General features: G+C 45.2%; 2 protein-coding genes across 3 annotated transcripts; both read right to left on the minus strand.

Moving 5' to 3' along the window:
- Positions 1 to 52,797: 52,797 nt before the first annotated feature.
- Positions 52,798 to 58,900, minus strand: LOC130127684 (cytochrome P450 26A1). Its single transcript, XM_056297398.1, has 7 exons — positions 58,651 to 58,900; positions 57,989 to 58,213; positions 56,931 to 57,212; positions 56,004 to 56,153; positions 55,385 to 55,519; positions 54,885 to 55,031; positions 52,798 to 53,696 (listed from the first exon to the last, which is right to left on the minus strand). Exons 1-7 carry the CDS (start codon positions 58,837 to 58,839, stop codon positions 53,355 to 53,357), a joined length of 1,470 nt encoding a protein of 489 aa, XP_056153373.1. The 5' UTR covers positions 58,840 to 58,900; the 3' UTR covers positions 52,798 to 53,354.
- A 21,559-nt stretch (positions 58,901 to 80,459) lies between these two features.
- Positions 80,460 to 230,245, minus strand: exoc6 (exocyst complex component 6). 2 transcript variants are annotated; one of them, XR_008811869.1, is made up of 24 exons: positions 229,723 to 230,245; positions 213,541 to 213,712; positions 202,319 to 202,366; positions 201,838 to 201,928; positions 200,777 to 200,822; positions 190,811 to 190,864; positions 188,936 to 189,086; positions 187,222 to 187,380; positions 178,397 to 178,465; positions 167,197 to 167,280; positions 160,130 to 160,176; positions 159,764 to 159,884; positions 153,703 to 153,774; positions 142,663 to 142,760; positions 141,746 to 141,851; positions 138,431 to 138,540; positions 119,992 to 120,103; positions 116,189 to 116,323; positions 114,264 to 114,443; positions 100,744 to 100,885; positions 99,217 to 99,290; positions 89,368 to 89,480; positions 81,673 to 81,986; positions 80,460 to 81,601 (listed from the first exon to the last, which is right to left on the minus strand). XR_008811869.1 is itself a non-coding variant. In XM_056297792.1 (24 exons), the coding sequence occupies exons 1-23, from the start codon at positions 229,818 to 229,820 to the stop codon at positions 81,854 to 81,856; spliced, it is 2,415 nt and encodes an 804-aa protein (XP_056153767.1). In that variant the 5' UTR covers positions 229,821 to 230,245; the 3' UTR covers positions 80,460 to 81,358; positions 81,846 to 81,853. The 2 variants fall into 2 exon arrangements, 1 of the variants encoding a protein (XP_056153767.1); XM_056297792.1 differs by having other exon boundaries at positions 80,460 to 81,358; positions 81,846 to 81,986.
- Positions 230,246 to 243,934: the final 13,689 nt, after the last annotated feature.

A 243,934-nucleotide genomic window follows, 5' to 3' on the forward strand; every position in this document is an offset into this window, starting at 1 on the left:
GGAGGCTAAGGAGCGCCAACTTCCCCCAAAAACTGCTTGTACACTTTTATAGCTACTCCATCGAGAGCATCCTGACAAACTGCATGACAGCCTGGTACAGCAGCTGCAGCAAAGCTGACAAAAAAGCCCTCCAACGTGTTGTGGAAACAGCAGAGGACATTGTTGGCATTGAGCTGCCTTCACTAGAACATCTTCACAGTACTTGCTGTGTGAGGAGGGCTAAGGACATTAAGATATTCGACACCCGGGTGGCGTGGTAGTCTATTCAGTTGCTTACCAACACGGGGTTCGCCGGTTAAAATCCTCGTGTTACCTCCGGCTTGGCGGCCCTAAAGACACAATTGGCCATGTCTGCGGGTCGAAAGCTGGATGTGGGTATGTGTCCTGGTCGCTGCACTAGCGCCTCCTCCGGTCAGGGCGCCTGTTTGGGGGGAGGGGGAACGGTGTGAATAGCGTGATCCTCCAACATGCTACGTCCCCCTGACGAAACTCCTCACTGTCAGGTGAAAAGAAGCGGCTGACAACTCCACATGTATCGGAGGAGGCACGTGGTAGTATGCAGTTCTCCCCGACTCGGCAGAGGGGGTGGAGCAGCGACAGGGACGGCTCACAACAGTGAAGTAATTGGCCAGATACAATTGGGGAGAAAAGGTGGAGGGGGTCCTAAAAACAAATAAAAAAATCACATTAAGATATTACACAGCCTGCATACCATCTGTTTCAGACCCTCCCATCAGGTAGGCGCTTGAGATTGATTCGCACACGCACAAAGAGACTGAAAAACAGCTTGTTTCCAAAAGCTGTGGCATTAATGAACTCAGACGTCTCCTCAATCCGACGAGACTGATGTGCTGCCACCATTGGTCATGTGCAGTATGTGCATATATTTACTCACATGTCATTCTAAGCCACTTCATATCTGGCCACCGCACCTTTATTGCATTTTTGCTGATGATGTTTTTGCCCCTCATAAATTCTATTTTATCGTTACCTGTATTGTATTTCATACCTCATATCATATCATCAGCCGCTTCTCCGGGATCGGGTCGCAGTGGCAGCAAGCTAAGTAGGACATTCCAGATGTCCCTCTCTCCAGCAATGCCCTCCAGCTCCTCCTGGGAGATCCCAAGCTGTTCCCAGGCCAGATTGGATATGTAGTCCCTCCAGCGAGTTCTGGCTGTACCCTGCCCGGGTTCTCCTCCCAGCTGGACGTGCCCAGAAAACCTCAAAAAGGAAGGCGTCCAGGAGGCATCCTAATCAGATGCCCGAACCACCTCAACTGGCTCCTTTCGACGAGAAGGAGCAGCGGCTCCACTCTGAGCTCCCTCCGGATGTCCAAGCTCCTCATCCTATTTCTAAGGCTGAGTCCAGAAACTCATTTCAGTCATTTGTATCCGCGATCTCGGGCGGCATGGTGGCGCAGTGGTTAGCGCGGTCGCCTCATAGCAAGAAGATCCTGGGTTCGAGCAGTGGTGGAAAAAACCCGGTCCAGAAAGTAAAAACTCTAACCGTGTCTTTACTCCATCCATGTATTAAACCAGCTGATTTGGGAAACGAGTCAGTGCAATCTGATGGTTTAGTGCATGGGTGGAGTAAAGACACAGTTAGGAATTTTACTTTCTGGACCGAGTTTTTCCACCTCTGGATTCGAGCCCCGAGGTAGTCCAACCTTGGGGGTCGTCCCGGGTCATCCTCTGTGTGGAGTTTGCATGTTCTCCCCGTGTCTGCGTAGGTTTTCTCCGGGGGCTTCGGTTCTCTCCCACAGTCCAAAGACATGCAGGTCAGGTGAATCAGCCATACTAAATTGTCCCTGGGTATGAATGTGTTGTGTGTGTATGTGTGTGTGTGTGTGTGTGTGTAAGTTGACCCTGTGTGATGGCCTGGCGGCCTGTCCAGGGTGTCTCCCCGCCTGCCGCCCAGTGACTGCTGGGATAGGCTCCAGCATCCCCTAGACCCTGACAGCAAGATAAGTGATTCGGATGATGGATGGATGGATGGTATCCGCAATCTCACCCTTTCGGTCACTACCCAAAGGTTGTGACCATAGGTGAGGGTTGGAACGAAGATTGACTGGTAAATTGAGAGCTTTGCCTCCCGGCTCAGCTCCCTCTTAACCACAATGGTCCGGTGCAACGTCCGCATTACTGCTGATGCTGCACCAATTTGCCTGTCAATCTCCCGCTCCATCCTACCCTCACTTGAAAACAAGACCCCGAGATACTTGAACTCCTTCACTTAAGGCAACAACTGATCCCCAACACGAAGGGAACAATCCACCATTTTCCAGTAGAGAACCATGGCCTCAGACTTGGAGGTGCTGACTCTCATCATGGCCATTTCACACTCAGCTGCAAACCGCCCCAGTGCGCACTGGAGGTCGCGTTCCGATGAGGCCAACAAAACCACATCATCTGCGAAGAGCACAGATGCAATTCTGAGGTTAACCAAAGTGGACACACTCCTCCCTTTGGCTGCGCCTTGAGATCCTGTCCATGAATATCACAAACACAATCAGAGAAAAGGGACAACATTGGCGGAGTCCAACACCCACCGAAACGTGTTTGACTTTGCGGCAAGAATGCGGACCCAGCTCTCACTTTGCTTATACAAGAACCGGATGGCTTGTACCAACTGCCCCGGTACCCCATACTCCCGCAGTACCCCCCACAGAGTATTCCGGGGTACACAGTCGTAAGCCTTCTCCAAGTCCATAAAACACATGTAGACTGGCTAGTCAAACTCTCACACCTCCTTCAGCACTTCCGCAAGGGTAAAGATTTAGTCCATTGTTCCCCAGCCAGGACGGAATCCGCATTGTTCCTCCCGGGTCCGAGGTTCTACAGCCTCCTTTCCAGCACCATAGAGTAGACTTTCCCAAGGAGGCTGAGCAGTGTGATGCCCCGATAATTGGAAGACACCCTCGGGTCCCCCTTTTTAAATATGGGAACTACCACCCCAGTCTGCCACTCCACAGGTACTGTCCCCAAACTTCACGCGACACTGAAGTGTCGTGTGAGCCAAGAAAGCCCAACAATGTCCAGAGCCTTCAGCATCTCAGGGCGAATCTCATCCATATCTGGCGCCTTGCCACCAAGGAGCTTCTTAACTACCTCAGAGACCTCTGCCAGGGATTAGTCTTCAGACTCTACCTCCTCCACTGAGGACATGTTAGCCAGGTTAAGGAGCTCCTCAAAGTGTTCTTTCCACCACTCGACAACATCCCCAGTCTGGATCAACAGTTCCCCTCCTTGGCTGAGCACAGCCTGAGTCAAGCCCTGCTTCCCTTTCCTGAGTCGCCGGATGGTTTGCCACAACTTCCTTGAGGCCAACCAAAAGTCCTCCTCCATAGCCTCGCAGAACTCCTCCCACACCCGTTTTTGCTTCCACGACCGCCGAAGTCGCAGCCCTTCTGGCCTTCCGGATAGCTATCTGCCTCTTAAGGAGACTCCTGGGCCAACCAAGCCTGAAAGGCCTCCTTCTCCAGCCTGTCCACCAGCGGGTTCTTAGGTTGCCAACTCGACAGGCACCGATGACCTTATGATCACAGCTCCTGCCTGCTACATCTGCAATAGAGGCTTTGAACATGGCCCACTCAGACTCCATGTCCCCAGTCTCCCTCGGGATATACGAGAACTTCCGGAGGTGGGAGTAGAAGACCTTATGGCCAGGGGCCTCGGCCAGATGTTCCCAGTTCACCCTCACTACACGTTTGGGTTTGCCAGGTCTGTCCAGCAGAACCAGGTGGTGATGAGTTGACAGCTCTGCTCCTCTCTTCACCCAACTACTACTACTACTACTACTACTACTACTACTACTACTACTACTACCACTTTCGGCTGCTCCCGTTAGGTGTCGCCACAGCGGATCATCTGTTTCCATTTCTTCCTGTCTTCTGCATCTTCCTGTGTCACACCAGCCACCTGCATGTCTTCCCTCACCATGTCCATAAACCTCCTCTTTGGCCTTCTTCTTTTCCTCTTCCCTGGCAGCACCATATTCAGGATCCTTCTCCCAATATACCCAGCATCTCTCCTCCACGCATGTCCAAACCATCTCAATCTTGCCTCTCTTGCTTTGTCTCCAAACCGTCCAACCTGAGCTGTCCCTCTAATATACTCATTCCTAATCCTGTCCTTCTTCATCACTCCCAATGAAAATCTTATCATCTTCAACTCTGCCACCTCCAGCTCCACCTCCTGTCCTTTCATCAGTGCGACTGTCTCCAAACCATATAACATAGCTGGTCTCACAACTATCTTGTAAACTTTTCCTTTAACTCTTGAGGGTACCCTTCTGTCACAAATCACTCCTGACACTCTTCTCCACCCACTCCACCCTGCCTGCACTCTCTTCTTCACTCCCCGTTACTTTGGACAGTTGACCCCAAGTATTTAAGCTCATATGCCTTCGTCACCTCCACTCCTTGCATCCTGACCATTCCGCTGTCCTCCCTCTCATTCACGCATAGGTATTCCGTCTTGCTCCTACTGACTTTCATTCATCTTCTCTCCAGTGCATACCTCCACCTCTCCAGGCTCTCCCCCACCTGCACCCTACTCTCGCTACAGATCACAATGTCATCCGCAAACATCATCATCCACGGAGACTGCTGCCTGATCTAATCCGTCAACCTGTCCATCACCACTGCAAACAAGAAAGGGCTCAGAGACAATTATTGATGTAATCCCACCTCCACCTTGAACCCATCTGTCAGCCAACCGCACACCTCACCATTGTCACACTTCCCTCATACATATCCTGCACCACTCCTACATACTTCGTTGCAACTCCCGACTTCCTCACACAATAGCACACCTCCTCTCTCGGCACCCTGTCGTATGCTTTCTCTAAATCAACAAAGACTCAATGTAACTCCTTCTGGCCTTCTCTATAATTCTTCATCAACATTCTCAAAGCAAACATCACATCTGTGGTGCTCTTTCGTGGCATGAAACCATTCTGCTGCTCGCTAATCATCACCTGTCCTCTTAACCTAGCTTCTATTACTCTTTCCCATATCTTCATGCTGTGGCTGATCAACTTTATACCTCTGTAGTTGCTACAGTTCTTCACATCACCCTGGTTCTTGAAAATCTGTACCAGTATGCTTCTTCTCCACTCCTCAGGTATCCTCTCGCTTTCCAAGCCTGTGTTAAACAATCTAGTTAAAAAAAACCACTCCCATCTCTCTTAAACATCTACGTGTCTCCACGAGTATGTCATCAGGACCATCTGCCTTTCCTCTCTTCATCCTCTTCAAAGTTTCCCTCACTTAATTCTTGCTAATCCACTGCACTTCCTGATTCACTATCCCCACATCATCCAACCTTCTCTCTCTCTCATTTTCTTCATTCGTCAACCCCTCAAAGTACTCCTTCCACCTTCTCAGCACACCCTCCTCGCTTGTCAGCACATTTCCATCTCTATCCTTGATCGCCCTAACTTGCTGCACATCCTTCCCAGCTCGGTCCCTCTGTCTAGCCAATTGGTACAAGTCTTTTTCTCCTTCCTTAGTGTCTGACCTGTCATACAACTCACCATACGCCTTTTCCTTTGCCTTTGCCACCTCTCTCTTCACTTTACATTGCATCTCCTTGTACTCCTGTCTACTTTCTTCATCTCTATGACTATCCCACTTCTTCTATCTATCCCACTGCCTCTGGACATGCCTTCCCCCTCTCCTTCTCCTTCACCCAACAGTAGCATAGTTTCCGCCGGCACCCTGCTGGTTAACAGTACCGGTGGCGGTCGTTGGTAACCTAGGCCTCGAAATCTTATTTATGATCCACATATTTGATTTGGCAAACATTTTACGCCGGATGCTCTTCCTGACGCAACCCTCTCCATTTATCCGGGTCGGGACCGACACTAAAATATGCACTGGCTTGTGCATCCTCAGTAGCTGGGTTTGCTCCTCTCTTCACCTGAGTGTCCAAAACATACAGCCGCAGATCTGATGATACGACCATAAAGTTTATCATCGATCTTCAAGTGGCTGAAATTAGTTTCCTCCATAGGGTGTCTGGGCTCAGCCTTAGCGATAGGGTGAGGAGCTCGGACATCCGGAGGGAGCTCGGAGTAGAGCTGCTGCTCCTTCGTATCGAAAAGTGCCAGTTGAGGTGGTTCGAGCATCTGATTGGGATGCCTCCTGGGCGCCTTCCTTTGGAGGTTTACCGGGCACGGACAACTGGGAGGAGACCCCGGGGTAGATCCAGAACTCACTGGAGGGACTACATGTCCAATCTGGCCTGGGAACGTCTTAGGATTCCCCAAGAGCAGCTGGAGGGCGTTGCTAGGAAGGAGAACGTCTGGAGTCCCCTACTTAGCTTGCTGCCACCGTGGCCTGACCCCGGAGAAGCGGCTGAAGCGCGTCAGCATGTCACCAATGTAGCGAATTCGGCGGGCAGCCCGGGAACCGCCACAGCTGGGACGCGAACCCGGGTCTCCCGCACCACGGGCGACTACATTAACGAGTCGACAAAAAGGTCCGACCCATTAGCCAAGGGCTAGAGAGTCTAGTCATTCTTGGTCATTACAATATGATTGGCTAAGACAACTGTCAAAATCAAATTCATGCCCACATTGACTTGAAATACACAGGCATTCGTTTACAGCTACCGAAGATCCTGGCACGCGGGAGCTGCTGATTCACTCAGATACCATCGGAAGAAAAATTGTGATTGGTTCATTTCTCGTTCCATTATATTAACCCACTGTTTGCCAAGACATATTAGTCCACGTTTATAACGGTGATCTAGAAATTATTACTGTTATTTCAGTAAATAAAAGTAATAAAAAAAATTATTAGGAGTAGAAAAATTATTTCATTATTATAGCGAATTCGGGGGCAACCACAGGAACTGCCGCAGCCGGGACGCGAACCTGTATCTCCCGTGCGGGGGGAGACATCGTTAACCGCGCGACTGAAGGCTCCGAGCCGCTAGTTAACGTGTCTACTTATCCATGCACGTTACACTACCCCCCTCCTTCTAGAAAGCGCGTTCGCTCGTATCCCACTTCTGGCACCAATGTAGCGAATTCGGCGGCAACCACAGGAACCGCCGCAGCCGGGACTTAAACCTGTATCTCCCGCATCGCGGGAGACATCGTTAACCGCTCGACTAAAGGCTCTGACCCGCTAGCCAACGTGTCTACTTATCCATGCACGTTACAATATGTTTTCTTCAGTATTGACTGAATATCTTTAGGGTCCAGAGCAGGCCCGTGCCGTGAGCTATGAGATTGGGTAAGCATAAAATATTTTAGCACACTTAATTACACATTGTGACAAGCACAAATGTTATAGGTGGGTGCAGTGTCAAGGAAATGCCATTCAAGTAAATTGATGCCCTAGAACCCGCTAATAAACAGTAAGCGGAGTGTTACAGTGGCGAACTTTATGATCAAATGACCATAAACAAAAAAACAAAACAAAAAATGCCAGTCGCGATGTAAAGTTTCAAATCTAGGGCCATACACGTCGCCCTTCGCTCATCGATTGATTCAGAACCAACGGGATGGACAGCGACAATTAGCCAAACTCGGAGCCATTGACAGACAATCTGCTCCGGCCTAACTAATCTCTCTGCAAACACAACGTTCTCAACGTCAATGCACAACGCATAGGCCTACATTCAAAAGGTAAAGAAGGCGGCGCTCTTAAATAAGGTCTAACCAGTGCAGCACAGCAGTCAACTCAGATCGCCATCAGCTCATCAGGCTAGCAAACCGTATTGCAGCGGTCTCAGGACTATTCTTTATTTTATCTTATTGATCCAATACGTTTTTGCATAAAACTAAATAAAATGTTTAAAAATAATATGTTGTTTAACATAACATGTGAACTTTTAATTTGTTGAGTTGGGGTCATGTGACCGGGAATGGCAGCTGAGCTTAGAAACGTAGACGGCAGAGGGCGGAGTAACTGGCGCTGTGCAGAGGAAAGGTTGGAAAGGAAATAACTCTGCAATATTTTGATGAAAAGAAGGTTGTGGCTGCTGCCAGGTTCTTGGACAGAGGGCGACACGGTACGGGAAAGTTCTGATTATTGTGTATTTACGTTCTAGGGTCTATAATACTGTATATTTTAAGAGTAAATAAATGTTGTACCGTAGCTAGCATGGTCAGTTCATACAGGAAACATGGCTGCCGAGAGAGTTGTTTCATGTTTGATTGTGATTTTGTATGTGGAGTTGAGAATAAGATCAATAGCATTTCTATTGCAGTTTTTCACGGTGTCAATAAGTGTTTGGAGTAAGAAGAAGTGAATGAATAAATGGCTAAACATCAGTTGAAGCGTCAAGACTATCTGTCCAGAAGAAACAGCAGGGAGCAGTTGCAAGTATGAACCAGCAGCCATAACATAAAGTTATTATCTTACTTTACTTGAACACGAAATCCATGCATCTCTCCTTGCGAATGAACACCTCCTCGACTTTACTGTAAAAGTCTCCCGCTTGTTGGAGTTTGGAAAGTCTCTCCTTCTCAGTTGAAATCAGGGCCAGCGATGAAAGGCGCCCTTGTCCGGTGCCATTTCTGCTGAGGGTCTTCACTCTCTTCATCATTGAAAATGACCTCTCAACAGATACCGTTGTTGCTGCTATAGTTAAGACTAATTTTAGCAACTTTGTTGCCTCGGGAACGGTTTCAACCAAAGCATGCTGAATGAGCCACCCAAGCTTCTCCCCAGGTGTCTTCTCTCTCACCTCCTGTATTTGGTAAAGTCCAACTAAGTCTGAGGAAATCGAAGTGTTTAGCACAACACCGCCAGGCTCTCAAATTTGTCATCGTCAACATTTTTGACATTTGGTTAAATTGCTTGTTGTCAACGAGACCAATGAAATTCAAACTGTCGAAGTTGCTAAATCTAGCCCTCATTTGTGTCAGCGTGTCATTCAAAATCCTGTGAAAAGGCGTCTTTCTCTCGTCTTTGACGGATTGGTTGGGTTTTGCTCGCCCCTCTGTGAGGTTGAGCCGGCTGCATTTCTGGTCAAATTGCACATAGTGCGCACCAAAGCCCTGCCGTTTGTTTTCCAAAGCTGCCATTGTGTCTTGTATTCTAGAACAACAATAACTGATGTCCATTCCCTTTTTTGCAGCACATTAAACAGCGCACCAGTGACCCTGAAAATGTCCTCATGAGTCAAGGAGAAAGCATGTTGAGGCCTTTGCCAGCCAGGCATCATAGGCTGGAGCCATCATTAGGCTTTCATTATCCCAGTCAGTAGGATTATCGATCATCGACTGAAACATGGCCCGAAAACCCAGTAGTGGTGGCTAACTGTCTGAACGAGGCGTGAGTGTGAAGACCACCGTGTCGGTGCGAAGACCACCGTGTCGGTGCAGCTCTTGGTATAGCCGTCGTTTGATGACCTCATCTAGGAGTTTCGTACGCTTTGTCGATTTGTTGAAGAATGATGAAAGCCCTTCCACTGTTTTGAAAAAGACCTGGCATGCTGAAATAGACCTCGCCGGCTGTGATGGTACGAGCTCTGATTCAGGAGCGTAACAGTGCGTGAGAGCAGCTTCTGGTATGTTCTGTCTGAACTCCATTAAACTAGATGCCATGACGGCGGCCCCGTCGTTTGTTTGTGCAACTAATTTTTCAAAGCAGTTAAATTTCCCCAAAGTGCTCAAAACATCATCAGCGGTACCTCAGCAGTCCCATCACTGCCACGTCATCAAACCCCAAAAACGCTCCTTCCGCCTCTTGATTCAGCACATAGCGCAGCATGACTGATGTCTGTGCTTTACTGGTTACGTCTGTTGATTCATCAACTTCTACAGCAACAAAGGGGCTTCAGAAATCTCATGTTTAATGTTGCTGATGATGACGTCTCCGACTGCCTCAACCAGATTGTTTTGGATGTTATTGGAAAGGCCAGAGGAAACAGTAGACGAGCTTACATGGGTGGAGGAAACAGTAGACGAGCTTACATGGGTGGAGGAAACAGTAGACGAGCTTAAATGGGTGGAGGAAACAGGAGACCAGCTTAAATGGGTGGAGGAAACAGTAGACGGGCTTAAATGGGTGGAGGAAACAGGAGACCAGCTTAAATGGGTGGAGGAAACAGTAGACGGGCTTAAATGGGTGGAGGAAACAGTAGACGGGCTTAAATGGGTGGAGGAAACAGTAGACGGGCTTAAATGGGTGGAGGAAACAGTAGACGAGCTTAAATGGGTGGCTAAATTCACATCATACTTTGCAATGAGATGAATGAGGTCCACGTAGTCGCCACGGTTCAAAGAGTCCTCGCCTTCCTCATCGCCCCGAGATGCTAGTTCTTGCTCAGCTACATAGCAGCTGGCAGCAGCCAGCTTGTTTAGGATATCTCTATTCTGCCGAACCTTTCGACTGTGAAGATCGATTGATAATCTGGTTTGCTCATCGAGAGCTAAATCGATACGGCGGGTGCCACATGTTTTCAATGCTACCTGGCTTCTGGTGTGTCCTGGTGTCCTCTGGTGTTTACTGAGCGCCTGTGTCAGGTTATTAAGGTGTCCGTGGCCCGCCTGAGTCCACACACGGTAGTCACCCGCTGAAAACGACGGACAGGAGCAGCAGGAGAGGCGGCTAGTCGCTGCACAGCCACACGGCCATTTCTGACGTCCGTACCAGGCTTGCTGGAATCCCTCACCATCCTTCCCTCTTTACTCTGAGGGTCTTTCAGCGCTGCTTCCGGGCGGCCTTTAGAAACTGACTCAGTTTTTCCAGTGAAATCCAATTTGCGAAACCCCCGAAGGTCGCTGGTGTTTACAGTTCTACTGTCTGTCCATGTTCACCGTAACGTTAAAAGTAGCCGACAATGGTGAGCTACGAGCTAGCGTACAGGCCCGCTGCGTGACGTGACGTGACGTGATGACGTTGATAAGGAAAGAGCTGCTGATTGGTTTGTAAGCACGCTCACCGTGGGCATGTTAGTAGTGGGCCGAGGGAACAAGTTCAAGGCCCGTGGTGGATCATGCATTCTTCTAATGCATTCGAGTCGACGCTAGAGAAAGCACACACACACACACACACACACACACACACACACACACACACACACACACACTGTGTGAGAGAGAGAGAGAGAGAGAGAGAGAGAGAGAGAGAGAGAGAGAGAGAGAGAGAGAGAGAGGAGAGAGAGAGAGAGAGAGAGAGAGAGAGAGAGAGAGAGAGAGAGAGAGAGAGAGAGAGAGAGAGAGAGAGAGAGAGAGAGAGAGAGCGAGAGAGAGAGAGATTGATTGATTGATTGATTACACCTGCGGGTGGCGCCAAAAACCTAAGACAAAATTAATGACTGCACTGCTTACCTTGCTTATATGTGTATAGTCCAGAGGGTTCCCCTCTGCTGAGATGAGTGATGAAACGTTTCTCCGTCGTGTCCAGATGAACTGATTACATTTTCTGGGATTTCCTTACCTGGATTATTGCGCATGCATCAAGCAGTGGAGGCTGGTGCTAACAAATTTGGGGGTGGGGGGGCAGTTTACCTTGGCGCAGCACACCTGACACCTGCTTTAGTGTCCACACAGTCACAGAGGTATTCAGAAGGACATTGTAGCCTATAGATTCTATCAGGGCGCATAGACGGTGGATGATTGACAGTCGAGACGAGGCGTGGTGGTGGGTGCGAACATGATTGACAGCCACGAGAATTGTCCAATCACATTAGATCAAAAAACATTAAAACAATACCAATTCGCTGCCAATACAAGTGGGAGTGTCCCGTGGAAAAGCTGAAGAAACCAATCAGACAGCAGCCTCAGGTCACCTGCTCGCCACAAGTTTGAGGGCTTACATAAGGTCTGGTCTGGCCGGCGGTGCCCCTCAACCAGGAAGTATATGTATTCACACAGGAAGTATATGTATTCAGACAGGAAGTATATGTATTCACACAGGAAGTATATGTGTTCACACAGGAAGTATATGTATTCACACAGGAAGTATATGTGTTCACACAGGAATTATATGTATTCAGACAGGAAGTATATGTGTTCACACAGGAAGTATATGTATTCAGACAGGAAGTATATGTATTCAGACAGGAAGTATATGTATTCAGACAGAAATCAACCAAATACCATTTGAACCAACACTTAATGCTGCTGACAGGCGCTCACAGACTGAAAACACCTTTATTATTTCATCATTATTTGCATCATACAACTAAATTATATTTAACATGTTTAAGTAGATTTCCATCTCTTGATATTTGAAGGCGGTGGCGCCCCAGCGCCCTGTATTGGCCAACCGCCACTGGCATCAAGACAAAACACAGGGTTGTGTGTTCTGTTCCAAAAGTCAAAGTCAAAGTGTCTTAAATGTCCCTTACAGGGAAATTAGTTTGCAGCCAGTTTAATAAAGCTCTCACACAAAAACAACACATACAAACACCAAGGCAGAACTGACAACAGGACACAGTGGGCAAGGAGAACCAAAGGAGTCCAAACACACAGACCAATGTATCTGCAGACAACAGATGAATACTATCTACTGGATGGCAGTGGGGACAAAGGAAGCCCTGCATCTCTTAGTCCTAATACAGGGCATCCTCACCCGACCACCTGAGGGTAACAGCTCCAACTCTGGCCGAAGGGGGTGACCTTGGCACTCCAGAAGGGAAGTCACCTTTCTGAACACCTTCTTCTTATAAAGGTCAGTAAGCTGGGCTTGGCTTCTCCCTGAAATCTTGCTAGCCCATTTGACGAGTCTATCAAGCCGTTTTTAATTGGCCAGAGTCAAGTTACCAAACCAAGCCACAAACAGTATGTTAGAACTGTTTCAGTAAAACTTGTATAAAAGAGAGTCATCATCTGGGAGGAGACACTACATGGCCACATCTTCCTCAGATCTTTGTTGGACCTTCTGTGATGTGGAAGCAACATGAGTTTCAAAGCACAACGTGTTGTGGAGAACAACCCCCAGATGTTTGTAGCTGTCCACAAGCTCAATGTCTGCACCTTTAATGCTGGTTGGTACAGGTCTAGGAGGAGTCTTTCTAAAGCGGATCATCATGTATTTAGTTTTACACACATTTAAGTGGAGAAAGGTCTCGTCACACCAAGACACAAAATCATCCACCACAGGTCCATGTTGTCCCTCCTCCCCTTCAAGAAGACTTACAATCACTGAATCATCCGCAAATGTGAATATGTGTCTGTTGGTATGGTTGCTATAGCGACAGTCATTAGTGTACAAGATGTAGAGTATTGGGGAGAGGCAACAGCCCTGTGTAAGAAATACCCTGTTTTACCATTGCCCAATAAGGTACTTCTGGGCACATTCTCACCTGTGTGTGCAGTCCTGTTTGCATGTTTTTCTGTGTGTGTGTGTGTGTGTGTGTGTGTGTGTGTGTGTGTGTGTGTGTGTGTGTGTGTGTGGTTGTTTGAGGTGGGGGTACGTCTGATTACTGCAGTTTTATTGGGGGTCAGTTTGGCGTTTGGGACAATGGCCATTCTTTATTTCTACTACTCTCATCAAAGGAGTGATGTAGCATGGACCTGTGAAATCCTCTGGTCTCACCACGGCCTGCAGCCAGACCAGGAAGCAGCCTGACGTGTGTGTGTGTGTGGTGGGGGGGGGGGGGGTCTTTGATAGGAGACATCAGGACTCTTGGTTGGCTCATCATGTAATGTTGGTTATTTTGATGTAAATGATGATATGAAAACCTTCTGCTGCTGCTGGGGAGGGAGGAAGAGTCGGTTGTGTCTTTGTTCTCCGTTAGATCTTACATTGCTGTCTCACCGGTGAGAGCAGGGAATCCTTGGAAAAGTTCCAGTGATGTGACCCGTTGTGACCCCTGCACACTGTTTGCCTCAATTTCCAACACCCAGTCTGTCTTCAGGCTTTTCTCACCTCTCCCGGTCTCTCTTTCTTGCCATGTCTTCTTCTTCTTATTCTTCTAGCACTTCTCTTACTTCTTCCTAACCAGTGCCTCCTGCAGCTCTTCTACGTTCTTCGTCCCTACATGTGTTCTCTAAATTATGTAAACACAGACAGATGAGAAAATAAAGGAAAACCCAACATAAAGTGTGTTAGTAAGGTGTTGGTCCACCACGAGCCTCCAGAACATCTTCAGTGCTCCTTGTCATAGCTTCTACAAGTCTCTGAACTCTACTGCAGGCATGGAACTCCATTCTTCCAGAAGATATTCCCTCATTTGGTGTTGTGATGATGGTGGTGGAGAGTCTCTAACACGTTGGTCCAGAATCTGCCATAGGTGTTCAGTTGTGTTGAGGTCTGGTGACTGTTTGACAATATTTTCATAGTCATCAAACCATTCAGTGACCTCTCGGGCCCTGTGGAAGGGGGCATTGTCATCCTGGAAGAGACCACTCTCATCAGGATAGAGATGTCTCATCATAGGATGAAGGTGATCACCCAGAATAACTTTGTACTGATTTGCAGTGACCCTTCCCTCTAAGGGGACAAGGGGACCCAGACCATGCCAGGAAAATGCCCCCTCGCCACCACATAACGGAGCCCCCGGACCCCCTCACTGTAGGGGGCAAGCACTCAGTTTTGTTTTTATTTTTATTTGTCATCTGCGTGTGTGTGTGTGTGTGTGTGTGTGTGTGTGTGTGTGTGTGTGTGTGTGTGTGTGTGTGTGTGTGTGTGTGTGTGAAGTCAAGTCAATTGTATATGTATGGCCCAATATCACAGATTGCAAATTAGCCTCAGGGGGCTTTACAGCAACACAACATCCTGTCCTTACACCAGTGGCCCTCAAACTTGTTCTGTCATGCCCCCCTTCGGAGGAAGAACATTTTTCATGCCCTGCCCCAACAAAATGGTGACAAAATGGGCCAAGTTTAACTTTGTTTAAATAACATCGAGATCAGGAACATTCCTTTCACGTTTCTTTCAGCAATTTCTGTTGTGCAAATAACAAACGCAAGTTCCCCTTCAACTTTATAAAACCTCTTGTTGTGACATGTGTCACTAGATTGCTCCATCAGTCTGTGTGTTTTTTCACAGAGAAAAACGAAATAAATTTAAAAATCACTTTGCCAGAATAATAACAATAAAGTTCAATCTATGCAAAAAAGAACAAACGCAGATGTTATGTATTGGCCGTCTAAGTGTGTCCCTTCGAAGATCCCGTCCCGCTTCCCGCGTGTACCTTGTGTGTTATTGTTATGCTGATTCCGGGGTTCTGCCATGACTATATATGCCCACATGAAATACTCCTCCGTCTCATGCCTCTTCATTAGAAGTTATACTCAAGTAAAAGTAGGAGTATACAACAAAACTGGCGACGAGGTAATACGTTCCCACGTTTTGTTTATTATTTTTGGTAGAAAGTCCGACTTAAATAAGTTTTTCTCGCGGATGTAAAGCGCAAGGTTGCGGCCAACTTAGCTACAAGCTAACAAGCTAGCTACCATATTGTAGAGAAGATGGCACTCGAACAGAGGACGGCGCTGTTGCGTGAGTAGGAGGGATCTCCGCGGTGGAAAGGAGACTGGAAGAAAACGGAGAAAAGTAGGGCAGTAAGTCAAACGAAACAACAAAAAAGAGATAGACAAAGTGGACTGGCTAAAAAGGAAAATTAGCATAAGGGTAAGGCTAATTGCTGAAATCAGTGGAAAACAACCGATACTGCATGAAAATGGCGGCACTAATAGGAAACGTAGGACCAATTGAAGAAAACACAGAGCAGTGGAGCGCATACACTGAAAGGTTTGAGTATTAATTAATGGAGAGGTTGTAGTGCCAACCATGTTGAGTGTTATGGGAGGACAAACATTCAACTTACTGCGCAGTTTAGTGCAACCTGAGAAGCCAGGGGACAAATCATATGATGAGATAGTCCAAATACTGGGAACTCACTACTCTCCTAAGCCACCGATCACTGCAGAGCGGTTCAGATTCCATAAAAGGGACCAGGAAGAGGGGGAATCTGTTTCATAGTTCATAGCTGCACTGAAACGGTTATCTGAACATTGTGAATTCGGACGTGTGCTCAATGACACCATATGTGACATTGGTGTGTGGCCTACGTTGTGAGCCCATCCAGAAACGGCTACTTTCTAAAGCTGATTTGACACTGAAAAAGGCCATAACGATAAGCCTGTCAATGGAGATGGCTGCTAGTGAAGCACAGCAACTAAGTGCATCAACAGAACTGCATCAGTTGTCTTATGAGTCCAAGAATAAGGCAGCAGCTGGCAAGCCATGCTACCGTTGTGGTAAAACAGGGCACCAGGAATCAGAATGCTGGTGTATACACTTAGACTGAAGACACTGTGATAAGAAAGGCCATATTGAACACGCCTGTAAAACAAAAAAAAGGCCCAAACACACAAACAACACATTGAAAAGAAGAAAAGTGGCTTCCACAGAAACAAAAAGAAACATGTGAATAAGACGGAGCATGACCAGGATGAGCAGAGCAGCTGTGAGTCTGACGATGACACAGTGTGGGTTCTATCTGTGAGGGACAGTGATGATGGATACTGGGTCACACCACTGTTGGAGAACCAAGCAGTGCGGATGCAAGTAGACACCGGTACATGTGTATCCATGGTTTCAGAAGCTGTCTATAAGGAGAAGCTGCAGCACCTTGCTCTACAAATGACAAAGTTGAGATTAAGGACGTACACGAGTGAGGCTGTTCCATTGTTAGGAGTTGTGGACGTGACAGTGGAACACAACAAACAGAAAATGATTCTTCCCCTCTACATCATTAAAGGAAACAGTCCAGCTCTGCTAGGCCGGCACAGATGGCTGGAAAAGCTCAGACTGAACTAGCAGGATGTGTTCCTGGTTAATGACTGGGACAGACTTCTTATGCGGCTCATGAGGTTTAAACCCATAGCTGAGTATGCACCTGAAAAGACACTGGTTGTGGCAGACACACTGTCAAGGAGCCCTGTGCGCCACATGGAGAACGAGCGGGAAAGAGACTCAGATGTGGACTGCTACATCGCAGCTGTCACTGAGAACATGCCTGCTACGCCACAGAAGCTGGCCAGCATCAGAGCAGCCACAGCAGCGGATGAGACGCTACAGACGGCGATCAGACACATCAGGTCAGGGTGGCATGAAAACGTGAGTAAAGTCCCGGGTAACATAAGAGAGTATTTTCCAATGAAAAGTGAACTTTCACAGTATAAGGGAATGGTTACTAGGGGATGTCGAATAGTGATACCTGAGACACTGAGGACAGACATTCTTGATAGGATTCATGATGGATATCAGGGCCTCACAAAATGTCGTGAGAGGGCAAATGCCTCTGTCTGGTGGCCGGGCATTTCCTCACAGATAAAACACAAGGTCTCGTCATGTCAGTTTTGCTGTGAGTCAAGAAGAGCACAGAAAAAGGAGCCATTGATTTCTACTCCGCTCCCTGACAGGCCATGGAAGCGTATAGCTCTGGACCTGTGTGAGTATAACAAACACAACTGTTTAGTTATCTCAGACCACTACTCTAGATACATAGAGATTCTACACATGACAACAACAACCAGTGCTCAAGTCGCTCTGAAGCTAAAAGCAACATGTGCCCGGTACGGCATACCGGGTGTGGGCATGAGGGACAATGGGCCACAGTTCTCGAGCGCCGAGTTTCAAGACCTAGCCCGTGAGCTCGATTTTAAACATATCACCTCAAGTCCGCACAACGCACAAGGAAATGGTCACGCTGAAAGGGCCGTGCAGACTGCAAAGAGAATCCTGAAACAGAAGGACCCTCTCATTGCACTCATGTGCTACAGGTTGACTCCATGCAGCACCACGGGAACCAGCCCAGCTGAGCTCCTAATGGGCCGGAAGATCAGGACGACGCTTCCTACCCTCGAGAGAAACCAGCAACCTAGATGGCCTAATTTTCAACGGATCAAGCAGAAGGACAAGGCCGAAAAGAAGAAGCAAGCCTTCTATTACAACCAACGTCATGGGGGGAGATCCCTACCTCCACTGCAGCCAGGTGGTCATGTTCTCACCAAGCTGGACCACCAGAAATCCTGGACAACTCCTGCAGTAGTGACCAGCGAGAGTGTCACACCACGCTCTTACCTCATCGAGACACAGCAAGGTGGAACGTTCCGGCGTAACTGTCGCCATCTCCAGGTGATGCCTGCTCCAGAGTCAGCTGGGAGCATAGCGCCTGTCTCGCCTGTTTGCAAGGATGCCAGTCAAGAGCCTTACGACACAGTTGGACAGGGGACTGGTCCACACACCCCCAGTGTCAGCATACATGCTGGTACAGAGAAACTGTCACAGACCAGGTCTGGATGGGTCATTAAACCAGTTGTTAGACTGGACTTGTGAGTGACTGTGTTCTCACATCTCATGGCCTTTGGGGGGATATACATTTATGAAAATAGGGGGGAAGAAAAGGGTGAACAAAAGAAAACAAGTTTCAGATGGTAAACTATATAACTAAGGAGTTATTTGGAAATGTCAAAAGAGTTCCAGAGTGTAATAGGTTGTGAAATGTTAAGCTGAATGTTGAAGCCTTCTTGTTGCTCTCAGTGTGGTAAGATTTTTATTGATGTTACAGAGGAATAGCACTGTTTACATAATGTTTAAGATAATGTTATATCTGTTTACTTTAAAAGGTGAAAGAAAAACTAAAAGGGGGATATGTCATAGTATTACAGTTAATACTGTAATGTGCATGACGGTGACGGAAACTGTGAGATGTGGCTGTACATGAAAGGGGTTTTACAACAGTAGACTATGCATGAAGGTCATGTTGCATACATGTGAGCTGACCTGTTAGCTGAATAAAGTAGACAGTTAACCTGCTCTGTTTGACTGGACATTCCGTGATTTATTACAGATAGTATTCCAACTCTCCCAGTCCAGACCTGTATACCAAAAGGGTTAAACTATAATCTGAATTTGATTTGCTCTCTACAAGCAAAGCAGAATACCTCTTAAGATGTACTAAAGGGACATATTACAAATATGGTGACAAGGCTAGCCGCTTTTAGTTCTCCAACTTAAACAACAGTCATCCTCCTGCTTCATATCTCAAGTCTATGACTCTTCCCACTCCCTAACTGCCAATCCAACTGAAATAAACTGTCTTGACTTCGTTTTACTCCAATCTCTGTAAATCGGAACCCCTTTAAATAAGACTATAATGGATAATTTTTTAGATAATTTTTAGATGTCTTCGATTAATGCAAAATAAAAAAGCACCAGGTCCAGATGCATTTCCAATTGACTTTTACAAGACGTTTTCCCACCTTATTGCCCCTTTACTATTAGACATATTTACTGATTCGATGGAAAGAAGATCCTTCCCACATAACTTAAACCAAGCTTCAGTTTCGCTTATTCTTAAGAAAGACAAGAACCCTGAAGAATGTAGCAGCAGGAGAACAATAAGTTTGTTAAATTCGGATGTAAAGCTTCTAGCCAAGGTCTTGGCATGCCGGTTGGAGCCTTGCTTGCCAGACATAATTTCTGAAGATCAAACCAGGTTTGTTAGACGTCAGCAACTTTCGTCTCACAGTAGAAGACTTTTAAATATTGTGCTTTCTCCTGGCGCTTCTCAAGCTGCTGAAATGGTTATATCGTTGGATGCAGAGAAGACCTTTGATCAGGTTGAGTGGGCCTAGTTGTTTTTTGTTCTGGGAAAATTTGGCTTGGGGCTTAAATTTATTTCTTAGATATGGCTTTTATACTCTGTCCTTACTGCTTGAGTGATGACTAACTCTCAAAGGTCTGACTACTTCCAACTAACAAGAGATACCCATCAAGTTTGCCCTATCTCTACCCTGCTCTTTGCAGTAGCTATAGAGATGGAAGAGAAAGAAGAATCCTGGAGTGAATTGGATGAAGTGGTGAAGAGGGTACCTAAGGAGGAGAGAGTGGTGATTGGAGCGGACTTCAGTGGGCATGTTGGTGAAGGGAACAGAGGTGATGAGGAGGTGATGAGTAGGTATGGTGTCAAGAAGAGTAATGTGGAAGGAGAGGTGGTGGTGGATTTTGTGAAAAGGATGGCAATGGCTGTAGTGAATACATATTCAAAGAAGAGGGAGGAACACGGGGTGAAGTACAAGAGTGGAGGAAATTGCACACAGATGGACTATATCTGAAAGCGATTGGAGACTACAAGGTGGTGATAGGGGAGAACGTAGCTACGCAGCATCGGATAGTGGTCTGTAGGATGACTTTAGAGACCAATAAGAGTAAGCAAGTGAAGGCAGAGCCGATGATCAAATGGTGGAAGTTGAAGAAGGAAGAATGTTGTGTGGAGTTCAGGGAGGAATTAAGACAGGCACTGGGTGGTAGTGAGGATAGCTGGACAAGCACTGCAAAAATAGTGAGGGAGACAGCTAGGAAGGTTATTGGTGTGTCATCAGAACAGAGGAAGGAAGACAAGGTGACTTGGTGGTGGAATGAAGAAGTACAGCAAAGTATACAGACGAAGAGGTTGGCAAAGAAGAAGTGGGATAGTCAGAGAGATGAAGAAAGTAGACAAGAGTATAAGGAGATGCAGCGTAAAGTGAAGAGAGAGGTGGCAAAGGAAAACGAAAGGAAAGGCAAAGGAAAACGCACATCGTGAGTTGTATAGGTTAGACACTAAGGAAGGAGAAAATGACTTGTACCGATTGCCTAGACAGAGAGACCAAGCTGGGAAGGATGTGTAGCAAGTTAGGGCGATCAAGGATAGAGATGGAAATGCACTGATAAGCGAGGAGTGTGCTGAGAAGGTGTAAGGAGAACTTTGATGGGCTGATGAATGAAGAAAATGAAAGAGAGAAGATTGGATGATGTGGGAATAGTGAATCAGGTAGTGTGGTGGATAAGCAAGGAGGACATGAGAGCAGCTATGAAGCGGATGAAGAGTGGAGAGGCAGTTGGTCCTGATGACATATAGTGCATCCAGAAAGTCTTCACACCCTTTCACTTTACCCACATTTTGTTATGTTACAGCCTTATTCCAAAATAGATTAAATTCCTTTTTTTCTCATCAATCTACATACAATACCCCATAATGACAAAGCAAAAAAGGTTTTGTAGAATGTTTTGCAAATTTATTACAAATAAAGAACTAAAATATTGCATGTACATAAGTATTCACACCCTTTACTCAGTACTTGGTTGAGGCACCCTTGGCAGTGATTACAGCCTCAAGTCTTCTTGGGTATCAAGCTACAAGCTTGGCACACCTATATTTGGGATATTTCTCCCATACTTCTCTGCAGATCCTCTCGAGCTCTGTAAGGTTAGATGGGGAGCGTCGCTGCACAGCTATTTTCAGGTCTTTCCAGAGATGTTCAATGGGGTTCAAGTCTGAGCCACTCAAGGACATTCACAGACTTGTCCCGAAGCCACTCCTTCGTTGTCTTGGCTGTGTGCTTAGGGTCGTTGTCATGTTGAAAGGTAAACCTTCGCCCCAGTCTGAGGTCCTTAGCGCTCTGGAGCAGGTTTTCATCAAGGATCTCTCTGTACTTTGCTTCATTCATCTTTCCCTCGATCCTGAATAGTCTCCCAGTTCCTGCCGCTGAAGAACATCCCCACAGCATAATGCTGCTACCACAATGCTTCATTGTAGGGATGGTATTAGCAAGGTGATGAGAGGTGCCTGGTTTCCTCCAGACGTGACATTTGGCATTCAGGCCAAAGCGTTCAATCTTGGTTTCATCAGACCAGAGAATCTTGTTTCTCATGGTCTGAGAGTCCTTTAGGTGCTTTCTGACAAACTCCAAGCGGGCTGTCATGTGCTTTTTACTGAGCAGAGGCTTCCGTCTGGCCAATCTACCATAAAGGCCTGATTGGTGGAGTGCTGCAGAGATGGTTGTCCTTCTGGAAGGTTCTCCCATCTCCACAGAGGAACACTGGAGCTCTGTCAGAGTGACCATCGGGTTATTGGTCACCTCCCTGACCAAGGCCCTTCTCCCCCTATTGCTCAGTTTGGCTGGGCGGCCAGCTCCAGGAAGAGTCCTGGTGGATCCAAACTTCTTCCATTTACGAATGATGGAGACCACTGTGCTCTTTGGGACCTTGAAAGCTGTAGAATTTTTTTGTACCCTTCCCCAGATCTGTGCCTCGATACAATCCTGTCTCTGAGGTCCACAGACAATTCCTTTGACTTCATGGCTTGGTTTGTGCTCTGACATGCACTGTCAACAGTGGGACCTTATATAGACAGGTGTGTGCCTTTCCAAATCATGTCCAATCAATTGAATTTACTACGGGTAGACTCCAGTCAAGATGTAGAAACATCTCAAGGATGGTCAGTGGAAACAGGATGAACCTGAGCTCAATTTTGAGTGTCATAGCAAAGGGTGTGAATACTTATGTACATGCAATATTTCAGTTTTTTATTTTTAATAAATTTGCAAAAATTTCTACAAAACCTTTTTCACTTTGTCATTTTGAGGTATTGTGTGTAGATTGATGAGAAAAAAGGAATTTAATCCATTTTGGAATAAGGCTGTAACATAACAAAATGTGGAGAAAGTGAAGGGGTGTGAATACTTTCCGGATGCACTGTATCTTTGGAGGAAAGGCCATGTTTAGGAGTGATGGTAGTGGAGTTTTAACTCTGTTTTCTCTCTGTATATACTTTCTTTAATGTCTCTGTTTCAAATAAACTCTATTACTATGTCATAGTCTCTATTGTTTGGTATTCTTCCCTTTCTAATTACTTTTAACAAATTAACATGTGCTTCAAAACTTGTTTTGACAATATAGAACTTTTGCCTGAACTAGGGAAAGAGGGTAGACTACCTCATTCCCAGACTGAACCCTGGGGATTATTATGCCCCAACGCTGTGTGTTAGTCTCTAGACTACAGTGTCAGTCTATCCGGAGGTCGCCTGTCTCTTCTGGGGTAAGTATGACCTGTGGGTAAGTCAGTCACTGTGTCTCTGGGTGGGGCCTATATGGCCCTGGTCTGGGCGAAGTGATGCCTGGCGTAGGCACCTCAGTAGGTGTAGGGGTGTCTGGAACTGTTCATTCCGGACGCTGGTGTCTGGGGATCTTTTGGTGATGAAGGTGGTTCCTGGTAGGCCTCCAGCTCTGGATCAAAGGATAATGGCTGAGGTGAGTCATCACAGGAACCAGAAGCGTGGAGTAGTTGATCAATGTGTCTTCTCCAGATTAGATGACTACTGGTTTCTACTGTGTAAGACACTGGGCCTGTTTTTGCTAAAACTGTCGCTGGTGTCCACTTTTCCCCCTTGGCATTGGTTTCGGGTGAGAACTCTGTAACCAGCTGCGAAGCTCCGCAGCCTTGCTTTCCCTCATCTCTCTACCTGAGCTCGCTGTTGACAGTGCACAACCTCTCTTGTCTTTTGTGGTCTCAGGAGGTCCAGACGAGTGCGGAGTTGTCTCTTGAGCAGAGCCGTGGCCGAAGACACCTTTGTGGTAGCATGAGGTGTGTTTTGGTAAGACAACAGGAAGGCATCGAGGTGCCGGTTGAGGGACTGCATACTACAGGACTTGAGAGCTTACTTCATGGTCTGTACAAATCTTTTAGTGAGCCCATTTGTAGCTGGGTGATACAGCGCAGACTTGATGTGTTGGATTCCGTTCTCTTCCATGAATGTCTTGAACTCTTCAGACACTAGTTCTGGGACGTTATCACTAACAAGCTGCTGTGGTAAACCAAAACGGCTGAAGGTAAACCTTAGCTCTTCAATGGTTCTCTCTGAGGAGGTGCTCTTCATGATAGCAACCTCAGGCCATTTGCTACCACCACTAAAAACATGTAGTTCTCCAGTGGTCCAGCAGAGTCTATATGGACTCTTTGCCACGGTTCTTCAGGCCAGTCCCATGGGTGTAATGGAGCCAGCTGTTGGAAGTTTCTCAATTTCTGGGAGGCGGAACATGACTTTGCTTTCTCCTCTATAGCTGCATCCAGGCCCGGCCACCAGAAATAGCTGCGTGCAATCTCTTTCATTCACACCACACCACAGTGTCCAGAGTGGAGCTCATCAAGCATTTTCTCTCTTAGTGGCGGAGGAATGATGACAAGATAGCCCCACAATAAGCATTCAGACTGGACTGAAAGCTTATTCCTTCTCACCAGGTAAGGCTTCAAACTCTGTCATCCCTCCTCTCCTTCCACAGGTGATGATGTCCATAACCTCAGACAGGACTGGATCAGCGCATGTGTGTTTCTTCATATGAGTCGAGGTGACAGGAGCAGCAGGCACTTCCTTGAAGTAGAAGATCTCGGCTTGCCTTGGCTCAGCGTGTGTGACAGGAAAAGGGAGCCTGGAGAGCTCATCTGCGTTCCCGTGCCAGTCTGCTTTCCTATATATTATGTCATACTGGTGAGCAGACAATAACAGAGCCCATCTCTGCATGCGACTGGCTGCAAGTGATGGTATGCCAGCGTGGGGACCAAAGATAGAGGTGAGTGGTCGATGGTCAGTCAATAGCGTAAATTTCCTGCCAAGAAGATACTGATGGAATTTCTGCACCTCAAATATTATAGACAATGCTTCACGTTCAATCTGTGTGTACCTGCTTTCTGCCAGGCTCAAGGTCCTTGATGCAAAGGCAGTTGGTCTCTCTTCCCTGATGGTAAGATGTGTGACACTACTGCACCCACACCATATGACGAGGCGTCACATGCCAACTGAAGTGGTAGTTTGGGGTCAAAATGAGTGAGGGCCTCTGATTCAGAGAGGTCAAACTTGACTTCTCTGAAAGCTGCCTCACTTCTGCCCCAAACTGCCTCAAGTCCGTCCACTTCCATATCTTGCTTTTGTTTAAAAGCTCATGCACTGGCTTCAGCTTATTGGCTAGGTACGAACTTTGCATAGTATGTCAGCGGGCCAAGGAATGATCACAGTTGACTCACATTCTTCGGGGATGGCGCATCCACAATAGCCTTCACCTTTGACAGTGACTTGTGGAGTCCGTTACTGTCAATTATGTGGCCCAGGTACTCAACAGAAGATCTGAAAAACTCACATTTATTCTTCCTTACTCTCCAAGACCGAGTACATGTACAGGCACAGCAAGGCAGCAGCATACCTGCACTGGAAGATCTGCAGGAGTTACAAGATCAAGACGACTGAGAAGTGGTACGAACATCAGCCAAAAACGGTCACTGAAAACAATGACGTCACCATCCTCTGGGACACACCCATCCACACTGACAGAGAGATAACAGCCAACAAGCCCGACATCGCTATCGAAGACAGGAAGCAAAAGAGGTGCATGCTCATCAACATGGCAACATCATCCGGAAAAAAAAACACCTCAGTGAAAGTCAGAGAGAAATGAATGAAGACTGAAACAACACCAGTGGTCATCGGAGCTCTAGGACTCATGAAGAAGGGAATGGAAAAGTTCACCAGCCATATCCCAGGCAACATCAACATCAACATCAGTGCAGTCCAGAAGATCGCCCTACTCAGAACAGCCCACATATTACGACGAGTACTGTCAATCAAGTGACATCTGCCCTATAGTGCCTCAAGTCCATAGTTTGGACCCGGCTCTACAGGATGTAAAATGGGAAACGTGGAAGAAATAATAATAATAATAAGAATAATAACAAACTTTATTTATATAGCACTTTTCTTAACAATGTTACATACAGAGTGCTTTACAAAAGGAGTAAAACCAGACAAAGCAAAAATGAGAATAAGTCTTTCTTTCTTTCTTTCTTTCTTTCTTTCTTTCTTTCTTTCTTTCTTTCTTTCTTTCTTTCTTTCTTTCTTTCTGTATTTGGTCTTATTATTTATAAATCTGTCCCGACATTAACAGGACAGGCCAATAACGCCTCAAATTTAAGGAGAAAATTATCTGACACAGCAGATGTGGTTGCCAATACAGTCGAATCAGAAACATCTATTCCTGTAGATAAAACCAAATCAACGGTGTTACTACTGCTCTTTCTATATTCTCATTCACTCCAGTACCGCGCGGGGAAACAAAACCTGGATGCCGATGGTCTATCGAGACGTTCTCATGGGGACCTGATGAATGATCTTGTGTCACAAAAGGACCATGAACTGATTCACCAATTCACCTCACGCCATTCTCTTGACAGTGAGAATCTCACCCTGGTGGAACCAGAAGTGGTCCAAGCAGTCTGTGGATGTCATGTACTTCATCATGATCCAGAGAATGAATCCCATGACCCTCGCTTCACACTAGTCAAATCCCTTGCTATGCATGCAGACGCCATTCCTACTATCTTCGAGCAAGTAGAAGATGCTGAGGGAACACCCTCTATCCGGCACCTGCCCAGGGCAGAGTTAAAGGAAAAGCAGAGAGCTGACCCTAGCATCAGGGAGGAAATATTACAAGTACAGACTGGACAGAAACTCTCACCAACTGTGTGACAAGAGCTCCCCGAACTTCCGTTGCTAAGGGAACGACCTCGTTTTGGAGGTAAAAGAGAAAATTCTCTATTGAAAGAGAAAAGAAGGAGGACATGCTACCTTCCAACTAGTTCTACCCGGAGAGCTGAGGGCAACGGCCATGAAGAGTTTGCATGATGTCATGGGTAATTTAGGGATAGAGCGCAGCACTGATCTCCTGCGATCCCGGTTTTACTGGCCTAAGATGGCTGCTGAAGTAGAAGCGAAGGCGAAGACATGCATATGGAGGAAGGCCCTACCTCAAAAGGCTGCACAACTTGTCAACATTCAAGTTGCTCGCCCATTAGAATTGCTCTGTATGGATTTTCTCTCAATCGAACCTGACAGAAGAAATACAAGCAACATCCTGGTGATCAGACCACTACACCAAATATGCAGTAGCAGTACCCACGCCCAACCAGAAGGCTTGTACCGTGACCAAGTGCCTTTGGGAGAACGTCATCATCCACTACGGTATCCCCAAGCGCTTACACAGTGATCAAGGGCCTGACTTCGAATAAAAGACTATAAAGAGGTGTGTGAAGTGGCAGGAATTCAGAAAGTCAGGACAGCACCATATCCTCCCAGGGAAACCCTGTCGAAAGGTTCAGTTGGACACTTGTGAGCATGTTGGGAACCTTGAAAGACCAAGACAAAGCGCATTGGCGCGCTTTTGTACGGCCATTGGTGCATGCCTACAGTTGCACCAAGAACGAAGTCACTGGATTCAGCTCATACGAGTTGATGTTTGGGAGGCAACGTAGGTTACCCATTGACTTGACATTTGGCGTCCTACTCCGTGAGCGTCCCCAAACAGCTCGCTCAGAATATGTACACAACTGGCGGTCTCATTTTGAGGAGAGCTACACCTGGGTTCCCCATTTCTCCCTCTGTGATGCCTGCACCCTAAGATTATCTCTCTGTGTGAGAGACTCTGGCCCCAGGTAAACAGTGAACCAAGGCTGGCGAAGCTAATCTAATATCACGGGTAATCAGTAGTGGATCTAGAGATTTTTTCCTGGGGTGGCAAAGGGGTGGCAAGACTGTGTCCCAGAGGTGGCAGCTGCCACCCCTTGCCACCCTGTAGATCCGTGCCTGTGAGGGGGAGGGGGATTCTGAATCGGTGACTTCTGTTTGAGATGAGTTTGGTGCGGGTCTCATTGACCTTCACCATGCATTTACATAAAATATACTTTAAAAACATATTATCTGATTTATAAATGGGGTGGCAACAGGGGTGGCAAGACTGTGTCCCAGAGGTGGCAGCTGCCACCCCTTGCCACCCTGTAGATCCGCCCCTGCGGGTAATGGAGTCTCCTATCACTAGCGTGCGTTACTTTACTCTGTCAACAGGAGCGGCAGAGGTACGCTGGCCGGTAGGACTACCAACAGGGCTGGTGAGCGGTGAAAACCGGTCGGGTGAGGTGACTGCAGACCAGGCCACAAGACCGGTGGCTTGCTGTTGCGAGACTTCCCACGCCGGTAAACAGAGACAAACTCTGCCCCATTGTGTGTGTATATGTGGTTGTGTGTGTGGGCGGGGAGCAAGCCTTGTGTAAGTTGTTCATCAGGGCTCATCTCTCTACACACTGTAAAAAGAGACATGATCAATAAGTTAATGCGACTTATTTTTATAATTTACTTCCCCTTCACATAACGAGTTATGGAATTCTAACTGAATTATGTGTGTTTTCAGCGATTCAGCTCAGGTATGTAAGCCAGTTTAGAGAAGCGCCCGTTCCGCTGAGTCAACTGAACGCAACAGTGAGAACCAACCGTGACCTCTGCTGTAGCGGCAACATCACTGCGCGGTGCGAGTAGTCCTGGAAGGAGGTTCGGTTCTTGTCGAACAGTGCACTCAAGACCAAGACCGGAGGTTGTTACATTACTTAAACTTAAACGGCCGCTCCACTTGACTTCATGTTCCCACCAACAGAAGAGTAGCAGCACCGAATGAGCAGACCGACGACCATGAAACGAGGGGCGGCGGATGACTACTTTATGTCAGCCAGAGGAGATGAGGCCTACCGGGTCAAGGGCGGGTCTAGATTGGGGCGCGGAGGAGAGAAGGCGGTAAGCGGCTGCGTTTATTAAACATGTACGGCCAAGGCGAAGTGTACATTAGTTATAACGGTATTCATTACGGTCCGCGGGCTTTCTAAAAGCCTCGCGGCTTAGCACGGCTTGCTCATGCGGGCGGGCGGGCGGGGGAGGTTAGCCCAGCGTTGCTTTGTTAAGGCTTCCTTCTTACTGACGTTGAGAAGTGGGTAGCTAGTATTCTTACTTCTAGAGTTGTGACCAACGGTCTGTGTGTGTGTGTGTGTGTGTGTGTGTGTGTGTGTGTGTGTGTGTGTGTGTGTGGTAGCGTTCCCTTAGTTGTGTGTAACCGAGACCCGAGTTAGCGGTTTGTAGGACACTCGGTATGTCGACTGTCGGTAATTAGTCATGGGCCCATGATTACGTGTGGGTGGCGCCGTCGTATCAGCAATTAGCCGTAGCCCAGACTGTGTTGCTCGTTAGCTGCTGGAGAAAACTTGAGAGGATTTGGGGATGCTTAAGTTAATAATATAACCGTGCAAAGGTTTGGGGGGTTTTTTTCTTTCTGTTAGGCAAAGTTATCCTCGTTGAGGTGTCTGTGTCCAGCCCGAGATTTACCTGTTGGTTTTAAAGAGAGAGGGAGAAGGTGATTGGCGCCATGTTGGCTCCGTCTCTCACTGGGGGAGACCGTGTGGGTCCTGAGGCAGGGGCGGATCTACAGGGTGGCAAGGGGTGGCAGCTGCCACCTCTGGGACACAGTCTTGCCACCCCATTTATAAATCAGATAATATGTTTTTAAAGTATATTTTATGTACATGCATGGTGAAGGTCAATGAGACCCGCACCAAACTCATCTCAAACAGAAGTCGCCGATTTAGAATCCCCCTCCCCCTCACAGGCGCGGATCTACAGGGTGGCAAGGGGTGGCAGCTGCCACCTCTGGGACACAGTCTTGCCACCCCAGGAAAAAATCTCTACATCCACCACTGTCCTGAGGTGGTAATAAACAAAAGAAAAGAAGGAGATGTGAAGGGAAAACGTGTAAAGAAGTCAACGAAGGGTGAGGTGAACTACTGTCCAGATCCACCGGAAGTCCTGAAAACATGGAGGAGAAACGCAAGATGATGGAGCTTGAAATACTGAAAACAGACCCCGGTCACCGGCTGGTAGAAGATTTGATGGCTGCTACGTTTTGCCAGCGCAGAGAAGAGATTATTGGAGACCAGCCTCTCATCACAGAAGTCATGTCCACATGGCCAGCTCTGTTCCATGAGAGACAGGTAATCAGTAACACGACTGTGAATTAACTCCACAAAGAGATTGAAGCATGTTATGTCAGATGATGTATACAGTGTCCTGTTCAAAAATATGTTGGACTAAAATTTTTGTATCTGTCTTGTTTCCTCAGATCAGGGCGGAGTTCAAGAGGATTGTCACCACAGACCTTCTGGAGTCTTTTCTTGAAGGACTTGATGGCCTGGTCCCAAGGCTGCTTGAATTGCACAGAGCAGCAACCAAATCTGGAAAGAAGAAGTCACTGAAAGACATTTTGGACTGCCTTGAAAAAGACGTAAGTGAGGGAGCAGATGACCATAAAATTAGGCAGAATTTGTTATGTTTGCTATATTATGTTCATTTCATGTACTCACAAATTAGAGGAGAAGGACTGCTGCTCTGATTGGTTTGCCTCACTATATAACAGGCGAAGATCCATCAGATGTCATCAGGATGTGTGATGTAAGACCCAAAATGTTTCTATATTGGAAAACTGCAGATGTGTATATATATTTTACTTGATTTTTAAAACGTTTTAGCTGTGTAAGTACTGAATTTGGCAGGCATGTTTTCCCCTCTGCATTACTAGAGAGACAGCATTTAAAGAGTGGAAATTCTGATAATGAATTAATGTTTTGAGTTACCAGGACTGATGCTAGTTCAGACTGGCGACAACTAATGGGGGTGTGACTTCACTGTATTTTTAGGGCTGAATTTTGAGCTAGCATTGTAAAGCTTATGTACTTAAAGATGAAAAAAGTCACACACACTGTTGTCTGCCTTTCAAGGCGTATGCTGATACTCTGGATCAAGCCATGAAGGGGATGCAGCTTGGCCTGCTGATAGGCTACAAATGTTCAGAACGGGATGCTTTTCCACATGAGATCTTCCAAGTGGCAGTTGTGGTCGAGGAGAGCATTGTCCTTCACAACATTAAAGATGTGGCATGCGGCTTTGCCATGCTTATGGGTGTCATCTATTGTGTCAATCTTGAGTATCCAGGAGCAATGAAGTACACCTTCGAGTTTCCTCAAAGAGTGAAGATAACACCAGACAGAGCCTCTGCCCGAGTACACAGGCTAAGAAACAGAATCCTTAGGTATGATCTGTAACTTCTGTCCTCTTGTCTCCTTTCCTCAGTCTCCCAGAATTTAAAGCAGTTCAGTTTTAATATTACCCCACTTTATTTTGTTGGACTCACTGTAAGAGCCGATGATCTTTACTGTCCAATACAGACTTGTGAAGTTAAAAGTGGGGAACTTACTAATTCTCAGCTAACCCAAGCCAACCTCAGAAAGTTCTACTTTTCAATGGAATATGACTTAAATTTTATGATTTAAAACGCTGTTGTTGACCTAGTTCATTTTGTTGGAGTCATTGTAAGAGGTGAAAGTCTCAGTTGTTCTCTATGTTAACACTGTTTTATGAATGTTAAATGCACTTGGGTAAACTTTCAGCGGTCTTTAAAGCACTGTTGCCGACGGACTTGATTTTGGACTGAGTAGACTTAATGTCTAAACTGTTCTCTGCTCAGGCAGATGTTTTACTGTCACTGTATGAATAAGAGTTGATGGGTTGACATTGTTCTGCGTATAGACGAGTATTTTGTTCTTGTTTAATTGTGAACATTTTCATTTTGTGGCTTGTAAACTTATGTCATCTGTCAAATGTGTATTTTTAGGAGATGGAGGCTGTAAATTCAGAAATTTGTTAAAGTAAATTTTTTTGAACAGATGTGTCTTAAGTTTATTCGTTGTGCTCTTCTGCAAAACCAAACTTGCCATTATTAGTTTTAAAAATTGATAAAAATAAAAACATGAGTCTGCTTAATTTGGAAACTTAAGTTCAATTGCTGCCTTAAAAACATGAGTTAATTTAACTTGAAAAGACAATTGGTATGAATATTTTAACCCAGGAGTATGAGTTAATACAGCCTAGAATTATACGTTTATTTGACACGGCAAAGCATATTTTCTTTAATAGGTAATGCAATGTAAACAGTTGTTTGAACTCATCGTATCAAGTTCAAACAATGAATGATCATTAATTAAACAACTTACGTACTTAACTATGTGAGTTGAAATAGCATAGAATTGTATGTTTCTTTAACAAAGGAAAGCATGTTTTCTTTAATGGCTGAGTTAACATAGGAACTTGTTTCAGCTCAGCATTAAGTCCAAACAATAAATGATCATTTAATAAGAAAATTCTATGGCTTAACGTCATGAGTTAAAGCAAAACTTTTCTTGAGGTTGAGTTTAGTCTTGTTTTTAAGGCAGCTCTTGAACCTACATTTTTAAGTTCAACCACCTTAAAAGTGTTTACAGTGTACGTCTATATTTATTCCTGTTTGGTAGAATTGCTGTGTGTTTCTATGAGTGTGTTTGTAAAAACTTGAATATTTGGTTTTCCTCTCATTGTTATATTGCTTTTATAAAACGTTACCCACCTTTGAAATGACATTCAAATATTGCCTTTTTAAGGTGCATAGTTTTGCCAATAGTGCCCCAATCTCTTTGTTCATCAATGTTTGGAAGTTGCTGCAACTGATTCCTATAATCTCCATGGTCTCCAGTCCAGCAGCATAAAGTTCTTCACCATAGAACATTGCAAATAGTGTTTTTATCAGACAGGTTAAACCAAATCTTGGCAAATTGGAGCTGCAATTGTTCACCTCTATGTTCCCGTTCAGGTGAACCTTAGGGAAAAAACACACAATAATCAAACTTCTTGGTTACAACTAGCTTTATTGTCGAAACTTAAGATGATAGTCAGTCATACTGCATGAAGCAGGGAGAATCCAGACCATAACCCCAACAATGCATTGCCAGAATCAAGAGTTTAATCAAGAGAAATTGAAAAATGAAAGCTGGAAAATATTTTGGAGACTTTATGCTTCGTTAACGAGGACAGTGAAAAGTGATGAGAAGGACGGGCTGACATGCAACACAAGGTCATGAGGCAGATTTTACATTTTGGTCAGAACCTAACACTTCAATGAATACAAGTCACAATGGCCTCAGACCAAACTAAGAACAGCGCTAAGAACAAAACTAACAGTAGTTAGCACCAGTCCGCTTTTTAACTTACATTGTTCCTACATTATTGAGAGCCTGAGATCTGCTCCATGGCTAACTGTCTGTCTCTCTATTGATCTATCTAGCTGCACACACACACACACACACACACACACACACACACACACACACAAATGCAGATACGTATGCGTTTATCTGTGTGTAATTGTTGTCTTCTAGATTATCTGTATGCGAAGTCATCAAATTCACTTCTACCTCAACCGTTAGCTATAATCCCTTAGCCTTCACGTTACCAGGACAACACATCATAACTAGAGGAGTTGTTGTTACCAGGACAACAGAGGAGTTCTTGTTACCAGAAAAACACATCATAACTAGAGGAGTTGTTGTTACTGGGACAACACATCATAACTGGAGGAGTTCTTGTTACTAGGAAAACATCATAACTAGAGGAGTTCTTGTTACTGTGACAACACATCTTAAGTAGAGGAGTTCTTGTTACCAGGACAACACATCTTAAGTAGAGGAGTTCTTGTTATCAAGACAACACATAACCAGAGGAGTTCTTGTTACTGGGACAACACATCATAACTAGAGGAGTTCTTGTTACCAGGACAACACATAACTAGAGGAGTTCTTGTTACTGGGACAACACATCATAACTAGAGGAGTTCTTGTTATCAGGACAACACATAACCAGAGGAGCTCTTGTTACTGGGACAACACATCATAACTAGAGGAGTTCTGGTAACTGGGACAACACACCGTAACTAGAGGAGTTCTTGTTCTTGGGACAATACATCATAACTAGAGGAGTTCTTGTCACTGGGACAACACAGAGGTGTTCTTGTTACCACGACAACCATTAGAGGTGTTCTTGTTACCAGGACAACACATCATAACTAGAGGAGTTCTTGTTACTGGGACATCATAACTAGAGGAGTTCTTGTTACCAGGACAACACATCACTAGAGGAGTTCTTGTTACCAGGACAACACGTCATAACTAGAGGAGTTCTTGTTACTGGGACAACACATCATAACTAGAGCAGTTCTTGTTACTGGGACAACACATCATAACTAGAGGAGTTCTTGTTACCGGGACAACACATCATAACTGGAGGAGTTCTTGTTACTGGGAAAACACATCATAACTAGAGGAGTTCTTGTTACTGGGACAACACATAACTAGAGGAGTTCTTGTTACTTGGACAACACATCATAACTAGAGGAGTTCTTGTTACTGGGACAACACATAACTAGAGGAGTTCTTGTTACTTGGACAACACATCATAACTAGAGGAGTTCTTGTTACCGGGACAACACATCATAACTAGAGGAGCTCTTGTTATCAGGACAACACATAACCAGAGGAGCTCTTGTTACTGGGACAACACATCATAACTAGAGGAGTTCTGGTAACTGGGACAACACACCGTAACTAGCGGAGTTCTTGTTCTTGGGACAATACATCATAACTAGAGGAGTTTTTGTCACTGGGACAACACAGAGGTGTTCTTGTTACCACGACAACCATTAGAGATGTTCTTGTTACCAGGACAACACATCATAACTAGAGGAGTTCTTGTTACTGGGACATCATAACTAGAGGAGTTCTTGTTACCAGGACAACACATAACTAGAAGAGTTCTTGTTACCAGGACAACACGTCATAACTAGAGGAGTTCTTGTTACTGGGACAACACATCATAACTAGAGTAGTTCTTGTTACTGGGACAACACATCATAACTAGAGGAGTTCTGGTTACCGGGACAACACATCATAACTGGAGGAGTTCTTGTTACTGGGACAACACATAACTAGAGGAGTTCTTGTTATTTGGACAACACATCATAACTAGAGGAGTTCTTGTTACTGGGACAACACATAACTAGAGGAGTTCTTGTTACTTGGACAACACATCATAACTAGAGGAGTTCTTGTTACCGGGACAACACATCATAACTAGAGGAGTTCTTGTTACCGGGACAACACATCATAACTAGAGGAGTTCTTGTTACCGGGACAACACATCATAACTAGAGGAGTTCTTGTTACTGAGAAAACACATCATAACTAGAGGAGTTCTTGTTACCGGGACAACACATCATAACTAGAGGAGTTCTTGTTACTGGGAAAACACATCATAACTAGAAGAGTTCTTGTTACTGGGAAAACACACCGTAACTAGAGGAGTTCTTGTTCTTGGGACAATACATCATAACTAGAGGAGTTCTTGTCACTGGGACAACACAGAGGTGTTCTTGTTACCACGACAACCATTAGAGGTGTTCTTGTTACCAGGACAACACATCATAACTAGAGGAGTTCTTGTTACTGGGACATCATAACTAGAGGAGTTCTTGTTACCAGGACAACACATCACTAGAGGAGTTCTTGTTACCAGGACAACACGTCATAACTAGAGGAGTTCTTGTTACTGGGACAACACATCATAACTAGAGCAGTTCTTGTTACTGGGACAACACATCATAACTAGAGGAGTTCTTGTTACCGGGACAACACATCATAACTGGAGGAGTTCTTGTTACTGGGAAAACACATCATAACTAGAGGAGTTCTTGTTACTGGGACAACACATAACTAGAGGAGTTCTTGTTACTTGGACAACACATCATAACTAGAGGAGTTCTTGTTACTGGGACAACACATAACTAGAGGAGTTCTTGTTACTTGGACAACACATCATAACTAGAGGAGTTCTTGTTACCGGGACAACACATCATAACTAGAGGAGTTCTTGTTATCAGGACAACACATAACCAGAGGAGCTCTTGTTACTGGGACAACACATCATAACTAGAGGAGTTCTGGTAACTGGGACAACACACCGTAACTAGCGGAGTTCTTGTTCTTGGGACAATACATCATAACTAGAGGAGTTTTTGTCACTGGGACAACACAGAGGTGTTCTTGTTACCACGACAACCATTAGAGATGTTCTTGTTACCAGGACAACACATCATAACTAGAGGAGTTCTTGTTACTGGGACATCATAACTAGAGGAGTTCTTGTTACCAGGACAACACATAACTAGAAGAGTTCTTGTTACCAGGACAACACGTCATAACTAGAGGAGTTCTTGTTACTGGGACAACACATCATAACTAGAGTAGTTCTTGTTACTGGGACAACACATCATAACTAGAGGAGTTCTTGTTACTGGGACATCATAACTAGAGGAGTTCTTGTTACCAGGACAACATGTCATAACTAGAGGAGTTCTTGTTACTGGGACAACACATCATAACTAGAGGAGTTCTGGTTACCGGGACAACACATCATAACTGGAGGAGTTCTTGTTACTGGGACAACACATAACTAGAGGAGTTCTTGTTATTTGGACAACACATCATAACTAGAGGAGTTCTTGTTACTGGGACAACACATAACTAGAGGAGTTCTTGTTACTTGGACAACACATCATAACTAGAGGAGTTCTTGTTACCGGGACAACACATCATAACTAGAGGAGTTCTTGTTACCGGGACAACACATCATAACTAGAGGAGTTCTTGTTACCGGGACAACACATCATAACTAGAGGAGTTCTTGTTACTGAGAAAACACATCATAACTAGAGGAGTTCTTGTTACCGGGACAACACATCATAACTAGAGGAGTTCTTGTTACTGGGAAAACACATCATAACTAGAAGAGTTCTTGTTACTGGGAAAACACATCATAACTAGAGGAGTTCTTGTTACTGGCAAAACACATCATAACTAGAAGAGTTCTTGTCACTGGGACAACACATAACTAGAAGAGTTCTTGTTACACATCATAACTAGAAGAGTTCTTTTTACTGGGACAACACATCTTAATTAGAAGAGTTCTTGTTACCATGACAACACATCATAACTAGAGGAGTTCTTGTCATCGGGACAACACATAACTAGAAGAGTTCTTGTTACACATCATAACTAGAAGAGTTCTTGTTACTGGGACAACACATCTTAATTAGAAGAGTTCTTGTTACCATGACAACACATCATAACTAGAGGAGTTCTTGTTACTGGGACAACACATCATAACTAGAGGAGTTCTTGTTACTGGGACATCATAACTAGAGGAGTTCTTGTTACCAGGACAACATGTCATAACTAGAGGAGTTCTTGTTACTGGGACAACACATCATAACTAGAGGAGTTCTGGTTACCGGGACAACACATCATAACTGGAGGAGTTCTTGTTACTGGGACAACACATAACTAGAGGAGTTCTTGTTATTTGGACAACACATCATAACTAGAGGAGTTCTTGTTACTGGGACAACACATAACTAGAGGAGTTCTTGTTACTTGGACAACACATCATAACTAGAGGAGTTCTTGTTACCGGGACAACACATCATAACTAGAGGAGTTCTTGTTACCGGGACAACACATCATAACTAGAGGAGTTCTTGTTACCGGGACAACACATCATAACTAGAGGAGTTCTTGTTACTGAGAAAACACATCATAACTAGAGGAGTTCTTGTTACCGGGACAACACATCATAACTAGAGGAGTTCTTGTTACTGGGAAAACACATCATAACTAGAAGAGTTCTTGTTACTGGGAAAACACATCATAACTAGAGGAGTTCTTGTTACTGGCAAAACACATCATAACTAGAAGAGTTCTTGTCACTGGGACAACACATAACTAGAAGAGTTCTTGTTACACATCATAACTAGAAGAGTTCTTTTTACTGGGACAACACATCTTAATTAGAAGAGTTCTTGTTACCATGACAACACATCATAACTAGAGGAGTTCTTGTCACCGGGACAACACATAACTAGAAGAGTTCTTGTTACACATCATAACTAGAAGAGTTCTTGTTACTGGGACAACACATCTTAATTAGAAGAGTTCTTGTTACCATGACAACACATCATAACTAGAGGAGTTCTTGTTACTGGGACAACACATCATAACTAGAGGAGTTCTTGTTACTGGGACATCATAACTAGAGGAGTTCTTGTTACCAGGACAACATGTCATAACTAGAGGAGTTCTTGTTACTGGGACAACACATCATAACTAGAGGAGTTCTGGTTACCGGGACAACACATCATAACTGGAGGAGTTCTTGTTACTGGGACAACACATAACTAGAGGAGTTCTTGTTATTTGGACAACACATCATAACTAGAGGAGTTCTTGTTACTGGGACAACACATAACTAGAGGAGTTCTTGTTACTTGGACAACACATCATAACTAGAGGAGTTCTTGTTACCGGGACAACACATCATAACTAGAGGAGTTCTTGTTACCGGGACAACACATCATAACTAGAGGAGTTCTTGTTACCGGGACAACACATCATAACTAGAGGAGTTCTTGTTACTGACAAAACACATCATAACTAGAGGAGTTCTTGTTACCGGGACAACACATCATAACTAGAGGAGTTCTTGTTACTGGGAAAACACATCATAACTAGAAGAGTTCTTGTTACTGGGAAAACACATCATAACTAGAGGAGTTCTTGTTACTGGCAAAACACATCATAACTAGAAGAGTTCTTGTCACTGGGACAACACATAACTAGAAGAGTTCTTGTTACACATCATAACTAGAAGAGTTCTTTTTACTGGGACAACACATCTTAATTAGAAGAGTTCTTGTTACCATGACAACACATCATAACTAGAGGAGTTCTTGTCACCGGGACAACACATAACTAGAAGAGTTCTTGTTACACATCATAACTAGAAGAGTTCTTGTTACTGGGACAACACATCTTAATTAGAAGAGTTCTTGTTACCATGACAACACATCATAACTAGAGGAGTTCTTGTTACTGGGAAAACACATCATAACTAGAGGTGCAGCTGCCTGCTTGCTTGGCTATCATCAGAGTCATGGACAGAGTTCATGGTTGTGCTGAACTTTTGAACCTGGCGAGGTATGTGACAGAGCAACAAGTAGCCAGGCAAATATCCAGGCTGTAATCCCTTTGGACATAAACAGCACTGAAATGGAGAGGGTTTCCCTCGGCTGGGACAAAGAAAACTGGCCCTTCTCTTTCAGACAACTAAACTTAGAAAACTTGACTCTGGGCTGAGACAGCAATGAAACACAGAGCATTTTTCTAACTTGATTCAAACCAGTGAACTTGTAAAAGTATCAAATGGTGACAGGTAAATGTATATATGATATTATATATGTATTCGTGAAAGACACGTATGGAATCAAATGGAATCAAAAGTGAAATTTATATTCCATTGAAAATATATTGGCAATGGGCTGGGACAATGGAAATAATGAAGAATTTAAAGGATGAAAAAGTTTCTGCTCCTTTGAATTAGATGATGAAAGCATAGCTTCAGTAACCTTGTTGCACTCATAACTGTGATAATTCTCACGCTCATATGACGGACTCTGTCGTAGGACGTGAACAATACACATTTACAGGTGTCGTTTAGTTTAATGCCAAGTCATGATATCTATGCTATTAGTTCTAATATCTCTGTGGTAACATAATCCAGTCCTTTAAGGCACGAAGTGTGATAAACATAAAGGAAGAATGGTTTTGGTGATGGTTTGCACAGTCATTGGCCAGGTCATTGCACTGCATTGCTCATACTGACACACACCATTATGACAGCAGTGTGACAAAGAGGCACTGCAAGACTGATGTGCAAACAGAATGTATATAAACAATCAAAATCCCATAGTTGCACTTAATCTGTTGCATTCACTATGTGACAGTATTGACGTTACTGTGCAAACCTAACATAACGTCAGTGTAATGACGGGAATGAGGCGGTATTTCAACGTGCTGACAGTGTACACTTTAATGGGCAGACAGGAACAGGAATGCAACAAAAAGAAAACATAAAAATAACACTGTCGTCCACCCACCGCCGACGTATTTAGATTGCAGTCCCCGCGACAGAGACAAGACTCACTAACTAACTGGTGGGGAGAGTGCCCCTTACCTAAGGTCCATTAAAAGCTAAAGCAGTCGGGGGGTTTGATAATCCACGAAGGGTACCTTCTATCAGTCTCTGGAGGAGCATCTGCCTTCACTGATAATTCTGTTGGACCTAGGCTGAATGCCTCTATTTGGGTGACTGGGTGACATTTCTGGGGGGGATCCTGCCCACCCACCGAGGGAATACCCAATTACCCAATTTCTGATTCTGATTCTGAATAGTCACTGGGTCTTTCGTGAGGACGTTTGATCCAATAAGGCAAGTTGTGGTGGCTCTCTGAGCACACGTATTTCACAGGCTTTTATCTGGTCTGTGTGACATTTCAAGTGTAGGGCTGAGCCCACATTAACCGATAAGACACTGGCCCTGCCTGAGACACCACCACACCCGGCATCCACTTCTCCTCCTGCCTATGATCACGAGCCAGCCCAGAGTCCCCAAAGCTCAGAGTCCCCATGCCAAAGCCATTTTCCTTGGTGAATGGAGCACTGCGACCCTGCTGACCTGCCTGCGCCTGACCCACCACAGCCGCCACACTTGGTTTTGAGGAGTTTGAAGCAGGAGTGGAGCCGATGGCAGAGGAAGAACATTGCAGGAGAATCATTTGCTTTGATTTGAGCATGGCAGGAGAATCAGTTGTCGCATGAGACGTATTTCTATAGGCGGGCAGGAACGAATCCAGTCTATGTTGCACTGTGTGTTGACCCCTTGGAAGCTTTCAATGAACGCTTCATTGTCTGCACAAAACTTTCCACCTGACTATTTCTGGCTGGATGAAAGGGTGCACATGTGTTTCACGCCATTCGCTTTGAGAAAAGCTGCAAAATCACTCGAAGTGAACTGCGAACCGTTATCACTGACCAAAACTTCACGCAAACCATGATGGTTGAACAAAGTCCTCAGAGCTTGAATAGTCTTAAAGGTTGTGGTGGATTCCATCAGTTGCCTTTCCAGCCACTTAGAGTGGGTAACCACCACAACCAGAAACATGCTATGTTCCTCCACAGGACCTGCAAAATCCACATATATTCTTTGCCATGGCGTCCCAGGCCATGAGTGCAGCAGGGAGAGACTGGGAGACTTCTGGTTGCATTGACCTGACTGACTTACTTTGGCCTGCTGTTCAATCTGAGCATCAATCCCCAGCCAGCAGATGTGACTACGACCAATGGCTTTCATTTTAACCAAACCCAGGTGCCCTGCATGCAGCTCTTTCAGTAATTGTGGTCTCAAGTTTGGGGGCACAATCACCCGGTTGCCCGACAGAATCCACCCATGGACCACGGTGAGCTCATCTTTCCTTAAGTAATAGGATGTCAGGGCATTGTCCTGCCCTTTTGCCACAGGAAACTACCCTGACAAAACCATGCCCATCACTTGAGAGAGCAGTGGGTCATACCTTGTTTCTTTGCGCATGTCTGTACTACATACAGGCAGGGAGTCCAGGTGATGTATCAGCACTGTCCACTGAACCTGGTTTGTCCTCGCATGCTACCTGCAGTCGCAGGCGTGAGAGGCTGTCTGCATTGCCATGTTCAGCTGCACTTCTGTACTGAATCATGTAGTCGTGCAGCTGTTAATATAAGGGCCCATCGCTGAAGCCTAGCAGCTGCCATAGCCTTGGAATAGCCTTGCTGGGGCTTAACATTGATGTCAGTGGTCTGTGGTCAGTGAGCAGGGTGAATCAGCGACTGTACAGATAGCCATGAAATTTGTGTACGCCAAATATTCTTTCCAGGCCTTCCCATTCAATGTGAACATACTTTTGCCCTAGTTCTGGAGGCAAATGCTGTGGTTCACTCTTGACCATCAGGCATCGCATGAGAAATCTCCACACCCACGCCATATGGTGAGGCATCACATGCCAATCTGATCGGCAGCTGGGGGTCATAATAATGAGTCAATACTCGCTCTGACAGGAGCTGTTCATTTGTCTTTCAGAATGTTTTTTTTTCACACTCCAGAGACCATTTCCACTGTGCCCCCTTGTGTAGCAATGCATGCAAGGGGCTGAGTGTTGTTGCCATGTTTGGTACAAATCTGCCATAATAGTTTATTTATCCCAGAAAAGAGCGGCGCTGGCTTACCTTCATTGGGACAGGGGCCTCTGCAATAGCCCTGAGTTTTTCTGGGGATTTGTGGAGGCCTGTGGCGTTGATGATATGTCGGAGGTATTCCAGTGAGCTTTTGAAAAAGTCAAATTTTTCAAGCTGCACGCAGAGGCCAAATTTTTCCAAGTGACAGCACTGTCTGCGGGTTTTTCAGGCGATCGGTGTCATCACATCCAGACCAATTACTAGGACGTCATCCAGAAAACAATGCACACTGGGGAGCCCCTGGTGAATTTGGTCCATGACTCACTGGAAAATAGAGGGTGCTGATGTTTTTCCAAAAGGCAGCCGGTTGTAACAGAACGTTCCCTTGTGTGTTGTCATGGTGAGATATTTGCGGGAGTTCTCCTTCACTGGTACCTGCAGGTAAGCATGTGAGAGATCAAGTTTGCTGAAACCCCCGCTAGAGAAGCAAACAAGTCTCTTCTATCCGGGGGATGGGATATTGTTCAGCACAGAGGGTGGGGTTGATGGTTACATTAAAATCCCTGCAGATGTGTACACCCTCCTCTTTCTTTGTGATTGGCAATATGGGAGTGGCCCATTCATTGAACTGAACTGGGGAAATTACCCCTAGTTGTTGTAGGCACTGCAGCTGTGCCTCCACCTTGGGCTTTAGTGCATGAGTCAACCATATCATGGGCTCTCATAAATCTGGCCTGTATGGGAGGGTGGCAAGAAAGAAGCCATTGCTCTGCATAAAAAAGCATGCTTGGAGATTGCTACCAAGCATGAGAGAGACCCAGTTAGGATGTGGGTAAAGGTTTTGTGGTCAGATGAGATGAAAGTTGAGCTTTTTGGCTAAAACTCAAAGCGTAATGTGTGGTACAAACCTAACACTGCTCATGCCCTAAAAAACACCCTCCCTACAGTGAAGCATGGCAGCAGCAGCATAATGCTATGGAGTTGCTTTTAATCTGCAGATACTGGGAACGTTGTGCAAATTGAGGGAAGAATGGGTGGAGCTAAATACAGGGAAATATTGGAAGAAAACCTGTTGCAGTCTGCCATAAAACTGAAGCTTGGGAGAAGGTTCACCTTCCAGCAGGACAATGATCCTAAGCACAAGGCTAAAGCAACAATGGCATGGCTCAGCAACAAAAAGGTAAACGTTTTGGCATGGCCAAGTCAAAATTCGGACCTCAACCCCATTGAAAATCTGTGGCACAGATTGAAAATCGCAGTCCAGAGGCACCATCCCACCAACCTGCAAGACCTGTACAAGTTCTGCCAAGAGGAATGGGCAAAAATTACTCCAGAAGAATGTGCAAAGCTTTTACATACTTACCCCAAGAGAATCATGGCTGTTACTGCAGCAAAATGGTACTCTACAAAGTATTGATGTGTGGGGGTTGAATACTGATGCAGGCACTATATTTTAGTTTTTAATTTATTTTTTTAAAAAGTCAGCGAAACATAACTTATTTTGGCTTTGGGAACATGCTGTTAGAGCTTATGGGTTCACAAAAATAATATCGTTCAGGAACAGATGTGTGAGTATCTTTTATAATCCAGAAATTAGTGATGACTGTCAAGGGGGTTGAAAACTTTTGCAAGGCACTATACCTATCCTCTTTGCTGTTCAGGCCAAACTACATGACCTGCAAGGTTCAAACCTGCGGCACTTGAAAAAAAGGTTCAGTAGCTTCTTACCGCTGAAGACTGATGTCAATGAAGCCATCCTGGCTCCAGCAACAACACCCGTTTTTTCAAGATGAGGTGGTGCCTCCCAAAGTAGCTGCAGAGAAGAAGAGGAGGGTACATCACCTGTTTCTGCACTCAAGCTGAAGAGCTTGGCCTTGTGTCAGAAAGTGAGGCTGCCTCATCAAACACCGCTGAAGAGAATGAAGACGATTTCTTCATCCTCTCTGACCAGGGTACGAATAACTACTCTCACTTCAGAGTCTTAAGGTTAAACTGCGATTTCATGAATTAATAATCAAAAAATAAATATTCATCAATTAAAATAAAAACGAGTAGCTAGTTTCATGTCACGTTTTTAAATATTTTTGTGATATTAAAAATCTCTGAATTTAATGTAAATTCATAACAACCTTGTTTGCCTCTACTGTTTCTAATCCAACAACAGGAACTGATAGCCAGTTGGGCGGAGAGATGTTGCCCAGCCACAGCAAAGCAGAGTTGGAGACCCCTCACTTTCTGGAGGACCCCCGAAGGACCTTTCCTTGCTGGATTCATATCCACTGATCACGTTGCTCTTTGCGAGATTCAACACCACTTTGCCATCATCAGCACCAGCTGAGTGTCTCTTCTTCTGTGCAGGCATGGTTCACCACCCTCACAGAAGGCGACTAACAGCTGAACTGATGGAGAAATGAGTTGTGCTGAAAAACAACTAAAACTGAAATGTAAAAAAAAATGTTAGATATTAGTTGTGCAGAAAAACAACTAACACGGAAATGGAAGGACTGCAGTGTTAGGGGGTACACAGAGGGGCATACTCTTTTGAGGTTGTTGTTGGCATGGGGGGGGGTCCTTCTCTTTCTTTTCTACTATTTTGTACTGTATCATACTCTGCTGTGATGGTACTGTTATGTGTCTTTAGCACTCATTCAGTTGGTTGCTTGTAAAGTTGGAGATCTCAGAGATGTATCTACTCCACTGCGTCTTATATTTATCGCTCTCGAGGAAGGTGTCTGCTGAATGGCCAGTCTTATTGTCTTCTGAAAGAACTAGTGCATCACTGCGGCCTAACTGTTGCATTTCCGTTGGCTTTTCACACAGTCAATGGTTGCTTTGACTGACAGAAACCACCCAGCATGCCCCCCCTGACTATGCAGCCTCCCACCTCCAAGATATCCTGATTGGCCATTTCAAATCTATGATGTGGAGAAATTAGCAGAGCTCATCTTTTCATTGTAGGGGGGTAAAGGTCAGACCCATTTTGAGGCTACTAAATGCCTAAAATGTGATATCAGCTTGTATAGAATGAGTTTTCGTATTTACAAATTACTTGTATTTTTTGGATGGGGGGGGGGTTCCCCCCCACCTTCTTTGTTCCCAATTGTACTTGGCCAATTACATTATTTTTGTGAGCCACCCTGGTTGCCACTCCACCACCTCTGCCGAGCCGGGGAGGGCTGCAGACTACCTCACGCCTCCTCCGATACATGTGGAGTCGCCAGCCGTTTCTTTTCACCTGACAGTGAGAAGTTTTGCCAGGGGGACGTAGCGCGAGGGAGGATCACGCTATTCCCCCCAGTTCCCCCCCCCACCCCCGAGCAGGCGCCCTGACCTAGTGCAGCGACCAGGACACATACCCACATCTGGCTTCCCACCCGCAGACACGGCCAGTTGTATCTGTAGGGACGCCCAACCAAGCTGGAGGTAACACGGGGATTCGAACTGGCGATCCCCGTGTTGGTAGACAACAGAATAGACCACTATGCTACCTGGACGCCCCCCGGTGTCAGGGTCTGTCATGTGTCAGTTTCCTGTTTTATTTTAATAGTCTTGTCTCTGTGTTCACGCCCTGTTCCCCATGTGATTACCTGTCCCCGCCCTTATGTGTTTCACCTGTGCCTCGTTATCCCTTCCCTCCTGTGTGTATTTAACCAGTGCTCCCCTGATTGTCTTGTCTCCTAGAGCAGCATTCCAGCGTTTCATGTAAGAGAGTTTCCCCCTGTCTGACTGTTTTGTTCCTGGTTTCCGAGTCTCAGTCTCCTGTTTTGGTACCGTCGCCTGTTTGTTAGTCCGCCTGGTTCTTGAAGTCTTCTGCCTGCCGATTTTGTACCTCTGCCTGTCTGATTGCCTTTCTGGATTTTGACCCTTGGACCGAATAAAAGACCCTGAGAACTGATTACTGTCTGCCTGCCTGCATTTGTGTCCGCCAGTCTCTGTGTTCCTGACAGAACAATATGGCCACCATGGACACAGCAGAGCAGGACTCCGTGCTCACTACCCTCGAAGTGCAGGAGCGTCGGCTCCGACAACAGGAGGAGAAGATTGAACAGGTGCATCGGGCTGTGGCAGAAGCTTCCTAGCGCAGTGAAGCGGTGTGCGGCACAGTTACCGCTCAACTTAACTACGTCATCGGACAGCTTCAAGCCATGGGCTCAGCCACTCACCCCTCTCAGTCAGCTGAAACCCCTGCGCCGGCCTCATCGTCAGCTCCGGCACCAGAACCGCCTCTGGCTCCTGCTCCTCCCTCAGAAGTCAGATTCGTCCGGCTCTCCAGTCCGGAAAGATTCTCTGGGGAATCTGATGACTGCCGCCCCTTCCTCTCTCAGTGCGAGCTCCATTTTGAGTTCCAGCCCGCCGCCTTCCCCTCAGATCGAGCCAAAATAGCCTTCATTATCTCCTACCTATCGGGAAGAGCCAGGGCGTGGGCCGCCGCGGAATGGAGCCTGGCGGTCTGCAGTATGTAACTCTCTTTCTCTCTTCGTCGACACATTTAAACAAATTTGTCACTCTACTCTTCCTGCTAGAGAAGCTGCTAGAGCTCTACAGTCCCTGAGACAAGGAAGACGATCTGTAATGGACTATGCCATAGAGTTCCGCACGCTAGCCGCCGACAGCGGTTGGAATCAACCTGCCTTGGTGGATGCCTTCTTTAATGGCCTCTCCGAGACCCTGAAGGATCATCTCACTCCTCTGGACCTGCCTGTGAAGCTGGATGCCCTCGTCGCCTTAGCCTCCCGCATCGACAAAAGACTGAGGGATAGACCGAGAGGTCACTCCATCAGGGAACCTGACCAGCTCCGCACCCCCCCCCCCCCAAGCTTCTGTCTCCATGAGCAGCTCACCTCCCAACGCTGTTCCGGAGCCAATGGAGATTGGGCGTACCCGCCTCACCCCAGCTGAACATCACCGTCGGATGATGGAGGGTCGGTGCATATACTGTGCGGTTGTACTCTCTGTCCGCAGCTGAGAGAAAGGCTATGGAGGACTACATTAATGACTCCTCGCAGCAGGGTTAATTCGGCCATCATCCTCTCCAGCTGGAGCAGGGTTCTTCTTCATAGAGAAGAAAGACAAGAGTCTAAGACCATGCGTAGACTATTCCCCACTCAACAACATTACAACCAAGAACCGTTACCCCCTCCCACTAATTTCTTCTGTCTTTGACGTCCTCAAGGGCGCCAAGGTATTCACAAAATTGGATTTGCGGAATGCGTATCACCTAATACGCATCCGAGAGGGGGATGAATGGAAAACGGCTTTTAATACGCCCATTGGCCACTACGAGTACTTGGTCATGCCCTTTGGATTGACTAACGCCCCCGCAGTTTTCCAAGCCCTAGAGAACGATGTCCTGAGGGACCTCCTGAATCAAACTGTTTTTGTATTTCTTGATGATGTCCTTTTTTTTTTTCCCCCGACGAAGAGTCTCATGTCCGGATGGTACAGGAAGTTTTGAAAAGACTGTTAAAAAATGAACTGTTTGTCAAAGCAAAAAAGTGTGAATTCCACAGGAAACAAGTGACCTTTCTGGGGTACGTGATATCCCACGATCACTTGGAGATGGACCCAGAAAAGGTCCAGGCTGTGGCAGAGTGGCCGACCCCCACCTCCCGAAAGGAGGTACAACGTTTTCTTGGCTTCGCAAACTTCTACCGCAAGTTCATTAGAAACTTTAGCTCAGTGGCCGCCCCTTTAGGTGCCTTAACCTCTCCCAAGGTTTCGTTTCAGTGGTCTCAATCCTCCGAGGATGCGTTCCAGCGCCTGAAGAACCTCTTCACCACAGCTCCGGTCCTCACCCTGCCCTCAGTCGATCAACAGTTCATCGTGGAAGTGGACGCCTCCAGCTCTGGAGTTGGGGCCGTCTTGTCCCAGAGATCAGGTACGGATAATAAGATCCACCCCTTGGGCTTTTCTTTCCCGGAGATTATCTCAGGCGGAGAGAAACTACTCTGGGGGACCGGGAGCTGTTGGCTGTAAAAGTGGCGCTGGAAGAGTGGAGGCACTGGCTAGAGGGGGCGGTCCAACCATTCCTCATGTGGACAGACCACCAGAATCTTGAATACCTCAAGAGGCTCAACGCCGCCATGCCAGGTAGGGACTTTTCTTTTCACGGTTTAATTTCACTCTGTCATATCGTCCAGGAAGCAAGAACACAAAGCCAGACGCCTTGTCACGCATTCATGCACCCGAAACAGACTCCTCAGATCCAGAACCCATCCTCCCTGAAACCTACATCGTGGGAGCCTTCACCTGGAGTGTGGAAAGCAAGGTAATAGAGGCTCTCAGGGCAATTCCAGCACCCCCTGAGACCCCCATGAACAGGTTGTTTGTTCCCCCTTCCCTCCGGGGGGAGGTTATTAAGTGGGCTCATGAAAGGAAGTTCTCCTGGCATCCGCCGAACCCTCTTCAGAGTGTTGGAGCGTTTCTGGTGGGCTAATGCCAAGGATGACGTGTCAGAGTACGTCGCTGCCTGTCCTGTCTGTTCCCAGCAGAAAAGCTCCAATGCCCCACCAGCTGGCCTCCTTCACCCTCTGCCCGTGCCACAGCGCCCCTGCTCAGACCTCTCAGTGGACTTTGTCACTGGCCTCCCTCCATGCTGTTATGGTCCGCCGGTGTTGAGGCATGTGGTCTCGCGCCCGCCGGACTCTTCTCCAGACCTCCGCCGCCTACAAGAAAGTGGCTGACCGCCGTCGCCGCCCATCCCCAGCATACCGCCGCGGACAAAGAGTGTGGTTCTCCACCAAAGATCTGCCCATCCACCATCCATCCCGCAAGCTAGGTCCTAGGTACGTTGGCCCTTATCCAATCTCAAAAATCATTAATGACTCTGCTGTTAAATTGAAGCTTCCCAGGTTCACCCACATACACTCCACCTTCCACGTCAGCCGGATTAAACCAGTCAAGGAGAGCCCCCCCCCCTCTCATTGATGGTGGGACTGTCTACATTGTTAGGAAACTGCTGGATGTTCGGCGGCGGTGCCGGGGCCTGCAGTACCTGGTGGACTGGAAGGGCTACGGGCCGGAGGAACACTCATGGGTCCCCTCCCGGGACATGGACCCTCGCCTCATTGCCGAGTTCCACCGCCGCAATCCTCAGGGTACTGGGCCGCCAGGAGTCGGCCGTTAGGGGGGGGGGGGTACTGTCAGGGTCTGTCTCAGTCTCCTGTTTTGGTACCGTCGCCTGTTTGTTAGTCTGCCTGGTTCTTGAAGTCTTCTGCCTGCCGATTTTGTACCTTTTGCCTTTCTGGATTTTGACCCTTGGACCGAATAAAAGACCCTGAGAACTGATTACTGTCTGCCTGCCTGCATTTGTGTCCGCCAATCTCTGTGTTCTTGACACCCGGAAGTAAGCTTTGACCAGTATTGTGATGCCCTCTGGAACTTGGAAGAGTTGAAAGCTGTCCACAGAGTCTCGTGAGGCACTGACCCAAAGGCATTGACAAGATCTAGGAAAAAGACATGCAAGTTTCTGTTTTCCTTCTTGGTAGTTTGTATTTGGTGCCAGATGACATTTGCATGTTCCGGACATCCTGATAATCCAAGTATCCCTGCTTTTTTCACTGATGTGTCGACAAAGTTGTTGCCCTGCAAAAATACAGAGTCTTTGAGCCACAACACCAAAATCTATCTTTCCATATTCAGAAGACTGATCGGTTGGAACTGACTGATAGTTCACGAGTTATTTTCTTTTCTTTGGGTATTAGGATCCCGCCATGCTTTAGGTATGATTCCTTTCCCCCGTGCCTCTTGCATTAGCTTCAAGAGGTATTTCAGGACGCTGCGGGTGTTCATATAGATCCTGAATGAAACACCATTGGGCCCTGGGGCTGATTCTGTTCTTGCCTATTTTACTGTGTTCTCTACATCGTTCTATATAGGGTGCCTGTGTCCATCTGATGCTCAGATGGGGGAATTGGTGGCATGTAATCCGGAATGATGACTAGCTCATGCCTCTGATTGTCAGAGTAGGCCTCCTCGGGGAGGGCTGCAGGCTGCCATACACCTCCTCCGATCCATGTGGAGTTGCCAGCCGCTTCTTTTCACCTGACAGGAGTTTCGCCAGGGTGATGTAGCACGAGGGAGGATCACGCTATTCCCTCCAGTTCCCCCTCCCCCAAACAGGCGCCCTGACTGACCAGATATGGCCAATTGTGTCTGTAGGGACACCTGACCAAGCTGGAGTAACACAGGGATTCGAACCGGTGATCCCAGTGTTGGTAGACAACAGAATAGACCGCTATGCTACCTGGATGCCCCATGAATTGAAATTTAAGATAAAGGTTTAATGTTCGTACCAGCTGCCAAATCTTTCCAGTTCAAAGAGTATGTTTACCTAAAATCCACACATCGTTGAATGACCCACCCCTGAGGCCTTTTCCTAGCATGACCTTCATGTAGATTATATTTTGACTAAACAAAGCAAGTTGTTATGAAAATGCATTTTCTCTTTGGAAACCAGTATCATCTTGAGGTCAAAGGTTGCGCTATAGTTATACCTCTAGCTCATTATTATAGGCCAGTATATTCATAGGTAACTTATTTGAGTTGGGTTACATGTATAACAGGGGTGCCCAACTCCAGGCCTCGAGGGCCGCAGTGTCTGCAGGTATTTGTTGCAACCATATACTCCACCACCTAATTTAACTAATTATTTTCCCTCCTTGGTCCAAGAAGTGAGCTAATTAGTTAAATCAGGTGGTGTAGTGCATGGTTGGAACAAATACCCGCAGACACTGCAGCCCTCGAGGCCTGGAGTTGGATACCCCTGATGTATAACCTAGGTGTGGAGTTCATCTGAGGAATCACTTCATGAGTTCCCTGTTTCCACTCCTATAGGAACACATCCTGTTTCATTCACTGTTAAGAGGAGTCAACAGAGCATCAAATTGTGTAAGTGAGTAAAGTCAACAATGAGCTGAGAGACATAGATCTTAGAAAAGTTAACACAGTACTGTCAGATGACAGTAGCCATCTGCCTACATTGAAGAAAGGTTTGTTTTCTGTTAGTCAGTTGTATAGATTAAAACATTTGTGTAACATAGGCAGACTAGAGTTTGAGAAGCAAGGCAACTCCCGTCTGCATGTTCGGGGTTACCCTCACAGCGGCCGTCGGGAAGCATACAGTTGAGTAGAAGAGCAGGATAGGGAAGACCTTTAGGAATCAGTAAAATACACCTTTCTCCATTAAATATTCATGGCTGTTATGGATAGTAGAATCATAAAATCCATAGAATACTGGTTTACTCTGAAATCTCATACGACTAACCAAAACTTGTCAGATAGGCTTGTAAGATCTGATTGTTATGAAAGAAAGGAGACATTTATCAGAAAAAAAATTCCCTGCAGATATTGTAAGACATGAAGCAGCATTCCTGTTCAAACTTTGGTGAGAAGTTTATGAAGTCATGCATAACATGCTATGCTGAAAATATCAGTAATAAATATCAATAATCACACTACCCATGCTCAAGAATTCGTGTAAAGAGTTCTTTTTAGGATAAGGATAACTGAATGGGTGATTAGATGCCAGGACATCATTTCCCTTGTTGTCAACCATTTGACACAGTATAAACAGAAGTTGTCCAAACTTGAATGGCTTTGAGAGGGTCACTCAGTCAGATAGGGATCCATCCATCCATCCATCCATTATCTGAACCGCTTATCCTGCTCTCAGGGTCGCGGGGATGCTGGAGCCTATTCCAGCAGTCATTGGGCAGCAGGCAGAGAGACACCCTGGACAGGCCACCAGGTGATAATTCAGAGAAATAATTTCTCAAGGGCGAGGCATTTTGGATTTTCCAACTGAAAACCAAGTCTCCTGGTGATCTTAGATGATCTTTTCTGGAATCACCGGTGCTATGAATACATTTATTTTTTTTATTTATTATTCTTTGTTACTCCACATTACTTTATAATGGGTGTCCTGACTCTTGCAGTATGGAACACCCCAGAGACATGTATATGTAGCCCTAGGTTTTACATGTTTGATTGTTTTGTTATAGGCACAGGTTCACAAGACATGTTGCAACGAGTCACGATAGACTCCTTTAGGGAACTGTATTGTTAGATTGTGCTGATTTTATTTTGTGTAAAACAATTGCACTTTTTTCTGTGTACATGTGATCATGTTCGATCAAGATGAATATCTGTGCATTTAAACACACTGTGTTGATTTTGTTGATTAGTGGACAAAATGGAAGTGATGTTCTCTTCGGGCTTGAGCACACCTGATGAAGACTTGCTACCCACTGTTTGTACAAAAAAGACAGAGGATTGTGGCAATTTATTGTTGCCCACTCCTGATTAAAAAAAGAAAAAGAGATGGATTACAAAGTCCTTGAATATTTTTCTTACTCTTCATTGGGTGTACAGATTAAAAAATATTTTTCATTTGAGGACTGTTGACAGGAACTAAGAATTTTTAAATATTCTTTTCAAAAACTTTTTTTTCAATTTTTAAATGTTTTAAAACTTACATTTTTAAATACATTTCGTCAAAAAAGTTTCGTTTGAAAAAAATACGACTCCAATTTTTTTTTCTTCCCATTGGCGAGTAAAGTCCTGGAGCGAATTCGGGGGGCAGCCGGTGTGAGTACTTGATCTACTCGCCCTACCGGATGTGCTCGGGGTCCTGCGACTACAGATGACATCACTACTTCACGCATGATGATTGGGTAGGGGCTTGGGTAGGGGCTAGTTCAGTTTAGGAACAGCGGGAAACAGTAGATTGACGTTAGACGCAGCTCGGGCCTCGCACCTTTACTAACCAACTCTGTGTCAGCGTGGATTGTAAAAACACACAGCTAAATAACTATAAAGCTAGCGCAACATAATCCGTGACGTCATATGTAGTCGAAGGACCCCGAGTCGGTATTGTACCGGGGCGCCCGCACCAAGGGCGCCTGCATTAACCAGTCAACTAAAGGGTCCGACCCGTTAGCCAAGGGCTAGTGAGTCTAGTCATCCGTGGTCGTTACACTACATTAAACAAATCCATAGACCTGCAAAGAGGATTTAATTTTCTTGTGAAAACCTACTGACTCTCATATGAGACAGACCAACGAACAAGTTCAAATATCAGTAACTGACATATAAAATAAACCATATTAAGTAGACAAACTCAGCACTCCACAAAAACATTTATTAAATAAAAGGCCTGTACAATAAACATGTCATTTAAATAAGCTGGGTGAGATATAAACGCCGCATGAACAAAGTAAATCCTTCTGTAAATGTAGTGTTACGCTGTAGTGGTACGGTTTTCCACGTCGATGTGTAGTGCCTCTCGTTTTGTTGTGTTTCCTCGTAATAAAAAAAGAATAGATACAAATTTGGTGTATTAAAATTAAATATAAAATGTAATATACATGTTTTAGTTGGGTCATCTACAGCTGATGTTGAAGCGGATTCGGAGAGCCGGTCGGGACGCCACATCCGGGACGCGAACCCGCGGCTCCCACACCGCAAGCGACAACGTTAACCAGTCGTCTAAAGGGTTCGACTACTCATCCATGCACGTTACACTATGTACGGTTCATTCCGTGCCAACAATAACACCTTGACCAGTTTGAGGCTCTGCTTTTCTTAGTCATACCTTAGTGCTGCCCAACACCAAGGTAATCATCTTCCAACCCACAATAGAAAAATAAAAACTTAACAGCAACACACATTTCTACTACAAAACTTTCAGCTGCACTTTCAGAGGGCAACCCCTCGTCTGTTGTAAAGAACAAGGCTTCACTTGTGGACGTAGCTTGTGAACTTAGTTGGCAGATTGTCTACGGGATAGACTGTAGGTCCCGTTTTCATGGTGGGGGGTCCATTTAGAAGAGTCCAGTTACTGTGTCGAGCCACCTCCACCAGGAAAATCTTCAACAGGACTTTTGCAAACTCTTTCCCCACGCACATCCTAGAACCCCCGCCAAACGGGATGTACTGGAACCTGGAGGAGGAGTGTTTGGAGAGTTTGGACATGAAGCGCTCCGGCTGGAATTCTTCCTTGTTGGGGAAGACCTCAGCCACCTCATGAGTGTCACAGATACTGTAGATGACGTTCCACCCTTTGGGAATCTGGAAGCCCTGAGGGGGGAGGGGGGATCATCAGTTAAGTTGAAATAAAGCTTTCTTCATCGTTTCCCCTTTTCAAGAAAATGCCTTTTCACCGACTTCTTTACGAGAGAAACTGATTCCACAGGATTTTACTGACATGATTAGCGGCATTATTTTTTTCCTCTCTCAACAACAGTTTACATGTCTCTAATATTATTTCGCCCTCTTGCTTTAAACCAAGGAACAGCGTATATTTAAACAAGGAACAGCGTATAATATCTTGAAGGCATGTTTCATGAAAATAAGAAGCTGACCTACAGCATTTTGACTCAGGAAGAAATCTCATGAATGAAACAGTTTGAAGGGTTAATGGCCCTCTTGATTTCAGGCCCAGGCTTTGAAAACACTGGGTAGATAAAGTTAACTGGCAAGAAGTCAGGTGGGCTGAAAAGCCGCACCACAGTTCTGACATTCTATTTTATTTTATTTTTTGGGGGTGGGGAGGTTCCGCATTTTCTCACCAGTTGTACTTGGCCAATTACCCCACTTGGGGTAATCGCTGCTCCACCCCCTCTGCTGATCCGGGGAGGGCTGCAGACTACCACATGCCTCCTCCCATACATGTGGAGTCACCAGCCGCTTCTTTTCACCTGACAGTGAGGAATTTCACCAGGGGGACGTAGTGCGTGGGAGGATCATGCTGTTCCCCCCCAAACAGGCGCCCTGACCGACCGACCAGAGGAGGCGCTAGTGCAGTGACCAGGACACATACCCACATCTGGCTTCCCACCCACAGACACGGCCAATTGTGTCTGTAGGGACATCCGACCAAGCCGGAGGTAACACGGGATTCGAACCGGCAATCTCCGTATTGGTCGGCAATGGAATAGACCGCCACGCTGCCCAGATGCCCCCTAACATCCTATTTCTATGTTATTAGGTGATGTTGCCAGCTGTGTAACAATTCATCTGATTCATGTCCTACAAAGACTAATGCTAATGCTAATGACAGTGTGTAGGATGGAATGTGTTAGTCTCTTGCTCTTCTCCTGTGCAACCTACCGAGTCGAGGTGGATCAGGGGCACGTAGGCACTTACCTAATACCTTACCGAAACAAACAGCTATCCAAAATGCACATGCCTTTCTAGACATCAAACCTGTGACCGGCCGCAATGTCAACCCATATAAGTTCCATAGAGACTTTTTTGGAAACTTACATTAAGTTCGAAGGTCTTGACGGCCACTCTGAATCCACCGGGGACTGGAGGGTTGAGCCTCAGAGTCTCTTTAATGACACAGCCAGCATACTTCAACTGCTCCAAGGACTCAATATTCAGACTCTGAAGGTCTACACCCTGTTCTTGCTGACAACAGAGCCAGACATAGAAAGGGAGCAAGGGATGGAGAGGTCAGTATTTACTAGACTGAGGGTTTGAAGGTGGAATACGAAATGTTGCTTTATTTTCCTGTGGCTATGCAAGAGATACTGCCATTTGCTCCTTTACCCTTACTACATTTTCACTGCCAACCTGGTATAGAACAAGTGGATTTCTGGTTTGAGTACAAACTGCCTGACCCTGTACATGGAGCGGAGGTGCTAGTAATGCTATAGCTAGCATTACTGGTCCGTAGAACCACTAGTAGCTCATTCGAATATAAGTGTTACAACTATTACTGCAAGTAGTCACATCTACTACATCTGGATTCACTCTGGTACCTTTTCCATCAGTTCCTGCCTCAGTCTGTCCACTACTTCCGGGTTCAGTCCCAGGAACATGATCAGAGAGGTTGCTGTGCTGGCTGTGGTCTCATGGCCTCCAAACAGCAGCTCTGTAGCAGACTCCTTAATGGCCTAGGAGGAGACAGAAAGTTCAACCACCCACACTACGTTAACGGGCCCTTAACTCCCTGACACTACTACTACTACTACTACTACTAATGATAATAATAATAATAACAACAATGATGGTGATGATAGTAATGATGATGATGATAATGATGATATAATAATAATAATAATTAGTCAAGTATGACACTACACGAGGAAGGAGGTATGACAGCTAATTTTTCCTAAACAACACAAGAGAAAGTGCCTCCACACCAAATGTCATGAATCTTTCCCTGAGGTAATTGTAGACATGTTGCCACTGTATTATATGTAAACAAAAGAAGGTTGGGTCACCCACGCATCCATCATCCAGACCGCTTATCCTGCTCTCAGGGATGCTGGAGCCTGTATTTTGTTTGTCCTTGACTCACAATCCTGGGAACAAGTATTTTACCTGTAAATGTCCTTGTGATACTGCAAACAACAGCGCAGGTGTAGGAGAAGATACCTGCATGCTGAAGGCCTCTCCGTTCTTCTTGCTGCTGTCTATGAGCTGCTGCAGCGCATCTCTGTGTTTCACCTCCCTGTCACATTCTTGCACCTTCTTCCGGATGTTCTCCTCTATCTTTGAGTGGATGAAGTTCCTCGCCTTCAGACCCTGTGTGTGTGTGTGTGGGGTAGGGAGGGAGGGGAGGAGTGGAATATACATAGGGCAGAAGAATTAAGACGAGAGGAGTAGACGGGGGTGGGAAGGGAGAATTAGAAAGGGGAAAACAGGAAAGGAGAGAAATTGAAATGAGTGAGCCAAGTAAAACTACACACTACCCTTCCTTCAGACCTGTTCATGAGGTGTCCAGGGACACAGCTGGATGCAACAGACAGCATACACAACTCAAACAACCTTCTGATTCTGGTCCACACAGCTATCGTTTCGACATTATATATTGACATATGGACTTTCCAAAACCTGTTTGATGCAATTCAAGATTCATTAATTCATTTGTCCATTCATTTACCCGTCCATCTAATTAAGCTTATGCCAAGCTGCTGCTCAGGAGTCGTCTAAAAGCTTTTAAAATCCCTTCAGCCACCCACCAGGGAACAGCTTTAAGTGGCTACAGGTTCAGCTGGACCCTTCAGTTGACTGGTTAGAGCAGTCGCCCGTGGTGCGGGCTGCCCGGGTTCGCGTCCCGGCTGCGGCGGTCCCCAGCTGCCCCCGAATTCTCTACATTGGTAGCAAGTTCACAGCTGTTGTGTTCTACTTCACATGGATTTTGACATATGTCCATCTAGTCAACCCTCTATCCTCCTGTACACCATCATGGTTCATCCTCAGTGTCCAGCCATGCCGTTATTTGTCCCGCATTATAGTTTACAAACCCAAGAAGAGAGGAGGAACGTACTGTCCCTTCCTCCGCTGCGCCCTGCATCTTACCCTGTACAGCCCGCTGAAGGGCACGTCAATGGGCAGCGAGAACAGATTCTTGATCATTTCCTCGAAGGCCTCCACCAGCTGCTGCTCGTCTGTCCTTATCTGCTCCGGGGCAAACCCCAGCAAAATCCGCATGGCTATGCGGAACATCAGGCGTTTCATCTCAGGGTAGACCATTACGCACGTGTCCCTCTCAAGCCACTCCCTCATGGCCCCCCGGACCTCTTCCTGGATGACGGGAATGTAGTGCTGCAGAGCGTCCCAGGAGAACGCTTGCATGATGGCCTGGAGACAGACAAAGAGAGCTTTGGATCTGCGCCCTGCAAGTTCTCTCCTCGTCATGGATGGATGATTTTGGTTCGATTGAGACACTTTGACTAAGCACCGTTCATTACAACAGAGTTCCTCTTCAACGTACCAAGAAAGAAAGAAGGGAAGAAAGAAAGAAAGAAAGAAAGAAAGAAAGCCACTTTATTTGTCACTGTATTCTTACAACGAACGTGTCTCTGCATGTCACCATCCTACTGTACAGCAGCGGTGGGCGGCTGCAGCACCCGGGGACCAACTGCAGTTCTCCTTTCCACTGCCTTGCTCAGGGACACAGGCAGGAGTATTAACCCCAACATGCACGTGTCTTTGCTCAGCCAAGAAGTGCTGTCCAATGCTCATTTTACTGCAGTCTGACTCACTATTTGATGACTAGCGAGCAAAATGAAAAAGCAGTATAACAACACCAAGCTCCGAGGCAGTCATGGTAACTTACTAGTAAGGCTGTTTTGGAGTTGTGCTTGGCAACAGGGGGCTCGTTAGGGTTGTTGTTGTTTATTTGTCAGATTCTGAGTATATTTTTATCCAAGACTAAGCCAGATTTTAAAGACAATCATTTGGATCAAGTTAAAGGTGCGCATAACAGCGCGCACATTTACCATAAGATAAAGGGCAGCGAGCCCAAGTGGCAGCATGCTGTCCTCCCTGGACGGAAACAACCAGCAGCCGATCCCAAGCTGAGCCGACATCATGTTTACACATCCGCAAACGGAATCAACACAAACTCAACAAACCTTCCTCTTGGTCTTATGCTGGGCGCCGTGCAGGTTGGAGAGCGTGTCCGAGCCCAGAATCGTGCGCACGGACGCGGGCCACTGCGCCGTCACCAGCTTGTGCTCGCCGAGCAGAATGTGCCGCACGTTGTCCGCCCCCGTCACGCGCACGGTGGGGCTACCGAAGAGGTGCGTCCGGTAGATGAAGCCGTACTTCTGCCGCTTCATCCGCAGGAACCGCCTCCTCTGCAAGAAGAGGTGACGAGGACGGGGAGTTACAGACACGCTGAAACGGAGCGCAGAGCGGGAATCGCTTGTCGTCCCAGTCAAGGTCTGGCTTTTAAAGGGCTTCCGCGTCGCCAGAGCTGGATCACACGAGCCCCACATGGCCAAAATCCTGCGACAAACCCGTTTATTTGGAACACTGAAAACACGTTTTATCGACCACACACGTGTGTAGATCGCGTCTAAGCAGAAGTGAACACGTCAGGGAGGAGATAGCTGCGGCACGCGCACTTTAAAGCCGCACTTTCTGCGTCTGCCCATTCATTCGTACTCAGGTAGGCATCGCCACCACGTGACTTACAGTTCTGATCCAGATCAGGCCACAGACCCTTTCCCAGGTGGCATTTGATAAATAATCTTACCTGGTGCACAGCAAGACGGGTGCGGTGTGGGTTTACCTGGAGGACGAGCTGCAGCGTCTCGCCGATGAAGGGCAGGCCCATGGACCCGGGCGGCAGCGGGCTGCGGCAGCTCGGGTCTCTGCCGCGGATCTGGTAGATGGACCACAGTTTCACCGCCGCCAGAAACAACAGCATGGGAAGGACCAGTGTGCACAAACACGTCGCTAACAATGTGTTCAATGCCATTTTTAAAGAGAAGGATTCGTCCAGGTCGGCAGTGGAGCGGTTGGGCCGGTCCCGGTGCGTCTCCAGGTGCGGCGACTGAGCGTCAAACGGAGTTGATGCGCCTCTTTTATCTGCGCCCGGGTCTGTCCCCGGCCTGCTGCCCTCTATAATTTAGTTCAAACAAAGTTCATCTTTAATTGTGGTGTCACGTCGCTCCGCCCACGGGGCTGCCGCCGTCCGGCCGGGAGGCTCGTCAGAGCCCCCTCGGCTTCACGTCGCCATTTGTCACAAGGGGAGCGCCTTAAATCCCCGTGGCACCCCGACACCCCGGCGCATTTCACTGTGAAAAGGTGGCGGTTCCGTCGGAACAATGCCGCGCGCCCCGAGGCTCCTTTGTGGGGAGCTGAGCCGGTTTACACGCTCATGCATGGCTTAAGCCCCGGCTGCAGGGCGGACTGCGTGGAGGAGCAGCGCTTCAGAAACAAGTCCCAGCTGCTGCTCTGCAACCACGCAGGAAACCCCACACGGATTCCTTTCCTCTTTGCCGCGCTTCTGTCGTCTTTTTCCAGGCCCCCTGCGGGTTCGGCCCTTTCATGCAAGCGCCTTGGCCAGTCCTGGCCGAATATATAAAAACACATCGGTGCATTTGAGGTGGTGGGCCCTTCCTTCCTGTCTGCGTGTCACTCATTTAGCTGTTGGCTTACGGACTGCGCCGGATGAAGCGCTGATTCACGCCCACGTCTACAGCGCTCGTACCCTCGCCGTCACCCCGCGGCCGCCATGGCAGAACAGCAGCTCGCTGATTGGCCCTCCTTCTTATCAGCGAAGACGCCTTGAACCTACAACCACTCACGACGCCGCGCGCCGCCGACGGCCCGTGAACACCACATCCGCTGCTGTGCGCCGGGTTCAAACCCGGGTCAGAGGGAGTGGAGAGCACGGTGCCCCCGTCACGCGCGCAGTGACTGAGCTGTAAACGGCGAACACGCTCTCAGTCTTGTCACCTTCCCATGATGCCTTTACGCTCTTGTTGTGCATTAAAGGTGGTTTGTGACTGGACTGAAAACCAGTCAGCCAGCCAAATCCAGTCGGCCAGACAAAAGCAGTCGGCCAGTCAACGCAGTCGGCCAGTCAAAACCAGTCGGCCAGTCAAACCAGTCGGCCAGTCAAAAGCAGTCGGCCAGTCAACCCAGTCAGTCAGTCAAAAGCAGTCGGCCAGACAAAAGCAGTCGGCCAGTCAAACCAGTCGGCCAGTCAAAACCAGTCGGCCAGTCAAACCAGTCGGCCAGTCAAAACCAGTCGGCCAGTCAACCCAGTCAGCCAGTCAAAAGCAGTCGGCCAGACAAAAGCAGTCGGCCAGTCAACCCAGTCAGCCAGTCAAAACCAGTCGGCCAGAAAAAAAACAGTCGGCCAGTCAAACCAGTCAGCCAGTCAAACTGGGAAGCTCGCCCCGTGTGTTCACTATGACTGGAGTGTGTTTCACTTCCGCTTCCCACTTTATTGAACGGTATTGTTGAGGACCGCGGTCGACGTCCACGCATGCATTAACACAATAATAATAACAACTTTATTACCACTGTATTAACTGTCATCAGCAGGGTCGACGTCCACGCATGCATTAATACAATAATAATAACAACTTTATTACCACTGTATTAACTGTCGTCAGCAGGGTCGACGTCCACACATGCACTAATACAATAATATTAACAACGTTATTACCACTGTATTAACTGTCGTCAGCAGGGTCGACGTCCACGCATGCATTAATACAATAATAATAACAACTTTATTACCACTGTATTAACTGTCATCAGCAGGGTCGACGTCCACGCATGCATTAATACAATAATAATAACAACTTTATTACCACTGTATTAACTGTCATCAGCAGGGTCGACGTCAATGCATGAATTATCTAGGTTCTATATCCTGACTCACCTCTAGGGTCTATATGCTGACTCACATCTAGAGTTTATATCCTGACTCACATCTAGGGTTTATATCCTGACTCACATCTAGGGTTTATATCCTGACTCACATCTAGGGACTATATCCTGACTCACATCTAGGGTTTATGTCCTGACTCACATCTAGGGTCTATATCCTGACTCACATCTAGGGTTTATATCTTGACTCACATCTAGGGTTTGTATCCTGACTTACAGCTAGGGTTTATATCCTGACTCACATCTAGGGTTTATATCCTGACTCACCTCTAGGGTCTATATCCTGACTCACATCTTGGGTCTATATCCTGACTCACATCTAGGGTTTATATCCTGACTCACATCTAGGGTCTATATCCTGACTCACATCTAGGGTTTATATCCTGACTTAAATCTAAGGTCTATATCCTGACTCACATCTAGGGTTTATATCCTGACTCACATCTAGGGTTTATATCTTGACTCACATCTAAGGTTTATATCCTGACTCAAATCTAGGGTCTATATCCTGACTCACATCTTGGGTCTATATCCTGACTCACATCTAGGGTTTGTATCCTGACTCACATCTAGGGTCTATATCCTGACTCAAATCTAGGGTTGCCAACCATTCCTTAAAATAAGGAATAGCTCCTTATTATATATAAAATATTATATTTATGTATGTATATACACTCACTGGCCACTTTATTAGGTACACCTTGCTAGTACCGGGTTGGACCCCCTTTTGCCTTCAGAACTGCCTTAATCCTTCGTGGCATAGATTCAACAAGGTACTGGAAACATTCCTCAGAGAGTTTGGTCCATATTGACATGATAGCATCACGCAGTTGCTGCAGATTTGTAGGCTGCACATCCATGATGCGAATCTCCCGGTCCACCACATCCCAGAGGTGCTCTACTGGATTGAGATCTGGTGACTGTGGAGGCCATTTGAGTACAGTGAACTCATTGTCATGTTCAAGAAACCAGTCTGAGATGATTCGAGCTTTATGACATGGCGCGTTATCCTGCTGGAAGTAACCATCAGAAGATGGGAACACTGTGGTCATAAAGGGATGGACATGGTCAGCAACAATACTCAGGTAGGCTGTGGCGTTGACACGATGCTCAATTGGTACTAAGGGGCCCAAAGTGTGCCAAGAAAATATCCCCCACACCATTACACCACCACCACCAGCCTGAACCGTTGATACAAGGCATGATGGATCCATGCTTTCATGTTGTTGACGCCAAATTCTGACCCTACCATCCGAATGTCGCAGCAGAAATCGAGACTCATCAGACCAGGCAACGTTTTTCCAATCTTCTATTGTCCAATTTTGGTGAGCCTGTGCGAATTGTAGCCTCAGTTTCCTGTTCTTAGCTGACAGGAGTGGCACCCGGTGTGGTCTTCTGCTGCTGTAGCCCATCTGCCTCAAGGTTCGACGTGTTGTGTGTTCAGAGATGCTCTTCCGCATACCTCGGTTGTAATGAGTGGTTATTTGAGTTACTGTTGCCTTTCTATCAGCTCGAACCAGTCTGGCCATTCTCCTCTGACCTCTGGCATCAACAAGGCATTTTCGCCCACAGAACTGCCGCTCACTGGATATTTTCTCTTTTTCGGACCATTCTCTGTAAACCCTAGAGATGGTTGTGCGTGAAAATCCCAGTAGATCGGCAGTTTCTGAAATACTCAGACCAGCCCGTCTGGCACCAACAACCATGCCACGTTCAAAGTCACTTAAATCACCTTTCTTCCCCATTCTGATGCTCGGTTTGAACTGCAGCAGATCGTCTTGACCATGTCTACATGCCTAAATGCATTGAGTTGCTGCCATGTTATTGGCTGATTAGAAAATTGCGTTAACGAGCAGTTGGACGGGTGTGCCTAATAAAGTGGCCGGTGAGTGTATATATATATATATATGTGTGTGTGTGTGTGTGTGTGTGTGTGTGTGTGTGTGTGTGTGTGTGTGTGTGTGTGTGTGTATACTGTAAGGCACATTATATTTGTTATGCCCGCGCCACCCTGTCCATCCAACCCCTCCCCTGTCCCGTTCCTTATTTCCATTTCAAGGAGTTGGCAACCCTACTCTCATCTGTCAACATGTGCAGGCCTGCTGATGGACTTTACATCCGGGGAACCTGACTCATTAGTCATTCATTCATTAGTCGGCTCGGCCTCTGTATCAACTGTATGATCTGTGACGTCACAATTTGTCGTGTAGGTAGGTGTGTGTCCTTCACATCATGACAGACATGATAAGTTCACCCTCACTTCAATCAGTCAGAATCCTTTCATCTGCCCAACATCAAAGACTCACAGCTTTATTAGTTACACACTTCCTGAACAAGTAAACACAGTAACATCGTTATTCTGGCAACTCCAAAACCGCAACAAGAGAAACAAACAACAGCAACAACAACAACAACAGTAACAAAATGACAATAAAATAAAAAATACAAAAAAAAGAAAAAGAATCCAATACGAATAAATAAATAAACAATATCTGGAGAGTATACAGAAGATAAATACAAACATACATCTGTGGAACGTGTGTGAGGCAGAGGTAAAAGATATTTACACACACAAGCAATTTAGCTTAGTGGCTGCTTAAAGACACAAGACAAAGTAATGACAACACAATATAAAGACAAACTACGCACACACACACACTTTCATATCGCTCCGTGCATCACTTTCCTCGACAGTCGCGGCAGGGAAGAGTGACGTCACAGCGGAGCGCTAACGGCTTTCTGGAGGCTCAGGGAGGCGGACAGCACGCGGCCGGATGTGTCAGAAAGAGGGACTCAAAGTTGAGCGAGGGTACTGTGTGTGTGTGTGTGTGTGTGTGTGTGTGTGTGTGTGTGTGTGTGTGTGTGTGTGTGTGTGTGTGTGTGTGTGTGTGTGTGTATTTCATTTGCCTCAGCCCCATGCGCGCGCACTGACCCGTGTGTGACCTGCTCCACGCGGACTCTGACATCTCGGTGAACTCTGGCGCGCGAGCACACCAAGTTCACTGTCCGTCAAACACGGAGCAGCGCTGTGTGTATGTGTGTGTGTGTGTGTGGGGGGGGGTGGGGGGATGGGGGATGGGGGGGGATGGGACGGTAATTACATTGGACAATTTGGAAAAGTAACTGATCAACCACAGTATTGTGTGCAATGTTAACTCTCCAAAGAGGACACAAAGAGCCGCGCCACGTCTGTTGTAAGACCCTGAATCTGATCCGTGTTGAGAGAGACTGTATGATGGTGGAGGTTTACATGACGTGTGCTGTAAGAACCTGAATCTGATCCGTGTTGAGAGAGACTGTATGATGGTGGAGGTTTACATGAAGTCTGCTGGAAGAACCTGAATCTGATCCGTGTTGAGAGAGAGACTGTATGATGGTGGAGGTTTACATGACGTCTGTTGGAAGAACCTGAATCTGATCCGTGTTGAGAGAGACTGTATGATGGCGGAGGCTTACATGATCCATGATGGTGGAGGTTTACATGACATCTGCTGAAGAACCTGAATCTGATCCGTGTTGAGAGAGAGACTGTATGATGGTGGAGGTTTACATGATCCATGATGGTGGAGGTTTACATGACATTTGCTGAAGAACCTGACTCTGATCCGTGTTGAGAGACTGTATGATGGCGGAGGTTTATATGATCTATGATGGTGGAGGTTTACATGACATATGATGAAGAACCCGAATCTGATACGTGGTGAGAGAGACTGTATGATGGCGGAGGTTTACATGACGTCTGCTGTAAGAACCTGAATCTGATCCGTGTTGAGAGGGAGACCGTATGATGGTGGAGGTTTACATGATCCATGATGGTGGAGGTTTACATGACGTCTGCTGTAAGAACCTGAATCTGATCCGTGTTGAGAGAGGGATTGTATGATGGTGGAAGTTTACTTGACGTCTGCTGGAAGAACCTGAATCTGATCCGTGTTGAGAGAGACTGTATGATGGTGGAGGTTTACATGACGGCTGATGGATGAACCTGAATCTGATCCGTGTTGAGAGGGAGACTGTATGATTGTGGAGGTTCACATGACGTCTGCTGGAAGAACCTGAATCTGATCCGTGTTGAGAAAGAGACTGTATAATGGTGGAGGTTTACATGATCCATGATGGTGAAGGCTTACATGACGTCTGCTGGACGAACCTGAATCTGATCCGTGTTGAGAAAGAGACTGTATGATGGTGGAGGTTTACATGATACATGATGGTGGAGGTTTACATGACATCTGGTGAAGAACCTGAATCTGATCCGTGGTGAGAGAGACTGGATGATGGTGGAGGTTTACATGACGTCTGCTGTACGAACCTGAATCTGATCCGTGTTGAGAAACTGTATGATGGCGGAGGTTTATATGATCTATGATGGTGGAGGTTTACATGACATCTGATGAAGAACCCGAATCTGATCCGTGGGGAGAGACTGTATGATGGCGGAGGTTTACATGACATGTGCTGGAAGAACCTGAATCTGATCCGTGTTGAGAGGGAGACTGTATGAAGGTGGAGGTTTACATGAAGTCTGCTGTACGAAGCTGAATCTGATCCGTGGTGAGAGAGACTGTATGATGGTGGAGGTTTACATGATCCATGATGGTGGAGGTTTACATGATGGTGGATCTGTTGAAGAACCTGAATCTCATCCGTGGTGAGAGAGACTGTATGATGGTGGAGGTTTACATGACGTCTGCTGTACGAAGCTGAATCCGATCCGTGTTGAGAGGGAGACTGTATGATGGTGGAAGTTTACATGACGTCTGCTGGAAGAACCTGAATCTGATCCGTGTTGAGAGAGACTGTATGATGGTGGAGGTTTACAAGACGTCTGATGGAAGAACCTGAATCTGATCCGTGTTGAGAGGGAGACTGTATGATTGTGGAGGTTCACATGACGTCTGCTGGAAGAACCTGAATCTGATCCGTGTTGAGAGAGGGACTGTATGATGGTGGAGGTTTACATGATACATGATGGTGGAGGTTTACATGACATCTGGTGAAGAACCTGAATCTGATCCGTGGTGAGAGAGACTGTATGATGGTGGAGGTTTACATGATACATGATGGTGGAGGTTTACATGACATCTGATGAAGAACCCGAATCTGATACGAGGTGAGAGACTGTATGATGGCGGAGGTTTACATGACGTGTTCTGTAAGAACCTGAATCTGATCCGTGTTGAGAGGGAGACTGTATGAAGGTGGAGGTTTACATGAAGTCTGCTGTACGAAGCTGAATCTGATCCGTGTTGAGAGAGACTGTATGATGGCGGGGGTTTACATGATCTATGATGGTGGAGGTTTACATGACATCTGCGGAAGAACCCGAATCTGATCCGAGGTGAGAGACTGTATGATGGCGGGGGTTTACATGACGTCTGCTGGAAGAACCTGAATCTGATCCGTGTTTAGAGGGAGACTGTATGATGGTGGAGGTTTACATGATGTCTGCTGAAAGAACCTGAATCTGATCCTTGTTGAGAGGGAGACTGTATGATGGTGGAGGTTTAAATGAGCCATGATGGTGGAGGTTTACATGACATCTGCTGAAGAACCCGAATCTGATCCGAGGTGAGAGACTGTATGATGGCGGGGGTTTACATTACGTCTGCTGGAAGAACCTGAATCTGATCCGCGTTTAGAGGGAGACTGTATGATGGTGGAGGTTTACATGATGTCTGCTGGAAGAACCTGAATCTGATCCTTGTTGAGAGGGAGACTGTATGATGGTGGAGGTTTACATGAGCCATGATGGTGGAGGTTTACATGACTTCTGCTGGAAGAACCTGAATCTGATCCGTGTTGAGAGGGAGACTGTATGAAGGTGGAGGTTTACATGACGTCTGCTGTACGAAGCTGAATCTGATCCGTGTTGAGAGAGACTGTATGATGGTGGAGGTTTACATGATCCATGATGGTGGAGTTTTACATGATGGTGGATCTGTTGAAGAACCTGAATCTCATCCGTGGTGAGAGAGACTGTATGATGGTGGAGGTTTACATGACGTCTGCTGTACGAAGCTGATCCGATCCGCGTTGAGAGAGGGACTGTATGATGGTGGAGGTTTACATGATCCATGATGGTGGAGGTTTACATGACGTCTGCTGGAAGAACCTGAATCTGATCCGTGTTGAGTGAGACTGTATGATGGTGGAGGTTTACATGACGTCTGCTGGAATATCCTGAATCTGATCCGTGTTGAGAGAGGGACTGTATGATGGTGGAGGTTTAGATGATCCATGATGGTGGAGGTTTACGTGACATCTGATGAAGAACCTGAATCTGATCCGTAGTGAGAGAGACTGTATGATTGTGGAGGTTTACATGACGTCTGCTGTACGAACCTGAATCTGATCCGTATTGAGAGACTGTATGATGGTGGAGGTTTACATGATGTCTGCTGTACGAACCTGAATCTGATCCGTGTTGAGAGAGGGACTGTATGATGGCGGAGGTTTATATGATCTATGATGGTGGAGGTTTACATGACTTCTGCTGAAGAACCTGAATCTGATCCGTGGTGAGAGAGACTGTATGATGGCGGAGATTTACATGACGTCTGCTGGAAGAAGCTGAATCTGATCCGTGTTGAGAGGGAGACTGTATGATGGCGGAGGTTTACATGAGCCATGATGGTGGAGGTTTACATGACTTCTGCTGGAAGAACCTGAATCTGATCCGTGTTGAGAGGGAGATTGTATAAAGGTGGGGATTTACATGAAGTCTGCTGGAAGAACCTGAATCCGATCCTTGTTGAGAGGGAGACTGTTTGATGGTGGAGGTTTACATGAGCCATGATGGTGGAGGTTTACATGACTTCTGCTGGAAGAACCTGAATCTGATCCGTGTTGAGAGGGAGATTGTATAAAGGTGGGGATTTACATGAAGTCTGCTGGAAGAACCTGAATCTGATCCTTGTTGAGAGGGAGACTGTTTGATGGTGGAGGTTTACATGAGCCATGATGGTGGAGGTTTACATGACTTCTGCTGGAAGAACCTGAATCTGGTCTGTGTTGAGAGGGAGACTGTATGATGGTGGAGGTTTACATGAGCCATGATGGTGGAGGTTTACATGACTCCTGCTGGAAGAACCTGAATCTGATCCGTGTTGAGAGGGAGACTGTATGATGGTGTTGCCAGTTCAGTAGGTAAAGCACTGCTCCAAAACTACCCGGGTAAGGTGTTCTGGTCCCTCTGAAAGTGCATGCAGTTATTTCATCCAAGACTGCATAACAGCCCTCTTCAAATGGCGTCATCAGATTAACTGTATATATTCAAGCTTGAGGAGAGGCTTTTCTCACTGATGTATCTGTAAAATCAGCGATGAAGGCTTTCAGCAAATGTGTCATGAGGTGAACCACGTCACTAAAATAAGACTGCTGCAGTGCACTTCCCTCTCGGTTGTTTGTTTATGTGTATACTATGCTTGTGTGTGTATATATAGTTCTTCTTTCTCTATGTTTTACACTCGTGCACCTCATTATTGTTATTATTATTATTATTATTATTATTATTATTATTATTATTAACAGTAACGTATTTTTGTTATTATTGTCATATTTCCTTGACCTAAGAGCTCATCTCATCATCAGCCGCTTCTCCGGGGTCGGGTCACGGTGGCAGCAAGTTAAGTAGGCCACTCCAGACGTCCAGGGATCACCCAGCAACGCCCTCCAGCTCCTCCTGGGGGATCTCAAGACGTTCTCAGGCCAGACTGGACATGTAGTCCCTCCAGCGAGTTCTGGGTCTACCCCGGGGTCTCCTCCCAGTTGTCCGTGCCCGGAAAACTTCCAAAGGAAGGCGCCCAGGAGGCATCCTAATCAGATGCCTGAACCACCTCAACTGGCTCCTTTTAACGCGAAGGAGGAGCGGCTCTACTCCGAGCTCCCTCCGGATGTCCGAGCTCCTCACCCTATCTCTAAGGCTGAGCCCAGACACCCTACGGAGGAAACTCATTTCGCAATCTCACCCTTTCGGTCACTACCCAAACCTCATGACCATAGGTGAGGGTTGGAACGAAGATTGACTGGTAAATTGAGAGCTTTGCCTTCCGGCTCAGCTCCCTCTTCACCACAACGGTCCGGTACAACGTCCCCATTACTGCTGATGCTGCACCAATCCACCTGTCAATCTCCCGCTCCATCCTACCCTCACTCGTGAACAAGACCCCGAGATACTTGAACTCCTTCACTTGAGGCAACAACTCATCCCCAACCCAGAGGGAGCAATCCACCATTTTCCGGTAGACAACCACGGCCTCAGACTTGGAGGTGCTGACTCTCATCCCGCCGGAGGTCGCATTCTGATGAAGCCAACAAAACCACATCATCTGTGAAGAGCAGAGATGCAATTCTGAGGTTCCCCAAACGGACACACTCCTCACCTTGGCTGCACCTTGAGATCCTGTCCATGAATATCACAAACTGAATCGGAGACTAGGGACAACCTTGGCGGAGTCCGACACCCACCGAAACGTGTTTGACTTTGTGCTGAGAATGCGGACACAGCTCTCACATTGGTTATACAAGGACCGGGTGGCTTGTATCAACTGCCCCGGTACCCCATACTCCCGCAGTACCCCCTACAGAGTACCCCGGGGTACACGGTCGTAAGCCTTCTCCAAGTCCACAAAACACATGTAGACTGGCTGGTCAAACTCCCAGGCCCCCGTCAGCACTTCTGCGAGGGTAAAGAGGTGGTCTGTTGTTCCACAGCCAGGACAGAATAATCCGCATTGTTCCTCCTGGATCCGCGGTCCGACAGTCGGTTGCAGCCTCCTTTCGAGCACCCTAGAGTAGACTGTCCCAGGGAGGCTGAGCACTGTGAGCACACTCTGCGGCCCCCCTAAGGTAAACAATAGCCAGCTAATTATTCGTTGGGGTTATTTGATGTTCTGTGTGTGGGTTTGTAAAGCTAACAGGAGCTGGAGTGGATGACTGCATTGATGCCATGCGGGACAGTGAGGTGAAGGGATGGGCAGAGGGAGGACAGCCAGACGACCACTTTCAGGAAAATGCAGATTGAGTTTGACCTGGAGAAGAAGACCTGCACATGGAGTTGAACCAGTGCATGTGTCCACATGTTCTGAAGAACTGACATGATACAGAGAGCCAAGTCAGCTTCCACAGGCAGATGTGTGTGTGTGTGTGTGTGTGTGTGTGTGTGTGTGTGTGTGTGTGTGTGTGTGTGTGTGTGTGTGTGTGTGTGTCTAAATGTATGCGCCTGTGGCGTCAGCAGCAGGATGGTGAAGAGCTCCAGGCTGGTGCCCAGTGATAATAGAGTTCTCTCCAAATCTCTCGCCTCATTACATCCCCGGCGACTGAGATCCTCGTGTGATCAAACATTCAAACATTGACCTGGGTCAAAGTTCACCGTGTGTTTGTATGAGGGGCGAGAGAGGCAGAAAGGCAGAACAAGATGCAAGGTCACAAAGGGGCCTGCTTTGTGGACCTTCACATTTAGTGACGTGATGACCTTGTTTGTGAAAAGTCCTTTATGTCCTCTGACAGTAGAGAGAGGGGGGATTCTGTGGGCAGCGGCGACCTCTGAAGTGATGATGTGGGGCACATGGCTGAAGTGATGATGTGGGGCACATGGCTCAAGTGATGATGTGGGGTACGTGGTTGAAGTGATGATGTGGGGTACGTGGTTGAAGTGATGATGTGGGGCACATGGCTGAAGTGATGATGTGGGGCACATGGTTGAAGTGATGATGTGGGGTACGTGGTTGAAGTGATGATGTGGGGCACATGGCTGAAGTGATGATGTGGGGCACATGGTTGAAGTGATGTTGTGGGGCACATGGTTGAAGTGATGTTGTGGGGCACATGGTTGAAGTGATGATGTGGGGCACATGGCTGAAGTGATGATGTGGGGCACATGGTTGAAGTGATGTTGTGGGGCACATGGTTGAAGTGATGATGTGGGGCACATGGCTGAAGTGATGATGTGGGGCACATGGCTGAAGTGATGATGTGGGGCACATGGTTGAAGTGATGATGTGGGGTATGTGGCTGAAGTGATGATGTGGGGCACATAGTACTGCCTCTACTTCCTCATGTGTGTATGGAAGCAGAGGAAGGGGGCACCAATGGTCTTCTTTAGATTGGGACCTTCGCCACAGTTTATGGCAGGGTGATCACCTGTGTGTGAAGGGAGAATGAGAAGGATGAAGATCGTCTTACCTCGTTTACAGAAACACAGTTCATGTTGTACACCAACCCTCCCTCTGTGGACTCCACCCATGGCACTCTCACAAATGTACAACACACTTTTGTCTTACAGCCATAATATGTCTTTCTTTTCAGGCAATGTTCAGGTGGTGCTAAAAATCCAGCGTCTCAAGTGAACTGCATCATATATATTTTTCAAAACATATTTTGTTAGCATTTTAGGAATCATAAAACACTGCACTAACATAAATTGTTCCATTATTGAACCCATCCACCCCCCCTCCCTCTGCCCTCCCCCCACTTAGTCTTTTGAGCACCTCATCTTAGTTCAAGTCCTCGCCTTTGTCTGCCGCCCGGCCTGCATTGCACCCTACCCAAATGCTCATCCCGTGTGTGGTGGGTCCATGGGGTGGTGGCTCCATGTTGTGTTTTTGGGCTGGGCCCCACCAGGCCCCACGGGCCAACGTATGACCACCAGATGCTCACCGGCGAGCTCCCTTCCCAGGTCTGGCTCCAGGAGGGGGCTCCGGTTTCCCTTTTCCGGGCGAGGTGCTGTAGCTCTGCTGGTGTTTGTTCATTGGGTTCCTTGGGAATCTTAGTCTGGCTCCTCCCCTGGGACCAATTTCGAGATTCAAGATTAAAGAGATTTATTTGTCGTGTATACACAAGTACAAGTCCCGAGTGCAGTGAAATGAAAAAAGGTACGAGCTCCGCAATGTGCAAACAACAAAGTGCATTTGCCTTGGGAGACCCTACCAGGATCTATTGCCCATGACAACACAGGTCCTAGGATCACTGGGACACTCAAACCCCTCCACCAAGTTAAGGTGGTGATTCTCCAAGGTCCTTGTATAACCAAAGTGAGAGCTGTGTCCATATTCTCGGCACAAAGTCAAACACGTTTTCGGTGGATGTCGGACTCTGCCGAGGTTGTCCCTTGTCTCCGAGAGTCAGCACCTCCAAGTCTGAGGCCATGGTTCTCTACCGGAAAATGGTGGATTGCTCCCTCTGGGTTGGGGATGAGTTGCTGCCTCAAGTGAAGGAGTTCAAGTATCTCGGGGTCTTGTTCACGAGTGAGGGTAGGATGGAGCGGGAGATTGACAGGCGGATTGGTGTAGCATCAGCAGTAATGGGGACGTTGTACCGGACCATTGTGGTGAAGAGGGAGCTGAGCCGGAAGGCAAAGCTCTCAATTTACCAGTCAATCTTCGTTCCAACCCTCACCTATGGTCATGAGCTTTGGGTAGTGACCGAAAGGGTGAGATTGCAAAATGAGTTCCCTCCGTAGGGTGTCTGGGCTCAGCCTTAGAGATAGGGTGAGGAGCTCGGACATCCGGAGGGAGCTCGGAGTAGAGCCGCTCCTCCTTCACGTTAAAAGGAGCCAGTTGAGGTGGTTCAGGCATCTGATTAGGATGCCTCCTGGGCGCCTTCCTTTGGAAGTTTTCCGGGCACGGACAACTGGGAGGAGACCCCGGGATAGACCCAGAACTCGCTGGAGGGACTACATGTCCAGTCTGGCCTGAGAACGTCTTGAGATCCCCCAGGAGGAGCTGGAGGGCGTTGCTGGGTGATCCCTGGACGTCTGGAGTGGCCTACTTAACTTGCTGCCACCGTGACCCGACCCTGGAGAAGCGGCTGATGATGAGATGAGCTCTTAGGTCAAGGAAATATGACAATAATAACAAAAATACATTACTGTTAATAATAATAATAATAATAATCACAATAATGAGGTGCACGAGTGTAAAACATAGAGAAAGAAGAACTATATATACACACACAAGCATAGTATACACATAAACAAACAAACGAGAGGGAAGTGCACTGCAGCAGTCTTATTTTAGTGACGTGGTTCACCTCATGACACATTTGCTGAAAGCCTTCATCGCTGATTTTACAGATACATCAGTGAGAAAAGCCTCTCCTCAAGCTTGAATATATACAGTTAATCTGATGACGCCATTTGAAGAGTGCTGTTATGCAGTCTTGGATGAAATAACTGCATGCACTTTCAGAGGGACCAGAACACCTTACCCGGGTAGTTTTGGTGCAGTGCTTTACCTACTGAACTGGCAACACCACATTTTCTGTATTGAATGAACTTTTTTTTATTATTACACTAAACAAAAGCAAAGAACAGACAAAACCGTGTAAGCAGAGAGGTGCATTTATTGAGGGGAATTCAGCCAATTGCTGATTAGCAATGCTGGAAGTTTGGGGCTGCCATTTTCTCTGAGATCACTTCTGTTTTGAGTAATTTCTTGGGTTTTACAAGGTGGTTTCTAGGGTGTGCCTGTGGTGGTTGTTAGGTGTACTAGTTGGCTGCTCGGGAGTTACAGGGTAGTTGCTCTGGTCTTCAAGGCAATCTCAAGGTCCTCGTTGACACTATCAGTAACAATGTAAGCCCTGCCTCACCACCTGGGCCAACTGGGCCAACTGGGCCTGTAGTTTCAACTGACGGCTGTAAGGTTTTCTTTCTCCTTTTGTGAATAAGGTTAAGGATGCCGGGTTAAACATCTCCCCTTCATCTACCCCGCTGAATATATCTGCATTCTGCCTGTCTCTCATGGATACTTACTCACCAATCTCTTTCACAGACCTCACTGACATTATGGGTAATATGAAACCTGCCTCACCCTCCTACATATCTTACCATCATTCTTGTTTAAGAATGTTCTTGTGTCTGTTGGTATTCATGTGGTTTCAGTTACAAATTGCTCCCCTACGTCAAGCCGGGTCCCAAGTTATTATTACTAGTTATTATTACTATTATTACTCTAATCTGTCAGATAGGCGTTTTCTGAGTCTGTGGTTAGTTTGTGTCTGCTCCTTCTGCCCTGTGCTGTCGTGTGCCCCAAGGTTCAGTCCTGAGTCCCATTTTATTTGCCCTATACAAACACACACACACACACACACATATATATATGCTTGCTCTTGGGCATATTATTAGTAGTTTTGATGGCACTCATATCACTGCTATGCAGATGATATGCAACTGTATTTATCATTCGACCCTCACAAACCCTGATGAACTGCTGGTTCTTCATGACAGCCATCAAGGACAACTGTTTTACAGCTAAATACTGGTAAGAAGAAGTCCTTATGATCGCCCCAGATAGTGTGATTTCTAAGGTCAGACTTAGTTTGGATCCCCTTTCCTCTTCCGTCCGCTCCAGTCTTCGGAGCCGTGGTGTTATTTTTTCATAGCATGTCCTTTACTTCTCGTGTCAGGACGCTGACTCATTCCTGCTTTCGTAATGTGAGAAACCCTGACAGGCTTAGGCCTGTTGGGTCCACCGCCAGGCTTAGGCCTGTTGGGTCGAGTGCCGAACTGGAAATTAATATTTGTGCATTAATCTCTACGTGCCTAGACTCTTGTAACTCACTTTTTACTTGGCTCGGCAAATCCTCTCTGGATCAGCTACAGGTGACCAGGAACACTGCTGCAGGAGTTCTAACCAGAACTACAAATGCTCTCACATTCATCTCATTCTGGTGTCCTTACACTGGCTTCCAGTTTAATATTGGGTCACGTTTAAGGTTTTAGTGATTGAATGGTCAGGCACCCCTTAGATTGCCGGTCTAATTTGCCCCTACGCGACATCATCATCACTTAGCTCCTCTGACAAATGTTGACTGCCTGTACCTTACACCAGGCTCAAAACCAAGGGTGATCAAGCTTTCACAGTTGCCCCTAAACTGTGGAATGATCTGCCCTTGGCTTTGCAGTCTGTTGACTCAATGGACAGTTTTAAAAAGCAGCTGAAAACTCACCTGTTTAGCCTGGCTTTTGTTTAGTCTTCATTTAATATGCACTTTGCTTATTATTGTTTGGCGTATGGATTTTTGTTTATCTTTTATACCTTTGTATTATTTTCCTTTTCCTTCATTGTGAAGCACTTCATGACTGTGAAGAAGTGCTATATAAATAAAAATTACTTCAAGGTGGATGCAGAATCTCCTAGGCTAGCGTTTCTCAACGGAGGTGGCTAAGAGTACATCTGTCACCATCTTACAGTGCTGTGATTATGATTGCGAAGGTTTACAAGATGGTAGTGAGACCAGCTATGTTGTATGGTTTGGAGACAGTGGCACTGATGAAAAGACAGGAGGAGGAGCTGGAGGTGGCAGAGATGAAGATGATAAGATTTTCATTGGGAGTGATGAAGAAGGACAGGATTAGGAACGAGTATATTAGAGGGACAGCTCAGGTTGGACGGTTTGGAGACAAAGCAAGAGAGACAAGATTGAGATGGCTTGGACATGTGTGGAGGAGAGATGCTGGGTATACTGGGAGAAGGATGCTGAATATGGAGCTGCCAGGGAAGAGGAGAAGAGGAAGGCCAAAGAGGAGGTTTATGGATGCGGTGAGGGAGGACATGCAGGTGGCTGGTGTGACAGAGGAAGATGCAGAGGACAGGAAGAGATGGAAACGGATTCGCTGTGGCGCCCCCTAATGGGAGCAGCCGAAAGTAGTAGTAGTAGCAGTAGTAGTAGATATAGCATGGTATATGGGCAAGATGGGTTGTGGAGTTGTGGTATGGTTTGTGGTATAGTGTATGGGCAGTATCGTGTATAAGTGACATGGCGTAACATATGGGCATACATAAGTTGTTGATTACTCAACCACAGCAAGACTCTCCATAATGGTGACATACCTGCTGTGCATACGTACATGCTTGCCTCCGATGTCTGGCTGTTGATCTAACTATTTCTTCTGCTTTGTTTTGTTTTTTGTGTGAATGCCGTCTGTAAGTGCTAGAATTCCTTGTATGCATTGGCACACTGGACCAGTAAAGCTGATTCTGAGTCTGAAAAAGTCCAAGTGTTATACAAAGCCCACCCTTATTGTTTATAAGGGTGGGACACCTGCAGTCACTGTATTGTTTATAAGGGTGGGGGTACATGCAGTCAGTTGAGAGTGAAGAGGTCACTTAGATGATGATGAAACAATTCTGTGAAACTCACAGAAGGTTTAATCAGTCCATCTGGACACGTTTATTGATAGACATTTTTCTCTCAGTATGTCTTGATGCATGCTCAGGAGTCCAGGTAAGGGAATCACAGACAGGTGAATCAGTCCATCTGGACACGTTTATTTGGAGAAACGTTGTGTTCAGATGAACTGATTCACCTGTCTGTGATTTCCTTACCTGGAGTACTGAGCATGCATCAAGACAAAAAGGACAGAGTTGATAGTATAAGTGGAAGAAGTCGTACTTTAGTGAGTTCCCTTGCTCGCTGAACCGTTCTGGAACCCGTCTAGAGGTGTGAACACTGAAGAGTTGTAAATGTGCTAAGTAAAACTTTGCTTCGTCAGGTCATCCCATGCTTTCTGTGACTATCACAAGTCTCATTGCCCTGGCAGTGGCCCAGAGCCAACTTGATCTTTCAGATTTACCCCCCCCCCCAACTTGACTGACTAACATAAACAGAAAGAAATGGTCTTTTATCATAGGTGGCATCTTCCTTGACTGGTGAAACTGAAATCTTTCAAACAATTCCTGCAGCAGGAAGCTTATACTGGAATGTTTACAAGGTCTTGAGCATTCCCGTTTCAACTGTGCAAGAGGATGTAAGGTAACACAACTCAGCAGTTCTTACTCCTTACATTAAAACGTGTCCGCTAAATAAGAGACAAACGGGAAATCAAAGCTGTCGATCACATTTATTTTGGGTGTCAGAGGAGATGCATATCAAAGTGTCAACCTCCTGTTTTATTCAGAGCAGACAACCGCAGTTTCGTTTCCTTTACAAAATATGCATTATGTACAATGGCATTTACAAGCAACTATTAAAAAGATCAGAAATAAAAACTTAAATAACTTTCTTCAGTGCAAAATGCCTGCTGAAGGTAAAGCACAGACAACTCCCCGAGAAATAAATAAGAGAATAAAAACACATCCAGATGGTTAAACGTTTCTCAGCAGGAGTCGTCCACTAACGGTACAGGTGCTAATGAAACCTCAGTCTGCAAGCAAAGTTGTACATGGACTGCTTTATTATTGCTGTTTTGTGGAAAACATCTTGAGTTTTATTTTAGAGCTATGAAAAAAATACAAACTTCAGGATGCAGTTAGGTAACTGTTATGAGTGACAACATAACACTCTTCGTTTTGGGGGTTGCTTCCTTGTAAGGTGAAATATTTCTACAGTTTATACAAGTCTTAGCTAGCATTCAGGCAGTAATGTGCTTACCCTATTCACAACAGGATTTACAGGAGGGGAATGAGGATAATTTCATGCATGGTCCATATTGTGACAAATCTCCGGAGTCAAGCCTGCGTCTGGTCGATTGTGAAATCCTCTCCATTACTTGGGTGCTTTGTTTGATATCATGCACACAAAGCCAAAGCCAAGTTCTTAGAAAAGGATGTGCCGCTGTCGTCAGCAAATCCCCGACAGATTGCTGACACTTCATGATGCATCAGTCTGTAAACTTCTGTTGCTGCCAAACAACATACGATTTACATCTGGCACGTCAGGATGTACTTCTGCACTAAAGTGATTGTACTGCTTCCCAAAGGGAAACGTTCTCTATTCTCTCTGGTTGGGAAGACGGGTCACCCAGCTCGTGTGGTGTCCCTGGAGCTAGAAGGGGTCAAGTATTTTCCTAAAGGATACTCTGACAAATATGGCAGTATGGGGAATAAAATTTGGGCCCTCAATTAAAATTACACCATCTTGTTCCCCAGTATCAAGTCCCTCAATGGTTCCCCACAGGGCTCGATAGTGGTTTTGGTTCTTCAGTTCAACAAATAACATGACAAACTACCAGTGACTGGATACCTCAGTATAGCCAAACGCAACTGCCAAACTGCAAGCTAGTAAGAACACGTGGCCTAATTTAGGAAAACTGACAGTGCTGACAGTTCTAGGGGTGTTCTAAATACAGAAATGTAGAAAAATCTTGTTCCATTAAAAACCATGAGGAAGAAAAAGAATACTCATAATGTGACTAGAACCTAAAATGTACACTGCCAAGCTGTCCTTTCCTTCTTGGCTAAAAGAGGAGAATTTGGACTGATTACCCAAAACAGCCCCTCGGTTCAGCCCCTCCAGAGTGTTGAGCCGAGACATAGCCGACATATGACTCGATTTATCTTTCTAATTCAAATGTTCCTGCGCAACACATCAGGAGGCATCTATTCTACAGGATTTAAAGTTAGGAGACCAGACTTTCCCATTTAACACCCGAACGACAAGGCCGTCAATTTGACGGATTTGGATTTTCAAAGTTTAATAACTTTGTGAAAAAAAAGATACAGACCTGCCGCCCCGTGAATGCTCCTAAAACTGCATATATTTGCATGAAAATGAATTTTAGATCAATTGTACAAAAAAAGTTATGATAAGACCTACCTAAAACCAGCATGAGCGGTCAACATGACTGCCTCGTAACACACGTGTGCGTCATGTCAGTATTTATGACGTGTGTTGGTCGCATCATTTCCTTCGTGAAGTTCATTGCTCTGCCCTAGAAACACACTAGCGCCCTCCAGTGCAGAGAAATAGTCTAAACTTGATCTTTGATTATGTCCAACATGTCTGGTTACAGACGCCGTTACAGACGCACCATGACTACCACCGAGGTGTTGCAGTATTTACAGACGTTGGACAGCCGCCATTTTAAATTGTTTGAAAAATAGTATTAAAGTTGTTAAAATTATCATTTTGGTTTCAGTTAGTTTCATAACAGACACCCTAACATATTTAATGCATTAATATCTCAGTTGGGTATTTATCTTGACACAATATAGAGTTTAAAAACCGGCGGTCTTTTGACCGCCCATGGTCGTTTTAGGTAGGAGTAAAATCCCAGTCGTTCTAGTGCTAAACCTTACCCTGGCAAGGAGAAATGTTGTATATTATATATATAAAGTACTGTCAGGTTTTGTTTGTGCTGTTGTTGTGTGCTGCAGTAGTGCAGTATAGATAGGGTGCTATGTGCACCGTGCTTGTTGATATATTTTGCTGTTATTTCTATTTCTTATTTTATCTTTATTTCTAATCCAGCCACTGAGGATGCACACACCAGTGCATTCTTAGTGCCGGTTCCAAGCCCGGATAAATGGGGAGGGTTGCGTCAGGAAGGGCAGAATACCTATGCATGAATGAGAGGGAGGACAGTGGAATGGTGAGGATGCAAGGAGTGGAGGTGATGATGAAATATGAGCTTAAATACTTGGGGTCAACTGTCCAAAGTAACGGGGAGTGCAGGAGAGAGGTGAAGAAGAGAGTGCAGGCAGGGTGGAGTGGGTGGAGAAGAGTGTCAGGAGTGATGTGTGACAGAAGGGTACCAGCAAGAGTTAAAGGGAAGGTTTACAAGATGGTTGTGAGACCAGCTATGTTGTATGGTTTGGAGACAGTGGCACTGATGAAAAGACAGGAGGTGGAGCTGGAGGTGGCAGAGATGAAGATGATAAGATTTTCACTGGGAGTGATGAAGAAGGACAGGATTAGGAACGAGTATATTAGAGGGACAGCTCAGGGTGGACGGTTTGGAGACAAAGCAAGAGATGCAAGATTGAGATGGCTTGAACATGTGTGGAGGAGAGATGCTGGGTATACTGGGAGAAGGATGCTGAATATGGAGCTGCCAGGGAAGAGGAGAAGAGGAAGGCCAAAGAGGAGGGTTATGGATGTGGTGAGGGAGGACATGCAGGTGGCTGGTGTGACAGGGGAAGATGCAGAGGACAGGAAGAGATGGAAATGGATGATCTGCTGTGGCGCCCCCTAACGGGAGCAGCCAGAAGTAGCAGTAGTAGTGTATTTTATCTTTATTTCTATTTGTTTATGTTTCTATTTTCTTATCTTGTTAGTTTTTAGTTATTAGAGAGTGTCTGCAATAGAACCCAATTTCCACTCGGGGATGAATAAAGTATTCTGATTCTGATTCTAAATCAGCTCCAGCCAGTACTGCACTGGATGAATTTCCTGAAGGGCAGTTTCTTCCCAGAAGCTGTGGATGGTAAATCCTCCTGGCTTTATGTTGTCTCACAACACAGCACATTAACCGATCCCACCATTAGATAAGGAAACACCTTTGTCAGAAGAAATCAAATACAGCTGCATGTACACACTGTACAGGAGGTGTGTGGAATTTGTGTATTTAAGTCATACAGATTCATTCTTTTCCAATACTGAGTTCCATCAGTCGATACAATATTCCCAACTGAACTTCACAAAGACGGCACACTTTGTGGAGTCCAGAATGTCCTGAGTGGGGAATGTCCTCTACTGGCTTGAGAGACTGGGTTCCTTTAGTTTCTACAACAGCTACTGTGTCTGTAGTAAAACACTGAAGCCCGTCTCTCTTACCGTCTGTCAGTATAATGTCAGTATAATGAAACCCGGGGGAAAAACCCAACCAAGCCACTCAGTAGTTGGATGATAACTTCATCTTCTTTCATGAACATCAGTCTTTCCAGACGTCATCCATCCATCATTCCTCACTTTAACTCTGAGTATACGTGAGCCTAAATACCATGCATACACACGTACAAGTACACACTGAAGTACTGCGGCAGCAAGAGCTGACTGATTCTTTTAATGGTAGAAGATGGAACTCAACTAAAACCTTCAATCAAAACATGACTGTCCTACGTATGTACACTTTAATGTCAAATCCAGGTAAAATGTACACGTTCACCTCAGAGTCGCAGTACTTCCACGGTGGAGTGTGCATTTCCTTTCCCTTACATTCTGTACCGACCCTCACCCTGCGGGACCACGGTCACTTCACTCTGACATATGTACAAAACATAGTTTTGTCTCATTGTAGTAATTAAAAATACATTACAAACATTTTACTGTTAATTTGAAGAACTAAGTATCTTATTTACATCGACTAGTATCCACACAGAGCGCTGAGGCAGCAGAAATCAGTGAAAAGTGTTGCATCGATATGCCGCCACAGTTCGCTGCTTTGTTTTGGATGATGAAGGATGGCTGATATTTTGCTTGTAGAGAAGAGGTTGACAACCTGCAGCTGTGAGTACGGCCAGCAGGAAGCCAGTTCCTCATCCAGTCAAAGTACGGCCAGCAGGAAGCCAGTTCCTTGTCCAGTCAAAGTACGGCCAGCAGGAAGCCAGTTCCTTGTCCAGTCAAAGTACAGCCAGCAGGAAGCCAGTTCCCTCATCCAGTCAGTGTGGTCTGGTCAAGATGAAGGATAAACTCATGTGTTCCTTCCCAGACTTGTACGATATACTTCAGACACATCATGACTGAAACTCAACAGATGCGGAAGAGGGGCGGCGGAGTGCTTCTTGCGTTGAACATGTGGTCTGGCTGCTGCTTGACCGTTTCCATGGTATTGTCCTCTTTTCACCTTCACGGGGCTTGTGTTGGATGCATGAGTAGAGTGACACCAGGTGTGGCATGCGGTCCTGTGTGTGTGAGCGGGGCTGCAGGATCCTCTGCAGAGTGTGGGAAGCAGTGCATGTCAGGGTGCATCTGTGTGAGGGCACCTATAATACGTGTTGGTAAGAGTGTGTTTAGTTGGCTGTGTGCACTGTACACTGTGCAGGTTGTGTTGCCTATTCATGTGATGTGCATGTGTAAGTGTGCATGTGTCTAGCTGTCCCCTAATTATGTAATCTACCTGTGTGCTCCATTTGTGTTTTTATTGTGTACGTATTTGTGAGTGTGTGTATGCACACCTGCATTCTATGTGTGTGTGTGTGTGTGTGTGTGTGTGTGTGTGTGTGTGTGTGTGTGTATGTATGCACACCTGCATTCTATGTGTGTGTGTGTGTGTGTGTGTAGGTCATCCATCTCTTGTGCAATGATGATATGCTGATGATATCGTCCTTCCATACGTCCTTTAATGCATGTGTTTACATTCTGTTTGTGACTTGTGTGTGTGTGTCTTACATGAGTCTTATGTGTGTGTCTTTGTCTTACATGTGTGTCTAGGAATGCTGTGACATGCCATTGACCAGGCTCCTCAGCTGTTTGACCACCGTCTCGATCAGCTTCTGTTTGTCCCTGTCATTTTTCCTAAACTGACAGAAGATGTTGTTCTTCTTGCTTGTATCCTTCATTCTACAGAGAGAGAGAGAGAGAGAGAGAGAGAGAGAGAGAGACTTTTGACTTTCAACAATACTTTAATAAGAATCGCAAAAAAATTACAACACAAAGACCAACATGGTCAGTAACACAAGATTCACAGAATCTAAATCATCTCAGGACACTCCCCGAGAGAGAGAGCGAGAGAGACAGAGAGAAAAGGACAGAAATAAGTGGAAAAGACATGAGTTTGTCTCAGCCTTTCCTGTTTGACTTGCAGTTGTACTGTTTAGTACACCGTTTAAGTGAGAGAGGAGAAAGATAAGTCGTAAGTCTGGTAGGTCTGGTAAGGGTGCAGGTCCACCTAGCTCCTGGTTCTGGTAGAGAAACAGTGGCAGGATGCTGACATGTGTTGGGAGGAAGTACCCCGCCGGCATCCTAAATAAGAGCTTGGCTGTGTTCATGCTAGTGTAGTTCATCTGTCCATTACTGCATACTGTTTATTGTTTATTTATTTAAGGCCGAGTACTGACTTTCTGTTTCATAACCGTTCGATAACCCTAACAATTAACAGTGTTGTACTCCCACAAGTTATCTTTCCTTTGTAATGATAACTTGTAATCACTCACGCCATACAGCTCCTGACACCCCGACGCCACAACCACAAGCTCTTCCTCCATCATTTCTGTAAACAATGATGACATGCCGCCTTTTTTCGGGCATCATGGGTGCTTCCCAAAAATGTTCAAGACTGCTCCTCTTCTCCCTTCCTACGCTGCCACTGATCTCCGACCCAGAGGCCACGTGGAGGAGGGGAGGAGGGAGAAAAGAAAGAGTGGAGCCCATTGGGACATCTACAGTGCCACTCCATCAAAACTACACATAGGCTGTCGATTACATGGTCTATTTACTACTTCTACTGATCCCGAGCCCACAATAGAAGCCTAAGTGCTTTTATTCACAACAGACTAGCTACTGTTTGTTCTTTATTGAGAGGGTAATTCCAATATGATCTTAATGACTCAAAAGATTAACCTGAGCAAAGCTGAAACCAAAACCAGGCCATAAACCAGACGTGCTGCATATACAGTGCATCCGGAGAGTATTCACACCCCTTCACTTTCCCCACATTTTGTTATGTTACAGCCTTATTCCAAAATGGATTAAATTACTTTTTTTCTCTCATCAATCTACACACAATACCCCATAATGACAAAGTAAAAAAGGTTTTGTAGAAATTTTTGCAAATTTATTAAGAATAAAAAACGGAAATATTGCATGTACATAAGTATTCACACCCTTTGCTATGACACTCAAAATTGAGCTCAGGTTCATCCTGTTTCCACTGATCATCCTTGAGATGTTTCTACATCTTGATTGGAGTCCACCTGTAGTAAATTCACTTGATCGGACATGATTTGGAAAGGCACACACCTGTCTATATAAGGTCCCACTGTTGACAGTGCATGTCAGAACAGAAACCAAGCCATGAAGTCAAAAGAATTGTCTGTGGACCTTCGAGACAGGATTGTATCGAGGCACAGATCTGGGGAAGGGTACACATTAATTTCTACAGCTTTGAAGGTCCCGAAGAGCACAGTGGTCTCCATCATTCGTAAATGGAAGAAGTTTGGATCCACCAGGACTCTTCCTAGAGCTGGCCGCCCAGCCAAACTGAGCAATCAGGGGAGAAGGGCCTTGGTCAGGGAGGTGACCAAGAACCCGATGGTCACTCTGACAGAGCTCCAGCGTTCCTCTGTGGAGATGGGAGAACCTTCCAGAAGGACAACCATCTCTGCAGCACTCCACCAATCAGGCCTTTATGGTAGAGTGGCCAGACGGAAGCCTCTGCTTGATCATAGGTCTTCTGAGATCTTTTTTTGTGAGGCATGGTTCACATCAGCAGATGCTTCTCATGAACAGCAAACTCACAATGTTGGATTGTTTTCTGCAAGTCAAAGTAGCTCTAACCCACACCTCCAATCTCGTTTCAATGATAGGACTCCAGGTTTGCTAACTCCTGACTCCAATTAGCTTTTGTTGAAGTCATTAGCCTAGGGGTTCACATACTTTTTCCAACCTACACTGTGAATGTTTGAATGATGTATTCAATATGGGGCGGAATGGCTGAGGAGGTAGAGCGAGTCATCTAGTAATTGGAAGGTTCCTGGATCGATCCCCGGCTCCTCCAGAGAGCATATCCAAGTGTCCTTGAGCAACACACTGAATCCCTTACTGCTCCAGATGAGCAGGTTGGCACCTTGCATAGTAGCCTCCGCCATCGGTGTATGAATGTGTGATTGTGCGGCATATACCGTAAAGCACTTTGAGTGGTCAGTAGACTGGAAAAGAGCTATATAAATGCAGTCCATTTAGCATTTATGGACAAAAACAATACAATAATTTGTGTCAGTTAAAAGATTGTGTTTGTTCATTATTCTAACATAGATGAAGAACAGACCATATTTAAGACAAAATTGTGCATAAATGCAGGTAATTTGGACTCCGGCGTTGCGATCAATCAAGTAGGACGCGCCTTTCGGGGCTCCCGCAATAATCTTTGAAAAAAATCCTTTCCAAGGCACACGTATTGTACTTTTTTGGTGTAAGTTTTACCCAATACTTTACCTTCTCTTCCCTTCGCAACGAGATGGCGATTGTTTTCAAGACCGAGCTCCAGGTGGCCTTGAGCGAGAACCTATCACCCATCAAGATGGAGCTACAGGTAGTAGAATCAGCATTATTTGAAGACTCGTCTCGGTAAGTTAGTTAGCTAGTTAATTAGCTAGTTAATGTTAAAAGCCATGTTACTTCACGTTATGAGCTGTAACGTTTTCTATTTTAAAATGCATTTTCTCTTGATCAATGAATTGCTAATGGCATTGAACATACATAGTAGCTAGCAAATAATAACGTATTAGTCACAACGATCCTGTTCACATTCCAAATGTGGCCTAACCATATTAAAGGGTAAAGACTCGCGCACTCGCTTAACGATACTCCAAAAATATAACGGCAAGCCATTCAGTCATAAGCTCGGTTAACGTTTCGACCACACATATTGATTGTTAAAAAGATCGGATAGCCAATTGTGGTTGGAACCAAAGCCAACATACGCAGGGAGCCCCCAGGTCCGAGTCTGAGATCCACTGACTTAATGGGTCTTGTCTGTCTCTTAAATGCTGAAAACGTGTTCCTTCCTAAATGCCAGTCTTACAATGGTTCGTTTCGTTAAATTCAGTGTGTGATTTCACCGCGTGTTGTATGTTATCCAGGAACAATGAAGTCGAAACTAACACCCCCAACGACCGTCGCTGCTAAACAAATGCAAATCAATAGCTCAGATGGCGACGGGCGCGGCCAAACATCGGTACACAAAAGAGCCACTCATATCTATGGCTCTGTTAGCGAAGGGCGTTGGTAAACATCGGGACACAAAGAGCCATGGACATCTATAGCTCTGACAACGACTCCTAGAGGATAAATATCTGAGTCTCATCAGCAGCCAGTCAGACTAGCTTGGTCTAGTCACAAAGACACGAACTGAGGAAGCCTCTTGGATGAGAGGCGGAACGTCTTCACGGATATATACCAAGTCCAGTTGCACTTGATTCAACTCCTTTGGATGGTTATCCAGCTAATTAAATCATAAACCTAAAGACTCTTAATTCGTTTCTTCAAACTGAGAATTCTGCCGTTTATCCCAAAATCGGGATTATAGTAGCTTTATCATATCCATGATGAAGCATGGCCCAGGTAGACATTTACGCCCTCTTGTTTATTTCTTTTAAATATAGATGGATTGTTTGATTTGTTTGATTAAGGGAAAACTGCTGTAGTTTTGTTGTATTTTATTGCTGCTACTTTGCTTATCCTTGGTTTTAAATTTTGACAGAAAAAATGGATATTGGAAATTAATTTTTATTTATCTTTTGTATCAGCAGGAAATTTCATTAAATGATGTATTTTTGAATGAAGTATTCATCTTTATTGTCTTTATTGTTAGTTATCACATGCCTAAAACAACCTCAAGCTAAATTTAAAAGCTGATAGCTAAATAAGAGCCATTGAGTAATTGTGCGATTCATAATCCGAATAGTCGATTATTCGTTTCAATAATCGATAGATTCTTCGACTATCAAAATAGTCGTTAGTTGCAGCCCTATTGGTGATATGGAAACCTCACTTTCCACGTGCGCTGACGACATCGCCACACTACAGGTTTAAGTGGAATGACTGTCAGCCAAACTGGGAAGAGTGGAAAATAAATGCGAAGATCTTGAGGTGAGATCACGGCGCAACAATATAAGGATAGTGGGTATTCCCAAGGACTCAACCAACTCCTCCGCTGCAGTGGCTATCTCCATTCTGCTAAAGCAGGCGTTTAAGCTGGAGAAAGAACCCTTCTTGGACTGCATTCATCAGAACTCTCCAGCTGAAGCCGAAATCCGGTGAGCGCCCTCGCCCAATAATCACTTGACTACATTATCATATGGATTGTTATTATTCTGCGGCGAGCCAGAGCCCAACAACGGATCAAGACTCGAGACATGGTCATCTCTGTCTTTCCCGACTATACGGGGAAGAGAGCCCGTGCCCGAGCCGCCTTCAATGACACCCGGCACCAGCTCCATGCAATAACGGGGATACGATTTGGTTTGCTGTACCCGGCGTGTCTCCGTGTTATGGCTAACAGTGCCAAGAAGGAGTTTAAATCACCATAAGATGCCAGGGCATTCATTAAAACACTGGGCCCGCAGGAGAACTGAGAAAAATCATATACTGTTCATGATGTACCTCTCAATTAGTATGGACACTTACTAACTGTGTACTCCACACACCAAGTTATATGATGTCGAAGTGAATGCGTTTATTGATGCCTTGTTGTTTATCTTTAAGTTTGCAAGAGCCCAAACCTAAATCTGCCTGCTACTGTTAGGTCAAAAGCTGTAAGCATGTCTGTTAAGGATGTGACTCCTTGTGGAGTTGGCCCTGGGTTCTCCATGGTTTGGGAATGGGGTCGTTATAAAAGCTACGGCAGAGGGGCTGTTTGGTATTTGGCCTGTTCTGTCCGATTGCGGTTTGTGTTGCTTTTTTTTTGCTTTCGTTTTCTTTTCTTCATCTTTTTTTCTTCTTTTCTCCTTTTCCGGGTGATGGGGGTAGGCTTCATGCTCACTTTCTTTCTAAGTACTTGATAAATGGCCACTAATACTAGCAATTCAGGAATCCCACACAGTGGCTCTTCTGTGAGGTTTGTGAGCTGGAATATTAAGGGTAGGGGGAGCCCTGTTAAGAGATCGAGGGTATTTGCTCATTTGAAACGACTTAAAGCTGACCTAGTGTTTCTGCAGAAGACCCAAGGACCAGGTCAGACTAAAATGCCCAGGGGTATCTGAGGTGTTTCACTCAAATTTCATCTCTCAAGCCAGGGAGAGGTGTTGCTATTTTAACTAGCAAGCCAATTCAATTGTCATCCTCCAAAGTTATATCTGATAAAAAAACAGCAGATATTTAATTGTCTCGGGCACACTGTTCCCATTTTATCAGTTAATATTTATGCCCCTAATTGTGACAACGCACACTTTATGAATAAGCTGTTTGAATATCTCCCTTCATTAAATAACAACCTCATTATTTTGAGGGGACATGACATGTATAATTGATTCCAATCTAGACTGATCTAGTCCCCAAACCTGACCCATCATTAATGTTGAGATCAGTTTCTGGTTTCATGTCCAAGAATGGTTGCATTGGTCCTTGGAGATTCTACAACTCCCACATCAAGGAATATTCCTTTCTTTCACACAGGCATCAGTCTTTCTCTCAGACCGATTATTATTTCACTGATGCCAAACTAATTTCCAATGTGTGGATGGTTAAATACTATTGTTATCTCTGACCACACCCCCCTTTCTCTGGATATTCAGTTTTCCCCAAGACCCCAGTACACAGCATTATGGAGGTTCAATACTTATGGAGGGTTGATGTCCACTGATCTACAGACCACCTCCTCTTCCAGTGTAATTTTCTCAGCTCAAAAATGCCAACAAAGGTAGCTCTTGCTGATCATCTAGCAAAGCAATTTCTTTGCCGTCATTGTTACCAGTCAACTGAAGGGTCTGACCATTGAATGTGAGAGAATGTCAACACAATTACGTCGGTGCCCGATATGTCGTGCATACTACGGCACAGAATACATGACACTGCCATCTAATTTTGTGGTGTCGCTAACAGTTTTGGGGTTGTAGTGACGCAGTAGTATGAATCAAATGTTATGCTGCAGGCACCTGTGACTGCCCTCCCCATGGTCACCTCAATGCAGAACCATAAATCAGGTGTTAGAGTACGCAAAAGCTAGTTGTTCCCAGCATACCAACGTACTTTCCAGGGGTCTCTCCCAGCACTTGCCAGCATCCTACCAGCATTTCCCTGCTACAAAAAGGTGCTTCGTGCACACACACCTTTAAACTATAATTGTTATGCACACAGTGTGACAAGCAGCTATAGGAAGAGTCAGAAAGCAGCACATACCCCCTGTAGACTCTGTGTTGTAGCCATTCGCAGTGCATATTGGCAGGCAGAAAAACAGAACAAAAACAGAGGGGAAAGTGAAGAAGAGGAGCAGAGGTGAACAGTAAACAAAGTGGGAAAACAGCTCAAACAGCCAAACACTTTTTTTCATAGTCATCTATGAAACTACCATTGGATGTTCTATGCAGGATTTTGTCATGACGTCACTAAAAAAAAAAAAGTTTGTGACAACTGATGTACAGCTCCTGAGTTTTCAAGTTGCTAAAAGGCATGTGGATTGTTATATTTGCCATTTGTCTCTTTGTTAATACAATTATGATGACATTGTTTGGTTAGGTAATGCAAAACAAAAAAAATACAGCAAAGTTACAAAAATGAGTCCAATTGAAAGATGTCATCTCTTTGGGCCAGAAAGGGGTTGCAAACATCCAATCTAACTATAATGGAAGGAATCTGTCTGTATGTCTGTCCCTCGATTTTTTCAACAACCGTTCATCCAATCGACTTAACACTATGCGGGTGTATTGCCGAGGACCCAAGGAAGTGTAGTGTCGAGTGTGAAGTTGTTTGAACGAGCTGTTATCGAGAAAACTGAAAGACAGACATACATATATACAGACAGAGAAGGTCTTCCCGTGGCTACCGGACGAACAGCGCCACCCTGGCACATGGTGTTCAGAGGGGGGATTACACCCGAATGGGCACTGCAGCAGTACAAGATAATTTCCCAATAAGAAGGAATATATCATTAATTACCTCATGGAAACCGTTGAGTGACAAGACTGACCTGTCGGTTTGTGGAGTTGTTAATTGGAAAATAAAAATTTCTGTTGCAACGTAATTAAATATGGCTTCATCTAACTGCACATACAGCAAGTTTACTTACTTCTCCAGCAGAGCCAAGGCAGTGGCAGGGTTGACTCTCAGGTATTTGGACGTGGACTGCCCGTAATCTGCCAGGTAGGTGGACCAGTCCCACACCATGAACAGGTCCAGGAGCTTCTCACAGACAGAAAAATAAATATGAAATACTCCATTACAACGGAAATTGTCTACCGAGCGAGACATGCCAGACATTAAGAGTGAGACGTGTGTGTGTGTGTGTGTGGGGGGGTAAAGACATGATAGAGATGCGAGGGGGAGAGGGAGAGAGAGCGAGAGAGAGAGAGAGAATTTGAATTTTAAAAACAAGTCTTTCTTACACAAGAAACAGACTTTAACATGACATCTTTTTAACAATATGAACAAAAAGTCACTCCTTCACATTAACCTGCCCAATAAAGACTTCATCATCCATCACAGAACCGATCCACACACCAATTGAGAGGGAGAAAGAGAGAGTGAGAGAGAGAGAGAGAGAGAGAGAGAGAGAGAGAGAGAGAGAGAGAGAAAGATTTACAAAACCTCAATTTAATAGTCAGGTTAAGTCAACTCTACTTGCACAGCCCAACATAACACAAACTCTCCTCAGGGGGCTTTACAGCAACACAACATCCTGTCCTTAGACCCTCGCACTGGCTGAGGAACAACTCCCTAAAAACCTTTAACAGGGAGAAAAAATAGGAAGAAACCTCAGGGGGAGCAACACAGGAGGATCTCTCTCCCAAGATGGACAACGTGCAATGATGTTTTGTTACACAATTTACATAACAAATAAAACCTAAGCCAACAATACAGCCAGGACTTTCCCTCGTTACACAAATTAGAAAAAGAAAACCAGATCTTCATCATCTCCCACTAAGCACAATACTCCCCCAAATTCTGGAAAAAGGTTATTTCTGTGTGGATGCTCTAATCCCGTCGTAGTGTCCCAGCATCTTCAGCTCCTCTTCAGACAGTTTTTAATCCATAGACTTAAAATGTCTCTTGTGCGGCATGTAGACCTCATGTTGTGTAGCTGAGCTACCGCCTTGGTGTTGTTGAGTTCTGATCCTGCTGTGGCCACTAAGCGCTGTAGGGTGATGTTCCTAGTGGAAACCAGTTTCTGGGAAAGTCCTGCAGTGCACTGTTCTTAGACATCCAGCCTGCCTCCATGAATCAGAGGCTCCTGCCACAGCCAGTGTAAAGAAGCTGCAGGCTACAACCTTTCACACACACGTTATTTGGGTAGCAATTTCTGTAGAAACTCAGCCTACTGCATGACAGCCTTGACAATGTACTCATCATCCTTGGTCAGACAGAAAACTGACCTGCTTGCTCCTGGGTTGGACAGCTCGATCAGGGGCTCATTACACAACGAGTACAGGTAGTCATCCAATCTGATGCTGAAGCTGTTCTCTGAAATAGCGGAAAGCCACAGGAATGTAGGTTTTTAAGCGCAAGTCTGAAATATGGTGGGCTGGGGACAAATTGCTGCACTTGCTTGGGGAGAAGATACTCTCTACAATGTAGAAGACGCCGCTCTCCAGCCTAGAACCAGCTAGATGGCACCTTTCAGGGCGGAGGATGTGGTCTTCTTGCAGGTGGTCTCTCCTGAGGCATCCACGCCTCTATGGGCAATCTTCTTCCCCTGACCGGGCTGGCCTGAGGAAGACTGCATCTCTGTGATGAAGGCCTTCCTTGTAGCAGCATGAGGAAGATCGCCCAGTGCAACATATTCATCATGACCTTACTTACTTAGTCTTTAACCTTTTAGAACCTTTTCCTTTATTGGTATTCAGCATCTTTCTGAGAGCTGTTATGCATTTTCTCAAACAGAAACATTTTTTTCATCCAGCAAATCATAACCAACTACTTTCTGCAAAGTCAACACACTTTCAATAAATTTTCCTGTATCTGGATAATACTCAGACACTTTCACAGATTTTCCAAAGGTGCCATCTAAGAAAGCATTAATGTTCTCTAGTGAGTATAGATGTCCACTGTGTGACCGTGAGTCTGTAACAGACATACAGGCAGAGTCAGTGTCATGCCCTATTTCCTCCACCTTATCCTCACCAGCAACACTCTCCATAACGCATGACTCACCCTTACTCCCCATTGAAACCACCAGCCTGACTTTGGCCAGGTGCAGCTGCTGGCCCTTTTCCACTGCTTTCTCCTGCTGCCGGTATTTCCTCTACTCCTTTCCTTTCTTCTGTTGTGCCACTCGGGACAGCCGAGCTGTCATCAATTACATTCTCACTGCCTGAATCAACTCACTTTTCCCCTGCCTAATTATCTGCCTGCCCGCTGTATCCCTCTCCTGCCTCGGGCTCAGTTGGCGAAAGCGCTGTCCCCCCAAGGAGCAGCAGCATCCGCTGGCTCCTCATCTGGCAGAGCACCGGTGTTAGTGCGCTCCTTGGCCGATCCGGCTCATGGCACCCCGCTGTCGGTCTGTGAGGGCAAGCGTTCTGCTTGTGCCTTACATCCCCACACCCAAAGCATTTAATGCTGCCTGTGCTGGCGTACACCATGTAATGTTCCTCCCCATGTTTCACTCTGAAGGAAACCTCCTGCGTCTGTGATGGCCAATCCAGATGCATGAACACCTGTCTCCAGAGGGATTGGACATATTTGAGTTTATCCTTCGTACAGCCCAACCCCACGGTCCTAAAACTGCTCGACAGCTTCCTGAAGTGCTGCAGCTGCTGCTCCAACAGCTCACTGAAAATGAACGAGGGAACTATAGAGACGGTGACCAGGGTGGAAGGCACGGTGAGTGGGGAAACCTGCAGATAGACGCCATTCAGAGAGATGCCGCTCGCTATTAACTCAGCCACAAAACGCTCCTCTTTCAGGAAAACAACCACACTTTTGTTCATCCTGGAGGCATAGGACAGGTTGGCGTGTCCCACACGGTCTCCCACAGCCAGGAGAACTGCCTGTATTGGAACAGATGGATCGGGCTAAACCAGCACTCCATGTCGTATAGAGAGAGAAAGCGTCTCTGAGGACACCATCGCTCTCACACTGGAAAAAAAAACCCCAAAACAAAACTACAACAAACAAAGCACAGACTACAGCAAATTTAGTCCACGAACAAAAAGACAAACTCAATATGAAACCATCAGACCTAAAGACAAAAATAACCTACTATGAATTGGATAATTACATCGAACTCACTGACAGCAGGTCACTCTCACCAAACACACCCACTCACACACCGACTCCCAGCATGCACCGAGAGGGGGGGGCAGTGTATACTAATGCCAAGGGGGTAAAGCTGGATGTGTGGGTAGTGTTTCGTAGTGAAGAATGGAGTAGAGTTAATACCATTACTTGGTTGAGTGAGATAGGAAGAAAAAGAGGGACACTGGCAGAAAGGTAGGAAAGGCTACATGCAAAAGTAATTGTACACACAGCATGAAGAGGGACATGGAAGATGCCCACATTCAGTTTGCCCAGTTTGTTAACATGCCAACATTCACAGCATAAGTGAGAGAAGACTGTTTAAACATGTTTGTGTGTAGCTCACATAATGTAGGGTTAACAAAAAGGCAAACCAACAACATTTTACAAAAGGAACTGCTTAGTGTATGCAGTGATATTTTGGGGTTTATGAGTTCAGCTACCATGGTATACAACATTACACTGCCGCTTTACACTACTCTTCTGTCAACACCTTTAATGGAGACACATACAAGCACAATCTGTGATGCTGCTCATGAGTACTGTCCTCCACCAATCTGCCATACTTACTACAGCTAGTTCCACCTCTAGCTCCACCTCTAGTTCAACTAGAAACTTGTATCTGGTAGCATACTGTAATAATAATAATCATTGATTATTATTAGTAAATATTATTACCCATCCATCCATTATACAAGCCACTTATCCCAAATGGGGTCACGGGATGCTGGAGCCTATCCCAGCAGTCACTGGGCGGCAGGCGGGGCGACACCCTGGACAGGCCGCCAGACCATCACAGGGTATTTGGCAGCATATTGTAATAATAATAATAATTATTATTTCGAACCAGTAATTCTGAATCTGTACAAAATGTGTCCTGTCTGTAAGGTAGGAAGCAAACCACAGTGTCCCCAACTCCAACACCAGCCAGACGATCCATGAGGAGCTGATGGGATATGGTATCAAAGGCTGCGGGGAGGTCAAGGAGGATGAGGATAGAGAGTAGACTGGAATCAGCTGCATGAAGCAAGTCATTGGTGATCTTAACCAGGGCTGTTTCTGTGCCATGTTTGGGGTGAAAGCCAGATTGGAATTTTTCAAAGAGATTATTGTTATCAGGTAGATCAGGAGTTGAGATGCAACTACCTTCTCAAGGATTTTGGAGATGAATGGTAAATTAGAAATAGACCAGTAGTTGTTTTGGTCATTAGAACTAAACCAGGTTTTTTCAGAGTTGGTCTGATTATTGCAACCATCAGTGAAGGGGGAACTGTACCAGTGGACAGAGAGGAGTTGATGATGGAGATTATCAGGGAGATGGTAAGACGGCAAGCATGCTTTAGCTAGGGTTGTGGGAATTGGATCTAGGTGACATGTGGAGGTGCTAGACTCAGTCGTCTACTACTACTACTACTACTACTACTTTTGGCTGCTCCTGTTAGGGATCGCCACAGCGGATCATCCATTTCCATCTCTTCCTGTCCTCTGCATCTTTCTCTGTCACACCAGACACCTGCATGTCCCCCCTCACTATATCCATAAACCTCCTCTTTGGCCCTCCTCTTTTCCTCTTCCCTGCTAGACTCAGTAATACGTTCAGAAGTGTGATATTCAGTTAGAGGACTGAAGTCCCATAGGACAGTGGATGGGGACAGTTTCATGGTGCTTGCTGAGGGTAAGTCAGTCTGCATGGTGTTAACAGAGGCCAGCTTCTCATGAATGGTACTAATTTTGAAGTTGAAAAACTTCAAAAGAGCAGAGCGTTGTTCACTAGAGAGGTTACTGTTCATGTTGGTTTCAGGTGGGTTGAGTAACCTTTCCACTGTGGAGAAGAGAGTTCTAGTATTCCCTTCACCAATGATATCTGCATAACAGGATGCTGTAGCGGTTGAAAGAACATTTTTGTAATGGAGTATATGATCCGAATATGTCTGTGTATGAACATCGAGTGCAAAGCCTCTCAAGGCGCCGACCTATACATACACTGTGAGATGGTACTATCTGAGTACTTGGACCCATTAGAGAACCGTGTTACTGATAATGGAAACACTATCTGAGCCTGTAAGCATGGTAAATCATTGTGGGGCACAACAGCAGGGAATGACAAAGGAGAGGGGTCTAAAGGGTCCCGAGCTGCTGCAGTGAAATGTCACCCTACAAAGGATGAAGAGGTTTATAAATGAAAAAAAAAAAATGAAGAAAAAAAAGACAGCAAATGTCACTTACTAAAACAGTTGTCCACAATCCTTCACTTTCACGATGGTGGCACACACTACTTTTTCTTGGACGTTAACTACACGTCATGTGTCTGCAGCATTACACAATCTGCAGCACTACACAATCCAGTCATCCTTTATAAAAGGAACTTCATCCTTTGAGTTTGTCATGACATGCTCTTAAGGTTAGAGCCACACTGGAAGTGAAAGTGCCGCTAAGCACCACGATTTTAGCACGCTTCCTCTCAACGCCCATGCTAATGAATGTGCCTACACACACCAGGAAGTGCCTTGAAAGTGAACTACTGATTTTGGTGATGAGTCCATTTCTGGCACTTGCAAATTCCTACACAGAACAGTCAAAATACACCACTACAGATAGGCCCTCACATCGGATAAGGAACGTGTGATGATGTTATGATACAGGACTAAGGACAGGATGTTGTGTAGCGGTAAAGCCCCCTGAGGCACATATGTGATGCGTGATATGGGCTATACAAATAAAACTGACTTGACTAGACATCACCATGGCAGAACATCCTTTATACTCGCATTCAGTCACTATTCTACCACTAGAGTTGTTATTTATTATAATGGCTGAAAAACATCCTTTACGGTTTCTTTTTGTGGGTTGATTTTGTGCCACAAAAACAATACATTTACTGCCTTCGCCCCTTGGCAGGGCAATACATGAATCCAGGGAAGTACTGGAAGTAAAGAAGTCACCATACTGCGGTGGCATCTCCTTACAATTTATGTGCTTGTGAATGCAAACCGTCAGTGTACAATTTTCTATTTTTACCTTTACTTTTTATGAAACATTACTTTTGACAAGGATGTCTGGGAATGTTTGGGAAGAACCGTTGCAGTTCTCCGCTGCTCCAACAATAGTGGCAAACTTCAACTTTGGAAAAAACTGAATGCAAAACGCACAAGCCTTTACGTCATGAAGAGTGCCCCTGTGCGAGACCATGCTCTACGTGTATTCCCTGGGCGTGCAGAGGACCAGGACAGTCACCAGAAGTACATGAAGAATACTAACAGAAAGGACTTTGTTCTCAACAACAACAGCACGGCAGCTTTTGGTTAACAGTAGTCCATCTCTATTCATCTCAGGGTGACTAGCATGCAGCTGCCTAGCCTCTACTACCAGTACTACTACTACTACTACTACTGCTACTACTACTACTGCTACTACTACTACTACGACTACTACTGCTAGTACAACTACTATGACTACTACTACTTTCAGTTGCTCCCGTTAGGGGTCGTCACAGCGGATCATCCGTTTCCATCTCGTCCTGTCCTCTGCATCCTCCTCCGTCACACCAGCCACCTGCATGTCCTCCCTCACCACATCCATAAAACTCCTCTTTGGCCTTCCTCTTCTCCTCTTCCTTGGCAGCTCCCTATTCAGAATCCTTCTCCCAAATACCCAGCATCTCTCCTCCACACATGTCCAAACCATCTCAGTCTTGCTTCCCAGTGAAAATCTTATCATCTTCAACTCTGCCACCTCCAGCTCCACCTCCTGTCTTTTCATCAGTGCCACTGTCTCCACACCATATAACATAGCTGGTCTCACTACCATCTTGTAAACCTTCACTTTAACTCTTGCTGGTACCCTTCCGTCACAAATCACTCCTGACACTCTTCTCCACCCACTCCACCCTGCCTGCACTCTCTTCTTCACCTCTCTCCTGCACTCCCCGTTACTTTGGCAGTTGACCCCAAGTATTTAAACTCATACACTTTCACCACCTCTACTCCTTGCATCTTCATCATTCCACTGTCCTCTCTCTCATTCACGCATAGGTATTCCGTCTTGCTCCTACTGACTTCCATTCCTCTTCTCTCCAGTGCATACCTCCACCTCTCCAGGCTCTCCTCCACCTGCACCCTACTCTCACTACAGATCACAATGTCATCCGCAAACATCATAGTCCACGGAGACTCCTGCTCCTAGCACGCAGCTGCCTAGCCTAACATGGTGAAGCAATTAAGGTCAGCTAAATAAAGACTGCTTAGCTAGCTAACGTAAGTGGGCTCATAAGATGTCTAGAGACTGAGGTGGTCGCACAGAATAAATTAACTCAATATACCAACTGTGGCAACAATGTGAAATATACCTGTAGCTGCTCTAACTAGGGCAACCTAATGACCACTAAGTAAGCATCACAAACAGAACATGTAACATGGTGACCGGCAGCCTGTGTTAGTAGGAGTGATTTTTTTTTTAACCATAGAAACTTAACTGTTATTGGAAGGCAGTCAATAATGTCAAAGTTTTTCATCAGTTAGCTGATGAAAATTAACGTTTACAAAGTTATTTCTATACTCGTTCAGAATTAAGTCTCATATTGCTGTGTGATAGCAAGAAGATTTGGGTGATGTTTTCAAGTGTGGGTTTAAAGTTGATTGGTGCAAAGCAATTTGCATGACATGACACCAAGAAGCCCCCCACCAAGAACCCCCCCACCCTGTACTGCATACGGGACATGAACATCATGTAAGTTTGATTCCATTCTTCCTTAGGGTTAGCACTGGTTTAATTCATTGCCTCCATGACATTTACAATTTAGCAAGAGATTCCAATTAAAACACTTTCCGAATGGTCCGTTTCATATGACTGTTTTTGTTTTAAATATGTTGTATCATCCTGTTGGAAAAAGGTGAGTGTATTTTTTTCTGTTTTTCTCTTTGCAGATGATATTATTCCCTTGTTCAAAAAATAAATAAATAAATAAATAAATAAATAAATAAATACATTTATTTTATTTTTTCGTTATTTTAAGACAAAATATTTTTTCAGTTTCACTTTTACAAAGAAGAAATGCATTGTTTTTTATAGTTTATACCCTACCTCAGAAATTAAAAAAAAAATCTTTAATCTGATAAAAAAAAGATAACAGAAATTATATTTTATAAATTTTTGTCAGAGAAATAAAGGATTTATTTCAGTTATAATTTGTCTTCAGTCTCATTTTGTTATAAAAAAAATCAAGAGGAAATCGTATCGTGAACCGCATCGTGAACCGTACCATGAACCGTATCACGAACCATATCATGAACCACATCGTGAACCGTACCATGAACCGTATCACGAACCATATCATGAACCACATCGTGAACCGTACCATGAACCGTATCACGAACCATATCACGAACCACATCGTGAACCGTACCATGAACCATATCATGAACCCTATCATGAACCACATCGTGAACCATATCATGAACCATATCATGAACCACATCGTGAACTGTATCATGAACCATATCATGAACCCTATCACGAACCACATCGTGAACCGTACCATGAACCATATCATGAACCCTATCATGAACCACATCGTGAACCGTACCATGAACCATATCATGAACCCTATCATGAACCATATCATGAACCGTACCATGAACCATATCATGAACCACATCGTGAACCGTACCATGAACCATATCATGAACCCTATCATGAACCACATCGTGAACCGTACCATGAACCATATCATGAACCATATCATGAACCACATCGTGAACCGTACCATGAACCATATCATGAACCCTATCATGAACCATATCATGAACCATATCATGAACCACATCGTGAACCGTACCATGAACCCTATCATGAACCACATCGTGAACCGTACCATGAACCATATCATGAACCCTATCATGAACCATATCATGAACCACATCGTGAACGTACCATGAACCATATCATGAACCACATAGGGAACCGTACCATGAACCATATCATGAACCATATCATGAACCACATCGTGAACCGTATCATGAACCATATCATGAACCCTATCATGAACCACATCGTGAACCGTACCATGAACCATATCATGAACCCTATCATGAACCATATCATGAACCACATCGTGAACCGTACCATGAACCCTATCATGAACCACATCGTGAACCGTACCATGAACCATATCATGAACCCTATCATGAACCATATCATGAACCACATCGTGAACCGTACCATGAACCATATCATGAACCACATAGGGAACCGTATCATGAACCATATCATGAACCACATCGTGAACCGTACCATGAACCATATCATGAACCACATAGGGAACCGTATCATGAACCATATCATGAACCCTATCATGAACCACATCGTGAACCGTACCATGAACCATATCAAGAACCATATCATGAACCACATCGTGAACCGTACCATGAACCATATCATGAACCCTATCATGAACCACATCGTGAACCGTACCATGAACCATATCAAGAACCATATCATGAACCACATCATGAACCGTACCATGAACCATATCATGAACCATATCATGAACCACATCGTGAACCACATCGTGAACCGTTGTGAGTTGAGTGTATGGTTGCAGCCCTGCTGCACACCCCTCTGGAACATATCACAACAGTGTGAGATGGGATGGGACGAGACAGCTGAATTTGCCAGGTAAGAAAATTACCTGCCGCAGGTCGATAAAGGCCAGCTGTAGTGTGTCTCCTTGGAAACCCGGAACTGGCTCTGAGCTGGCAAACACTGTCGGGGTAGAGGCAGACAAATGTAATTATTAGCAAAAAATAATGAACACCCCCCCCCCTCCCTTTTTTTTCCAAATTGTATTTGACCAATTACCCCACTCTTCCGAGCCGTCCTGGTCTTCATGAAATATGAATTGATGTTATTAATAAATGTTCCATTTATTTACGTTCAATGCATGTCTGCTGACTCACTGCCAGCTAGGCAGTAACGCTCCTGTGGGGCAGTTTGTAGTTTTCATGGGGGACTGTGGGAGGAAACCGGAGCACCCGGAGGAAACCCATGCAGACCCGGGGAGAACATGCAGAGGACGACCCGGGACGACCCCCAAGGTTGGACAACCCCGGGGTTTGAACCCAGGACCTACTTGCTGTGAGGCGGCCGTGCTAACCACTGCGCCACTGTGCCGCCCACGATCATTCAGTACTACCAAAAATATGCTTCTTGTTCAAAGTTTTCTGAAACTCTTATGTCTATCACCAGAGCAAGCAGGCTTGTGTTTAAGTGCAGCTATTGTTATCAAACAGTCAACAATCAATTCAAACAGTCAACAATCAATTCAAACAGTCAATCAATCAATTCAAACAGTCAACAATCAATTCAAACAGTCAATCAATCAATTCAACCAGTCAACAATCAATTCAAACAATCAATCAATTCAACCAGTCAACAGTCAAGTTGGTAACCACATCAGTCTACTCAACGTCAGATCTCATTAGGCCATCACGTGCCATTTACTTATCCTGACTATTACCCTTTCACACCTACGCCACATACCCAGTTGTGCATATTAGTTTTACTTACACCTTGCTAATGTGCATATCTGGTGCAGCATTCAGTCTATTTCTGGCGGACACTTTGAGTGTAGTAGAAATACCATCAAGCTCACTCAAGTGGCTCAAAGGTATACTGCAGATATAAACCTTAAATAAAAGATGAGGAAATTCTGCAAATTCATTTGCCGAACTAAATAAAATCTGTGACCCACCTTTGGGTTCCAACCCATTCTCTGACCAGTTCATCCAACTACCTGGACACCACCCGCCCTGCCCATTACTCGCCTTTAGATAGAATTACTGGAAAAACATGACTTGATGTATGGTCTCAATGTTTATCTATATCAATTCTTACCTCTTCTGTTTATATGCATCTTGTGTCTCGAACCATTACTCTACTTTCTTTCCCTTCTATGTATGTACAAATCTGCACCTATTAGTCCTTTATTTCCTTTATATTTTTACTGCTATCATAAGGAGGAGGTGATCAGCCAAGTCAAATCAGCTGAATGGTGGGGCCCAGGAGAACAGGGAATTTGAAATGCTAAATTGGGGAGGAAAAACAGGGAAAAAGAGAAAAAATACCCACCTGCATCCTTTCCAGGTCTGTATGGGAACCCTGACCGTCAAGAGAAGTTAACAGTTTTGAAAGTAATCTCATATTAATGGATACTTACATTCACACTGAATGACATCCAGGTTGAACTGCTGAATGGCTCCCATGCTGATCTGTTTGAGCTCAGTGTCCAGCAGCATCTGCATCAGCGATGTGGAAAGATGCTTACAGGCTGACATACATGCAGTCTGGGCCACTTTCCCCTGGAGAAACAAGAGTTGTGGAAAGGAGGGCAGGAGATGATGGGGGGTCAGAGAAAGAAATGGAGGGATGGAATAATAGAGTTTAGAAAAAGGATACAGAGGGGAGTAGGTTTGGAAAGACAAAGAAGGAATGGGGTAAGAAGATGTGTTAGGTGAGTAGAGGAAGAGGTAAAGAAAGGGAATGAGGTGGGGAGTGTAGTAGTAAAGATTCAAGCAAAGAGAACAGAGAGGGAAACTTGGAGGGGCAGAGGGGGAGAGAGGGGAGGCAATATAGGAGTAGAAATAGAAACAGGGATGCATAACAAGAGGGGAAGATATTAAATATTAGTATTAGAAATTTGGATACAGGGTAAACAAAACATCATATTGCTATCATGTGTCAGTCAAGGCGTCCAGCAGACCAATCTAGATCACTGCTGATCAATACCCCCGGATTGGGTCATGATTACCCAAGACTGGGTCATGATTCCCCAGGACTAGGTCATGATTCCCCAGGACTGGGTCATGATTCCCCAGGACTAGGTCATGATTCCTCAGGACTGGGTCATGATTCCCCAGGACTAGGTCATGTTCCCCAGGACTGGGTCATGATTCCCCAAGAGTAACCTGGATTTAAATGCCTTCCAAATCCTCACAAATACAAGCAATCATTTACAATACTGTAAATTCTTACAAATATGTCTACATCCTTAAAATAGCAGAAAAATAAAATAAAATAATAGCTATTATAATTAAATGATATAATAAAATGAAATATAATGAAATATAATATTAAATTAAATTAAAATGGCAAAATAAAATATAATCAAATAATAATAATGTAATTAAATAATAAAACATAATTAAATATTATATAAATACAATTAAAATATCAAAATAAAATAAAAATGAAAAACAAAATAAAATAACAAAACAGCAAAGCTTAAAATAAAATATTAAATAAAATATTAGTAGAAAAAAATAGCAAGCCTTTACACTACTGTCACTGTCTGCTGTACACTGCCTTGACTGCCATAATCAAGTAAGTTTTCTTTAACTTTTCAATGGATTGGAGCAAGTACAGTACATCACTGAAAGTATTGTGGAGGCTTTAGAACACCATTATTTCCAAGCTGTGTTTCCTGTACATTACATGACAAATTGAACAGAGGGTCAAATACATGCAAGCATGGCAAAATACAGGACCCACAAATATTTCTCCATCAAGTTTCATAGCGTGTTTAGAACTCCCACATCTGAACATTTCAGAAATGTTGGGGTGCACTTCAGTTTTCTTTGTGTCCTAGTTATTTATTTGAATTATGGTGAATCCATTGGTTCCACAATGGGTTCATAGTTTAATAGGAGTTCACCTCAAGCTTAAAATGCGCAGAAAGACTGTGAATGGTCTGTGAGGTCGTAGTTAGTGTTTATTTCACACAGAAACAGCAGCAAACAAACACTGACAACACACTGTCACAGTCATGCAACATCTCATACTCCAGGGATGATGTGGTTGAGCCAAGTGGTCCAGCAGAAACACTTTGTTCATATGCAAATGTAAAACAATTGCTATAAAATCACTGCTAAAGATATGAACTGCATTTCTTGTAGTTAGAAGTGGGCTTGTATTTCAAAAGCAAGATAAATTACAGGCGAAATGTCTTAAAACACACCTTTATGAAAGAAGCTAGATAATTTCAGTTCGTGCTTATCTCACATCATAGAAATCAACAGTTTGGGTTCCCACAGCATCCCTGGCAGTGCCCAGCTTCATGCTGCCAGCTGACTGGTGGGCACACAGCAGTGATCACGTGGCACAGCAGCTGCTCATCGACTCCAAACAGGCTGCCATCTACACAAGCAGCCTGTCGACTCTTCATCAGTTTGCAAGAGTCAGGCTACTCACTGACTCCAGCGTAGCTTGGCAGCAAACACAGGGTTGCATATCATTCCCAAACAAATAACACCAGGGAGGCCCTGTTGTGCCATGTTCCTCCCCACATGGAACGCTTACCCATGAGCATGGCTGCCATTATAAAGTAACAGGTGTACCTTGAGTCATCACGTGTAATCAAATCATAATTCACTCAAATTAATATGCATGACTACAAAACTGATTCAGTGAAGGTTCCTGGCATGCAAGTCAGTAGACAGTTTTATTGAAAACTAATTTTAAGCCCAGTTAAAAGGCTGGAAACAGGAACGTATAAAAAGCACAACTGGACAAAAAAGGAGGGAAGAATAGGATCGTGTTTGGAAAGTGGCATAAATAACTAGGCTTTACTGAGCTGTTTGAGAAAGCACCATGTTGTGGTGCTGGAAAGCCCCTGGAGGCAAATCCGTAATCTGTGATGTTGGGCTTCACAAATAAAATGGACTTGAGTTGGCTTGACGATAGAGAGAGGTGGGGGAGCTGTGCAGAACAGAAGTTCATGGGGGTATTCTATTATGATGGTGGAGAGGTAATACCACGCTTGTTGTACATTCATGGAGTGGTATGACTTTGTTTTGAGGAACACTATTGTAATACAGCCCCCCCCCCCAAAAAAGAAACTAATTCTGTCATACACATGGGTTCAACAGAACCGCACATGTGTAGTAAAACTAATTCTTTCACACACATGGGTTCAACAGAACCCAACATGCATAGTAAAATAAAATGGGAGATGAGGGAGAATTCCACGTTACATCTCAATGCAAAACACCAATAAGGTTTCTCACATGAGGCCAGCAGGTCATACATGAAGTGACGTATGCATGTTCGACTACCAGATCATTCTAGGTAATAAACACTGTGTAAAAGGGACCACACTATATCTATAATATACTCTCACACATTTCTGGGAAGACTCCATGCCTTCCCATAGCTTCGAATTCAAGACAGCAAAATAAATTTCCAAGATATTTAATTCAAAAAAGCAAGTTATTTGGACAATACAAAATTCAAAGTGGCAAGTACCTACCCGGGCCGGCAGAAAAGAAAGCGTTATTAAGGTATTTACAGACCACCCAGGACTACAGACACACTAGTGCTGCTTGAACTCAAAGTGAATCTGAACCCAGCACAGTAAATTATCAATCAATAAAAAAAAAGCACCTTTAAACTCAAGATATTGTTCAAATTTCATAGATAAAGTTGAGTAAAACAACAAACTGAAAAATGGTAAAGTATATATATCTACTATATATATTATCAGCTAGTAAATAACTTCTTTGGAGAACTTCTGGACTGAATGTGAATATGAGGTTGAGACTGATCATTCCTGCTGATGGTGGAGTTTTGGTTTCCAGGCTGGCAGGTAAAAGGTGCTGCAGCACTGCTGTAGTGTCGCTGCAGTGGTGAGATACTGAACTACAACCTGCAGGCCAAAGGTTTGATCCTTTACCACCACAACGACCAAGACGGTCATCATGGCTGTTCTGGATTTTCAGAGTTTGATAACTTTGTGAAAAAAAAGATACAGACCTGCCGCCCCCTGACTGCTCCTCCTCCTATTGCATATATTTACATTACAATGAGTTTTAGATCAACTGCATACAAATATAAAAGTTATGATAAGATCTGCCTAAAACAACCATGAGCGGTCAAAACAGCCGCTCATAATTTGCGTGTGATGGTGTGCGTCATGTCCATATTTATGACGTGTTATGGTGTGCGTCATGTCAGTATCTATGACGTGTGATGGTGGCATCATGTCAGTATTTATGACGTGTGATGGTGGCATCATGTCAGTATTTATGAGGTGTGATGGTGGCGTCATGTCAGTATTTATGAGGTGTGATGGTGGCATCATGTCAGTATTTATGAGGTGTGATGGTGGCGTCATGTCAGTATTTATGACGTGTTATGGTGGCATCATGTCAGTATTTATGACATGTGTTGGTGGTGTCATGTCAGTATTTATGAGGTGTGATGGTGGCGTCATGTCAGTATTTATGAGGTGTGATGGTGGCGTCATGTCAGTATTTATGACATATGATGGTGGCGTCATGTCAGTATTTATGAGGTGTGTTGGTGGTGTCATGTCAGTATTTATGAGGTGTGTTGGTGGCATCATGTCAGTATTTATGACGTGTGTTGGTGGCATCATGTCAGTATTTATGACGTGTGTTGGTGGCATCATGTCAGTATCTATGACACGTGATGGTGGCATCATGTCAGTATCTATGACGTATGATGGTGGCATCATGTCAGTATTTATGAGGTGTGATGGTGGCATCATGTCAGTATTTATGAGGTGTGATGGTGGCGTCATGTCAGTATTTATGACGTGTGTTGGTGGCATCATGTCAGTATTTATGAGGTGTGATGGTGGCGTCATGTCAGTATTTATGAGGTGTGATGGTGTGCATCATGTCAGTATTTATGACGTGTGATGGTGGCATCATGTCAGTATCTATGACACGTGATGGTGGCATCATGTCAGTATTTATGACGTGTGTTGGTGGTGTCATGTCAGTATTTATGAGGTGTGATGGTGGCGTCATGTCAGTATTTATGAGGTGTGATGGTGGCGTCATGTCAGTATTTATGACATATGATGGTGGCGTCATGTCAGTATTTATGAGGTGTGTTGGTGGCGTCATGTCAGTATTTATGAGGTGTGATGGTGGCGTCATGTCAGTATTTATGAGGTGTGATGGTGGTGTCATGTCAGTATTTATGAGGTGTGATGGTGTGCATAATGTCAGTATTTATGAGGTGTGATGGTGTGCATAATGTCAGTATCTATGACACGTGATGGTGGCGTCATGTCAGTATTTATGAGGTGTGATGGTGGCGTCATGTCAGTATTTATGACGTATGATGGTGTGCATCATGTCAGTATTTATGAGGTGTGATGGTGTGCATAATGTCAGTATCTATGACACGTGATGGTGGCATCATGTCAGTATTTATGACGTATGATGGTGGCATCATGTCAGTATCTATGACACGTGATGGTGGCATCATGTCAGTATTTATGACGTATGATGGTGGCATCATGTCAGTATTTATGAGGTGTGATGGTGTGCATCATGTCAGTATCTATGACACGTGATGGTGGCATCATGTCAGTATTTATGACGTATGATGGTGGCATCATGTCAGTATTTATGAGGTGTGATGGTGGCATCATGTCAGTATTTATGAGGTGTGATGGTGGCATCATGTCAGTATTTATGACGTATGATGGTGGCATCATGTCAGTATCTATGACACGTGATGGTGGCATCATGTCAGTATTTATGACGTATGATGGTGGCATCATGTCAGTATTTATGAGGTGTGATGGTGGCGTCATGTCAGTATTTATGACATATGATGGTGGCGTCATGTCAGTATTTATGAGGTGTGATGGTGGCGTCATGTCAGTATTTATGACGTGTGTTGGTGGCATCATGTCAGTATTTATGAGGTGTGATGGTGGCGTCATGTCAGTATTTATGACGTATGATGGTGGCATCATGTCAGTATTTATGAGGTGTGATGGTGTGCATCATGTCAGTATCTATGACACGTGATGGTGGCATCATGTCAGTATTTATGAGGTGTGATGGTGGCATCATGTCAGTATCTATGACACGTGATGGTGGCATCATGTCAGTATTTATGACGTATGATGGTGGCATCATGTCAGTATTTATGAGGTGTGATGGTGTGCATCATGTCAGTATCTATGACACGTGATGGTGGCATCATGTCAGTATTTATGACGTGTGATGGTGGCATCATGTCAGTATTTATGACGTGTGATGGTGGCATCATGTCAGTATTTATGACGTATGATGGTGGCGTCATGTCAGTATTTATAACGTGTGGTGGTGTGCGTCATGTCAGTATTTATGAGGTGTGATGGTGGCGTCATGTCAGTATTTATGACGTGTGATGGTGGCGTCATGTCAGTATTTATGACGTGTGATGGTGTGCATCATGTCAGTATTTATGACGTGTGATGGTGGCGTCATGTCAGTATTTATGACACGTGATGGTGGCATCATGTCAGTATTTATGAAGTGTGTTGGTCGCATCATTTCCTGCATGAAGTTCGTTGCTGTGTCCTAGAAACACCCTAGTGTCCTCCAGTGCAGACAAATAGTCTACACTTGATGTGTGATTATGTCCAACATATCTGGGTACAGACGCTGCTACAGACGCACCATGACTACCACCGAGGCATTACAGTATTAACAGGCATTGAACAGCAGCCATTTTAAATTGTTTAAAAATAGTATTAAAGCTGTTAGAATGATAATTGTGGTGTCAGTTAGTGTCATAACAGACACACTAACATGTAATGCATTAATATCTCAACTAGGTATTTATCTTGACACGATATAGAGTTTAAAAACCGGAGGTCATTTTGACTGCCCAAGGTCGTTCTAGTAGGTTTTAAGTTCTGGTCGTTGTTTGGGACTGTTTCAATATCTATTTTCAGTTATTTTTTTACATATCACGTTTGTTAGATTGGTGACATGTGTTTTCCGTTTTGTTTTTCAGGTCATATTTTAACTTTTTCAATTTTGCTATTCAAGTTTGACCATGTCTCTCTGAAGTTTAAACTGTTTAAAAATAGTATTATGGTTGTTAAAATATTAATTTTGGTGTCAAGTTGTTTCATAACAGACATACTAACATATGTAATGGATTAATATCTCAGTTGGGTATCTATCTTAACACAATATAGAGTTTAAAAACCGGCCATCAAATTTGACCACCCATGGTGGTTTCAGGTAGGAGTGAGATCCCGGTGGTTCTGGTGTTAAGGGCAACCAAGTGACAGCAAGCAGTCTGATTAAAGCATGCTGAATAATGCAGGTGAGGACATCACATGAAGTTGACTCAGGTCATCTGGACACAACGTTTATGAAGAGACCTGTCTATGAACGCTGTGTCCTGATGAACTGATTCAACTTTCTGTGACTGACACAAGCAGCTTGTGCATTCTGTTATGATGCTCATGTGGCTGGACAGCACATGAGCCTACCTGCTACCTGACTCTGAGAAAATTTGCTGAATAACCTTAAAACAACAATCCCAAGGAGTCACATGAAAACAATATACTTCATGCCTGACACTTTCCCTGGCATATTTAACACTATAGCTAATCCACAAATCACAGACGCCATCATTCTTGTTCATTATAACATCTGCTGCTAGGCAGACAAGTGATGGAGCAAACAGAACTGTACACCTTCACCATAGCAGCCAAATGATGGAGACTCAGGGAGGCAGTGGTGAGTTTGGAGAAGCAGCAAGGTTATTATAAGGCAGACCAAGCTCATGGAACATCTTTATGAACAAATACAACAACATCCATCCCTGCGACCCTGAGAGCAGGACAAGCTCTTCGGATAATGGATGGATGAAGAACAACATCCATGGATCAAACTCAGGTTCAACAGTATTTTTTGTGTAGCTGTGTGGAGGTTGCTGATATAACACTAGCTACCCCGTCTCATGTTGAACTGACCTCTGGCACGTGGAGTGGTCCAACAGCTATGCAGCGACCAGTAACACCACAGTGCTCCAGATACAAGTGTAGAAAAGGTACTTGACAAAGACTTGTAGCACGAGTGAAAGAAGTGGTGAGGAGCGTGTACTAGGGTAGTAGTGTATTGGTGTACTGGTGTAGGTGTGGTGAGACATGAGCATGCTATTCATTCCCTCTCTGGACACTGCAGCAGCACAGCCAGGCAGGAATACTTACCGACATCGACGCATGGTCATTGTTGTTATTCTGAGCAGAGACGCCACCAAACCAAGACGGAAAATAAACAAATTGAAAATAAAAATTGGTAGAGGGGGAGGAGAAAGTGAAGGAAAAGAGGAGGAGAAAAGAAGTATGGCAATAATAAATGAATAGGAGGAGGTACATTTCAGTGCATGCTTTGCATAGGTCAAATTACTCCAAAACCAAACTGTAAATAAAAAACTGAATGTGCTTAAGAAGTAATCATTACACAGTGTTACTGATGGAGAGCATGGGGACATTTCTGAAGGGTCTAAAGAAATCATAAGAAGAGCCATGGAGGAAGTGGGACTCGTTGAAGACAGGACAGACAGGAAGTTCAACACAAAGTGGAGGAAAACAGCCACTGAACAAAATTAAATTAAAGGGTCTGGGATCGTCAGCTAGGCCGCCCAAATCACACACATCTGAATTATTTCTTTTGACTTGGAAGTGGATGTATTGTAAAAATATAGTTGTCTGAATATTTTTTTTGGGGGGCATAAAGCCAACTCATTATGGACACGTTTAAATGAGCAGGTCCTCTGCACATGACTGACTTCTAATGCCTTAAAACCAACTGCTCTGAAAACCAGTGTAGAGAAACACCTGGGGTAACTTCTTTCTAATACCAGCCCCCTCAGTTCAGTAACTGTAGTCCAGTTACACCAGGGGTGGGGAATGATCTGGCGTTTTGCAGATTACGTGTATCACATTTTGCCAGTGTTCATGTTAACATTGCTAAAATGCTTCCTTCATGTGTAATAACAGTGTAATTGTAGTCAAGCCTCCTACAGACTGGGATTTTAGCAGTCCTATAAGTTTACTGCATGCCACACTGTGTGATGGACCTAATAAACTTGGGTACGACATCAAGTGTGATGTGTGTAGACTGTATGATGACAACACTACTGAATCACATCAAGTGTGATGTGTGTAGACTGTACCATGATAACACTACTGAATCACATCAAGTGTGATGTGTGTAGACTGTATGATGACAACACTACTGAACCACATTAAGTGTGATGTGTGTAGACTGTAACATGACAACACTACTGAATCACATCAAGTGTGATGTGTGTAGACTGTACGATGACAACACTACTGAACCACATTAAGTGTGATGTGTGTAGACTGTACCATGATAACACTACTGAATCACATTAAGTGTGATGTGTGTAGACTGTACGATGACAACACTACTGAATTGCAGGCTACGCCGCTGGTAGAGCAACATGACACCAAGCAGGAATCGAGTCCTTTCAATAGTCGCCGCAGCTCGTGTTGCTGTTTTTGTTGAATCCATGCTGTTTGGGTCACAGATGCTAACAGTGCGTTTGTCTGTGTTTAGCGCCAGCAAAGATTGTGCGTGGCGTTGATCAGTGGGTCATGTCGTGCTGCATTTCTATTGGTTTTTAGCAGACATACACTACCGTTCAAAAGTTTGGGATCACCCAAACAATTTTGTGTTTTCCATGAAAAGTCACACTTATTCACCACCATATGTTGTGAAATGAATAGAAAATAGAGTCAAGACATTGACAAGGTTAGAAATAATGATTTGTATTTGAAATAAGATTTTTTTTACATCAAACTTTGCTTTCGTCAAAGAATCCTCCATTTGCAGCAATTACAGCATTGCAGACCTTTGGCATTCTAGCTGTTAATTTGTTGAGGTAATCTGGAGAAATTGCACCCCAAGCTTCCAGAAGCAGCTCCCACAAGTTGGATTGGTTGGATGGGCACTTCTTTGAGCAGATTGAGTTTCTGGAGCATCACATTTGTGGGGTCAATTAAACGCTCAAAATGGCCAGAAAAAGAGAACTTTCATCTGAAACTCGACAGTCTATTCTTGTTCTTAGAAATGAAGGCTATTCCATGCGAGAAATTGCTAAGAAATTGAAGATTTCCTACACCGGTGTGTACTACTCCCTTCAGAGGACAGCACAAACAGGCTCTAACCAGAGTAGAAAAAGAAGTGGGAGGCCGCGTTGCACAACTGAGTAAGAAGATAAGTACATTAGAGTCTCTAGTTTGAGAAACAGACGCCTCACAGGTCCCCAACTGGCATCTTCATTAAATAGTACCTGTTAGAGCCTGTTTGTGCTGTCCTCTGAAGGGAGTAGTACACACCGGTGTAGGAAATCTTCAATTTCTTAGCAATTTCTCGCATGGAATAGCCTTCATTTCTAAGAACAAGAATAGACTGTCGAGTTTCAGATGAAAGTTCTCTTTTTCTGGCCATTTTGAGCGTTTAATTGACCCCACAAATGTGATGCTCCAGAAACTCAATCTGCTCAAAGAAGTGCCCATCCAACCAATCCAACTTGTGGGAGCTGCTTCTGGAAGCGTGGGGTGCAATTTCTCCAGATTACCTCAACAAATTAACAGCTAGAATGCCAAAGGTCTGCAATGCTGTAATTGCTGCAAATGGAGGATTCTTTGACGAAAGCAAAGTTTGATGTAAAAAAAATCTTATTTCAAATACAAATCATTATTTCTAACCTTGTCAATGTCTTGACTCTATTTTCTATTCATTTCACAACATATGGTGGTGAATAAGTGTGACTTTTCATGGAAAACACGAAATTGTTTGGGTGATCCCAAACTTTTGAACGGTAGTGTAGGTCGTAGCAGCAGTCACACTGTGAAATGGTCATCCTACATTTCTGACACTGTCACACTTTTGTCCCAGGTTATCTTCGGTCACAAGACCAGAATAACGGCCGTCTTTGAACCTGTCTCACAGTGTGACGTAGGACCACCGTTTTGGAGCCACAACCGAAGATATCGCCACGTTTAGTCACCTTTCATCTGAGACGGCCCACATCACAGAGTGTGCAGGAGGCTTGAGAGGAAGCTGTGTTCTAAGTTGTTGGTAAAGCTGTCTGAAGACCTGTGCAGTGTGTAGCACCCGTATACAGAAAGCTTTAAATGAACCACGCATTGTTTGTCGAGTTTCATTTTATGATGCAGTAGCATTACAAAGCGGCAGCATCAGGCTTATTAACCACTAAAACAACAACCAGAATCAAACTTTACCGGGTCACCTACCAAATCAAGAAAGAAAAAAAAGGCAACCCTTTAAATAACAAGCTGTTTATTACACAGAAATAACCAAGTAATATAGTACAAGTAAAGCGAGCTAACTGAACTTTGATTACTGAGTTACACAATTAGTTTTCCTTGTAATTTTAATGTGCTCTTAACTATAACCTACATCCAACACTGTACTGGATAAACTAACTTGTCACATTACACCCAACAAAAGTATTTTTGTTTGTTTGTGTTTCAGGGGTGAAAAAATAAGCTGTAAACCTGAATACAAGGTGATGTCACGCTGGGTAACATAACATCAAAGTAAATGTAGCATGAAATCTAATATTTACCCTGTATTAATACTTAGCAGGTCATTATTTCATCCCTACAGCACAGTGTTTCCCAACACTTTTTATCCCACAGCAGAAAAAGTTAGGGACTTACGGAGTGTAACACCGAAAATCTCCACTAAAGCAAATAGAGTTTTGTTTTGACAAAAATTACATTGATAAGAATAATAAAAAAGAAAATAACTTGCATTCAAAGAGATGATCATTCACATCCCCATTTTCATAAAAAAGACAAATTAACAAATATATAGAAATCTGGAACAACACCAGAAGGTCAAAGCATCAGCTACTGGCTGATAGAGCAGTCACCCAAGGCTCTAAGACCAGACAGACCAACCTGAGCACAGCCTGGATTCACTACAAGAAAGCCTACGATTCAATGCCCCACACCTGGGTACTGGAGTGTGTGGCACTATACAAAGCCAACAGGGCACTAATAGCCTTCGTGAAGAAATCAATGTGGTAGCAGAAAACAACACTGGAGGCCAACTCAAAGACAATCACACAGGTAACCATCAAATGTGACAAATGCCAGGGTGATGCACTATCCCTGCTGCTGTTCTGCATAGGCCTGAACCCCCTCAGACAGATCATCACAAAGAGTGGAAAAGGATACAGGTTCAGAAGTGGAATTACCATCAGCCACCTCCTATAGATGGATGACATCAAGCTGTATGCCAGGAATGAGCAAGACATTGACTCGCTGATCCACCGCACAAGGATCTACAGCGACGACATCGGGATGTCATTCAGACTGGACAAATGTGATCAAATGGTGGCAAAAAGAGGAAAGGTGGTGAGCACTGAAGGGGTTGAACTACCAGATGGCAGGATAACAGACATACAGGACAGTTACAAATACCTGGGTATTCCACAAGCAAATGGAAACCATGAGGAGGCAGCACGGCTGTCAGCTACAGCCAAATACCTCCAGAGAGTGAGGCAGGTCCTGAGGAGCCAGCTCAATGGGAAGAATAAGATCCAATCCACCAACACATATGCCCTACCAGTCATCACATACTCAGCTAGAATAATAAGCTGGCCAAAGGAGGACGTAAAGGCCACAGATATCAAGACACGGAAACTCCTCACAAAGCACTGAGGGTTCCACCCAAAGTCCGGCAGCCTGAGACTGTATGTTGAGCAAAAAGATGGGGGCTGAGGCTTAGTGAGTATCAGGGCCACTATCCAGGATGAAACAAGGAACTTCCATGTGTACACCAGAAAGAGGCCCCCCAGTATGAAATGCCGAGTGAGTATCTCAGGCAGCAGAAGACAGAGAGTAGGGAGGAAGAAGAAGAGGCAGTATCATGGAAGACTAAGCCCTTCCATGGGATGTACCATCGACAGATAGAAAACTTCACTGATTGAGAAATTCTACTGGTAGCTAGAAAAGGCTGGATTGAAGGACACCACAGAGGCTGTGATCATAGTAGCGCAAGAAAAGGCACTCAGCACCAGATTGGTTGAGGCAGGGATCTACCACACCAGACAAGACCCAAGATGCAGCCTGTGCAAAGACGCCCCAGAGACAGTCCAGCACTTAGTAGCAGGGTGTAAAATGCTAGCTGGGAACGAGTACACTCAAAGGCATAACCAAGTGGCTGGGATAGTATACAGAAATGTCTGTACTGAATACGGACTGCAAGTCCCCAAATCCAAATTGAAGACACTGCCAAAGGTGGTTGAGAATGGCAGAGCTAAGATCCTGTGGGACATGAAGTTCCAGACTGATAAGCAGGTGCTGGCTAACCAAAGAGACATTGTGATGGCCGTCAAGGAACAGAAGACAGCTGTAGTGATCGATGTAGCAACCCGAGTGATGGCAACATCAGGAAGAAAGAGCATGAGAAGCTAGAGAAATACCAAGGGCTGAGGAAAGAACTAGATCAGCTGTGGAAGGGTAGTCCACAGTAGTCCCAGTGGTAATAGGAGCACTAGGGGCTGTGACCCCCAAACTGGGAGTGGCTCCAGCAGATTCCAGAAACAACATCTGAGTTCTCTGTCTAGAATAGTGCAGTCCTAGGGACAGCTAAGATAATGTGCAGAACCCTCAAACTCCCAGGCCCCTGATAAAAAAGGGTGAGAGGAATATCTTTATATGTAAGTATGTATGTATGTATGTATGTATGTATGTATGTACAGTGGTGTGTGTGTGTGTGTGTGTGTGTGTGTGTATAACGAATTTATGAAAAACAACACTGAAAATAATCAAAAGAACACAACGGCCCACTGAAAATGATAATGGAGGGTTTATGGATGGTGAAGGATTTGAGAATGTGTACCACTCACCGGCAGATGAGTAAAGACCTGGAAAGTGGAGCGCAAGAAGTTGATCAGGTCCATGAGGTATCCAGAGGCACGGCCATCCGACTCAGCCATTCCCCATTCATAGTCTGCTAGCTGGATGAATTCATCAATTTTCTGGTTCAACTTGGTGTAGATCTCCCCTTCTGCAGCATGACGAGCATCCTATAAATAAATGTTGTAATTAGCCCATTCTTTTCTGTTTTCCTGTTTGATCGAGACCTAATAAATCAATAAGAATAAAATTACTGAATAGTTGACACTATTTTGAAGCAAGTACGGCAAACTCTGGTATCTTATTTTTTTGGTCTTGGTCTTAGTCATGTCTTGTTCTGCATTTCATGGATAAGTCTTTGAGGTGATGTCTGCCGTTGATTAAAGGGTTATAACTATAGGTAAAAGGTAACAAAAGATATTTTTGGAGTAAATGTACTAAATATATATTTTAAATATGCACTCACTGAACACTTTATTAGGAACACTAAACTAATAGTGGGTAGGGGCCTTCCTTTGCTCTCAAAACAGCACCAATTCTTCATAGCATGAATTCCACAAGATGTTGGAAACAATCCTTTGAGATTCTGGTCCATTTTGACATGACTGCATCGTGCAAGTTCTGCACGATGCTACAGATCGGGTGACTGGGAAGGCCACCAATGAACACTGACCTCATTGTCATGTTCATGGAACCAGTTTGAGATTACTTTTGCTTAGTGACATGGTGCATTATAAAGCTGGAAGTAGCCATTAAAAGATGGAGAAATTGTGGCCATGAAGGGATGCACACAGTCAGCATCAATACTCAAATAGGCTATGACATCCAAGAGATGATTGATTGGTATTAACGAGCCCAAAGTGTGCCAAGAAAACATTCCCCACATCATTACACCACCACCAAAAGCCCGGGCTGTTGACACAACGCAGGTTGAGTCCATGGTTTTATGCTATGGGTGCCTAATTCTGACACTATCATCTGTGTGCCTCAGCAGAAATCAAGATTCATCAGACCATCCTACATTTTTCCAGTCTTGAACTGTCCAGTTTTGGTAAGCCTGTGCGCACCACAGCGTCAGCTTTCTGTTCTTGGCTAACAGATGTGGAACCCGGCATGGTCTTTTGCTGAGGTAGCCCATCCGACTCAAGGTTCGACGTATTGTGCATTCTGAGATGCTTTTCTGCTCACCACAATTGTACAGAGTGGTTATCTGCGTTACCATAGCCTTTCTGTAAGCTGGAACCAGTCTGCCCATTCTCCATTGATCTCTCTCATAAACAAGACATTCCCATCCACAGAAGTGCCACTCATTGGATTTTTTTTCCCATTTTTCACACTTTTCTGAGTAAACTCTAGAGACTTGTGGGTGACAATCTCCAAGAGATGAGCAGTTACAGAAATTCTCAAACCAGCCCGTCTGGTACCAACAATCATGCCATGGTCAAAATCACTGAGATCACATTTTCCCCAGTCTGATAGTTGACGTGAACAATAACAGAAGCTCCTGACCCGTATCAGCATGATTTTATGTACTGCACTGCTGGCACATGATTGGTTAATTAGATAATTGCATGAATAAGCAGGTTTATATGTGTTCCTAATAAAGTGGTCAGTGAGTATAAAAATAATCAGATACATTGGGGCACACCTAGGTATACAGTATTTGCATGCAGATGCATTCATATGCATACAAAAACAATACATTTACAGAGGAATTCAGGGGCATCCACATGCAGGTATAGCAAGTATTAACTGCTAGCATTAACACACAAATATGCACTAATCAACTAATGTGGTGTAGCACTGATATGTTCAATATTAACAATATCAAATATACTGCCAATATCATTATACTGGAAATATAGTATGTGCTTCTCTTTGTGCTGCTGTTTTTGTGCCTGTGTGTGATTCATACCTTGAAAGTTGACAAACCATAGAGTCTTGTGGTGTGTACGGTCTCTGGGGAGACATTGGTGATGTTTGTTATGAATTCCTCCAGGTACCTGCAGGCCTGCTCCAAGTGGGTGGTGTTAATGATGATCTGTACCAGCTAGAGAAATAGATTAAAGTGCACATTATTATCAGGTATCAATCTAGGGAGAGGTTTTAGGGTAACTTTTTTAGCTGGACTGGCAGGTCCTGCTTCTGTATCTGGCAATTTTATCGCAGTCAAATGGAATGCATAAGAAGCTTCTACCATCAGTGCCTTAATAAGGCATCTTATTATTTCAAGTTGGGGCCTTGAGCACCGCACATTCAAGAAGATTGGAATGTGTAAGTTGTGAACCACCTCACTATGGACATTGCTGTTGTCAGTTCTCATTTTAATGCTGAAATACAGTGAAGTTCACACAGAGTTTAATTATCAAAAAGTTTGACAAGTGCTACCACTGCAGTCATTGATTCCCATTACTAAACTGGACAACTACTTTTGGGTTCTTTCTTTTTTAATAATTTTTTTGGGTCTTTGAGCAACAATTTCAGTGTTAGAGAGCACAGTCTACAATATGAACTCCTCCTTCTGCATCTTAGACATCATTACCACTAAATACCCTTTTCCCACTGGCCAAAAAACCCGTTAACATTCACCTTTTTTCATTGACCAAAGGTGGACATTAGCTGTTTTTTTGCAAGTTTTTTGGCGAGTGGGAATAAGCTGCTCAATGAGGTATTTTCAACTATCAGCCCCATTATTCTGCAAATTCTTAATAATTCTCTGGCCTCTGGTTCTTTTCCAGACAGTTTTAAGCATCACCCATTGCCCAAGAAACCTAATTTAGATCTCCTGTCCCTAAGTAACTGCAGACCAATCTCCAAATTTTCTTTTCTATCTAGGGTTATGGAAAGAGTAATTTCATCTCAATTGATTTCTTTCGTGAGCACTAATAGTGTTTTTAACAGTTTCCAGTCTGGTTTTGGAGCACGTCATAGTACTGACACAGCTCTAATTAAGGTCACTAATGACCTACTGTTGACTGCAGACAGAGGTGACTGCTCGATTTTAGTTCTTTTAGACTTAAGTGCTGCCTTTGACACAGTCAATCACAAAATCCTTTTACATCGCTTAGAGACTTCAGTTGGCATCAAGAGCTCGGCTCTTAGCTCTTACCTCACCAACAGAACTTTTTCTATTGTTCTGGGTAACTACTTCCTCGATGGCTCAGTTGAGTTGTGGTGTCCCTCAAGGCTCAGTTCTTGGCTCTCTACTCTTTTCTATATACATGTTGCCCCTTGCCCAGGTCATTCAAAATCATGATGTGCTTTACCATTTTTATGCTGACGACACTCAGTCATACATGCTACTAAAACCCATAGATCCTAGTGCCCTAGCAAATTTCACACAACTTGCCTCTCCGACATTAAATCATGGATGTCCAAACATTTCCTTAAATGTTATGATGATGAGTCTGAGGTCATTCTGTTTGGTCCCGGGAATTCCATCAGCCCTTTTGTTACTAATCTTGGTGGTCTGTCAGGTAGTCTTAAGCAGGCTGCTAGGAATCTTGGGGTAATATTTGATGTTAACCTCGGTTTTGTTAATCAAATCAAACATGTTGTTTAGTCATACTTTCTCCAGCTCAAGCTAATCTCCAAAATTAGATAATTGTTATCAATTAACGATCTGCAAAAAGTTGTACATGCTTTTATCTATTCTCAGCTTGACTTTTGTAATGCACTTTATTCTGGTATCAGCAAGGGCTCCCTCCACCGCCTGCAGTTGGTACAAAATGCTGCTGCTCGGCTCATTACAAGGACAAAGAGGCATGAATATTTCACTTCTGTGCATGCCTCCCTACTGGCTCCCTGTTATATTTTGAATTCATTTTAAAATCTTATTGGTCACTTTTAAGGCTTTAAATGGTCTTCCTCCTACATATAGTTCTGATTTATTGACCTGATATACACCCTCTCGACCACTAAGATCCACAGATGGAGCCCTGCTGGTTATTCCCAGGTCTTGGTTTGTTACAAAGGGTGATTGGGCTTTTGCTGTTAGAGCCCCGACACAATGGAGCGCTCTTTCTGTTGAACTAAGACTCAACCTAGTCTAGCTTCTTTTAAATCTTGTCTTAAAACATTGCTTTTTATGGAAGCTTTTACAAATGTTTGATATTTGTTTTTATTTATTTATACTGTTTTTATTTTTACTCTTACTTATTTGGTCTTACTCTTATTTTTGCCTTGTCTGGTTTTGTTTCTTTGTAAAGCACTTTTTTTTTCCAGCAATGGTGCTGTTGTGTACACAATATGCCCATGAATATGTCTTCATGTCCATCGGATTAGCTTAAAATTTCAGTGTTTCTGTCGGATTGTGGAAGATTGAGGTGTACATACTTTGTGGGGGTTTTGGGGTCCTCTGCCAAGAAAATTGTAAATTTTTCAATTAAAAAAAAAAATAAAAAAATGCTATTTCACATAATTTTGGACAATTATTATTACCGTTAGAGGTTGGAAAAGCTAGAGCAGATAATAAATAAACAACACCCAAAAAGCTTAAAGACAAAACTTTGTAAAAAGGTCCACTGGGGATCAACTATAACCATTAGATCTGGGAAAAGTCATGAAGTTAATTTTGATGCTCTCCACATTACATTTATTGAGCTGAGGTGGTGCCCAAAACGGCGTGGGTGCTGTACCTAATGCCAGGATCAGACTATACGATTTCAGCCAGATTTTGACATAATTTTGTTGTTGCCAACAAATTTCCAGCGTTGGGCTCAATGTTGGGAATGACTAACGGGTGTCGTTATCTCGTGTAGTGATATTATTGAAGAACAGCGATGAGGTGTCTTGGACGCCCCACGACGAAAAGTCTAGCAAGTCAGAATTTTTTGTATTTTCCTGCCTAGTCTGACATCTCCTAAAATGTGTTCCTTGATGTTGACCAATAGGATGACAGAGTGCTCGCTGGTACACATATGTAAACATCCATCCATTATTCGAACTGCTCATCCTGCTCTCAGGGTCGCGGGGATGTTGGAGCCTATCCCAGCAGTCATTGGGTGGCAGGCAGGGAGACACCCTTGACAGGCCGCCAGGCCATCACAGGGTTATTATAGTTGTTATTATCATCACTATTATTTTCTTTGAACATTCTTTTTGCACAGCATTAATAGGTCTATGGCATTACCCAAGTTATGACTGAAGGCCTCTAGAGATACTTTATTATGCTAAAACTGTAGCCAGTCCAAATAAGGATCCCAACTCAGTTAATCCTGTGCATAGTTTCTTGATAAGGTCCAGCAAAGCACAATTAGTACAAGTAGTAAACTTAATAACAGAATTGTTCTGATGTTAATTTTATAAAGCGTTCTTATTAGGATATGGTCACACATGCGCAAAATTAACATTGGTGAATATTTGCCTTCCGTTCACTTCCATTCTATGTGAATGAAGAGGTGAGCACAATATTTGCTTCCGGTGGCGAAGGAAGTTCGCATCTTTTGCTTTGCGTGGAGTTCAACTTTGGTGAACTTTGACCGGCCAATCCTAGCCTAACAACCAATATAACAGAAGTGTGTATAGTTGGCGCCACCTGACGTCACATCCTGCACTGCCCACATTCAGCACGACAAGATACGAATTTCGCCTCTGCAGGCCATGGTCATTCACCTGCATTTGCGCATGTGTGACTGTAGCCGTATGGTTTTAATTATTAGTATGGTTAATGGTAACTAGTTTTTAAAACTGTTACAATAATGGTAGAAATGTTCCTACCTCAGTCAAACCTATATGTGGTTTCTTGATGAGATTTTGCAGACAGCCACTAAGTGTTCTGGTCAGAAGCAGGTTGGTTGACTTTCGTAGCATATCATCAATTTCTGTTGAACTGCATAAACAAACAAGCAAACAAACAATATCTATGAACAGATATATTAAAGTGTTCCATGTCTTGATGCATGCTCAGTAATCCAGGTAAGGAAATCCCAGAAGGTTAAATCAGTTCATCTGGACACAACGTTTAGCGGGAGAAACATTTCATCCCTCATTTAAGTGACTTCATCAGTCTCAGCTGACTGCAGGTATTCCCAGCCTTATAAACAGTACAGCTGCATAATGACCAAAACAGGCACACAGTTGGGTCACAACCGAAACCAGCGATCAGTTTCAAATGCAAGTTGCCGTGACCATTAACTAGAGTTACAATGGTCATGTGTACTATTCACAGAGGACTGGGTAATAGTTGCAATCACAGCATTATAAGATGGCAACAGATGTACTTTTAGCCCCCCCCCCCCCCCCCCCGTTCAGGGATGGTCGTTCCCTCTTCACATAGATGGCCTCTTTGACTCCCCGTTCAAACCAGCATTCCTCCCTATCAAGGCTGTGTACATACAACATCATCCTTGAAAGAGTGGCCGCTGGCCTGTATATGGGTATAGACTGTGGAGTCCTGGCCTGACGTGTTAGCTCTTCTGTGTTGTACCATCCTCTTGGCCAGAGTCTGTTTGGTTTCCCTGATGTACAATTCATGGCAATCCTCCTGGCACTTAACAGCTACACTATATTGCTCTGTTTGTGCCAGGGGACCCGATCCTTCGGGTGGACCAATTTCTGGCACAGCGTGTTTTTGGGTTTGAAAGCAACTGTCTCAACTGTTCCGACACTCCCACCAGATACGGAATCACCGCTGGTTTTCGCTTAGGCAACTGTTGTCCTTCTCTTCTCTTCGATTGGCTGGTGCACTGTTTGGGCGTCTTCCTGTCTTTGACAAACGCCCAGTTAGGTTAACCACACTTAACCAGGGCCTGTTTAATGTGGGATTTCTCCCCTTCTCTGGCTGCTGTAAATGGGGACGCTGCACCACCGAGTTGACAACATCCCCACTGGCACAGTGGCCTGGGAAGGGGCGATATCCCACATTAAACAGGCCCTGAGTAAGTGTGATTATCCTAACTGGGCATTTGTCAAAGCCAAACATTGGGTCTAGATGGCTTTCAAACCCCAAAACATGCTGCACCAGAAGTTGGTTCACCTCAAGGATCGGGTCCCCTGGCACAAACAGCGCAATATAGTGTACACTGTTAAGTGCTGGGAGGATTGCCATGAATTGTACACTGGAGAAACCAAACAGACACTGGTGTAGTAGATGGCTCAACACTGAAGAGCTACCTTGTCAGGCCGCGACTCTGTGTGGTCTACACCCATCTACAGGCCAGTGGCTACTCTTTACAGGATTAGGATGTGCACATCCTTGATAGGGAAGAATGCTAGATTGAAATGGAAGTCAAATAGGCCATCTATGTGAAGAGGGAATGACCATCTCTGAACAAGGGGGAGTACATCTGTCACCATCTTACAATGCTGTGATTCCAAATCTTCCACAATCCTCTGTGAATAGTACACATGGCCATGTAACTCTAATAAAATGGTCATGGCAATTTGCATATGAAACCAGTTTCAGTTGTTATGCAATTGTGCCGTTATAAGATTGGGGATATCTGCAGTCAGCTGAGACTGACGATGTCACTTAGAAGATGAAACATTTCTCTCAGTAAACATTGTGTCCAGATGAACTGATCCAACATTCTGGGATTAAAATGTTACACTTAGCATATGACCTTATCCAAAGCTACTTCCAATCAGTGACCAGATAAGTTTTTTGTTTAAGGATACCCAACTACTGCTGGATCCATACCAGGCTGAATAGTAAAATATCAACACAATCATAACTGAATAGAATTAACAGAGATCCCATAGCGAATAAAGTGTAAAGCAACAGTACACAATTAAAACTGCAATAGAAACAGTCTTAGAAAAAATACACAAATCTCTGAAATGGAGCTGTCTCAGATGGTAAAATGACAATATAGTGAAGAGGTGGACATTTGGTTGGTTGGTTGTTTGTCTCTTTATGGTTAGGATTCATAGAAAAACGAAAAATGTCCCAGGATGAAGAAATTCTTTAGGTTACATCCATAACTCCGTTTCTCTGAGTAGCATGAGTGAGATGTCTCACTATGGGATATGCCCCTTCGTGTATTCACAGAAGCACTTGTACCATTATGCCAGCCCTGATTGGCTGGCAGTCAAGACGTCTGTGTCTGGGCCCTGCGCCTTATACATGACTGATGCAGCGTCACTCATCATTCAATCACCTCTCACTTCAGAAGCAAGCTACTCTCACAAGTAGCTAAACTGACTAGCTAAACTGTCTTCAGACTGGAGCAGACACCTCCATCGCTGGGCGCCAGCCGCTAAGATACCGGTATGACTGCCTTCACCATAGGCTAGTTTTTAACTCTGGCCTGTCCGCAAACAGTGGAGTGTTTCTGCTTCTACAAGCTAGCTAGCACGTTAACTTAATAGTGAGACGTCGAAACAAATGCTATGAAAGACAACAGGTACTGTATATTTTCTGACAGCTGATCCTCAAATTTCCATTTCTGTAAGGAGCAAACAGGTTCAACAATATGACGCATGTTCTGACAAAAACATAGCTTCCACGTTCAGTGTTAAAGCATTATTTCCTGTTAAGAACATAGTACCTGGTCATAGAACCTGTGACCTTTTCATTTACAAGAGTTCCTTTGACCTGAAGGAAAGAATACTTGTAACTGAAAGCGTGCGAGTGCCATTACATGTGTGCAGAAGGAAAGGAGGGGGAAGGTGAAAAGTACAAGAATGTATTTATACGTTTATGGTTATCATACACACTGCATCATACACAAGCTTTGATGATGTATTTGAACAACATGTTACCAGATCCACACCAGCTTTTAGCTGATGTCTAATATAGAGATAGCCAGCACTGACTCAACAGCTTGTAAATCAAAACTGAAGACATATGCAGAAGGAAATAGAGTGAGACAGAAATGCCAACAAAATGAAAATGAATAAATACATAAATAAGGGAAACAGAGACAGAAATGCCCCCCCCCCCCAAAAAAAAAGACATCAGTGAACAGCTAAATAGAAGTAAGTGTAAAGACTGTAGCTAGTCTAGCTATAGTCTTTGTACTTCTGTCAATGGGCAACATCTTCAAGACTTTCCTATACTACTGCATACTGAACTCAGATACTACAATAATAACAATAATGAATAATAATAATAACAATAATATATCAGAGGCAAACAGACAAGCAAAACAAAACTGTAATAAAGTTAAGAATGGTAATAAAGTTACGGGGGTACAAAATATTCATAACTCATTAAGGTGAAAGATATGGGTAGATTTAATAGAATCACTAAGGGATCATAGCTCTCACATTGATTTGGTTAGTTTATTTACTGTAATTCTTGTTTCATTTATATTGGTTGGTACAGAATATTTCCTCAAGGAAGCACTGTTTAAGTGTCCTCAAATGTCAACACATTGTGTCTCTTTGTGTCTCTGAAACAACACTGACATTTTGTCCCCAGGCAATCCTGAATGTGAAAACTACAGCTTTCTTCCTGGCTTGCCATTACCTTTGGAAGGAAACATCGATGTAGGCTATATTGGTTATAATGTATCAAATGAATGTCGTCAAGACAATATTAAGACTAAGCCAATTATGTGTCGTTCATGTCTTTATAATTTCATGAATTATCCGCTGTAACTGTTTGTTCTCCTGTTTTAAAACACTACCAGGTAAATTTTCTGTTTTAACATATTATAATTAAGCTCATCTTGGTTGCACTATGTGATGTTTATGATGGTTTTTGCTATAGATTTTGTCTGCCACCGGGCATGAAACCTGCCAAGAAATAAGGGGATTGCTTTATGGTGCAAGTATGGCAGTTTTACTTTATCTTGTATTTGAAAATAGCTAATCTGCATCCACAATAGCCTTTCCAGCTACGGTTTGTAAATAAATGTGCATATCTTGTTGCTAAGGCGACGAAGAAGAAAAAAAGTCCCTTGGTTGTCTTTGTGATAGTTGATGTTAAAGATGTCAAAATCCAAAAACTGACCTGGTGCCGCTTTGACTAGAAAACTGTTTCATCTGCAGGTAGTCCAGAAAGCATCAGCTAGGCCTTGTTGGCCCAGGAATCTAGTAAAGATCATTTAACTCTGCCACAGTCCATAAACTTACTGTTCAACACATAATTAATTTTACAGTCTTCCATATTACTTTTACAGCAATTATATGATATGGTCCATCTTAAAACATGGAGCTTTCACCTCAACATGTAACATGCTGTAACAGGTATGGTCTAAGATTTAACAAGTAACATGCATGGCCTAAGAGTCAACATGTAACATGCATGGTCTGAGATTCAACATGTAACATATATGGTATAAGAGTCAACATGTAACATGCATGGTCTGAGATACAACATGTAACAGGTATGTATGGTCTAACATTCAACATGTAACATGCATGGTCTGAGATTCAACATGTAACAGGTATGTATGGTCTAACATTCAACATGTAACACACGTATATGGTCTAAGATTCAACATGTGACAGGCATGTATGGTCTAACATTCAACATGTAACATATGTATATGGTCTAAGATTCAACATGTGACAGGTATGATCTAACATTCAACATGTAACATGCATGTCATAAGAGTCAACATGTAACATGCACAGTATAAGATTCAACATGTAACATGCATGGCTTAAGAGTCAACATGCAACATACTTGGTCTAAGATTCAATATGTAACATGCATGGTCCAAGAGTCAACATGTAACATGCATGGTCAGATACAACATGTAACATGTATGGTCTAACATTCAACATGTAACATATATGGTATAAGATTCAACATGTGACAGGTATGATCTAACATTCAACATGTAACATGCATGTTATAAGATTCAACATGTAACATGCATGTCTTAAGAGTCAACATGTAACATGTATGGTCGAAGATTTAAAATGTAGCATGCATGGCCTAAGACAGGGGTTTTCAACCTTTTGTAACTCAAGGCCCACTTGGGTATGTGTCAAGACAGTCAGGGCCCATATACCGAAATGTAAAACCTTATAAAATAAATAAATAAATAAAGGGGTATTCTGACCTGTAAACGACTGCTATGTCACTGTCAGCTGCAATGATTGAATTAAATATTCTACTTGCCCTCCCTCAGTGAGATACTTGGGGTTGCTTCTGAGAAATGATCAGATCAAGCCGGGGTGGGGTGGGTGAGAGGCTGATTCGCAGAGTAGCATTCAAAGTTTGTTCCTAGCCTTTGATTTTGTGACAGTCACAATAGAAAGCCCTGACTCACACAGGTATGTGGTGGTGAAAGGCAACATAAGTTTGATTGCCCGTTGTGACAGAGAAGGATATTCACCGGCAGCCAATATCCAGAACTTGTGCGAGTTGAAGCTTCAGGCTGCTGTCAGCTGATAGTACCATCAGCTGGTTTTCCAACACAGTGGAAAAGGGCCATGTCTTCAGATGCAGGATCCACTGAGAACGGGTCTAAAACCCAAAGATTTCCATTCCGGGGGTCTTCTGGGAAGTAATCTGAAAATTTATTTGACAACTGAGTTAAATGCTGGGTGAAAACATTGGAAATGTTAACAGGAGGAGAACCTTCCAAAGTTTCACTCAGGTGTGGGAACATATCCATTCGTCCCTCTTTGACTCTCCTGCTCCAAAGGATGAGTTTTTTCTTGAACCTCCCAATTTTGTCTGAAACCAAAAACACGGTGCTGTTTCTTCCTTGCATTGACATATTCGGCTGATCCAACTGATCAGACATGTCTGATAAAGAGGCTAGTTTTGCACAAAAGGCATCATCGCTGTAATGCTCTGTCAGAGGGGACTGCTTCTCATCAAGAAATACATGCACTTCTTCCCTCAGTTGGAACAGACGATTAAGCACATGTCCTCTTGAAAGCCACCCTACTTCACTGTGATACAAGAGCTGCAGGTGATCTGCATCCGTCCTCTCACACAGCAGCAAAACATCTCGAGCTGACTGCATCTTTTTTAACATAGTTGACAGTTTTCACAGCCACATTCATGACGTCATGCAGCTCTGCTGACATCTTCTTCGAAGCCAGATTTTCTTGATGTAAGAAACAACGCGTCCACTTTGCCTCCAGTGCCCTCTCCTGGATTTGCTTGGTAACACCACGATGCATTCCTGTCATCGATGCAGCGCCGTCCGTGCAGACACCGATACAATGTTTCCAATCTAGTCCTTTTCCAGTGAAGTATAATTATCAAGGCAGCGGAAGCATTCATCTGCCGCGGTTCTGGTGGGAAGCTCTTTGCAAAAAAGTAGATCTTCGTAAAAATTACCATCCCAGCTGTATCTCACAAAAACCAGCAATAAAGCTCTGCTGCCAACGTCAGTGGACTCATCCAGCTGTATGGCAAAATGTGGGCTTGCCTTTATTCTCTCCAGAAGTTGGCTTTCGATGTCATTGCTCATATCAACAATTATCCTACTCACTGTGTCATTTGATAGCGGCACGGTCTGGATTTTCGTGGCCGCTGCCTCCCCAGTAACTCTTGGTACATATCCACGGCACTAGGCCAGATGAGATCCTCTGTGATTGTAAATGCTGCCTTGCTACGAGCAGCCACCAGGTAACTCGCTTTCAGAACAGCTTTTGGTTGCGTTGTTAGCGTACTTATGGCTTTCTGTTGTGCTTGAAGCCCGTCTTGCTTCCTTTTGAAATATTATTTTGGTTTTCCAACACATCCAGGGTGTTTTGTGTTTAAGTGTCTCCGCAGCTTTGATGGTTTTCATGATTCATTTGAGAGGACTTCACCACATTCGACATATTGTGCTTTCGGCTCTCCATCCCTACCTGCCATTGTGAATCCAAACCTAATGTATTCAGGGTCGTATTTTCTGACCACATGCTTCGGTATCTTAGCTGTTGCAGAAGTCTCGCCTCCATCACCTGTTCTCTTTAAAAACCGATCCATCGTTTTACTGTAGTCGAAATACAATATAAATGCTTGCTTGTGCTCTCCTTCAGACACTGGAACTAACAGCGACAAAACGTTTGTCTCTAACTGCCACATTCTAGTACTAGAAGTCTTCAGATGGTTCAGAATGCTGCAGCTAGAATCCTAACTAAATCTAAGAAATTTGACCATATTACACCAATTCTTGCCTCCCTTCATTGGCTTCCTATCCATGTTAGATCAGAATACAAGGTGCTTCTGCTGACTTATAAAATCCTAAATGGGCTTGCCCCATCCTACCTGTCTGATCTCCTTAAACCTTACATGCCATCTCGAGCTCTTCGCTGTCAAAATACAGGGCTCCTGCGTGTACCCAAAGTTAAAAAGAAGTCAGCTGGTGGCAGCAGGGCCTTTTCCTATTGGGCTCCATTGTTGTGGAATAACCTGCCTGCTGTCATCAGACCATCAGAGCCTGTTTTTAAATCCAAACTTAAAACTCATCTTTTTGCCTTAGCTTACAATCAGTTGCCTTTAAGCTGAGTGCTTCACAACCTTTACTGGATGGTGGGTTGGTTTTCTGTCTCAATGAATTCACCAACCACTGTTCTGCCGATGAGATTATACAGTATAGATTATGACTAATTGATGAATTAATTGATTATGACTAATGACTATTGCAAACTGTTCTCTTCTCTCACATGGTTTTTCTCTCTCTCTGAATGATGTCTTCTCCTTTCTCTTTTTCTGTGTTTGAATGGTGTCATGAGAGTCTCCCTTGTGTTGCACTTGCAGTCGGTTCTCCTCCCAGGTCTCCATGGTGATGATGGTGGTCGCCACTTGGACGCCGTCTACCATTCCGCCCCTCACATAATTTTTTTTTACATGATGATGCTGGTCGCGTGGCTTGGGTCCTGGGCTGTTCCGGTGGTGTCTGGACACTGCTTGGCATCCTGTGCATCATATTCTTCATAAATGTTATAAGTCACATGTAGCACCCAATAATGTAATAATTTCCCAATAATGTAATAACGCCTGATAATGTAATAAAAATTTCACTTAACTTGATCGAAAATGTAATAAAACCCAATAATGTAATAACTTGACCAATAATGTAATAAAATGTCCTGACTGATATTGTAATAAAATTTTACCGATAATGTAATAACTTATTACATTATTGGGAATTTATTACATTTTCAGGTGGGTCATTTTTCCCCCCAAAACTGATGATACTTTTTACACATCTGGTGATTTATTTCCTGTTAGCCCCACTTTGCATTGAGAATAGTACTGTCAAATGTCTGTGAGCTCACAGCCTAATTGTTTTGGCAAGCGTGGGAAAATAATACAACTGCTGAGCGCCTGTCAAGGCAATAAGGCCGATTTAAAAAAAATAATAATTGTGGAATAGGCTACTGCAATTCGTTCAATTATGCCACCTACTGGTGCAGAATTGCAATAGCCTATATCACAATTATTATTTTCTTAAACATGATATGGTAGAGATAGGAATGGATTTAATTATATAAATATGCTATGTTGAGTAAGTAACCAGACTTAACCGTACTTGTTTTTTATATGTTTATTTTGTTATAATAGCCCACAGAACAGAATGTTGAACTCAACATGGCATGACAGGGCGAGCCAATCTAATCAAAACAGCCATTTAGGCTACAGTAACATCTCCTCAACAACGATCGTAAATGTAACCTGTACAGTGTAAAGTGTCTGTGAATGTCCTCATTCATCCAGGTCATGGTTATCCAAAGGAGTTGAATCAAGTGCAACTGGACTTGGTATATATCCGTGAAGACGTTTCGCCTCTCATCCAAGAGGCTTCCTCAGTTCGTGCCTTTCTGACTAGACCAAGCTAGTCTGACTGGCTGCAGATGAGACTCAGATATTTATCCTCTTTGGAGGCGTTATCAGAGCTACTGATGTTAAGCAGCGACGGTCGTTGGGGTGTTAGTTTCGACTTCGTTAGTGCTCCATTCAGTGGTCATGAGAGTCGTTGGAGCCGTCAGTGACCGACTGTTGTTCTTGAAGGCTAAGCTTCTGGAGTCTCCTGGCTAGAGATGAAAGGACACATTGTAAGTGGGAGATAGGTGGTGTCGCAGACCTCCTCCTCTGTTGAGGGATGGTTTTTCTAGTTTCGCATAGATGGCTTTCTTCACCCTTCTTTCAAACCATCTATCTTCCCTGTCCAAAATGTGTACGTTGCTGTCCTCGAACACCTGAAGGGAGCTTTAAAAACCATCTCTACCCAGGAGACTCCAGAAGCTTAGCCTCCAAGAACAAGTCGGTCACTAACGGCTCCAACGAGTCATGACCACTGAATGGAGCACTAACGAAGTCGAATTAACACCCCCAACGACCATCACTGCTTAACACTGGATCACAAAGAGCCATGCACATCAATAGCTCTGATAACGATGGGCGTGGCTTAACATCGGAACACAAAAGAGCCACGCATATCAATACCTCTGATAACGACGGGCGTTGCTAAACATCGGAACACAAAGCGGCATGGACATCAATAGCTCTGATAATGACTCCAAAGAGGATAAATATCTGAGTTTCATCACCAGCCAATCAGACTAGCTTGGTCTAGTCAGAAAGGCACAAACTGATGAAGCCTCTTGGATGAGAGGCGAAACGTCTTCACGGATATATACCAAGTCCAGTTGCACTCGATTCAATTCCTTTGGATGTACAGTGTAACATGACTTTAAACATTAATTTTATACCTTTAACAGTGAATGACATTAAACAGTAATTTTTATACCTTTAACAGTGAATGACTTTAAACAGTCATTTTATACCTTTAACAGTGAATGACCTTAAACAGTTATTTAACAGTGAATGACTTTAAACAGTATCCATATTCATCACTCTCGCTTTGTCCCTTCTCTATATGAGCCTTCCATACTCTATAATAGAATAGAAAACTCACCCATTTGAACCATTTCCAGTATATATCTTTCACTTGATATATACCAAATTCGAGATTTTTAAGCACAAGCCACACTTTCATCCATTCTGAGTGTTAGAGAAGAACTGTTTGAGTCAAAGTGCCAAGCCGCTATTTTGACCAGAAGCTTTGTATAGTTTCATCATACTGATGGTAGGTTCATTTTCCTGGTTCAATTTCAGACTGGTAGCCAATGCATCTCGCACAAAGATCCAAGTTAGAAAAGATCTGGATAGATGTCTGAAAAGACGAGAAACCCTATTGAATGTTCCTAACATGCTCATGTCCATCTCAAGGGTGAGCTTGATGATTAGTTCCAGAATTTCCTCAGGTAGGGTGACTGAGGATTCTATGTCAGAATTGGACACATTGACAGGAGATTCAGGGGCACTAACCAAAGGAATGTCAAGAATAGAATCACCATTAACTTCTAATTCACATGCTGGCCTTGGTGCAGTGCGTCTATTTGCTGGGATCCTTTGCAATTCCGCCTCATGAATACTCTCTATCTAGGAACTGACAGGACCACTAAGGCTGACATAGTGATCCCCATGCCCTTCTGCAATATGGCCAAGAACTAATATGGGTACGTCGTCACGGTATCCTTCAGTGGGTGAAACAACTGAGGTAGCATCCATGCCAAGAGCTGAAACAATCAGAAACTGAATGATGAACATTTGAGCAGCTCGATGGAGAGTGATGTGATCTCCAAAGGCCCCGACCTCACCCATATGGCTTGTATAGCCATTCCAATTACCATCTACAAAGCAAGATAATGATGTACCATCAACAGCAAAAGGATTTGCAACCAAATCTGATACAATCTCTTCTCTTAGAGTTGCAGGTGACTGAAAGATTCCCAGGTCTGCTAACTGGTCAGCCATAGCTGCAAACTGGCAGTTCCCATCTGGGAGAGGATCAAGCTTCACGGTCATTCCAGAATAAATTAATGATTGGACATGCTCTGTGTGGGTATTGGCAAAGAGAAAGGTTTTTCTTGTAGGTATGGTCAACTGATGAAATGTTTTCATTCTGCTTTTTTCCTCACCACGTGTGATACTGGTGATGTCAGCCACTGAAAACCATCTCTGCTTGGAGCCATTTTGTGTTTGATATTGTACATTGTATTTGGACAACCTCAGATTTCTTTTGAAAATGGTGCCAGGCATAACTGTGTACTTCTTGGTGACATGATGCTTAGTGTCCTTTACTTTTACCAAAATCTCTTCACCGACACTGTATATTGGCACTGGTGTGGATCCTGAGGCTTTGAGGATTAGTCTATTCATGCATTTCTCGTTTGCGCGACGTGCTCTTTGCCTAATCATTGATCTTCTCCTGTTAAATGATTGTCATTGTCTCTTGGTAGGTAAAGCGCTACTGAAATCACCTGGATGGGTCTTTCTTTCCACCTCTGTAAGATCACAGTCCAGAGGTTGCATGACATTGTCACTCTTTCTGCCATAGTAGATCTCAAAAGGTGAAGCCCAGTGCAGGGTCTTCTTTGGGTCCTCATCCAGTACTTTGGCATAAACTGGCAAATGACTTACCCAGTTTACTCCTTCTCGCTGTAGGTTTAGCAGGTCATACAATTTTTTTTACGCAATGATCGATGAATGCGCTCTACTTTTCCCTGACTCTGTGGATGATAAGCGGCACTTTGAATGATCTTCACTTTGAGGGACTGCATAAGTTCCCTCACAGCACCATGGAACTGTTTACCTTGGTCATAATATATTATTTTAGGAGCACCGTGTTCACTGTAGATCGAAGACAAGTGTTTGGCTATTTCACTGCTACATTTCTGTTTCAAAGGCTTAAGCCAGATATATCTACTGAAGATGTCTTGCACCTTAGGATATATATACAGTGCATCCAGAAAGTTTTCACACTCCTTCACTTTCCCCACATTTTGTTATGTTACAGCCTTATTCCAAAATGGATTAAATTCCTTTTTTTTCTCATCAATCTACACACAATACCCCATAATGGTAAACTGAAAAAGATTTTGTAGAAATTTTTGCAAACTTATTAAAAATAAAAAACTGAAATATTGCATGTACATAAGTATTCACACCCTTTACTCAGTACTTGGTTGAGGCACCCTGGGCAGCGATTACAGCCTCAAGTCCTCTTGGGTATGAAGCTACAAGCTTGGCACACCTATATTTGGGGTATTTTTCCTATTCTTCTCTGCAGATCCTCTCGAGCTCTATAAGGTTAGATGGGGAGCGTCGCTGCACAGCTATTTTCAGGTCTTTCCAGAAATGTTCAATGGGGTTCAAGTCTGGGCTCTGGCTGGGCCACTCAAGGACATTCACAGACTTGTCCCGAAGCCACTCCTTTGTTGTCTTGGCTGTGTGCTTAGGGTCGTTGTCATGTTGAAAGGTAAACCTTCGCCCCAGTCTGAGGTCCTGAGCGCTCTGGAGCAGGTTTTCATCAAGGATCTCTCTGTACTTTGCTCCATTCATCTTTCCCTCGATGCTGGCTAGTCTCCCAGTTCCTGCTGCTGCAAAACATCCCCACAGCATGATGCTGCCACCACTATGCTTCACTGTAGGGATGGTATTAGCAAGGTGATGAGAGGTGCCTGGTTTCCTCCAGACGTGACGTTTGGCATTCGGGCCAAAGAGTTCAATCTTGGTTTCATCAGACCAGAGAATCTTGTTTCTCATGGCCTGAGAGTCCTTTAGATGATTTCTGGCAAACTCCAAGCAGGCTGTCATGTGCCTTTTACTGAGCAGAGGCTTCCGTCTGGCCACTCTACCATAAAGGCCTGATTGGTGGAGTGCTGCAGAGATGGTTGTCCTTCTGGAAGGTTCTCCCATCTCCACAGAGGAACGCTGGAGCTCTGTCAGAGTGACCATCGGGTTCTTGGTCACCTCCCTGACCAAGGCCCTTCTCCCCCGATTGCTCAGTTTGGCTGGGTGGCCAGCTCTAGGAAGAATCCTGGTGGATCAAAACTTCTTCCATTTACAAATGATGGAGACCACTGTGCTCTTCGGGACCTTGAAAGCTGTAGAAATTTTTGTGTACCCTTCCCCAGATATGTGCCTCCATACAATCCTGTCTCGGAGGTCCACAGACAATTCCTTTGTCTTCATGGCTTGGTTTCTGCTCTGACATGCACTGTCAACAGTGGGACCTTATATAGACAGGTGTGTGCCTTTCCAAATCATGTCCAATCAATTGAATTTACTACAGGTGGACTCCAATCAAGATGTAGAAACATCTCAATGATGGTCAGTGGAAACAGGATGAACCTGAGCTCAATTTTGAGTGTCATAGCAAAGGGTGTGAATACTTATGTACATGCAATATTTCAGCTTTTTATTTTTAATAAATTTGCAAAATTTCTTCAAAACGTTTTTTACTTTGTCATTATGGGGTATTGTGTGTAGATTGATCAGAAAAAAAAAGGAATTTAATCCATTTTGGAATAAGGCTGTAACATAACAAAATGTGGGCAAAGTGAAAGGGTGTGAATACTTTCCGGATGCACTGTATATGCTGGCTAACTACATGCTTAATTAACTGGTCACGGACCATCTCATCCATTTTTATCAGCAAAGTCACATTTAGTAGCCAGTTCACACAAAGCACTAACGTATTGCAGAATAGTCCCATGCGGTGCCTGTGTCCGCTTCCTGAAAATATGCCGTTCAACAACGACGTTGGTCTTAGGTGTAAAGTAAGCCTGTAAGGCAGTAACAGCAGAAGAAAATGTCTCACCCGTATCTGGTAATGTGTAAAAATCCAGTTGTCCTTCAGAGCCCAGAAAATGTAGCAGAACAGCTCTCTTGCAAGCCTCAGGCCAAGCATTTCCAGTTGCATTGATCACCAGTAAATAATTGTTGAATATCCGTAGCCAATTAATTGAATGCTATTGCAGTTTTGCCCAGGCAAGACAGGAACATCGCGGGAGAAGGCACATTCACAGCCATTTTCAGAATTATCAACCAAAAGAATAAAAACAATCTTTGGGTTCACTCGTCGCCAGTTGGTAGTGTTGGATGGTGCACAATCACGAGGAGGCAGGTCGGATTAGAACGGACATTTACTTAACTCAAGGATCATGTAGGCAGCCATCATTACATGTGACATTTCATACTACACCTTGCCAAGTGAAAAGCAAACTTCACTGAAAAGAACACCAATGCTTTGATGTAGCTAACTTCAATGCAACTTCAAACTTCAATGTAGCTACTAGCTAGCTAGTGCTGGGGGTATTTTCAGTTTAGCCCATGGATGTATTAAAGAGGTTTAGCTCAATTAGAGCTCCACCTAGTGGCCAAGATGATTGACTGTTCATTATAATATTCGTTATCTCAGTGGGACTTTCCTGGTTAAATAAAAGTTAAATTAAAAAAATATATATATATTTACACACACACACACACACACACACAATTAGCAGCTGATGAATGAGCGATGCATGAAACAGGCCTGTACTGCTATGTATTAAAACTTTTTTCCCCTTTATCAGCATTGATATTCCGCTCATTAGTTGAGCACTTGTAACAACACCATTGATGGTTTCGGAAAAAAAATGCTTTACATATATATATATATACGTGTATATATATATATATATATATATATATACATACACACACACACATACACACACACACACATATATATATATATATATATATATATATATATATAGTGTGTGTGCGTGTGTGTGTGCATTGCCCGTCGAAACGTGTATCTCCTCATCTCATGCATGGATGTGGCTTGCCCGATCCCGAGGAACACATGCATCTCGTGCGGGCATGGTCACATATGCGCAAAGTTAACACAGACAGACAGACAGAGATTCCTGCCTTTATACGTAGTTAGATGAGGAACAGATAGAACGACAATTGTCACAAGTACTATGTCATTTTGATACTGAAAGTGTCATAACATATCAGTATGACAGGATATATCAGCTGACCACTGTGTCACTTGAAATGAATGAAGTGTTGCTGAAAGTTGTTTTCTTGGATTGTGGATGTAGTTGCATGTCCCTGAATTTCTGCCCATGTGCAGAAATTATGTATGCTCAAAGTCTGCACTATGGTGCTCAAAGTCTGCACTTTAACCTAATCATTTTAAATCCAATGTATATAACTCTTAATCTCTTAAAACACAAAATGTAGAACTCTGGACTGAAAATGAACATAGCATTACATATCGGTCAAAAGTATTACATTATCAGTTTTGGAAAAAAAAAATGACCCACCCGATAATGTAATAAATTCCCTATAATGTAATAAAGAATTACATTATCGGTAAAAATGTTATTACAATATCAGTTGGGACATTTTATTACATTATTGGTCAAGTTTTTACATTATTGGGTTTTATTACATTTTCGATCAAGTTAAGTGCAGATTTTATTACATTATCAGGTGTTATTACATTATCAGGAAATTATTACTTTATTGGGTGCTACAGACTATTATAATTCTGTTATCCTCTTTCAATGTTGTATTATGTAAATTGCGTAAACACAACATCTATTGCACGCTGTGCGTCTTGGGAGAGAGATCCCTCCTCTGTTGCTCTCCCTGAGGTCTCTTCCAATTTTTTGTCCCAGTTAAAGGGTTTTTTTAGGGAGTTGTTCCTTATCCGATGAGAGGGTCTAAGGACAGAATGTTGTGTTGCTGTTAAGCCCACTGAGGCAAATTTGTAATTTGTGATATTGGGCTATACAAATAAAATTGATGTGAACTGATGACGTTCGAGTCATGTGCAGTTATTTTCATTATTTATTCTTCAGTGTTGTATTATGTATACAAATAAAATGGAATTGAATTGAAAAAAGGTTGTGTATTTTAATCAAAAATATATATTTACACAAATCCCTGGGCCATTTAGGTATTGTGAAATTAGACGTGAAATCACTACTTGGCAAATATTTTCATTCTGGCCAACTATTTGGGCAGTACCTCCACAGCCCACTGGGTGGTGCGCTGAGGCCCATCAACGGCCCACTGGTTGAGAATGGCTGATCTAAGAGTCAACATGTAACATGCTTGGTCTAAGATTTAACAAGTAACACACATGGTCTAAGAGTCAACATGTAACATGCATGGTCTAAGATTTAACAAGTAACACACATGGTCTAAGAGTCAACATGTAACATGCATGGTCTAAGATTTAACAAGTAACACACATGGTCTAAGAGTCAACATGTAACAAGCATGGTCTAAGATTTAACAAGTAACACACATGGTCTAAGAGTCAACATGTAACAAGCATGGTCTAAGATTTAACAAGTAACACACATGGTCTAAGAGTCAACATGTAACAAGCATGGTCTAAGATTTAACAAGTAACACACATGGTCTAAGAGTCAACATGTAACATGCATGGTCTAAGATTTAACAAGTAACACACATGGTCTAAGAGTCAACATGTAACAAGCATGGTCTAAGAGTCAACATATAACATGCATGATCTAAGATTTAACAAGTAACACACATGGTCTAAGATTCAACATGTAACATGCTTGGTCTAACATTCAACAAGTAACACACATGGTCTAAGATTCAACATGTAACATGCTTGGTCTAAGAGTCAACATGTAACATGCTTGGTCTAAGATTCAACAAGTAACATACATGGTCTAAGATTCAACATGTAACATGCTTGGTCTAAGATTCAACAAGTAACATACATGGTCTAAGATTCAACAAGTAACATACATGGTCTAAGAGTCAACATGTAACATGCTTGGTCTAAGATTCAACAAGTAACATACATGGTCTAAGAGTCAACATGTAACATGCTTGGTCTAAGAGTCAACATGTAACATGCTTGGTCTAAGAGTCAACATGTAACATGTTTGGTCTAAGATTCAACAAGTAACAAACATGGTCTAAGAGTCAACATGTAACATGTTTGGTCTAAGATTCAACAAGTAACAAACATGGTCTAAGAGTCAACATGTAACATGCATGGTCTAAGATTCAACAAGTAACAAACATGGTCTAAGAGTCAACATGTAACATGCTTGGTCTAAGAGTCAACATGTAACATGCTTGGTCTAAGAGTCAACATGTAACATGTTTGGTCTAAGAGTCAACATGTAACATGCTTGGTCTAAGATTCAACAAGTAACAAACATGGTCTAAGAGTCAATATGTAACATGCTTGGTCTAAGAGTCAACATGTAACATGCTTGGTCTAAGAGTCAACATGTAACATGTTTGGTCTAAGATTCAACAAGTAACACACATGGTCTAAGAGTCAACATGTAACATGCATGGTCTAAGATTCAACATGTAATATGCATGGTCTAAGATTCAACAAGTAACACACATGGTCTAAGAGTCAACATGTAATATGCATGGTCTAAGATTCAACAAGTAACACACATGGTCTAAGAGTCAACATGTAATATGCATGGTCTAAGATTCAACAAGTAACAAACATGGTCTAAGATTCAACAAGTAACACACATGGTCTAAGATTCAACATGTAATATGCATGGTCTAGGAGTCAGACAAATCTCTTTAGCTGAAGTCTTGATTAAAATCAAGACGTAATGGAGCTTTTGCATTCATCGTCCGTAAACTTTGGCATAATCCAAATGTGGAATATTACGAATTACTAATTTCCACAGGCTGTCATTCAAATGAACACTTAACACTGTCAATAAATCCAACCATGTTGTACATACTGTACTGTTCATGTTGTATATACTGTACTGTACATGTTGTATATACTGTACTGTACATGTTGTATATACTCTACTGTTCATGTTGTATATACTGTACTGTACATGTTGTATATACTGCACTGTACATTGTACATATGCTGGTACACTCTGTCATGTACATCTACCTCAGACATATATGTAAGTAAGCTGCTAACATGTATTTCAGCATCTCTGATATATTCTCTGCACCACTGCACTTTATCACCTCTTATTTCACCTGTATGAGTCAATCCTTGTGTATATATGTGAAGATTGTTGTGTTGTAGTGTTGTTATTCTATGTTAAGTACACTGAGAGAGCCACGAAACCAGAGTCACATTCCATGTAGTGCAAACCCCATGGCCAATAAACCTGATTCTGATGCTGTATATTTTTGCATATCCCCAATGGCTCAACTAAAGACTTATTTTATGAATTTGCATGGAAATTGCTCATGTTTTACATTATAACACTGTTTGCATTTGGTTTAAAGTTTGCATTTATATTACTGTGTATTAGTTATTATTAGACTAATATTATTTTTTTTTATCCTATTTCATTCAATGCAAATACGTTTCTATGTAGGTTTTTTTGAAAATAGTGCTATCAAATTGATTTTTTTTGTTTTAAACTTTTGTTATTATAACTGAAACATGTGTGTATGCACATGTGTATGTCCTACCTGCGATGTAGGGACTCTGAGAACTTGAGGCTGGCATAGATGAACTCTTTGACCTGGATGTAGATCTGAGGGACAGACTGGGACATAGGCAGCTTCTTGGGAAAGTCCTGCTGCTTACACACACACACACACACACACACACACACACACACACACACACACACACACACAAGAGGGAAACCATATTAATCACTGACTGAATGAGAATATGAGGGTGTCCTGGTGGCTCACCTGGTAGAGGGGCACCACATAAGGCTGAGTCCTTAGTGCAGTGGCCTGGGTTGGAATCTGGCCCAGACCACTGCTGCATGTCATCTCCCCTGTCTTTCCTGTCTCTCTAAATGCCAAAAAAATCTTTAAAATGGAAAATATTTACATTAACACATTCATGAAATGTTCTTTTCCATTGATATTGTCTAAATATTGATACTGGGCTGTCTCATCTCATCTCACCTCACCTCACCATTTCATCTCATCTCCTCTCATCCCATCTCATCTCATCTCATCCCATCTCATCTCACCTCACCTCACCTCATCATCTCATCCAATCTCACCTCACCTCATCATCTCATCTCACCTCACCTCATCATCTCATCTCATCTCATCATCATCTCATCTCATCAGCTGCTGCTGGGCTGTGTGAGACCAACATGGAAACATGTATGGATTCCAAAAGGAGAGTTCCTCTGTTTTGCTATTATTGAAAGGTGACATGTCTGAACTTTGCGTACTTCATGACAATGGGAAAACTCTGTAGACTTGCAGAAGACATGTGAGTCAGGTCAGCTATGATGACTGGTTTTCACATGTTGAATGTGTGTATCATCAACCTTGCTGTGGTGCACAACCCAGCAACCCTAGTGTGTGTGTCTCCCATTTGGTCCTGATGAGGTATTTCTAGTGGAGTTGTCCTCATTCGGGTCTAGGGTTTGAGTGGGTGTTGTATATTGTTGTATATTGTACCAATTTGTAAATCAAATTAACTTGACTGACTTGACTTGTGCATGTGTGTTAGTGGTTCTCTACAAGGAACAGGGCAGTGTTACGATACATTTCCTTCAAGACATGTCCAAACTGCAGGTCACTGTGTCCCATGGCCTTAGTTACACAACTGAGGCTGTGTCTCAGGAATCGCTTGTCACTACTCATATTTCCATCCCAATTCTGAAAATAAATTTCAAGCAAATAAGTGTTGCAAAAATTGTGTAAATTAAGGTGTTTCCATTTTTAAATTGCAAATTAGATTATTGTCAATTAAGGTGTTTTGGAAAATTATTTTATTAAAAATATTTTTATTTCATTATTATTTTATTTATCATTAATTTTATTATTTCATTTTTTATTTGAAATTATTTTATTGTACTAAATTCTCCCTAGGTGTGAATGTGTGTGGGCCCTGTGATGGACTGGCGGCCTGTCCAGGGTGTCTCCCCACGTGCCACCCAGTGACTGCTGGGATAGGCTCCAGCATACCCGCGACCCTGAGAGCAGGATAAGCGGTTTGGATAATGGATGGATTGCTGGGTGGGTGGATGGATGGATGGATGGATGGGTTGGTGGAAGGAAGGTGTTTCCATCAGACCTGTCTAACCAAAATGAAACCTTGAACACTGGCCTACGGGTCCTATGACTTATTCAACAGCCAGGACAATGATGAACAGAGGACACCAAGAACTGATCATACCGGACAAGTTTCTTTACGTTTAGTCGTGTTCGCAGACCAGGTAAACGGTACCAAACAATGTCGTGGTGCTTGATAAATCACTATAACACACTGGATAAACCTGCTATTGCTGTTATGTTTGTTCATACAGTGAACAAAGGAAGGTTTTTATTTCCGACTATATCCACCCGTATTTGTTACTATTTGCCATTGCCCCCACGAAGTTAATGTTAAGAAAGAGCTGATCATGTGATTAAATTCTGCTTTAATTTTATGTTTTACTCGGCTAAAACACCACCTGTGCAGCTGCACCCGAATAAAGGTGTAGCTACCTCTAGCACATTCAAAAGCTGCTGTTTAAACCAAGCCTTTTCTTTTCTTCACAGACCATCCACATGAGAACGCCTGGATGGAAATGTGGTTCCTGGGGGTTTTGACACACATCAGTAACAAGACGTTGTGCTAACTCTTGCTGACATTCTTGATGGTTACTGTGTGCATGTAGACAATACGTCAACTCAAGTCAAATTCACCTCAACCAGCTGTGTTACCACACAACCCCCCCCTTTCCTCCCCAATTGTACTTGGCCAGTTACCCCACTCTTCCAAGCCGTCCCGGTCTCTGCTCCACCCCCTCTGCTGATCCAGGGAGGGCTGCAGACTACCACATGTCTCCTACCATACATGTGGAGTCACCAGCTGCTTCTTTTCACCTGACAGTGAGGAGTTTCACCAGGGGGACGTACTGGCTGGGAGGATCACCCTGAACAGGCCCCCTGACTGACCAGAGGAGGCACTAGTGCAGCGACCAGGACACATACCCAGATCCAGCTTCCCACCCGCAGACATGGCCAATTGTGTCTGTAGGGAAGATCGACCAAGCCGGAGGCAACAAGGGGATTCGAACCGGCAATACCCGTGTTGGTAGGCAACAGAATAGACCACCACATCAGCCGGACACCATTCCAAGCCCTTTTAACAGATTCCCTTACCAGTGAAATGTAATAATGAAAGATAATCTCATCCCACTCCAGCCTCAGGCCTACAGGATGCTCAGGTGCAGGAGGACTCTTCAGCAGGGCATGGTCCTCTCTTACAGGGGCACAAAACAACCTGCCCCGGTCATACACTAAACACTGCAGACCCTCCTAGTCCACTGCTTATGGAGTATGTAATAATAGCTTATGTGAATATTGACTGGTATTGTAGGTGTATGTGTGTTTTTTGGTTTTGTCAGTCAGTTGTTGCTCATGTGAAAGTTTGGGGGTTTATCAGGTCAGTTCATCTTTGTGTTGTTTTGATTTTGTTGTGTATTCGAGTACTCTATGAGTGACATACTTCCTACCGGAAGATGGAAATACATTTTCCTACCTACCCTGCTCTTGCTCTTTCTCTGAGTGTGCATGGAGGCTTGTGTGTGTGTGTGTGTGTGTGTGTGCGCGCACACGTGTCAATCAGTGAGTGTGCATTAACAAGGAGTTGTACTCTTTTTCTCAGTTTAAACATCAACATTTATACACTTCTTCTGGTTTTTCAGGTAGGCCAACTACCAGCTCTGTCCTCCCTCGCATACATGTGGTGTGTGTGTGTGTGTGTGTGTGTGTGTGTGCATTTCTGTCAGTCCGTGTTTAGTAAGTGAGTCAGATTCTAACCTTCTCTATCTCTGCATCATGGAAAGGAAAGCGGCTGACCACCAGTTTGTACTCCTCATCGCTCTCCACGGGTATAGGACTGTAGTTGTCTAGCTCGAAGATTTCCCTGTGAAACATATCAGCACTTAGTATGTGAAACATAGCCGCAGTTAGTATGGGAAACATAGCAGCATTTAGTATGTGAGACATAGTCACACTAAGTATGTGAAACATAGCAGCATTTAGTATGTAAAACATAGCAGCATTTAGTATGTGAAACATAGCCACACTTAGTATGTGAAACATAGCAGCATTTAGGATGTAAAACATAGCAGCATTTGGTATTTGAAACATAGCAGCATTTAGTATGTGAAACATAGCCACACTTAGTATGTGAAACATAGCAGCACTTAGTATGTGAGACATAGCAGCACTTAGTATGTAAAACATAGCAGCATTTAGTATGTGAAACATAGCAGCATTTAGTATGTGAAACATAGCAGCATTTAGTATGTGAAACATAGCCGCACTTACTATGTGAAACATAGCCGCATTTAGTATGTGAAACATAGCCGCAGTTAGTATGTGAAACATAGCCGCATTTAGTATGTGAAACATAGCCGCATTTAGTATGTGAAACATAGCCGCAGTTAGTATGTGAAACATAGCCGCATTTAGTATGTGAAACATAGCCGCCCTTACTATGTGAAACAGCAGCATTTAGTATGTGAAACATAGCAGCTTTCAATGCAAACATTCTCATCACCAAGCTCACTTGCTGTCTCTTATTCTGTCGCTCTCTCTCTCTCTCTCTCTCTCTCTCTCTCTCTCTCTCTCTCTCTCTCTCTCTCTCTCTCTCTCTCTCTCTCTCTCTCTCTCTCTCTCACTCACACACACACACACACACACACACACACACACACACACACACGGCCCACCTGAAGACAAATGCCCATTTTTTGAGAAGGGTCTCATTGTACTGGTCTCTGATCTCAAATAGAAGGTCAAACAGCCGGTTCACCTGGAAACCATATCCCTGCACACACACACACACACACACACACACACACACACACACACACACACACACACACACACACACACACACACACACACACACACACACACACACACACAGGCAGGCAGGCAGACAGACAGACAGACAGACAGACAGACATGCATGCAGACGCACAGACAGACAGATGGACACACAGACAGACAGGCACACAGGCAGACAGACAGACGCACAGACAGACAGAGGGACACCCAGACAGACAGACGTAGGCAGGCAGACAGACAGGTAGGCAGACAGACACCCAGACAAACGGGTAGGCAGGCAGACAGACAGACACCCAGACAGGAAGACAGACACCCAGATAGGGAGGCACAGACAGACAGACAGGCAGACAGGTAGGCAGGCAGACAGACACCCAGACAGGTAGGCACACAAACAGACACCCAGACAGACAGACAGGTAGGTAGGCAGGCAGACAGACACCCAGACAGGTAGGCACACAAACAGACACCCAGACAGACAGACAGGTAGGCAGACAGACAGACAGGCAGACATACAGAAACCCAGACAGATAGGCAGACAGACAGACAGACAGGTAGGCAGACAGACAGACAGACAGGTAGGCAGGTGCACACAGGTGTGCGTGCAAACACACACACACACACATAAAACACACATACACACACACACACACACACAGAAAGAGAGAAGTTACAAAACAGATTATGAGCTCCCAGCATAACATTATGTGTGTTTGGGAGAGAGATGTAGCTCTGCTTGTCATGTGTGTTTGGGAGAGAGATGTAGCTCTGCTTGTCATGTGTGTTTGGGAGAGAGACGTAGCTCTGCTTGTCATGTGTGTTTGGGAGAGATGTAGCTCTGCTTGTCATGTGTGTTTGGGAGAGAGGTGTAGCTCTGCTTGTCATGTGTGTTTGGGAGAGAGATGTAGCTCTGCTTGTCATGTGTGTTTGGGAGAGAGGTGTAGCTCTGCTTGTCATGTGTGTTTGGGAGAGAGGTGTAGCTCTGCTTGTCATGTGTGTTTGGGAGAGATGTGTAGCTCTGCTTGTCATGTGTGTTTGGGAGAGAGGTGTAGCTCTGCTTGTCATGTGTGTTTGGGAGAGAGGTGTAGCTCTGCTTGTCATGTGTGTTTGGGAGAGAGATGTAGCTCTGCTTGTCATGTGTGTTTGGGAGAGAGATGTAGCTCTGCTTGTCATGTGTGTTTGGGAGAGAGGTGTAGCTGTGCTTGTCATGTGTGTTTGGGGGAGAGATGTAGCTCTGCTTGTCATGTGTGTTTGAGAGAGAGATGTAGCTCTGCTTGTCATGTGTGTTTGGGAGAGAGGTGTAGCTCTGCTTGTCATGTGTGTTTGGGAGAGAGATGTAGCTCTGCTTGTCATGTGTGTTTGGGAGAGAGATGTAGCTCTGCTTGTCATGTGTGTTTAGGAGAGAGATGTAGCTCTGCTTGTCATGTGTGTTTGGGAGAGAGATGTAGCTCTGCTTGTCATGTGTGTTTGGGAGAGGTGTAGCTCTGCTTGTCATGTGTGTTTGGGAGAGAGGTGTAGCTCTGCTTGTCATGTGTGTTTGGGAGAGAGGTGTAGCTCTGCTTGTCATGTGTGTTTAGGAGAGAGATGTAGCTCTGCTTGTCATGTGTGTTTGGGAGAGAGATGTAGCTCTGCTTGTCATGTGTGTTTGGGAGAGAGATGTAGCTCTGCTTGTCATGTGTGTTTGGGAGAGAGATGTAGCTCTGCATGTCATGTGTGTTTGGGAGAGAGATGTAGCTCTGCTTGTCATGTGTGTTTGGGAGAGAGATGTAGCTCTGCTTGTCATGTGTGTTTGGGAGAGAGGTGTAGCTCTGCTTGTCATGTGTGTTTGGGAGAGAGATGTAGCTCTGCTTGTCATGTGTGTTTGGGAGAGAGATGTAGCTCTGCTTGTCATGTGTGTTTGGGAGAGAGATGTAGCTCTGCTTGTCATGTGTGTTTAGGAGAGAGATGTAGCTCTGCTTGTCATGTGTGTTTAGGAGAGAGATGTAGCTCTGCTTGTCATGTGTGTTTGGGAGAGAGGTGTAGCTCTGCTTGTCATGTGTGTTTGAGAGAGAGATGTAGCTGTGCTTGTCATGTGTGTTTGGGAGAGAGATGTAGCTCTGCTTGTCATGTGTGTTTGGGAGAGAGGTGTAGCTCTGCTTGTCATGTGTGTTTGGGGGAGAGATGTAGCTCTGCTTGTCATGTGTGTTTGAGAGAGAGATGTAGCTCTGCTTGTCATGTGTGTTTGGGAGAGAGGTGTAGCTCTGCTTGTCAGGTGTGTTTGGGAGAGAGATGTAGCTCTGCTTGTCATGTGTGTTTGGGAGAGAGGTGTAGCTCTGCTTGTCAGGTGTGTTTTGGGAGAGAGACGTAGCTCTGCTTGTCATGTGTGTTTGGGAGAGAGGTGTAGCTCTGCTTGTCATGTGTGTTTGGGAGAGAGGTGTAGCTCTGCTTGTCATGTGTGTTTGGGAGAGAGATGTAGCTCTGCTTGTCATGTGTGTTTGGGAGAGAGATGTAGCTCTGCTTGTCATGTGTGTTTGGGAGAGAGATGTAGCTCTGCTTGTCATGTGTGTTTGGGAGAGAGATGTAGCTCTGCTTGTCATGTGTGTTTGGGAGAGAGATGTAGCTCTGCTTGTCATGTGTGTTTGGGGGAGAGATGTAGCTCTGCTTGTCATGTGTGTTTGGGAGAGAGATGTAGCTCTGCTTGTCAGGTGTGTTTTGGGAGAGAGATGTAGCTCTGCTTGTCATGTGTGTTTGGGAGAGAGATGTAGCTCTGCTTGTCATGTGTGTTTGGGAGAGAGGTGTAGCTCTGCTTGTCATGTGTGTTTGGGAGAGAGGTGTAGCTCTGCTTGTCATGTGTGTTTGGGAGAGAGGTGTAGCTCTGCTTGTCATGTGTGTTTGGGAGAGAGATGTAGCTCTGCTTGTCATGTGTGTTTGGGAGAGAGATGTAGCTCTGCTTGTCATGTGTGTTTGGGAGAGAGATGTAGCTCTGCTTGTCATGTGTGTTTGGGAGAGAGATGTAGCTCTGCTTGTCATGTGTGTTTGGGAGAGAGATGTAGCTCTGCTTGTCATGTGTGTTTGGGGGAGAGATGTAGCTCTGCTTGTCATGTGTGTTTGGGAGAGAGATGTAGCTCTGCTTGTCAGGTGTGTTTTGGGAGAGAGATGTAGCTCTGCTTGTCATGTGTGTTTGGGAGAGAGATGTAGCTCTGCTTGTCATGTGTGTTTGGGAGAGAGGTGTAGCTCTGCTTGTCATGTGTGTTTGGGAGAGAGATGTAGCTCTGCTTGTCATGTGTGTTTGGGAGAGAGATGTAGCTCTGCTTGTCATGTGTGTTTGGGGGAGAGATGTAGCTCTGCTTGTCATGTGTGTTTGAGAGAGAGGTGTAGCTCTGCTTGTCAGGTGTGTTTTGGGAGAGAGACGTAGCTCTGCTTGTCATGTGTGTTTGGGAGAGAGGTGTAGCTCTGCTTGTCATGTGTGTTTGGGAGAGAGACGTAGCTCTGCTTGTCATGTGTGTTTGGGGGGTCCTCCCTATAGTCCCCGGGTCCTATGTTCCCCGGGTCCTATGTTCCCCGGGTCCTATAGTCCCCGGGTCCTATGTTCCCCGGGTCCTATGTTCCCCGGGTCCTATAGTCCCCGGGTCCTATAGTCCCCGGGTCCTATGTTCCCCGGGTCCTATGTTCCCCGGGTCCTATAGTCCCCGGGTCCTATGTTCCCCGCTTTGTATGAGACCGGGGAATATCGGACCTTTTTGTATACAGAGGGCTCTATATTCCCCCCTTTCCCCAAAAGGGTCCTATGTTCCCCGTTTTGTATGTGCAGGGAAACATAGGACCTTTCTTTATAAAAAGGGTCCTATGTTCCCCTAGGGCACCCGGGGAACATAGGACCCTTTTTATAAAGAAAGGTCCTATATTCCCCGGTCAGCAGGTTTGACGCTGTTTGGCGCAAAAAGTGCATTTTCAATAATGCATTATTTAGGGCAGATTATTAAGAAGACAATGAATCATACGATTTCTATTTTTATATCACAAAAACGAATTCACAAAGTCCAGGTTGGCTAAAGTATGTGGAAACTTTCGACACTAAACCAATTTCAACTTATTAGGCTATAGCCTATATTTGGGCGCATAACCCACCCCGGTAGTTCTCTGATATTTATGCGTGAAATGTGTCACTTATCGAGGAAATTGCGCCTCGCCGAGTAGGTGAGCTGGCTCGTCTGTGTCTGAATGTAATATAGTAAGCCTATGCTCCTTGGGCAATTGTACCCGGGCGTAGCTCAGTCGGTAGAGCTCTCGCCTATCGATCGCAAGGTCGTGAGTTCGATCCCGGGTGCCGCCAACTCAGCGTATGAGTAGCACATTGTGCGAGAAGTGCTGGGAGCTGAGGATAGGTGTTGTGTTCCGTCCTCAGCAGTCCATCTCCCAGAGGTCTAGCGCATTGTACCAGGGATAGACTCCTGCGTAAGCTGGCTGATACCGACAATAGGCCAATTCCGACCCACTTCTTCTATGTTCCCTAGAAAGCCGTCGTTCCCATCATAACCACACCAGCTTATTGGGAAAAGCGTCTGACAGATATTAGATAGAAACCATCTGCTCAGTAAGGCCCTTTAAGCATCATAATTGTAATGATAATAATAATAACATAATAATAATGGCAATAATAATAATAATAGCCTAATAATAATAATAATAATAATGATGATGATGATGATAATAATAATAATAACAATATAGCCTTATATTAGAAATGCTAAAAATTGGATAATTGAAATATTTATAATTATAAAGTAGGCTAATATAGCATGGTAATAACAAAATAATAACAATATCTGCCTGGTCTCTTAAGATTCTAAGATGCTGTATACTACAGAAATAACGGGACATAGGCCTAGGCTAATGAATACGCCTTTTTGACAAAATATGAATGAAAGGCTAATCAACAACGCTAAAGCTGAATCACAAAACACATATTGCTCGAAAAATAATTTATAAATAGCCAAATGCACCCATGATTTCGAGTTTGGAAATATTTAAAACTTGTCGTGGATGTGTGGTCATCTGCACGCAAGTTTCCTGGCGTTCTAAACCACATGATCAAAATTCACCAATGTCTAAACCGCCTGCCAACTTGCAACAGTTTGCAACAATCGGTTGTTATCGGTGATAACTCGTGGACTCACTGTCATGTGCTTACTAGCCTACAAGAAGACAAACAATGGCGATAGTTATGGATGGTGATCGAGGGGGCAAAGTGTTGGTACATGAGAACTTCAGATATCAGAAGCACCGCACCAATCAAGACACCATTAGATGGAGGTGCTGGAGGTGGAACTGTAGAGTGCCACTGATCACAAATAGATTTGAAGTGGAGGACATGGATGCTAACATTATTGTGCACGATGTTGGGGAACACGTGCATCCCCCTGACGGAGAAATGGTGCACCGTGCAGAATTCCGACAGGGGGTGATTGCAGAAGTTGCGAGGGAGCCAACAGTCCCAATCAGAAGGATCTATAATGCGCAAAGGGTCCTGCAGCATCGGCAACGTCAAATCCAAGGTGGCGGCGACAGACCACCACCACAAGGATTCCAGTCTGTAAGGACTGTTATGGCCAGAGCACGCGCAGCAGTCACGCCCCCGATTCCAGCTACATTTGAGGATGTCGTCATCGAAGGTGCATGGGCTGAAACATGGGACAGGGAACAGTTCCTCCTGCACCAAGACAACGAGTGGGCTATCGCTGTGTTTGCCACAGAGGGAAACATCAGGAAGCTGCGAGGCTGTGGAACCATATACACTCACCGGCCACTTTAGTAGGCACACCTGTCCAACTACTCGTTAACGCAAATTTCTAATCAGCCAATCACATGGCAGCAACTCAATGCATTTAGGCATGTAGACATGGTCAAGACGATCTGCTGCAGTTCAAACCAAGCATCAGAATGGGGTAGAAAGGTGATTTAAGTGACTTTGAACGTGGCATGGTTGTTGGTGCCAGATGGGCTGGTCTGAGTATTTCAGAAACTGCTGATCTACTGGGATTTTCACGCACACCCATCTCTAGGGTTTACAGAGAATGGTCCGAAAAAGAGAAAATATCCAGTGAGCGGCAGTTCTGTGGGCAAAAATGCCTTGTTGATGACAGAGGTCAGAGGAGAATGGCCAGACTGGTTCGAGCTGATAGAAAGGCAACAGTAACTCAAATAACCACTCATTACAACCGAGGTATGCAGAAGAGCATCTCTGAACGCACAACACGTCGAACCTTGAGGCAGATGGGCTACAGCAGCAGAAGACCACACCGGGTGCCACTCCTGTCAGCTAAGAACAGGAAACTGAGGCTACAATTCGCACAGGCTCACCAAAATTGGACAATAGAAGATTGGAAAAACGTTGCCTGGTCTGATGAGTCTCGATTTCTGCTGCGACATTCGGATGGTAGGGTCAGAATTTGGCGTCAACAACATCAAAGCATGGATCCATCCTGCCTTGTATCAACGGTTCAGGCTGGTGGTGGTGGTGTAATGGTGTGGGGGATATTTTCTTGGCACACTTTGGGCCCCTTAGTACCAATTGAGCATCGTGTCAACGCCACAGCCTACCTGAGTATTGTTGCTGACCATGTCCCTCCCTTTATGACCACAGTGTTCCCATCTTCTGATGGCTACTTCCAGCAGGATAACGCGCCATGTCATAAAGCTCGAATCATCTCAGACTGGTTTCTTGAACATGACAATGAGTTCACTGTACTCAAATGGCCTCCACAGTCACCAGATCTCAATCTAATAGAGCACCTTTGGGATGTGGTGGACCGGGAGATTCGCATCATGGATGTGCAGCTGACAAATCTGCAGCAACTGCGTGATGCTATCATGTCAATATGGACCAAACTCTCTGAGGAATGTTTCCAGTACCTTGTTGAATCTATGCCACGAAGGATTAAGGCAGTTCTGAAGGCAAAAGGGGGTCCAACTCGGTACTAGCAAGGTGTACCTAATAAAGTGGCCAGTGAGTGTATATGGATGCAACGTTCAGAACGTGCCCCCACCCCTTCAGCCAAGTTTTTACAGTACTTGGAAACATGCATGGCTTCGTTATCCCTCTTGTGCATGCGCTGATGGGCCAGCGCACAATTGGGCACTACCGGCAGATGCTCGATTGCATCAAACGGGAAACCAGGAGGATTACGCAGCACCACTGGGCACCTCAAAAGGTCATATGCGACTTTGAACAGGCGCTTATCAATGCGCTGGAAATTGAACTTCCAAGGGCACAAGTGAGTGGATGTTACTTCCATTTCAGTCAAGCCCTGTGGAAGAGGGTGCAAAGACTTGGACTGACTACTGCATTCCGGGATGACCTTCAGTTGGCAGCAGTCATCCGCAAGGTGATGGCACTCGGCCACCTACCACTGGACACAGTTCAAGGCAACTTCGCCCTGCTCGTTCACCACCCAGACATGAGGCGCGTCCAGCGGGACCATCCAGAGCTGCATGACTTCCTGCAGTATGTCGGGAACACATACGTCCACGATGGAGCCCTCTTCCCACATCCAATGTGGAACGTCTATGCACGCAACATGGAGCAAAGGACTAACAACCACGTTGAGTGTAAGTGACTAAGACTTATTTTCTGATTTATTGAATAATCAGCGAACAGACTTTATTTTTGATGTGTGGCCCATAACACGCTTAACATTTTCATGCGACACCACAGAAGCGTGCAGGCTATGATAACGTAGGCCAATTGTATGATTATGGTTGTGTAAATTAGGCTATACTGTTTTTAGTCGATTATTTGTATCATTATTTAAAAAAATAATATAGCATCGGTGTAGGACTCACAGTCAACCATTGCTTTGGATACTCTTAAAGCTTGATGAATCTACATTGTTTCCATCAATTAGCTGTGGAATTCACCATAGGCTATGTGTTTAACTTTCATTTTAAAAATCAGTTTAACACAATCCAGCATAATTTTTGGAGGTCTACATCACACAAAGGCCTACACTCCTAAAGCTGTATTATGCATTCATGTTTATCAAGCCACTGTCAACATGTTCAGCATATTCACATTTCTTTAACAGTTTACATGATTAACCTCTTGTTTTTGTTTTTGTAGCTTATCATCGCACTCTAAATGATGCGGTCCAAGTGCGCCACCCATCCCTTTGGATGTTTCTGCGCCACATTAAGGACCAGCAAACCCTGGCAGAGGAAAGGCTGGAGATGGCGGAGCGAGGAGATGCTCCCCCAAGGCGGAAGCCCAAGTGGAGGAGGTTGGAGGCCCGTCTCCTGCGGCTCAAGGGTCAACTGGGTGCTGGTCACAGAGATTTGGAATCATATTGGAGGGCTGTAAGCCATCACATTTTCAGATAGGCTGAGTAGAGGTTTTAGCCCCTCTTTGTTGAGTAGCCTAATGGGCTAGGACTACTCATTTTGCTTTTTTGAAGAAGAAAAAAGCCTTAACGTTAGGCTAGTTAGGCCTTGGAGATTTTTGTTTTAGACCATGCCTTTTCTGGGGGGCTTCTGCCATAGACCAACCCTTTTTCAGCCAAGCTTTTACTAGAAGCATTTTGTTATTAATAGCCTATTATCAGTGTTACTATTGATAGTATTATGCCTGTAATTGTTATTTGTTATTAGGCCTCTTTTATAATTAGGCTATTATTATTATTATTATTATTATTATTAAAGAAGAAGATCAAAGGATGTAAGGTAGCACTCATCAAATGAAAAAAAAAGACACAATTCTCTATTTTACCATTTCATTGTTTGGCATCAGTCAATAACTTGGCCGGGTGGTCTTCTTCAGAAACCTTAATGACTGATGCCAAACAATAAAATGGTGAAATAGAGGACTGCCTCTGTTATTTTTTTACCATTTGGTGAGTGTTACCTTACATCCTTTGATGTTCGTCTTTGATTCATGTTTTTGGTTTAGCACCTCCACAAGCCTTTAGTTTTTTGAGAAGCACATATTATTATTATTAGGCAATTAGCCTATTGTGTCAGGTAGGCGGCCCCCGTTGATGGATACTTTGTGCTGGTCCTAAATTCCAAGTCCTGGTCTAAGTTCTCTGCCTAAAAAGTTCATCATTAAAGTCTTTTTGAAAGAAAGTCTGCCAAGTGATTTAATATGGAAAACGAACTGCAAAGTAACAAGAAAGTGGCTGAAGTGTCTAGTGCTGTGCAAATTGAACTTTGAGCGAAGGTGGAAATGGCTAGGTTATACTGGTAGGCGGGCCTACTGCAAGACAAACTTGCGTTGATTGCCGACTGTCCATGCTGAGCCGGAGAGCCAACTAACTAGGCCTACTGCAGTAAATATTGGTAAGAAATAACAATAAAGCAAATTACAGCCTCCTCTAGGCCGAATTTGGATACGCACTCAAGGTGGCCTGCGATATACAACAGCCAACAATGGTAATACGGCCTAATTTAATCAGCGGAGGAATAGATTGTCGTAGCCTACATCTCAGCCATGACCCCAGTTTTTATTATTTTGGACCCGTTAAGGAAATAATTTGCAAAAAGGGTGCTAAGTTCCCCGGTTTGTTCCTCGATTGGCAATAGCGGGGAATATAGGACCCTTTATTTGGAAAAAGGTCCTATGTTCCCCTGGAAACAGCGGGGAATATAGGACCCTTTTTCCAAAAGAGGGTTCTATGTTCCCCGGTGTCTATTGCAACGGGGATTATAGGACCTTTTTAGGGGAAAACGGGGAATATGGGACCCTTTTTTTTCGAAAGGGTCCTATAGGACCCGGGGACTATAGGCACGGCCCCGTGTTTGGGAGAGAGATGTAGCTCTGCTTGTCATGTGTGTTTGGGAGAGATGTAGCTCTGCTTGTCATGTGTGTTTGGGAGAGATGTAGCTCTGCTTGTCATGTGTGTTTGGGAGAGAGATGTAGCTCTGCTTGTCATGTGTGTTTGGGAGAGAGGTGTAGCTCTGCTTGTCATGTGTGTTTGGGAGAGAGGTGTAGCTCTGCTTGTCATGTGTGTTTGGGAGAGAGACGTAGCTCTGCTTGTCATGTGTGTTTGGGAGAGAGATGTAGCTCTGCTTGTCATGTGTGTTTGGGAGAGAGGTGTAGCTCTGCTTGTCATGTGTGTTTGGGAGAGAGATGTAGCTCTGCTTGTCATGTGTGTTTGGGAGAGAGGTGTAGCTCTGCTTGTCATGTGTGTTTGGGAGAGAGGTGTAGCTCTGCTTGTCATGTGTGTTTGGGAGAGAGATGTAGCTCTGCTTGTCATGTGTGTTTGGGAGAGAGGTGTAGCTCTGCTTGTCATGTGTGTTTGGGAGAGAGGTGTAGCTCTGCTTGTCGTGTGTTTGGGAGAGAGATGTAGCTCTGCTTGTCATGTGTGTTTGGGAGAGAGATGTAGCTCTGCTTGTCATGTGTGTTTGGGAGAGAGATGTAGCTCTGCTTGTCATGTGTGTTTGGGAGAGAGGTGTAGCTCTGCTTGTCATGTGTGTTTGGGAGAGAGGTGTAGCTCTGCTTGTCATGTGTGTTTGGGAGAGAGGTGTAGCTCTGCTTGTCATGTGTGTTTGGGAGAGAGATGTAGCTCTGCTTGTCATGTGTGTTTGGGAGAGAGATGTAGCTCTGCTTGTCATGTGTGTTTGGGAGAGAGATGTAGCTCTGCTTGTCATGTGTGTTTGGGAGAGAGACGTAGCTCTGCTTGTCATGTGTGTTTGGGAGAGAGATGTAGCTCTGCTTGTCATGTGTGTTTGGGAGAGATGTAGCTCTGCTTGTCATGTGTGTTGGGAGAGAGGTGTAGCTCTGCTTGTCATGTGTGTTTGGGAGAGAGGTGTAGCTCTGCTTGTCATGTGTGTTTGGGAGAGAGATGTAGCTCTGCTTGTCATGTGTGTTTGGGAGAGAGATGTAGCTCTGCTTGTCATGTGTGTTGGGAGAGAGGTGTAGCTCTGCTTGTCATGCAACCTGCAGCACCAACCTGCAAGGTGTCAGCAAATATGACAATGAGGTTCTTCAGCTCCAACACCAAGTCTGGGTCATTACAGTATGACTGGAAAGAATCAAGAACAAACAACAATGTTATCAAACCTGGTTTGAAAAATACAAAACATGCATTGTCCCACATTACTTAGCTGTCTGAAAAGTACAATATTCAGTAAAACAGTGATTAAGTTATGAAAGTACTGGGAAAAAATGGCTATGAACATTTTGGCAATAACAGTCCAGTGAACTAATTACAGCAATCGCATACAATTAACACGGAAGAGCCAGCTTCATGGAATAAACTCTATAAAGGTTAACAGCTATACTAACACAGGAGGTGTTTTGCTCTGCTGAGGAGGAGGAGGTGGTGTCTGTCACCCTTTCCACCACAGTCCACAGATTTGAGACTGGATCACCCAATGGATATGAGACTGGATCACCCAACAGATATGAGACTGGATCACTCCATAGATATGAGACTGGATCACCCCACAGATGTGAGACTGGATCACCCCACAGATATGAGACTGGATCACCCCACATATATCAGACTGGATCACCCCGTAGACATGAGACTGGATCACCCATAGATATGAGACTGGATCACCCGATAGATATGAGACTGGATCACCCCACATATATGAAACTGGATCACCCAATAGACTGGATCACCCCACAGATATTAAACTGGATCACAACACAGATATGAGACTGGATCACCCCATAGACATGAGACTGGATCACCCAATAAACTGGGTCACAACACAGATATGAGACTGGATCACCCCATAGACATGAGACTGGATCACCCCACAGATATGAGACTGGATCAACATTTCATTGTTGGGCAAGCCCCTACAGTAAGCCTAAAGCATTGCCATGTTTGTGGAACCATAACTGGACACTCTCAGCCTTCTGGCATGGGCTTTATCCTGTTAAAAACAGATTTGCAGATGAAACACTGCTTTCATGAAAAGACGAGCCTGGTTTGTGATGACGCTGAAATGGTGCATCACTTTCAAACGTTGTTCCACTTTTAATTCGGGGGCCAGTGTACCTGGAAACCATTGCGAAACATGGCAAGATGAAGGCACCAACTCCATTAACTTGGTCTCCAGACACTCATCCTCAAAACTCAGACTCAGCGTGGACTCAAAAGTTGGGCCAGTCCCCCAGTGTCCACTGTTTTCATTCCTAAACACGCTGTAACTGCAATTTCTTAGTCCTGCTGAAAGGAATGGATGTCACCACTTCCCATATCCCATTTTTGTCAAGGAGATGTGCATTCTGTTAATTCTTTTGGCACCAGTATTGTACTGAACAGTAGGCCCTTTCTTGAAAATTACATGTCAAGTATCTTCTGACCTTGCACTATTTTCATCTACTGGCCTGCAATGGTTATCCTTTTGCTAACAGTCTATCATACATAACACAGGAAACTGTCATAAGAGAAAACACAAAAAAAAGTCTTACTGCTGAGCAAGCCAAAGTTTGGGAGAAAAAGATTAAAAAAAATTTAAAAATCCAAGTAAGTCACTGCACACTAAACTTCACACATGCTGTTTTCATTTTAATTACTGTTTCTAGTCCAAGAGACCATCAGGGTATGCTTTTTTTCCACATCAGCTCCTCAGAAGGTGGAAGTCTCAGCCCCAATAGTATGAGTATGAATCTTGTTTAAGGACAACACAGTGAAAAACTTTAGAGATCTGGATAGCAAACACCAAGTTATTGTAAAACAAACATGTATCTGAAGATAAAAGCTGGAAATTCTCTCCTTGACTTACAATCCACCAGAGCTTTTTTGGAGCCAGCCACCCTGTGGTCTGGTCGAAACTGAAACTTAAGGTACTTACACAGTTGGTTGCTGCTCAGCATAGACGTAACCCAGAAACTGTTATAGCACTGCCACACTAGATGGCACTACAACACTAGTGTCGTCCATCCTGTCTGTGGAAAAATCCCGAAGACATTGCCGAGGTGGTTTTCAATGTGAATGGCTTGCGACAGCAAAAATTTGGGGGGTATTTTTGAAGAGGAGAGTGTTATATCAGAAGAGCTGATGGTCTGTGAACATGTTGTGGCACGAGGATGGGGACTCTGTCTTATTTGTTCACAAAATGTGACAGATGGAGGAAATGCCAAATGCCGGCAATGGAAATGTAGCAGGAAAGCAGCCCAAACAAACCAGTCACAACTCTTGCGGTGTCCAATTTTGGAGGGACATCCTGTTCTTGCCAATGTCATTGTTGTGCTATATTTTCTCCACTTGATGATGATGGTCTTCAATGTCTTCCATGGTAGATCTGATGCCTTGGAAATTATTTTGTACCTCTCTTCTGACCAATACCTTTCATGCTTCTTTTATTTTTCTTGTCTCTTCTCCCATGTATGTGAATGGTGTGATGTGGAGTCTGTCCTCCTGTCAGGTCTACATGGTGATGCTGGTCAGGTGGCTCAGGTCCTGGGCTGTTCCAGTGGCATCTGGACACTGCTTGGCATAATCCCCATCATATTCTTCATACATTCTATAATTCCATTATAACTGTGTTATCCTCTTTCAATGTTGTATTGTGTAAACACAACATCATTGCCCGTTGTCCATCTTGGGAGAGATCCTTATCTGTTGCTCTCCCTGATGTTTCTTCCTATTTATTCTTCTTGTTAAAGGTTTTTAGGGAGTTGTTCCTTATCCGATGTGAGGGTCTAAGGACGGGATGTTGTGTTGCTGTAAAGCACCCGAGACAAATTTGTAATTTGTGATATGGGCAATACAAATAAAATCTACTTGACTAGTAAAGCTCTTTGTGGATGGACCAGGGCTTTTGCAGTAGAATGACATCAATAAGCTGTCAGGAAAACCCTACAGGGACAGCTGAACTTTATGCGAGGTTCATCACAGTCACTTTCATTGATGACAGGTGTATAATGACTACTATTTAACATGAGTTTGAATGTGACTGGTTAATTACAATAACTTGTGGTGATACACAATTGAGGGTAGATTCAGCAGGGGCTGCTGCTCCTTTAAGGCAGACGTTCAGAGTGCTGAAATAGGCACTGCTCAGAGTTACCGGGGTGGAGCCATGTTGGCAGCAGCCTAGCGGTTGGTTAGCTGGTTGCCAGGAGAGATTGTGCTGTATCGGTGTTGTTTTGTGTGGTGAGTAAACCGGATTGACTCGACTCAATCTCTCCGTCTCCTCATTCCTGCACTCCCCCATCGGTGACCCCGCACGTTGACAAAGAACATGTCGACCCAAAGCGATGACGACACCGCTGCGGCTCCGAGTGATGCTAACGGTACGGCTCATGTTAGTGCTAGCATCTCGGCAGCAACGGTAAAGTTGCCCGAGTTTTGGCAGCGCCGTCTCCGGCCATGGTTTCAGCACACTGAAGCCCAGTTCGAGCTGGGAGGAATAACGCGGGACGTTACGAGGTATTTCCATGTGGTGGCGTCGTTGGATGCCCGGACGACGGCCCGAGCTATGGGGCTACTGGAAGCCCCCCGGCTGTGGGAAAATACGGCGCACTCAAGGCCTTCCTTTTGCAGCTCTTCGAGCTGTCGGAGATGGAGAAGGCGGCTCGCTTGTTGTCACTCAATGGACTGGGCGATAGCAAACCTTCCGAGCTGCTGGAGAAGATGTTGGCCGTTTTGGGCTCGGCGGACCCCTCCTTCATTTTCATCCATATTTTTCTACGGCAGCTCCCAGTGCCTGTGCGCACAGCGCTAGCCAGCTCCCCCCTCTCCTCCACCAAAGACTACCGCGCTCTGGGTGCGGAAGCGGACAGGATTTTCCTCGCCAGCCGTTCGTTCATGCGATGCTCCCCACCCAGACCTCGCCCCCGCCTCTGGAGGACGCAGCAGGCACCGTGGCTGCGGTGGCTGCCTGCCGCCAGCGTGACAGCGGGCTGTGTTATTACCACAACAGGTTTGGTGCCAGGGCCAAGCAGTGTCGCCCGCCATGCAGTTTCAGCGTCCAGGGAAACGCAAGGGCCGGCGCTCAGTAGCAGCTCTGAGCGCCGGCGAGAACAGCAGGCTGTTGTTTATCAAGGACGCCTTATCTGGCCGGCGGCTGCTGGTTGATTCGGGCGCTCAGCGTAGCATCCTTCCTGCATCGGCTGCGGACACCATGACTGGTGGTCAAGGCCCCCCGATGGATGCCGCGAACGGCACGCCCATACGTACCTACGGCACCAGGTATGTGGAGGTGTGTTTCGGCAGGCGGCGTTTCGGCTGGGACTTCGTTATGGCCGCGGTGTCGGTTCCTCTCCTGGGCGAGGACTTTCTGTGTGCCTTCAGGCTGCTGGTGGATGTTACGAACTGTCGCTTGATCGATGCTGTCTCTTTCGCTACATACCCGTGCACACTGGGAGGTGCAGGGACGCTTGGCCTGTCAAACAGGCTCGCCGCCGGAGATACGTATCAACGACTGCTCGCAGAGATCCCTGATCTCACCACACCTACGTTCTCGTCAGCAGTGGCCAAGCACGGCGTGGAGCACCATATTGCCACCGACGGCCCCCACGGTCTACGCACGCTACGCACGTACTCGGCGCCTCGACTCTGCTAAGCTCGCGATCGCCAAGGAGGAGTTTGCCACCATGGAACGCCTCGGCATCGTGCGCAGCTCGGACAGCCTGTGGGCCTCCCCCTGCACATGGTTTCTAAAGCTGATGGCGGTTGGCGCCCCTGCGGCGATTTTCGTCACCTGAACAACGCCACAACCCCTGACCGGTACCCCGTCCCGCACATACAGGACTTCTCCGCCCATCTGGCGGGGGCCACCATCTTTTCCAAAGTAGATTTGGTGCGGGACTACCACCAGGTACTGGTCCATCCTTGGGACGTGCCCAAGACAGCGGTCATCACGTCATTTGGACTCTTCCGAGTTCCTGCGGATGCCCTTCAGTCTCAAGGGGGCAGCGCAGACGTTCCAGCAGCTGGTGGACTCTGTGCTACGGGATATGCCGTTCTTGTTTGTTTACTTGGATGACATTCTCGTAGCCAGCGCATCCGCGGAGGAGCACCTGACGCAGCTCCGGCAGTTGTTCGAGCGGCTCAGTGCACATGGACTCATAGTCAACCCAGCCAAGTGCCAGTTTGGCCTGTCGTCCATTGACTTCCTTGGCCACCGCTTCTCCCCGCAAGGAGCCGTCCTGCTTCCTGCTAGAGTGGACGCCATAGCCAGTTCTCCGCGCCCCCGCACTGTGAAGTCCCTGCAGGAGTTCTTGGGCATGGTGACCTTTTATAACAGGTTCAGGGAGGGAGATTATGTTGAGAATAAAGTCGGGCATGGCACACAGTGTGAGGGAGGTTAAGTTGAGAATAATGTCGGGTGTGGCACACAGTGTGAGGAAGGTTATGTTGAGAATACGTAATGTCGGGCGTGGCACACAGTGTGAGGGAGGTTATGTTGAGAATAATGTTGGGCGTGGCACACAGTGTGAGAGAGGTTATGTTGAGAGTAATGTCAATAGTGGTGGCATCCTGTCAGTATTTATGACGTGATGGTGTGTGTCTTGTCAGTATTTACGACGTGTGATTGTGTGCGTCATGTCAGTATTTATGACGTGTGTTGGTCGCGTCATTTCCTTCGTGAAGTTCGTTGCTCTGTCCTAGAAACACACTAGCGTCCTCCAGTGCAGACAAATAGTCTACACTTGATGTGTGATAATGTCCAACATGTCTGGTTACAGATGCACATTACAGACGCACCATGACTACCACCGAGGCGCTGCAGTATTTACAGGTGTTGGACAGCGGCCATTTTAAATTGTTTGAAAATAGTATTAAAGTTGTTAAAATTATAATTTTGGTGTCAGTGTCATAACAGACACACTAACATATGTAATGCATTAATATCTCAGTTGGGTATTTATCTTGACACAATATAGAGTTTAAAAAGTGTGGCGGTCATTTTGACTGCTCATGGTTGTTGTAGGTAGGAGTGAAATCCCGGTCGTTCTGGTGCTCAGTGTATGCAGAGCACTGCATGCATAGAACATAATGACGAGCTTACCGGTGTGTTGTGCGTGAAAGTGTGTGTGATGCTTACAGAGTGTGTACGAAGCACAGCGATGATCTTGGACAGGGCCATGTTCCACAGCTCCTCCGTGAACGCTCTGGTCACCAGGCCCTGCGTGGCATGAAGGATGTGGTCCTCTACCACAAAGAACCTAACACCATTCAGCAGCACACAACATCACACACAACACCAACATATGCATCCAACCATGCAAACACACACAACCACATACGTAAACAGGAACACACAAACAAGGGAAGGCACACAAAAAGTCAAATATGCACACCAATGTGTATGACAACACTGGAAGTTCAGTACACCTCAGTGTTAAAACAACGGTAGCATTGTGTAGTGTGAGGAAGACGTGTGAATGATGGGAAAGAAGTTACAGCTTACCCGACAATCTGATTGAAGTATTTCCTGTAGCCATCAACTGTCTCATGCTGGAGAACATCATCAACAAAGAAGGACACACACATACACACAACACATTAGACACTAGGAAGCCATCTGTAAAACGTATCAGCAAGGCTGCTTGATTTGATGTCGGTGTGGCAACGAGACCAGTTCTGTCCATGTTTGCTAATGAGGACACCTGAACAACAGACCCATCAACCAGGTTATCAGCTGCAGATGTCTCTTCTGCTACGCTTGCATCAGCTGCTCCCAAAATGGATGGCTTTGCAACCCGAGATGGTAGCAAAGCCACTAAAGCGGTATACAGGAAATAGAAAGAAGGACTCTCAGAACATGGGGATAAAGGAGGCTAAGTCTTCCCATAGTGAGCTGAGGCCGGATACAGCCCCTACAGCAGGAGGTGTACAAACACACTGCAGCAGAACATTAACGCACATGTTTACATCAGCAATCAGGAACAATTAGTTGTCATCTCATTCATGTACTTGTGTACACAAAAGAGATGAAATTGGGTTTCTCCCAGCCCACAGCAGTGCAACACAAAAGACAAACACACATCCAACACCTCCCAAAAACGACACCATCTAAAACATACAAAACCAGAGAGAACAAAGCAGAAAAAACACAAAACAGCGAACAACACAGTCCATTCAGTAAATTTGCAACACAATTAAAAAAAAAAAATCACTATCTAGGAGAACGAACACCAGCCAGGATGACTGTCGGAACTGCCAGCCTGCATGGGCTAGCAGTTAGCTTAGCCTGCCCTGCTTCCGCATCCAGTCAGACTGCCCTCGGGGTTTCCTCTTCAGGCACAGCTCCAGTCAGGGCCACGGTCTTTGGGTCCACAGGACGCAGCAGACCAGGCTACCTCAGCCGATCCAGCACCAGCTCTCACCGCCAGACACCCTTGACACACCTCCCCGCACTCAACATGACGACAAACACATACGCAGACAAAAACACTGCACAATCGATGCTAGGCAAGGCTGCCGCCAGACCGCCCTCGGCGATATCTTGGTAACAGTAGGCTGTGTTATCACATGAGGATCTACTACTACTTTTGTCTGCTCCCGTTAGGGGGCGCCACAGCGGATCATCCGTTTCCATTTCTTCCTGTCTTCTGCGTCTTCCTCTGTCACACCAGCCACCTGCATGTCTTCCCTCACCACATCCATAAACCTCCTCTTTGGCCTTCCTCTTCTCCTCTTCCCTGGCAGCTCCATATTCAGCATCCTTCTCCCAATATACTCAGCATCTCTCCTCCACACATGTCCAAGCCATCTCAATCTTGCCTCTCTTGCTTTGTCTCCAAACCGTCCAACCTGAGCGGTCCCTCTAATATAATCGTTCCTAATCCTGTCCTTCTTCGTTACTCCCAGGGAAAATCTTAGCATCTTCAACTCTGCCACCTCCAGCTCCGCCTCCTATCTTTTCGTCAGTGCCACTGTCTCCAAACCATATAACATAGCTGGTCTCACAACCATCTTGTAAACTTTCCCTTTAACTCTTGCTGATACCCTTCTGTCGCAAATCACTCCTGACACACTTCTCCACCCACTCCAGCCTGCCTGCACTCTCTTCTTCACCTCTCTTCTGCACTCCCCGTTACTTTAAACAGTTGACCCCAAGTATTTAAACTCATCCACCTTTGTCACCTCCACTCCTTGCATCCTGACCATTCCACTGCCCCCCTCTTTCATGCATAGGTATTCCGTCTTGCTCCTGCTGACTTTCATTCCTCTTCTCTCCAGTGCATACCTCCACCTCTCCAGGCTCTCCTCAACCTGCACCCTACTCTCGCTACAGATCACAATGTCATCTGCGAACATCATCGTCCATGGAGACTCCTGCCTGATCTTGTCCGTCAACCTGTCCATCACCATTGCAAACAAGAAAGGGCTAAGAGCCGATCCTTGATGTAATCCCACCTCCACCTTGAACCCATCTGTCATTCCAACCGCACACCTCACCATTGTCACACTTCCCTCATACGTATCCTGCACCACTCCTACATACTTCTCTGCAACTCCTGACTTCCTCATACAATACCACACCTCCTCTCTCGGCACTCTGTCGTAAGCTTTCTCTAAATCTACAAAGACACAATGGAACTCTTTCTGGCCTTCTCTATACTTCTCAATCAACATTCTCAAAGCAAACATCGCATCTGTGGTGCTCTTTCGTGGCATGAAACCATACTGCTGCTCGCTGATCGTCACCTCTCCTCTTAACCTAGCTTCTATTACTCTTTCCCAAATCTTCATGCTGTGGCTGATCAACTTTATACCTCTGTAGTTGTTACAGTGTGTTATCACATGAGGATAACCAGCCATAAAGGGTTCAACATCTGGTTCATGTGTTGTGGCATCTTCACCTGACTCATCTAGGCTTCATGTCTCTGGTGGCTTCGGTACTGCGGTACTAGCAAACTGTCACCATGTGGCACTGGTCTCATGGCTGAATAGATTTCTCATTTTTAGTAGAGAAGTCAGATACATTAGTCAGACAGAAATAACAGTCCATCACGTGATCCTTGTTCTCGCCACATCATTGGGACTGCAAATGGCATTGACTCCCGAGGACCTTTGAGCCAAGCTCTCAGGTTGACTGCACATGTTGCACAACAAGTGTGAGGAGCCCAGGGTTTCTCTTGGTCACCAAGTTTACATCTGAAGTGGAGCTCATAGGCTTTCTTAGTAAGTGCAGTCATAGTGTGTCTTTGAGTCTTAAGAGTGTCCTCACCACAGATGTAACGGGATGTACTGCAGCTGCTGCAACACTGACAAGACATTTCTGCTGTATTAAGTCTTCCTGAAGACAATACATTCTGTTGTTAAGTATACTCACTATGCTACTGCCTGAAGAACATGTGCATGAACATGCGTCCAAACAGCATGTGTACATGTGAGCACCTTTTATAGCCTGTCTGCAGCATCTAATGTGACTCAGCATGCCCAAGCTGCCTAAGACAACATCTGCCTAAGACAACATCTGCATAGCACCTACACTGAGTACATGCCCAGGCAGGCTTGGACTGACCAAACCAGCTTGCTTTGTGGGCAATATACTAGTAGACTTACAATATCCAGGAACTGATTGTGGACTTCAGGAGGTCTAGAAGCTGCAGCCACTCCCCCATACACATCAATGGGGTGAAGTGGAGCGTGTCTCCACTTTTAAATTCCTTGGAGTTCACATCAGCGAGGACCTCTCCTAGACATCAAACACCCAGGCCCTTGTGAACAAGGCCCAACAATGCCTGCATTTCCTGAGGAGGCTGAGAAGCACCCGTCTATCCCCCAAAATTCTCCCCAACTTCCACCACTGTACCATAGAGAGCATCCTGACCAGCTGCATCTCAGTGTGGTACAGCAACTGCACATCAGTAGACCAGAAAGCTCTGCAGTGGGTCATCAAGGCAGCAGGACCAGCAGCTCAAAATCCATAAAACACACCCCAAAAAGCAAAACCTTCATTGTCCGGTGAATAACTGTCCTAAACCAAGAACATGGCCTGTGTGAAAGAGCTTGATGTCAACCAGGAAACGTAGCCGTCTGCAAAGCACTTCAACACTACGCATGCTGCCAGTTTGAATGCCAACTACCCTACAAAATCTGATCACTGCAAACAAAAAATAGCAAATATGATGGCATCATACAAGCACTCCATTTCTACTGTCTGTTAATCAACGTCGGCACATGAGAGTGCAACGGCTGCATCAGTGCATGTCTCGGGGAACCTTGCTGAAGCTCAGAAGACATCCACTGATGCTGAGCTGAGTAAAATGTGTGAGTCCAGTGACCATTAACTCAGAGTGTCTGACAGTCTGAGTCTGAGAGAGGAGTTGTGAAGTCTGATGGCCAGAGGCAGGAATGACCTCCTGTGGTGCTCTGTGGTGCTTTTCGGCAGAATGAAAGTACTCCTGTGCCCAACTAGCATGTAATGGAGCGGGTGGGAGACATTGTCCATGATGGCACATAACTTCAACAGCGTCCTCCTCTCCGAAACCGCCGCCAGAGAGTCCAGTTCCACCTCCACATCACCGGCCTTGTGGATCAGTTTATTGAGCCTGTTTGCATCTGCTACCCTCAACTTGCTGCCCCAACACACAACAGCAAACAGGAGAGCACTGGCCACCACAGACTCACACCGCATCCTGAGCATTATCTGGCAGATGTTGAAGGACCTCAGCCTCCTCAAAAAGTAGAGACAGCTCTGTCCCTTCTTGTAGAGGGCATCAGCGTTCTTAGCCCAGTCCAGTTTATTGTCTATATACATCCCCAGGTACTTGTAGTATTCCAGAGCATCCACACTGACCCCCTGGATGGAGACAGAGGTCACTGGTGTCATGTCCCTCCTCAGGTCAACAACCAGCTCCTTTGACAGCTAGCAAGATCATTTGTGCCCATCTCCCCTTCCTGTGAGAGAGTTACCATCCCCGCTGAGTTTGCAGAGCCTCCAGCATCATCAAGGACCCCCACCACCAGGGTTCGAAATTAACTTTTTGGCTTACCGGCCAAGGTGACTGGTAGATGAAAAAATCTACCGGCCAAGCATATTTTTTACCGGCCAAAATAATTAGTAGCCTTTTTTTGTGCCATACAAACGTTTTCAGAACATATCAATGAGACAATAATGTATTGTGTTGAATAAAAGCTTTTAAAAATGTGCAGATTTGAAGCAAAAATATTTTTATGTAAAATTAGTCAATGGTTAAATGATAAAATGTTACAAGTATGATTTCATGTTTTATTTGCAGTATTATTATAACTACTCAAGTGCTCCACATGCCCATCCCTAGTCCCAGACTACTTCTTACTCTACAGCAGCCACTCTCTCTGCACCGTCCATGAAGTCTGGCCTCCTGCTCTTAACAGAGTCTTGGTGCCACAGATTAACAGCACTGGTTGGGTCATACTCCCTGATCTCGGGAGATGACAGCTGCACCATCAGTAGATCCCGGAGTGTGACTGAGTTGAGGTTTTTTTTTTTAAATAACTTTTACTTCTGATTTTCCCCTTTTTTTACGCCCAATTTAGTGGCCAATCGATCCCTATACTAGTTCAAACACCCACCCTCGTACTGCATGCGTTCGCCAACTGCATCTCTCTGGCCGGCAGTCTCGAAGGAGACGCCTCGCCACTTTCGTGACAAGGCGAATCCAGGCCGAATCACTGCTTTTTCTGACACACCCAGAGTCGCATTCATGTGACGAACACAAGCCGACTCCGCCCCCCTCCCGAAGACAGCGTTGCCAATTATTGCTGCTTTATTGAGTCCGGCCATAGTCGGGTCTGACGAGACCGGGGCGCGAACCCCGGTCCTCACTGGGCAACTGCATCGACACAAAGCCGATGCTTAGACCGCTACACCACTGCGGACCCTGACCGCCAGTCAGTTTTAACCTGTTTCATGGTGTCGAAGCTAGCACACAGCTAACGTTAGTGCAAGCTAGGTGTCAAATACTAGTGCTAGCTGGCTAACGTTAGCTACAGCCAGCACTTTGTTTACGCTGTATAAGGATATTTTGAGATGACAACTAAATTCACTTACTCGCACATCCATTCGAAGTCAGAGAGATTTTCCTGCTGGTCTGCTCAGGCATGGCTATTAGCACCTTTACGTAGGATGTTGCGAGGACAGGCTCCAACTGAGCCTGAGAGGCCTTCATACAGGTAATGTGACATCTGGAGGTCTCATGTTCCCTGATGTTTTCTACCTTCATTATCTTGTTACCGATGACATATGAATTGCTAGGTTTTTGGCATACTGGCGACAGACGGAGCAACTCATTATCATGGTCTGTGCGTTATACTCCAGCCAGCATCTCGCACCTCCTTTATCGTCATACCTCCACTTTTCACTAAACTTTATTTTTTCGGTTTGGTGGTGATGGTGGCTTCCTCCTCCTCTTCGGGGTATGGTTATCTTTTTGGTGGTGGTTTTGCACCTTCTAAATATCACCACGTAACTGGTGTTGCTGGCTAACGTTAGATAAAAGAATAGAGTAGGCTAGTACCGAGTTTGACAGGTGCTGCTGTTGTTGTTCCTCTCGAGTGTGTGCGTAATGTTACCCGCCAGTAACGCCTAGCAACATTCTAATGCACTTTGATTGGTTAATTTCTGTTATTGCTGTTGCTAAGGAGAGAGAGAGAGAGGGAGAAAGAGCGAGAGACATGGGGGGGATTATGTGGTTGGACTTCACTTTTTTTTTTGTTACTCGCCATTTGGCGGGTAGGCTTCTAAGATTTACTCGCCAATCAGAAAATCTACTCGCCTTTGGCGGGTGGCGAGTGTTAATTTCGGACCCTGCCCATCACCCTTCTCACAACCTGTCTGCCCTCCTGACGTCTGGCAAGAGGTACAGGAGCATCTGTGCTTCTTCCAGTAGAATGCTAAATAGCTTCTACCCACAAGCAGCCAGGATCTGTGTCAGGCTCAAACTGTGTTCCCCCCCGACCCCCCCGGTCATGCACCCCCATAAGTGCTGGTCATCAGTGATGGTTCCTGAATGCATCTGTGGGGTTGCCTGACATTGTCTTGGATGGTCAAAGATTCATCAAATATACCTTGCACTCCCTCCTTACAATTTTTATTAGCCAGTACATTTTAATATGTTTCGCTGAATTGTCTGCATTAACTGTACATACTGTACATGACCTCACTCTGTGTGTAATCTATGATGTCACATTATAAATATGTTACTTCTGTGTATTCTGTGCATTTGACAGCTGGAAGAGGGAGCCCTCATCTGTTGCCCTTCCTGATGTCACCGTGATTTTGCGCTACACAAATAAACCTGGCTTGACCATGTCATGGTGTTGGGCCTGGCTTCTCAGAAGGAAGTGGCTGCAGGGAGAATGAGGACTAGATTCATGTCCCTCTTAAAAGCAATCACATTACAGCTAAAGTAAATTCCTGAATCCCTTCAGATCATGGACGCTTTTTGTGTGTGTGTGTGTGTGTGTGTGTGTGTGTGTGTGTGTGCGTACGTGCGTGCGTGCGTGTGTGCGTGTGTGTGTGTGTGTGATAGCACTGCTCACCATGTTGGGCTGTGGTTGCAGTACCAGCCTGGCCTGTTTCTTCCTCTGTTTCCTGTAATAATTCTCAAACGTTTCTCGATCACCCTGCCAGCACAGACAGAACAGACAGCAATGGGACAAGAGATGAGTTCCGCATGCATTATGTTCAGTACTGGCCATGTCTTTTCATTCCAAAGCTCATTAAAACAGAAACAACAGCCTTCCCAGTAATGAGACAAGCTTTTCAAGCAACCCTGAACATGTCTTACTGAAGAGCCTCTCAACTGGTTGGACTTATGGAAGACCCTCCTCTGTGACTGTTCAGATAATGCTTCATTAACGTCCTTATGTTAGAGGATACATAAGCTTATGTTCACCACACATCTAGGGCGTCCAGCTAGCGTAGCGGTCTAGTCCATTGCCTACCAACACGGGGCTCACTGGTTTGAATCCCCGTGTTACTTCCGTCTTGGTCGGGTATCCCTACAGATACAATTGTCCGTGTCTGCGGGTGGGAAGCCGGATGTGGGTGTGTGTCCTGGTCACTGCACTAGTGCCTCCTCTGGTTGGTCAGGGCGCCTGTTCGGGTGGGGGGAGGGGGAACTGGGGGGAATAGCGTGATCCTCCCACACGCTACGTCCCCCTGGTGAAACTCCTCACTGTCAGGTGAAAGGAAGCGGCTGGTGATTCCACATGTATGGGAGGAGGCATGTGGTAGTCTGCAGCCCTCCCCGGATCAGCAGAGGGGGTGGAGCAGAGACCAGGCCAGCAGCTCAGAAGAGTGGCGTAACTGGCTGGATGGAATTGGGGAGAAAAATGGGGGGGAGGGGAATCAAAAAAACAAAAAAGGTGAAGGTGAGCAGATGTAAACATGGTTTGGGGAGGAATGTAAAGTGTTATCCACTGCAGCACTACAGACTTGTCAGACAGAAACTGGTTCCAGATCGGACAGTCCGGTTTTCGAACCATTTCTCCAGGTTTGGTTGCAGAAGTGAACCAGATATTACAAGTCCAGCACATTTTAGACAAAACAACCAATACAAACGCTGCACAATCAGAGCAGAGAATCATTTAAAGTGGTTTCTGGTTTCACACAAGCAAATGATTACTGATACTGGTTACTGATTAGCATACTGTCTGTGGTTTCTCTGCTCACGGAGGGAAAAACACACATGTATTACCACGTGTGTGGTGTCCCAGCATATGAAGACAGACTTACATCTGTTGTTTCTACTGTAATGATTTATTTCTACATGAGGGTTCTAGTTTTGACAAGCCTTTAGTCAATCTCATGATTGGCTATCTGAACATACAGATTACACTACATGGATAACGTGCACACACAAGCAGGTGCCAGCTGCCCCCCCGTGCCCCCCAACACACACATTCAAAGTTAAAGTAACACCCCCAGGTCACTATGATGCAAGTCTCACGTGACAAGCAGCAGTTGTGCTACATCCCTGAACCCAATAAGCGGCCCGCGGGCCAGGTCCTGTCCATCAGAGCCAAATGTCTGGCCCAGCCAACCTACCGGCCCTAACGCACCTGTCATACCGTGAAACAAAGTGTGCAACACGTGAAGTAAAGTGCCTGCTGCTCCACATTATTTTTAAATTTTTTGGATCCCCCCCCCCCTTTTTCTCCCCAATGTACTTGGTCAATTACCCCTTTTCTGAGCTGTCCTGGTTTCTGCTCCATCCCCTCTGCTGATCCGGGGAGGGCTGCAGACTACCACATGCCTCCTCCCATACATGTGGAGTCTCCAGCCACTTCTTTTCATCTGACAGTGAGGAGTTTCACCAGGGGTGGGGTAGTGCGTGGGAGGATCTTAAATCAAGATTTAACGACCTCCTCGCTTGAGCTGTGCTTTTGTCAGGAGCAGCCATCGTCCCGTTTACTACTGATGAGTTTTGTTGTGATTGGTATGCGATTCTGTTGCCTGACTGCAACACAACTGGTCTACCGTGTTTGTCCCATGGCTCCGCAGAACTGCCGTCACGGGCTATGTGTTGCAAACTGTGGTCACCCACTCATTCATGGATGGCCTGAGAGGGGCGTTCAAAACCCCCAGAACAACAGCGACCTAACTAAAATGACCGTCTGTCTGTCTTTACATTTTCTGAACAATTGTTCATCTGCTCGGCTTCACACTTGGTGGGGGCGCCGTGGGTCTGGACGGTTTTGTGCTGGTCATCAGACTGACTTGCATGATGTAGGACAGCTAGCCTATAGTATCAACAAGGTGTGTCATGTGTGCTACGCCCTGCACCCTGTGTGCTGCATCTTGTGTGGTACGGTCATTTTTGATGATGATGTCATTGATGATGATGATGACACTGTCATTTTATTCCGGCCTGTGTGTTTCAACTCTAATTGTGCAAGGTGTTGAACCGGTGTATTGGGTACTGCGTAGGGAGTATTGTCATAGTGACGTGGCCTCCAGGGTGTTTCTCCATGCAGGAGGCATTTGCGTGTCATGTGTAGAGTGTGGCTGTTGTCTTGCTAGCCTATGTTTGGTGTTAGACCAACAGGTGAGGCATGTCCCCATGTTGTCATGTGATGCAAGCTAGGTCTGGTCTGCACAGAAGCGTAGCGCAATCCAATGGCCAATTCATTGTGTGGATTGTTTTGTTGTTGTGCGAGTGATATGAGAACACTGCAACGGTGGACTGTGTTTCTGTCTTTGTGTTACCCGCATGGCTAGGTTTCTCTGTATAAAGTGAAACGCTACTGACAGTATTAACTGTCTGTAGTAACAGCAGAATATTGTTTGCAGTAACCCTGCAACTGGCCGCGCACATCAATGTATGTGTGTGCAAGTGGTGTGTAATAGTGTGTGTGTGTGTGTGTGTATGTGGGGCTGTCCACAGGGTGTTGTGATACGTCTAGTGCAGCAGTGTGTAGTTGGAGGGAAGGTGCACGTGTTCTTCCAACCCGCTTGTGTCCTTCCTGCCTTTAGCTTGCTGCCGCTGGCTAATCCTTGTGGCGAATAGGGAAGCATCCTAGTGTGGAAGCCTTCCCTTGCCAGTACATAGCCTCTCCTTCACCAAGACTCCTGCCAGGCCTCCCCGCCACCACATGTTAACTGGGGTCTTGCGGCCCCAGGCTAACTGGGCAGGAGATCTCGGAGCAGCAGTGGGCCCCAGAGATACGGTGTGCAGGCTTACCCTGGTGGACATGCCCTGGCACCTATCAACCACTGCCCCGCTGCCTTGTGGGTGAGCCAGGGAAGACAAAAGGCTAAGGGAGCACACCCCAACAGAAAAGCAAGCTGTGGCAGCACGCTTCAAGGTGGTTTCTGAACAACTGGATTTCCAGCAGCCTCCTGCAGGTGTGAGGAGGTGCCGGTCGTCTAGGGGTCCCCCTTGCCATTGGAACCATCTCCTCTACAAACAAGTCAGTGGCGTTGGGAGAAGCACACACCCCATGCCTCTTTAAAACCATCTCTGTGCATGTATCTTCTTCTGTTACCTGACCTACCTGTGTAGGAGCACACTGGGAAATAGGGCTCCCCTGAACACCACTGGGTAATGTGAACCCTGGTCAGGACCGTTGATTTGTGCACACATTTGCTCTGGTAACGATTTGTAGATAAGGCCTGTTGTGAACTGTGTCTCGATGGTTTGTCATTTTTAAAAAGTGGGTCCCCTGAAACACTGCTACATACATATGCTACATATATACATATACTACATACATATGCTACATCCATACATATGCTACATACATCCATCCATACATGTGCTACATGCATATGCTACATACATACATATGTTACATACATATGCTACATACATACATATGCTACATACATATGCTACATACACACATATGCTACATGTGTTGTCCGTCCGTCGCAGAGACGAGGACCATCTAGTCATCCTATAGGGGCCGAATTCTGCGGGTGCGAAGATGGCTGGTTAGTCCAATCTGCGCCCTGATTGTTCTTTGGCAGTGTGGGCATTGGCTAGTGAGAGCAGCCGGAGGGTTGCTGGCACGGTCTTTCCTGGCCTGCCTGCGGCTCTCTGCTGCAGCAATCCTGGCAGCCTCATATGTGTTTGCACAATTTCGGACAGCTGCACACCACTCTCCTCTGTTCAAAGCTTTCTGTTCCCATGTATCGTAGTTGATGGTGAAGGCCTTTAACGAAACCTTCAAGGTGTCTTTGAAACACTTGTTTTGACCACCATGGGAGCGTTTGCCGTGCTTGAGTTCACCATATAACAGTTTCTTTGGGAGCCGGTGGTCTGGCATGCAAACTACGTGGCCCACCCAACGAAGCTGTGATTGCTTGAGGATGGTGTGTATACTCGACAGTCTTGAGTGAGTGAGGACCTCTGTGTCAGGGATCTTGTCATCCCACTTTATGCCAAGCAGTTTTCTGAGGCATGTGGGGTGAAAGTGGTTTAGTGTTTTTGCATGGCGTTTGTAAACTGTCCATGTCTCGCAGCCGTAAAGCAGTGTAGTGAGAACTATGGCCCGATACACTTTAATTTCTGTCTCTTGGGTGATGTCTCTCCTGTTCCACACATTCTTGTGGAGTCTGCCTAAAGCAGTACTTGCTTTAGCAAGCCATGTGGTCATCTCTTCATCAGTGGTGACATATCTGGAGAGAGAACTGCCCAGGTAAGTGAATTTGTCGGCCGCATTTAATCGATGCCCATTTATGGTGATGTTGGGTACATTTTATGGCTTGCCTGGAGCTGGCTGATGAAGTACTTCAGTCTTTTTTATGTTGATGGTGAGGCCGAAGTTGTTGCAAGCCTCTGAGAACTTATTGATACTTTGTTGCATGTTGGCTTCAGATGTAGCGTTGAGGGCGCAGTCATCGGCAAACAGAAGATCGTTGATGGTTGCTGTTTTAATTAAGGTTTTTGCTTTAAGCCGCTGAAGGTTGAAGAGAGAGCCATCAAAACGGTAATTGACAGCAATGACAGCATCCCGCTCTCTGAAGGCATCTGACAGCATGGGTGAGAACGTAAGGCTGAACAGGGTTGGGGCAAGGACACAGCCTCGTTTTATTCCATTAGAGACAGGGAACGGCTCAGATGCAACTCCGTTGTCTTGGACTCTGGCTAACATGCCATCATGTAGTTGTCGTACGATAGTGATGAACTTTTTTGGACATCTGTATTTTGCCATGATTCTCCAAAGACTGTCTCTGCAGACAGTATCAAAGGCCTTGGTCAGATCGACAAATGTGGAGTACAGGTCAACATTTTGTTCCTGGCATTTTTCTTGAAGCTGGCGGGCAGCAAACACCATGTCTATGGTCCCGCGTTCTTTCTGGAATCCACATTGACTCTCAGGTAGAAGTCCTCTCTCGAGGTGTGCACTGAGGCGATTAAATAAAACTCTTGCAAACAGCTTGCCTGCAATGGACAGTAGGGAAATTCCATGGTGGTTATCACATGATTGGCGATTTCCCTTGCGCTTATAGAGATGGACATTTGAGGCATCTTTAAAGTCCTGAGGTACTATTTCAGTTTGCCATATGAGATAAAACAACTGCTGAAGTTTCTTAGCAATCGCAGGCCCTCCTTCTCTATACATTTCAGCTGGGATGAAGTCTGAGCCAGGCACTTTTCCGCTTGACAACTGACCGATTGCCTTAAGCGTCTCGTCCATTGTTGGAAGGGTGCTCAGCGTCTCATCAGATGGAATTTGGGGTAGTCGATTGATGGCTTCATAGTTGATGGTAGAAGGACGATTCAAAACATTGCTGAAGTGTTCAGCCCATCTTTCAAGAGCCTCCCCTTTGTCTGTGATTAGGAGCGGGGATGAGCCAGCGATGGTATGACCGTAGACTTCTTTCAGGCCATTGTAGACGTTTTTCCATGTCATTTCTGTCTGCAAAGCCCTGTATCTCATCAGCTTTGTTGCTCAGCCATGATTCCTGCATTTGGTGTAATTTTCTTTGGATAGAGCTGCCGATGTTCCTAAGTGCATCTGTCTTGGCCATTGACTGGGGGTCTTCAATATGAAGTTTGTAGGCACAGCATTTCTCTTCTAACAGCTGTTTTATCTCGGTGCAGTTTTCATCAAACCAGTCTTTGTGTTTCCTCGTGGAGGGGCCTAGACACTCCGAGGCTGTGTTATACACTGTGTCACGAAGTGCGGTCCAAGCAGCCTCCACATTCTGGCTATCCAGCACAGTAACCTCCAGTCGTTCCTCCAGAGTGTCTGTAAAGGACTTCATGATGTCATTATTCTTTAGATTACTGACATTTAGACGTTTTTGTGCTTTCATGCCTTGTGGGCGTCTCTTGGGCTGGATGTGGAGATTGACTTTAGAAACAATGAGGCGGTGATCCGTCCAGCACTCTGCCCCACACACAGCCTTTGTAACTCTTATGTCCTGCCGGTCTCTTTTCCTGACAATGACACAGTCAATCAGGTGCCAGTGTTTGGACCTCGGGTGCATCCAGAACATTCTGTTGCGGATGGGGAACTGAAATACTGTGTTTGTGATCAGAAGCCCATGTTCTGCAAAGGTCTGAAGAGGTAGCAATCCATTGCTGTTGCAGCTTCCAACTCTGTGCTTTCCAATCACGCCTTCCCAGGAGATGCTGTCTGTGCCAACTCCTGCATTAAAATCACCAAGAATGATGAGATTTTCAGTGCTGGGAATGTCGGCAATGACAGTATTCAGGTCTTCATAAAACTTATCCTTGATCTCATCCGGGTTGGTCATCGTGGGTGCATAGGCGCTGACAATAGTGACAAATGTCTTTCCCTGAGAAAGGGGGAGTCTCAGTGTCATTTGGCGATCATTCATGCCTTTTGGAGGCGTGGACAGTTTGCTTACAAGAGTTGACTTGACTGCGAAGCCAACTCCAACTTCACGTTTCTCCTCAGGTCTGCACCCACTCCAGAAGAAAGTGTAGTCTGCGCTTCTTTCGCGAATTTCACCCTGTCCTGCCAGCCTGGTCTCACTCAAGGCGGCAATGTCGATGTTGTACCTGTTTAGTTCATTTGCAGTAAGTGCTGTGCATCTCTTGGGTCTTTCTGCATTTTCCCTGTCATGAAGAGTGCGAATGTTCCATGTGGCAATTTTCAAAGGTGTTGTTTTCATCTTTTTTCTGTTGTTTCGACCACAAAAATGGGGCCCCCTCCGACTGCGGTTTGCCGGATGGGGTGACGTGGAGCAGGCAATTTTTAGGTCACCTTTTCTAGACCTTTCCTCATGCCAGGAAGGTGAGCAGCTGCGTTCTCTGTGTGTGTCCCCAAGTAGGACATCTGGCCCAATACTTGCCACCTCCTAATACGCTACATACATACATATGCTACATGCATGCATATGCTACACACATACATATGCTACACACATACATGCACTGTAAATGATGTGCTTTAAAGTTTTTTGTCGGTGCAGAGAAATACAAAAGTGTAATTTATTTTGCTGAAATAAAATGTTGAGCATATGAAGTCCCTGTGTCCTCTGTGTGTGTCCCTGTGTCCTCTTTGAGTGTTGTGTCCTCTGTGTGTGTTGTGTCATTTGTGAGCAGCCTCTGTTGCACTCAGCCCCATCACAAATCTGTGTTCTCTCATTAGAGGGGCTCTATCTGGGGACGGTGTGTATGTGTGTGTGTGTGTGTGTGTGTGTTCCCCAAATGACTCAAGTCACCAGCTCAATCGTGGGCTGTTTGTGTCTACCCTGAATGCAAGCATCTCTGCTCCATAACATTGTGTTGTTTTGCCATCAGGGGAAAACACAAGGTTATCACTCGGTCAGTCTTATTAAACCGCCTGTGTGAGTACTCTCACAACAGTTGTGATTAGAGAAAAAACACATTAACAGGGGATAAAACAGGTAGTAAAAACAGCTTGACGATCTAAAAAGAGATAATTACACTGTGTTCTGGAATACAGCATAGCGCAAGACCCCAAACAGATTGATTTCCAGAGATGTTGAGAAGGCCACGGTAACACAACCACACCACTCCACTACCCTACACGGACCGATAATACAGTCTGCCTTCAGCTTCCTCTACATATCTCTGGCCTTCATCTTCCCCTACATATCTCTGGCCTTCATCTTCCACTACATATCTCTGCCTTCAGCTTCCTCTACATATCTCTGCCTTCATCTTCCACTACATATCTCTGCCTTCAGCTTCCTCTACACATCTCTGCCTTCATCTTCCCCTACATATCTCTGGCCTTCATCTTCCCCTACACATTTCTGGCCTTCATCTTCCACTACATATCTCTGCCTTCATTTCCTCTATATATCTCTGCCTTCATCTTCCCCTACATATCTCTGGCCTTCATCTTCCCCTACATATATCTGGCCTTCATCTTCCTCTATATATCTCTGCCTTCATCTTCCCCTACATCTTCCCCTACACATTTCTGGCCTTCATCTTCCCCTACATATATCTGGCCTTCATCTTCCTCTATATACACTGCATCCGGAAAGTATTCACATCCCTTCACTTTCCCCACATTTTGTTATGTTACAGCCTTATTCCAAAATGGATTAAATTCCTTTTTTTCCCTCATCAATCTACACACAATACCCCATAATGACACAGTGAAAAAGGTTTTGTAGAATTTTTTGCAAATTTATTAAAAATAAAAAACTGAAATATTGCATGTACATAAGTATTCACACCTTTTGCTATGACAGTCAAAATTGAGCTCAGGTTCATCCTGTTTCCACTGATCATCCTTGAGATGTTTCTACATCTTGATTGGAGTCCACCCATAGTAAATTCAATTAATTGGACATGATTTGGAAAGGCACACACCTGTCTATATAAGGTCCCACTGTTGACAGTGTATGTCAGAGCAGAAACCAAGCCGTGAAGTCAACAGAATTGTCTGTGGACCTTCGAGACAGGATTGTATCGAGGCACAGATCTGGGGAAGGGTACAAAACAATGTCTACAGCTTTGAAGGTCCCGAAGAGCACAGTGGTCTCCATCATTCGTAAATGGAAGAAGTTTGGATCCACCAGGACTCTTCCTAGAGCTGGCCGCCCAGCCAAACTGAGCAATAGGGGGAGAAGGGCCTTGGTCAGGGAGGTGACCAAGAACCCGATGGTCACTCTGACAGATCTCCAGCATTCCTCTGCGGAGATGGGAGAACCTTCCAGAAGGATAACCATCTCTGCAGCACTCCACCAATCAGGCCTTTATGGTAGAGTGGCCAGACGGAAGCCTCTGGTCAGTAAAAGGCACATGACAGCCCGCTTGGAGTTTGCCAGAAAGCACCTAAAGGACTCTCAGACCATGAGAAACAAGATTCTCTGGTCTGATGAAACCAAGATTGAACTCTTTGGCCTGAATGCCAAACGTCACGTCTGGAGGAAACCAGGCACCTCTCATCACCTTGCTAATACCATCCCTACAGTGAAGCATGGTGGTGGAAGCATCATGCTGTGGGGATGTTTTTCAGCAGCAGGAACTGGGACACTAGTCAGGATCGAGGGAAAGATGAATGGAGCAAAGTACAGAGATCCTTGATGAAAACCTGCTCCAGAGCGCTCAGGACCTCAGACTGGGGCGAAGGTTTACCTTTCAACATGACAACGACCCTAAGCACACAGCCAAGACAACAAAGGAGTGGCTTCGGGACAAGTCTGTGAATGTCCTTGAGTGGCCCAGCCAGAGCCCAGACTTGAACCCCATTGAACATCTCTGGAAAGAGCTGAAAATAGCTGTGCAGCGACGCTCCCCATCTAACCTTACAGAGCTCAAGAGGATCTGCAGAGAAGAATGGGAGAAATACCCCAAATATAGGTGTGCCAAGCTTGTAGCTTCATACCCAAGAAGACTTGAGGCTGTTATCGCTCCCAAGGGTGCCTCAACCAAGTACTGAGTAAAGGGTGTGAATACTTATGTACATGCAATATTTCAGTTTTTTATTTTTAATAAATTTGCAAAAAATTCTACAAAACCTTTTTCACTTTGTCATTATGGGGTATTGTGTGTAGATTGATGAGAAAAAAAGGAATTTAATCCATTTTGGAATAAGGCTGTAACATAACAAAATGTGGGGAAAGTGAAGGGGCGTGAATACTTTCCGGATGCACTGTATATATATCCTAAGGTGCAGGACATCTTCAGTAGATATATCTGGCCTTCAGCTTCCTCTATATATCTCTGGCCTTCATCTTCCCCTACATTTCTCTGCCTTCATCTTCCCCTACATATCTCTGGCCTTCATCTTCCCCTACATATCTCTGGCCTTCGTCTTCCCCTACATATCTCTGCCTTCAGCTTCCTCTACATATCTCTGCCTTCAGCTTCCTCTACATATCTCTGCCTTAATCTTCCCCTACATATCTCTGGCCTTCATCTTCCTCTACATTTCTCTGGCCTTCAGCTTCCCCTACTTATCTCCGCCTTCAGCTTCCTCTACATTTCTCTGACCTTCAGCTCCCTCTACATATCTCTGGCCTTGAGCAGAACCACTTAAGTCATGCAACGGCCCCAGTGGCTGATGGGATTCAGAAGAATTTACCAACCTCATACAGGTTTAATAGGTGTGTGGCAAAAGGGTGAGCACAAGTCCAACTTGTAGTTGTGTGTGTGTGTGTGTGTGTGTGCGCACGCCTGTAAATCAATCAATCAATGAGACTTAAAGCTAAGAAAAGGGCTTGAACATCCAAAATACAAAAAAACAACAAATGATTATTTATTTTATTCATTTTCATTTATTCATTTTTAATTTATTCTTTTTTGTACTTATTTTATTCATATTCATTTTTAATTTATCATTTATTATTTTTGTATTTATTTTATTCATTTTAATCTTTGTTTATTTATTTATATTTATTTTTCATTTATTCTTTTTTCATTTTCATTTATCTATTTTCATTTCTTGTTTTTGTATTTATTTTATTAATTTTCAGTTTTCATTTATTCTTTTTAGTATTTATTTTATTCATTGCATTTATTTTTAGTCCTACTGCACTTGTTTCTTGTTTTTCTTTTTTTCCTGAGGTATAGTAAGCATGTGCTTTACATGTATTTGTACTATGTAAATTATTGTTAAATCAAGTGTAATTGCACATGTAGCTCCTTCAACTTGTAAGTTCTTTGTGTTGTGTTGAATAAATGTGTTGAATAAAAAAAATTGTTAAAAAAATGAAATAATTATTACACTAAATAAAGACTGCTCCACAAAGTTACCTGGGAACCATGTACACTGAGTAATGCAGCCGACAAGTCTGTGTATTGTGTGTGTGTGTGTGTGTGTGTTCATTACCTACCAGTACAGAGTAGATGTGCAAACACCTGTAGACAGGTGAGAAGTCCACCAAATCCTGAGCTGTAAGAACCTGTCAGAACAGAATGGAGAAAGCAGGTTTTAGCATATATAATTACAACCAGGCTAGTAATATATATATATATATATATATATATATATATATATATATGTATATATATATATGTATATACACATACACACACACATACACTAACATACTATTTTAGTATATATAATTACAACCAGGGTAGTAATATATATTTATATGCTAACATAATATTTTGGTATGTATAATTACAACCAGGGTAGTAATATATATAGTAAAATAATATTTTAGCATATATAATTACAACCAGGGTTGTGTCTTTACTGGCCTGGTTGTTAGTGTGCAAAACGTGCATCTGCAGCAGGTCTTAAAATAACATGCTGAGGTCTGTTTCTTGATGCTGACGGTGATATTTAGAATAAACCATTCAATGCCCACTTTGGAACAGCCTAGCAGTGACACGCGGGTCAGGGTTTTTTAATCACTGCACCCACCCGGCCCGTTATGAGAGCCAATCTGCACTGCCCAACAGGCTAAAATATGCGTTAATTAACCACCCAAACCCGACCCGTAAAACTCCAAATGTAGCATGGGCTGCAGCAAACTGAGCAGTGTGGCACCATTTGGTATTTGGGCTGTTTGCCCAGCATAACACAATCATTGCAGGACAGCCTGTTGTATCTCAGCCTAACAGCACTGGAAAACAGAACTGGAGCTGGTCCCCAGGTGCTACGATGCAGCTGCCTGTTGTTCCTAGCATGGGCTGGGTTAATGAATTCGTTGTATGTACAGTGCATCCGGAAAGTATTCACACCCCTTCACTTTCCCCACATTTTGTTATGTTACAGCCTTATTCCAAAATGGATTAAATTCCTTTTTTTTCCCTCATCAACCTACACACAATACCCCATAATGACAAAAGTGAAAAAGGTTTTGTAGAAATTTTTGCAAATTTATTAAAAATAAAAGACTGAAATATTGCATGTACATAAGTATTCACACCCTTTGCTATGACACTCAAAATTGAGCTCAGGTTCATCCTGTTTCCACTGATCATCCTTGAGATGTTTACATCTTGATTGGAGTCCACCTTTAGTAAATTCACTTGATTGGACATGATTTGGAAAGGCACACACTTGTCTATATAAGGTCCCACTGTTGACAGGGGAAGGGTACAAAAAAATGTCTACAGCTTTGAAGGTCCCGAAGAGCACAGTGGTCTCCATCATTCGTAAATGGAAGAAGTTTGGATCCACCAGGACTCTTCCTAGAGCTGGCCACCCAGCCAAACTGAGCAATAGGGGGAGAAGGGCCTTGGTCAGGGAGGTGACCAAGAACCCGATGGTCACTCTGACAGAGCTCCAGCGTTCCTATGTGGAGATGGGAGAACCTTCCAGAAGGACAACCATCTCTGCAGCACTCCACCAATCAGGCCTTTATGGTAGAGTGGCCAGACGGAAGCCTCTGGTCAGTAAAAGGCACATAACAGCCCGCTTGGAGTTTGCCAGAAAGCACCTAGAGGACTCTCAGACCATGAGAAACAAGATTCTCTGGTCTGATGAAACTAAGATTGAACTCTTTGGCCTGAATGCCAAACGTCACGTCTGGAGGAAACCAGGCACCTCTCATCACCTTGCTAATACCATCCCTACAGTGAAGCATGGTGGTGGCAGCATCATGCTGTGGGGATGTTCTTCAGCGGCAGGAACTGGGAGACTAGTCAGGATCGAGGGAAAGATGAATGGAGCAAAGTACAGAGATCCTTGATGAAAACCTGCTCCAGAGCGCTCAGGACCTCAGACTGGGGTGAAGGTTTACCTTTCAAAATGACAACGACCCTAAGCACACAGCCAAGACAACGAAGGAGTGGCTTCAGGACAAGTCTGTGAATGTCCTTGAGTGGCCCAGCCAGAGCCCATACTTGAACCCCATTGAACATCTCTGGAAAGAGCTGAAAATAGCTGTGCAGCGACGCTCCCCATCTAACCTTACAGAGCTCAAGAGGATCTGCAGAGAAGAATGGGAGAAATACCCCAAATATAGGTGTGCCAAGCTTGTAGCTTCATACCCAAGAAGACTTGAGGCTGTTATCGCTCCCAAGGGTGCCTCAACCAAGTACTGAGTAAAGGGTGTGAATACTTATGTACATGCAATATTTCAGTTTTTTTATTTTTAATAAATTTGCAAAAAATTCTACAAAACTTTTTTCACTTTGTCATTATGGGGTATTGTGTGTAGATTGATGAGAAAAAAAAGGAATTTAATCCATTTTGGAATAAGGCTGTAACATAACAAAATGTGGGGAAAGTGAAGGGGTGTGAATACTTTCCGGATACACTTTATGTACAAATACATCGTCTTCTGTTAACAAGACACGTTTCTGTACTACCAGTAGATGAACATCATCTTATTTATTTATTTATTTTATTACTTATTGATCCCTGTGGGGAAATTCTTCCTCTGCATGTAACCCATGCTAGCTGTGTAGCTAGGAGCAGTGGGCAGCCACCGTGCAGTGCCTGGGGACCACCTCCAGCTCTTCCTGCCATGCCTCAGTCAGGGGCACAGACAGAAGTACTAACCCTGACATGCATGTCTTTTTGATGGTGGGGGAAACCGGAGCACCAGCAGGAAACCCGGGGACACGGGGAGAACATCCAAACTCCACACAGACGACGACCTGGGATGACCCACAAGGTTGGACAACCCCGGGGTTTGAACTTAGGACCTTCTTGCTGTGAGATAACAGCACTAAACCACTGTGCCACCGTGCCGCAATCACTGCAAGGCATAGCCTGTTGTATCTAGGTCTAACAGCACTGGAAAACAGAACTGGAGCTGGTCCCCGGGTGCTGCGGCTGCCCACTGCTCCTAGCGTAGGCTGGGCTACGCACTAATAACTCAACGAACAACTCATGATTATCCTATGATTACAACATCAACTGAAGAAAATGAAAGAAAACAAGAAAATCCAGTAAAAAAACACAGTTAACAGCATATTGTTTGACCCGAGACCTAACCACCTGTGGTCACTAGATGGCAGTATTGTTACATGGTGGAAATGCAGTTAAAATATTACATCAATATCTCAGTCAATTTAAGTGATACAGTCATGGGAGTTCAGATTATTGTTTGAGAACGTGTTTGCTGAGTGATATTAGCTGGATTGCTAGAGGGTTAAACAATTATTCATTCATTCATTCATTATCCAAACCGCGGGGATGCTGGAGCCTATTCCCAGCAGTCATTGGGCAAATTAATTAAAAGTCATTGGTTTAAACAATTAATTCACACCAATTCAGACAAGTACAGAAACAAAGGCAAGTACACTGAAGGCCTCTAAGGAATGCTGGAATTCATGACCCTAAGATGAGGTTACCAGAACTCTGGAGTGAGTTGGATGAAGTGGTGGAGGGTACCCAAGGAGGAGAGAGTGGTGACTGGAGTGGACTTCAATGGGCATGTTGGTGAAGGGAACAGAGGCGATGAGGAGGTGATGGGAAGGTATGGAGTCAAGGAGAAGAATGTGGAAGGACAGATGGTGGTGGATTTTGTGAAAAGGATGGAAATGGCTATGGTGAATACATATTTCAAGAAGAGCGAGGAACACAGGGTGACGTACAAGAGTGGAGAAAAGTGCACACAAGTGTCTGTGAATATTCTCATTCATCCAGGTCATGGTTATCCAAAGGAGTTGAATCAAGTGCAACTGGACTTGGTATATATCCGTGAAGACGTTTTGCCTCTCATCCAAGAGGCTTCCTCAGTTCTTGCCTTTCTGACTAGACCAAGCTAGTCTGACTGGCTGGTGACGAGACTCAGAATTTATCCTCTAGGAGTCGTTGTCAGAGCTATAGATGTCCATGGCTCTTTGTGTCCCGATGTTTACCAACGCCCGTCGCTAACAGAGCCATAGATATGAGTGGCTCTTTTGTGTACCGCTGTTATGGCCGTGCCCGTCGTTATTGAGGCTATTGATATGTGTGGCTCTCCTGTGCTCTGATGTACAGCCGGGCCCGTCGCCATCAGAGCTGTTGATTTGCATTTGTTTAGCAGCGATGGTCGTTGGGGGTGTTAGTTTCGACTTCATTGTTCAGTGGTCATGAGAGTCGCTGGAGCCGTTAGTGACCGACTGTTGTTCTTGGAGGCTAGGCTTCTTGAGTCTCCTGGGTAGAGAGGACGGCATTGTAAGTGGGAGATAGGTGGTGTCGTAGACCTCCTCTGTTGAGGGATGGTTTTTCCAGTTTTGCATAGATGGCTTCTTTCACCCCTCTTTCAAACCATCCATCTTCTCTGTCCAAAATGTGTACGTTGCTGTCCTCGAAGGAGTGTGTCTTCTCCTTTAGGTGTAGATAGACTGCTGAGTCTTGTCCTGAGGAGTTTGGCCTTCTGTGTTGGGCCATCCCCTTGTGTAGTGGTTGTTTGGTTTCTCCTATGTACAGGTCAGTGCAATCCTCATTGCATTGTACAGCATACACCAGATTGCTTTTCCGGGTGTGTGGTACGTGGTCTTTGGGATGAACCAGTCTTTGTCGGAGTGTGATGCTGGGTCTGAAGTATACCGGGATGCGGTGTTTGTTGAAAATTCTTCTGAGTTTCTCGGAGACCCCAGAAACATACTGTGCTATTCCTTCTGTTGCTTTTCTCCTTGTCGCTCACCTGGTTGTCTTTTTGGAACGTGTTGCAGTTTTCACAAAGGTCCAACTGGGGTAGCCGCAGGTTTTTAAAGCTCCCCTCAGGTGTTTGTGTTCTTTTCCTTGGGCCTGAGTGCTGCTGGGCACATTGTCAGCTCTGTGTTGCAAAGTTCTGATGACGCTCAGTTTGTGTTCCATCGGGTGGTGCGAGTCGAAAAGTAGATATTGGTCTGTGTGTGTACGTTTCCTGTAAACCCCAATGTGGAGGCTCCTGTCTTCCCCAATGTGGACGTCACAGTCCAAGAAGGGCAAACTGTTGTTCTTTAAGTCTTCCCTTGTGAACTTAAATGTTCTTGTCCACTGAGTTGATGTGTTTGGTAAACGCTTGCACCTCTTGTGTTTGGATTTCGACCCATGTGTCGTCCACATATCTGAACCAGTGGCTCGGAGGCGTTCCTCTGAAGGAGTTCAGGGCCCTGTGTTCTACCTCTTCCATATATAAGTTGGCCACAATGGGCGATACTGGTGAGCCCATTGCATAGCCGTGTTTCTGTCTGTAAAACTGGCCCCTGAATTGGAAATATGTAGTGTTCAGGCAAAGGTCCAGTAGTTGGCAAATCTGGTCTGGGATGAGGTTGGTCCTATTGTGGAGAGTGTCGTCCCTTAGCAAACGTTGCCTCACAGTTTCCAAAGCCTCCATGGTTGGGATGCAGGTGAATAACGAGGTCACGTCGTAGGATACGGTGGTTTCATCCGGTTCCAGTTTTACGCCATGGACCTTGTCCACAAAGTCAATGGAGTTTTGATATGGTGAGGTGTTTCGCCCACTAAAGGGGTCAAGATGTTGGCTAAATGTTTGGCAATGTTGTACGTGACCGAGTTTATGCTGCTGACGATGGGCCTGAGGTGGGTTCCATCTTTATGGATCTTAGGGAGGCCATATATGCATGGAATGTTATCTTGTGGGTAGAGACGGTGGTATTGTATCCGATCAATGGTTCCTCCTTCCTGTAGTTTCTGTAGGTACTCTATTATTCTCCTCTTGTAACCACTAGTAGGATCGTGTCTCAGAGGTTCATAGGTGTCGGTGTCGCTGAGTAATGACGTGATCTTGGCGTGGTAGTCTGTTGTGTTCAGGATAACCGTGCATCTCCGCTTATCTGCTGGAAGGATAGTGATGTTTTCATCCTTGCTCAGGGCTGTCACGGCTTTCTTCTCCTCCATGGTTAGGTTGGAAGGAGGGAGTTTCGCATTGGACAGAGCTGCAGATATCTTTAACCTAAGCTGTTCTGCCTCGGTTTCCATTAGCTTGTTTTTCCTTATGGCTGATTCTGTGGATGTGATGAGGTCAACTGTAGGTAGTTGTTTGGGTGTCATGGCGAAGTTCAGTCCTTTGGCTAAGACCCCCTTCTCTGATTGGGAAAGTACCTTGTCCGACAGATTCTTGATCTATCTGTTCTGCGTTCCGTTTTGTGTGGGATGTTCTGTCTTTTGTCTCCAGGTAAGTATATCTGCTTGGCTAGTGTGGTTGTTTTGTCGCTGTAAGTTTTGACACTTCCTTGTCTGCCTTTCTTTGGTTTTGTGGTGTTGAGATAGTTGGGCTTTCTTGGTGAAATCAGTAATCCTCTCCAAGACTGCACCAGGCAAGTGGGATGTTATTTGCTGGAGTAGTTGGTCAGATTTCTCCTTCAGCCCTTCAATAGTGAAATGGACCTGTCTCACTCTTTCATTCAGGAGTTGATTCTGTGCCTTCTCTATGATTCTGTCTGCTCTATGTCCTTTCATTGTGGTACACGGGCGCAGGCTAGTGGGTATGAGCCTGTGTTGTCTGCATCTCAGATTGAATCGCAAGTGGTTTCTGTAGTCTGCAATCTTCCGGGCCATCCTTTCATATTCCCTCACCATTTTAAGGGTGTCAGACCCAAATTGTTCCGCAACATGTCTGTGAATGTTCTCATTCATCCAGGTCATGGTTATCAAAAGGAGTTGAATCAAGTGCAACTGAACTTGGTATAGATCCGTGAAGATGTTTCGCCTCTCATCCAAGAGGCTTCCAAATAACGATGGGTGCGGCTATAACATCGGTACACAAAAGAGCCACTCATATCTATGGCTCTGTTAGCGACGGGCGTTCGTAAATATCGGATCACAAAGAGCCACGCATATCAATAGTTCTGACAACGACTCCTAGAGGATAAATTCTGAGTCTCATCACCAGCCAGTCAGACTAGCTTGGTTTAGTCAGAAAGGCACGAACTGAGGAAGCCTCTTGGATGAGAGGCGAAACGTCTTCACGGATATATATACCAAGTCCAGTTGCACTTGATTCAACTCCTTTGGATGAACACAGGTGGACTATATCTTATGCAGAAGGTGCAATCTGAAAGGGATTGGAGACTGCAAGGTGGTGACAGGGGAGAATGTAGCTAGGCAGCATTGGATTGTGGTCTGTAGGATGACTTTGGAGACCAAGAAAAGGACGGGAGTGAAGACACAGCCGAAGATTAAATGGTGGAAGTTGAAGAAGGAATACTGTTGTGTGAAGTTCAGGGAGGGGGTAAGACAGGCACTGGGTGGTAGTGAAGTTACGGATGGCTGGGCAACTACTGCAGAAATAGTGAGGGAGACAGCTAGGAAGGTACTTGCTGTGTCATCAGGACAGAGGAAGGAAGACAAGGAAACTTGGCGGTGGAATGAGGAAGTACATCAAATTATACAGAAGAGGAGGTTGGCAAAGAAGAAGTGGGAAAGTAAGAGAGATGAAGAAAGTAGACAGGAGTACAAGGAGATGTAGCGTAAAGTAAAGAGAGAGGTAGCAAAGGCAAAGGAAAAGGCGTATAGCAAGTTGTATGAGAGGTTAGACACTAAGGAAGGAGAAAAGGACTTGTACCGATTGGCTAGACAGAGGGACCGAGCTGGGAAGGATATGCAGCATGTCAGGGTGATCAAGGATAGAGATGGAAATGTGATAAGTTGTGTCACCCACTGCTGGTGGGCCTCTACTCTGAATCCATATGTTGCTTAGCGATGGGCACCCAAAACTTTAACATGATAAAATAAAGGTATGTAAAATTATTAAAATAAAAAAAAAACAAGTATGTAAAATAATATTTCAAGCAAACAATCCTCTGAAAATATTTACGAATTGACTGCTAGGTATATCTATTTATAATAAATAAGGGAGCAGGGCCACCCCCACAAATGAGTGCTTTTTGGCATGTCTCTTGCCATACTATAAATGGACAGCGGGAGAGAATGCTGACCTCAAATATTTACATGTCTGTTGTGTTTCCCTCAGATCCTATCTGCATTGTATTATTCTTTTATTACTAATCACACAAAAGTTGTCATTCTTTTTTAATTTCGCCCCCCCCCCCTTTTCCCTCCAATTGTATCCGGCCAATCACTTCTCTTCCGAGCCGTCCCGGTTGCTGCTCCACCCCCTCTACCGAGCCGGGGAGGTCTGCAGACTACCACATGCCTCCTCCTATACATGTGGAGTCACCAGCCACTTCTTTTCACCTGACAGTGAGGAGTTTCACTGGGGGACGCAGCGTGTGGGAGGATCACGCTATTCCCCCCGTTCCCCCCTCCCCCTGAACAGGCACCCCGACCAATCAGAGGAGGCGCTAGTGCAGCGACCAGGACACACACCCACATCCGGCTTCCCACCCACAGACACAGCCAATTGTGTCTGTAGGGACACCCGACCAAGCCAGAGGTAACAAGGGGATTTGAACCGGCGATCCCCGTGTTGGTAGGCAACGGAATAGACCGCTACGCTATGGACGCAAAAGTTGCCATTCTTGAGATGGGGGTAGTATTTTGGCAGGCATAAAAACAGCATCGCCAAACCTCCCCCTTATCATTTGTCCCGACTGGCATTCACGGTGACCACTGCTCTACTGAAGACACTCTCTCAGGAGGTGCCTTGTTTTTGGCACCTTCTGAGAGAAGGCAAAAAAGGCTTTCTGAGTGAGTGTCTTCACCTTCCATGTAGAGGAGTGGCTTTACCACAGCTATAAATGCCAGGGTTTCCCCACTGGAAGTCAGAAGAAGAGCCATTGAAAGTAAAGCTCATCACATTCACAGTGACAGTCCAGGTGAGACATACAATCATACTTGCACAGCACACATTTTTCTGACCTCATCATCTCCTTCCTCCTCCTCTCCAATTTCGTCCACCATCAGTGCGTTGTGTGTGTCTGTGTGGGTGCGTCCGTTGAGGGAGTACACTGGCTTCATGTAGTGGCCCATACTAGCCTGCTTAGCCACGGCACTGTTAAAAGTCCTATGTTGCTGTGCCTGCAGGAACATATGCACAAACACGATCCATAAAACAAGACGCACACATATACAAGCACACAAGAAGACTGAAGTGATCATCTTAAGAGAGAACGGGACCAAATCTTTGCCACTCAGCTAAAATTTCACAATCTTGGTCAAAAAATATTTTCATTTTTATTCTTATTCATAAGTTTGGGTGTAGCAGAGAGTCACTGCAGAGCTAACCAGAAGCGCTGACTACAGGATTAGATCCAGCGCATGTCTGCAACTCCAGGATGTATGCAGGGTTTAGGTCTAGGACACGGTGGCACAGTGGTTAGCGCGGTCGCCTCACAGCAAGAAGGTCTGGGTTCGAGCCCTAGAGTCGTCCAACCTTGGGGGTCGTCCTCTGTGTGGAGTTTGCATGTTCTCCCCGTGTCTGTGTGGGTTTCCTCCAGGTCCTCCGGTTTCCTCCCACAGTCCAAAGACATGTAGGTCAGATGAATCACCGAACTAAATTGTCTCTAAGTATGAATGTGTGTGTGTGTGTGGGCCCTGTGATGGCCTGGTGGCCTGTCCAGGGTGTCTCCCCACCTGCTGCCTAAAGACTGTTGGGATAAGCTCCAGCATCCCCGCGACCCTGAGAGCAGGATAAGCGGTTAAGCTAATGGATGGAGGTCTAGGACCTTGACTACTCAGACAGTGGGGTGACAGTGGCTCATAGGTAGTGCCAGTCATCTGGTAACTGAGGGGTTGCTGGTTCAGTCCTCAGCTCATCCTTGTACAAATGTTGAGGCGTCTTGAGCAACACACCTAATCCCTAACTCCTGCAGATGAACTGGTTGTTACCCTGCATGGTTGCCATCGGTGTATGAGTGTGTATGAGTGTGTGTGTGTGTTTGTGTGTGTGTGTGCATGGCTGAATATGAGGCGTTCATTGAGTGTAAAGTGCTTCAAGTGGCTGTTGCAGTAAAGAGCTGCAATCAATTTACCATTTCACTGCCAAATGTTTCACAAGTTGTTGAACGTGTCAATTAAACCTGGCTTTTTGAATGTTGGAAACCCAACCCAACAAATGATCTGGACTGACTGGATTTCAACAGGTCTTCCGGTCTTTATTTTATTGAGTCTGGGTGATTCCATTTCTTGAATTAAAGCTCCTCAAATCCACTTTCTCTTCACAGGCTATCTGAGTGTGGTGGCAACGTCACTTTGCAATCAGATATTCAAAGATGCTCCCACGTGTACCTTGGTAGTACTGCTACTTCTGACCATACTGTGGTGTTCAGACAGGACCACTACCATGTGCATACCTCATGAATTATATCATACTAAGAAAAACACAACTTCTTTAAGTCGACAGGCTACATCATTCAAGTAAAGCCCACTCAAGAAAGTGAGGACATCAATTTGTAATACTTAATTTTTTATTTTATTTTACTCTACTCACAGTTCAAGGTTCAAATGTTACTCCCACCCTTGACTATGACTTATTTTTTTAACCACTCTACACTTTCCTTTGTCTCCTTGTCCCTGTCCTTTTAAGAAGAAAACATTAAAGAGTATGTTATATGCTTTATATATATTCTCATACCTGTCTCATCGCCGTCTCTCCAATCTTGTCCGAGTGCTTCCTGATGCTCTCAAGAAAGTCTTTGAGGTCTGACATGGAGATCTCCTTAATCTCCTCTCTCAGTATGGGTAGGTTCTCTGCCATGATCTGGCAGAACCTGTACTGGTTGACCCTACAACACAGTCCAGAAGACAAGTAACATCATTATCTCTGGAAGAGAAAGGGAAGGGATAACTGGGTTCAAAGGTAACTTTATTTAAAACTTGTCATCTGACAGTGAACGTGTTGTTGTCAAGAGTACTGAGACACAATTGAAAGCAAATTTCATATTAATGGTGTATTGTGTCAAGACCCTACTACTACTAGTACTACTACTTTCAGCTGCTCCCGTTAGGGGTCGCCACAGCGGATCATCCGTTCCCATTTCTTCCTGTCCTCTGCATCTTCCTCTGTCACACCAGCCACCTGCATGTCCTCCCTCACCACATCCATAAACCTCCGCTTTGGCCTTCCTCTTCTCCTCTTCCCTGGCAGCTCCATATTCAGCATCCTTCTCCCAGTATACCCAGCATCTCTCCTCCACACATGTCCAAACTATCTCAATCTTGTCTCTCTTGCTTTGTCTCCAAACCGTCCAACCTGAGCTGTCCCTCTAATATACTCGTTCCTAATCCTGTCCTTTTTCATTACTCCCAGTGAAAATCTTATCATCTTCAACTCTGCCACCTCCAGCTCCACCTCCTGTCTTTTCATCAGTGCCACTGTCTCCAAACCATATAACATAGCTGGTCTCACTACCATCTGGTAAACTTTCCTTTAACTCTTGTGGGTACCCTTCTGTCACAAATCATTCCTGACACTCTTCTCCATCCACTCCAGCCTGCCTGCACTCTCTTCTTCAACTCTCTTCTGCACTCCCCGTTACTTTAAACAGTTGACCCCAAGTATTTAAACTCATCCACCTTTGTCACCTCCACTCCTTGCATCCTGACCATTCCACTGCCCCCCTCTTTCATGCATAGGTATTCCATCTTGCTCCTGCTGACTTTCATTCCTCTTCTCTCCAGTGCATACCTCCACCTCTCCAGGCTCTCCTCAACCTGCACCCTACTCTCACTACAGATCACAATGTCATCCGCAAACATCGTCCATGGAGACTCCTGCCTGATCTCGTCCATCAACCTGTCCATCACCATTGCAAACAAGAAAGGGCTCAGAGCCGATCCTTGATGTAATCCCACCTCCACCTTGAACCCATCTGTCATTCCAACCACACACCTCACCACTGTCACACTGTCCTCATACATATCCTGCACCACTCCTACATACTTCTCTGCCACTCCCGACTTCCTCATACTATATATTATGTCAAGATCCTAAATGATTAAAATCAGACCAAAACCAGATATCTACCTCTTACCGCCAAACCTCCACTCCTTCCTTCTTCCACATAGGCTGCATATGCACTCATTCACCCAGTATGTATAGAATATACATATAGAATACAATCTTGCCTGACAAATGTCACAACTTGAGCCAGGAAAAAGCTGCTGAATGCTTGCACATGTAAGCCACTGCAGAGTGTATCAGTGATGTACCGTCTGCCCCGGTCTAGCCCACTTGTGACTTGGGAGGGGGGGGGCTATCTAATGTGACTGTCGAGCTAGGCAACATCAGTACACCTTTAGATTATCTTCAAAAACAAGAAACAGTCCAATATATGTGAGGTCTGTGGGTATATAACTACATAAGATGTGTAGCTGTACACGTTATGCCATTCTATTGCAGACATTGAGCTCTTAGCTGGTTTGTCATGGCTCACATTAATAAAATAAAACATGCTGACATTTTCTACAGTTCAGCATGCTTTCTAAATGCACACAGATGTACACCCACCTGGGAATGTAGACCTTCTCCAGCTGCTCCATGGTCTTCAACGCAGCGTAGTACCTGAGGAGATTAACAATACATGGCAGGAATATTAGAATGCTGAGGTTGGGGCATTAGTATTTTAGGTCATAAATGACTAAGACAAGTTTCTTTACACCCTTGGACTTTTCATTGTTTTCTGACAATGAATCAAAGGCAGTATAAAACAGAAAATAATTCCTTCCATATGAAACAGATTCAGTATATTCAATACATGCGGTAAAGTCAACCTGAATAATTCTCTAGTATCAGTTTAGCACATGGACACACTACATGTTTTGTACACTGCAGTGTTTATTTTACCCTCTATCTTCACTAGTGTTTCCTGCCCTGCTAGCAAGAGGCAAACCTGAAGCATGACGCTGCAACAGCACGCTCCCCTGTGGAGACAGTGTGTTAACAGTGACATGAGGGCTTGCTACTATGCTGCCATTACACAGCCAGCCCCTTAGCCGACAAGTCGCTTAACTCTTCCTTACAATGGTGGATCAGTGTGTGAGACGTATCATTGTTACGTGTAGCCACAAAGTTTTGCGTCTAAGAGAATTATTTTAATCTGAAGCTATAAATATCAGTACAAACTCCAAAATTATTATCACTTCACTTAACACTGACTAAAGAAACTTTAATGCAAGCGTTGCTTTTTTTCCCAAGACAAAGCGGCACACTTTTAGGTGTAAAGAATAGGGTCACTTTGGATTGCGATAATCAGCTTCACCTCCATTTTGTTCACTGCAAATGGAACATTTATCCACGGGACTTTTGTCACTATGGAAGGGAAACAACTCAAGAAAAATAATAACTAACAGGCTATCGATGGGCGATGCCCACAAAAAGTTAAGAAATGTCTAATTCTTTTCAGCGGTACTTCAGTCAGTCACATAACATAATATGACTGCTAAGCTCCATAGAAACTCAATGGACTTTCGATGACTCATCGAGCAAGATGCCGACTGTGTGAAGAGATAGTGTGAAGGTCAAAAAGTTACATTATGTAGTCCACAAACAATAGCATCTTCCATTCATGTCAGAGTCCTCCCTGCATGCACTCTGACAAACAAAAGCACATATTTCATGTGAGCTTCTTGTGAAGTTGAAAATGGCATTCTTTTTGCCACCCTGCCAGGGAGCAGAAACCAGTGAGGGGCCAGCCAGTTGGTGCAGTGAAGCACAGTTTCTCCCATCTCAGTCCTGAATGTGAGTCACAGCCCCAAGTAGTAAGTTCTTCACAGTATTAGTGGGCCTTCTGGATGGGATTAAAGTCTGGCCTTCAGTTGGGCAATGCCATTATATTAACCTTCTTTTAGTAAGTTATTTCTTAGTAGTTTTTGCTGTGTGCTCTGGGTCACTGTCCTGTTGGAACATAAATCTTTGCCTTAAACACAAATCTCTTGGTGACAATTAGTTCCCCACACAAAAGGATTTGCTAGAACTTAGCTGGATCCATCTTTTCTTTGGCAAAAAGCTTTCTGAATACTCCCGCTGCGAAGCAGGTCCACAGAATGACACATCCACCACCATGCCTGACATTAAGGATGTTGTTAGCAAGTAAATAAGTAACTTTTATATACCACCTTTCGAGAGCAGAGACGTCACAAAGTGCTTCACAGTGGAAATAAAGCATAAACATATATACATACATAAATCATAACAAAAACAGAAATAAATGGAAAAATTACAAAAAAAGTCTAAACAAATGAGTCTTGAGCTGCTTTTTAAAGGTGTCCACAAATCTTAAGACCAAAGGGAGAGACTTCCAAAGTTTAGGAGCCACAACCTCAAAAGTAGCTCGAGGAACAACCAGCAAACCCTGATCAGAGGACCTTAGAGGCCTGCTGCTGACAGGACTTCAGTAGATCTCTAATGTAGACAGGAGCCTGACCATGCAGAGCTCTATAGGTCATCACAAGAACTTTGAATCGGACTCTGAATTTGATGGAGAGCCAGTGAAGAGCAATCAGAAGCGGTGTCACATGAAACCTTTTTGGAGGACCTGGTCAAGAGTTTCGCAGCAGCATTTTGGACCACTTGTCAACATTTCAGGGATGATGTGCTGAGGCAGGTGAAAAGGGGGTGACAGTAGTCCAGACAAGATGACATGTAGGAATTAATTAACATTTCCATCTCTGCTTGAGACACAATGGGCCTGACCTTTGCAATGTTTCTCAGCTGGAAAGAAAACAACCTAGGTGTTGGATTGTGCCTAACATAGTGCTTTGCTTTTCAGCCCAAAGACCTCAACTTTACCTCATCAGATCAGAAAATCTTCTTCCAAAAGCCTGATTGTGATAGAGTCCTGGATTGTGTCTTTTTTTTAACAATAGACTTAGTGCTCCTAAGAAGGTTCAAAGTTTCACCAATCTTTCTGTAACTTTCTCCAGGTTTTTGGCTACAAACACCTTCATCTTGAAATTCCACAGGTAGTTACTTGGTTCTCATGACAGCAAGACCATTCTGATCTGATGTTTCAGTTGGGCGACCTCACAATTTTAGTGATATTTACTATGGAATTGTGCAGCTGAACATTAGTATAGAGGTGGATTCAAAATCCAGCTGGGTGGACCCTAGTAATGTCATGTGAACTCAAAAAATTTTAATACAACTTGTCAATAAAAGTTTACACAAAGGCTTTTGGGGCGTCCGGGTAACGTAGAGGTCTATTCCATTAACTACCAACATAGGGATCGCCAGATCGAATCCCCGTGTTACCGCCGGCTTGGTTGGGTGTCTCTACAGACACAATTTGCTGTGTCTGTGGGTGGGAAGCTGGATGTGGGTATGTGTCCTGGTCGCTGCACTAGCACCTCCTCTGGTTGGTTGGGGCATCTGTTCAGGGGGGAGAAGGAACTGGGGGGAATAGCATGATCCTCCCACGCGCTATGTCCCCCTGGTGAAACTCCTCACTGTCAGGTGAAAAGAAGCAGCTGGTGACTCCACATGTATCGGAGGAGGAATGTGGTAGTCTGCAGCCCTCTCCGGATTGGCAGAGGGGGTGGAGCAGAGACCTTGACAGCTCAGAAGCGTAGGGTAATTGGCCAAATACAATTGGGGAGAAAAAGGGGGAGGGGGAATCAACAAAAAAAAAATTAAGCAATTTGCCCATTTTATTTTTAATATAATTCCAAAGACATCTAAAGACTATTTTTTTTTTATTTTGACTTTATAGCAAATTACCTCTGGAAATAAAAAAAAAATCCAATTAATATATTTTAATATGGCTTTTCAACACAGCTAAACAAAATAAATATTGGGGGTAAACACTTCCTGAAGCCTGTCTATTAACATAGGAATGTGTTCAACATCACCAAGTCAACTGGTGTTTGAGAACAGACCAAATTAAAGTGCAAGTATAGCTCTGATATAGCATTAGACAGCATCAAATCCAGGGCTGCATAATATGCATGAGATATCATGTTGATTTGGTGGGAATGGAAATGAACAGCAATAAAACTATCAATGTCCACACATTTTAAATTCAAGGCTATATTTCCTTTGGATGCACTGAAAAATGTTATGGGCTGTCCTGCTCCAAAAGAATAGTAGTGTTGTGCTGCTGGCAAATACCATTTATGAAGGGGCTTTTCAAGGCATTTCATCGGGCATGTTTATCTCCTGATTGAGATCTCTTGCTCAACCTCATTGATTGTTGTGTTGTTAAAAGTTTATTAAAAATGTTTAATTGTGCTGAAACTTCCATCATTAGGTTGATGGGCAGGCTGATGAGGGATCTAATTGGTTTGTCAATTAGTCTAAAATATGTTGGATGCACCTACACAGAGAAGGGCTTCTTGGATTTCAGATGGCGCCAGAGGGGCACAACAGTAGCAAGTGGCGTGACTTCAAGCACACTGTGAGCCAAGTATTAGTGAAAGTGTGCTCTGTACAATAAGCATGTGTGTTTGTTACATGTGAACTTAGCTTGACTCCCTCAAGGAGAGTTTAGGCCATGTCATTAGTGCAGAGAGGAGACACCACACAAATGCATATGGGCACATACACCAACCCTGTCCTATTCCCACACAGGGTGGCTACCGTTGCCTAATTGCCTTCATTTGGCTGTCGGCCGTGACAGCGCTGCAGTGAGGTCGGATTGCTGTAAACAAGGGCATATTGAGGGTCAATTGTCCAGCTAGAGAATGGCCCCTTCCTTTACGGAGATCCAGGCAGACAGCAATAAAGGAGAAACACTGATTATTTCCCTTCCTGGGTGTACTTGCCACCCCTTTATTTACAGATCTAAATGTAAATATGATGAGTTGCACTGGCCCAACATTAAATTCACAGTGCAAAAGAGAGTCAACGAAGCAACCAAACAGGGTACTTTCAATGTGTCAATGGTGCACTTGTAGAACTTGGTCAGGATGTGTGTGTGTGTGTGGGGGGGGGGGGAGTTAGTACCAACTTTTTCAGCCTACAGAGGAACAAAAGGTGCTGCTGAGCCATTTTGACAACAATGTTTGTGCAGTGATATGAGGTAAAGTTCTCATTGATGTTTACTCAAAGTAATTTGAAACTGTTGCCCCTCTCTTGAGAAGTTCCACTGATGTGGATGTGAGGGTGTCCTAATCCCTGCTTTATCCTTTAGTCCACGATCATCTCTACAGTCTTGATGTTGGGAAATAGGCTGTTTTCTTGGCACCGAATTGCCAATGCTTCAATCTCCTCTCTGTAGGCAGATTCGTCGTGGTCCATGACCAAGCCAATGACTGGGGTGTCATCGTTGAATTTAATGATGATGTTGGATCTGCATGTGGCCACAAAGGAGTGGGTGAACAGGGAGTAGGGGGGAACCTGAGCACACAGTCCTAGGGAGATCCTTTTTTGAGATTTACAGTGGAGATGGTATTGGTGCCAACCTTCACAACATTGGGTCTGCTTGTAGGAATTCCAGGATCCAATGAGAGAAGGAGATGTTCTGTATCACTTTCCTGCACTTAATGACAAACATGGAGGGAACTCTGGTTTCCCTAACAGGGCATCTATAGACAGAAGTGCACATAACTGGTGCACAGGTGCACATACATGGTCAAAACAAATGATGCGCAGCAGATAATACAAAAAGAGGCGCTTTGTGTACCAATATTTTTGGGGCACAATTACATACTGAAACAACAGGATCTTCTCCATATATCACTGGAAAGAAAGTCATTATGACAAATGTGACAATTTTAATATTCAGTTGTTAATCGCGCAATGTTTAGCCTTCATTCTTGATTAAGGGGGTGCCACCTCCAAAGAACTGCCAGACTGAACCCGTACATAAAAAAAACGTGTATTCGCAGAAAAGTGGCTGCAGGAAGCAGCCTGGCTCCAAACAGATGCCGACTGCACAGAGATGTGGTGCAAAATATGCTGCGAAAATCCCAACCTCACAGATAAAAGCAGCACCTTTTATATAGGGACAAAACATTTCAGTCATCCAGCTTTTGAAAAGCACAAGAAGAGTAAAGAGCACACAAAAACAGTGCGAACAATAACATGTGCAGCCAGGATCAGAAATCCACTCAGCCTCTTGACAATGGCAGGACAAACTGAATAAAGAACAGCATCAAGCACTGTGTAAGATTTTTCTGTTGGCCTTTCACAAAGTGAAACATGCATGCCCGACACGTTCATATGAGGAGGATATTATGCTTTTCAAGAGGCTTGGAATTAATGTCGGGAGTGCATATCATTCATGAGAAGGGGGGATCTGCATCATGCAGAGCATCACACAGTCAGTCTAGAACTGATTGAAAAATTGAAAGCAGCTGAATTTTGGGGCGTGCTCGTTGATGGATCAGAAGACAACACAAGTGGAGCAGAAAGTTGTGTACATTGTGTCTGTGTCTAGCTATGGAGCGGTTACCTCATATTTCCTTGGATTAATTAATCTGGGTGTGAACCGAGCGGCACAGGAGATAGTGAACGGACTGGAGCAGCTCTTCCATACTTGTGGTTTAAGGTATCAGTGGAAGATGAAGTTGGTCTTGGTGTGTACAGACAGAGCAGCAGTCAACGCTGGAGTTTACAATGGGGTCATTCCCAAATTGCGTCAGATGGTGACGATCGGGGATTCCCTTGTGCATATTCTGTGTACTGCCCACACCCTCGAGGACTGCACAAAGTCAGCTGATCACATGGTGCCATACTGTGAGACATTTAATCGCTCCATTGTCAAGTTGCTGAGCTTTTATTTATGGAGAGGGGGCGCAAAAAGAAAAGAACAACTAAAGAAGATATGTAACAAGAATGGCATTGCCTTTGTGAAACTAGGAAAGTTTCACCACATCAGATGGTCTGCATGGAGACAAGAGACTATGTTGAAAATATGGAGGCTGTTACCTGCCATTCAAATTCAAGTGTCTACAGTGATGACAGTGACCTAAAACATGTCTGCAGAGCGTTTTCGGTGTTTCCTAGCCAACATGCTGGACCCTGGAAACATGTTACAGTTCACCTCCCTCATGTTCCAGCAAGATAAACTGACTATTGGTGAATGCAAAGATGAGCTCATGGTAGCTGCTGGACAGCTGACACTACTGTTTGACAGTGAAGGCAAGTAGAGGAAAGAGACTGTTTCACATGCTGATGCTGACAGGGACAAGGCTGATGTATTGAGAGATCCAATTCATGATTTTGAGAGTAGATATGAATCCCTTAAGTCATGTGATCAATTTCTAATTTTTGCTCCTTCAACTTGGCCTCAAGAAATGCAAGACCTCCACAGTTTCGGCAACACAACACTTACTAACGTCCTCCAGAAATATGAAGCCAGCTTGTCTGTTGACAGAAACTCCACTGTAAGAGAATGGATGTGTTTGAAGCAAGCAGGACAACGTTTGGCATACTCCTCTGTGTATGACTTGGTCAACATAGTGAAGGTAAGTAATCCAGATAGTTACTCCAACATTCATAAAGTCCTTCTGTTGTCCCTTACACTGCCCTTGAGCAGTGCTGCATGTGAGAGGGGATTTTCACATCTCAATATAATAAAAAGCAAGTACAGATACCGCTTGTCAGACTCTCACCTGTCATCCCTGGTGCACATCCACTTGACCCAAAGCCAGCTGTTGACTTATGGATGCCAACAGCTAATCGCAGACTCAACCAGGGAGAAAGAAGTAGGCCTACATCTTCATCTGCCATGGTTGAAAGAGAGGAAGACAGTGAAGAGAGCAGTCGGGAGGGTAGTGACGACGACAGTTTGTAGGATAACTGTGCCACGTAAAGACTGAGTACCAAGCAACATCTCCAGATGCTCCCTTGAGAACCAGACCAAAAAAGTTATGTGCAGCCCTGTCTATAGAACTGTTACTGTGGTATGTAAACTGCAGCGGGTCCAAAGTGTCGGGGAGTGAGAAAGTGATGATTTTGACAAGCCACTCAAAGCATTTTGAGATGACTGAGATGCAACGGGGTGGCAGTCATTAAGGCAGGTAATATTAGATTTCCTAGGGACTGGCATGATAGTTGTTTCCTTAAACAGACTTCAAACTTAACTTACCAATCAACTTGAACAAATATTGAATATTTTGAATAGTAAAATGTTTTCCTCAGCTTTTCTTTTTTTAGCAAAGTCAATGGTTTTGAATACACAGAACCTGATGTTAAAATCCAAAGTGCCCCCTCAAACTCCCATGCTCCCGGTGCCGATGGAAGACTTAAGCACTGACCTATGCTACTGTGATGTTGAGAAAAGCTGGACAGACACGTCATTGGGGTTGTGAAGTGGGCTCCTACTTTTATCAACGTTTCACTTACTGGGTCCACAACATCTCCAGGAGGTTCAGCAGTGTGTTCTGACATCTCAGAACCAACCCCTCTGCATCTGCCTAGCCAGTTTATTTGGGAGACCAGCTGGGGTCTTTCTTCTTCAGCCACAACCACTGGCTACTCCACCTCTGATGTTCACTTGATAGCCTGGCATAGGGCTTGTCCGCTGATCCCCAGGTCCCTCATCAACCTTTCAGTTGATGTTGCCACGAAGTCTCGACATCCAACTTCTACAGAGCAGATCTCTGCTCTCTAGCCCCGCTGTTCTGCCTCCGTTGCAAGCTCTGCAAGCTCTGAAAGTTTCCTGCACAGCAGCTTCCCAAGGGATTGTGAGCTCCACAAAATACACCATGCGCTGAGAGTTGGACCACAGGCCCAGATCAGGCCTCAAGTTGGTGATGGCTATCTCTGATGGAACCATAAGCCATTGGCTCACGTCCACTAGCATCTGCCAGTCCCAGACTGCCTCCAGCTGTCCAAACCTGGTCCTTGATGGAATCTTCCTCTGTCTTTCATCCCCTTCCCAAACAAAGGCAACTGTCATAACTGGGCTGGCTGTTCTGGGTAGCAAGGCATTTTTTTTTTCCATTTGCTTGTTTTTTTTTTTTTTTTTGGTAAGGTTTTTTTTTAGCTTTTTTATTTTTTTAATTAGACAGTGATAGTTAAGGCAGACAGGAAATGGGGGAGAGCGAGAGAGGGGTAAGATATGCAACAAAGGTCGCCGACTGGATTGGAACCGGTGATGGATGCGACCATGTGGCATGGGCTTTAACCATTCTGCTAGGAGGGTACCCTGGCAAGGTATTGTTGGTTGTTCTCCTGCTTTCCTGCCAGGCACTTGAGCACTTGATGTGTCTCCAGGAGTACCGCCCTTAGGAGAGGCTTACATTACACCCTGTGAGGACATGTCTAAATGTAGCTGGTGTTGAGCACAGGGGGCATGGTGGATCTTCACCCAGGCATTGGTTGAGATTTTTAGGGGTAGGAAGGACATTGTAGGTTGCTCGAATGAGGACACTTACCCTAGTTGACTCCATCTCCCACATGTCTTTCCACACAATGTGTCAGCATCGTGATGCGATTAAAACATGTTAAATTCAATACAAGTTATTTTAACGTTTCTCCAAATTCCTACGAGATACAGCAAATCTGACATTATTTTTGCGTTCAGCTTGACATTGTCTATCGTAATCTTTCATTTTTTTCAGGGAGCAAAATGTTTGAAAAAAATGTATTGTCCAGTGTGATCTTTACATTTTTCCACAGTCTCCCATCTCATCCACTGGCCCTGTTTAGCGTGTGACACAGCCACACCTACTTGACGACTCCTGTCGGCGGATTTCGGCCACAACCAACATTCGCCGCTCTAATGAGGATGCCTTGTATCAGCAAGGTCGTTTTCTGTCAAGCCCCCTCTTCCGTGTTGGGCTTGGCCCATGATGTCGCCATAGTGGAGAGCAGATTTTGCCTGCTCAGCCACATTTTTGGCCATCCATTTCTTCCCTGTTGCCAGGGTTGGGGCAGCAGCTTGGACCACAGTGTGGCTTGATTCTGCCAGGGTGATCTCTATTCTCACTTTAGTGCACTTGAACTCCTCTGTGAGGCTAGAGAGAGGCAGCTGGAGTGGCCCCTGACCATAAAAGCCTGCACTGCTCAGGCATCAAGGAAAACCTAACCATTTTCTCACATAAGAGCTGATCGCCCTTTCCATTTCCTCAACTCTTGTGAGGGTGATGTCATACATGGTTAGTGGCCACATAAGGTGGGGTAGTAAACCAAACTGCAGGCACCAGGTTGTCAGCTTGCCGGGCAGCACAGATCGGTCGATGTTCTCCAGACATTTAATGATTTCTTTCCTAAGCTCGTGTGCCTCATGAGTGTCCTTCAGTTTTGAATCGCACCATCTTCCCAGACTTTTGATTGGCTTCTCTAACACAGTTGGAACAGGTTCTTGACCGATGGAGAACCTCCATCAAAAAAAAAGAAAAGAAAAAAAAAGAACCTTAGCTCCTAGAGCAACACAGCTCATAGTGTTACGTAATCAAAACATTGGACATTTTGAAAAAAAAAAAAAAAGAACCTTAAATTAGGCTTCAAAAAGATGAAGGACATCATAGTACAACACCTGGGATTAATGCAGCAAATTATGATAGGAAACATAAAACATGATTTTGGTACCTTTTGGATTCCAGCTGCTCCTTTAGTTTACTGTACATTTCCAGAACTGCAAAGAAAGGAAGGCAAGCAAAAAGATATTGCTTATTTGAGCAGTACTAAAGTAAAATTCAACTCAAAGTATGCCTTGCTTTTATCTGCTGATAGCCTTTTGGTCTTCAGAAAGGCTGAGTTCAGAAAAAAAATAACATGTCGAACAAGTCTCGTAGGGAAATTCATTTCTGCATGCTGTACTCCAGTTGGGGTTCAGAGCAGAGGGACAGCTACAGGACAGCATCTTTCAAAAGGACACTTGGATGAGGAAGAGGCTTGCTAGAATGGGGACTTGTCTGACTGAAAAGTGGTCTCCCTACACATGATACCATACTGTTGCTCCCACTTGCTGAACAAGAAAGATTTAACACAACAGACAAGGTCCACAAAAACTGCATTACCCTGGTCTGATGTGACGCTATGCCTGTCAAACTGGTTCAAAGTGTTTTCATACCAGCTTTGGCTGACATGCACAGAAACTGCTGAATTTGGTACTGGGGTATTGGGGATACATCCAACCAATCATCATCCAAACCGCTTATCCTGCTCTCAGGGTCGTGGGGATGCTGGACCCTATCCCAGCAGTCATTGGGCGGCAGGTGGGGACACACCCTGGACAGGCCGCCAGTCCATCACAGGGCCGACCGACACACACACACACACACACACACACACACACACACACACACACACACACACACACACACACACATTCACACCTAGGGACAATTTAGTACGGCCGATTCACCTAAGCTGCATGTCTTCGGATTGTGGGAAGAAACCGGAGCACCCGGAGGAAACCCACGCAGACACAGGGAAAACATGCAAACTCCACACAGAGGACGACCCCCAAGGTTGGACCACCCTGGGGCTCGAACCCAGGACCTTCCTGCTGTGAGGCGACCCTGCTAACCACTGCGCCGCTATGTTGGGGTTACATGTAATGCTGATATCCATTACATGTGTATGTACTGTGCCAAGGAGACAACGTCACCTCTGAACAAGAATATCCCATCAAACAATCATCTCACCTGGAATACAGAGCTGCAGCTTTTCCACGGTGGTGGCCATATTCCTCTGCTGGATTCGACAGCGGATTACCTCCTCTGTCTGAACAGTCACCTGATGGAGGACACATACAGATTGAAAGAAAGACAGAGGAAAAAGGCCGGACGACAAAGAAAGAGAGGAATGAGGGAGAGGGTACAAGATATTCAGAGGGGTGAAGGAGGGGACAAAGGGAAGACAAGGGCAAAGAGCATGAGAATAGGAAAAGGGTGCAGTGAAAGACAGATGTAAGGAAGACAGAAGGGCACACCACCATAAATCAGCAACATGAAGGACTGGTCAGGACACATCTGAATTATGTCTTAACAGTTTACAAGCGCACAGACATGCAGTGTCCACTACTGACAGCACACATAAAACTAGCTGTGCCTGTTTATGTAAATAAGTTATTGTGTCAGTAAGTACAACTGTGAGATGAGAGGTGCATGTAAATACTGTCCATACCTCCCTCCCAGCCTCCTGTAGTCTTCGATTTGTGTCTGTCACTTGACCCTAGGTAGAGAGACAGTTTTCATTTGACAACATACCTCTTAAAGGAGCAGTTCCTTTTTTTTAACCTAGACCTCAACAAAATGCTGTCAGGTGTCATTTAGAAACATACAGACAAAAACAAAGATACAATAATACAATAAACAAAGCAGAATAAAACATCAGTACAATCAACAATAAAACATGGAATAAGAAACAGAGCAGAGCTCAGCAATGAGTTAAATCCAAGATGCAGCGGGTGCAGCGGATGCGGCTGATGCAGTTGATGTGGCTGATGCAGCGGATGCAGCTGATGTGGCGGATGCAGCTGATGTGGCGGATGCAGCTGATGCGACTGATGCAGTTGATGCAGCGGATGCGGTTGATGTGGTTAAAGTGAACAACAAGCTAGATCAAAAAGATGGGTTTTCTTTTTTTTTTTAAAGATTTATTTCTGACCCTTTTCTCCCAATTTAGTGGCCAGTCGATCCCTATTTTAGTTCAAACTCCCACCCTCATACTGCATGCGTTCGCCAACTGCATCTCCCCGGCCGGCAGTCTCAAAGGAGACGCCGCCCCACTTTCGTGATGAGGCGAATCCAGGCCGAACCACTGCTTTTTCTGACACACACAGACACGCATTCACGTGACGAACACAAGCCGACTCCGCCCCCCTCCCGAAGACAGCGTTGCCAATTATTGCTGCTCCCATCGAGTCCGGCCATAGTCAGATCTGACGAGACAAGGCGTGAACCCCGGACCCCAGTAGGCAACTGCATCGACACAAAGCTGATGCTCAGACCGCTACACCACCGTGGACCAAAAAGATGGATCTAAGAGCAGTTTTGAATTCTGTAATGGAGTCCAGTATGCGGATGTGAGGGGGAAAGGAATTCCAGAGTTTGGGTGCAGCATAGGAAAAAGCTCTGGCACCCACTGAGCTAAGGTTGATGGCTGGTAGTGCTAACAGACCTGCTGATGAAGACCGCAGGGAGTGAGAGGGAATGTGAGTCTGAAGGAGGTCTGTGAGGTAAGCAGGGGATAGATTATAAAGGACTCCGAATGTTAATAATACAATTCTAAGGTCAATCTGTTGCGACATAGGGGAACCAGTGTAACTGACTCAGCAGGGGAGGGACATGTTCAGTGGACTTTGAACGTGTCCCTGCTGCAGAATTCTGGATGAGAAGTTTGGTGGGCATGCTTGCCAGGATCACACTGAAGCAGTAAATCAGTGATGTGACCAAAGCACTGACTAAGACTTCTGTGGAGTGTTGTGTTAAAGCAAGGCACAGTCTGGAGATGTTTCGCACATGGAAAAAGACAATCCGGGACGCAATGTTTATCTGACTGGAAAAAGAACTGTCCAAGATAACATCAAGGCTCCGAACCTGTGTGGAGACAAGTACGCTGGGCTCCAACAACGGGGAGCAAATATTAGCTTTTGAGAGTGCAGTATATACGTACAGTGCCAATAAGAAATGGAAACGGATGATCCGCTGTGGGGACCCCTAACGGGAGCAGCTGAAAGTACTAGTACTAGTAGTAGTAGTATATAGTGCCGATGAGGAATAGCTCAGATTTACTACTGTTGAATTTCAGATAATTGTTTGATAACAATGTAATTGTTTGTTTGATAACGGACAGAGAGAGAGGACCTAAAAAAGGATCAACGACATGTAGACCGGACACAGCATAGTTTGCCTTAATGGATGTGAGAAACTCATTTAGTGTTCTCATGATGTATACCTTACTCACTGCATTGTTTTACTCATTTGTTGAGCACTTTCCCTGCCGTTGAATGTTTCTTTTAACAAAGTTGTGCGTGTGTGTGTGCGTGTGTGTGTGTGTGTGTATCCTTCTCTACTTCCTTTATCTGTCTGTTGTAACAGGTCCTCATATGCTCTTGCCCTTGCTGTCACTACCCTTGTCTCAGTTTCTTTCTTAGCTTTCTTGTATTCATATATTTTTACCCTCTTGAGATAAAAACACTATAGCAGGTACTACAGCATTTCTACAGGTTTATGAAAAGAACATATTTTTCTTCTCCCATCTCTTCACAGAAACCTGCACTTAATTTTTAACTCCATTTCTGATCACAAAGTTGAATCACTTCATCTGTACACAATGTTTATTGAAAGAGAAACGTTTCATCATCATCTAAGTGACCTCTTCAGTCTCACCTGACTGCAGGTGTCCCCACCTTTATAAACAATACAGTGACTGCAGGTACCCCACCCTTATAAACAATACAGTGACTGCAGGTACCTCACCCTTACAGGTACCCCCACCCTTATAAACAATACAGTGACTGCAGGTACCTCACCCTTACAGGTACCCCCACCCTTATAAACAATACAGTGACTGCAGGTGTCCCCACCCTTATAAACAATACAATGACTGCAGGTGTCCCCACCCTTATAAACAATACAGTGACTGCAGGTGTCCCCACCCTTATAAACAATACAGTGACTGCAGGTGTCCACACCCTTATAAAAAATACAGTGACTGCAGGTACCCCCACCCTTATAAACAATACAGTGACTGCAGGTACCCCACCCTTATAAAAAATACAGTGACTGCAGGTGTCCCCACCCTTATAAACGATACAGTGACTGCAGGTACCCCACCCTTATAAACAATACAGTGACTGCAGGTACCCCACCCTTATAAACACTACAGTGACTGCAGGTACCCCACCCTTATAAACAATACAGTGACTGCAGGTGTCCACACCCTTATAAAAAATACAGTGACTGCAGGTGTCCCCACCCTTATAAACAATACAGTGACTGCAGGTGTCCCCACCCTTATAAAAAATACAGTGACTGCAGGTGTCCCCACCCTTATAAACGATACAGTGACTGCAGGTGTCCCCACCCTTATAAACAATAGTGACTGCAGGTACCCCACCCTTATAAACACTACAGTGACTGCAGGTACCCCACCCTTATAAACACTACAGTGACTGCAGGTACCCCCACCCTTATAAACAATACAGTGACTGCAGGTGTCCCCACCCTTATAAACACTACAGTGACTGCAGGTACCCCACCCTTATAAACACTACAGTGACTGCAGGTACCCCACCCTTATAAACACTACAGTGACTGCAGGTACCCCCACCCTTATAAACAATACAGTGACTGCAGGTACCCCCACCCTTATGAACAATACAGTGACTGCAGGTGTCCCCACCCTTATAAAAAATAGTGACTGCAGGTGTCCCCACCCTTATAAACGATACAGTGACTGCAGGTGTCCCCACCCTTATAAACAATACAGTGACTGCAGGTACCCCACCCTTATAAACACTACAGTGACTGCAGGTACCCCACCCTTATAAACACTACAGTGACTGCAGGTACCCCCACCCTTATAAACAATACAGTGACTGCAGGTGTCCCCACCCTTATAAACACTACAGTGACTGCAGGTACCCCCACCCTTATGAACAATACAGTGACTGCAGGTGTCCCCACCCTTATAAACAATACAGTGACTGCAGGTACCCCACCCTTATAAACACTACAGTGACTGCAGGTACCCCACCCTTATAAACACTACAGTGACTGCAGGTACCCCCACCCTTATAAACAATACAGTGACTGCAGGTGTCCCCACCCTTATAAACAATACAGTGACTGCAGTACCCCCACCCTTATAAATAATACAGTGACTGCAGTACCCCCACCCTTATACATAATACAGTGGCATAACAAGCGAAAACATCCAGTTTCATATGCAAACTGCCATGACCATTAACTAGAGTTACAATGGTCGTGTGTACTATTCACAGAGGATTGGGGAATAGTTGGAATAATAGCATTGTAAGATGGTGACAGAAGTATTTTTAGCCCCCCCCCCAGTTCTGGGATGGTCGTTCGCTCTTCACATAGATGGCCTCTTTGACTCCCCATTCAAACCAGCGTTCCTCCCTATCAAGGATGTGCACATCCTCATCCTAAAAGAGTGGCCACTGGTCTGTAGATGGTGTAGACTGTAGGGCTGCACAATATATCGAAAATGTACCTTCATCGCGACATCAACATGCGCAATGTACGTACCGCAAAAGACTGCTTGAACTGTGACAAATGATTTAAGCCAGTGTTTCCCAACCCAGTCCTCAAGGAACCCCTATCCTGCAGATTTTCTTTGCAACACTGAATAGGTACCTGTTTGTAGTTATTCAACCAATCAGCAATGAATTATGTCAGACGTTGCACACCTTGCATAATTAAGTGCTGTGAGATGATTGGTTGAGTAAGTTCAAGCAGGGCTACCTATGCAGGGTTACAATGAACATCTGCAGGATAGGGGTTCCTTGAGGACTGGGTTGGGAAACGCTGATTTAAGCTATTTATTTAAAGATACCACTAGGAGGTTGTGTTGACTTTGGTCTCTGGTACCCCATTCTGGAAAAAGGTGGTACTATAACTTGGCTGATTCCGCCTCACTAACAACAAAATGTAAAAAAATAAAATTCTAACATTAATTACTCACTCTGCAAAACTGGTTGGACATCAGTTTTAAATTGAGTCGGTTACGTCATCATTTATAATATAAACTGCTAGAAGCTGCTTTAAATCGGCCTAGATGTTCTTGTGTTGCCATGCAACCAAGTTGATGGTATTTGTTCATCGTCAATATAGCGGCTGCAGCCACGTGCATTTTTCTTCTTCAATAAAACCACGTTGCTGAAATAGAAATACTGCATTTCATGTGTTTATGCAGTGTGCCAGGCTGTTCACTGTCTCGGCTCTGTGTCAGCAGCACACCTAGAGCAGAAAGACATTAAAACTGTACACTTCAATATTTGATTGTTCATCGCGAGTCATATCGTCATCACAATATTCAGCAACGTTATCGCATATTGCATGTTTTCCTAATACCGAGCAGCCCTAGTAGACTGTGGAGTCCTGGTCTGACGTGTTGGCTCCTCTGTGGTATTTCATCCTCTTGGCCAGCATCTGTTTGGTTTCCTCGATGTACAAGTCACGGCAATCCTACCTGCACTTAACAGCTACACTATATTGCTCTGTTTGTGCCGGGGACCTGATCCTTGGGGTGGACTAATTTCTGGCGCATTATGTTTTGAGGTTTGAAAGCAACTGAGATGCAGTGTTTGGAAAATACGTGTCTCAACTGTTCCCAACACTCCCGCCACATACAGAATCACCACTGGTTTAGGCTTAGACAGCGGTTGTCCTTCTCCTCTCTGATTGGCAGGTGCACTGTTTGGGCGTCTTCCTGGCTTTGACAAACACCCAGTTAGGATAACCCCACTTAACCAGGGCCTGTTCAATGTCTGATGCATTGATATGTTCCTCACCCTCACCCTTGACCCATCCGCACATCATGCCATGTCTTCATTTCTCACTCCTTCTGCCTACCCTCTATGACCTCTCCCTTCCATCTCTCTATCCATCCTTCTTCTCTTCCACCCTGGCTGCAACTGCCCAGCCGTGTAATCAGCTCAAGTTCATGAAGGCAGGGACAAAGGTGGGCACATTTAAATTAACCAGGCAGCCGGGACCCGAACCCACAGCTGGGCCTCTCATGAATTCTAATGCCTTGTGACAGGCCCTTTCTCGCAAATTCTGTGATAAATTCTCAGTCCTGTATGGGGATTTTTGAATTCTCGGCTCTTGTAAAACAGACGCGAGCTATGACCCAATTGACCACTGGCCCTTCTGATGACACTTGCCAATAGAAATACTCTCCAGAGTGGAGCTTCTAAATGAGGGCTTTGCCAAGGCTGTGGGCCAACTGGACAACAATCTAGATAGTAATGGGGGGGTGGGGGGGACACTCGTGAAGACCACGGATGAACAATTTTTGCAAAGCTAGTATCTAAAATTCTCCTAACAGTCCTTCATAATTGCTCTCTCTTCTAATCATCATTTCTTTTTTCTTAAATTCTCTCCTATATTTATCACTAATCCTTCATTATGATGAATATCACAGTTAGGAAAATGCGAAATAGAAACACACATTAAGCCAGAATGTTGGCAACCAGCTAGAGAAGCTGAAGGATGAAAGCATGGATGAATGGAAGGATGGATAGATGACTGGGTGGAGAGTAGACAAAAGTGCAGTGTCAGTGAGTCAGGAATTGATCTCTACTGTTTCCCACATGCTTTGTAATTGTCATTATGTCATGGTGGAAACAAGACAGCCATTTCAGCTCTTCAGCGGACCTCTCATTACTCTCTAGAGAAGAATTACTCGCACCACTGACCTGAATGCCCTCTTGGTTACTCATCTTTTCAGCTCTTCAGCAGACCTCTCATTACTCTCTAGAGAAGAATTACTCACACCACTGACCTGAATGCCCTCTTGGTTACTCATCTTAGTGTGCTTCTTTTACATAATTGGGGATGAAAACCCAACATTGTGGTTGAGTTTTCCTTTGAATATGTCATCTTTATGAACTGACTACTACATGACACCAGAGCTCTCCTTCCTTCACATCATTAGCAGCAGTATGAGACTGTCCTCCGGGGGGACCCAGGTGTACGCCTGTGTGTTAGTAAGAACCTACTCTTCTTAAGCAAGACACTGAATGCCTTTCAGCTCCAGAAGTTATATAGCAAACACTCTGACCTCGACACTGACGGGGAAAAAATCCAAAAGTATTCCATCCATTCATCCATCCATTATCCAAACTGCTTTATCCTGTTCTCAGGGTTATGGGATGCTGGAAGCCTATCCCAGCATCATGAGGCGGCAGGTGGGGAGACACCCTGGACAGGCCGCCAGACCATCACAGGGTCCACACACACACAGACACACACACACACACACACACACAGACACGAACACAGCCAATTCACCTGACCTACATGTCTTTGGACCGTGGGAGGAAACCAGAGCCCCCGGAGAAAACCCACGCAGGCATGGGGAGAACATGCAAACTCCACACAGAGGACGATGAGGACGACCCGGGACAATCCCCAAGGTTGGACTACCCTGGGGCGCAAACCCAGGACCTTCTTGCTGTGAGGCAACCGCAACTGCGCCACCGTGTGGCCCCAAAAGTATTCTAATAGCTAATTTAGACTATATATATATATATATATATATATATATAGCGGTTTTCTTATGAAACCGTCAATGGTGTTGCTATAAGTGCTCAACTAATGAGGAGCGGAATATCAAGACAGATACAGGGAAAAAAAAGTTTAATACATTGCAAGTGCACTAAACTTTTTTTTGCATTAAACCTGCAATGTATTAAACTTTTTTTCCTGTATCTGTATTGATATATATATATATATATATATATATGATAATATAATAATGTGGTTAAGTGCACTTCTTTATATCTAATGCTAAACAATGCCTTTTAAATTATGCTGCACAAAACTGGTTTATTTGCCAAGTATGTTTTGACTTATATTACCTTCTCTGAAAGGTAGAGTAAGTACTAGTGCTGTCAAACGATTAAAATTTTTAATCAGATTAATCACAGGGTTGCTGTGGATTAATTTCGATTAATCACGATTAAATATCATGAACTTTTAATCTATATTAATTGCGTTTCATTTTGCATGAGCAAACAGACTCAAGAAAGAAGGGAATATATATGCACTTAACATGTTTATTAAACACCTTTAACAGTTTGTGTAAACAAAAAACTTTGTTGACTCTCTTTTTCAAAACAAACATTTCTCCACATTAATGTGGCCCTGTTCCTCCTTTTCCAGCCAGCTACTAATCCAGACTAACTTGTTGCCATTGTCCGAGAGGAGAGCTGAGCACTTCTTAGTTACAATGTTGCCTGCAACTGAGAACGTGAGACACGTTCCAACGTGAGGCTGGTTTGTCGCAAGCTGGGCGATGCATCAGCCGAAGTGCTAGCAGAATCCCCGACTAACGGATGCTTCGCATTAATGTGGTATTTTAAGCTGGAAGTGCTCCGGTGAAAAGAAAACTCCTTCCTGCAGAGTGTGCACAATACTTTATGTTGGTCCACTGTTCCGTCTTGATTTTTTTTGTATTCAAATTTCCCACCAAGAGGGCCAACGTGCTGTTTAGCGTCTTCCATACTTCCTTATCGAGTTGGTTGGTTCTGTAACTACCGGATCAACTGCCCATTTGCGCATACGCGGCGGCATGTGTGACGGTAACTCTACTTGGACAAACTGCCCCGAAATGCATTGCCAGAGACATTTCAGGGATTTTGAGTCATTCTGCGGTGCAGATGGGTTAATTGCGTTATAATTTTTAATCAGATTAATCATAATGATGGATTAATCCGCGTTAACGCATCAATTTTGACAGCCCTAGTAAGTACAACAACAAAAAAGACACTAAACGTGTCTATTAAGTTCTGTGTATATTGGAATGCTTGCTCTCTGTATTTATTAAAAAATGTTTTAATTTCAGGTCATGAGGTCTGGGCACCCAGACACTGGCAGGAATCATTATGCAGTACAGGGAAGTGAAGACCGGTAAGGAGACTGGACACCGGTACATACGCACACAAACAGACACAAGTGAGCTGCATGTATGGTATGGTAATCTGTTGGCAAGTGTGTGTGATGCATTGATACTGATGTGCACATAGGTGATGGCCTACTTGAACTCTATTCACTTGAACTCTATACACTTGAACTCTATACACTTGAACGTATGCTGTCAAGTGCCTAGAGGACAGTGCGGTATGTATATAGACCAAATAAGTTAGGAATAGCTGAAGAAATCCAGGAACAGATAAAACAGAGCATGAAAACCTTCGGTTTGTATTGGGGGCTGCACAGACTAGTCGACTTGTCAACTTTACTGCTCTGTGATGACACCAAGCTTGACATCCACTAGATGTCACTAGATAGCCACATCTGATCACGTGATTACGTCATTAACAACATGGATGCCTCAGAGAAGACAATAGTTGAGGAGCCTGGTGGAAGGTCAACGCAGCAAACCAGTAGTGCAGGGTCGGCAACACGGGCCCATGGTGCAAAGGAGAAAGCCAATACTACAACTTTCCCTCCAGGGAAATACTTATGATGCTGCTATCTGGCCCCAGCTGGCAGCTGCCAACACTCACAGACTGACAGAAAGTATTCTGATGACTTTCAACAGTAATAGCAAATAGCAACAGCTCCTCCTCCAGAAACACCTGAATTTCCTCTCTGAGCTGAAAGACTGGCGACAACACTCTACCTCGCGAGAGCCATCTAGCCTCGCTGTGAAACGGCACAGCTGAACGTTCAGCTCCCATCCTCTCACTAAGTGCCGAGAACAGCCACGCTCTCAGGGGTCTGGTTTTGATGAAACTGACCACACTAACAACATGGGTCAAAACCTGGTTTAGGTCAGGGCTAATCTGTTGTGACGCTAGCGCTCCTCTGTGTATGACAGTGCATCCATTTGGCGAGACCCTGTTGATTAGTGGCTGCAACCCCTTCGTTTTCCCTGCCATGGTCTGTGCACCATCCCTGCAACCACCTGCAGTTCTCCCATTTCAGCCCATGTTCTGTCAGGTACCAGTCCAGGAGCCTGAAGAGCTCTTCAGCTGTCACTCTACTGGAACATACTTGAAAAACAGCAAGTCCTCACATAGTGACTCTGACGTGACAAAGCAAAGATAAGCAATGAACACGCAGTCTTTACTGCTGTCAGTAGCCTCGTCCACTTGTCAGGCCAAACGTTTGTCTTTCAGTTTGTCAGTGAGTTGTTCTGCAAGGTCATTTGAAATGTTGCATATGTCTTGCAACTGTATCATTGGACAGAGAGACAGTTTCAATGTTGCGGCGCTTGTCTCCTCAAACATAGTTGAGGCCATATCTAAAGCCGCGGGAAGTATGAGCTCCTCTGCTGCTGTGTGTGGTTTCTTGCACTGGGCAGTTGTGTGTGTGACTTTGTGTGATGCCAGTAGTGCTTTGTTGTTCACTGATGCAGCTTTTACAAAGCAGTGTTCCTGCTGACGGTCTGCACCAAGTCTTTTCTGGAAGACCTCGAGTGGCTTATTGACATGACTGGGGGTGTAATGTCTCTCAGTGTCTTCTCCATGTGTTTGGTCTCAAACAACCAGCTGCCAGAGTTTTCACACATAAAATACACACTGGTCTCTCCTCATCTCCCACCACATTCACTGTGAACCCAAGAGCAAGATAGGCAGCGTCATATTTTCTTAACTTGGTTTTTGGTTGACTGCCGTCAGCTAAGCACTTTGTCTTGTTTGTCTCGGAAGCATTGCCCGTCTTTCTTTTCATCCCTGTCAAACATCTCTCCATTCTGTCAACCTACACACACTCTGTCTCATGAAAGCACGTTTTGTTGATTTGTTCCGCTGTGAAAGATTCTGATGTCAAAACAGTAGTGCCGCACTACATTCCCCTCCGGTCACATGGCCCTGGGGGGGCACACACTTTGAGAAATGCTGAGTTAGAGTAAAATTGACCATTTTTTCACTGTCATGGTGTGTGCCACCCTTTGCCAATCCAGACAAACATCAAATATTTCTATGCTACTGAACATGGTGCCAATGAATTTCACATTCTCCCAACATCAGAGTGGACTACAGGTTAGAGTGGGTTGTTGATAGGACATCTTAAGATGTACTTAAGATGTTAATCCCAGTGGAGAAATTCATCCTCTGCACTGAACCCATCCTAGCTGTGTAGCTAGGAGCAGTGGGGACCAACTCCAGCTCTTCTTGCCATGCCTTCATCAGGGGCACAGACAGGAGCATTAACCCTAACATGCATGTTTTTTTGATGGTGGGAGGAAACCGGAGCACCCGGAGAAAACCCATGCAGACACGGGGAGAACATGCCCTAGGATGGCTGGGGGTTCGAACCCAGGACCTTCTTCCTGTGAGGCAACAGTGCTAACCACTGGGCCACCGTGCTGCCTTGACCCCCACTCCAACAAACCAGGCATCTTGCTTTGCTCAGTTAATGAAACAGGCCCCCTCTTTGCCCCTTCATCCTTACTTTGTATTTCTCTAAGCCTGCCTCAGCTTCAGGCTCTTTACTCTGCCGTTTCTTTCTCTAGCCACCGTTCAGCAACGGTCTGAAATGAACATCAGCCTCCTGCCAACTGACGCCAGCTTTTTAGCTAAAGCTAGAGAACTTTTCCTACTTTACAAGCCTTCATGTTGAAGCTAGATTCTGAGATTTACCAGCCTTGAGGCCAGCTATAACATTTTACCACCTCTACACCTAATTTATCTCAGTTGTTCTTACCATTAGTTTCTCTGCATCAGCGCGGACTTTGAGTAGCTCTGTGATGGCGTCCACAAAGCCTTGGTGGTGGAAATTGCACATTTTCTCAATCTCACGATCGTGATTCCGTATTCTTGCATCAAGCTTCTCCATGAAGCGCTTGTGGGCATTAGGCTGGTCATCATACACAGACCTGAAAGAGAAATTGGCAGAGGAAAAATGAGAGGCTGAAGATGGGGATACAGGCAGTAACAGGAAGCAAGTAACAGAGGACGAGGGTAAAAAAACAGTTGAGTACAAATCTCCATCCATCCATCCATCCATCCGTCCATTAGCCAAACCGCTTATCCTGCTCTCAGGGTCGCAGGGATGCTGGAGCCTATCCCGGCAGTCATTGGGCGGCATATCCTAGCAGTCATTGGGCGGCAGGCGGGGAGACACTCTGGACAGGCCACCAGACCATCACAAGGCCGACACACACCCATACATTCACACCTAGAGACAATTCAGTACGGCCAATTCACCTGACCTACATGTCTGGACTGTGGAAGGAAAACCGGAGGAAACCCACGCAGACACGGGGAGAACATGCAAATCTCTCGAAAGAAAAAAAAAATGGCACATTGACACGATCAAGTGCATGCAAATATTTTGAGCTGACTTGCAGAGAGATAACTTACTTCAGTAGCATGATGTGGCAAAAATATGTGAGGAAGCCAAGTCAAAGACATGTCCGCTCAAGAATATGGCATAAAGTAGGAAACATAGACTACAGGTATCATTTTATAAGCAAAGTTTACCTACTTGAATTTATAGTAAACCACATGTACATCACATGTTAAATCACAGTAAACCACAAGATGATATTCAGACAAAAGGTTTACATATCAAAAAGAAGCAATGCACGTATCAAACAGATAGATGACTTCCACGTCTCATCTATCTTCTTGACATGCAAAAATAGGTAAGGTGTAAACTAAGTAAGCTAATAAGTAAAGAGTAACCTGATCACATTTGAAGTATGGACACACAATAGTGTAACACAACAAACCATGAGCATTCCCTCATAAACAGATGACATCTAGAGGTCTATGGTTGCATCAAAAAGTAGGAATGCACGTAAGTATCACACACGTCTCTCCTCTGTCAGCTTGACATACAAACTAGATAAGCCTACAGTAGTTCATGATTACTCATTAAAGCTCATTACTGCAAGTTGGTCTAAATCTCCTGGTATGCAGTACTGAACAATGCATACCAGGAACACCCCACAAGACCTGCAATATTGGATATGATCTGACATCAAAGCATCACAATTTGACCCTAGTCAAAGTCGCTCAGATCCTTAATCACAGAGGGTGGAATCAGTTCATCTGGACACAACGTTTATTGAGAGGACCGTTTCACCATCATCTAATGCTCCTTTTCCACTACATGGTACCGGCTCAACTCGACTCACAGTGTCGTTTTCCATCACCGTAACAGTAACCCCTCAGTGTCGCTGGTCTGCATTGATTTTGGTATCCACTCCAGTTTTTTTGGAACCTCGACAAAGGTGGTACCAGAAAAGTGGTAACAGTTACCAACATGCCGGTACTTTCCAGTAATGGAAAACGAAAAAGTCGAGTTGAGTTAAGCCAGTACCATGTAGTGGAAAAGGGGCATAAGCGACCTCTTCAGTCTCAACTGACTGCAGGTGTCCCCACCCTTATAAAAAATACAGTGGCATAACGACCAAAGAAAACAACCAGTTTGTACCCAGATGAACTGATTCAACCTTCTTTGAACAATCGGTTTCATATACAAATATCTGTGACCATCAACTAGAATTACAATGGCCATATGTACTATTCACAGAGGATTGGGGAATAGTTGCAGTCACAGCATTGGATGGGGACAGATGTACTCTTTGCCCCCCCCCCCCCTCCTCGGTTCAGGGATGGTTCCCTCCACATAGATGGCCTCTTTGACTCCCCATTCAAACCAGTGTTCCTCCCTATCAAGGATGTGCACATCCTCATTCCTGAAAGAGTGGCCATGGGCCTGTAGATGGTGTAGACTGTGGAGTCCTGGCCTGACGTGTTAGCTCTCCTGTGTTGTGCCATCCTCTTGGCCAGCATCTGTTTGGTTTCCCCGATTCACATTTCATGGCAATCCTTCTGGCACTTAACAACATACACTTTAAATTGCTCAGTTTGTGCTGGGGGACACGATCCTTGGGATGGACCAATTTCTGGTACAGCGTCTTTTGGGGTTTGGAAGCAACTGAGATGCGGTGTTTGGAAAATACGCGTCCCAACTGTTCCAAAATTCCCACCACATACGGAATCACCACTGGTTTACACTTAGACAGCTGAGTTTGGGCATCTTCCTGGCTTTGACAAATGCCCAGTTAAGATAACCACACTTCTCCAGGGCCTGTTTCATGTGGGATTTCTCCCCTTCCCCGGCTGCTGTGTCAGTGGGGACGCTGTCAGCTCGGTGGTACAGCATCCTGATGACTCCTAGTTTGTGCTCTAGTGTACCACCAAGCTGACAACGTCCCCAATGACACAGCGTAATCCAGGGGTGGCGGTAATGATGACGATGACAATGACAATGATGACAATGAGGAGGAGCCTAGGGTATCTGATAGCAGTCGAAACGTATTTGCGATACAAGATGTCCACATAGTTTACATAAATTTAAGTACGGACGGCATTAAATCTCTCAGATTTTGACTAACAACAGTTGGTAATTTGCTCTCTATCTCTCTTGATATGTCTGTGTTACACGAAATAACCTGACCTCCCCCAGGAAAAATACTCCCATCCAAATCACGAGGTATAATGTGAACACATTGGATGGCTGAAGTGGCCTTTAGTCAGTCTAACTGCCTCTTTGACTTGGGTTTTTTTAATGCATTTCACCTGCAAATGTTTGCACATACTGTGAGTTCAGCTAGGGAGGTATCAAATGTGTGGGGCACATGGGGATTGATATTGTTACGAATTCAGAAGCGATACTTATAGACCAATATATTTGATAACACCAACTAGAAAACACTTTGAGCGGGTAGTGAAATCCCACATCACCTCATTGCTGCCTGACACCCTGGAGCCACTACAGTTTGCCTACAAACCAACAGGTCAACAGATGAGACGGCATAGCCCTTACCCTCCACACTGCCCTTTCCTACCTGGAACAAACTACCACATGAGAACGCTCTTCGATTACGGTTCAGCATCCAACACCACTATGCCGTCTAACCTTGTCACTAAGCTCCGACCTGTGCAGCTGGATCCTGGACTCCCTGAAAGGCAGACCACAGGTAATGAGGATGGGGACCACCACCTCATCCACACTGACTGTCAGCCCTGGATCCCCCCCAGGGCTGTGAGCTTAGACCCCTCCTGTACTCCCTGTTCACACATGGCTGCATGAACACACGCAGCTCCAACAGCACTATCACTGGCCTAATCACAGACGAAGATGAGATGGCCTACAAAGAAGAGGTGAGAGCCCTGATATCATGGTGCCACGACAACAACCTCAATCTCAACATCAGCAAAACTAAGGAGCTGATAGTGGACTTCAGGAAGCTGCAGAGAAGAGGACAAATCCCATTCCAATTCAAAAGGTCAGCAGTGGAGAGTCAGCAGCTTCAGGTTCCTCAGTGAACATCAGCAAGGACCTGACCTGGTCCACATCAGTATCATTGTCAAGGCAGCGAGATGACGGCTCTTCTTCTTCCTCTGCAGGTTGAGAAAAGTTTGGCATGGACTCCAGTAAGTAAGGCTGGACCCAAATATCCGAGTATTCAGATATTCATTCGTAGGGTAGGCACTCGGTTTTAATTTTGTGATTCGGACAGTCGTTTTTGTTTGTTGTTTTTTTGCTAAATGTAGGCTATCAATAAAGGTGAACTGCAAAATACATTTGTCAGCCCATTCTTGTACTATATTTCTGCTTTTTAATTGCTGTTGAAATGTGGAAATATATACTGTCTCAGTTGCAGTGCCTGACATCCCTCTCACTCACCATTGACATCATACTTCAGTTCACCTTGGCTGTTAAAGGGAGACAAAATGCCAAAGACCTCAGCTGTGTAGCGACACTTTAAATTGAGCAATGACAAGGCAGTGTGGCAAATGTACAATCTGAAACTGGCCTACGACGGTGGCACAAGCATGATAAATCACCTGAATGCTGTAGGCTATTGCTATACGTTGTAAAACACCGAGACTACACTAGCTAGCAAACTTCACTTAGCTCACGTCTGTTTTCCAGTCGCCATTATCAAGCTGCTTTTATCCACCATTTAAACAGTTGAAACTGATCCGAATAGTTAGAATAAAACAAAGAGTAATGCAGGAATATCTGAGGCTAAGGCAATGATTGGCATAAAAAAACCTGATAACTTGTCCTTAGGTGCATCCCCAGGCATTGCAGCCATCAACATCCTCAACCACACCCAAAACTACACAGAAGACCCTACAAATCCTAAAACCAATAACAGAGAAAAGAAAGAGAAATAACAGATGCCAGAGCAGAGTTCATCTCTATAGATATTCAATTCAATTCAATTCAATTTATTGTCATTAAAAACAATGTGCAGGCACATGTTAAAAATGAACTAAAGGCTGCGGCTTTGCCAAACAGTGCAAGACAGACACAGACAAACACAGCAAACCCATTATAAGATATACACACATGAGACCAAAAGTTAAAAACAAGATAAAAACGAGCTGGAGTACAAAATATTTAAAATATCTACAGACATTCAGAGGGTATCCAGGTTCAGGTGGGCAACAGCTTGGGGAAAGAAGCTGTTTTTGAGCATAGCAGTGCGGGCTCTGAGGCTCCCGTAGCGCCTCCCAGAGCGCAGGGGGGAGAACAGTCCATAGTTGGGGTGGTTGGGATCTCTGCTGATGCTCAGACCCCTTCGAAGGCAGCGTTTCTGATAAATATCTTTTACGGCTGGGAGCTGGGTACCGGTGATATGCTGGGCCGCCTTGACGACACGCTGCAGAGCTTTCTGGTCTACTGAGGTGCAGCTGCCGTACCACACTGAGATACAGCTGGTCAGGATGCTCTCTATGGTGCAGTGGTAGAAGTTGGTGAGAATTCTGGGGGATAGACAGGCGCTCCTCAGCCTCCTCAGGAAATGCAGGTGTTGTTGTGCCTTTTTCACAAGGGCCTGGGTGTTTGATTTCCAGGAAAGTTCCTCGTTGATGTGGACTCCAAGGAATTTAAAGGTGGAGACACGCTCCACCTCCACCCCATTGATGTGTATGGGGGAGTGGCCGCAGCTTCTAGACCTCCTGAAGTCCACAATCAGCTCCTTCGACAGTCTTCCACACGACCTGGAATGTTGTCTACACTGTTAACCATGAGGAGTCTTCCACTGCACCTGAAATGTTGTCTACACTCTGTTAACCACGTGGAGTCTTCCACACCACCTGAAATGTTGTCTACACTCTGTTAACCATGAGGAGTCTTCCACACCACCTGAAATGCTGTCTACACTCTGTTAACCATGAGGAGTCTTCCACACCACCTGAAATGTTGTCTACACTCTGTTAACCACGTGGAGTCTTCCACACCACCTGAAACACTGTCTACACTCTGTTAACCATGAGTCTTCCACACCACCTGAAACGCTGTCTACACTCTGTTAACCATGAGTCTTCCACACCACCTGAAATGCTGTCTACACTCTGTTAACCATGAGTCTTCCACACCACCTGAAACGCTGTCTACACTCTGTTAACCATGAGGAGTCTTCCACATCACCTGAAATGTTGTCTACACTCTGTTAACCATGAGGAGTCTTCCACATCACCTGAAATGTTGTCTACACTCTGTTAACCACGAGGAGTCTTCCACATCACCTGAAATGTTGTCTACACTCTGTTAACCACGAGGAGTCTTCCACATCACCTGAAATGTTGTCTACACTCTGTTAACCATGAGGAGTCTTCCACATCACCTGAAATGTTGTCTACACTCTGTTAACCATGAGGAGTCTTCCACAGCACCTGAAATGTTGTCTACACTCTGTTAACCATGAGGAGTCTTCCACTACACCTGAAATGTTGTCTACACTCTGTTAACCATGAGGACTCTTCCACTACACCTGAAATGCTGTCTACACTCTGTTAACCATGAGGAGTCTTCCACACCACCTGAAATGCTGTCTACACTCTGTTAACCACGAGGAGTCTTCCACACCACCTGAAATGTTGTCTACACTCTGTTAACCACGAGGAGTCTTCCACACCACCTGAAATGTTGTCTACACTCTGTTAACCATGAGGAGTCTTCCACATCACCTGAAATGTTGTCTACACTCTGTTAACCATGAGGGGTCTTCCACTACACCTGAAACGCTGTCTACACTCTGTTAACCACGAGGAGTCTTCCACATCACCTGAAATGTTGTCTACACTCTGTTAACCATGAGGGGTCTTCCACATCACCTGAAATGTTGTCTACACTCTGTTAACCATGAGGAGTCTTCCACATCACCTGAAATGTTGTCTACACTCTGTTAACCATGGGGAGTCTTCCACATCACCTGAAATGTTGTCTACACTCTGTTAACCATGAGGAGTCTTCCACTACACCTGAAACGCTGTCTACACTCTGTTAACCACGAGGAGTCTTCCACATCACCTGAAATGTTGTCTACACTCTGTTAACCATGAGGGGTCTTCCACTACACCTGAAATGTTGTCTACACTCTGTTAACCATGAGGGGTCTTCCACACCACCTGAAATGCTGTCTACACTCTGTTAACCATGGGGAGTCTTCCACACCACCTGAAACGCTGTCTACACTGTTAACCATGAGGAGTCTTCCACACCACCTGAAATGCTGTCTACACTCTGTTAACCATGGGGAGTCTTCCACACCACCTGAAATGCTGTCTACACTCTGTTAACCATGGGGAGTCTTCCACACCACCTGAAATGCTGTCTACACTCTGTTAACCATGAGGAGTCTTCCACATCACCTGAAATGTTGTCTACACTGTTAACCATGAGGAGTCTTCCACATCACCTGAAATGTTGTCTACACTCTGTTAACCATGAGGAGTCTTCCACATCACCTGAAATGTTGTCTACACTCTGTTAACCATGAGGAGTCTTCCACATCACCTGAAATGTTGTCTACACTCTGTTAACCATGAGGAGTCTTCCACATCACCTGAAATGTTGTCTACACTCTGTTAACCATGAGGGGTCTTCCACACCACCTGAAATGCTGTCTACACTCTGTTAACCATGAGGAGTCTTCCACATCACCTGAAATGTTGTCTACACTCTGTTAACCATGAGGGGTCTTCCACACCACCTGAAATGCTGTCTACACTCTGTTAACCATGGGGAGTCTTCCACACCACCTGAAATGCTGTCTACACTCTGTTAACCATGAGGAGTCTTCCACATCACCTGAAATGTTGTCTACACTCTGTTAACCATGAGGAGTCTTCCACATCACCTGAAATGTTGTCTACACTCTGTTAACCATGAGGAGTCTTCCACATCACCTGAAATGTTGTCTACACTCTGTTAACCATGAGGGGTCTTCCACACCACCTGAAACGCTGTCTACACTCTGTTAACCATGAGGGGTCTTCCACTACACCTGAAATGTTGTCTACACTCTGTTAACCATGAGGGGTCTTCCACACCACCTGAAATGCTGTCTACACTCTGTTAACCATGGGGAGTCTTCCACACCACCTGAAACGCTGTCTACACTGTTAACCATGAGGAGTCTTCCACACCACCTGAAATGCTGTCTACACTCTGTTAACCACGAGGAGTCTTCCACAGCACCTGAAATGTTGTCTACACTCTGTTAACCATGAGGGGTCTTCCACATCACCTGAAATGTTGTCTACACTCTGTTAACCATGAGGAGTCTTCCACACCACCTGAAACGCTGTCTACACTGTTAACCATGAGGAGTCTTCCACAGCACCTGAAATGCTGTCTACACTCTGTTAACCATGACTCTTCCACACCACCTGAAACGCTGTCTACACTCTGTTAACCATGGGGAGTCTTCCACACCACCTGAGATGCTGTCTACACTCTGTTAACCACGAGGAGTCTTCCACAGCACCTGAAATGTTCATCAAATGCTGAGTAGACAAGCTAGGAAATGTACCGCGTAACAATTTTACATCAGCCACGAGTTAGTTGAGTCACTTTTCCTGTGAAGTGGGCTTATCATGTAACATTGTTTAATTGTGCTTTCATTATGAGTCATTACACACTCAACAGTAAAAAAGCTATTTCAGCTTAACATGATTACCGAGAGCAGTGGCATCTGGTATTCATAGTGGCATTTGTGAGCAGCTGCCATACCAAATAATCAAAACTGGTAGCATTATTAATGGGTCAAAATCATAACCGGCTGTTACGTTCCCCGTTAAAGGCCCTTTTTTTCCTAGTACAGTTCTTAAATTGTCACCACTGTTTCTTTGCTCATACCAACAATGAATCCTTTATTGTTGTGTATCTGATAAATAAAACCTGAAAACTTGAAACCTGAATGAAAGCTCAAGTGGGATACTGGGTAAATCCCATGGATTCTGAAACATTATTTTCATGTCTGGAGCCTACTGTCTCTAGACCATAAAGCTTCCATCCAATTCCTCAATTTCTTGATTTAAAAGTACCCAAAAGGACCCAAAACCCAACTCGGGCCTGCTGTTGGTAAGTTCCGATAGACAACAGCAGCCACGTTTTAATGAGCACGTATTGTCGATGAGGAAGTAGATGTTGTATAAAAAACCAAGGCTGGATCCTGAGGCCGATGACCCTGGCCATCACGTTGCGTTCTCATTTGGTTTTAGCTATGACTTCATCTAATGAAAGTTAAATGCAACCGCGTGGCCACAAGAGACGAGCATGCACCTGCAGAGACCGACTTGGACTTCTGACAGGATCAGAACTCAGGTTCAGGGTTTCTGAAAATCACAAAGCGGTTTATCATTTGCTCATACAGCAGTTTGAGTTAATTTACTGTTATTTTTGGACTGGGGATTAAACCATGAAGTGATTTTGTTATAAAACAGACCCATGGCCCACTGTGTGTTCATGCGTGTAAGTTCAGAACCACTGAGTTGGACAAGAACCATGTGGTCTAGTGATGTTACACAACTGAGCATGGGAAAAGGCATTCACAACTCAATTCATGGCACTGTGGGAATGTCATCAAATGCTGTGCTATGACGCCACCCTCTGGACAATCGACAGAACACCGCAACAAGACGCTGAATCCTATGAAGCGCTGATGGTGTGTTTGTGAACCATGATGACCATGATGCACTGCACCACTGTCATGAGCCGGCACACACCAGTAAGAGATGAGGAGCAGGATGTGGGGGAAAACAAACCACGTCAATCTGTCAAGGGAGGTACACAAGAAATATATTTAGCAGTAAATCTTATAAAACAATGTCTGTGAACACTAAAGATTTAACTTGGCAAAGAAAAAGACGCAGCTAATGAGAAAATATGACAGAACTGGATAGCAGACCTATTCATTCACACAGCACTGGACAAAACTATCTAGCTCCTTAAAAACCAACACCTGCCCCTGAAGTACCCCAAATATAATCTATATCAAGCTTTAATAAAATGTCCCATACAAGCTGGTGGTGTCAATTCAAGTTTGACACAGGACACGGCAGACCAAGCTCTCCCAGCCATCAAACAAAGACAAAACAAACTTAGAAGCAGACGTGGACAAAGACACCACATGGACGGTACTGGGTGAGGCCACCGCAAACGCATGTTTGCACACCACCTTCCCAAACCGGTGCTGGGTGAGGCCACTGCAAATGTGAATTCATGCCGCCATCTTCCCACACCGGAAGTGGAATGATCATAATGGTCTTTTCTCAAAAATGTCTCGATTGAAATCACCAATAACTATCCCAGGAATATAGCTGTGTTATCGATAGAGGTATTCAGTAAACAACATGGTGATATTTCATTCTGACAAGACTGCCCAGCCCTAACTTCTATGCCAAGGACCAACAAAAATAATGCGTTATCCCACATGATATTCCCATATTTTCCTGTGCTCACATTTTTCCACACGAAAGTGCAGCTGCCTCGAAGAAAAAAAAAAAGAGCCCTGGTAATTGTGTCACCCTCCCGACGAGCCTGGGAAAACCGCAAATAGCAGGGAATCAAACCTCACAGATATGCTGATCAAGTGTTGCATATGAATCAAGAGTTTTCCTTCCCGTTCCCTCTCCATTCAACAACAGCAGACTGTGGCTCAACCCCCAACCAGGTTGGACTACACCGGGGCTCGAACCCAGGGCCTTCTTGCTGAGGCGACCACGCTAACCACTGCGCCACGGTGCCGCCCCTTCATGCACTGGTGTACATGAAATGAAACGAAATGCCGTTTCCTCCAGCCCACAGTAGTACAACACAAAGACAAAAACATACCCAAAAACTACAAAAACACACATACCCAACTAACTAAACAAAAAAATCCCTGTCCAAGGGAACGAACGCCAGCCAGGATGACTGTCAGATCCACCGGTCAGCATGGGCTAGCAGATAGCTTAACCTGCCCCGCTCTCCCAGCTGATCCAGCATCAGCTCTCCCAGCCATCAAACGAAGACAAAACCCAGATGCAGACATAGACAAAGACACTGCATGGACGGTATTGGGTGAGGCCGCTGCAAACGTGAATTCGTGCTGCCATCTTCCGACACCAGCACTGGGTGAGGCCGCTGCAAACGTGAATTCGCGCTGCCATCTTCCCACACTGGAAGCGGAGGCATGTGGTAGTCTGCAGCCCTCCCCAGATCAGCAAAGGGGGTGGAGCAGCGACTGGGACGACTTGGAAGAGTGGGGTAAGTGGCCGGATACAACTGGGGAGAAAAAGGCGGAAAATAAAGTAGAAATACAAAAGTTATCATTCTGTTTAACAGCAGATGGGTTGCTGCTGGGTGAAATAATACAAAATTAATGAGGAAAATCTTAATTACATCCTCTAAAATGTGAACATACTGTAGCGACAGGAGAGAGCGGTCACTCTGACTGTCGGTAGTTCTGCGCTGGGGGAGCGCAAGGGACTCTGGGACTTTTAATGTCGAGTGAAACTGTTATGATTTATGCTTGTTTGGGGGCTTGACTCAGACTAAGCAGAAAACCGTTTTACTGACTGACTGACCGACTCTGGGACCACGACTGAGACTGACGTTTCCAGTGGTGACTGCAGGGGGGAAATCGTTGTTCTGTGGCCATTTTTAGCGTTCAAATAAACGAGCGCTCCCAGGGTCTTGTGGTGTGTGGGACATGGGAGCTGCCATTAAAAAGAGATCTCTGCCTCTTGACTCCTTCTTCCACGCCAGCTCGCCACAATAATTTAAGCTTCGACCCGCCAATTGCGGCACCCATTTGCCTTAAGCAGCAATGGAGGTAAAAAAGAACGGAGAGAAAACTAAAAAATGATAATAAAAAGAAAAGGGGGGGGGGGGCAGAACAGTTCCATGTCGGATGATTCAAGTGCTAGGTATGTCATATCTTGCTCCTACTGACTTCCATTCCTCTTCTCTCCAGTGCTTACCTCCACCTCTCCAGGCTCTCCTAAACCTGCACCCTACTCTCACTACAGATCACAATGTCATCCACAAACATCATCATCCATGGAGACTCCTGCCTGATCTCGTCCATCAACCTGTCCATCACCACTGCAAACAAGGAAGGGCTCAGAGCCGATCCTTGATGTAATCCCACCTCCACCTTGAACCCATCTGTCATTCCAACCACACACCTCACCACTGTCACACTGCCCTCATACATATCCTGCACCACTCCTACATACTTCTCTGCAACTCCTGACTTCCTCATACAATACCACACCTCCTCTCTCGGCACCCTGTCATAAGCTTTCTCTAAATCTACAAAGACACAATGCAACTCCTTCTGGCCTTCTCTATACTTCTCCATCAACATTCTCAAAGCAAACATCACATCTGTGGTGCTCTTTCCTGGCATGAAACCATACTGCTGCTCGCTGATCATCACCTCTCCTCTTAACCTAGCTTCTATTACTCTTTCCCAAATCTTCATGCTGTGGCTGATCAACTTTATACCTCTGTAGTTGCTACAGTTCTGCACATCACCCTTGTTCTTGAACATCGGTACCAGTATGCTTCTTCTCCACTCCTCAGGCATCCTCTCACTTTCCAAGCCTGTGTTAAACAATCTAGTTAAAAACCCCACTGCCATCTCTCCTAAACATCTCCATGCCTCTACAGGTATGTCACCCGACAGGTGAGTAGCGCAAAAAAGAAAAAAGAAAAAAAAACCCGGACAATTTCTCTGGTGGTGGCTCTAGTGAAATCCAGCCTAGTCCCAGAGACTTTAATTTGAAATGCCAAAAAGCTAGTATGTTAGGGTTTTTTAAGCTATCAGGGAATATAGGTAAATTCTGGAGAACAGTCTATCTGGTAGTGGAAGGGAGTGTCTATTCTTCACAGACACACTTTTATAATCTGCCCCATTCTGAAGTCATTCAGCCTTCACCAACCTCTTTTGGTCTCTGAAGCAAATCAAGTTCTTTGTTTGATGAATGCAATTAAATTAATTTTCAATGGCTCATCTCATGCTGGCATCTCCCCAAGTCCACCATTTTCCATCCATCATCCAAACCAGTTATCCTGCTCTCGGGGTCGCGGGGATGCTGCAGCCTATCCCAGCAGTCATTGGGCGGCAGGCAGGGACACACCTGACCATCACAGGGCACGCCAGACCATCACAGGGCCCACACACACATATATACACACACACCTAGGGACAATGTAGTACGGCTGATTCACCTGACCTACATGTCTTTGGACTGTGGGAGGAAACCCATGCAGACACGGGGAGAAGATGGAAACTCCACACAGAGGCCTTTATGATTTTGGGATGTTCACACAAAATACAAAGCAGTTGTGTGTTATATGGACATAGATTTAAAAGAGTCAAGGCCACTGATTTTTCTCTTCATGTCTTCTGTTGTATACACCCTGCCAATATTTCCTGTTCCTCTGAAAGTGGTGACACTGAATCTTCATGGAGACGATCCAAACATTCAGCTCAAACCACGAAGGTGGAAGGATGGTGAGGCTTTTTCATGCTGAGTCAATTGTGTGTTTAAAAGAAACATGAATTATATGTGATCTGTAAATGTTTTGATCCACTGTAAATTGACTGTCCCCCTGCAGTAGAGTACAGTACGGCCAAGAAATACCAACGACCTGCCCCGGAAGCCAGAAGACTAACACCGCTGTAAGAAAAGACAACCAATTTGTTTTGCAAAAGTGCTTATGATTCAGTTACCGATTCAGTGCATGTGAATACTGACTCGGTCAGTCGGCATCATCAGCTGGGATGCTGGCCGCTGAAAATCATGCTCAACAACAGTCCGCCATCGCTCTCTCTCCTCACATGCTCCGATGGCTTCCGTTTCACACATTTCCGTCCAGTTTGAGATGTGGGAATGTTGACTAGTTAATGAAATACAGACGTATGGCCTTTGTGATAACGGAGTCCTATTTTCGACGTCAGTGTCGTTGGATAGCTTTCTCAGGTGATAAGCTGTGTAAAACAGATTCTCATAGTTGCAGCTGACATGTCTCCCTACCACCACTCAACTTGAAATGGCCTTTATTATTACAAATACAATTAATACCAATAGCCAATATTTTACAGATATAATGAATGTAAACCCGTGACCACTCCTATCGCTCTCCCTCAGTCCCTCCACTTCTCTTAGTGCTGTGCAGAAACTGGAAAATCCCAGGTTCCTTCGTGTCCAACGGATTGTGGTCATTTTTGTTACCGTGATGATGAATTGTGTGGAATATTTCACTTCTGAAACAATTTTCTAGTAGGCTAGCTAGACGCTGCAACGTGTGCTGCTGCCCTCCAAAGTCAATATGCACTGTCGTGTTCTTCTTTAACACCCAGCAAACAAATGTTCAAGGTTCCTAATTATCAAATAGCGTTTAATAATGCCAAACGCTAAGCCAGATGTCAGTGAACGCAGCACTACTCATTAGCCCACAGGACAGCTGGTTTCAGCTGACCAGGTTATGTGAGGCAGGCTGGGTTTCTCACGTCTGTCATGAGACCATCCTGTGCTGTGGTTGTGTGGGAAAGACCTCTGGACTTGAGGCTGAAGATCACTTCATTTAAACTAGCTCTAAGATCCCCAGCAGGAACTAATAGCTAACTGCAACACGCTATAACAGCAATCTGAAGAGACACACTTACTATAGCCTACTTTAGGAAGTGTCACCCATTATATTTTGTCCAAATTGTTCTTTAATTAAATCCAATAATTAAACTAGCCTTTTTGTGAGGCGGCCTGATGATTTATTGACTTCTCCCTTTTTGAAAGACATTATGGACCAGTGGGTCTGTTGCACTGCAGGTCTGCACAGCACCTACATTTGACTGTACCAACAACCAAATCCAAAACAACAGAAAACTGTTAGTTGCCACAAGCTTTCTAATAGCTGACACGCACACAAACAGTTGTTGCACCAGGCCTGATGTGCCTGCTCCTGTGTCCAAATGAACTTCTGTCTCAGATGGGTCTGTAGTATAGCACCCCCACAAACACCATTAGTAATATGGTAATCAACATTGTCTGGAGATATATACAAGCACCTTCACTATAATCAAATGAAAAGCACCTTCACTATAATCAAATGAAGCTTGATTATAAGTGAGTGTGAAGAGAACTGACTTCGAGTTCCCTCCAGCGGATAATTGTATTGTGAAAGCTGAGATACATCCATTACCCAAACCGCTTATCCTGCTCTCAGGGTCGCGGGGATGCTGGAGTCTATCCCAACAGTTACTGGGCGGCAGGTGGAGAGACACCCTGGACAGGCCACACACACACACACACACAGCTAGGGACAATTTAGTATGGCTGATTCACCTGACCTACACGTCTTTGGACTGTGGGAGGAAACCCACGCAGACACGGGGAGGTCATGCAACAGAGGACAAACCTCACAGGCCGTGCATACATTAATCCAGAAGTAGATTCTGATTCCAGTTCCTTTCAAGATAAGTTCCATTAGCTGACAACGGAAGTGCTAGAAATATCTCAGTGATCAAAGCTGACATTTTCTACTGTTTCTGCTGAGCCCCAAGTGCAGACGGATAAATCATTACTGATCAACACGAAAACCTCAGCTAGAAACTGAACATAATCAAACCAAGACATGAAGCTAACGTGTCAAAAGGGGGCATTTCACAAACGGATCCCAAAACTGACTCACTGGACTCGGGCAACGACTATAGTATCATGACACAGGTGCCAAGAGCCGGCTAAACAAGTGCACACAGCTTTTCCTTCCGATAACACTTCCACACGGAAGAAGAGCAAGGCCACATCTACCCCCGGGGCACCTTTCCCGCAGGTATGCCGGCATGTAGCCTGCAGGCGTGTCGAGCGGAAGGCGGAGGACCCGGAGACGGTTCTCTCCGCTGTGTGCACCGTATACACCGCTGCTAGCTCGCAAAGGCAACACGTTTCCATTCGGTGCGCCATCATCGAACACGGCCCGGGTGACTCGTCTGGAAGGCGAGCTAACGGCTCCGCTAACGAACCGAACTTGGCTCGTAACGTCATGTGGATCAGATTTAGGACGTCATCCCACTCTCGGGATGAGGTCAGTACACCACGGCCAGCATGGGTCCAACCCACTCAAGTAAGCTGTCGTTATCTGAAATGGGATTAAAAAACAAAACACAACACAAGCACAGACTTAACATAGCCACACGAGCTAACGTCATTAGCGCTGACGTTAGGTAGCCCGCTAGCTAATAGCCTCCGGAGCCACACCCACACTGATGGCATCGTTTCTGACAAGCCACCGGCTGTCACTCAGAACACACACGGGGGCTTTGCGGCCGCAGACACCGTGCTGCGCTTACGTCTCTACCGCCCACTGCGGGCGAGGGGGCCGCTAACGCCGCCCGGCTGGAGCGCCGGCGAGCCGGCGAGCCGCAGACCGTCAACACCGCTAACGGTCAGCCAGCCAGCCGGCTGGCCAGAATGCTAACGTTAGCCGAGCAGCTAATATGCCAGGAGCTGGTGAAGGTATGGCAGAGCCATGACCGAAACTGGACAACATAACATCGACAGACAAGAAGCCAGATTAACGCACCTCAGGGTGGGACCGACACAAGCCGTGTCAGTGCTCTCAATTTCCTGTAAAATTCGTTCGTGCTCCGTTATACACTCCAAGGTTTCATTCTCCGCCATGATGGTTCGTCTTCTTCTTCTTCCTCTTCTTCTTTTTCTTCTTCTCCTCCTCCTCCTTCGTTGTTATTGGCGGTTGGCATCCGAGATGTTGCGTTACCGCCGTGTACTGAATTCAAACCACCATCTCCGCTGGCTACACAGCAAGTCCTCCCCTCCCATTGCCCACTCCGCTGTCTATGGCTCCTTTATGTGCCGGGTTTGTGAGAGGGGCTACGAGCCTTTCTGAACAGCTGCTGCACACCCCCAGAAACTCCCACAACACCCACAAACCTACAGTTACACCCCTTCTCTGGGGTTTCTTTCCACCCCAGCAGTGCAGTTAATTACCATTGCCAAAAATGCACAAAAAAAGAAAGCAAAAAACTTCAGCCGATCCTTACAAAAGCAAAACTCGGCATGCTTCCTGGCTGACTTGTCCTCGTTGTCTTGCCTCATGTCATAATATTTACCAACTTCCTCATGATGAGTTTCCTTCCTAGATCTAAACCTGATTACTTCTGCCTCCCTTATTCTCTGTGGGCATTAGCCTCCCATGCTGCATGATTCCCTTTGTAAAGAAGACCCTCTGGAACTTCATTCCCCCCACGCTTACCACATGTGGTAAGGTCACTCCTACATATAAACTTAGCACAAAAAGTGAGCACATGTGTGTTTGGTAGATTATTTCTTTGTTGTAACGATGCTTCTTGGCAACAAATCTTCTATCAGGCAGCTGGTTGTCAGCACCTGGGGGACCAGAAGCTCAAAACAAGAGTCAATAGCAGCAGCAACATAAACTGTGTGGCATTGGCAGAGAAGATTTGGCAAATGTTTCATGGGCACAACCCACATACTCAGCTCTGCTGCTCATCCCACAGATGCATGTTCCTTACACACGTGGCGCCATTTAAAAGACAGATAAACAGGCTTTCCACCGGTATAAGATTTACTGACAAGAAGCATTGTTACAACAAAGACATAATCTACCAAACACACATTCCCTTACTTTTTGTTCTAAGTATATATCAGACAAGTACTGCAAATCAAAGTGTATCATAACAGGTCTAGTCTCGCACTTTCCATGAACTATTTTCTCAAACCTATTCATTCTATCACAAAAAGGTGAATCAGCTCATCTGGACGCAACGTTTATTGAGAGAAACTTTTCATCATGATCTAAGCGAACTCTTTAGTCTCGGAGGGCTGAAGAGGTTGCTTTGAGGTCATCATCTTACAGTACAGCACAGCACGGTACGGTACTGTACAGTACCGTACTGTACTGTACATCTGTCACCATCCTACAATGTTGTGATTGTAAACATTCCCTAATCCTCTGTGAATAGTACACATGGCTTTTGAAACTCTAATTAATGGTCACACCCACATATGCATATGAAACTGGCTGTTGGTTTGGGTCGTTATGCCACTGTATTGTTTATAAGGGTGGGGACACCTGCAGTCACTGTATTGTCTATAAGGGTGGGGACACCTGCAGTCACTGTATTGTTTATAAGGGTGGAGACACCTGCAGTCACTGTATTGTTTATAAGGGTGGGGGTACCTGCAGTCACTGTATTGTTTATAAGGGTGGGGTACCTGCAGCCACTGTATTGTTTATAAGGGTGGGGACACCTGCAGTCACTGTATTGTTTATAAGGGTGGGGACACCTGCAGTCACTGTATTGTTTATAAGGGTGGGGACACCTGCAGTCACTGTATTGTTTATAAGGGTGGGGACACCTGCAGTCACTGTATTGTTTATAAGGGTGGGGGTACCTGCAGTCACTGTGTTGCTTATAAGGGTGGGGTACCTGCAGTCAGGTGAGACTGAAGAGGTCACTTATATGAGGATGAAACGTTTCCCTCATTAAACGTCGTGTCCAGATGAAGTGGTTCAACCCTCTTTGAGTGTCTTACCTGGATTATTGAGCGTGCATCAAGACATGTGGGATTAGAAATGACCAGACATTTTCTACTTTCTCTTTCTTTCACTTATTAGATTTTTCAGTATGTAAAAAATAAGAGATGTTCAACTGAATAACGTTTTTGACAGCGAGGTGGCACAAACATTCCCTTTAAGTTGGTGTGAAGAAATTGTTGTTGGATGCGTTATGTGAGAGGCAGCTTGTTCGGTGTTTGCTGTTACATACTCCTCGTCCACATATCCTATAAACAGCCAGTTCCACCTCCCAGTTAGAGACTGTGGGATTTTGAGCCGTTGCTGAAACTCGGCTTGTTCAGCAAACCGAATAAAAACACACTGCACCAAGTTGGTGACCGTCCATCTCCTCCTCGTTCAGACTCGAGTTGTTGACCTTTCAGTCCGTTGCGAGGCTCCACAAACCAGCCGGCCATTTTTCAGTGCCACCCTCTCACATGTGTCTTGAAAGACACGTCACATCTGCCCTACACATTTGAATGACTGACCACAGTCAGTGCGTTCACATGCACAGCTAAGTCCAGCTACGGTTACAGCTCGACTAGGCCATGTAGTTGGGCTACTGTCGTTGTCCCAGTATACCAGAACCGGGGCAGAATCCGTGTATTGACCGTCGTATGTCCGACCCCGGTACGGTAGGTGGCGATATGCCCATTTCACCTGGTTGCTGTTGGACTTTTAGACTGCCGCGAGAACTACGGAGCATGTGCAGAACGCCTAGGCCAGTTCGGGGTGATTGGAGCGTATACATGCCAGAGTAAACCCATCCCCATCTAGGTGTGTTAGTCCCACTTCCAGAGATTTGATTTAGTACGATGTCAGTCGGCCTAACACGGTTACATGTGTTTTAAAAGTCCAGCTTTAGTCGGGCTAACACAGTAAATCCACTTTTTCTAACATCCTGTAAACGTGCTGACTGTGTGGGGAAATGGGGAAATGGGAACTTTATCAGTCACTGTGAGCTGTAAACCCCAAGGTAGGTTCCAGTCCTGATCTGGCTTTCACACACTGGCATAACGCTACTGGAGGAGTTGAGTTTACTTGGGCAGCAACACCCATTACACTGAATTAGTAAGGTTTCGACATGCTGGCCATATGCAGCTTCAGGCTCCAGCCCACCAGCCAGAGGAACATTGTCCAATCTGCTGGAGTAGGAAAAACCTCAACTAAACACTGGAGCATGTCAGCTATGGCTGGGCTCCTCCATCCCAGCAGGTAACCATCCACAGATTCAAATGTCCTCTCCATCCAGCAATGCTAATGTGACATGGAGTCTTGACCCCCCCCCCCTTGCTCTCCTGGCCAGTTCAGATGCCCCATACCCTACCCGGAATAGGAAATAAATACCTTAATGTGGTTCCCAAAAGCAAATCCACCGACTCCAGCTCGGCGAAAATATTTCCGTAAGCCTTCTCTTCTTTGGACTCATCTTCACTTTCAGTGGGAAGGTCGGGTAAAGCAGCCTTCACTTTGTCATCTCCCATTTTTCCTTTTGTGTTACTGTAGTAGGCTATGATATGATGTGATATGATATGGATATGAGGAGTACACACGTTTCAGTGTGAGGGACAAAGGGATTCTCTCTCTCTCTCTCTCTCCCCCTCTCTCTCTCTCTGTGTGTGTGTGTGTGTGTGTGTGTGTGTGTGTGTGTGTGTGTGTGTGTGTGTGTGTGTGTGTGTGTGTGTGTGTGTGTTCGTTCCAGGGAAAGCAGGACACCTGCTGCGGTCAGCAGAAAAAGAGGGAGCTACAGGAAGCGGGGACCTTGTGATTCACAGAACTTTGAATCCAACAAAACTCATTTGAACTGGCCTCTGTGTTAAAGATTGTCTCATGCAGTCCTGAGGAGACAATACAGAAAGTCGGTTTACCAGGCTTAGCTATCGGGCCAAAACCAGAAGACCACATGCAGCCCTTTTCATTAGATTCATTGATATGCTCTGCTAAATCTTGTCATCTTCACCCTGATCTTTTCTCATTCATCCGTGGGAGGTTGATATAGAGCCTCCAAGCTTTTTAAATTGCGCAGCACCTTACCCTCACAGGCAACGGACTCAACAAAACAGCTAAAAATGCCACCGTACCGTAAACATGCTATTACGGACGGCAAAGGTGTTCTTCTTTCAGCCGGTGATGTGAGCTCCGTGAGGTTGTGTTCCCACATCACTGGCTGATTTGTCTGGCCAGATCTTCATGAATGAATGAGACGCCGTACAAACCGCTCTATGAAAGACGGTTAGCGTACCGTTACTGTAATGTCCGTAGACGACTTGTCTTACTGACATAAGAACAATTCAAGAACGAGCCGACTTCGTAGGTTCTTAACTGTGTAGCTTTTACTAGCGTTCATCCGACATACAACCTTCATAACATGCGCTTCTCACTTCCTGTATACGTCACACGCACTGCACGTACACCCGTGAGTAGGTCAAGTTAAACACGTGACCTTTCATTCATTACATCTCCCCCTCTAAGATGATTTTCTAAACATTTCTCTGAACATTTACTGCCAACAATTTTAACCTGTATATCACCCCCCTTTTCACAAAAAAAATAAAAAATCTCCCACAGTACACAAGTCCATACGCCTCACAAATCCAGCCGGATTGCTGGCTTGCTCACCCTGCCAGAGCGAGTAACATATGGTGTGGAAGTTGGCATTTCTGCTGCTCGGGACTCATCCATGTTTCCACTCTCCCCTGGAGTGACATGGTCAGGATCCCTGCTGACAAAGGTGAGTGTTTTAGGTGTGGCCAACAGGTGGCGCCTGTTCCTTCTGTAATGTTCACCTTGAGCTGTCTCCACTATGTAGGATCTGGGAGTGGAGCTCTGACTGTGAACAACTGCTGGCATTGTCCATGTTTTCTGTCCATCAGGTTTGGTGAGTACTGCGTCACCCGAGTTCAGTGGGCGCAGTGTCCGCACGCCGTTCCTGCGGTTGTAGTAGAAAGCCTGCCTCGATTTGGCTGCGGCGTCAGTGGTTTTGATCAGTTCCTCTTTAGGCCAGGCCGGTTTCAGGTTATGCTGCAATGTGGGTAAGGTGGTTCTGAGTCTCCTACCCATGAGCAATTCCGCTGGACTGGCTCCAGTGGAAGAAGAGGGTGTAGCTCTGTATGTCAACAGGGCGAGGAGAGGGTCTTCCTGCCTTAATATGCTTTTGGCTATCTGAACAGCCCTCTCTGCCTGTCCATTACTCTGGGGGTAGTGTGGGCTTGAAGTCACATGGATGAAATCATAATCCTCACTGAACCTCCTCATCTCTTCTGAAACTAGCTGTGGCCCATTATCACTAACTACAATTTCAGGGATACCAAAACGTGCAAATGTAGCCTTCAGCCTAGCTACAACCTGACTGCTAGTAGTTGTTGGTAGATTTAGGATCTCCAAAAACCTGGAATAATAGTCAGACACTATCAAGTAGTTTTGCTTTTTGTACTCACACAGGTCTATGCCAACTTTCTGCCATGGTCTGGATGGGAGCTCACTTGACATTAAAGGCTCTTTTCTCTGTGTGTTCTTGTGTTCTCTGCAGAATTGACATTGCTGTATCTTTGTTGTAATGTGCTCTGTCATTTTGGGCCACCACACTGACTGGCTAGCTCTCTCTCTGCACTTAACTATCCCCTGGTGCCCGTCGTGTATTCTGTCTAAGATCACCTCCCTCATCTCTGTGGGAATGACGATACGACTGCCTCTGATGACTAAACCATCTACCGCAGATAACTCCCCTCTCACCTGATAAAAGTCTCTGACTGTCTCCGGCACTTTATCGACATACTCAGGCCAGCCGTGTCTGATGAAGCCCAACACTGTCTGGAGCTGCAGATCCCCATCCGTGCTCTGTTTTATCTCCTGCATCCTTTGAGGTGTGGCAGGCACCTGGCACACGATGGCATCAATGTGCGCTGCAACATCATCATGAGAAGCACCATCTCCGTAGCACTGCTCTGGGCCTCTGGAGAGTGCATCAGCCACAGCTAAAGTTTTGCCTGGTGCGTATTCAGCCACTGCATTGAAACGCATCAGCCTCATTAACAGTCTCTGGCACCTAATGGGCACATTATCCAAGTCTTTGCTGTTCATGAGGGGCACTAGTGGTTTATGATCGGTGACAAGTCTGAAATTGTCAAGCCCAAACAAGTACTTCTCGAACCTTTCACATGCCCAGACGCTGGCTAAGCACTCTTTCTCGATCTGTGCGTACCTTGTCTCTGCGTCACTCAGCCGTCGGGAGCAGTAGGCCACGGGCTTCCAGTGTTCCCCGTGCTGCTGGAGCAGAACGCCTCCCAGCCCGTAGCTGCTGGCATCTGCTGACACCACCGTAGCCTTAGTGACGTCATAAAAGGTGAGTACCGGGGCGGTGGCGAGTGCTGCTTTAAGGTCTTGGAATGCTGTGTTCTGTGCAGGTCCCCACAGCCACTCTGTCGTTGCTTTAAGCAGTCCATAAAGCGGCTGACCTACAGTGGACAGCTCTGGGACGTATTTTGCCAAATAGTTCACCATCCCGAGGAACCTCTTGAGTTCCGTCACGTTCTGGGGCTGAGGAAAGTTCTCTATTCCGGCCACTTTGTCCGGGTCAGGTCTGATGCCTGCCTCGTCGATGATGTGACCAAGGAAGCGGACTTGTTTCTGTTTGAACTTGCATTTCGCTTGGTTCAGTTTGAGACCTGCTGTTTCAATGACCCCCAGCGCCTCTGCTAGGCGCCGGTCATGGATTTCCTCAGTCTCTCCATGTATAAGGATGTCATCCATGTACACCTCTGTGCCCTCTAGCCCGGTCAGAGTTTCCGCCATCTTTCTCTGGAAAATCTCTGGAGCACTCGTTATACCAAATGGAAGGCGGCAGAAAGCATACCTCCCAAATGGGGTGATGAAAGTGGTGAGCCCCCTGCTGTCTTCATGCAAGGGGATCTGGTAAAACCCACTTGCTGCATCCAACGTTGTGAAGAACTTTGACCCTGCGAGCCTTGGCATTATTTCCTCCATAGTGGGCAGCACGTATTTCTCACGTTTCACCGCTCGATTCAGCCTCCTGAGGTCAGCGCAGCAGCGAACCTCTTTCTTGTTCGGTTTCAGCACCGGCACCATAGCGGCGCACCATTCTGTGGGCTGAGTCACTTTTTCAATAATGCCCTCATTTTCCATGCGCTGCAGTTCTTTCTTAACCAGTGGTACAAGTGGCAGCGGTATCCGTCTGGCTGTATGCACCGCGTATGGCTGGGCACCCTCCACCAGAGCTATTTTCACTGGGTCTGTTTTCAGCAGTCCACTTGAACCGAAAACTCCACTGACCTCATTCATCCGCTTCACTAGACCCATCTCCACTGCCTCTGGACGACTCAGCAGACAGCTGCCTCTCCCCTTGATCACATACACTGGAAAGGAGTATTGTTTCTCCTTGTAGTTGGTTGTGGCTTGAAACTGTCCTATGCAGCTGATGTTTCCACCTGAGCTTATGAAGCATGTGTCAGGAGGTCCCAGTTTTATGTTTGGCTTCAGCTTTTTAAATGTCCCTTGGTTGATAACAGTAGCGTCAGCCCCCGTGTCAATTTTAAAGGTTATTGGTACATCACTTATTGTTAAACTAACAGTCCAATCTTCCTGACTGCTCTCTTTGCCAACTTCTCCCAGAAAGTACAGCTGTTTAACCTCTTCAGTGACTTCTCTCACCGCTTTAGAGTGACATACACGCTCCCAATGTCCCTTTTTATGACACTTGTTGCACTTACTGTTCGTTGCAGGACACTTCCGCTCATCGGTGTGCTGCGTCTTGCCGCACCTCCCGCATTCATCTACTTTGTTGGTTGCCGGACTGCCGCCACCATGACGCTGTCCGCCCTTTTTGTTTTGGCGTTCGTCCCGCCATCGGACAACGTTGACGTTAGCCAGCTGGGCCTCTGGTTGGTTAGCTTGGAGGCTGAGCTGCTTTGTTATTGCCTCCGCCTGGCGCACTTGTTCAATGACTTTCACCAGAGTAAGGTCCGCTGTGAGCTGGAACTGACGGGAGAGCACCTTATCTTTTGTGCCCACTACCAGACGATCTCTGATATGTTCATCCCTCTTGTCCCCAAACTCAGTGTTCAGACAGCTCATACAATGTCCGGATGTACATCTCCGCTGTCTCTCCTGGCTGCTGGCTACGTTGATAGAAGCACGCCCTCTCATGTATGATGTTACGGCGGGGAATAAAGTAGTCGTCAAACTTTTTCAGTACGATATCATAGTCCACTTTATCACCCTCCGCCGCGAAGTCAAACGAGCTGAATATCTTTTCAGCCTCGCTGCCCATTGCATAAATCAGCGAACTCACTTGAATCTCCCCGTCGTCTTTATCCAGCTTTGTCGCGAGCCTGAAGCGCGAAAACCGTTGTTTCCACTCCAGCCATTCAACGGGGCAGTCAAACTTGAATTCACTCGGCGGATTAAACTTCGGCATGACCGCTCGTGTTCCGATACACAGACTATTCTGACACCATGTAATGTCCGTAGACGACTTGTCTTACTGACATAAGAACAATTCAAGAACGAGCCGACTTCGTAGGTTCTTAACTGTGTAGCTTTTACTAGCGTTCATCCGACATACAACCTTCATAACATGCGCTTCTCACTTCCTGTATACGTCACACGCACTGCACGTACACCCGTGAGTAGGTCAAGTTAAACACGTGACCTTTCATTCATTACAGTTACCATGGAAAACGCCGGTTCCGGTGCAGTGACGGGACGCGCCGGAAGTCGCGCCCATAATTCACGGAGGGTATCATGGGGGCTAGGGATAAGGCGGGTATGCTTTTTTCCAGAATCGCTGTGCTGCACACTGATAGTTGCGGCTATGCGCTGGGGAAGCGCAAGGGATTTTGGGACTGTTAAACGTTTGTGTTCAGATTCTTATAAATTATGTTTGGTTCGTGTTGGGATGTATTGTTTGTTTAGGGGTTGACTCGGACTGGTTTGAGGACTATTACTGACTGACTGACTGCCTGACTGACTGTAGCACCGTGACTGAGACTCCTGTGTTCAATCATGACATTGTTAGGGGAAGCCATTTTTTCGGCAATGATGGGGAGGGGTGTAACAAAGGCGCATTCCTGGGGTCGTACGGCGCATTGGGACACAGGCGTGGCCGTTCTAAATGACTCCTTGCCTCTCCTTTCCCGTCAGTCAGTTCATCTCGGTTCTGGTGGAGTGTTAAAGTTAAACAACACTCACGGAGTCGTGCGGTGTTGAGGCACGAGAGTTGCGAATTGTTAGATTCACGGACGGAAGTCACCGACTTCTCCGTACTAAACCTGAAGTGCGTCATAAAATAGCAGGAGCGAAGCGGACTTTCATTGTGCTGTGATCCGACTTCACTCCAGAGACAGAGTGCACAAAGAGACAACCCGGAAACAGTGATGCGCCGTATAAAAACACTAGCGCCCTCTAACGGCACCCTAGGGAAGTGTCCAGAGCAGACAAACACAAAATACATCACATCTCCTCCCTACTTATTTAGCTTGGAGTTTCCCGAAAAACCTGGATGCCTATTTATATCTCCTGAATATCACCCGAATATTCCTGCAGAACAGCACGGAATACTTTAAAACTGATAACATAACTCAAAACCTCCTACTATCACTTGCATTAAAAAACAGGCCTCGCACATGTTACACAACCTGGGTGAGCGGTGGTAAACTGCCCAACTCACTAACTAACATAATGTGGCGAGTCCCCCTTTAACCCAAAGTCCATTACAGATTGAGGCGGTCGGGAGGTTTTCTTTCCCGTGTAGGGTACCTCCTAACAGTCTCCGAGGGGACAGTCTCTCGGGGAGCATCAGCCTCAACCGATACTTCTGTTGGCCCTGAGTTTACTGGCTCCGTTTGTGGGACTGAGTGACCGTTCGGGGGTGGGGGTGGGGGCAGGGGGAATCCTGCCTACCCGCCGGGGGAATTGACACTGGATCTTTTGTGGGGCCAGTAGCTGTTTGCTCCAGGGAGGCGGGTTGTGGTGGAGCATTTCTGGGTCACACGCCCTCATCTGGTCTGTATGGCGTTTCCAGTGTAACCCTGACCCCACAGCTACCATGTAGGACACTGGCCCCATCTGAGACACCACCACACCTGGCATCCACTTCTCCTCCCGCCGTCTATAATCACGCACCAGAACAGAGTCCCCAGGTGTGAAGTCTTTGTCCTTGGCGAATGGGGCCCTGCGACCCTCCCCGCCTGTCTGTGCCTGATCCGTCACGGCCACCACACTTGGCTTGAGGAGGTCAAAGTGGGAGCGGAGCCGACGGCGAAGGAAGAGCATGGCCGGAGACTTATTCGTTGTGGCATGGGGAGCGTTTCTATAGCTGGGCAGGAACGAATCCAATCGATGTTGCAGCTTTCAACGACTGCTTAAGTGCCTGCACAAAATGTTCCACCAATCCGTTTGTAGCTTGGTGAAAGGGTGCAGAGCGCATATGTTTCACCCCATTCGCTTTGAGAAAATCCGCAAAATCACTCGAGGTGAACTGCGGGCCATTGTTGCTGACCAAAACCTCAGGCAGGCCATGATGGCTGAACAACCCCCTTAAAGCCTGGACAGTCTTTGAGCTTGAGGTGGATTCCATCAGTTCCACTTCCGGCCACTTCCAGTGAGCATCAACCACCGCTAGCAACTTATGCCCCTCCACCGGCCCAGCAAAATCCACATGTACCCTCTGCCATGGCACGCCCAGCCACAGCCATGTGTGCAGCGGGGAGAGGGCAGGAGACTTCTGGTTGTGCTGGCACAAATGACACAATTTGGTCTGCTGTTCAATCTGAGCATCAATCTCCAGCCACCCGAAGTAGCTGCGAGCAACGACTTTCATTTTAACCACTCCCGGGTGCCCCGCATGCAGCTTTTTCAGCAGTTGTGGTCTCAAATTTGGGGGTACAATAATGCAGTTGCCCCACAGAAGGCACCCTAGAACCACAGTGAGCTCCTCTCTCCTTGAGCAATAGGGCATCAGTGCATCGTCCCGTTCCTTGACTACTGGAAACTGCCCTGACAAGACCATGTCCATCACGTGAGAGAGCACTGGGTCATACCTTGTTTCTTTGCGAATATCTGTGCTGCACACAGACAGGGAGTCCAGGATGTGTAACAGCATGGTATCCACAGAACCTGGTTTGTCCTTGTGATCCACCTGCAGTGGCAGGCATGAGAGGCCATCCGCATTTCCATGTTCAGCTGCACGCCTGTATTGAATAGTGTAGTTGTGAGCTGTCAATACAAGGGCCCATCGCTGCAGCCTCGCAGCTGCCATAGACGGGATGGCTTTACTGGGGCTCAATATCGTCATCAGTGACCGGTGGTCTGTGAGAAGGGTGAAATGGCTCCCATACAGATATGCAACAAATTTGCGTATGCCGAATATGATCCCCAAGGCCTCCCGTTCAATTTGAGCATTATTTTGCTCAGCTTTGCTCAAGGTTGGAGGCGAATGCTATGGGCCTCTCTTGACCACCAGGCATCACATGAGAAACCACCGTGCTCACTCTGTACTGCGAGGCATCACATGCCAGTAGGATCAGCCGTTGGGGGTCATAATGAGTTAACACTCTCAGAGAGGAGTTGTTCTTTCGTTGAGCAGAACACTTTTCATCCTCTGGGGACCACTCCCACTGTGCCCCTACATGCAGTAGTTTGTGCTGGGGGAGTGTTGTTGCCATGTTTGGGACAAATCTGCCATTACAATTTATCAGTCCTAGAAAGGAGTGGAGTTGGCTTACATTCGTTGGGGCAGGGGCCTTGGCAATAGCCCTGAGTTTTTCTGGGGATTTGTGGAGGCCTGTGGTGTCGATGGTGTGTCCCATATATTCCAGGAAATTCCTGAAAAACTCACAATTTTTCTTCTGCACCCGGAGGCCAAAGTTCTCCAAGCGACTCAGCACTGTCTCCAAGTTTTTTAGATGTTCAGCGTCGTCCCGTCCAGTCACTAAAATGTCGCCCAGAAAACAGTGCACATTGGGAAGCCCCTGAAGAACTTGGTTCATTATTCTTTGGAAGATCGATGGCGCTGACGTTATTCCAAATGGCAGCTGGTTGTAGTGGAACATTCCCTTGTGTGTGGTGATGGTAAGGTAACTGCGAGAGCCCTCCTGAACTGACACCTGCAGGTAAGCATGAGATAGATCCAGTTTGCTGAAATGCTGCTCCCCCGCTGGGGAAGCAAACATATCTTCTATTTGGGGAATAGGATAATGTTCAGCCCAGAGGGTGGGGTTAACAGTTACCTTAAAATCCCTGCAGATGCGTACACCCCCTTTTTCTTCATGATCGGCACAATCGGGGTGGCCCACTCACTGAACTGCACTGGGGGAATAACACCTAGTTGTTGCAGGCGCTCCAGTTCTGCTTCCAATTTGGGTCTAAGTGCATATGGGACCACACGAGCCTGACAGAACTTTGGTTGATGTTCTGGCTTCAGTGTCAGTGCTACTTCACAGCCTTTCAGAGTTCCCAGTTCGTCTTTGAATACATCTGCATGTCGGTGCAGCACGGCTTCCAACGTGTCTCCCCGCATGTGATGTAGGGATCTGACAGTTTCTATGGCTCTCCAGTTCAGTCTCAATCTTCTCAGCCACTCCCGCCCGAAAAGGGGTGGCACATCACCTTTCACCACATATAGGGGGAGTCGTGCTCTTTGTTTGTATATCTGCACCCTAACTTTCATGACCCCAACATTGGGGATCACTTGACCTGAGTAGGCTTTCAGCAGGATGTGGGTGTGGCACAGGGGAACGTGGCTGAATTTTGCTTTGTACAACTCTTCTGAAATATCAGAGACCGCTGCACCAGTGTCTAGTTCCATCTCTGTTGTTAGCCCCTCTGCTTTTGGCCTGACTCACATTACTGTATAGGCCGGATTGTCCTGCTGTATGACATTTTCACTCACAGCTACATCTACCTTGTGCAGGGCTAATTCAGCGTCTGAGTCAGTATCAGTGTCACTCGGCTTGGCACTGGTGTCCAATTTATTTTACTGTCTCTTGGAACGATCTTTCCCTTTCTGCCCTTTTTATTTTCCCCATTGTGTTACCTGCTTTATATCCCTGCTTGCTCTCTCTGCCTGTGCGTGACATGTGGCCTTTCTTGCCACAGCGGTGGTACATTGGTGTCAGAAGTGGGCTTGAGCGAAGGAATGGAGGAGATTCAGAGACTGGGGCGGGACATCGAGCAGACCCTTATAGAGAAGTGTGGAAGCAGGAAAACAGGTCTGTAGTTTGAGAGCATACTTGTTTGTTTCCAGCTTTTCCAGCCGCCCGCCGACATACTCAAGATGGTGCCGCAGGCGGCAGCCTCGGTTCTGCGCTCTCTTGTACTTGTTCTGTTTTTGTTTATTTAGTTTCCACATCCCACTCACTGGTCCACTGGACAAACTGAACAGACTTTCTTACTGACTTGAACTGAACATTTTAACGAAAGTCTTGCTGAAGTCTTGATCGCTGTGGCCCTGTGCAGGCTACGACGAAGACGCTGAAGGTGGAGGCGAGCGGGAGCGCTCATTAAACTGCTATAGTGGGGATTTAGAACCATGCTCCCTCAATCCACCTGGGGAACGTCCACTCTCTGGCCAACAAGGTGGACGAACTGTTACAGCCTTTTGCAGATCTGCCGTCCTGTGCATCACTGAAACGTGGCTTAGTGAGCACATCACGGACAGTACACCATCTGCCGCAGTTCCAACTCCTCCGGGTGGACCGCGACATGGAGCTATCGGGGGGGGGGGTATGGCAGCATATGCTTCTACATAAACGAAGGTTGGTGTATGGCTGTCACAATGTTGAAGAAATCATGCAGTCCTCACTAAGAGACCTTTTTCATTGACTGTAAACTATTCTATTCACCGCAGGAGTTTTCATCACTTATTGTGGTCGGTGTCTATATCCCACCCCAGGCCTGTGTTAAAGAGGCATTAAAACACCCGGCTGATCAAATTACAAACATGGAGCACAACTATCCAGACTCCCAACTCATTATCCTTGGGGATTTTAACAGCAAACCTCAGCCACAAACTGCCAAAATATCTATATGGGTGTCTTTGTTTGATGTGTAGTAATTTATGCTGGGTACATTCTAGACGGATTTTAGTTGTTTCATTATTTCAGTAAGTACTGTTTATTCAAGCTGTACAGTTAGTCTTAGTTATGAAGTCTTAGAAACTGAAAATGCCGTAACGAGCATA

Source organism: Lampris incognitus, chromosome 17 (assembly GCF_029633865.1).
Source record: "Lampris incognitus isolate fLamInc1 chromosome 17, fLamInc1.hap2, whole genome shotgun sequence".
Taxonomy (NCBI): Eukaryota; Metazoa; Chordata; class Actinopteri; order Lampriformes; family Lampridae; genus Lampris; species Lampris incognitus.

Coding starts and splice junctions, on each gene's coding strand:
- LOC130127684 (XM_056297398.1), bottom strand. CDS start 58,839: ATGGCATTGAACACATTGTTAGCGACGTGTTTGTGCACACTGGTCCTT. Junction 56,154..56,930: donor CCTTCAGCGGGCTGTACAGG/GTAAGATGCAGG, acceptor ACACACACACAG/GGTCTGAAGGCGAGGAACTT. Junction 53,697..54,884: donor TCAAGACCTTCGAACTTAAT/GTAAGTTTCCAA, acceptor CTCCCCCCTCAG/GGCTTCCAGATTCCCAAAGG.
- exoc6 (XM_056297792.1), bottom strand. CDS start 229,820: ATGGCGGAGAATGAAACCTTGGAGTGTATAACGGAGCACGAACGAATT. Junction 213,713..229,722: donor TGTGTCGGTCCCACCCTGAG/GTGCGTTAATCT, acceptor TTTCTCTTTCAG/GTCTGTGTATGATGACCAGC. Junction 178,466..187,221: donor AGGAGGAAGGAGATGATGAG/GTCAGAAAAATG, acceptor CTGTTCTGACAG/GTTCTTACAGCTCAGGATTT.